The 228,843-nt window shown below is 34.2% G+C and overlaps 28 protein-coding genes and 1 pseudogene across 42 annotated transcripts; 12 read left to right on the top strand and 17 right to left on the bottom strand.

The window, feature by feature from the left end:
- Positions 1 to 658: 658 nt before the first annotated feature.
- Positions 659 to 1,285, bottom strand: LOC108212753 (glucan endo-1,3-beta-glucosidase, acidic-like). Its single transcript, XM_064090133.1, has one exon. The coding sequence runs from the start codon at positions 1,283 to 1,285 to the stop codon at positions 659 to 661; it is 627 nt and encodes a 208-aa protein (XP_063946203.1).
- A 1,918-nt stretch (positions 1,286 to 3,203) lies between these two features.
- On the bottom strand, positions 3,204 to 4,622 carry LOC108211882 (glucan endo-1,3-beta-glucosidase, basic isoform-like). Its single transcript, XM_017383593.2, has 2 exons — positions 4,494 to 4,622; positions 3,204 to 4,405 (listed from the first exon to the last, which is right to left on the bottom strand). The coding sequence occupies exons 1-2, from the start codon at positions 4,564 to 4,566 to the stop codon at positions 3,363 to 3,365; spliced, it is 1,116 nt and encodes a 371-aa protein (XP_017239082.1). The 5' UTR covers positions 4,567 to 4,622; the 3' UTR covers positions 3,204 to 3,362.
- A 2,379-nt stretch (positions 4,623 to 7,001) lies between these two features.
- LOC108214185 (receptor-like serine/threonine-protein kinase ALE2) lies at positions 7,002 to 15,769 on the bottom strand. The gene is made up of 20 exons (XM_017386028.2): positions 15,419 to 15,769; positions 14,139 to 14,270; positions 13,910 to 14,017; positions 13,712 to 13,816; positions 13,542 to 13,631; positions 13,360 to 13,449; positions 13,017 to 13,106; positions 12,485 to 12,610; positions 12,285 to 12,371; positions 12,054 to 12,182; positions 11,783 to 11,878; positions 11,572 to 11,664; positions 11,106 to 11,189; positions 10,926 to 10,985; positions 10,687 to 10,797; positions 10,215 to 10,586; positions 9,838 to 10,122; positions 9,217 to 9,606; positions 8,878 to 9,121; positions 7,002 to 8,056 (listed from the first exon to the last, which is right to left on the bottom strand). The coding sequence occupies exons 1-20, from the start codon at positions 15,492 to 15,494 to the stop codon at positions 7,390 to 7,392; spliced, it is 3,435 nt and encodes a 1,144-aa protein (XP_017241517.1). The 5' UTR covers positions 15,495 to 15,769; the 3' UTR covers positions 7,002 to 7,389.
- A 723-nt stretch (positions 15,770 to 16,492) lies between these two features.
- On the bottom strand, positions 16,493 to 24,895 carry LOC108214186 (zinc finger CCCH domain-containing protein 64). Of its 2 annotated transcripts, none has more exons than XM_064089618.1 (11): positions 24,739 to 24,895; positions 24,220 to 24,493; positions 22,161 to 22,288; positions 21,912 to 22,033; positions 21,580 to 21,697; positions 20,176 to 20,606; positions 19,660 to 19,945; positions 18,892 to 18,985; positions 18,584 to 18,729; positions 17,722 to 17,865; positions 16,493 to 16,824 (listed from the first exon to the last, which is right to left on the bottom strand). In XM_064089618.1, exons 1-10 carry the CDS (start codon positions 24,811 to 24,813, stop codon positions 17,737 to 17,739), a joined length of 1,803 nt encoding a protein of 600 aa, XP_063945688.1. In that variant the 5' UTR covers positions 24,814 to 24,895; the 3' UTR covers positions 16,493 to 16,824; positions 17,722 to 17,736. The 2 variants fall into 2 exon arrangements, with proteins under 2 accessions (XP_063945688.1, XP_063945687.1); XM_064089617.1 differs by lacking the exon at positions 16,493 to 16,824 and adding an exon at positions 17,285 to 17,643.
- Positions 24,896 to 33,135: 8,240 nt separating this feature from the next.
- Positions 33,136 to 35,131, top strand: LOC108212752 (uncharacterized). The gene is made up of 2 exons (XM_017384469.2): positions 33,136 to 33,969; positions 34,060 to 35,131. The coding sequence occupies exons 1-2, from the start codon at positions 33,356 to 33,358 to the stop codon at positions 35,129 to 35,131; spliced, it is 1,686 nt and encodes a 561-aa protein (XP_017239958.1). The 5' UTR covers positions 33,136 to 33,355.
- A 494-nt stretch (positions 35,132 to 35,625) lies between these two features.
- Positions 35,626 to 36,045, bottom strand: LOC108212751 (LOB domain-containing protein 23). The gene has a single exon (XM_017384468.1). It carries the CDS (start codon positions 36,043 to 36,045, stop codon positions 35,626 to 35,628), a length of 420 nt encoding a protein of 139 aa, XP_017239957.1.
- An 11,182-nt stretch (positions 36,046 to 47,227) lies between these two features.
- Positions 47,228 to 50,394, top strand: LOC108214428 (cytokinin dehydrogenase 3). Its single transcript, XM_017386419.2, has 5 exons — positions 47,228 to 48,098; positions 48,996 to 49,123; positions 49,217 to 49,474; positions 49,604 to 49,872; positions 49,948 to 50,394. Exons 1-5 carry the CDS (start codon positions 47,453 to 47,455, stop codon positions 50,240 to 50,242), a joined length of 1,596 nt encoding a protein of 531 aa, XP_017241908.1. The 5' UTR covers positions 47,228 to 47,452; the 3' UTR covers positions 50,243 to 50,394.
- Positions 50,395 to 50,542: 148 nt separating this feature from the next.
- LOC108214429 (putative uncharacterized protein YDL057W) lies at positions 50,543 to 57,210 on the bottom strand. Its single transcript, XM_017386421.2, has 7 exons — positions 56,973 to 57,210; positions 56,134 to 56,249; positions 55,578 to 55,660; positions 55,065 to 55,186; positions 53,165 to 53,326; positions 52,270 to 52,360; positions 50,543 to 51,067 (listed from the first exon to the last, which is right to left on the bottom strand). The coding sequence occupies exons 1-7, from the start codon at positions 57,121 to 57,123 to the stop codon at positions 50,875 to 50,877; spliced, it is 918 nt and encodes a 305-aa protein (XP_017241910.1). The 5' UTR covers positions 57,124 to 57,210; the 3' UTR covers positions 50,543 to 50,874.
- Positions 57,211 to 57,466: 256 nt separating this feature from the next.
- Positions 57,467 to 63,250, bottom strand: LOC108214430 (uncharacterized). 2 transcript variants are annotated; one of them, XR_010290135.1, is made up of 8 exons: positions 63,087 to 63,250; positions 62,139 to 62,257; positions 61,583 to 61,665; positions 60,557 to 60,678; positions 59,855 to 60,019; positions 59,408 to 59,487; positions 59,224 to 59,314; positions 57,892 to 57,937 (listed from the first exon to the last, which is right to left on the bottom strand). XR_010290135.1 is itself a non-coding variant. In XM_017386423.2 (7 exons), the coding sequence occupies exons 1-7, from the start codon at positions 63,124 to 63,126 to the stop codon at positions 57,745 to 57,747; spliced, it is 813 nt and encodes a 270-aa protein (XP_017241912.1). In that variant the 5' UTR covers positions 63,127 to 63,250; the 3' UTR covers positions 57,467 to 57,744. The 2 variants fall into 2 exon arrangements, 1 of the variants encoding a protein (XP_017241912.1); XM_017386423.2 differs by lacking the exon at positions 59,408 to 59,487 and having other exon boundaries at positions 57,467 to 57,937.
- A 936-nt stretch (positions 63,251 to 64,186) lies between these two features.
- Positions 64,187 to 69,173, bottom strand: LOC108214410 (probable pre-mRNA-splicing factor ATP-dependent RNA helicase DEAH5). Its single transcript, XM_064089616.1, has 2 exons — positions 65,814 to 69,173; positions 64,187 to 64,769 (listed from the first exon to the last, which is right to left on the bottom strand). The coding sequence occupies exons 1-2, from the start codon at positions 69,020 to 69,022 to the stop codon at positions 64,376 to 64,378; spliced, it is 3,603 nt and encodes a 1,200-aa protein (XP_063945686.1). The 5' UTR covers positions 69,023 to 69,173; the 3' UTR covers positions 64,187 to 64,375.
- A 6,496-nt stretch (positions 69,174 to 75,669) lies between these two features.
- Positions 75,670 to 79,488, top strand: LOC108211616 (putative transcription factor bHLH041). Of its 4 annotated transcripts, none has more exons than XM_017383260.2 (8): positions 75,671 to 76,128; positions 76,221 to 76,346; positions 76,470 to 76,572; positions 76,657 to 76,671; positions 76,828 to 76,890; positions 76,974 to 77,621; positions 77,824 to 78,213; positions 79,065 to 79,488. In XM_017383260.2, exons 1-8 carry the CDS (start codon positions 76,013 to 76,015, stop codon positions 79,131 to 79,133), a joined length of 1,530 nt encoding a protein of 509 aa, XP_017238749.1. In that variant the 5' UTR covers positions 75,671 to 76,012; the 3' UTR covers positions 79,134 to 79,488. The 4 variants fall into 4 exon arrangements, with proteins under 4 accessions (XP_063945685.1, XP_017238749.1, XP_017238750.1 ...); XM_017383259.2 differs by having other exon boundaries at positions 75,672 to 76,128; positions 76,467 to 76,572; XM_064089615.1 differs by lacking the exon at positions 76,657 to 76,671 and having other exon boundaries at positions 75,670 to 76,128.
- A 6,309-nt stretch (positions 79,489 to 85,797) lies between these two features.
- On the bottom strand, positions 85,798 to 92,157 carry LOC108210745 (DNA repair protein recA homolog 3, mitochondrial). 2 transcript variants are annotated; one of them, XM_017382135.2, is made up of 8 exons: positions 91,806 to 92,157; positions 91,044 to 91,101; positions 89,829 to 90,046; positions 89,261 to 89,348; positions 89,003 to 89,175; positions 88,719 to 88,865; positions 87,424 to 87,555; positions 85,798 to 86,513 (listed from the first exon to the last, which is right to left on the bottom strand). In XM_017382135.2, exons 1-8 carry the CDS (start codon positions 91,869 to 91,871, stop codon positions 86,121 to 86,123), a joined length of 1,275 nt encoding a protein of 424 aa, XP_017237624.1. In that variant the 5' UTR covers positions 91,872 to 92,157; the 3' UTR covers positions 85,798 to 86,120. The 2 variants fall into 2 exon arrangements, with proteins under 2 accessions (XP_017237624.1, XP_017237625.1); XM_017382136.2 differs by lacking the exon at positions 91,806 to 92,157 and having other exon boundaries at positions 85,904 to 86,513; positions 91,027 to 91,094.
- A 2,178-nt stretch (positions 92,158 to 94,335) lies between these two features.
- On the bottom strand, positions 94,336 to 96,965 carry LOC108212750 (nucleosome assembly protein 1;1). The gene is made up of 11 exons (XM_017384467.1): positions 96,947 to 96,965; positions 96,816 to 96,844; positions 96,658 to 96,732; positions 95,891 to 95,983; positions 95,703 to 95,760; positions 95,557 to 95,618; positions 95,281 to 95,465; positions 95,016 to 95,190; positions 94,887 to 94,930; positions 94,476 to 94,695; positions 94,336 to 94,353 (listed from the first exon to the last, which is right to left on the bottom strand). Exons 1-11 carry the CDS (start codon positions 96,963 to 96,965, stop codon positions 94,336 to 94,338), a joined length of 978 nt encoding a protein of 325 aa, XP_017239956.1.
- Positions 96,966 to 98,101: 1,136 nt separating this feature from the next.
- On the bottom strand, positions 98,102 to 100,013 carry LOC108213797 (UDP-glycosyltransferase 73C6-like; annotated as a pseudogene).
- A 619-nt stretch (positions 100,014 to 100,632) lies between these two features.
- LOC108214985 (UDP-glycosyltransferase 73C6-like) lies at positions 100,633 to 103,213 on the bottom strand. The gene has a single exon (XM_017387272.2). It carries the CDS (start codon positions 102,296 to 102,298, stop codon positions 100,787 to 100,789), a length of 1,512 nt encoding a protein of 503 aa, XP_017242761.1. The 5' UTR covers positions 102,299 to 103,213; the 3' UTR covers positions 100,633 to 100,786.
- A 125-nt stretch (positions 103,214 to 103,338) lies between these two features.
- On the bottom strand, positions 103,339 to 107,870 carry LOC108214984 (BTB/POZ domain and ankyrin repeat-containing protein NPR1). Its single transcript, XM_017387271.2, has 4 exons — positions 107,131 to 107,870; positions 105,427 to 106,171; positions 104,022 to 104,225; positions 103,339 to 103,838 (listed from the first exon to the last, which is right to left on the bottom strand). Exons 1-4 carry the CDS (start codon positions 107,650 to 107,652, stop codon positions 103,555 to 103,557), a joined length of 1,755 nt encoding a protein of 584 aa, XP_017242760.1. The 5' UTR covers positions 107,653 to 107,870; the 3' UTR covers positions 103,339 to 103,554.
- Positions 107,871 to 116,762: 8,892 nt separating this feature from the next.
- Positions 116,763 to 119,113, top strand: LOC108211778 (IQ domain-containing protein IQM1). The gene is made up of 6 exons (XM_017383461.2): positions 116,763 to 117,397; positions 117,504 to 117,618; positions 117,707 to 117,772; positions 117,871 to 117,959; positions 118,060 to 118,147; positions 118,233 to 119,113. Exons 1-6 carry the CDS (start codon positions 116,991 to 116,993, stop codon positions 118,962 to 118,964), a joined length of 1,497 nt encoding a protein of 498 aa, XP_017238950.1. The 5' UTR covers positions 116,763 to 116,990; the 3' UTR covers positions 118,965 to 119,113.
- A 1,770-nt stretch (positions 119,114 to 120,883) lies between these two features.
- LOC108210867 (diacylglycerol O-acyltransferase 1) lies at positions 120,884 to 133,259 on the bottom strand. Of its 2 annotated transcripts, XM_017382313.2 has the most exons (16): positions 132,866 to 133,256; positions 130,685 to 130,765; positions 130,340 to 130,413; positions 130,084 to 130,159; positions 128,135 to 128,202; positions 127,258 to 127,381; positions 126,758 to 126,844; positions 126,246 to 126,347; positions 126,017 to 126,153; positions 123,547 to 123,628; positions 123,428 to 123,448; positions 122,912 to 122,974; positions 122,741 to 122,788; positions 122,543 to 122,605; positions 122,230 to 122,283; positions 120,884 to 121,429 (listed from the first exon to the last, which is right to left on the bottom strand). In XM_017382313.2, the coding sequence occupies exons 1-16, from the start codon at positions 133,124 to 133,126 to the stop codon at positions 121,328 to 121,330; spliced, it is 1,443 nt and encodes a 480-aa protein (XP_017237802.1). In that variant the 5' UTR covers positions 133,127 to 133,256; the 3' UTR covers positions 120,884 to 121,327. The 2 variants fall into 2 exon arrangements, with proteins under 2 accessions (XP_017237802.1, XP_063945683.1); XM_064089613.1 differs by lacking the exons at positions 120,884 to 121,429; positions 122,230 to 122,283 and having other exon boundaries at positions 122,543 to 122,646; positions 132,866 to 133,259.
- Positions 133,260 to 139,576: 6,317 nt separating this feature from the next.
- LOC108214181 (uncharacterized) lies at positions 139,577 to 152,494 on the top strand. 2 transcript variants are annotated; one of them, XM_017386023.2, is made up of 15 exons: positions 139,577 to 139,714; positions 141,289 to 141,828; positions 141,904 to 142,183; positions 142,867 to 143,162; positions 144,304 to 144,489; positions 144,657 to 145,406; positions 145,514 to 145,608; positions 145,688 to 145,747; positions 145,827 to 145,915; positions 147,451 to 147,927; positions 148,031 to 148,105; positions 149,315 to 149,385; positions 149,497 to 149,554; positions 150,986 to 151,241; positions 151,441 to 152,494. In XM_017386023.2, exons 2-15 carry the CDS (start codon positions 141,416 to 141,418, stop codon positions 152,112 to 152,114), a joined length of 3,780 nt encoding a protein of 1,259 aa, XP_017241512.1. In that variant the 5' UTR covers positions 139,577 to 139,714; positions 141,289 to 141,415; the 3' UTR covers positions 152,115 to 152,494. The 2 variants fall into 2 exon arrangements, with proteins under 2 accessions (XP_017241512.1, XP_063945682.1); XM_064089612.1 differs by having other exon boundaries at positions 149,303 to 149,385.
- A 2,286-nt stretch (positions 152,495 to 154,780) lies between these two features.
- LOC108215250 (protein phosphatase 2C 50) lies at positions 154,781 to 158,816 on the top strand. Of its 3 annotated transcripts, none has more exons than XM_017387663.2 (5): positions 154,781 to 154,939; positions 155,528 to 156,703; positions 156,964 to 157,308; positions 157,394 to 157,499; positions 158,249 to 158,816. In XM_017387663.2, the coding sequence occupies exons 2-5, from the start codon at positions 155,648 to 155,650 to the stop codon at positions 158,593 to 158,595; spliced, it is 1,854 nt and encodes a 617-aa protein (XP_017243152.1). In that variant the 5' UTR covers positions 154,781 to 154,939; positions 155,528 to 155,647; the 3' UTR covers positions 158,596 to 158,816. The 3 variants fall into 3 exon arrangements, with proteins under 3 accessions (XP_017243152.1, XP_017243153.1, XP_063945681.1); XM_017387664.2 differs by lacking the exon at positions 154,781 to 154,939 and adding an exon at positions 154,949 to 155,211; XM_064089611.1 differs by lacking the exon at positions 154,781 to 154,939 and having other exon boundaries at positions 154,949 to 156,703.
- A 3,456-nt stretch (positions 158,817 to 162,272) lies between these two features.
- Positions 162,273 to 166,651, top strand: LOC108214710 (uncharacterized). Its single transcript, XM_017386865.2, has 6 exons — positions 162,273 to 162,478; positions 163,360 to 163,436; positions 164,858 to 164,974; positions 165,780 to 165,906; positions 165,984 to 166,101; positions 166,201 to 166,651. Exons 2-6 carry the CDS (start codon positions 163,427 to 163,429, stop codon positions 166,255 to 166,257), a joined length of 429 nt encoding a protein of 142 aa, XP_017242354.1. The 5' UTR covers positions 162,273 to 162,478; positions 163,360 to 163,426; the 3' UTR covers positions 166,258 to 166,651.
- An 8,425-nt stretch (positions 166,652 to 175,076) lies between these two features.
- Positions 175,077 to 179,163, top strand: LOC108212749 (MDIS1-interacting receptor like kinase 2). Its single transcript, XM_017384465.2, has 2 exons — positions 175,077 to 178,301; positions 178,696 to 179,163. The coding sequence occupies exons 1-2, from the start codon at positions 175,094 to 175,096 to the stop codon at positions 179,022 to 179,024; spliced, it is 3,537 nt and encodes a 1,178-aa protein (XP_017239954.1). The 5' UTR covers positions 175,077 to 175,093; the 3' UTR covers positions 179,025 to 179,163.
- A 7,042-nt stretch (positions 179,164 to 186,205) lies between these two features.
- LOC108212748 (glutamate receptor 2.2-like) lies at positions 186,206 to 189,897 on the top strand. Its single transcript, XM_064090132.1, has 5 exons — positions 186,206 to 186,475; positions 186,985 to 188,315; positions 188,442 to 188,736; positions 188,833 to 189,224; positions 189,345 to 189,897. Exons 1-5 carry the CDS (start codon positions 186,220 to 186,222, stop codon positions 189,810 to 189,812), a joined length of 2,742 nt encoding a protein of 913 aa, XP_063946202.1. The 5' UTR covers positions 186,206 to 186,219; the 3' UTR covers positions 189,813 to 189,897.
- Positions 189,898 to 191,017: 1,120 nt separating this feature from the next.
- On the top strand, positions 191,018 to 196,127 carry LOC108213147 (glutamate receptor 2.8-like). Of its 2 annotated transcripts, none has more exons than XM_017384886.2 (5): positions 191,018 to 191,288; positions 192,812 to 194,145; positions 194,643 to 194,937; positions 195,054 to 195,445; positions 195,557 to 196,127. In XM_017384886.2, the coding sequence occupies exons 1-5, from the start codon at positions 191,021 to 191,023 to the stop codon at positions 195,983 to 195,985; spliced, it is 2,718 nt and encodes a 905-aa protein (XP_017240375.2). In that variant the 5' UTR covers positions 191,018 to 191,020; the 3' UTR covers positions 195,986 to 196,127. The 2 variants fall into 2 exon arrangements, with proteins under 2 accessions (XP_017240375.2, XP_063945680.1); XM_064089610.1 differs by lacking the exon at positions 191,018 to 191,288 and adding an exon at positions 191,832 to 192,115.
- Positions 196,128 to 198,399: 2,272 nt separating this feature from the next.
- LOC108213935 (glutamate receptor 2.7-like) lies at positions 198,400 to 204,098 on the top strand. The gene is made up of 5 exons (XM_017385722.2): positions 198,400 to 198,700; positions 200,788 to 202,115; positions 202,337 to 202,631; positions 202,754 to 203,145; positions 203,378 to 204,098. The coding sequence occupies exons 1-5, from the start codon at positions 198,442 to 198,444 to the stop codon at positions 203,852 to 203,854; spliced, it is 2,751 nt and encodes a 916-aa protein (XP_017241211.2). The 5' UTR covers positions 198,400 to 198,441; the 3' UTR covers positions 203,855 to 204,098.
- A 1,575-nt stretch (positions 204,099 to 205,673) lies between these two features.
- Positions 205,674 to 208,831, top strand: LOC108211062 (vacuolar protein sorting-associated protein 2 homolog 1). Its single transcript, XM_017382550.2, has 5 exons — positions 205,674 to 205,902; positions 206,563 to 206,693; positions 207,177 to 207,281; positions 208,197 to 208,457; positions 208,580 to 208,831. The coding sequence occupies exons 1-5, from the start codon at positions 205,866 to 205,868 to the stop codon at positions 208,718 to 208,720; spliced, it is 675 nt and encodes a 224-aa protein (XP_017238039.1). The 5' UTR covers positions 205,674 to 205,865; the 3' UTR covers positions 208,721 to 208,831.
- A 304-nt stretch (positions 208,832 to 209,135) lies between these two features.
- LOC108212745 (E3 ubiquitin-protein ligase RING1-like) lies at positions 209,136 to 209,705 on the bottom strand. Its single transcript, XM_017384462.1, has one exon. It carries the CDS (start codon positions 209,703 to 209,705, stop codon positions 209,136 to 209,138), a length of 570 nt encoding a protein of 189 aa, XP_017239951.1.
- An 8,291-nt stretch (positions 209,706 to 217,996) lies between these two features.
- On the bottom strand, positions 217,997 to 219,902 carry LOC108211430 (protein ELF4-LIKE 4). 3 transcript variants are annotated; one of them, XM_017383032.2, is made up of 2 exons: positions 219,699 to 219,902; positions 217,997 to 218,590 (listed from the first exon to the last, which is right to left on the bottom strand). In XM_017383032.2, the coding sequence occupies exon 2, from the start codon at positions 218,549 to 218,551 to the stop codon at positions 218,207 to 218,209; it is 345 nt and encodes a 114-aa protein (XP_017238521.1). In that variant the 5' UTR covers positions 218,552 to 218,590; positions 219,699 to 219,902; the 3' UTR covers positions 217,997 to 218,206. The 3 variants fall into 3 exon arrangements, with proteins under 3 accessions (XP_017238521.1, XP_017238520.1, XP_063945652.1); XM_017383031.2 differs by having other exon boundaries at positions 217,997 to 218,595; positions 219,699 to 219,901; XM_064089582.1 differs by lacking the exon at positions 219,699 to 219,902 and adding an exon at positions 219,004 to 219,690 and having other exon boundaries at positions 217,997 to 218,595.
- Positions 219,903 to 226,387: 6,485 nt separating this feature from the next.
- On the bottom strand, positions 226,388 to 228,589 carry LOC108213301 (growth-regulating factor 1-like). 2 transcript variants are annotated; one of them, XM_017385083.2, is made up of 4 exons: positions 228,083 to 228,589; positions 227,521 to 227,941; positions 226,789 to 227,165; positions 226,388 to 226,702 (listed from the first exon to the last, which is right to left on the bottom strand). In XM_017385083.2, the coding sequence occupies exons 1-4, from the start codon at positions 228,291 to 228,293 to the stop codon at positions 226,695 to 226,697; spliced, it is 1,017 nt and encodes a 338-aa protein (XP_017240572.1). In that variant the 5' UTR covers positions 228,294 to 228,589; the 3' UTR covers positions 226,388 to 226,694. The 2 variants fall into 2 exon arrangements, with proteins under 2 accessions (XP_017240572.1, XP_017240570.1); XM_017385081.2 differs by having other exon boundaries at positions 226,789 to 227,168; positions 228,083 to 228,588.
- Positions 228,590 to 228,843: the final 254 nt, after the last annotated feature.

The following is a 228,843-nucleotide window of genomic DNA, read 5'->3' as shown; positions in this document are numbered from 1 at the left end:
TCACTGATTTCATATTCATGAATTATTGAATTTTTTTAGAATTCTAATTACGATTTTTCCTGGTTTTAAATTTTCATCGGCTCATTTTATATTATTATTACTATATATAAAGATATAAACATACGACATCATTAAAATATTACATACTATCACTATGTATAAATGATGCTATAAAAAATTATCATAATGCTAGTAATCAAATCTGAACCTAAGTTGGTGGCTAAAAAAAAAAATCCAAACCAAACATTAGTGAGTAAAAGGAAAAAAAAAATTAGTTGGGTGGCAAGTTTCTAAAAACGTAATAAGTTGAGTGACAAAAAAATCAATTTTTCCTAAAAATAAAAAGTTAAATTCGAAAACAAATCGACAGTTTCAGAAGTGTTACTCATAGGTCTTTAACACAGTGTTACTCGTAGGGCTTTAACACTTCTCAGATTGTTGATTTATTTTTGAATTTAACTTTTTACTTTTAAGACTAATACAATTTCTCAAAACAATGTTTTAAATGAGATCAAAAATTTGAAAGTGTCCGAATGATATATTGGTGTAAAGCTTTGGTACAAACAAACAGCAGTTTGTAAAATTGGTTCTTCGTGGGTACTCATACATTCCCGAACCCTTTTATTAATGATAAACTGCTATTTTATACTTGAACTTATTACTGATTTTGGAAATTGATGTTGTACTTGGCCTGTTTGTTGTTCCAGAAGATTCCCCAGTGCCTCTCGACCTCCGGATCCCTCTTGTTCTCGTCAAACAAATTGAAGATATAAGTCTCGATACGCTTCTGAGGTCTTTTTGGAGTCCCAATGCTCTGTACATGATTAATCAATCCGTTGTTATGAGTCCTGGCATTGTCAATAGTAGCTGCAGAGTGTCCTTCCGTTGGCCATCCTACTTCGGAAACCACCACATCCAAAGAGGATCCGCCAGCCTTCTCTAGCGCGGCGTGGACACTGTCCACCATGGAATCAAACAAGTTTGTGTAGGTAAGTGGTCCGTCTTGGACACGAGTTTGTGCAGAGTTGAAAGTAGCGTAATCAAAACGAGCACTTCTGGATTCGCGGTGGGCTTGAGCTTCTAAGTCCATAGGGATGTCTTCCTTTACGTGCACGTAGCTGTAAAAAGGGTGAAGGTTGACGAGCAAGGGTGCATTGTTGTTGTGAACTAGGAATTGGATGATTGGATCGATGAATTGTCTGGCTTCGGGCCTGAATTCACTCTGTGATGGCTGATAGTTCACGTTAAGCATCTCGGATTGGTCCACGGCTGTGGTGACTCTCATTTTGTTCTGGAGGCCGAATGCAGAAATTGCGTTCTGGATGTTTTGCATGGCAGGGAGGACAAACTGCGCGAACTAAGAAGTCTGGTCGTGGAACGGAGTAATTCCATTGCCAACAACAATGAACCTGAAATTGACGTTCTGATAGTTTTGGACATTGCCTTGGATCCACTGCTTGGCGTTGTCTTGGTTAGAGGCAATCCACGGGAGATGGTCGTTGGGGACGCCAAGCACAACTTCAATGCCCGTGTTCCTGAGGGAATTCAGAGCATTATGGTCCGGGCCATAAAGTCTAATTCTCCTGATCCCGACAGATTGGACAAGACCCACGGCTTCTTGAGCTGACGGTTGATTGTCAGCAAATGTTCCATAGGTAACACCTACAGGTTGCGCTTGGTTGTCGTTCCTCAGAGCACCTGCAATAATAAATTTATACACGTTAGTAAATTTAAAAAAAAAAACAAATCTAACTCAAAAATTATTTGGGAGTACAAATTAAATATATATTTAGACTCTCAATTTTTTGAACAAATTTGATATAGGTCAAATCAGTATATATTGTTAAGATTATACCGAACATCGTAGCTAATATGTACGTTATGCTAGTGTTGGAACCAAGATTCAGCCAGATGCCGAAACCTGAATGTGACCTGAAAAGGAGAAGAATGCGAGGGATTATCTCTCCGATTCACCTCCGGCGTGAGAATAAATTAGTGGTCCTAAGTTGGAACTGCAAGCGTAAGAAAAGTGTGTACTTGAGTGTGTAATTGAGTATTACCCATCATTTACCAGTTATTTATAGGGGGAAGAGAGCTCCTGGGTGTGTAATGGTTCCGCCCGATGCGGGAGGAGAATAGTGGGGCTTTAATGCGGCGTGATCTCCGTCCCCGAATGTTACAATGGTAACATTTAAGTAATTTAAATAGTGGGCTGGGCCTCTTGGGCCTTAGCGAATTGGGCCGAAAGGCCTGTCCTCCAACAGCTAGACTCCGCTATTATTCAAGAAATCGGTGATTAATTTTGATTAGTCTCTGTTCCATACTCTTCGAACCGGTTAAATATATAATTATATGATTAATTATGACTAATTCAATTAATTCTTATTTCATGTTTTTTTTTACCAATTTTTACTTTTTAAAACACTGAACTCCATCATTAATTTGACTTAAACTTACTAGAGCATCCCAACGAGATTGACTAAAATTGGTTGGCTAAATCTGAGTTCAAGATGCTCTTGTATTAAAATCCCAAGATTAGAATACATCTATACTATGCTATAATATGTCAACATAAATATAATTTGTTGTTCAAAATTTTTTTTGTTTATGTTTTTTTTTGGTACTCTCCCTATGGAATTAGAAGTTTATAACATATGGAGCTCTATTACTCCTATATTGTTAAACAGTCATAAATACTGAAAACACTTATCACAATACATTATCATATAATATTTCATAAAATAATTATAATGAAGTTAAAATAAAATTATAAATATACAATTTGAATATTTTTTTAACAAGAATCCTCATATAACTCTTTTTAACTCACGAACCATTACGTAACCCGTTCTAACTCTAATTTGTTACACGAAAAATATCTTTTTTCATACATATAAAAATATACGAAATATGAAAAATCTGATTTAAAATTAATTTAATTATCAAATTGGACACTCTCTTCACACCAATATATCATCGGGGCACCTTCGAATTTTCGGTCTCATCTGAAACACCGTTTCAGAAATTTTACCAGTCTTAAAAATAAAACGTTAAATTCAAAAACAAGTCGACATTTTAAAAACGTTACTCATAGGTCTTCAACACAGTGTTACTCGTAGGGCTTTAACACTCCTCAAATTGTCGATTTGTTTTTGAATTTAACTTTTTTACTTTTAAGACTAATACAAATTCTCAAAACAGTGTTTTAAATAAGATAAAAAATTCGAGAGTGTCCCGAATGATATATTGGTGTAAAGCTTTGGTACAAACAAACAGCAGTTTGTAAAATTGGTTCTTCGTGGGTACTCATACATTCCCGAACCCTTTTATTAATGCTAAACTGCTATTTATACATAAACTTATCACTGATTTTGGAAATTGATGTTGTACTTGGCTTGTTTGTTGTTCCAGAAGATTCCCCAGTGCCTCTCGACCTCCGGATCCCTCTTGTTCTCGTCAAACAAATTGAAGATATAAGTCTCAATACGCTTCTGAGGTCTTTTTGGAGTCCCAATGCTCTGTACATGATTAATCAATCCGTTGTTATGAGTCCTGGCGTTGTCAATAGTAGCTGCAGAGTGTCCTTCCGTTGGCCATCCTACTTCGGAGACCACCACATCCAAGGAGGATCCGCCAGCCTTCTCTAGCGCGGCGTGTACACTGTCCACCATTGAATCAAACAAGTTTGTGTAGATAAGTGGTCCGTCTTGGACACGAGTTTGTGCAGACCTGAAAGTAGCGTAATCAAAACGGGCACTTCTGGATTCGCGGTGGGCTTGAGCTTCTAAGTCCATAGGGATGTCTTCCTTTACGTGCACTAAGCTATAGAAAGGGTGAAGGTTGACGAGCAAGGGTGCATTGTTGTTGTGAACTAGGAATTGGATGATTGGATCGATGAATTGTCTGGCTTCGGGCCTGAATTCACTCTGTGATGGCTGATAGTTCACGTTAAGCATCTCGGATTGGTCCACGGCTGTGGTGACTCTCATTTTGTTCTGGAGGCCGAATGCTGAAATTGCGTTCTGGATGTTTTGCATGGCAGGGAGGACAAACTGCGCGAACTGGGAAGTCTGGTCGTGGAACGGAGTTATTCCATTGCCAACAACAATGAACCTGAAATTGACATTCTGGTAGTTTTGGACATTGCCTTGGATCCACTGCTTGGCGTTGTCTTGGTTAGAGGCAATCCACGGGAGATGGTCATTCGGGACGCCAAGCACAACTTCAATGCCCGTGTTCCTGAGGGAATTCAAAGCATTATGGTCCGGGCCATAAAGTCTCATTCTCCTGATCCCCACAGATTGGACAAGACCCACGGCTTCTTGAGCTGACGGTTGATTGTCAGCAAATGTTCCATAGGTAACACCTACAGGTTGCGCCTGGTCGGGCCTTATCTTACTGAGACCTGCAAAAATAAATTTTGTACACGTTAGTAAATTTTAGAAAATTTATACAAATTTATCAAAACAAGCCTAATTAATAGCTTCGCGCACCTAAGGCAATCTGCAGAAAGCCTGAAGATAATAAGGAAAGTAGCAACACTACAAAGGGAATTCTGGAATGCATTTTGATAACAAAGCTTTGTATACTAAGAGAACTCTTGCTCTACTTTCTTTGATGGTGATCTGCATGTAGTATACTTGGTCCTATTTATAGTGTGGAGAAGCGGTCGGGTCGGGTCGGAAATGACTTGAATGAGGGCAAAGTGATAAACACCAAGGCAAATGAGGCCAAAATGACATGCAAGTTTGTTACAGTGATAAGCTACGTGCCGAAGTGTTTCTTTTACGTGGCTCGCTCAGGTTGTTTTGAAACTCAAGTCGGCGTTGATTGCATGAGACCTGGGTTGAGGTCCAGGTTAGTTTTTGCCAAATTAAGGAAATATGTGGCAAACCAGTTCACGAGAATTGGCATCGAAGATATACTTTACATTTTTGTTCATTGTTCCTTTCCAAAGAAGATAAGCACCAGTTTCATTTACTAGCGTCATGAAGATAGATATATCCTTCAAAGGTTCGAGTCACGGATGAAACTTCAACATAGAGGGTTATCTGAATTCGACTTGACACATAATTGACTTGAAAAATATTTTGATATCCGATTATCGAACGGTGACCCACTAACCAATAACACTATTTATACATCGAGTCAAGTTAAATTTATAGGGGTGTCCAGCATTTCCTCAGCTCGAACAGGAATACTAGCTATTACATTATAAAAAATATAGTTAACACAATCTCTAACAAGTAATTATTTTTAGTATAGTGATTAGTGTCAGGGTTTTTTTTCAACTACTCATCACGCATTTCAATACTTTTCTAAAAAATTTGATATCTCATTATCAAATGATGACCTGGTGACTAGCAAATTTATTTTATCATTGAATCGAGTTAAATATAGGAAAATATTAAATTCAGAGCAGCATTTTTAGTTTCAGAGCATATTCAATTCTCAGCCCCCTTCTTTAAAAAAAAAAAAAATCTCAGCCCCTTGCATCTACACAAATCATATATTTTCAATACAAATTCTTGCAAATTACTCTGAATATTAAAAGATTGCTCTATATATAACATTTCCCTAAATTTATGATCCAAAGAAATCTAGAAAGTTTTAAAACTCAATAGCCTGTATCATCCAACAAAGTTTGTACCAAATAGATAAATGATACTCTGTCTCATGATAAGAGTCATTTTGACTTTTTACACGTAATTTGAAATATAAAAAAATATATTTTTATATATTATTTTTCAAATTTTCCTAAATAAAAATTTAATATCTATATTTTTATTCAAAAAAGGAAAATTCGAAAAATAATATGTAAAAATATGTTTTCTTTACGTCTCAAATTACGTGTAAAAATTCAAAGTGATTTTTATTATAAGACAAAAGAAGTAACAAAATATAGGCAACAGACAGTATGCTGTAGCGCAGAGCGCAGACTCCCCTCGTCGCCGTTTGAGAGTTTAAAAATCTTTGATGAATTTAGAATATGTTTGGTTCATGATCAATTTTCGTTAATGATAATCATAATCTCAAATAAGTGTTGATGTCTGTATTAATCATTTTGTGCTATAAATTATAATTCTCATTTTCATTTTATAGATCAATTATTCATTTCACACACTTTGACATATTCATCTTTATATCCTTCATTCTCATTATCTAGTTTAATTGTCATCCAAACGTTCTTTTGGATTTCCGATCAGGTCTCGATCGTGTATGATCTTAATTATTTTTAAGTTTTGAGACCAATCTATTTCGATAAGCAAAAATCTAACTCAAAATTTATTTGGATTATAAATAAAATTTTAATTCAGATTTTCAAATTTTAGAACAAATCAGATATACATCAATTCGGGATGTCGTCATCGTTGTTTCAAGCTGTATTTTGGAGTTTTTTATAACTGAAGAAAGATTTAATTTTCTTTAAATGTTGTTTAGTGATATTTTGCGGAGGAATGAAAAGAATTTATGGATTTGAATATATTTCTCTTATATATTTGTTTGAAAGGATTTCTTCTCACCAATATTGAGAAGATTTGAAAAAAAAGAAACTACGGAACTTTTTATTTATTTTTTTCTTTATAAACTCAGAACGGAGCGCAAGTGTGTCTGTGGAAATAATCCAATCTAACAGATGACGCTTCAAAAATTAAAATAGAAGGTTTCCAGGACCTCACTCGACAAATAATTAACTCATGCGTCATCGTTTTCTCTCAATTGTTTATAGAAGACGAAACTCGACACTTGTTTAAGATTTTTATATCTATAGTTTAATTAACTCGTTCTCCCTCAATTGTTTACATTTAAAGACAGAACTCGACACTTATTTAAGATTTTCATAAATATAATTTTAATTAACTCATATTCCATCGTTCTCTTTCAACGATGAAAGCTGATGGAAGCCCTTCACATAATAAAGAAATATGGCTACTCCTCCAATGATTGAGAAAATTTTAGGATTTTTCAAAAAGAGAGGAGTCTGTTTTATAAGTTAGTACTTGATAAAATATAGAATCATGATAAATGAAAAAGTTATTTACATTCTTAGAATCTACATGATATATTCGATAGCAATGGTGCTACTTGATATATTCGACAGCAATGGCCTAAACAACATAATCTGATCAATTCATTTGTTTTGAGTATATGTGAGAGCTGAGCATTTAACATCTTATGAACACTCATTGACCAGAACAAACAAGTAAAAGCTGGAGCTAAATATGCCTTGATTTCATCACTACTATTGTCTGAGCAGTTCCCATACCTGGTGATATTTTTGCAGGATATTGTTCACCGAATTGTAACGAGTCTCATAAACTTGATTATTCCCCACTTCCCACAATATTTCAACAAAGATCGAATGCATTAAGTTGCAATATCAGGTTCTTAATTTGATCTAGACCATAATCCAAGAATTGCCCTTTGATTGCTTGTGCTGCCTCCTGACCATCCTTTTATTCGCGATAAAAATGGCAGGGTTCTTCTATTTCTCATTGGACCAGGACTTGAGTGCCCCCGAAATGGCCTTGAACCCGTCCTATCAAATCTTGCTGATGAACTGAAAACTTCAGATGCTCGAAGCCCCCACTCAACATCAGAAAACGGAGACTGCAAGTGATATGGCATGTAACCAGAAGCGGTGCTAGGTCTAGCATCAAAATATGTTGATATCTGCTCTGGGCTACAAAATCTTGACTCAAAGTTATTCGTTGTGCAGAGCTCATTGCATATTAGTTTCAAGGCCTGAACAACCTCGCTCATAAAAGGCCGATCAGAAACTTCTGGCTGAACACACATTGAAGCAATTGCTGCTACTTTAGCAAAACTTTCAAAAGGGAAATCAGGGCTCAAAGATTTGTCCAACATTAGCTCTAGACCTTCTTTACTTGTCAGAAGTGGACGTGCCCAAGTAACTAGGTTTTCCTGTCCAGTTGGTCGAGACATATCTACCGGTTTTCTTCCTGTTATCAGCTCTAGTAGGACTACTCCATAACTGTACACATCACTCTTTACGAGAAGATGTCCTGTCATCGCATATTCTGGAGCAACATATCTAGTATGAAACATCATTACATTAAAAAAATTAGCAGATTGTGTATGTTGGTGAACAGAAGTAGACTCAAAAAAACAAAAGTGACAAGTATACAAGTGATTCTGACAAGCAATAATACAACTGTAACCACAAATGCGTAAAGAATGTCTCAAGAAGGCATAATAATAGTGCTACTTACAGATTTGAATCCAAAATTCAGTACAAAATATACATGAGGTTATTCTTGATCACAATAGACATGTATATTTTTTGCAAGTCCATATGTTTTTTCTTTTTTTAAGAAAAATAAAAAAAATTCTTTATCTGTTTGCATTTCAAGCTCCTCAAATATGCAGGTAAATACTAATTAGCTAAAATTCATACTTTGATTGACCTTATAAGTTGATAAGTAATAAGAACATATCGCTTAAGACCTGATGCCTTTGCTTTTGGGGTTGTCCAGTTTATGCCAGTGTTCTAAAAGGGTTTAAGGCGCTAGTGAAACTAAACGGTTGTACTCACCTCTGGTGCTAAATTTTTCGAGTGGATGCTTAGGCGAACCTTTGACTGATCTAGGTTTTTATACTGCCAAAACTCAGATCTTTTGTCGGGCTTAAGTAGACGACTAATTGTTAAGGGAAAGGAACTTGGACTAAAAAATTTTAATGTTAAAGATATGCTTTGAGCTTAAGCTGGGAAATATAATTTAAAAGATTACATAATTTGCATTGAACCTTGACAAAAATCTTCGCAATCACAGTGCAGTTTACAAACATTACCTTTCAGAGAAAGGGGTATGAAAAAATTTAATTAGGTTGAAAGTGAAAGAAGAAATACTGTACCCGAAAGTTCCCATGACCCGAGTTGAGATGTGTTTGTTTTCCTCATCTGATCCAATTCGAGCTAAACCAAAATCAGAGACTTTCGGTGTAAAATCATGTTCCAACAAGATGTTGCTAGACTTAAAGTCTCTGTGTATAACTCGTGGACTTGAATCTTCATGCAGATAGGCTAGACCTCGAGCTGCACCGAGTGCTACCTTCAAGCGAGCATTCCAATCTAGTGGAGCATCTGTCTTGTCAAATCCTAGAAGCAAAAAAAAAACCCTAAGAATGGGAGTCCCCAAAATATTTTTGTAAGTGAACCCGTATATCTCGAAGCTAGCATATAACAGAGAGTACCATGTAAATGAGATTCCACACTCCCATTAGCAATTAGTTCATATACTAAGCAGCGTGCATGTTCCTCCATACATATGCCCACTAACTTGACCAAGTTTCTGTGATGAAGGCGGCTGAGCATTTCAACTTCAGCCAGAAACTCACGACCACCTTGTTGATTGTCTCGCTTAAGCACCTTGACAGCCACTTTTGTGCCATCATCAAGAACACCACTATAAACAATACCAAAACCACCTTCACCTATTATTCTGGAAGCGTTAAAGCTATCAGTTGCTCTTTCAATGTCTATTACAGTAAAGGTCTTTGCGGTTCCAGTGTAAGGGGAAAGACCAGATTTATACGTTGGTGAAATGGAACTCAGGCCAGTGCTAATCTTTGAAACAGCAAATCCTGCAACATAGATATTATAGACTAATGTGACAGCATGCTAAAAAAAATTAAGCATGCTTCTGTAACATGAAAAGTGTCCTGCACCCCTTGAAGATTCACTTTATTCTAAATCTCATAATTGTAGAGACTTAAGATGGATTAATAGTTTTTTCTGTTTGCAAGATCAGTGGTTATGGTAGTCTTGTAGATACAGGAAATATTATACTCTACACCAATGAAAATAAATCTTACTTAGGGATTCTTCCAGTGACGGCGTTGGACTAGTTAGATTTAGCTCTGGTTGGGCTTTTTCCCTTCTGTGTCTGAACAACATAACCCATGCAACTGCACAACACAGAATCAGAGACAGGGAGGCTACCAAAACTATCATTGCAATAACACTGCCTTTAAGTCCCTTTTTATGTCTCTGCCTATTGACATCAACCGCAAGAGGCTTAAAGGGTCTCTTTTTGCTACCCTGACCAGAATACGCCTCACCACCAAAGGTTGAGAGGGCAGGTGGAGACGCAGGAAGCCCTATTATGGTATAAAGTAGGACTTTATTAAATTTAACAATCACCTGCATATACTTGATATATTACTACCACCTCAAAGTAGATATTTCATACCTGGATAACGCATATATAAGATCTCATAATTGCCGAAATATAAAGGTTCTATCGCCACTTCCTTCTGATAGAATTTTTTATATATTAGATAGGCTGTAGAGTTATCAAATTTTGCTCCAAAAGGCACCAAGTCTAAAAGGACAACAGTCTTTTCTTGATTCTGGCTGTCTGCATTTGCTCCCATGATACGAACTTGACTTTGTTTCATAACTATCCCACGAGAAATATCTGCAGCAAGGTCTGATACCAGAGGGAAGAATGCATACAACGGCAAGTCAAGCCGTAGCCCAACTTGCATTGCCAAAACACAGCCACAGGGAGATCCAGAAGGATTATTGGTGAATGGCTCTCTGCACGATAATGATTCGCAATCTACAAATTGGAGTATAACATGTAGGCTACATTTCAGCAGTGAAACAAAATAATTACACAGGTCCTGCATGATGTAAATTTATGAGGCAAACATGTGTACCTTCACTAAGAGGTGGAGGGCGTAGCTCTGGAATATGTGGTAGGTAAGGCACCATTGGATTTTCTGGTGAGGAAGTACCAGAAGGCGAATTCTGAGGTGGAAAAGGGGGTACTTGCAAAAAGAAAGATGACAGATTAATAAGCATCTAGAAAAATGTGAATTGGAAAAGAGAACCATAAGAAGGCTCCCCTCTTTTCCATTTTTTGGTTATCAGGAGGATTACATGATACTTCTCTTACTTGTCATCTCTTGGGATGCAGGTACTCGAGGTGGTGAGACAGGTGGAAGAGCGCTTTTTGCTGAAGCCAAAGGTGAATCAGATGGCGCCAGTAAAAATCAGCCAAAAAAGATAATGTTAGAAGTGAATATCATGATCAGCATACATAAAACACTCTTTCATATAGCATTGCGCTTTTTACCTGCATTCAGGGTTGGAAGAGCATTACTCTTTTGCCTACTATCTTCATAAACTTTAGGGGAATATGAAGGGGGCGCAGCGTTGGCTGGACCATTGTAGTAGCAAAAGGAGTAAGAGTAAATATTATATAACTGTAAACTGGAAATTAAGGCATTAATATCTATATGAAAGACAGGAAACCTATATTTGTCGAAGCAAAAGGAACCGCAAAAAATGGAGTAGAGGTAGAACTATTCTTTTCGGTTTGATGATGTTTATAATATGGAATTGAAGGTAAAGGTGTGGTAGGGCGAAACCACTTGTGAGGAGGGGATATGATTACAGAATGCAAAGGAGATGTTGCAGAGAGTCAGTATGGGAATTCTGCAGTGAAGCTATATTGAAACTATGTTCCAAGTTGCATTAGTTGGCAAAAGAATATGTTACTGCAGACGACTATTTAAACACAAACAATTTCTCCAGCATACCTTTTACAGGGTTATTAACCTGAGGTAATAACTTCTTGGGACTTCCATATGATGGCACAGCAACTGCAAGCCCATTCTTTTTCCAGTCATTGCCTGGTGAGGGAGTTGATAGGGGAAATGTGTCATGTTGTTTATTAAAACAAATAAACAAATCAAATCCAGTAAACTAATCGATATATAGGCAAAGGTATCTATTTGAATGACATAGGACCTTTGTTAGTTGGTGGAACAGCGCTGGTAACACTTTTTCTCGCATGAGGATGCCTATAAAATGAGGTTGATTGTACAGGTATGGGGGAACGTAATCCTGAATGTAAAGAATACTACATTACTAAAAGAGGCTGAGGCACACTGGCAAAGTCCGTAAGGGATCTTTGCCTTGGAGCTTCAGCAGAAAATTAGCTTTTCAGCTGTAGTAATCCACAAAACCGGCTGAATTAAACAATAGTTTATGTGAAAACAAAAATACATTTATAACATACCTTCTGAGGAGGAATGGTCCAAGGGTGACAACTGTTTGAGGATTCCTTTAGACGGTGCAGCAACTGGCATTTTAACCCTTTTCTGGTCAAAGCTTGGTGGACGTGTTGATACTAGAGCGACATCAGGGTCTGTAATGAAAAATCAGAAGGCAGAAAAGTGTCCCATATGTTAATGGCATATATATATTTGTTCACATATTAAAAGGACAGGTCTCAATCGCAATACTAAACCTTTACTGGTTGATGCTGAAGACGACTCCATTTTTAAATGAGGTAGGGGAGCAACTGAAGAGCCCTTTGGGAAGGATTGCACTGGAGCTACAACAGCAACATATATCATGTATAAATTACAGAAGTCCTCAGAAAAATTGGTTACAACTGCAAACATCTTATGCAAAACAGATGCACATTGTTACAGACTCACAGCATACCTTTTGTGGGGGAGTCCAGAGGTGATACCTGCTTAGGAGTACCATTTGATGGTGCAGCAATTGGTTTCCCACCCCCTTTCTGCTTAAAGATAGGTAGAGGAGTTGCTACAGATGAGATATCAGGCCCTGCAAAGAACATATTCGCTATAAGATTCACTTGTACAAGTGGTTTTAGAGAAGACTTGGACTATATTCATCTGTAAAGCTTTTTTTAATCCACCTTGCCTCTCTATCTAGCAGGCCAACCCATAGAATCTCAACCCAAGATCAGATACATCGCATTAGTTTTACTTATAAAATCCAGAGAATACTCTGTTTGAATTCATTAGTTCGAGGTGGTCAAGTATATTAAGAAATATCTTGAATCCTCAAACTAATTTGTCAGATAAAATGCTACTCCATATATTAACTTCACGACAGTCTATACTTAATAAAAATTTACTTCACAATCACTCAGGAAAGAGTAATTTCGTTAAAATATAACTCCTGATCCTCCCACGCACAAAATAACATGTACACTCTTTTTTCTAACCTGGGGAATTAGATGGAGGAAATTCAGGTAATAACGGGCGCACTGGTGCTGAATAACTTGGCAATTTGCTTGACGGTGATGCAGAAGGAACTGCATCAGAAAGGTCATTTGACAATTGACAGGTATACATCTATGCAATAGTAAAAAAAATGAGAACGAAAAGTATATTGCATATAAGTAACCCTATCTCGTTAATAGTATAATTTTAAGTTGAAATGATTCCACCATTCTTAAAGGATAGAGGTGTGACAGACACGTAACTTATTTAGGTTGGGATCAGAAAATTTATAGAAGCATTTATGGGACAAATCATAGGATTAAAAGTATCTTGACTTCAGTAAACCTGGTGAATTCGATGGAGGTATTCCTTGTGCTCCTCGCTGGTTAGGCAATGGTTCTATCAGCAAGTTGAGAGGAGGTGATGCAGCAGGCACTGCACTTAAGATTATATATATCACAGGTATCAATCAACTGAACGTTTGTCTACAGCAAGTTCGCATCAAAAATATATGTAATAAGGCAGACCAGGAAAACTAGACGGCGTAATTTTTTGTGCAAGAGGATCATCGCTTGGTGGTATTTGTAGTATCTCCTCTGGCGGTGGTGCCATTTGTTCTGCATTTAAAAAAGGAGTGGTAAATGAGTCTCATATTTATAATCAACACTTAAAAGATGAAACACCATGCAATTTAAACCTGGATTAATAGGTACATATAGCGGAGCCCTACTATCTGGGGTCATAGTTTGTTGCATAACAGGTTGGGTTGCTGGTGGATTTTGAGGTGAGTTGAACAGAGGTGCTGCAGCAGGTAATGCATCCAGGTGAAGAAACTCCGGTTAATAGCAGAGCTCTTGTGATGTTACAGAAATGGATACATACGATTAACCTGTACCTGGATCTTCTGGCGCCAAGTTAGGTCCCTCCACATGTGGTGGCTTCCCATGAGAAGTGCTGAAAGACAAGGATGGCACAATGCCCTGAACATTTTTGACAGGTGCAGCTGAATTGTTTGGAGATAATTGCACAAGCGATTGGAGAGGAGAAGAACGGACATTAATTTTTAGATCATAAGATAAGCTAAAGGATATTAAGGTTTTATAGTCAGAATTGAGGAGCTTTACCATTCGGCTGAAATTCTGGACTGCCTGAAGTTCTTCTTGATTGCCTCCAAGGAGGGTCAGGGTGAACGACTTCTTCTCTTATAGGATTGGAACCGAAATTCGCTTGAGATAGTGATGGCGCTGTTGAACTTCCTGAAAGTTTATCCCTTCAGAAAATGAGTTCTATTGCAGGGAGGGGAATCATCCCTCCTGTTTCATCATTCGTTGTGTTGTATAGGTACCCGAAGTTCGACGCAAGATACTACATTATTGTGTTATATTATGTTAAAACTTTAATGGTATGTATAGATGATTCTGAGTTTCACTCTCCCAGTTGTGGATTACACAATTCTCGGGAAATTTGCTTCATTTTATGTGCTATCTAACATGAAATTAAGTTTTGGATTCGGTTAGTCCTATTTCTTCATGTCTTGATGAAGGCAAATGGATTCATTAGAAAGGTACTCAACTCCTAAAAATTTAATAATTGATCATGTTCTTTATTGCAATACACCGCTCCTATCTACAACGGATGCAAGTACTCGTGTTTTCATATATTCAGATACATATGACCAAACAAGCAAGACCACAATATGCAGGTAGAATTCAGCTAATGATTGTGTCTGTGTGGCTTTCTAAGGTTAGGGTTCTTTTCATCTAAAGTATGCCTATAAGAAGTATATATATCGATCCTTGTTATATTTTACATTCAATGCTACTATAATCGTATTCAGTGCAAAATCAAAATCACAAATTAATGCTCACAAATTAATAAAATAAAACAAACAGTGCAAACTGATGACTTGTGTACATATGACTCATACATGGCCTTTTACTTGGGGTTCATGAAGATACATACAGAAACATGATTCTTCAACTGATCCAGGCTGAACATAATTGCATATGACGAGTTAACAGAACAGAAATAAAAAACGAACATAATTACTTCATCCCAATATTCAGAATCTTTATTCTTTAATACTAGTCCCTTCTAAATACAGATACAACTTTGTGTGTTTTCAAGGCTTCATAAAAGTCTAATAGAACGAAGTTCTAAACATGAAACTAGTACAAGGTTTTCACAGAGTTGCGAAAACTTAATAAGAATATAACAACATGGGTTGATCATACATGCAACTATGCAAAGATTACATAACAACATAGTAACAAGAATCTAAACATTAGTACAAGGTTTTCACATAGTTGCGAAAACTTAACATAAGAATATAACATGGGTTGATCATACATGCAACTATGCAAAAATTTCATATAACAACATAGTAACAAGAAGATAAAATCACCTGCGGATTCCTGAAGTAACAATAGAATAGCCAAGCCTTTCACCACCAGGTAAACAAATTGCACCATCAAAACCATCCCATACAATTAAAAACAATCATAAAACTCTGTACTTTTAGACCTGGTGAGAAACATGAGAAAATCAAAAAAGAATTATTGTAACACACAAGAAAAACAGTGAGAAACAAGCAAAGCAAATGAGACAGTCTCTTGAAACTCTTGAAAAGAAGCTCTGACTCTGAGGCATACAGCGATAGATAGTTTAATGTTACATCAAATGGTTTGTTAGTTTGGACAAAATAAATATATGATGAGAAGAGTAACTAAAGCTAAGAGAGTAAAGTAAACTATAAACAACTGAAAAATAAACTACCAAAAGTTGAAAGTAACAGACTAGTTGCTTAGTAGTATATTATGATACCTACATATTTTTATTTTTCAGATCTACGTGCAAAATCAAAATTCTAGTTGATTTTTCAAAACTGGCTTGTGGTTTAATTTCTTCAAATTAAGTCTTTTATCTTTTGAGTAGAAGTAATTTGATTTTTTCAAATTATGCCTTTTACCTTTTCGTAAAATTTTATTTTCTATTTTTGTTAAGATAATAGAGATGACATAGTAAAGATTCCAAATTTTGTTTTGTGTCTTCTCTAGTGGAAAAATGATTGGAATGATCACTTGTGCTGACACAAAGTATTTTTGCTTACTTTTAATAGCTTTCAATACCATACATTATTTTATTAAATGTAAGTGAGAAAAAGCTCATGAATTATAAGACCTAATAAATTTTAATTCAAATACTTATTTTTGAAATAAAAGTCTTGATTGAAGTAACATAAATAGCTATGCAAATGCTTTTACAGAAAAAATTAGATGCTCGCACTCACTCATGCTTAAGTCTCCTTGATATTTATTCTACTAAAAACAATGAGTTGGATTAAGAATGGGAGAAAAAACAACTGTTAAATTTTACAAGTCACAGTCACAGGTCACAGCTTTTGGACTAGTGGATAACAAACAAAAAAAAACACAATATTTTACTGTATAGATGAAACATTTAGACAAAAAGAGGCTGCTAGAATGTAAAACACAGTTAAAAGATTTTATTGATAAGATTAGACAAGAGGTGGGGATAAAAGAATACTAATCCAAAAGTTTTAACAGAAAAATGTGTTTTCCATGGACTCACTCGTATTTTAACATCTCTTAAATGACAAACTAGTGCAATATACTCGTAGCACAAACTTGTGGAAATGTCCACCACAGAATATCATTTTCTTGGTATATTTTTCCAACCGAAGTTTTACAGCTGCACGGCATATTGACATCTGTAATATGCAAGTATTGGGGTTGGTAACACTAAAACATCATGAGTTGGTTTCGAATGATCAACTCTTTTTTTCACCTTCTGTACATACTCCCTCCGTCCCAGTCAATAGTATACATTGGGGGACGGGGGCGCGGCACGGACTTTAATGCTTCAATATAGTATCGTTCTGTAAATTATTTTTAAAATTTTCTTTTTCTGTATAAAAGTATAACATTTATACTTTTATACAAAAAAAGAAAATCTTAAAAATAAGTTGTAGAACTATGTTTTATAAGTGCCTTAAAAAGCGTGTCGAGCAGTGAAAAAGAAACGTATACAATTGATTGGGACAGAGGAAGTAGTACCAAAAAAAAAAAAAAAGACATGTTAGATCAAGAAGTATGTCAGAAAGCACAGATATCATTTCACATTTCGGATTGCATCTTATTATAACATGTTCTCACTTGTCAGATTGGAGATCCAGATATCTTAAGATTAAAACAAAAATTTTAATGAGGCTATGCAACAACACTAACGAATTCGACAGAAACAGCATGTCGCAAGTCAGGGAGATGTTCTAGAACCTTTCAAAAATTGAGATATTGAATATATATCAAACACAAGCCTTGACTTCCTCCACTAACAGACCTAATGTACGCAAGGTGTCACTGTAACACTACTCTCATATAATATCAGAGTAACTTGCACTTGTAAATACCCACCTAACATGACAACAAATTACAAGCTCAAATTACTAACTCCTTTGTCCAGCTGGTGGCTGGTATCAGAGCCTCACCATGCCAGCTCAAAGGCCTTTATCCAATACCAGCTGCCTAGAGGACAGAACCCACTGCAAGGGTATTGGGAGTTGATAAACAGAGATCAGCTCTGCTGTATTCTACCATAGAAAGGCACCTCCTGGAAGAAAAAGTACTTGATAATCTATACTATCTTCAAACAGTAGTAAAAGACATCAATAAGACAATATATACATACCTAGTGGCCTGAAAATCATTGATTTGGATCATATTTTTCAAAACTGCTCTTAAAATTTTCTACCATCTTTATTTCCTCATCCTTACTGAGTTTGCAATTCCTCCAATCAGCCCTATCTGCCATGTTCAGCAACCCCGCTAATACCTGCATATCCAGTAGGCGTAATAAATTAATGTCTGGCTCACCTCAAAAAACATTTAACACAACCAAATAGAGATGATCCGTGCGCGTTTTACATCATTGTTAAAGGGTGGTTGAACAAACTGACATTGTTTGACGAATTAAACTTTTATCACGGACCAATTAGTTAACAGTTGCACACATTTCATCATTCAATAGTTTTATTCTGCATAATTACAGCCAAAGCATGGTAAACTCAACTAATATTCGTTCCTCAGTTTGATGTGATGCTTTACAGAGGTTAAAATTATGTTTCGAAGTCTGAACAACAAAAGTATTATATGACGAATCCTATATAACATTATGTAGACAAAAAAAAATTGTTTAACTGCACGCTACCAGGTGTTACCTTCCAACTTGTGTTAAGTTGGCACAGCACATTTGTGCTCTTAAAGAAATTTGTTTGCTGTACAGCAGCCTGTATGTACGTTTATTAGGAATGTCTCTTGATCAACACACAGACTGGAATTTCATTTCAAAAATTTTAAATGATGCAATAGATTGATATATAATAGGGAAATACAGCAGTTTTTTAGTGCAAAGCAAGAAGAGAATTCACATGAGTGTACTTCATGGCTCTCTTGTGTAGTTTTGTCGAGCGTCGATAACAAAAAGAGGCAACTGCTCACAACCAAGAGATATAATGAATCAAACAAACAAAAAAAAACACCAGTGATCTCACCTCACGACCAAACTGGGCAGGGAACTTCTCATTCTCTTCAACAGCATGTGATAATATGGTACCTCCAGGTAATTCCACATAGAACAAACTGCAATTTCTATTAAATTGCTTCCTCAATGTATTTCTCCCTTCAGAGCTTGTATCGGCTGAAACATGAGTAGCACCATATAAAATTATACATATAAGGTAAAACAAATTACGCTTCACTAAAGGGTATTTATCAGCAACTTCGCTAACTGGAATGTTGAAAGCAAATAAAGAGTTCCTATTCCATTGTCAAAGTTCATAATTAACTAGGAGAAACATACGTTTTAAGATTTCAAATTTAAACCCCATTCTATCTGCAGCTAAATTGAAGACTTCATGGAGAGATGCTGCTCTAGAAGATGGAATAGGAATAGCCTGCAAGAATAAACAGATATTGAGATCTTGGAATATGCCTATTGGTTCAAAAAGCATGAACATAGTAAAATTGTACTGAAAGAACTAGCATTAAATTTCGTTAGCGTAAGTTATTTGAAACCTAGTTACATTACTAATGTGGAAAAGTCCAATTGCCTTGTTTTATTGGAAATGTAAAATTGCGTTGTTTTATAATAGTAATCACACTTTTATAGTATTGGTGCTTACAAACAATTGCACTAGTCTTTTCTAAATTTCCTTCACAACAAAGTCAAGGACGGAGTTTAAACCAGATAAGACGAGGCATGCGCTTCTCAATAGTCAATCCTTTTCTTTGGAAGGGGGTGGTGGTTGTGAATTGTGAATTTGTGATCAATTACAGGTATTTATATACCGAGACACATGCTTCTGCTTTGCATGCGTCAAATGTCTGTGGTGACAGTTTAAAGCAAAGAACAAATACATCTAAAGATTTTTTTAGTAGCACATCTGTCATGGATGCAATGCGTAGCATGTAATGAAAATGGTAGAAAATGGAGGGTGAAAAGACGTGCAAAAGCCAAAGAGTCACCAGCAAGATATATGTTGTCAGTTCGAACATACAGGCAATAGACCAGAGGAAGTTGCTGATAACGAATATACCACTATCAAATGCAAGGTCAAGTTCATCGTACCTGAAGATTAGCATGAGTTCCACGTACAAAAATCCACTCAAAGAAAACAACTTCCTTGGCTTGGTCTTTGAAATACGATCGAAGACTGTTTTGAAATCTAACTATATCAACCTCGCATTCTTGTGGAGAAGAAATGGAATTTGGAAGATGTTCAACAGGCAATATGAGCACATGTTCAGGAACAAGTGGTCCTTTAGCAAGAGCACAATAGCAATGCTCTCCTATGCTGGCAATTAGATGTGACTCCACGTTCGGACTCGACAAACAAAACCAGCATTCTTTCGACCTGAAACCCCGTGATTGACTTTCAATGTTATGACTACGAGATGCAAATGGAAAGGACATCACAGAGAACAAATAACTGGACTCAATAACTTCAACATATTTTTTAGTGAAACCTCAATCACAGGTATACCGTATCTGTGAGGCACGAAAAAATTTAGAATGACAAGCTAAAGTAACATACAAGGACCAATAACTGTAAAGGAAGGACTGAAGTGTGTTCTGAAAACAAACCTGTCAGTGTTTCCCTTAGGTCTCCTAACAGAACCATTCAAGCTTTCTTCTTGTAAACTGTGCTTAAAGTTGCAATCTGGACCTCTTTCACATTTTCCTTTGTTCATAAAGTCAAAGCACACTCCTCTTAGAGATTGTTCCCTGGCCTCCATGTCATGCCGAAAGTGGCATTGCTCCCCACGCGGACAAGAACCAGAAGATATGAACTTGAAACACAACCTATCACCATCACCATGTTTTTGACGCTTTTTAGAGACATCATATCGCCAGTACTGTGAGTCCGAAATATCTTCACTAGACCTCTTTCCATCATTATGAGATGATTTGCCCAGAGATGCATAGGGACTAGAAGTAGTATTTGTCGGTTTCATGGATATCTCAGTAGCCACCATGGTAGCTGCTGGAGTAGGAGAAAGTGCATGGATGAATTTCTGAAAATCATAAGCATAAGCCATATATCACGACATTGTGAAATAGAAATAGAAGACATCCCACTGAAGTGAAAAGCTCTTCTGACTCTCACAAGATACAATAAATTGTCATCATGTGCCATGTCTTTGTGCAAAGAGCCAAATATTATTTATTATAATCAGACAACAGTGTTAGAACCAGAATGCAATAAGAAAATACTATGCCACAAAGGCATGCTATATTGGGATCACAGATGATCACTATAAACCTAAAATCCTAAATATATACCAATATAGTTCCTCAACTTTCAACTACTAAAAGAAATAAGAACAATTCACACTTACAAATGGTAATGATACCACCCATTATATATGAGTAATCATTTGGTCTAGTGGTACCACCTTGCTCTCTTATGGGATGTCCAGGGTCCAAATCTTGTCATAGACAAGAATAAAATGTGTGCATTAGTGTATTAATTTTAAAAAAAAAAATAACGTTAGAAACAGTCAGAAGTATTTCAGTTCAGATAGGAATACCAAAATCTCCCCCAATTGAACTTTAATAAAAAATAAGAACATTGCACAGACTTATAGATGGATATGATACCACTGCCAAAACAAGATTTAACATTAGAAACACTCAGAATTATTTCAGTTACCATAATCTCCCATGTTTGGACTTCAATCATGATGAAGCTAAGGTACCCCTATATTTATATAACTATGAAGGAATATTTAGATTTCGAAGGGAGCTGTTATATACTTATATATACTTATATGACTATATGCCACATTTTCTTTCCAGTAGTCCTGGAATCTAAATACTGATCACTCACTCGCTTATGCTCTAAAAAAATGGATAGTGCTTTTCATATCAAAATAGTTACATGAATGTCATATTGTTAATAATGAGATTATTAAAGCAGATAACCTAAATTAATCTAAAAGCATCAAAAGCTTCGGAAGCAGCTTAAGTTAAAGTTAAGTGAAATACCTGTTTATCTGAATTTCCAACTGGAGCTAGACCAATGAAACGAGTCACATGGACAGCATCAATATTTGCGTATGGTTCTCGAGAATAAAATACCCCTCTACTTCCTGCAATATGATACCTGTCACACACCAGTATATAAAGGAAACAAGTGGTTATCATATATTATCTAAAAGACATAATCATTGACTGGCATCAGGATGGAAGAGAAGAACAAATAGTCGTCTGTATTTATCTAAAACAGGGAAAATATACTCCTTCATAACATTAAATAGAACCTTAAATGTTAAAAGAATTTGAAAGTATATATATATTTCCGTACTAATATCATGTACCTGGGTTTTATTTCTGCAACTAACTCCGAGATTGTGGAGTCAGTATCAGATAAGTCCGGAATCCCAAGAGGAATATCTGTTGTCGGAACTCCATTCAGGATCCCACTCGGCCACTCATTAGTATAATGTAGTTAAGGAAACAAGAAGTATAATACATTAGCTCGATCAACTAAGTCGAAAGAAAGATTTAAAGGGAGGGGGGACGGAGAATTATAAATTATAAATAAATAAACAACGGAAAGGATATGTTAAGAATATATCTACTATTCCGGATTCTTCAGCTAAAGCCCGCAAAGCATCAACATCATCTTGACTATATGTTCCATATGGTTGCCCACTTGCTGATTGCTTACCAGATAGGTATGCGACAGATAGTCCTAAATATAAATGTGATCAGCATTCACGATTACATAAAATCTATTTAACACAAGTTTCTAGTAATATGTTTTTCCCTGTAACTAAGATTGCTTCCCTAAATTATGCTACATCCATAAATAACATGGTCAACATCAGTAAAAAAATTATAATATCAGTTACACATAAAGACAACACTTCTGGCCACTATCTGGGTTTAATGAATCCAATAGATGGTGACGAGCACTGGGTCTGTCCAACGGTTGATACAATTAAGGTTAATTCAGATGCTGCGATTTTTGAAGCCTCTAACTGCTTTAGCTATGCTTTTGTGGTTCGTGACTCTGCTGGGAAACTAATAGAAGCTAGATCGAAGTGTTGTCTGGGTAAGGTAAATCCAAAAATTGCAGAAACCATTGGCATTAGGGAGGTTCTAAGCTGGATCAAGGAACAAAACCGAGAGGCTGTGACAGTCGAAACAGATTGCATTGTTGCTGTTCAGGCAATCCATAGCGACTCCCCTTTGCTGCATACTTTGGCAGACTGATCCGGGAGTGTAAGGAGAGTGACAATTAAATTTGTAAAACGGTCTGCGAACCACATAGCTCACTACTTAGCGAGGTATAGTAGTTCTATAGCTGATCGTACTCGGAGGGTGTGCGCTATTCACCAGGAGTTCAGTCATGTATTGGCGAACGATTTGATTTAGTAATGAATCTAATTTCTTTGGCAGAATGGGGAAAAAAAAAGACAACACGATTTTCCAGTTTCCAAAAATTCACTGTGGAACACTCTGTTATATAAAAATAATATATCAATCATGATGCAGATACCTAGACTAATTTCCTCTGCAAATTCCAAAGATTGAGACCTTGACTACAACTACAGTACCACGTACTATGAAAACTGCCTTAGTAAAATATGACAAACAGATAGACACTTGGTGGGCAAAAATTAATGGATTTATCGTTTTGTTATTTAGTTGAACAGTAAGTTAAATAAAATGATAAAACTAAGTCAAGTTTTCTTGTAATTTGTAAAAATTCTATCTTCCATCACTAACAAATAACAAAGCTTGCAGAAAAGATTCTCTTCTGTGTAGCATCCACTGAAGCTTCATGTACCTGATCGATTCCTCTAAGGAATCCAAATTAATCTAACAATATCAACACAGGCCTTGTACACCAAAGGTACAACATAAAATGACATTCTACGTTCATTAGCACTTTAATTCTTAACAATCCAAATTCTAAAACCTGAAACTGATACTAACATACAGAAGTAACATATTGCAGCATCATTTATCCTAGTGCATCTGCTGATGGCTTCCATACAAATTATATCACCATTAACTTTATGTCAAATTCATTATTCCACACCTAACCAAGATATTATACGATTTCTATACTTCTGCTTTTAGCTGACTGCCTGACTCTGACAGAATTTTAATATTACTGCAGTTTTAGTATCTCTGGAGCATTACAAATTATTATACTAAGATAGTTACCAAATTATAAATAATCATAACGAATCATGATCCAAAATGAACATAATGTACATATGGCTACTCGCCAAAATAAATAGCATAATAAAATAACAAAATACAATTACTAAAACTGCCTGACTCTGACAGAATTTTAATATTACTGCTGTTTTAGTATCTCTGGAGCGTTAAAAATTACTATACTAAGATAGTTACCAAATTATAAATAATCATAACGAATCATGATCCAAAATGAACATAATGTACATATGGCTACTCGCCAAAATTACTAGCATATTAAAATAACAAAATATAATTACTACGATATAAAAAAGGAGCACAATGCACTTATGTATCGGAGTTAATAAGTTTATCACGACTCACAACATAACAAATAGCACAATGTACATATATATCTTTTGACAAAATTGTCAACATAATAATAAACCAAAACATAATTCGAACACATACCGTGGAGAGTGAACTTGCCACTGCCTTTCAACCAAAACAAATTATCGCAGACTTTAAGACCGTCCATTTTAAACCCTAAATTGGCGGAATCTTTTGCTGCAACAGACAAAACCTTGGGAGCTCCAGCTCCGTAATCTCCGATAAAGTAAATAGGCAACGGAAAAGTGCTCCGTCCATCTATATAGTTCATGAACTCTTCGAGCCGGTCAGAATTATCCGGAAAAAACTGGCCAACGCATAGAAGCGCATCGAATGGACCAGCTGATTTGTTAACCTAATATCACATACATTAAACTGCATCACTAGTGTGTGTGTCAGCAGTCAACTAATAATCACAAAATATAACTTAAGATGCGCAATTTTTTATTTTTTTTGGTGTGTGTGTGTCGTGTGTGTGTGTGTGTGTGTGTGTGTGTGAGAGAGAGAGAGAGAGAGAGGGCAATAGGAGAGGAGGAGAGGGAGAGAGAGAGAGGGAAGGAGGGGGAGAGAGAGAGAGAGAGATGCATATGTGTGAGTTACCGAAGAGACGCGTTTGCAGAGTTGATTGAGGCGGCCGAGAACGTCGCCGGCGAGAAGGATTCTGGGAGGGGACATTGCAGAGGAACGGGAGAAAGATCCGATTTGATGAAATGGGTTCAAAAGTGGACTGGAAAAATAGATGGATACTAGTCCAGTTCTTTCTTGGGCTTGGGCTGGTATAGTAATCTAACCGCCAATAAACACCTATCACTTGATAAAAGTACAATAGACTAGTACATCAATAAACTGATGTCTCGAGAATCACTTATTTTGATAAGTAACTCTCACATAAAAATGAGTGAATAATTATTTTTTACATAACAATAAACTTCATTTAATTAAATGAAAGGATTGAAACAATATCGATTCCAAACAGAAATGTTACAACAAAAGTGCGTAAAATTATTAGTTCTGCTGGAGTGTAGTGGGATTGAACTAATGATGAAATTAGAGTGCTTGGTCAAGATACAATTAAAACGGGTTATCTAAAATCTATTAAAATTAATTAAAATTAATTTGTAAAAGTTGCAAGAATCTTCTTGCGTGAACTAGTGTCGTGAAAAATGGTACGAACTTGGATCGGTGAAGACATGAAATAAAAATTAATAAAAAATTAATTGAATTGATTGAAGATTAATCAGATGATTAATTAAATAATCGAACATGGTGGTTAATAATAATTAAGAAAAACCAACACGATGGAGAGAGGCGATTTCCGGGGCGACTTCAGGGGCGATTTTCAAAATTTGAACTTCCCAACGGCTCGTGAGAGGAACCATGGCAGATTCAGAAAGATGAAACTAGATGAGGCCAAGCTAGTTAAAAACTTCATATGGGCACATAACTATTGGGTAGAGAAAGATATCTTAGAAAAGCTTAATATCGGTGATGAGAGTGTGATACAAGAGGCCTTGGATCAAATACATTCTAGAAGCCTAATGGAGAAGGCTAAGGAGGATCGGAAAACGTATAGATCTACACTGATGGAGGATCATGGTGAAGCTAGAATGGTGATGGATGCAGCTTTCCATCCAAGAAAAGAGGAAGAGGAATGGCATACTGTATCTTACAAGAAAAGGCGATCGGTTCTTCCAGACAAAAACAAAAGGGATTCTGTCACCACCATTTTCCTACACAACATTCCAGAGGATACAACGGGTAGACAAATGTGGGAATTGTTTAAATCATGTGGTAAAGTGCTAGATGTTATCTTGCCCAAGAAGAGGGATATTTCTGGGAAAAGATTCGGTTTTGTCCACACTTGCAGTGAACTAGAGGCTGGAGCTATTATAAATAACGCCAAGATGGACAAAAAGTTGGGGAGTAGAATTCGAATGACCATTAATGGGAAAAAGGAAGAGAAGCTGGGTACTAACTTAGGAAATGGGGCAAGAAAATTAGACAATAGTGAAGTTAGGGCCAAGATGGACAAGGTGGGTAAGGATAAAGAGGAAGAGGAAAAAGTGGATTTTGGGAAGAAACTTTTTGAGTTTACGGAAATTGAAGTGGATGAAGAGGTGGAGTTGGCACTGATGGATTGCAAAATAGGCTACCTATGGTTTGAAGAAAATGCTAAAGACCTTCAAAGTAAACTAAATGATATTGGTTTGGAGCAATACAGAGTTACATCTCTATCTGGAAGGAAATTTTTAATCAGAAAGGATAGCAAAGACAGTTGGGATGAGCTTATCAACACAGACCTTTCTGTTTGGTTCTGTAAAATCCGGGATTACAATCAAAATGATCATGTTATTTCGAAAGCGGTGTGGCTAGAATGCATAGGGCTCCCAATGCCTGCCTGGAAAGAGGAGAATCTAAAGGCATTAACAAGTAGATTTGGAGAGTGGATCAGCTGGTCCTATCAGGGTGATGATCTTAGTGAATTCTTCAACCCCCTAGTCTGTGTGGATACCTCTTGGATGAAACCAATCTATGATGAGATGAAGATCTTATATAAAGGGATAAATAAAAACATAGTCTTGAGGGAAGTCACAGATAGGGATTATCTGGTAGGGAAAGTTCTCCCCATGGAATTCTCAAGTAGCCCTTTGAAGGAAGAGGAGGGGGAAATTTCGAGATGTAATGGAAATAAGGACACTAGTGTCAAGGAAGAGGTGAGAATTCAAGTTGGAGGTGAGCAGCAGCAGAATGAGCATGAGCAGAGGAACGACCTTCAGGACCAAGCTAAAGAAGTCTATCAAAATGACAGTTCAGAAGCTAGGAGTGTTAAGACTTCTTTGCATTCTAATCATTCCGCGAGTAAACAGAACTCTAAGGATAAATTTAGGAATATTCAGTCTAGCTCAGACATCAGCTCGGATGCCACTCAGATGATAGATGCATCATCTAAATCGGAGATATGCGCCCCAGAAAAGATATTGAGTTTGCAGACAGATCTGTGTACAGATGTTTGCAAGAAGCTCAAAGTCAAAAGTAACAGGGGGAGGCCAAAAAAAATTACCAGTGTAATTCGCAACCCCTTTGAAATAGGCATCAAGTTTAAAAACAAAAGGAAAAAGGGGGGAGGTGGCAGAAGCTGTGTTAGACCAAGGGGCAAGCAGAATGCTGAGAATTGTTTGCATATAGTCCCTTTAGGCTTAACGGGCAAGACGGTGCAGGAAGCTTTAGAAATCATTAGTAGTGCGGAAAATATGGGTTTAGTCATTAAGGGTGACAGAGAGAAGGTAATCATGGAAATAGCCAAACAGTTAGAAACTGGTGTACTATGAAGTTTCTTGGCTAATCTAGTTTAGAGAGATAGTTTTGTTGTAGTTGAGATGCTTTCAGATGATCAGTTTAAAGTTATTTTCATGGAATATTAGGGGTATGAATAATAGTGTGGCCAGGAGGAATCTGCAGGACTTGGTTAGAACAAATAAGGTGGACATTGTTTGTTTGCAGGAGACGAAATGTGAAGACAAATTAGTGTTGGAAAATAGGCCCCCCTTAAGCCAGGTTTTTTATGGTATGGCTGCTCAGCCTTCAGTCGGTTTATCAGGAGGGGTAGCAACCTTTTGGTACTTAAATAGTGTGAAATGTTTAGCGATAGCTCAAGCTAGACACTGGGTATGGACGACTTTTAGGATTATTGGAGGAAATGGGGGGAGGTTCCATGTTATTAATATATATAGTCCGCTCTCATCGTCAATGAAAAAAGAGCTCTGGCAAGAAATGAGAGTTATCTTAAGCCTGTCGCAAAACGAACCTGTGGCTTTCATGGGGGATTTCAACTGTGTGCGCTCAGCTAATGAGAGATGGGGATGTGTGTACAGAAGTATAGACACAACAGATTTCAATGATTTCATTTCTGATTGTAACCTGATAGATATTAGTTTTGAGAATGCCAGCTACACCTGGTTTGGCCCTGAGGGGAAAAAGAGCAAGTTGGACAGAGTTCTAGTTAACGCAGATTGGTTCCAGGTGGCAAGGTGGCAGGTGGTGGCTCTAGGTAGGAAGCATTCGGATCATAAACCGCTCTTGGTATCATCAGGGACAAGGGATGTAAGCCCCAAACCTTTCAAGATATTTAATTGCTTCCTAACTGATAGTCTCCTAGAAGAGGTGAAGAGTCTATCCAAAAGCAAAAAGGGTTGGGAAAATGCCAACATTCAGCAAGCTCTGAGGGATATTAAAGTTACTATTAAGCGGAGTTCTAAAGGAGCCAAGGAGAAAATTGATGAGGAAATACAGCAGTTAGAGTTTAAGCAGGACATACTAGATGATAGCCCAGAGATAGAGCTCCTAGAGATTAGGAGGAGGTTAAAAACTCTATACGATCACAAGGAATCTATGTTGAGCCAAAAGGCAAGAATAAATTGGCTGAAGCTGGGGGATGGTAATACAAAGTTCTTTCATCAAGCGGTACAAAGGCGGAAAAGCAGGAATACAATAACCAAATTGTATTGGGGCGGCAAATGGGTAACCGAGCACGAATTGATCAAGCAAGCCTTCTTTGAGCATTATTCAGAGTTCTTTAGGAGTAGGGGAGATAGTCTGTTAGATTTGGGTCTCCTAACGCTACCAAGGTTGTCGGACAAAGATAGCCAGGATTTGGTTAGACCCATTCACAAACAAGAAATGATAGCTGCGCTGGGTTCCATGGGGGATGACAAAGCACCTGGGCCAGACGGCCTTAACGTTCGTAGTCTAAAATTTTTGTGGCCTTTTATCAGCTCCAAGATGGAGAACTTCATATTTGCATTCCATGACACTGCTGCAATTCCAGCTGGCCTAAATTCCTCCTTTGTGACATTGATTCCTAAAAACGCAGATCCATCAACAGTTAGGGATTATAGACCCATCAGCCTTGTTAATACCTCAATCAAAGTCCTCACAAAAGTCCTAGCAAGTAGGCTTGCCGCTCATATGGGTTATTTGACCAGTGACACTCAATCGGGGTTTACTAAGGGAAGACAAGCTTCTGAGGGTATCTTGGTGGTCAAGGAGTTAGTTCACTCTCTCCAGAAGAACAAGTGTAAGGGGATGGTGATCAAGCTTGATTTTGAAAAAGCTTTTGATACTATCAAGTGGGAGTTCCTGTTTTCAGTCTTGGAGAAAATGAATTTTAATACTAAATGGCTAGACTGGATTAAATCCTTGCTGAGTACTTCAAGAATATCTATCCTAGTTAACGGATCACCCACGAAAGAATTTTCTCCGAGTAGAGGGTTGCGGCAAGGAGACCCCCTATCCCCTCTGCTCTTTAATCTGGTTGCAGAAGTGCTTAGCTCAATGTTAAACGAAGCAGCAAATAAAGGAATCTTTAGAGGGATTACGCTGGATAAATCATCTCCTCCAATTACACACTTACAATTCGCGGATGACACGATAATCTTCGTGGAAGATTCTGTAACATCTGTAAAGGGTGTGAAAACTGTCCTGCAATGCTTCCAGTTAATCTCGGGGCTCAAGATAAATTTTGACAAGAGTGAAATTTTTGCACATAAGTGCTGCCATACTAACCAATATGAGGGTGCTCAGATCCTCAAATGCAAACTTGGCGTGTGGCCAATGAAGTACCTAGGAATTCCTATAGGAGTCTCATGTAAAAGGAAGGTATTCTGGGATCCATTAATTAGGAGGTTTAGTCAAAAATTGGCAGGTTGGAAGGCTGACTATCTTAATCAAGCAGGAAGATCAGTGCTTGTTAAATCGGTACTGGACAGCTTGCCAGTATATTGGATGAGTTTACACTCTATTCCCTCATCTATATGCAACAAATTGGAGAAGATCAGGAGAGATTTTCTGTGGGGGCAGATGGAAGGCAAAGAAGGGACACAGAAGAAGTTACATTTAGTTAACTGGGCTAAAGTATGCAAACCAAGATATCAGGGTGGTCTTGGTTTGACTCCCATCAAGATAAAAAAATTATCCCTATTAGGAAAATGGTCTTACAGGTGGGAAAAAGAAAGGCACAGAAGTTGGAATATCTGGATTAGAGGGAAGTACAACTGCACCAGCAAGGTTAGTCTCAGTGAGGGCCTGAGCCATAAAAATATGTCAGATAGTCTGGAGGCAATTGTCAGGACAGCTCATCATTCTCTATTCAAACAGACTGTTAAACATAAGAATTTCACATGGGTCTTGGGCAATGGTAACAAGATACTGTTTTGGGTGGATTGCTGGTTTGAGGACAGCCCACTAATGGAGAAATTTAACAGGTTGTACAGCCTATCCAAGCTCAAAGAACACACTGTAAGCTCCTTTATTCAGAGTTGGTTTGCATCAAGCTCTGCTAAAGACAACATCTGGAGAAGGGCTCTTAGGGCCTAGGAACTAGAGGATTTAGACAAGCTAGCAATAATAGTGAAGGATGTGTCATTATCAAACAAAGAGGACAGACTCATATGGAAGGCTGCGAGGGCTGAGTACTCTGCTAAAAAAGCCACACAAGAACTTACTTATTCTGAAGAGAGAATTCAATGGGAATTTATTTGGAAGATGAAGGTTCCTAATAAGATCAAGCTCTTCCTGTGGAAACTTCATCTAAATGTCCTTCCCACCAGGGATCTTCTGTCTAAGAGAGGGGTTCACACAAATGAAAACAATGCGTGTAGCTTTTTGGTTATTCTGAAGAAACAGAGTTTCATCTCTTTCAAGGATGTCCTCGGGCTATGTGTATGTGGAATCTTGTATGCTTTTGGTGGCAAATTCATCCTGACTATTTGCATCTCAACTCCTTGGAGGCGCTATGGAATTCTGCAAAGATGTTCACAAACAAAAAGGCAAGGATGGTATGGAAAATAGTCTTATGTGCCACTTTGTGGATCATTTGGCTCTCAAGAAATGCAGTAATATTCAGAGGCAAGAACCAAAGTGTTGGAGAAATGCTAGCACTGGTGAAACAACAGTCATTAGACTGGTGCTTAGCATCAGACTTATTAGTTAAAGAGTCCTCTCGGTGGTGGTACTCAAATCCAATGGGTACAGTCACCAACTCAGAGTCACTACAAAGACAGTCTCTGCTCCAAGTTCAATCAGAATTAATAGGCTTCATTGATGGATCGTTGAAGTCTAGGAATGGGCAAAGTAAAGCTGGTATAGGAGGGTTCATTCAAAAACAAAATGGAAATGCCATTTTTACTTTTTCAGGGCCTTGCAATGCTAATTCTCCATTGGAAGCGGAATGGAGTGCATTATGTTTTTTGATAAAAAATTTTGCACAGTCAGTTTGGGCAGACAAATCACTACTGGTGTATGTGGACTGCAAGTCACTTATTAACAGGTTCTTGGAGTTATATTCTCATGCAGGGGGAGAAGGTGATACCGAGCTGGCCATGCAATTAGCCTCGAGACAAATATATGTAAAATTAATTCCTAGAGAGCTCAACAACGTGGCAGACTTATTGGCTAAATCTGGGGCCCATAAGCTGGATATATCTTTATCTTGGGCTTTCTCCTAATATATTCAAATATGGGAGGGATTTAAAACTTGTACATAAATTTCTAGAGTAATGATTATTTCTAGAATCATCTGCAGAGCCTCTACGCCTCACCCAATCCTGCTTCAAGCCTGATAGTATTTGTCCGCCCAGGCGTGCTTCTTGGATTTCCAACACACTTCCTCAGTGGCTATTTATACAGACCAGTTGAGAGATGTGTTCATTCACATCTCTTGCTTTTTTCCTCTACCAAATACCTCTGTACTTTCTCCCCCTCTTCTCCTTGCTTCTTTCCTCACCCATGGCTGAGGTCGAAAATGTCGATGCTAACCCCAGGTGGATTATGCCTAGACCTGGATTTGTCAAAATTAACGTGTACGGCTGTTTTTTCGTCAATGCTTTGCCAAATGGTAATGTTTCAGGCATTGGTGTGGTCATCAGAAACTGTCGTGGCAAAATCATCCGTATGCTGTCAGGCTCGTTGGGGATCACTAACCCCAGGATCAATGAGTATCAGGCCATGCTAGAGGGGTGCAAACGAGCGTATGTAGAGAAAATGGAGCATTTTGTGCTGGAAAGTAACCATGTGGACTCCTTCTGGGAATGGAGGAACTCCTCTCTCGAAGGGGTTCATCCAGATCACGCTGAAATAGTTCAGCAGTTGAACCAAAGAAATGCAGACAGGAACTTCCACATGGAAGTAAGGCTCTGTGAGACTAATGCCAATGAGCTAGCTATTTATCTTGCTCATCATGGAGCTGAGCACTACAAACAAATGGTTATCATGGCGCAGCCCTTTGGGCAGGTGTTCGAACTCTGGAATCGGGATATGGGGTTGGGCCCTGCTGACCCCCTGTTTATGGCAGTTCATGAAGAAGATATTGTACCTGCTGTGGTGGACGACGATGAGCAAGTTGTCCCTGAGGTCGACGATGGTGCCCAGATGCTCGCTGGGGAGGAAATGGTTGAAGTGATAGAGATTCTTGACTAACTGCATGGGGGGATTCGTGTAGTTTGTATGGGGGGAGTCGTGTAGTTTGCATGGGGAATGTTCTAGCTTTTGTCAGTGGAGATTAGATTGTGTCTAGTTATTAGGTAATTTCCAAGGTCTTATGGGATAGAGTAAAGCATGCAAATTTAGCTGATATGATTGCTATCTTTGTAGGGTCTCTAGATTCTAGTCTCTAGTTATATTATGGTACTGGCAGAAAATCTTGTAACCCTTTTATCAATGTAATCTTTGGCCTTTCAAAAAAAAAATTAAATAATCGAACATTTAATCGGTTTGACGAGTTAAGAAGCAAAGATTAACCGAAAAATTATGATTAATCGCCGATTTTTAGAAGAAGATACAGTAAAACACATCTGTACTCAAGGTACCACATTCCAAAGTACTTGTGGAGTATGTCCCAAGTCTGTGTCTTTTCTAATTCTTTGCTTGTCTTGCTATATTTCTACCTTTGGTGACAAGCACCTATAGATTTTGTACATATAATTCCCCTCAGTTTACAACAACTGAGACCAAGAAAAAGATACAGAAATGAAGCACTTTGGCCACCAACACTCACTAATCCTGAATGAGAATTACATTGCAGGGGAGGGTGATAAGTGTAATGGCTGCCTCGAAGATATAATCTCATGTAAATCATTCATTTATACTTGCACCAACCGCATCACTGCTTTTGAAACCTGGGGTTCGGATCTTTATTTTTACCGACAAAATACTACTGGTGCTGATGAAGATTGCATCAGGTTCTTATTCCACAAGACCTGTGCAGAATTACCCCAAAAGATCGAAAACCCGACCAACCCGAATCAAGTCCTTGTCCTATTTTCGCAACAAGCAATCAAGGAAGCATGCACACATTGTTACTGCAACATATGTTACGATGAGATGCCTTGGAATTATTGCGCGCAGTTTGGAATTTGAGTTCCGTATTTGCCTCAGATGTGCCGTCTTGAGAGTGCATTCTTTGGAGGATCACAAGTTTGAGCACGCGGCTCATAGTCAGCACCCGATGGCCTTAATCCAGCGTCCCTCCTCATTCAAATGTGACGCTTGCAGAGTGAAGAAGGATTTTCAAGACATGTCGTATAAATGCAGCAAATGTCAGTTTTGGATTCACAAGAGCTGCGGGGATGCTCCTACATCTTTCCAGTTCCACTTCCACCAAGATCACCCTCTTGTCCTCGCGTTTTCTCTTCCAGAAGCCTATCACAAATTTACTCAGTATTGCAAAGTCTGCGATCAAACAATGAGCCGATCAAATTGGCTTTATTATTGTCCAAAATGCAGATTTTTCGTGCATTTTCAATGCACTAGATCAAGTTATAGTCAATTATCAAAGCGGTACTTACTTTAAACACTTTTTTTTTGCAGCATTTTTGTGTCTACTATTTTTTCTTCTTTATACTAACACTAATTTTCCGTGTTTTGTAGTACTGTTAAACTCAGCTCTTGGGAGCATAATAAATATCCCAATTTGGTGCACCTCCCTGCAGCTGACGAATCATCGGTAAATCTATTACTTCAGCAATTTGTCACGGATATGAGTACTAAATACACTAAATTCTACAAAGATAATATCATCCGGAGCTCTATTGAACATTGGTATCATGCTCAGCACCATCTAAAACTCATTACAACCAATGAGTTAAATGATCTGAAAGACGGTGCTAATGATGATATACTATTGTTATGCGATGGATGTGCTAAGCCCGTCCAAACAGATCGCGATCAGGCCTATGGTTGTGTCCCTTGTAACATCTTTCTGCATAAATTCTGTGCCCTGTTGCCGAAAGAATTTAGGGAAATTCGTAAGGTCGGGATGAAGCTATATGCAGAAAGGTGCATTGAACCATACAACTTATTCTTTTGTTCTGCTTGTGAAGACGCGGGTAATTGTATATTTTTCACCGATCATGAGCATACCAAACTTCATATTAGATGTGCGGTGTTGCCTGTAACGATCAAACACGAAACTCACATTCACCCCCTTGGACAAATTTATGCGACAATTGATAAATGGCAATGCAAGGCATGTGGAGATGATAAGCGTGGATATCTGCACAGGTGTAGACATTGTCAATTCTATATATGTGATGGATGTATAATGAACGCCAGCACAGTAAATCATAGGTGGGATTCTCACCCTCTCCGCTTAATATACGAAGTTGGCATGGTGAGAGAAGATCATGAGCATGAGTTCAGTTGCGAGTATTGCTCCAATGAAATAGACACAAACTGGTGGTTCTATCATTGCAGCATTTGTGATCTTTCATTTCATCCTAAATGTTTAAAAAAATTATGTAATCGCCACTACTCGGATGTCAAGTTTGGGGCTAAGGACATACTTAGCTACAAACTCCATCCTCACAGCCTAACCTTTGATTTCAACAAAAGATTTCAGAGATGTGAAAGATGTGGCAAAGAACAACTAGCTGAGCCTGTCCTCCGATGTGCACCTTGTAAAACCATTTTCTGTCTATCGTGCAGCTTATCTCTTATGTAACCACCTTTTCTAATGTAATATTTTCAATTTGACAAAGTATCATTGTATGTAAATTTCTTCACCTGCAGTGCGCGTATGTGAATGAGATATGAATCATGCCGCAAAATAATCATACTACCTCAAATGCTAATGGGGTGTTGGCTTCATTGTCACATATTTGAAGAAAATGGCTTCAAATATCAATGTCGGAGAAGATGGTCATCAAGGCATCAACTATCATTTTGCAATCCAAACGCAAGATCGTCTTACGTCTTGTAAGATTTTTCAGACCAAAACGCAACACCATATAGCGTCTTCTTCCAAAAACCAAAAGACTAGATTATCTGACGTTAATAAATGGTATTTGGTACCATTTCTCCCAACTCTGTTATTTTATGGGTTTTCTGACATGGGGCCTTTTCTCGTGCTAATGTCGAATAACATACATTTAACATAATCTAAGCAAACAATTACAATTCACCAAAAACATAAATCTATCACCATCTTACTCCACATCACTCTGGCACAACCGCCAGTGAAGTATTAATCAACTGATCATCTAAAAGCTCAATCTGGGAATGCAAACTCTCAAACAAAAACACTTTCTTCTTCACAGCATCTAGTTCCTCCAAATGCTCATCAATCTGGGCTTGCAAAACTCTCTGCATCATCAAACAGCCATGCACCGGATTCGACACTCTCATTCGGGCCTCCAACACTAATGTTGCCACAGCTTCGTGGCGCTCGTGTTCCTGGACTGATTTTATCATCTTAACAAGGTTGTAGGTGCCGAAAACTCTGTGACAACTGAGATAATCTTGGCTCTTTGAGGCTGGAAAATAATGTGCTAGAAAACAGCTTTGATCGCATCTCCTACGTAGGTACTTGCATGCGGCACAAGATGAAGCTGTGTTAGCAGCTGTTGTGCCTTTCATGTTTGTTATTTTCACAAATATTTCATTCGAGATTAGTAAAGATTTTGGATACAGACGATTAGCTAGGGAATTGCTTTTAATGAGACGTGTAAAGAGAGAAACAAAAAAATTTCTTCCCTATAAATATGGTTTTAATTAAAGAAATAAAATAATAGAATAATTATTTAATATGGTATATATCAAACTTCTGATTTTATGGGGTTATGTTGATCTTGCTCCTTGCTCTCACACCACTGATTGTTCCGTCATCGCATCCATAGTTGGTATAAGTTGATCTTAAGGTATTTTTTTTATTTGATAATTTAGACTTATATACCTTTTCTTTCTCAAAATATCACTGACGGATGTTTTTGGAGAAATTAAATCTCTCTCTCTTTTTTATATCAAAATAAGTAGGAAAATACTAAGAGCATCTCCAACACCGCTATAATCGTTGGCTAAATTGGACCTGTAAGACATTATGTAAAATTTGCTGAACCTGTAAGACATTTTGCTTCAATGGTACTGGCTATATTGGTTGGCTATAATTTAAAAATAGTATGTTATTAATATTTTAAATTGTTAAAATAGAATATATCAGTTCAATATGGTAATAAATGATGTACAATCTTCCCACAGATTTTCTTACAGACCTGTAGAGGTTCGACAAATTTAGCCATCCATAGGAGGTTGGCTAAATTTATAGACAACAGCTGAGCATGGTTGGAGTTGGATTTTTGGAGCTGTTGGCTAAATTTTTTTATTTTAGGTATGCCACCTAACTTTTTAGCCAAGGGCTTTAGATGGTTGGAGATGCTCTAAGTATCAAAAATTTGTTCCCAAATTTGTTTTACAAATTTATGTGGCAACATGTGATTGGTTACACTCATCTATACTATAATAATAAGCCAACGTGGGTATAATTTATAGTCTTAAATTTTGTTCATGATTTTTGGTTTGGTCATATTTTTTTAGTCATTCTTGTATTATTATCTTGCTAAAGATAAAAATAATCACACTAAAAATTTATCTCTTAATAGGAAAAATCTTAAACAATTATAAGACTAAAAATCTATCTTTTATAAGTACAAGTTTTGAATAAACTACAAACACTAAAAATGTATCTCATAATAAATACAGGTCTTAAACAGATTCAAAACACCATAGTCATACAACTTTCGAGCCTTCAGCTTGCTTTATTATTTCATTAAAAAAGTTATAATGACGATAAAATAAAATTATAAATATTTTTTTTGAATATTTTTTTTCAATACAAATACGAATAATTACATAATTTTTTCTAACTTTAATCTGTTACACGACAAATATCTTTTTTTCATACATACGAAGATATACGAAATATGGAAAATATGATTTAAAATTAATTGAATAATAAATTATTCCATATTAATAACAAAAAAGTATTTTTAAATTGATAATAAATTGTAAAAACTAAATTTTTGTTAGAAAATATAATCCGTTGGTTAATATAATTTAATTAAAGTTAAGTTCATTAATATTAAAATACTAGTAAAATGATATTACAATTTAAATTATAAAAAATAAATTACGAATTATATAACCGTCCGTGCTTCGCACCGATTAAAGGCTAGTATTAAATATTAATAAGTAAGGTAGGTAACGGGATCTCTGTGTACACATAAACCATCTAACTAAATTCTCCACATGACTGTCACGTCATTTAAAAAAAAAAAAAGAAATTGACGACAGATTTGGAATCCCTGTTCTGAAACATGTAAATATAGAAATTCACTTATGAGTTATCAGGTCCCTAGAAATATACCTAAGTTATTTCAAAAAGGGAAAAAAGATATATACCTCGAAGGAAAAGAAAATTGAAGCCCAGCTCTTACGAGTTTCGACTCAAGTTCCATGAAGTTACGGTGGATCCTGGACTCAAGAGAGAATTGGGGCGGAGGCCCAAATTATCCTGGGCTCCAGGAACCATTACAACATAGGACATAGTCAATTTGTCAATTTTCCGTAAATTGTCGCTGATTATTCATTTTTTTATTAAGTTCAAGGATACTTATTATTCCCTCCTTTTGATACATCTGTTAGAAGTTTTTATTCAATTCTTTATATTTATTGATGTATATAAAATATAATTTATTTATTGTAAAAATTTCAAATAAAAATATTAAATTTGTTCAAAAAAATAAAAATAATTTATTAAAATAGATATTATAAGAGGACGTGTCATACCTACGCGTGAACAATCCAAAACGACACCTGAATAGCAGTTTATGGAGCTGTTTGTATAGAAGAAGCAAACCTGCTTCTTGCTTCTGCTTTTCTTGACCCATTTGTGTAAATAAGCAGAAGCACTTTTAATAAGTTGAGAAATGTTAACTTCTCTATCAGAGTTTCTACTTTTTTTTCAAACACTTTATTAACTTATCTACTTTTCACTTCTAATCCACTTTTTTACTTTAAGCATAGAATCACTTTTTTTAAATTTGTCCAAACAGCTCCTTAGAATGTGTGTGCAGGCATCGTGTCACACATTTACACACAACTGCAACTGAATACATAAGCTCTTGGTTTCTTTAAACATCCTAAAAACAAAGAGCTTTCTACCATGTTTTTATGAAAACTCAATAACAATAACTTTTAATTTAGATGAAATATTTTAATTAATGTCATTTTTTATTATTATTAAAATTGATCGATTGAACCTAAAAAAATTCAACACCTACCTAAAAATTATTGTTAGTGTCTGCCCATAATCACAAACACGAAAATTCATTAAACCAATACTACAAAATAAGGTCTTTTATACATGCCAAATTGACAATGCGATACCGGCTACTCGGCGAGTAATACCTCGACAACAGTGAAGGTGTATTACTGAAATTGCTAGTAGTTGATTGGTAGGTAAAAAATCAAAGATCAGTCTGATTAGAAAAGCAGTGGTCTAGCTCACTTTGGTAAGATTTTTACTAAATATTCAAAGATTAATTTCTTTTTGAAGCAATATTCTACCTAGTTGGTAAGATTCTTAATCACATGCATATATCAACGCATGTTTTGGGTGTGCAGTCTATGGCATGTTTTGGGTGTGTAATTTATCAAGTATATTATAGTAACTTTTTTATAAATTTAATAATAATATAAGATGCGTTAAATTCTATTAGTTTATCAAAATCACTAATTAATCAAAATTAAATATACACTGTCACTATAAAAATAGGATCAAAATAAATCTATATTTCGAATTTGAAATTATAATGTTTAATTAATTAATTAAAAAGTAATCGAGATTTAACTATAATATTGTAGGTTAATATAAAATACCAACTCCAATTACGTGTTAACGGAGGAACGTATACAATTAGTGGGAAGAGAACTATAATAGCCAGTTAACATACTCTGAAAAACGATGAGTATTTCTAGTTATGTGAAATTTGGGTATATATTTTTTGTTTATGATATATTTTGATAGTTTATGTTATTATAAAAAAATATTTAAATCTATATATATATATATATATAATTAAAAAAACGGATTCAATATTAAAATTTTATGAAGGACCCGATTTGGTTTGTCTGTCCTTGTATATTACTCCATATCCGTCCCATTTTAATTGTCTCATTTCTTATTTTTGTTGGTCAAATTGACTAAATTTTGATCAAAGATTATGAATCACTCTTTCATTATTTTAAAAAACTGAAAATTACATCTTAAAGGAGATTAAAAGTTATTTCCGATGATATATTTTTTTAATTTTATCAATTAATAAAATATTAATAAATTTCAGTCAAACTTTAGTTAATTTGACCGACATAAAACCAACCAAATGTGACCACTAAAATGGGACGGAGGGAATAATTGCAAAAGAGTACAAACGATTTTAATCGGTAAATTTTGCAGAGAGTCGAACCGGACCATCGACTATATATATGTTCCTAGACCCACAGAATATTTGATTCATAATTTCATATGCTACATTACACATATAAATAGACCTACATAGTGTGAATATATGGACTAACACAAATTCTAGAATGTCTTTTAGCCCAAGTTGGCGAGATTTGCTCCCTGTTACACACTCACACTTGTCTCAAAAAGACTTAATTTCCAAACTAAAAGTTGCGGAAAAGTTCACCAGATACTCAAGTGCTTGTTTACTTGTCCCGAGACGTAGATTCATCTTTTGTACTCTCTCGTGGGATCAGAATTATTGAGAATGATTTGCATGTGTATAGAATATTAGATCTCGCACGATTTACTGAAATGATCATGGGTTTTTTTTGCTTTTGATCTCGTTCGAATTTTATAACTTGTGTCATGATGGGTTTGGAACTCAATTAAATACTTTTTACCTTTCTTGTTTATGGACGTGCAAGGTTAAAAAGAAACACATCATTTGGATTCATTGCATGTAAATTGCAAATTGATCGAGGAATATTAGGACGAATGATTATACTGATTCTTCAGATTTCGCAATCTTTATGAACATGAGATCTCGCCGGAAAATGAAAAAGGAGTCGGAACGAACAAAATAAGTAGTGTATCCAAATTAGGTATGTAAATAATTTCAAATGATACTGTGCTTATAAATAGATATGTAATTTATTCTCAAATGATATTGCGTTCATAATTAATAGGTTAGTCCGAATATTTTAATCAGTGAGATTATTAAGAATATAGGGGTACCCCTAAGAACGTTGGTGAGCGGGACGCCGGGACCCACGCCCGTTATAACCGACCGATTTGGTGCGGTCGGTAATGGCGGTCGTAAATGACACCATTTTTTACGACCGATCGCGTTTGGTCGGTAAGTCAGTCGGAAATGACCGCTTTTTCTCCGACCACTTTGGTCGGTCGGAAATTTTGGTCAGAAATGCCCGCTTTTCTAGTTGGACCGGTCCATTAAATATAATAAATATAATAGAATTAGAGCATCTTCAGCAGTGTCCCAACTAAGTTTCTTAAATACTATATACTAAACAATTCAAATTCTAAAATATAAGGATTCTATATTGATTGACAACTCCAACAATAATTCTTATTTGTGTTCCCTTTATTATTATAGTATTAAATTCAAATTCTTTCAACAAAAAGATATTAAGAAAAATGTGGGAAAGAGTGTCCAAAAATTGAGAGTTAAATATTTAATCATTAAAAAACAAATGAGGAATGGGTTAGGGATTACATATGAGGAATGAAAAGTGGATCTTAAAATTTAGGAAATGAATAAAGACTCTACTGGAGTGAATTTATGTCCATATTCCTCAAAATTTTAGTTTTAGACATGGTATAGCTAATCTGCTGGAGATGCTCTTATAGTCGGTTAATTCATGACATATAGATCAAGGTTCGTAATTCGTTTTAGTAATAAATTTTTGGTATTTTTGTATTTTTTGGAAAGATATATTCACATTCATCAATTTTTAAACAATTTTGTCTGTTTCATTGATAGACATATACTCTTATGATGCAGATTTAAGATACTTTCTTATATTCTTATTCTATTTCTTGATTCAAAACAATAGGGTTTTGATGAGTCATGAAAAACACTATATATAAGACCTTTTGTACTCTTTTTTCTTTTCGGCCAAACTTTCTACTTTTATCATTTCAAAATGGCAACCCTAGATTAGGCTTTTGAATACTGGCATATAGACACTAATCTTAAAGCAAATTCGTTCTAATATATTATTTCTCCAACTTCCGTCTCTTTTATCATTTTAATAAACCCTAATGCTTTACAGCCTATACTGCTTTGAATATAAGAAAATTAAGATGAGTATATTTTAAATGATGAAGCTAGGAAAAATATGTTGGGCTCATGTACTGTACACAGAGTAGGCTAAAAGCGCCAAGTGCTAAAACCAGCATACAATTACACCATGTCACCATCGATGGAGCTTAACGAATTACAGTTTAAACTGGGCAACTTATTTTTTGATCGAGATAAGGCCGTTGCAGGTTAACCATTCTACAACGTCGTTGAGAATATCTTTAATATCCATTGATTGTTGTTGATTATCTCTCACAATGATATTTTGTGCAGAAGGGCAAAAATTCTAAAATGGATAACAAATTAACACAAAATCGATGGTAGCCATCACTACAAGAAAACAGGTCAAAACCGACCACCTAAAACCGACTGTCACGAATAAAATCGACCGACGGTCGCGTGGTCGGTTTTACCTCGTCAAAACAACAAAACGACGACGTACGGACTGTGTGACGTGGCAACCCATAAAACTGACCGTTGACCCTGGTCGGTTATGTGTATGACATGGCACACGCATAACCGACCGTTCCCTATGGTCAGTTTTGTGTTCTGTGAAAAAATAATAAAAAAACAATTTATATAAAAATATATGTGCGTCAGTCTCTTAAAACGACGTCGTTTTTTTTGTTTGGTACCAAAACCGACTGACACGGCGGTCGGTTTTAACCTGCAGCTTTTATATCACTTTTAGCTAGTAGTGAGCTCCCATTCACTTCAAATAAAAATCAAAGGAGAACAAAGGAACTAAAGTGGGGAAGAAATATTGATTGCAAACATTTTCGATGACAGGTGACATCAAGTGGGACCATTTTCCTGGGAATGCAACAGCACATAACCGACCACCGACCACCCATACGGTCGGTTTTAAGTGTTAAACACGACCAATTGACGTAACCGACCGGGGTTTAACCGACCACCTGTATCGGTCGGTTTTAGCCTTATAACCGACCGATTGTGTCGGTCGGTTTTGACATGTTTTCTTGTAGTGTACATTAACTTCCTTTATTCACATAAAAGATACTATATGCTCGTTATTATTATTAGGATTGTCCTATATATCGATTATGAAAAACGCAGATATATAGAATATAAATGGAAAGATAATTTCACGAGCTGAAAGCATCTTCAACCATTGAAAACCTTTAGCCAAAAAGTGAGTTGGCATATTAAAAATAAAGAATTTTAGCCAACAGCTCGAAAAATCCATATTCCAACCATACCCGGTTGTTAGTCTATAATTTTAGCCAACCTCTTATGGATGATTAAATTTGTCGAACTTCTACAGGTCTGTAAGAAATCTGTAGTAAGACGTAGTAAGACTGCACATCATTTATTACCATATTGAACTGATATATTTTATTTTAACAATCTAACATTATTAAAAACATATTATTTTTAAATTATACCCAACCAATATAGCCAATATCATTGAAGCAAAATGTCTTACAGATTCAGCAAATTTTACATAATGTCTTACAATTCCTATTTAGCCAACGATTATAGCTAACGGCGGTGGAGATGCTCTGAGGTCTTTTATTAGATGTTTAAAAATAAATATATGCAACATATTGACAATATCATATTTATGTAAAGTTGATAACTAGGTGTTGCGCGATCAATAAAATGTACCATATCCATTATTGTAGCTCGAATATAACCATTTAAGATAACTTCACTAGCATTATCACGAATCCAGCTACTTTAATTTAATAGATTTTTTTAGAAATAAGTTGCTTTGGTAAATGACTACACGCAGAGATGACCAAAACCAAACGGCAAGCTAAATCAAATCATGTAAATTAAATCCAGTCCGTCCTAAATTTGTGAAAATTCGATCTATTCAGAAAAAAATGAACAAGAAAGGAGCATTATTTATTTTTTTAGAAAAATTACAAGTGCCTTGTAGTATGAAAATATAACATTACAAGAAAAACGCTAAAATCACCGGATAAAAGCAACCATCCATAAAAACTACTGAAGAGATTGTGGGTGTTTGGCTAAGCTTCTTATAAGTGTTTCCGGGCTTCTTTTAGCACTTTAAGCCGCTTCTATTTTTTACGTGGTGTTTGGCAAAAATAAGCAGAAATGCTTATTTTGGGTTTTTAAGCCAGAAGCTGGAAGCTAGACATGCTAGCTTTTTTTGAGCTTTTCCCGTGATTTGCATTTATTATGAAGTTTTAAAAATTTTAATATATAATAAACTTTATTTATTAATAAAGTTTTTAATATTTTAATAATTTGATTTTTTTTAAAATTTATACATTTAAATTACCAAACACTCAATTGACTTATAAGAAAAAGTTATTCAGCCCGCAAGGGTTGGTTTAGCTGGTTAAAGAGAGGACATGTATCCTCTTGGTCACAGGTTCGACTCCCGAAGGGAGCAGAATTTGTGATTATGCCTGTTAATCCACTTCTTTATTTTACTTAATATAAGTCACACTTTTAAGTTAAGCCAAACGCCCCCATTGTCTGTAGAGCCAAAACAAATTTGTGTTAATCGACAAACACATAACCAACCACATCTCTCAACACCATATTGGTGGTTAATAATATAAAATATTAACAGTATAAATCTTTTCTCAATCGATAGTGTTTTGATATGACATGTTATTATAATGGTGATTATATTTCAAATATGGTATATAATTTTATTTCACGTCGTTATTGATGAACATATATATTTACTAAATCATATTAGATGATGTAGCATTTTATGGAAGGCATATATAAAAACTCGATAAATATAAACAATAAAGTGTTTGAGGAATTGGTTATAGTTATATATGATAATTTTGTATGCTAACATTTATACATATTATTTATTAATTTTATTTTTATAAAATCATGCAACTACGATTGTCCATACAAGTCTTTAAGTTGTCTGTTAAATAAATATTAAATATACAGCTCTTAGCAAGTTGTGCATCGACGCCCTCTAAAATTCTTAGATAAAATTTAAATAATAACATAAATAAAAATAATAAAGGAAATGAAAAAAAGTAATCTTCATTCTAACAAGACATTTTCTTTGTAGAAAAATTTAGTCAATCTCATGTTATTAGTTATATTTGTCGAAACTTTAAAAATTTTAATTACATCATATGTTATCATAACAATATAATAGAGTATTACACCTTATAAATTTAATAAAATTTACATAATTAGTATTTTGTATCATCTTAGTCAACCGTTGAAGATGTTCTTACTTTGTACATTTTTAAGAGTATTAAGTTTAACAATATTTTAAAACTCATACTTTATTCATATTTATTTTTATATGTGAACTAAGAGAGAGAAAAGTGCTGAATGAACGGAAAAAAAATAGTTTTTATTAATAAAAGTAAGTTGAGAGTTTTATAAAAACTTTTCAAAGAGAGGGGAAATGAGCGACTCTAAAATTTATAGAAAGAATTTTAAAATTTCTTTTAGCTCTATTTGACTAATATTATTCATTTTGTCAATTATACAGCTCATCAGAGGGGTTGTAGGGTTGGAGATGGTCTAGCAAACTAATTTTCAATTGCTTTTACTCCAGAGCACTTGAAATTAATTTAGTGCTAAATTTATTAAAACAAGCGGTCCTAGTCAAATTAACAGGGAAAAAAAAATTACAGTCAGAGACCAAAGAATGTTGAAATTAACCTATTCTAAGTTCTAACACAGTTCGTGTAACACATTTAAGAAAATATGTTACATACAAACATAATACTACACAGTAAGAGTATTTAATAAGTAGACATATTTTTTCAATAGCTTTGCTGGCTATATAGTTGTACCAAACACACTTGTATCCAAGAGGTTATTTGTTAGCAGCTCAAGTCAATTTAACAGAATAGTCCAATAATCCCAGGTCAAAGATATTTCGTTGAGTGTCGCTAAGTATAGTTTGAAAAACACAAACATTGCTCCCTCACTTTGAAATGAAACCACAATTACGAAACATCTTGATCATGCACTACCAACTCAATGTGGTCCAGTGACATGCACTTAATTACTTTAATTAATTGTCTATTCTTGTCAACCTATGTTAAGCTTCTATCATGAGTAGCTTGATGGATTAATGCATGGAGGAGCATGAGCAACGGAATTATGAATTCCATTAAACAAACTGAATATTAGACGGAATTGTACATCCTTCTTTATCAAACTTGAACGTTAGAAATTGAAGATGTTAAAGATTCAGAAAAGATATTAAAACTTCGTTTAATTGAATAAAATTATTGAATGGAATACAATGAAGAGAGAATAGAATGAAAAATTATAAATAAATATTACAAAGGAAAAAAAAGATAATAATGACGAAATATGAATAAGTCTAAATTTCTTATGACGAAATCAGTGTCCCTTCCGAAAAATATGAGTTATAATTTCTCGTTTAAATAATTAGAGCTAGTGGAATGATGAAGAAAATAAATTTTTCTCTGACCACTGTCAATTTAAAATAAAAATTTATTTCATTCCCTCTTCATTTTATTATTTCTAGTGCAATCCAATCTAAGTGAACGCATCTTATAATGCTTTTACATTCAAATTGGTTTTATCAATTAAATTACTGTCATCACTCATGTCGTCATTTAAATTTTTCAAAAGACATCCGGCATTATTTATTTAGCAAGAAGAAAATTAAATAGTGAGTGTATCCTGAATGATTCCATTAAAAATTTGAAGCAGTACACATCAAATTTTGATTTGTGATTTTTAACATAAAGTTTGTGATATATTTGATTATGACACACCCAACCGTTTTTAATATGTGGCTGAATATTTCAAACTTTGCTAACAACCATATCGATCTGATAATCTTAATTTATTTATCAGTTTGAATCCAGGAAAAAGTGTCTACTATCTGGGTATATAGTAGTGGTGGAGGTTGGACTGGATCAAGAGATTTTACAAAGCATCTCCGAAATCGACACAAACAAATCTTGGAACAAAAGAAGAAAATCTGAGTGATGCATCCCCCATGAACCTTCTCAATACTTTACCTATACGTATACTATGAATCATATGTTGATCATGTAGGAGACTAGGAGAATCTCTCTATCATAAATCAATGCCTTGTCCCATGAGAAGTCTAACACAATCTATAGTAGATTGCAGAGGATCCTTGTGATGTTGGCCTATAATTTGTGACCAGTTATTTTGGGAATTTTAACAGTAAATAAATTGTACTAGCAGAAAGATACGTTTGAAAATTGTCTGTGATAATGTAAAGGCCCACAGGATAATAGTACACCTGTGAGTGCTCGTGGATCTCATGCATGTCGATTGCCTGGCTTTGAGAATCTTTTGCTTATACACATTAAACATGGGATGGAATAAAGTCTCGGCCCTTGTGTGAAAAAAGTGAAAACAGTTTCATCATTCTTGTCCTTCCGTATCTTTGAAATTTCATGCAGAGTTTCTCCTATAAATACAAGGCTTTTTCTTGCATCCTTCATCCCTCTGTCCTCCACCTTCCAACCTTCATTTTTCACTATAAATACAAAGAGTTTTTTCTTGCCACCTTCATTCCCATCTCTCTCTCCCCCCCCCCCCTCTCTCTCTCTCTCCCCCCCTCTCCCTCACCCTCTCATCTCTCTCTCCCTCTCCCTCTCTCTCTCTCCCTCCCTCCCTCCCTCTCTCTCTCTCTCTCTCATCTCTCTCTCCCTCCGTATATGATTATGTCTAAGAATATTTCTGGTCGAGTATATATTATAATGTCATTCCTCATATCTAGTTTAATATCGGTTCTAGGGAGGTACTTGAACCCACTGATTAGTATAAAATCTAGCTCATCAATTCCTAATCACGGAACTCTCTCAGTTAAACTCGCACCTAAGCTTCACTTCACTTCTGACGCCATCAAGATGGCCTCCACCGACTTCGGCAAAATAATAACCTCAAATATCCCATCAGCAGTCCTCTTCCCTTCCCACATTGACGACATAAAAAACCTAATAACTCTCTCATACAACTCAACCACTCCTTTCCCCATCGCGGCAAGAGGCCACGGCCATTCCGTGAGAGGACAAGCCACCGCCCGTGACGGAGTTGTGGTGGATATGAAATCTTTGAGTAATAGTCACGTGGGAACTAGGGTTTCCTGGACTTCGTCATTAGGGTACTACGCTGACGTCGGAGGCGAGCAGCTCTGGATCGATGTTCTATGTGCCACACTTGAGCATGGCCTTGCTCCGGTGTCATGGACTGATTATCTGTATCTAACTGTTGGTGGTACTCTCTCTAATGCCGGAATGAGCGGCCAGGCGTTCTATTATGGGCCTCAGATCAGCAACGTCCTTGAATTGGGCGTCATAACCGGTACATAATGGTCGAAAATATCCGCTTTTCTTATAATTCTTGATTACTTTCAATAACAAATTAAACGGCTGAAAAATCATAATCTTTTATTAACAACACATGATTAATTTCCGAGCAATATTAAATAATTACAATAATAATATTGATAGGAGGAATCGAAAAAAATGAAGATATATAGACATGTGTCACTTTCAAAAGGTTTGTTATAATGAGAAGATTCCTGCTTTGACAGTTCTTGTTGACATGTATGATACAAGGAATCTACGTATACACAATCTCTTTTACACAAGATCTTAGTTTGTTCGGCGGCTAGGAATCATAATACTCCCTCCGTCCCATCCATTTCTTTACACTTTCCTTTTTGGATGTCCTATCCAATTCTTTACATTTCAAAACTTACCAAAAATAGTTAATGGGTCCCATCACTTCTCTACTTTTCTTTCCTTTTCACACTACTTTTACTCCACTATCCTCTTTTTATACATTAAAAATCAATGGGTCCCACCACTTTCCCCACTTTTCTTCTTCTTTTCCACTACTTTATACATATTTCTTAACCTCCGTGCCCAACCCATTCGATAAGAAATGGGTGGGACGGAGGGAGTATTGTCTAGGTTTACATATATTCCTTGTGTTAGGTAGGTATATATACACACTAGAGCTTCTTTTGTTTATCTTATAAGTCACTTCATACAAGTACGTAATGATCATGATGACGCCCCAGGATACGAATATACACTTTTTACATGCATATACAAATAAAATAATCATTACAGCAAAATCGGCTACTATCAAAAATGTCTATATTCAACCGAACTGTTAATATTAATGTTTATTTATTATTCTAGTCTTTTAACTGACTTTAAAAATTGTTATATTTTTTTTTAATTTGCACAGGAAAAGGCGAGTTCTTTACATGCTCAAAGCACACAAACAGTGAGCTATTCTATGCAGTTCTAGGAGGTCTTGGTCAGTTCGGGATTATAACCCGAGCGAGAATCGTACTCGACAAGGCACCCAAACGAGTAAGAAATTAATTCGAGATGTATAATGAAAAATATTTGTACGTTAACTAGACACATGATTAATTTTTTGTTGTCGTGTTTTATGGTGTGCAGGTAAAATGGGTGCGCATGCTTTACCATGATTTCTCCGCTTTTACGAGAGATCAAGAGCACTTGATTTCGATTACGGGGCTGGACTACGTAGAAGGTCATTTACTGATGAACCAGAGTTCTGCAAATAATTGGAGATCTTCTTTCTTCTCGCCTAATGATGTATCCAACATAGCTTCTCTAATCACTCAGCATAAGATCATCTACTGCTTAGAAGTCGTCAAGTATTACGATGATTTCACAACGCACACTATAGACAAGGTCGATGTCTAAAAAACATGAAGTCTTAAAATACGTGTCAAGTCCCCGTCTCCAAGATAAACAACCTGGGAGACAGAGGGAGTATCATTTTCTTTTGAGTATTGTTTTAAACTTATGAATATCTTGCAGGAGCTAAAAGTTTTGCTTGAGGGGTTAAGCTTTAATCCAGGTTTCGTGTTCGAGAAAGATGTTACATTCATGGATTTTCTCAACAGAGTCCGAAGCGGAGAGCTGCAGCTTCAGTCTCAGGGACTATGGGATGTTCCTCATCCATGGCTAAATCTCTTCGTGCCAAAATCCCGAATTTTCGACTTCCATCAAGGTGTTATTGTAAACATGATCCATGCGCGAAACATAACTAGAGGACTTGTTCTTCTCTACCCAACCAACCGAAAAAGGTAAATTACAAAATTTCAGAATTTTTTAAAAAATGGCAACTTATTCAATCTGATGCAAATTTTGCTGAACTGCAGGTGGGATGATAGAATGTCTGCAGTCACACCAGATGAAGATATATTTTATTCGGTAGGATTATTATGTTCCGGTGACAACGATAATTGGAAGGCCATGGATGAACAAAACAAAGATATACTGGAGTTCTGTGAGAAAGCGGGGATCAGATTTAAGCAGTATCTTCCGCATTACACAACCAGAGAAGAGTGGATCGATCATTTCGGAGAGAAGTGGAGTATTTTTCAGGAGAGGAAGACTATGTTTGATCCGAAGATGATACTGTCTCCTGGGCAAAGAATTTTCCATCATGTTTAGAGCATTATGTCCCACACGTACTACGTATTTAGATAACTTAGGTGAATACGTATTTTCCATCCGAAGATGAATTATGTTTTAGCACAGTGGTACTATCATTTAGTAGTAGTACTAGTTTGATACAAAGTTAATTTTAGTGTCTCTGTTATGACTTAACTGCATGCATCTCTTTCTAAGAATCACACAGCAAGGCACTGAAGATAGTGCATGTACTATGATTCCCTGTCTGAACTCTCAATTGTCATTATCTGCTGAGAATCTGTTTCTCAGAGAATAACAGTTCTGAATCAAAAAGAAATAATAATAGTCCCAAAAATAAGTCAAATTCAAATATGGCCAGTGCACATAGTTTTGATACAGAAGTCATGATGAGATTCGGATTACAGGGTACAATGGAACAAAGGTCCAGACCGTGAAAATTCGATACTTGTTTTTTATACAATGAATGCTTTGAATGCCTTAACATGAAGTCAATCAAAAGCAAAACTGAAAATTTAGTATTGTATAGTGAATCATGTGTGGTTGAGCCCCTCAGCTGCACCATGATACGGCACAATTGAGCAACTGAGCAAGGAACAGTGTAACAATTCTAAGACTGTTCAAAATTTACCTCGGGGACACACTAAACTTGACTAGGAATATTTGTGCTCCAAGCCATCCTTTATAAAAGGCACAACTACTGAAGCTAATTCAGCTTGGTGTGACGTGTACTTGTGATCAGCTCCTTCTACTATGTGCAATTTGTGGTTCGGTATGATCTTGTCAAACTCCATTGCATCATCGACTGGAATGACTTCATCGTCAGATCCATGCACTGTCAAAACCCTGTGACGCAAACATCTATTATGTGCTCATATAGACCTTGGCATAATCGTATAAGACGTGTATTTATCAAAAAGAAACAGGCAAAAGTTTTGGTTTCTCCATATATGTGAAGTCTATACAGCGATCATTTGAATTAACTCAACTTTCTACTTATATAACGAGTAGTCCAGCATATTATTGAATTGTCAAATCTTCCTCAACTGAATCTGGGAAAAGGCCATTCATGTTTCAATAGATCAATTAGGCAGTATTTGAAATCAAAGACAGCAAACTGATCATGGTTCTGCTAACGCAAAAGCTTAACTGGAAGTTGTAGCAGCATAGAACTTTGGCTAAAGCACTAATCAATCTCTTTTTGTTAATTGAACTTAGACACCAAATTTTTATCTAAACTTCAATGAAAGTGTGATTCTAATTAAACATTGTCCCCTGCACATCAAAGTGAATTAGAGTTCTGTCATTACATGAAATTAGCCAGTAAGCAAAGCATGGCGTGGCATTGCAGTAACCACTATTATAATATAAATTTACAAAATTTATATATTTATATTGAATTTTTAATAATTTTATTATTATAAATTGAAGTATCAGTAAATTCTAATTAACCCATCTTTGTAAGGATAAATATAAAAAACAAGTTTGATGGGAACCTTGAAAGAATTTATATTATAATACAGTTTTTAAATTTCAAATTATTTCAATAATCAAATTTGGGTTTAATATAAATATAAATATAATATAAAGAGTATAGTATATCATAATGCAAACTTAAAATGAATAAAGGGTACCACTGTTTATATTTACTATACAATCTATTATTTCCCCTCAACCTATTTGATGAAGGGTGACTTGTCACTAGTATGATCATCGGGTGTCAAAAATTTGTGAACTTCTTATATTAAGCTTATATCAACTTGTACAGCAAGCTAAGTATAGTTAGTTGTTAGTTAGAATGTTAGTTAGTTGTAAGGATAGATTAGTCATTTTAGTTTCTATTCACAGCTTGTATAAACACATTTGTACTCACATTTGAATATTTGATGATATAGATTTGTAGTTCATTCCTTACATTTCTCTCTCTAAATCTTACTTTCTGCATATTCTTATATTAGATGGAAGTTGGCAAGTACAACATACTAATTGTCATAACTTAAACAACAACAAACAGCCAAATATTATTAATATTAAAAACTTCATCGGACCTGCATCTGCTGTCAATATTAAGGCAAGCCTCATGCATATTGGTAGTTAAGCGTTCCATCAAACTTTCCTTGGTAACCCGATAAGTACTCCCTGCAAAAGAATAACTATTATTTGGCTATACAATAGCATATGATGATACAGATGGTCCAATTATCATCTTCTAAAAGTGTTACTACGCAACCCAATGGTGCCTGGCTGCTCGATATAGGGGCTAAAATGTGAAAGACCAGGTTTTACAATTGCATAGCCAATGTCATGCAGATATATAGAACATTCTTGCAGTATTAGATAGCTTGAAGTATATGGGTCGCGCTCAAGAGAGAACCCGTCCTTAAAATAGAACCATAGAACCACTAAGGTTCTGCTGCAGAACCCTAAATTTTAAATAGATTTTTAGGATTTAAATCTAAATACATGTTTTTTTCATGTTTTTTCATCGTTGTGTGTGTTCAAAAATAATTTTAAAATATAATACATAGATATTGACATTTTTTGCACGTGAAGTTATGCTACTGAACCCTAACTAATACTAGAAATCTAATGGTTCTCTCTTGAACATGACCCTGAAGTATATAGCTTAAGAAAATTAAAAGAATACATCTAGAATTGATGCATGAACAGAAGTTAAGCCAAAAGCAAACCATTCCCAAGACAAGCACACATCTGTGAGAACTTACAACACTGATTTTCTCCAAAAAAGTACGGAAACCCAGTTTGAACCTGGTCTACAGCATTGTCCGTAACAGCAAGTTGTAGATTTAAAGCACTAAATGATGCATAGAAATTTAAATACTACATTACGGGAACTGGAATATGCATGTGATTGTGTAATTAGAAATTTAAAAAATCTCTTAATATAAAATCAGTTTATTTGCTGGATAAGAATTCACAGACCTTTAGATTTAACATCAATGAATCCCTCCTTCTGGATCACTTGCAGAAAATCTCTACCCAAACGTTTTTCAATGCCTCCCTTTAGATCGTAGCGACCAGCAACATTGACAACTCTTTTGATATCGCGATACTTTGATGCGTAAAGAAGCACCACATCGCCCCCTGAGAGGATAGCTCTCAACAATTTATTACGCAACAATATGTCAAACTCAATAGTTTCTGGCTATCCCAGTTATAAAAACAAATTTTAAAGATTAAAAAATAGATAAATATATATACATAGAGTCTTATTCAACTACAAACTCTCTTATTCAACAAACTAACAACCCAGCTGGAATATCACTATTTTAAAGAAAATGTCACAAATTCCCCCGCCCCCTCCACCTCCACATCCGCCACCACCACCTCCGCCTCCGCCTCCGCCGCCTTTCACTTTGCAACCCCAGTTCGGCGACCCCTTCCACCTCTTTCAACCCACCATCAATACTCAAAACCTCCACCATTGTCATCTATACACCAACCACAGCCGGTGGTGGTGGTTACAGCTTCTGTTGGTACTGCTCCCGTTATCTCTTTTGTGCAGAGGAGTCAAGAACAGGGAACCCTTACACGCCACAGACTTCGAAGATCAACGAATTGAACAAACGGGAACATTGAGAACAGTAGTAATCCTAACATTAGCTGAGTACGATCTTTCAACTCTGCGGTGCTTGTGTCGAGAACCGCCATTGAAGCTACTCGGACTAATTGAAATCCTCTCCAAACTCTGGAACACAATTTTTCCCGATGACTTCATCTGAGGGATATCCAACGAGACGCCTCCTCGAGCTGCCGCTGCATTGATGTCCACTTGTCTCCGCATTGAAATTTCTGGAGGTTTTCACCAATTTTTGCAACACAAATCACTAATTTCTAAAGTAAATATCACTAAATTGTACTGGTTTTTTAGTTTTTATTTAAGGGTTGGTTTGTATTTGATCACTAGCCTATATATAATAGATGCAGCTATCTGGTAGCAGTCAATTTGCTACTTGCATCTTGCTTCCTGCCTCACTTTTATATGTCACGAAAAGTTTTCACATAAAAAATATTATATAATGAAGATTACTAGGGCCATATGTTTATCTTTTCATGCAGCTGAATTCGATTTTGGAATATGGATCTATTGACCTGTTTTCAGGTTAAGAAAGCTCGGTCTAATAGTTTAAACTTTAAACTGCAGCCTCAGATCAATTTCACCCGTATTTCTAATCAATGACAAAAACAGAGACTTCATCTAAGTCACTGGTTTATCAAACCATAAATTCAAACAAAAAGTTAGCAGCGGCCAAAATCTTCTCCTAAATCTTCTCCATGGAGCTTAACATTTGATGGAAGCAGAGTGATGATCTACCTTGACGAAAAATGAAGAATCACGTATATTGGGTGGGATAAATAACCAGACTTGCTTTTATCTATATCGTGATACTTAGCTTTACGGTTCTATCACCATCAAACTCTTCTCCCAATTATATTTTAGTATCTTAATGTTCCCAATGAACATTAGTAATTGATGGCTTGGTAAGAACTCGTTGAACATACAATGAGTATAGTAAATTTTTACATAGAACTTTTACATTAATCAAATGGCATGTAAAAGTGATATGACATATATATACACATACCTCCAGCTAGGAACATGTTGCAATTAAGATAACTGTAGGATTAACATAGCTTTCAATTCAGTAGTGGTTCATTACCACATTATAAATTTTGACATGACAAATAAAAGAAATCGTCTAATTAGATAAAGTGGAGGTTTTCTCTATGACTAAAGGGGGAAGGTTGCATGATTCCTAAAACGGAAAGGAGACAAAAGTTGCATAAAAATGGTGACAAATTATAGTAAAAAAGCTCATACCTTTGCTATGCCCAACAATTGCAGTTACAATTCGTTTCATTCCATTTAAGTGTTTAATTACAGCACACAAGTCATCAGCTTCTCTTTGATAGTTACCGTACTCAAATGTGCCTTCACTTTCCCTGAAAAGTGAATATTAATAATGAAACTACAAATACTGATTTTTGATATGATGCAGTATATTTTAGAGTGTCGCATTATATTTAAAAAAATGCCGTTTTTTGTTAAGCAATAAAACGCCGTATTAATTTTATTTATACAATATTAATTAGGAAGAAGTTTGATGAATGCTACTATGTTTTGATGCAAAAGGGCCACAAATAACATCTAAAGGTATGTTCACACTTCACATAAAACATGAAAAGGATAAACTGTGAATTAACATGGAAGTGTTCAAAAGATGCTGTAACCTGATTCATTTTTGATAAGTTTACTACTCTAAGTATATTTCTAGGTAATGTCAAAGAACTTCAAACATTACTCCTATCAGTTGTAAGATACCACGAAACTTACCCATTTCCAGCAAAATCGAAGGAGAACACACTAACCCCTTCTTTTTCTAAAGCGGCTGCAAGATTTGCAATCGTGCTACTTTCCTGATGATAGATCGCAATTATTTAGTGAATACTAGCATGTTCACAAGAATTAATTGTGAATAACTATTTGAGGATATATGTTAGACCCAGAGTTAAAAGATAAATAAAGATTCACAAGTATTTCATCAAAAAGTACGTTCAGTGATTTGATTTTGCAGGTTAAAGTCAATGAGGCTGTCTTCTGATGATATTCTTATCAGAATAAATTGGTGATGCGTACTAGTGCCATTTAGAACTACTGAACAACCCAGTTCTAGCTCTTCCACTGGCATACTCTGTAATTGATTTCTCTGTTTAAGATGACATGTGATAATGTACATATCCCGTAAAAAAATCTATTCACATGTTCGCAATATCAATAGAAAAACACATGACAATTATAAATACCTAATTAGTATTTTAACTTAACATTTTTATATTAAAACTTCCCCCTTGTGGTGGAGGATATTTGCACCAAGAACTAAACAACAGACCTTTGATGATCGGAAACCATGACACAAGACTGCAATCTCCATCGTTTTACTGTCACGTAATACACCCACGAGCTTTTCACCATAGTTGTTTTGTACAATAATTCTCTGATGTTTTTCTGAAACTTTGCAAATAACAGGAATGAGTAAACATTACAGTAGTTACTCGGCAGTAACCAAATGTGTGATGACCAATAAATATCTGTCATAAAGGAGATCGCATGTACTTAACCTTAAAACCAATTAAATTACAGTACTCAAAGAACCAGCCAGGAACCAAGAGCACCACATATTACATAAGTTTGTCTACCCAGGAAAAGGACTTTCTCTTCCCCTTAATTAAGCTTTTCGGGGTTCAATTCAAGATAAGAGGCGCAAAATCGACAATGAAGAATCTGATTATTCATAAATTTTGGAATGTCCAAGACTCCAAGTTACAAGCACCAATTTTAAGGAAAAGAGCCAGGTGAAACTAAAAATTCATATGTATCAAACTAAAAATTCAAGAGCATTCAACTATGCCTAGTTCATTATAAACACATTCATCTGTATCAAACTAAATTGCATACATAACAGTATACACAGTAACTTTAAATTCAAAATTTTCAACATTAATAATAAAACCACAATCTAGAGCTATAAGGATTATCAATAGGAACCCTTCAAATAGTTAAATTACCAACATAAGCAAATAATAATCCATAAATTCATGTATATGTATTTATACATATAATTGTAGCAGAATCATACATATATCACTGTTATACACACATGGGCCATTTAAAAATACAATCTTTAGGCCATTAAAGCTGTAAATTGTGGTTAAACAAGAAAGTTCGAACCTGGGGTTTGCTCGGAGTGAGCCATCTTCAATGCGTTGCGCAATTTCTGAGTGCGTGACGGTACTGTGCAGCAGCCTAATGGAGCCGCCTTTTTGGTAATAACAAGATTCGATGGAAAATTATATAGAATAGCCCCCGTAGCCATGACCATTTTGTTCCCTTTTTAAGAAAACTATTAAGAAATATTTAAGTACCAACTGGATACATACATTAGCAGATGGGGTGTTACGAAACTGACAAGATTTCCACTTATTTTTTGTTATTTATCATTCTTTATACCTTCGAGGTAATTTTTTATTTTTTTTCAGATTGGAGATTATATGCATCATTAAAGCATGTATTATGATTCATTAGTACTATGAATCTCGAGCTCTCGGGACCCACTGATACTCGAACTCTCGATCTGTATTGATATCTGATGAGAATTTATTGAGCCAAATAAAATAACAGTTCTGAATCAAAAATTACTTACAAACCCGGAAACAAGCCGAATATGGATGGTACACATAGTTTTGATACAAAAGTCTTGATAAGGTGTACTAAAAATACAGACCACAATAGAACAAAGGGCCAAACAGACCAAACCCCAAAAACTCAGGTACCTAGAATTTGTACAACAACCAATGCTTTGTACGCCTCAAACTGAAAACGATCAAAAGCAGAACTAGAATTCCGATATTGTTTGTTGAATCATGCGTGGTTCAGCTCCCCGAGCTGCACTATGATATGGTACAATTAAGCAAGGAACAGTGTGATAAGTTTTAAACCTTGCTTATGCATCTTTGTGCTCAATACCATCCTTTATGAAAGGCACAACTACAGAAGCTAATTCGATTTGGTGTGACGTGTACGAATGATTGGCTCCTTCTACTATGTGCAATTTGTGGTTCGGGATGATTTTGTCAAACTCCATAGCATCTTCGACAGGAATGACTTCGTCATCAGATCCATGGACTGTCAAAACCCTGTGCCACAAACATCTATTATGCACTAATATAGACTTTGACATAATCATATAAGACATATATTTATGACTAATATTAAACAGGCAACGGTTTGGTTTCTCTATATCATAAAATCTTAAAAATTCAGCATATCCCAGAGCTTCCTCATGTTCGATCAATTTCATTATGTTGTATGTGAAATTAAATGCTGCACAGTCATGGTTCTGCTAGTGCAAAAGGTTCATGGGAAGTTGTAGCAGCATAAAGTTGGCTCAAGTTTTGATCAAACTAATTAAATTGATTGAACGCACACGCCAAAATTTTAATCAAACTTCAAGGAGTGTAATTCTAATTAAACAATACCACCAGCATCAACACCAGAGTGACGTAGATTTTTTCAAGAAACGAAATTACATATATATCATCTTGCAGGTTGGCATGAGAATAACAAGCATGTGAAACAAAAACAGAATTACATACTTAAAATAAAAAGTTCTACCCATTTTTCATTATATTTTAATAATAAGATATAGAGCACTTATATCTCTGTTTAAGAGAATCAAGCAATGTAAATTATAATCCTTTGAATTATACAATATAATGTTTGTTTTTCATTGATTTTCAAAAAGCAACTCTATCGTTTAATCAGCACCTTCGCGAGGCTCACTAGCTTCATCTTAACAAACTGAAGTACCGAACTCACTGGCAATAGAACGTTGCATTAGTAATAGACTTCCCCACCATCTGAACAGTCTTGGACAAATTCTTTCAAAACTAGACATGCGGGGTAAGAGACTTTTACATCAGAAGAACAATGAGTAGGTTTATTACCCCACAGCTTCTATCTAATCTTTTGGATTAAATTTGTTAAAAGAATATTCAATCTATGTAGTAAAAGCACCTAAGGTTTTGATACGATGAGAACTTATCATGGTTTTAGAGTAAGTTTTGTCCCTAATTAGAGATTTAGAGGCTGCAGTAATATCCATATATCTAATGTACCTTTGTCAGTTAATCCCCTAAACAGGACCACTGTCTAGAACTTACCCACAATTAAACATTGATGGACACGACACTGTAACTGATTGAATCTACAATCCAGGCAAACTCCAATAAACATATTTGATAGAGTGATTTGTCACTGGTATAATCATTGGATTCATTGGATGTAGAAATTTTAAACTTTTAACTTTCTGCAAATTCTTTTATTAGATGAAAGTTGGCAAGTAGGGAACACTAATTGTCATAACTCAGTGAAACAACAACAAACAGCCAAATATTAAAGATATTAAAAAACTTCATCTGACCTGCATGTATTGTCAATATTAAGGCAAGCCTCGTGAATATTGGTATTTAAGCGTTCCATCAAACTTTTCTTGGTAACTCGTTGAGTATCCCCTGTTATAGAAAAGACTATTAATTGGCTAGACACTAAAATACAATACTACATATGGAGCAGCTCATCGTCTACTAAAGACACTAATATGCAACCCAATGGTGCCTGGCTGCTTCGTATAGGGGGGCTCGAATGTCCCAAGACCAGTAGAGTTTGACCATTTCATAGCCAATGACTGCCATGCAGAGATATATACAACATTCTTGTGTTAATACATAGCTTAAAGTAAATTGCTTCGGAGGATTAACAGAAAATATATTTAGAATTGATGCATTAACAAAAGTTAAGCCAAAAGCAACGTCCACACCATTCCCAAGACTAGTACACATCTGTGAGAACTTACAACACCGATTTTCACCAAAATATAAAGAAACCCGGTGCGAACTTGGACTACAGCATTGTCCGTAAGAGCAATTTGTAGATTCAAAGCACTAAATGATGCATAGAATTTTAGATACTACATAACAGTAAATTGAATATGCATGTGATTGTCTAATTAGAAATCTGAAACCGGTTCATTTGTTGGATAAGAACTCACAAACCTTTTTTATTCTTAATATCAATGAATCCATCCTTCTGGATCACTTGCAGAAAGTCTTTACCCAAACGATCTTCATTGCCTCTCTCTAGATTGTAGCGGCCAGAAACATTAACAACTCTGTTGATATCGTGATACTTCGATGCGTAAAGAAGCACCACATCACCCCCTGAAGGATTGCTCACAACAATTAACTCCCCAACAATATATCAAAATCTATAGTTTCTGGCTAATCCCAAATAAAAACAAATTCAAAGATGCAATAAATAACCAGACTCCCTTTATTAAAATCGAAGCTACTGACCGTCAAGGCTCTTTAACCATAAAGTTTTCAATTAGATTGTAGTATTTTCTTTTTCCAATGAAGATCAGAAATTGACGACATGGAAAGAACTCATAATGCACACAATGAGTATACTGACTTTTTAGTTTTTACATACATACAACCGGAAAATAATCGAACAGCAAGTGATATATATCTATGCATTTCTCCTCTTAAGTGAATGTGCAAGCACCAGAATTGTACAACTAAACATAGCTTATGGTTCCATACCACATTATACTTTTTGACGTGACATAAATAAATCCTTCAATCAAATAAAACGGGAGGTTTTCCTCTTAACTGATAATGGGAATGTTGAATAATTCCCAAATGGAAAGGAGAGAAAAGTTGTGTACAAATGGTTTATAGTACAAAAGTTCACACCTTTGCTATGCCCAACAATTGCAGTTACTACACGTTTCATTCCATTTAAGTGTTTAATTACAGCACTCAAGTCATCAGCTTCTCTCCAATAGTTACCATACTCGAATGTGCCTTCGCTTTCCCTGAAAAGTAAGTATATATAACAAAACTACAAACAATAATTTTTTATATGCTGCAGTATATAATAATGCTCACGTCAAACAATAAAACACTATATTAATTTTATTTATACAATATTATTCAGGAAAATGTTTATTATATGCTGCTATTTTTTGATGCAGAAAGGCCACAAATTAACTTGTGAAGGTATGTTCACAATTCACATATAAACATGAAAATAATAAGTTGTGCATCAACATTGAAGTGTTCAAAAGCTGCCTTAACCTGATTCATATTTGAAAAGGGTTAATTATCTAACTGGGCACTCGCTTCACACCAATATATCATCCGGGTCAATCACAAATTTTCGGTCTCATTTGAAACACAGTTTCCAGAAATTATATCAATCTTAAAAATAAAAGGTTAAATTCAAAAACAAATCGACAGCTTGAGAAGTGTTACTCAAGGGGATTTAGCACAGTAGACTATAGATTATGTAGGTACGATTAATTGAATTTCTGCATCCAAAAAAAGGGTAAAATTGATGGTGGAAGAGATGGGTTATGAAGAACCCTAATAATCCATATACAGCCATTTTTTGGACGCGAAAATTCAATTAATCGTACCTATATAATCTTTATAGCCTATTGTGTTAGATCCCCATGAGTAACACTGCTCAAACTGTTGATTTGTTATCGAATTTAACTTTTTATTTTTAAGACTAATCCAATTTCTGAAAACGGTGTTTTAAATGAGACCGAAAATTTGAGAGTGACCCAGATGATATGTTGGTGTGAAGTAAGTGCCCAATTAGATAATTAACCCTATTTGAAAAGTTTCCTAATATAAGTATATTTTTGGAATTTTGGGCAATGTCTTAGAATCTCAAATATTACTCCCGTCAGTTGTACAAAACCACAAACTGACCCATTTCCAGCAAAATCAAAGGAGAACACGCTAATCCCCTCTTTTTCTAAAGCGCCTGCAATACTTGCAATTGTGCTACTTTCCTGAAGATAGATAGCAATTATTTAGCAAAAATTAGCAATTTACAATAATGACTTTTGAAGAACTAGTTGAGGATATATGTTAGATTACGAGTCTAAAGAAAAATAAAGATCCACATTTATTTCATAAAAAGTAGGTTTCATGAATTGATTTTGCAGGATAAAGTCAATGAGGCTGTTCCTGTCTTTTGGCGATGATTTTTTTTAAAGAATAGATCGGGGATGTGTACTAGTGCAATTTGGAACTACTGAACAACCATGGGCGCAGTCAAGATGCAGAAGTGAAGTACTTTTGCGATTTAAAGAGAAACAATAACTTACTTCCTTGTTCTTGGAAATTGCTTAACCAATCAAAACTGAGACTTTTTAAGGATGAAATGACACAAAGTGAGATAACAAATGTAAAGTAACAACCCCCCACCCACCCACCCAATGATAATGGAGGATAATTTGCACCTACAAACTGAATTACAGACCTTTGTTGATTGAAAACCATGACACAAGACTGCAATCTCCAGTGTCCCACTTTCACTTAATACACCCACAAGCTTTTCACCATAGTTGTTTCGTACAATAATTCTCTGATGCTGTTTTTCTGAAACATTGAAAATAAAATGGAAAGAGAAAACATTACAGTAGTTACTCAGCACTAACCAAAGCTGTAATGCAATATCAGCAAAAGATAAATATCTTTTATACAGGGGATTGCATGTTCTAAAACTTAATACCAATTAAACTATATTACTGAAAGAACCAGTCTGAGTAACAAACTAACAAAATCACAAAGGTTTGTCTATTCAGGAAAAAAAAAGGACTTTCTGTTCACGACAAATAAGTTTTTCAGGGATCAATTCAAGATAAAGGTACAAATAAAAAGACGAAAAAGAATTAATTATTCATAAAATTTGGAATGTACAAGCATCAACTTTAGAAAAGGAGCAAGGTTAAACCAATTTAACTAGCAAGATCAATAAATCATAAGCACATTCATAAACACATTCATAGTACACTATAAACACATTCATTTTTAATCCCAGAAAACTCCACTATCCATAGTACACTATAAACACATTCATATGTATCAAACTGAATTGCATACATTACACTTACTAGTTGCTTTAAATTCAAAATTTCCAGAATTAAAAATCAAACCGCAATCTAGATTTAAGGATAATCAATAGGATCCCTGCAAACCGTAAAACTAATGAAAATCCACAAATTCATGTATATGTGTGCATATATGGTTATATCAGAAATTCAGAATCATACATAAACCACTCTTATGCACATTTCAGCCATAAAAAAAAAATAAAAAAAAAATCAAACTTTAGACAAACCAAGTTGTTATATACACATGGGCCATTCAAAAATACAATCTTTCGACAAAAAAAGTTTTGAATTGAGGAAAACAAGAAAGTTCTAACCTGGGGTTTGTTCAGAGTGAGTGGAACTGGAGTAAGTCATCCTCAGTGTCTTGCGTGACCTGCGATTGCGTGAAGATACCTTGCAGAAGTTACCTGTTCAAGAATCTGATAATCCGATGTAGAAGCCTTTTTGGTAATAATAATATTTTAATGGAAATTATTTAGTGTAGCCCTTATTGCTAGGGGTGATCGCGGTCCGGTTTGGTTCGGGTTGGAGATAGAACCGGAACCAAACCATATATTAGCGGTTTTTTAAAATCTCAAACCAACCCGCGACCCGCAAACCAATTAACCCAGATCAAGCGGTGCGGTTTTTAATGGTTCGGTTAAGCGGATTGATCGGTTTATGACTAAGACTTATAATCAGAGACGAGGATCCATGAATAGTACTAGAAAATAGAGGATCATTTTGTCTCCATTTACATAATTTCACATAGTTAAATTAAAATACAAATTTTAGTCTAATAAAATGCATAAAGTTGAATACAAATTTTAGTCTAATAAAATGCTTAAAGTTGAATCGAAGTCGTGGATTACTGAATTGATATGACTTGTAATTGGTATTGATAAGGTAAACAACTAAACAAGCAAGTATAAACTAAAAAATTAATATATTTATATAAAATTAATATTTTGTATATATATAATATTAAATATCTATGTGTGTGTGTTGGGGGGGTGGTTCGGTTTTATAACGGGTTGGTTTAATATAAAACCGAAACCAACCCACAAACCACGGTTTTTGAAATTAGTCGAACCTCACTTCGGTTTCGGTTTGGATCGGATTAATATCGGATTGATTTATGCGGATTTTACGGTTTAAACCAGACCGTGATCACCCCTACATTGCCATTTTAATATTTTATTCACTTTTTTTAGAAAATTTTTGAGGATTATTGAAGTTACAAATGGATAACATCTACTAGTATATTTTAGGTGGGGCTTTATGACTCTGAAAGAACTGGAATTATTGTTTATATATATTACTCTTTATGGTTCAATATTTATGTTATCACCTATCGGTTTCGACTAATATAAAAATTTAATGTCAGAGCAATCATGCCTTCCTGTTAATAAAAGTTTGGTTGGTACACAAACCATAAGTGAAAGGCAACAATGTTGCATTTTCATCCTCTATATATCACATTTTCAAACTGCAGAAAAGATTGTGGAAAAACAAAGCTCCGTTCGTTAATACTGCAGAAACCCGCCGCTGTGTTTAATACAGTGCAAATGACATTATGGTGCATTAACAACATATAAATGAAATATAATCCAGGGAGCAGAAACTAAGCACGCCTTTTACTCAAACGCCAAGAATTTGGTTCATGATATCTGTCGTAAAGTGGTTCAATACGTTCTTGACGTTTGCGTTTGCTCATTTTAGTAGGATCTGCGACTTTGAAGAATCGGGGTGCAAGCTCCACAAGCCATTTGGGATCAACAACAGTAACTTCACGCATGTACTCTTTTGTTGTCATTACCAGTTCATGGTAGATGACCCAATCTGGTTGTCTTTGAAAAAGAGCACTGCTAGGATGAATATAAACTGGTTGATTCTCCACTAGTGTACGGTATCCCTCCTGTGGATCTTTTCTGGCTGCATGGAAGAAAAATCCTGCTGTTATCGCCTTTCTGATTTTCATATAGTTCTTCCCAGCACTGACGATATCCAATTTGTACCTGAATAACCAAAACAAGTGTCAGAACATAAAGCAAAACATACCAGGTGTGCCCTTTCATCAGGGTCAGTAGATGACTCGAGACATAATATTAGCCAAAAACAAAATTTTAATACTAGTATTTTCATTACTTCAATTAAAAGGACTCTCATTTCTAAAAGAAGTTGGGACCACCAAAAAACATGCTCTATAAAAGTGGGTAGTCAATCTGTGAGCATATTTCAACTCTTACCAATTATAATAGAATGAATTCTATTGCCATGAATTCTTCCTTTCTAAATACTACTGCAGTAGGGATGAAATTTGCAAACACTATATCCTTAAGATCCTTTAATTCATGAAAAGAGTTCTAGGAAATTAGAAGTTACTATCTTTTTTAGAAGATGTTGCCTATTTTAGGCTTTTAACATAAAGAAAGAGATGGGAGGCAACATATAACTTCAATGTTTTGTGTGTGAACAGGCTAACATATAACAAGGATTAAGAACTTGGCACTACTACTAATAAATACAAACTTCAGCCAAGAGTACATTATATATGTTGCACCTTAGAGAGCCTGAACTACTTCAAGCAAGCATGCATGACCAAAAAACATCGATTATACTTGGCAATTTATGAAATCCACAAGGAATTTATTGAGATTTGGGATTCTATAAGCTGAAATATATGTGTAAACATACTGGAAACAAATCGATTATACTTGAAATTTATGAAATCCACGAGGAATGTACTGGGGTTTTATAAGCTGGAATATATATAAACATACTCCAAAAAGCATCAATTATACTAAGGAATTCAACAATTCCACAAGGAATCTATTGGGATTCTATGAGCTGGAATACTTATATATAAACATACTCCAAAATATCGCCCTTGCAGAAAATATTTATTCTGCTATAGTTAGTAAACATGCAGGTGCGTGTATGTCAGATCACAAATGACCTATCAAATTAGAACTATGATGCCTAGCATTGCAAAATCAGGTACACCACTAGATAATAAATGGTTTAGAGTGTAAGTAAAGACAGCAGAAAGATATATATACCTGTCCATGATGGAAAGGAGCTGTTTCCGCACATCTTGAGCCCTCCTTAACGATCGAGATTGGACAAAATTCTCGAAACACCATGGACCCGAGAAATTTTTTGCTTTCCAAGCCTCATATACAGCAAGCAATGTAAGATGGTCACCTTCAGGCTGGAAAAACTTGGCCCTTTTTTGGTCAGCTTGAGCTTGCTTTTCCCTGGGTCTGTAGTAAACATTTCCAGTTTGGATCATTGCTATGATAGTCAGAATCTCATCACTACAACCAAGATCTACACTAGCTAGGAGCATCTTTGAGAGTGGCGGATCCATTGGAAACTCTGCCATTTTCCTACCCATTTTGGTGAGAAGCCCCTCTTCATCGAGAGCTCCAAGACTATATAGCTGTTCCATAGCAGAAATGAGAGCTTGAGGAGAAGGAGGGTCCATAAAATCAAATGATAGAAGATCGTTTATTCCCATTGCTTTCATGTTCAAGGTAGTGACTCCGAGATTTATTCTCTGGATTTCAGGTATTGAGGTAGGGGACATCTCATTGTGGAAAGCACTCTCTGTGTACAGGCGATAACACTTACCTGGTCCAGTTCGTCCTGCACGCCCAGCTCGTTGCTTTGCCGATGCTTGTGAGATGGGAGTTATAACCAGTGAATCAAGCCCCTGTTTAGGATTGTAAACATTTTGCTTTGCAAATCCAGGGTCAATGACATAATATATACCATCGATTGTCAGTGAAGCTTCAGCTATATTGGTTGCAACGACCACTTTCCTCTTTCCTGGAGGAGCAGGATCAAATATCCTAGACTGCATTTCACTAGGTAAAGCACTATAGACTGGTAGAATAATGAGTTCAGGTATATTCTTGCCCAGACCTTTCATCCTTTCATAAAGACATTGGCATGCATGATCGATCTCCTCTTGACCTGTCAAGAAGACAAGGATATCTCCTTCCGGTTCTGTCAAATGAATCTGCATGACTGTGATCAGTGCTGCATCTAAGTAGTCACTTTCCGGCTGTTTGGTATACAATATCTCTACAGGAAAAGTTCTTCCAGGAATCGTAAATATGTTGCAACTAAAGAAATAACCTGAAAATTTCTCAGCATCCAATGTGGCAGATGTTACAATCAATCGAAGATCTGGTCGCCTTTTCACAAGTCTTTTGAGTAGCCCAAAAAGAATATCCGTGTGGATCGTCCTCTCATGCGCTTCATCAAGCATTATAATAGAGTACTGAGATAAGTTCTCGTCAATAAGAATCTCTCTCATAAGCATACCATCAGTCATGTACTTAATAACAGTGTCCGGACCTGTGCAATCCTCAAACCGAATGGCATACCCAACTTCCTCCCCTAAACGACAACCAAACTCTTCAGCCACTCTCTTAGCCACAGACATTGCAGCAACCCTACGAGGTTGAGTACATCCAATTTTACCGCTGGTAGTATAACCTGCTTCAGCTAAGTACTGTGTCACCTGAGTTGTCTTGCCTGAACCTGTCTCCCCGATAACAACCAGAACCTGATTGTCATGTACTGCTTGTACTAGTTCTTTTTTCAATTTGTATATTGGTAAACTCTTCCTCTGGTCTTGTATGGACAGCTTTGACCTCTGCCCAAAAGTGAGAGCTGAACCAAAAGCATCTTTTTTCCATTCAGGCATGTCGTATGCAGACAAACCAACACCTCTAAGCTCCTGTGCTAGATGCCTCTCACCCGTTTCAGGCATTGGATCTTCCCATGGTCTGTTAAGATCTTTAGGAATTGAATCTAGCATGGTTCTCTGCTGCTGCTCCCTCACTTCTCTTCTCTCCTTAATAAGAGCTGACTGAAGAGCTGCTGCACGACTTAGTGAACCCTCGGGATTCTTAAAAATTTTAACCGGGGACATGTCCATAGAATATCGGGTTTGGCCGTTCAAAAAAGCAGGTTCATCCTCATTCATCTCAATCTCTAACTCTTCATCAGCACCTTCCTCTTCATATAGTAGACCATCTGTTTCGTCATCAAACATAGGATACTCCTTGACACTTAAAACACCAGAAGCAATCAGCTGCTGTGCTTCCCATCTCTCAGGCGAACTCATTCTTTTTAAGGGTCGACGCGATGGAAGAGGGGCATCATCATCAGTAATTCTAATCCCTGAAAGCCCAGTCCGTGTAGTAGGCCCTCCATTATTCGACCCTGAAGGATTCATCCTACTATCCTCTGAGCTCTTCTTCAGAGGCAACAAATCTTCACCTGTATTCTGATCAACATCCCTCATGGACAAACTCAACTTCTGATTCGAAATCGATATTACCTTCACATACACCTCCTGATCCCGTTTCACAACATCCTTGGCATTGGAAATCCTCCTAGTCGCCATTTGTGAAACATGAACCAAACCCTCTTTACCTCTAAGCTCATTCAACTGAACAAAACAACCAGTATCCATCACTCTTTGCACCCTCCCCTTATAAACCTGATACAACTCCGGTTCACCAGACATCGACTTATCACGACCCCTTTCCCCCTCTTCATCATACCCATCTCTCCGATTCCTGTCATTCCTTTCCTTGTACCTCTCTTTACCCCTAAAATCCCCTCTATCATCTTCCCCATCTTCATCATACCCATCTCTCCTATTCCTATCACCTCGATCCCTATGCCTTTCTTTACCCCTAAAATCCCCTCTATCATCTCTCCTTCTCTCCCCTCTATCACCCCTCCTATCCCTCTCATCCCCTCCCCCCTCCCTATCTCTCCCTCTCCCCCCACCCCTATCCTCCCCACCCCGATCCCGATACCTCCTCTCATCATCACCCCCATCCTTCCTCGCCTTCTCCTTCGCCTCCAACGCAATTTCCCTCTCCAACTCCTTAACCCTCTCCCTACTATCACTTATATTCAAAGCCGGAAACTTTGAATCACCCCCCTCCTCACCCTTCTTTCCCTCCCCACCCTTTTTCGACTTCCCAACACTAGGAGGCAAAATGGCATGAATTATAGTCAAAAGAGTCCTAACAAAATAATCAGGCATCTCAGCACCATTTTCTTTCAATTTAGCATCAAAAACATCAACAGATTCACAATCACGACCCAACTCAGTTATAAATTCAGCCAAAACTTTATCACCAAACCCTAAATGAGACTCAAGTTCAGTGCATACCTTTGAAACCAATGAAAGATACTCAAGTTTCTTCAAGCCTTCGTCTTTAACCTCAGATGCCATGTATACACACTACTATATGTGATGAAAAGTGTAAAGATTGAAACTTTATGCCAAGATTGATGAAACCCTAGATTTGAAAAATTGGGAATTGGGGGAAAATAGATGATTTAATTGAAAACATGGTGTATGTAGAATTGCTGCTGCATTACAATTAGGTCAGGTGTGTTAATACAGATTCAATATTGACGGGCACGCAATTGACGTGTAATTTTATTTTTCTAATTCTTTTTGTAAGAAATATACATACTTAAAATTAGCAAAAAAATTGCATATTCAAATTTTTATTTGTAAAAAAATTATAATAAATTATATTGTTATTCAATCAAATAACACCTTAAATTGTGTGCTCAAATTAAAAAAAATAAAAAAATTTAGCCAACAGCTCGAAAACTCGTACTCCAACTATACTCAGCTGTTGTCTATAATTTTAGTCAACCTCCTGTGGATGGCTAAATTTGTCGAACCTCTATAGGTCTATAAGAAATCTGTAGGACGATTGCACATCATTTATTACCATATTGAACCGATATATTCTATTTTAACAATCTAAAATATTAATAACATACTATTTTTGAATTATAGCCAACTAATATAGCGAATACGATTGAAGCAAAATGTCTTACAGGTTCAACAAATTTTACATAATGTTCTACAGTTCTAATTTAGCCAACGATTATAGACAACGCCGTTGGAGATGCTCTTACTTGGCATATCATAAATAAAAATTATAGTCAATCTCTTCGAAAATAGACACTCCAATCACACCTATCCATTATCTAATATTTGTCGAACTTTTACAAGTCTGTACGGAATCTGTGGAAAGGTTAAACATCATTTATTACCATATTAAACTGATATATTCTATTTATAACAATCCAAATATTAATAACATACTATTTTTTTGTATCATGGTCTATATATTCGTAGATGAGTTGTATCTCCAGATACAATAACCACTGTAAAGGATTTCATTCATTCACAATAATTATGCAAGATATTTCCAGACGTTTAGATAATAGTACTTTAATGTCTGAGAGGAAAAATCCATATAAATCTCTATCAAGAATCCTGCAAAAAAACAAACGAAATAAGTAGAACATAAGTTCAAATATAAAAGTCATATACATTACACAAATTATTAAAAAAGGGAAAATAGATTTTTTTTACCATCCAACTTATTATTTATTTAGAAACTTACCACTCAATTATAATTTTTTATTTTTTGTCACTAGTGTTGAGTTTGGATTTTTTTTGTCACTAACGTTAGGTTCGGATTTGATTGTTAACACTATATTATTTATTTTAGCATTATTAAAATATAATGGTAGTTTACAATATAACGGTAATCTGATATGTGTCATCTTTATATGTAGTACGCCATATGTATCCTAGGTAGTTTATCTTAGAGGACATATAGATGACTATATCATCATAATATTGCAGACTACCACTATATTGTTATAACGCTAAGAAAATCCAAAGTTTTTTTTTTAAGGAAAAAAATCAACATTAAATTCAAACGTTAAATTTTATTCTGGAAAAAATAAAATAAAATAATTTTTGAAACCAAATTTTTTAGGAGCCTATAAAGTATAGTTTCGTATTTTTTTTTAAAATTTTCTTTTTTTGAATAAAAGTTTAAACATCAAATTTTTATTCAGAGAAAATTTTATTAAAAAATATATTATGGAACTATACTTTAAATGATCGTGAAAAAACGTGTCAAAAAGTAACGTAAAAAAATGAAGGAGACAGAGGAAGTATAAAGATATAGACACATATCAGATCACCATAATATTGCAGACTAACACTATATCTTAATAATGCTAAAAAATATAATATAGTGTTAATAATCAAATCTGAACCTAACGTTAGTGATAAAAAAAATCTGAACCTAACATTAGTGACAAAAAAAGAAAAAATTATAGTTCAGTGGTGGGTTTCTAAATAAATAATAAGTTGGGTGGCAAAAAAATCTATTTTCCCTAAAAAAAATATTTTTAAAAATGTGTAGATATATTTCCTAAGATTAAAAAAAAAATATAGTCTCAACCAAAGAAGGATCTTTGGTTAGAGCATCTCGAGCAGAGTCCTAACCGATTCCCTAAATATATAATAAAATATGTATCTTTTAAGGGATTACTACATTTTATTGAATGGGATCTCGAACAACATTCCCTATTTACATTCATTATTATTATTATTATAACATTATATTCAACTTGGAATAAGGAGAGAGAAAGGAGGGAAATAGTGGGAAAAAAGAAAAAAGTGAATATTTTATTCCTCAAAATAGTATGAGGAATGGTTCTACAATCTTTAAAAATGCCTTTTCATGCGAATCAAGTCCAGGTGTATAGAAAATCTCTTGGCTCTTTAAGACGACATGGAGGCTTTAAGCTGCAATCAACCATCTCAGATACACGAAGGTTCTCGCCGGAGCATCTTTTTCGCCGAAAATATAGTTATGGCTGCGCCACAAATTTTGCTTTCTCACTGATTTGTCGCCGGAATCGGAATTGGGTATGCGATGATGATCGCTCTGATGGACACTACTGATGGTGATGAGCGGAAATACAATAAAAAAACAGGAAAACAAGTGTGATCTTTCCAAAACATAAAATTACGTTATTATCCTTATGTGATTATTGATTAATTTACTGTATATATTATTGTGACGTGATTCATATGCTAATTTTTCATGATTAGGTATAATTATGTAATAAATTTTTTTTTCTAAATGTGAAAAGATTGAATATGTGTAATCAATTTTATATTATTTTATATGATTATATACTTTTATTTCTTATGTATCCTTATTTTCGATTTTTAGTTTTGGTTAGTGTTCACGATGAATGTTTTAAATATTTGATTGGCGTTTAATATTTTTTATTTACAAATATTAGTTATCTATTTTTACAAAAAATATACATTTATGTGATTTATATTGAAAAAACGAAAAAAGTTAAACGTGTATAATGTAAATTATCAAAATATATTATATTATTGTCATTGTTAAAATATAAATATGCTCTAACACATTGTTAACTCGATTCAAATTATTGCATCATAATTAGGGAATATTTAGATTAATGGAAATAAGAACCCGCAACCATGTCTTTATATTTTGATTTACAATTTTGTTAGAGGAATGAGAACCTCTTCCACTTCATATTCTTATTTTCATTCTTGATTTTCGCTATCACCTGTCATCCGTTCGGATTAGAATCGGTTTTTCTAATCTTTGTTTATAGTTTTCCTTCTTGATTTCTTCAACTGCGCTCATGAAATATCTTCTTATCTAAAATTTTATAAAAATTATAAAAATATATGAAGATTTTATTATATCCAACATTATGTGGATATATACATTTAAATTTATGTTGTAAAATTTTAAATCATATATTATCATATGAGATGATATAGCTATATTTATACATTATGACCCGAAGTTATAGTAAAATATGTTTTTAAATTTAGTTGAAACTAATTTATTAGAGGAATTTTTAGATAATTTTATCTTAGTTAATGCGCAATCAAGATCTTGATATTATTTGGAGCCTATTTGGCTGAGCTCATAACCTATGACTTTATGTGATTTATGACTTAACGTGATTTATTTGATAAATTGAGAGTTTAAAATGTTTGTTTAGGTAATTTTGACTTATTAATGACTTATTAGTCATTAAAAATTTAATTATAAAAATAAAAGTGATTTATGAATAATTTATGACTCCGGAGTAATTTTTATCAAAAAAAATTCAAAAAAAATAAATTAGCCACTGAAAAAAATAACTCAAACTAACTTCTGGGTTTAAGTCAATTTTCGACTTATTTATGATTTTAAGCCAACTTCGGACTTATCACACAAACAAAATTTTTCAGGTTAAAGTCAGAGATGACTTAAAACCGGTTTCAAGCCTAGGCAAACATGCTCTGGTATTCACAAAAGTAATTTTTTATTTAGTTCTCTTAAAAATTTATATAAATTATAATTAATTTATTATACAATTTCTCATAGATATTGTAATGTCACATAAATCACATGTATATGCATTTTAGTGGTGAAAATTAAGAAATGAATTTTGATTCTGTTTTAAGTTACTTGTAATCAGACCGAATCCTATTATTTCTTAAAAAAAAAAGACCGAGTCATATCGTTGATTTCATTTACGATCAAATCAGTACTTATTACTCCCTTCATTTTGAAATATAGGTCACTTTACGTTTTGGTGCACACTTTTAAATTGTTTGACCGGTTAATTAAAAGTGTTATTTTTTTAAAAAAAAATCTAAATTATAATATTAATCACATATCTTTATTTTTGAAAACTGAGGGAGTATATCATTCAACCTTGGCATGACAGCAGTAATATTTTTCCTCAGGACTTGAGGAGTCCAGGACTGAATAAGAGTGGAGAACTTATCAAGAAAAGACTGGGCCAGTATTGACTAATGAAAATAGTTGGTGAAGCCTAGTTTCTGAATACCTTTCATTTCAAGCCTCAAGGCCCATTAGCAATGAATACCTTTCATTAAGTTTGTTTAGCCGAATAATAATGTCATTTCAGAAAGTATTTAGTCTAAGAAAGTATTTAGTCAATATATTAGAGGAAGTCCAACAATATTTTATTAATATTATAATTCTAAGAAAGTCGTATCTCATAAATATAATAAAATATAACGTTCTAGTGATTTAAGACATGATTTTTTGTGTATTTATACCCTATAAATGTGCTTTTATGATTAAAATAATATTATATCTGATTATAATTGAAGGGAAAGGAAAAGATGAAAGAGAAGAGATGTATAAGTCGAGGGAAAGAAATTTTTTATTGATAGAAGCCAAAAGCATGTCTGGTGATGCCTCAAAAATTAGACACTCGATGGATGTCTTATGTCTAGTGTTTTCAGATACCACCGGAACATTGTTGAAGCACTCATTAATATAAGATATCTTAAATTTTAATTTTTAAGACCTTCCTGGACTTACTGTCGTGCACAATACTATTTATTTTCACATATGCCAGTTTTATCTTCTCTTTCAGTTTCATTTCAACTCTAACAGCATCCAAGAAAGAACTGATTACACCCTCCATGACTTTGAAGACATCAAGACATGAATTTAAAAATATGAAAATGGATTTTAATTCGATATCAAAAGACATAATTAAGTATCATTTGGAACATCATCATGACCCGTAGGAATGTAAAGCCGTGGAACAAATTTTTTAATCAGAATCTAAACCTAAAGTAAGGTATTGGAAACGTTTGATTAAACTTAAAAAAAAAATGCTTCTTATTTAAAATAAAAAAACAGATTAAAAATGAGAAATAAATTAAAATTTATAAATGATTAAATTATTTGAAAAAAAGTAAAAATTCTAAAATAAAAACTAGCATGATAAAAAAAAAAAGTAGAATTCGGCTTCTTATAAAAAAACCCGGAAGCGGCCCTTGTGAAACATGCGCAATATAAAATTTTATACACTCATAATCTCATATACTTTATAATCATATGTAAATTATTAATAAATAGCAATATATGTAATCCTTTTCACCAGCAAATGGATGTTGGTGTGTTTGATAACAGAGGCCTCCCAAATAGTTGTCTATCTATCTATCCTATTTAGTTACTCATTCTGTTTTCATTTCCATGGGAAAAACAAATATAGAAGATGAACCATGGCTGACCTATGTATATTTTTATGTAAAAAGGTTAATTATAAAATGTCAATATTCATTCTGAAGTTTATTCTTAAATTTGATATCATTGACAGTTTTATTATTCTGAAGCTTTGACGATTGTTTTTATCTACGTTTTTAGAATATATAAAGGAGATTCCACGTATACTTTATTCATGCACCAAATCTTCCCCCTCGAACTTTAATTTTATATTGGAAAGGTAAAAGAAGTATCCATTCTATATAGTAACAAATCACAAAACAAAATTCTCAGTATTGTAATACAATTGTACGCCCTTTCTAGAGATGAATAAAATAATATTACCTCCGTCTCAATTTATAGGTCTATTTTGAAAAAAAAAATTTGTCCCAAAATACTTGTCCCTCTCTTCTTTCAATACAAATTTATCTACATATTAATTGTGATTTTTTTGAAACTCAACATTATTCTCATTTCTCAATGCACTAAATCCCTATATTTATTGTGGTTTTTTTGAAACTCAACTATATTCTCACTTATCAATGCACTAATTAATGATACATGAGATAAGATTCTATATAACCAACTTTTTTCTTAATATGCGTGTTTATTCCAAAATGGACCTGTAAATTGAGACGGAGGGAGTAGCAAACTAATAAATTTTGTTGGTAGAGATGGACACCATATAAATTATCCACCCACCAGCTTTGTTTTAATAGCAATATTACCAAGTAGTATATTGTATAGAAGTATAGAACTCCTACATGTATATAAGAAAAGAAAAGCATTTTATATTAATAAATGGTTTGAATGTTTTGCCTTCCTACCTTGACCATTTGACTTTGACTAAAACTTTTCTAACCTAATGATCAACCTTCTTACCTGGCTGCTGTGCTACTTGTCTACTTAAGCTGGCCCCACATGCCCCACATAATCTATCCTAAAATTCCAAATGCACCCAGCATCCCTTTCCTCCTCACTTCCCAACTCCACAAATCTCTTCATAAATTACACACACTCACACACTATTCTTCTAAGCACTTATGTTGTTTGTTGTAATATTTCTTACAGTTTTACACCTTCTGTACTGACGCCTGTCTTCTCTTAAACCATCAAGACTTAGCCCTTCTTACTCGGTCGTCTTAGATTCCTTCTTGATCATAATTAGTATCTTAATACTGTTGAACCTTAAAGAACGTATAGCTTTCGTTACTAGCAGGCGTTAAATCTGAGTACATATTAAGTATAACCTGTGAAGGCCTGTGGGATTCAAACCCGAAACTACTGCATGCTCATGTTCCCCAATTAGACACCAACTTACATACATGGACTCCATTTTTCAACTGAGTGGAGATGCCCGTGTAGCCTTTCTCCATCAAATTTCGCAGACATTTGGCTGCACTTACATCTGCCTCTGGACTTACTTGCCTCTACCATCCAAGTACGCGTTTTATTTTATTTATTTTTTCTGAAAAATATATATACTGTTTTTGTTAAGTTGTATTGGTATGTGTACAATGGAACTCCGGCCAGCTGCTTAGTCTTCACGGATGGGATTCACCACGAAGAAACCAATCAATCAGGCTTATCATCTGGAATTACTCGAGCCATGAGGCTGTTCAGTGAGTACCGAAAATCAGTGATCATGATCGATAATGGGTGGGTGAATGAGTAACTTCTGAACTTAGAAATATTTGTGCATGTATCTTTTATTCAAATGTGTAAAATTTCGATGGATATGGATTTTCTGATTTTTTTAAGTTCTTTTTGAAATTTCAGCAGAGTACCGGGACTTGCATTCAAGAACAATCTTCCTTACATTGAAATCAAAGAAAATGACCTTCAAGCTGTAGCATCCACTCAAACACAACTGCAGTTCTATCAGGTAATTACATTATCTACCATAATGTGTTTCCACATATTTAAATTTTATACAATTTATAATCGAGTTCAAAATTTCCATATGCAGGAAGCTCGGATAAAGGTTTGTAATTAAGCAACCAAAACCAAGTTTTTTCTGTACCTCCTTATTTCAGATATCGAAAAATAATTAAATTTGTGTAATGTGAGCACACATGATCATTTAAACATACTATGCATGCTACCAGAGGTTAATGTTCTTGTATTTGCCTACTTCCAGACAGCTATATATATGGGGTGCAAATCAGGAGAAATTGAGCTAGGCATGTCCATCAACAACCAAGTAAGAAACGATTTGTCGATAACAAATACAAGTTTTCATATGTTTAGATATGTGAAAAAATGTATCAACTTGAGCTTCTGCAGGTAAACATTGAATTGGAAATGAGGACTTTGTTTCCTGATGATTTTTTACGACAAGCCATTCCTAGGGAGCTTTCCCAACCAAATGATCAGAATCCACATTCTTCGTCTTCGTCCTCGATGAGATCACTGTCCATTGATAGCCCTGAGGGCACGCCTAGTAACTTTCTATACAACATTAGTAATAACACAAGCACTTCCTACAATATTTCAGAACCTCCCTCACTGCCCTCTTCTCAAGCATTCATGGGCCAAATTCGAAGCGTTCATCAATTTCCAGCAGCAATTGATAGAGAAGATGCTGCAATGACACATGCCATGCTTGCGGTGATTTCATCTTCATCTCCAGCTTCTTCTACAAGTTCACATCAACCGCTCCAAAATGCCAGTGCATTCAAGAGTTATAGATCAGCTTTAAGCACGACGAGCCAGATAACGAGCAGAGTTCACAGGCAGAATATGCTTAAAAGGGCAATAGCCTTTTGTCGGTCTAATGCAAATCTAATGCCATCTTCTCAAGAACAAACAATCCAATATGCAAATCGACCGACGAGTAATCAGATGCATCATATGATATCCGAAAGAAAAAGGAGAGAAAAGCTAAACGAAAGTTTCCAAGCATTGAGAACATTACTTCCACCTGGATCCAAGGTATGCAAATATTAACACCACGTAAAGTACTTCGAATCTGTTAAGTGACCAGTTCTCCTAAAACCTCAAGGTGTTAGGAGGACTTTCCACGATCATATTATATTTTAACATTCCTCTCACTTGAAATCCCATTTTTGGGTCGAGAGTGGATCACGGGCTGGATCATATTATATTCTAAAAAATTTATTTTAACCGTGTGCAGAAAGACAAAGCATCACTACTAAGTAACACGACGGAGTACATAACTACACTCAAGGCCGAAGTCGAGGAGCTCACGAGGAAAAACCAGACATTGGAGGCACAAATTTTGCAGGGTAGTACTAATGATCAAGATTTGCTGATGGCTAGTGCATTCTTAGCTGATCAAAGCCATCATGTTTGGATTAGCAACTCCAGTGAATCGACATCAGAAGGGAGAAACTTGAGTGTCATTGTAAAAGGAGATTACTGCAGTATGCTGGATTTGTCAATTCAAGTTGTGGAGTTTCTGAAGCAACTTAGATATGTGAGCTTATTATCTCTGCAAGCTGATATGCAAATGGTCGAGGCAACTTCACTTATTCGCTTAGTCTTCAGATTGAAGATCGAGGAGGTATGTATTATGATCTATGCTGCAATTTTAGTTAATATTGGGTGTTGGCAATGACCCCAAATATTAGTATGGGAGAAAATCATCCCGACCTATCACCTTCCAATCCAAAACGTAGGATCGTTTATCATCTTTTTCTTCTTTAACGCTACATGATCTAGCGTCTTGAAACCTTAAATGTTATTTTATGTAGTGTTTTATTACACCCGTTGCGTTTTGCAGGGTTTTTCGGATCAAAACATAACACGATCTACATTTTTTTAAAAAAATCAAAATGTTAGATTATCCCACATTGATAAATGGTATTTGAGATTATTTCTCCCAGGTATGTTATTTTGGATATTACTTGCGTTTTGTGATACGAGGGACCTTTTCTCGTTAATATTTCACTGAATAGAGTGAAATTACCCATATATTTTGTTAGTAGTCAAGGGCATAGTTCGTAAAATCCTAATCTTACTTTTCATGAACAAATCACTTGTTTTGAAAGAAGTACATAAATATATGTATTTTTTTCATTTATGTACTTTTTTCTTAAAATATATGACTAATTCAATATAAATAAGTAATGACGAATAGTTATTAAATAATTATTATTAAACAATATGAAATTTTGCTTGAAATAATTCAATTTTTTAAGCTCTCAGGTGAGGCAAACATGTTTAGTGTTTAAGACGGTGGGTAGAAATTGAAGATAATTCATGTGTGTTTGCTCATGTCTGAGAAAATTTTGTAAACAAAAGTAACTTTAATAATCATGATCAAGCACTTGGTAGTTGGTACTACCTTTTTGCCAAATACATGCATATATAAATTTCCTTGATCTAATATACCTTTTCTGTAATTGTGTCTAGGGAAGCAAATGGGACGAGATGGGCTTCCAAGAAGCAGTCAAGAATGTGGTTGCTGACATAGCACGTTGACAATTTTGACTTGACACGTGTCAGATATACATAGATTAAGATTGTTGTAGTAGTACTAGATGTTTGAATGCATGTATACCACCAATTGAGATCAACAGTTTTTTTTTATGCTATAGTATAATGATGATTGAGATTGAATAGTATGTGTTCTCGATCCTTATTGACTAGTTACACCAATTTGTACTGCTGACCGTAAATATTGATGTCCTAGCAAGACAAATTCTTACTTCGACATAATTATAAAGAATCGGAGAAAATTATAGTGTAATCTTTGACCTTTTTAGGCAATGATTACCAGAAAATTTTAATGTAATATTCAATCAAATTACGAATAAATTATACCTGTGTAATTTTTTAATCATTTACCGGATTTCTTTATTTGTATGAAAATTTATGTGTTACTTAATTATTTCTATTTCTATTTATCATATTTTTGTTATATTTGTCAAATTTATCTTATATAAAAGTCAACTCTAATTATTTTTAATTATTGAGAAAATAAGATTATATTGGGTAATTATTATTTTATTTTGTTTTAATAAATATAAAATTTGAGTTATGAATCAAAATATATGAGGAAGATGGAATATTTTTTTAAGTAAATATTTTTCATTTTAATATTTTATGTATTAAAGATATGATTAAAGATACAATCTTTAAATAAACTTGTCAATAGAATATTATAATCTTGAAAACGAGAAAAAATCAGAGTGAAAGTAGGTAAGTAGGTATAAAACAACAAAATTAGATCGGTAAGAGACCAAGAGCACACATTAAAGAATTGATGTTCCAACTTTGAGAAAAAGTTGGAAATAATTATTCCAAAAAAGCCCAACCTACAATCAAATCAGTCGTAGTAGCTTTCTTGGTGGGTTCAAGTATGTGCAGAAAATGGAGGAGTACAGTATAATTTTATTAACAATTTATTAAAAATGCTCTTTTATTCCACATGTAAAGCGAAAGTATGACCGACCTTTCTGCTGACTCGTGTCCATGTAATACTACATCCAGAATAAATAATGAACATGATTAATTTTATATGATTCGAAATATCCTATCTCTAATATTGTATTCAGAGTAATTAAATATAATTTCATCAACCTTGATTTAATACTATTCACATCATTTAAATATTATTCTAATTTATCGAACTCATTTCTAGACTAAGTTCCGGTTGTTGGATTCGATACTTTGAGACTTTGACCAAAGTGGGCAGTAAGCAGTATACAGGATACATTTGATTTTGGGCCTGTTTGTTGATAAGAAGCAGAAGCTGCTTCTGACTTTTGCTTTTTTTTACCCGTTTGTGTAAATAAGCAGAATTTTTAAGAAGTTGAGAATCCTAACTTCTCTATCACATGCTTCTTTTCCAAACACTTTATTTCCTTTTTTACTTCTCACCCATGCTCTACTTCTTTAGTTTAAGCCAGAAATCACTTTTTCAAACTTGCCCAAACGGCCCGTTTAGTAGTCATATCCATTTTTATATCCTCGGATTAGATGGGTTAAACTTGATTCATAATTTCATATCGGATTGAATATTTATTTATATTTAATTATTATATATCTATATTTTTTTTTTTGAAATAAAAGCACTTGCATTCCTTAAATTAGATCAAAACTCAATACATCACTGATGAATTCAGGAGCATTCCCCTGCCATTCATGAAAACATGACATAGAAATAGAGGCCCTAGCTAATGTATGAGCCACTACATTCGCAGATTTAAAAGTAAATTGCACCCTAACCTCATCGAGGTGCTTAAAATCTTCAACACACTCCGCTATAATGGCATAAAAATTTGATCTACCAGACCCACCATTACAAGCATCCACGACAATCTTCGAGTCAAGCTCGAAAATACACTTTATGAACCCCATAGCCACTGTCCAACCAACAGCATCACGCAGACTTCGAGCTTCAGCCTCTTTTACGCTCCATTCACCTGCAATGTCCATGCATCTCGCATGCAGAAATCTCCCATCTTCATCCCTTATCACTGCTCCAGTCCCAATCTGATGCGTACCAGGAATAACAGCTGCATCCGTATTAATCTTAACCCATCCCATGATTGGTTTTTGCCACACCTTACTACCCACATTCTGACCTCTCCTCCTTGTACTCTCCTCCTGCTGTGCACTCTTCCAATCCTCCAACATCCTTATCGCTGTTGCCTTAGTGCCGTATACTGATATATTAATATGCTCCCATAGCCATTTATTTCGACGATTCCAGATTTGCCAGCAGAATAATGACATTGCTACTGCTTGACTCCTTGTACACTGGGTAAAGATTCTCAGAAAGACATCAAACACATTTTCATCTGGTTTGAATTGAATTAAATCAGACAACCCAACAGCCTCCCACACTGCTCTTGCAAAGACACAATCAAACAACACATGAATGCCATTTTCTTCCTGATTATGGCACCACGAGCACATAGTCTCCACATTCACATGCCTATTTCTCAAATCAACAGCCGTAGGTAAACACAATCTACACACACGCCATATAAAATGGAGGATTTTACCTGGTAATTTCAACGACCATAGTTTCCTCCAAAAAGATACATTCAGCATACTCCTTTCCCCCCTTAAATGATTATAACAGCTCTTAACAGTAAACTCTCCCTTTTCATCGAAAACCCAATACCACGAATCCTCCTTATCTCTCCTAGGTAACGCAATTTTCATTATCAACAACCTATCTCTTTCATTGCATATATCGTTTAAAATCTCCTCATCCCACTCCCTCTCACCATTCTTCATCAAGCTTGCCACTTTGATATTTGCTAACTGATGTGGCATATCAGTCGTAAGCATTCCATTTTCCACCACTGGAAGCCAGGGTGTCTTCCAAACAAAAGTATCTTCACCATTACCTATCTTTCTCCGACAACCCTGTTTCACAATGTCTTGAGCTGATAAGATGCTACGCCACATATAACTTGGATTAGCTCCTAATTCTGCATTGAAAAAATCTGTCTTTGGGAAATATCTGGCCTTTATTATACTTGTAACAAACATATTTTCTCCATTTATCAATCTCCATCCCTGTTTTGCAAGCATCGCGAGATTAAATTGTTGTAAATCTTTATATCCCAGGCCACCATTTTCTTTCGCTTCACACATCTTTCCCCAAGCCATCCACTTCACACCTTTACTCTGACCTCCATTACCCCACCAGAATTGATTCATTTGCCTCTGAATAGTTTGACATACTTCAGCAGGGATAGTCATTAAGTTCATCCAAAAATTTGGAAGCACTTGACACGACGTTTGCAGTAAAGTGTGCTTTCCTGCCTTCGATATTTTCTTACTCTTCCAATTATGCAGTTTTTGCTTCACTTTATCAGTAAGAAACCCAAAAACCTCCTTTTTCTTTCTCCCTACCACCATTGGAATGCCCAAATATCGCCCTGGATTTTCCACTTCCTCTACTTCCAGTGCTTCACAAATCCTCGTTCTTTCTTCCTCTGCTGTGTTTGGGCTAAAGGTAACACTAGATTTATTAAAATTAATCGCTTGCCCAGACACTTTCTCATACCGTTTCAAAATATTTTTCATTGTGACAGCATCCGTTATTGTTGCTTTAAAGAACAAGTAGCAGTCATCTGCAAAGAGAAGATGAGAAACCCTTGGTGCTCCATTAGCAATTTTGCAACCATGGATTAAACCCACATCCTCATTCCTTCTAATCATCGAACTCAGCCCTTCAGCACACAAAATATACAAGTAAGGGGATATAGGATCCCCTTGCCTTATCCCGCGCTCTGGAATAACCTGGCCAAACACCTCTCCCTTCTGTAAGAAACTGTAAGAAACAGTTCGAATACATGTCATCACTCGAGATATCCACCTTTGATGAAATCCAAACTTGACAAGCATATCCTCAATGAACTTCCACTCAAGTCGATCGTAGGCTTTTGAAATATCAATTTTTAACCCTGCATATCCATACTTCCCTTGCGTCTTACGTCGAATATAATGATTAATTTCATAAGCAATCAATGCATTATCAGTCAATAGTCTTCCTTGAACAAATGCACTTTGATTTATTGAGATCAATGTAGGTAGACAACTCTTGAGTCGATTTGCCAAAACTTTTGACAAAATGCGAAACAATACATTACATAGGGAAATCGGACGTAAGTCTGCCATGCTTTGAGGATTCTTTACTTTTGGAATAAGACATACCACAGTTCGATTAACTCCTTCCTGCATCTCCCCAGTTTCAAAGAAATTTGCACAAAACTTGTAAACATCATCCCCAACTATATTCCAATATGTCTGATAAAACGCGGGATTTAGTCCATCTTCACCCGGCGATTTTTCTGTATGCATTGAGAAAACAGCTTCTTTTACTTCTTCTTTCAGAATAGGTTGTATCAACTCCTCGTTCTGATCCTCAGTAACATGCATAACAACCTCTCTCTCCGTTAAACTCTCTGCATCCGTCGTAGATTTAAACAACCCTTCAAAATAATCGACCACAATGCTCTGCATCTCTTTATCATCATCTGTCCATTCCCCATCTTTGTTCATCAATCCCTTTAGTTGGTTTTGCTGTCTCCGACCATTTGCAAAACTATGGAAGAACCTAGAATTTTGGTCACCATGCTTGAGCCAGAACTGCTTCGCTCTTTGGCTCCAGTATATTTCGCGTTTCTCCAATAATCGAAGATATTTATCTCTTTCTTCATTATATTGCTGAGCACCATATAAATCCCTTCTCGATCTCAAGCTTCGCAACATTCCCTTACTACGTTTAATCTGTACCCCCAGTTCTTTCAGTTGCCCTCCACCCCACTCCTGTAACTTCATTGTGCAATATTTGATCTTATCTATTATACCCATCCCCTCCTGCACATGCCAACTCTGGTTTATTAAATTGTAACAATCAGCCTCCCTTATCCATATATTTTCAAACTTAAATCGACGACTTTTTTGAATATACACTTGTCTGTTTAACTCTAGAATTTAAAATTTTGATCATATGATTGATAACTTTAAATTGATTATCCATTTCCATATTTTAAAATTAATTTATAGGTTGCTTCAAAAAGAAAACTAATTTATAGCTGGATCATTCTATTATAAGGAAAACATTTTTTAGTGATTTCTAATTAAAGTCAACTCTCATGCATGCTTATTATAAATTAATTTTAAGGGGCATAGTTATTAGAAACTTATATTAAGTTATTAACAAATCAATATGATAAAATATAAAGAGAGGTAGAATTTTATCAATAATAAACTTTTTATTATATTTAATCTCAAGGACATAAATATTTAATTCTATTATAATATATAAATCATTTTCATAACCAAAACTAAGACAATAATAAAAATACATTAACATAAAAGTGTTTTCTGAACTAAATATCCATTTTTCTAATATACTTAACTTTTTTAAGTAATCAAGATGATAAATTATAAATACTACTAAATAATACACATTTGATAATATAATAAATACAATATAAATGCTAATATGTTGACATAATAAATTTTTAATGATAATAACTTTATTTTTAACTTTCATTCATTATTTTAATTTCAGAACTAAACTTTTTTAAGGTCACACGAATACACGATAATGCGTGTTATGCCAACATATAAACCACAGTTATTTGATTTGAGCTTGAATTGGAATTTGAGTTATGTAAATAATAGATTTAAGACTGACGATAATGATTATTACATGGATGATATAGTATGAAGTATCTTCGAGAATTAATAATAATAATAATAATAATAGTAATAATAAAATTATTATTATTATTATTGTTATTATATGTCAAATTGTCAATCCTGGTAACAGATTCCTAAGTTTGCTCAAGTCTAGAAGATTTCTGACCATGACAATTCTACCAGAAGCAGGTAAGGAAGAATGAAATTAAGATCAGAAGTAATCTTTATATTAAACTTAGAAGAACATGTATTTCATCAAATCGGCCTTTAATATATCTGCGTGATCAAAGATTCACCACCAATTATTTTAGTTTATAATAACTTATATTAAGAAACTTGTATATATACTTTTATAAATATGGTTGACCAACCGAATACTTTCGTTTTATTGTATCGCATTCCTGAAAGATTCAGCACTTTGTGAATTTTTTAGTGGAATTCTTCAAATTCAGTCAAGTACTTCTTATCATTGTTCACAAGCGAGCCAACTTATTCATACTCTACCAGTCTCATTCTTGTTGTTTTCTTACATGGACAATTCTTGTACCATCATATTTATAGTTCACAACTATAAAGTATTATCTGGACAATTTTAAACACATAATATAAAAAATATTATATCATTTAAAATTCATCCAGAGTGAGTATTTTCTAATTTTAATAAGTTAGTTTGAGATACTTTTTCAATAACTTTTTTTTATTTTTGATAAAAATTATTAAATAAAGTACAAGTAGCGGACTTAAGTAAACCCTACAAATTAATCAAGACCAGTACGGAGAACAATGTACTAATTTCACTCCACTGTTCTTCACAGGAAGCAGTCTCATCTGACTTAAATAGAACCACATAACTAACAGTCACCGGCACTTCGAATAATAACCACAACTATGAACTGATATTACAGGAATCTGCCGCAATAATGACAAGTATACAATTAATGCAGCACATTTCACACCTCGTAACATCATATACAAGACCAGCCACTTTTACCAGCAGAAAACTTTTGACAGAACAAGAGTTTAGAACTATACCAGGAGATATCTGCTTTCTATCTTAAATCTACAAAGTCATAGACTCATAAGAACAAAAACTTCTATACTTACAGATATAAATTACAGGGGTTTGGTTGAAAACATCAGCAGACCTTACTGTTAATAAAAGGTGAAAAATAAGTCGGGTCCATCTGAATGCTTCATGCCAAGGTGTGTACAATTTAACATGTAATTTATAGAGAAATAGAGGATAAAGGCAAAGGAACTAAGGTCCCCACAATTCTGGACCCATTTTCACACTTATACCTCAGCTGCAGCTATTACTTCCTCATCAGTCGTTTCGGATATAATATTGTCAGTAGGATTTTCTTCTGTAGACTCTGTTTCATTCTCGATTTCCTTGTGCCGCTCAGAATCAATTAGTTTCTCCCGAAGCTTCATTACGAGCTCCTCTTTGGCATCTTGATTCTCAGCCAGAAAGCGCTTGATAGCATCCTTGCCACAGAAGCTCCGACCATTTAAGTTGTAATAGGCAGTGCCTGCCTTCGTAATGAACTTGTGTTTGCATCCCAGCTCTAGAATTTCTGCTTCTTGAGATATTCCCTTTCCAAACTCGAGCTCGAATTGTGCAGTTCTAAATGGAGGGGCATGCTTGTTTTTCACAATCTTTACTGTAACTTGACTTCCAACAGTCTGCAAAAAGCAACAAAACTGGATAACAAACTAATAGGTGCAATTGAGTAGTAGGACCTATACAGCACACATATTGTTGTAGAAAAGATCAATGTACCGGTAGAGGCTCAATTAACCAAGAAACGGTTTCAATACAACATATATAGAGTAAACTGCAGCAATGTTGAGGTAAGTTAAATATACAGTAAACAAAAACAGAGAAGAATTAGTATTTTATTAATATCTTTATTCTGTAAGTTGTTTGCAATTAATGTCAATAACATAGTACTCCCTCCGTCCCATTTTGTCTAAATATTCAACCTCGCAGATCTCAGAAGAGCCATGGCAATAACTAGAATATTGGAATTTGGCAGATCTTATTTGACCCAAAAACATTGACATCTCATAGAAAGTAAAATCTTTTGTCTCACGTTAATTAGTTTCAAACTGAAACATCTTCAGCAAGCAAGACATGGGGCAAAAAAGTTGCAACTGGATCCCTCTGTTTCAACATATTTGATTGTAAGAATTAACATCAGCAATAACGGGTACCACAATGCTTTTATTATTCCACTTTCGAGTCTTATTTTATGTAATTTGGTTTGAACCTTTTTTTTACTTGTATTTAAAGCCTGACTGAATCTTAACAACTGTAGATGGTTAACTTAACATATTTAATATTATTTTTAAAAGTCATTCTGCAGCTGGTAAAAACACAGATGTTTTTATGCCACGAGAAAGAAGCATTGCATTACCAAAATATATATTCAAGTTCTAGTCAAGAGATATACAACTAGCAAAGGTTACTATGCCTATGACTAACAAAATCAGTATCACTTCACTGACCATATGAACCAATTACCATATAAACAAAAATTACTTACTGCTGATCCCTTCAAATGAATATCATTATACAGATGGCAATACATACCTCCTCACCCTTCTTCACGAGAGCTGTTCTCCTGATATTCAGGCGCATCGAAGCATAGAACTTCAAGGCATTTCCACCACAGGTTACTTCGGTTGGTCCACCAAACCCAAAAGTAGATAGCTTTGCCCGTACCTGGAGTATAATGACAATAGTTGCAAATATATTTAGTGGAGACCCAACTGTTTTTATAGAAGAGAAAAATATAACACAATAGAACACTTATTAAACATCATGGTAATAGGATGTGTGTTTCCATAATTTGGATATATTAACTAGGTTACTTTGAGCAATGTATAACTAAACATAGAGAAGGATTTTTTTTCTTTTAAAAATTATAAAACTCTTTCCGGGCTCACAGGTTTAGGCCTATTGCCACTCAGTATAGCCTAAGAGCAGCACTCACCTCAATGTACACTCATTGCTCCTAATGTGTATACCTAAATGTATATTTAGTTCTTCGAAAACAATATTAAGGAAACTACTATATTATTTATAGTAGTGAATTATGCATTCTACTTGAGTTTGAGGATATCAAATATCCACTATAACAGTAGAGGTGATATTATAATCAAATGTGCTAAGTGCTAATTAACCCAAAAAAATTCAAGAACAAAAATGGTATGTGCTGATGACCTGATGTGCAACCCACTAATTTGATTGACATCCTAATTTCATATGTAGTAAAATCAGCAGATCTGGCCACCTACTTCCACATGACCTCATAATTCTTTATATAATACATAATCAGACCATTTGACTTCAGTTTTTATGCTTCAAGATCATACAAGGCAGACAGACAGCTGAGGTAAAACCAGCAAAACGATAAATTCATCTTAGGGGGTACAGAAACTAATATTGTTTTATATGGGGAAAAAAAAAGATTAGAGACATGGAGAACACTATAAGGTTGTGTTCACTTGGATGTAATAGAATGAGGGGAGAATGGAATGAAAAATCATAAAGAAGTTTTATGAAGAAAGAAGAATGTATGAGAAAGTAGTGATACATGAGTGAGTCTAATTTTTTTATGATGAAGATTGTAAGAAAACATGATGAAGAAGTGGAATGAGCATCCCTTCCAAAAAATGTGGGTTTGATTTCTAGTTCAAATAGTTTGGAATGGAATGATTGGAAGGAATAAAAATAATACACATTTTCTTCAACCAGCCCCAATTTAGAGTATAAATTTCATTCCATTCTCCCCTCATTTCATTCCATCTAAGTGAACACACCCTAAGATTATGTGACGTTCATATTGTTAATCAGAGGGCATAGTTTAGGGTAATGTATTAGACCTGATTTATAAATATCAGTATAGTCTGGGACATGGATAAAGAATGGCTTAATTTGCGCAGTGCCTGACTCATAAGCCTAGCTTGCATTGCCATGTGTGCATCCCCCATCTCACCATCAAGTTCACTCTTCGGCACTAGAGCTGCTACCTAGCAGTAAGAAAACAATGAGCGCTGACAAATAAGCTTTGCATTTCCTCAAATTGGATTCAAATTTAATTAGTCAAGAGCTATTCTCAAATTCAATTAGGCAAGACCATATGAATCGGTCAGTAAAAGTTCCTTACACTGTCCACGACAACAACATCAACCGAACCGCTGCGAATTATGGTATCCACAAGACTAAGGGCTTGTTCCCCACAATCTGGTTGTGATAGAAGCAAATTTTCGGTATTTACCCCAATAGCCTTGGCTAATGCCGGATCAAGAGCATGCTCAGCATCAACAAAAACACAGTATCCTAAACAAAATATCAAGTACAATGTGAAATGTAAAATAGAAAAGATCATCAAGGAAATATCATGATATCACGAATGGAGAGAAACCTCCTTGCTTCTGTGCCTCTGCTATAACATGTAGGGCAAGAGTAGTCTTTCCAGAAGCCTCTGGACCAAAAATCTCAACAACACGTCCCTGCAGTAACCCATTGGACATTACAAATGCAACCAGGATTAGCACCATATAACCTCCCGAAAAACCTGTATTCTATATTCCACTCCCAAACAAAAACACACACCAAATATAATATTGCAACTTAATTGAGGCACTTTACCTATCATAGGCAGATATTTCATATTCAACAATGTCAAACAGTTCATAATAAACAAATGAATAAAAGTAAACAAAAAATATGACATCCACTGGTAACAGTTCAACAATATCTACAAGAAAAACCAGGAAATTTCTATCAAAAAGTAGGGGAAATGAAAATTAAGGAAGGAACAGCGTGTTCAATCCACTCTCCTTCAAGTAGTAGATACAACAAATAACATATTGAAGAACTGAAGAAAGATGGAAAAAAATGTTTGGATATAATTAACATTCTAGATTCTATGAATTCGGCCAGATGTTTTCAGACGCCAGATAATTTCAGTAGCTTTAATATATGCTAACCTTTGGAAAACCACCAATACCCAGTGCCAAATCCAAGGTGAAAGATCCTGTAGAAATTACTGGAACTTCCTTAGGAGAGACGGAACGACCAAGCCACATGATGGACCCTTTCCCAAATGAAGTAGTAATCTGATCCAAAGCTTGCTTTAGTGCCAGATCTTTCTTCGACATATTTTCTTCTCCCGAGTCACTTTCATCTGATTTTGCTTTCCTTTTACCTTCATTAAGAGTTAGATATAGTTATCATGGATAGTGATGCAATTGGGTATGACAAAGCAAGCAACTCATCCATCTGCATATTACAAGCAGTGAAATGAGTTGTCTTAATACTAACATATAATAAACTGCCAGTAAGGACTTGTATGGTACTCCCTCCGTCCCTTTTTAGTTGTCACATTTCTATTTTTGTTGGTCAAATTGACTAACTTTTGACCAAAGATTATAAGTCACTCTTTCATTATTTTAAGAAACTGAAAATTACATCTTAAAGTTGATTAAAAGTTATTTCCGGTGACATATTTTTTTTTATTTTTTCAATTGATAAATATCAATAAATTTCAGTCAAACTTTGGTCAATTTGACCGGCACAATACCAAAGATGACAACTAAAAAGGGACGGAGGGTTTGAGTTTACATACAAAAAAGAGAGAGATCAAACAAAAATCAATGCATTAAAGCTACTTAGAGGTAACAAGCTTTCAAGTACATTCCATTACATATATACAAAATTACACAAGTCTGGGCGAAAGTGTAGGTGTATAAGAAGAATATTAAAATTGCAAATTATAGATCCAGTATAGAATTAGTACATAAGTGCGTCCAAGCAATTCACCAATGTTGGTACTTATGTTGACATTACAGTCGATCCAATATTGCCAGTTCAGTTTCCTTAACGTTTTTCTTTAATAGAAGTGCTGTTGTAACTTGCTACTTACCCCAAGTATCATTGTGCTACATTTTATTTTATTGTGCTACATTTTATTTCTTTTGCTAAATGTCATCAAGCAACATTAATTTGCTTACTCCTTAAACTGGCTAATCTGCAAGTCAAGTGCTAAAAAGCACAGGTATACACTTACAAAATACAGAGATATGCCACACTAACAAGAAATAAGTATGCCACTCTCATACACACAAATATATATCATACACGTCAATTTAAACTAGAGAGTACAGGTCAAAGCAATTTAATGCTTACACAAATAACTATATCACCTCTAGAAGAGAAGTTGCTTAGTTGTGAGGCTGTTCCTAAAACCCCTTTTCGCATACCCTGCACAGCAGCAAGTTCAAAAGAATCTCATCAATATATTGGCCAACTGTGACTTGCCACCCTTTCTTTGTTGTAAGTTGAGATAAGATAAAGCTGCAGCATTTAAAGACTTACCAAATCTTATTAAGTACATTTGAGTGTTTCTCTTTAGCTAGTGCTAAACTAGAGTTTTACTTTACATAACTAAAATCACAGTTCTTCTCCTAAAAACCAACACATGTTCCTGAAGTATTGGCTCTAAACACTCATAACCCTTTTTAGAAGCATCAACCAGTCCTCAAACACAATAAGCCCGGAGCATAGCATAATCACCAAAGTAGTTCAACATCGAAGGAATTACAACACACAAGTAATAAAAAAAAATCCCCATCAGTCACACAATCAAAGGGTTCTTTAAACTATTATAGCCACTAATTAGTCAATAACACATCGATATGTCAAAATATTAAAACAAAACATCCACTAGACTACCCTAAATAAATCATTCCGATGTCGATAAAAAAAATAACCAACAACAAATGCAAAAATAGCATACAAATGCAAGAAACAAAACCAAAAAGTCTAGCCATAAAACCCGAAAAGAGAAAATCATAAATGCAAGAAACAGAGCTAAAAATTCTAGCTTTATACTCTTCTCAATCACAAAAATACAAATTTGAGGCAATAAATAGCAAGAAAAAAAGATGGGTTTGCAGAAAAGATACCTGAGAAGACAAAAGTGGGTGTTTGAGGAACGAAGCTGTTCGAATAAGCCTGCTTGCAAAATTCATTATGGGTAAGTTGCAACTACGTGTGTGTGCGCGCAATAGCCAGATCCCAGCTCAATAATCACATCAACAAGATTATGATAAAAAATAAACTTGGGCATAAGAACGTGTGTGTGTCTGTTTGGTACATATATAGAGAAGATTTATAGAGTAATTGAGAAAGAGAGAGAGACAGAGGGGTTTTGTGATTAGGGTTTAAGGGGTTTCCCTCCCTTTTAACCCACTTTCCTTCTTTTTTAGACGAACTGCATAACTTTTCTTTTCTTTTTTTTTGAAAAACTCCAAAGTTATTGTTTTGAACACAAATTGTGTATAAAAATTAATTGGGTAATCAAGTGAGTTATCAAATGAACACCATAGATTAAGTTGGTCATCGAATTTAAAAAAGTATTAAATCAGTCACCTCAGTCCGTTACATGTATACGATCTAAAAATGAGTACATGAAGTAAAAATAATATTTATAATGGTTTACCCATTATTCGTGAAAGTTATCATACTAAGTACAAGATTATAACTTCTAATATTTATGATGATATATCTTTAGATTTTATCTAGTTTATATACTATTTATTTTTAATTAAAACAAAAAAATAGCTATATGATAAAAGATAAATTAAAAATAAACTTGATAAAATTTAAATATATTATCATAAATACTAGAAGTCATAACCTTATACTTAGCTGTGGTAACATTCAAGAATAATGTGTAAACATCTATAAATAATATTTTTACTCTTTGAAGTCATATTTACAAATACTTCTCATTGACTTTGGTCATTTGAGACCGTTTTGAATTCGGTGACTAACTTGATATATGGAGCCCATTTTGATAACTCACTTGATTATTAACCCAAAATTAATTAGTTAAAAAAATGGTCTAGTTGGTCACTGAAGTGGGCTTAATGTATCAAATTGGTCACTGAACTTAAAACAGTATCAAAATGGTCACTGAAGTTGCCATAAATATCAAACAAGTACCTTGAAATATAAGTTCAACAAGTAAAAATATTATTTATAAATTTTTACACATTATTTTTGAATGTTACCAAAACCAAATAAAAAGTTATGACTTCTGGTATTTAAAATAATATATTTATATTTTATCAAGTTTATTTATTATTTATATTTTATTATATAATTATTTTTTTGTTTTAATTAAAGATAAATAATAAATAAACTTGATAAAATCTAAATATATTATCATAAATATTAGAAGTCATAACCTTTTTGTTGGTTGTGGTAACATTCAAAAATAATGTGTAAAACTTTATAAATAATATTTTTACTGCTTGAACTTATATTTTAAGGTACTTGTTTGATATTTATGGTCACTTCAGTGACCATCTTGATACTGTTTTGAGTTCAGTGACCAACTTGATACATTAAGCCCACTTCAGTGACCAACTTGATAATTAACCCCTACATTATTTACCTTAAAAGTTGCTCTATGTTCAAGAATGAAAGATATTTTTGAATTATTATCATCTTTCTTGAGGCCACAAATTATTAAAAAAGCCTCATATGTCATAAAATTTAAAACTAATGCCCAAAACAGCAAAGTTAGAAAAAATAGTACCAAATATCATTTATTAACATTTGATAGTCTATCATTTCAATTTTGGAAAGAAAACGCTAGATCGTGTTGCTTTTAGAGTTGAAAATCACTCCAAACACTAAACGATCTGGCGTTTAGAAGTAGAACGCTACAAAGGGTTCGTAATGTAGTGGGTAAAATAGTTAAGGGATGCAAAGTGTTTGTACTGAAAGTATTAGGTGTAAAATAATACGTTCATCCAAAATCAAAAGGAGTGCAAATTGCATATAAGTTTTTTTTAATCTATTTTTTTGTTCGATATTTTTGTGTATATTTGTTTAGATCTGTTTGTGTGGATTTGTTTTGGTGGATTTGTCATCGCTTTTGAACACTTTTTTTAGCTCTAGATTTTTTTTATATATTGTGTTTATTTTGTGTTTTATGAATAGATCGTGAGTGAATAAAATTGTGTATGTTAATCAATTTTATGATTATATGTTTCTTGATATTGCTCTAATAAAATCACTCTTCACAAGCATAACTTACAAAATATATTTATAATCATAAAACAAATTTGATAAATTGAAATGGAACAACATATCATGTTGCACTTATAACCTCACAAGTAGAATGGCTACTTCGACACATTCTCAAACATAAAAAACGGAGAAAAAATAAGAAATAATTCTCAAACATAAAAAAAATGGAGAAAAACTAAGAAATTGTCAAAGTGAACTGCAATATTATTAGATAATTTGGGAGTGTAATGAGCTTAACAATTACTAAAAAAATAATGTTACACTTATTAATCATCATCATCCATGGATCATCATATTCTTCAAATGACGTGTTTATTAAAGATCTTTATGTTGATCTACCAATTCTGAAACTCAAATGCCTTTTATTATAAAGGTGGTGAACATTCTCCTTACTTAGGCAGCTCCATTTTCCTATTTCAAATTCAAATATACACATATTAGAATATTAATTTTGAAATTAAATAGGAATAAATATATCTATAGTCCAATAAATCATGAAAATTTTAAGTATACAAATTTCACAAGTACCGTACCTCCTCCAAGGATTTGTCACAAATGTCATCTTCATCATCAATCTCGTCCACCTCCTCATACTCATCATCGTCACCATCTTTTTCATCACCTTCTAAGACAATGTCATGAACTTCATTATCATTGTTATCATCAACAAAATAATCTCCATACGATTCTTGATCAGCTTCGCCCGTAAACCACAAAACTGCTTGTGGGATAAGTTTGTCGCGAATGGTTTCTCTATAACACAAAATATATAATTTTCAAATGAAAATTAAGTGAATTTTTTCCTATCATTGAAACAAGTTTCAATGTTAAAGTTTTACAAATTAATTTAATTGTCGATTTCATAAATAAGATGTTTTACATTTCAAAATATGATAATAAAATTAGAAAAAAAAACTAAAATATTATACTAAATAAAAACTTACCCAACTTCATAATCATAATCTAACGAATACTGAAACTCTTCAGCCTGCTCAAAACATAAAAAGATAACCAAATAGAAAATTATATTCGTAATTACTTAAATATATCCATAATAGTCGTGTTTGACTTACAGTATCCTCATCAATTTCATCACTCTTAAGAATTTTGGGTGGATCAAAAAAGTTAAAAAAACTTTCACACTTTTCAGTCTTGATAACCGGCATAGCATCCTTGCAACCCTTTTTTGATTTCTTCTTAAGAATCTTCTTGGTTAAACATTTCCCAGGATACCATTCTATTTTTGTTCTACAAAATAAAAGTGTCAACATGTTAATTTTTGATGGAAATACAATAACATATTGAGAAAGAAGTAATCAGATAAATAAAACATTTTACCCGATAGCTTTATCTAAAATCGGCTCCTCTTCGTCAATCAAGTGATATATTTTTGTCAAAATTGAGTTCTTGAAGTACGGATTTGGATCAAAGAAAAATTCAAGTTTAAACCCTTTTATATCATCTAACTTGCTATATTTGATGTCTTTGAGATGTATAAGGGCTCCTTCGTCACGTTCCGTAAGCTGCTTCGATTAAAATGATGAAAGCAAATATTTTTCATTTAAATTGCTATATCATAAAAAATCAAATAAAAAATATGATATCCTTACTAACCTCCATACTAATAATCTCATTATTTTTTATTGCAGTGAGCCAAAAATTGGGAATGCCTTTGACTGGGTAAGTGTAAAATATCAACGTCAAAATGACACATAAACACTAGCAACTCTGAAGTTGATACTGGATAACAAAATTTTTACCAGCATCATTTTCAGTAACCTCTTCAACTTCAATGACACCATTAATGATATCATATCTCTGCAAGCAATTAGATAAAATTTAGAATATGACACATTTATTGACAATTAAACATATTCCATTATAGTGAAGAGTGGAGCCGGTGGAAGGGTCTTGGAAGTTTGATAAATAATTTTATAACTTAATTTACCTTGGAATAAAGTGGTTCATACATTTTCTGATACTTGATCTCAAGTACTGCTTTCTCTTCCAAAAATTTTGCATATAGCTCATCTTGTTGACTCTGTAAATAAAGAATGTATTAAAATGCCTAACTCTGTACAAATTTTTGTTTATGTAGTATTTAAAACAAAGTTGAAATGTGAATAAGTTATAATATAAAGTAAACATGATTGAAAATTTCAAATTATCTTGATAAAAAAGTTCAAAATATTGACCTTCATAGCACTTGTAAAAATCAAATTGATATAAAATGCGTTGTAATGAAGGGAACAACATATTTCTTAATTTCTTATTACATAAAAATAATTTGTGGATATGTCATAATATAAAATACATGACTTTTGTTATTAAAAATGTAGTTAGAAATTTAAAGATATTTGGAATAAAATAATATACAAGATTTTAAATTATCAACAATCAAGTCAAATTTAATTTTTTTCATATTTATACAACTATTATAAGCATAGATGAATCGAGGTCTAATATTAAAAATAAAAGTATACATGAATGTGTAGCCATGAAATTTGTTAAAATATAAGATTTTAAATTTTGATAGGTAAATAGGGGTTAGTGATGAACGTTATCATTTTAGAATTACACAAATGTGTGTTCAAGTTGATATGAATATTACACAACAAATATTATAACATGATCTATAACAAATGTTAAAATTTGTGTGCTCATACCAACATATACATTATACAACAGGTATTTATGGAATTGATTAATAATTACCTGGATTTGCTTGAGTGTCTCAACACGTTTCATCACCTGAGGAGGGAGATTATCAAGTTCATTTTTGAGTGAATCCTGAAATAAAATATTAATGTAATTACTGCTCACCAACAAATATCCAAAACAGATACCTATGTCATAAAAAAAAAATTACTCACCTTGCCAGCTTCGCCGTTGATAAGCAAAGCTACACATGACCAAAACAGTATAATAAAATATCGAAATATGACTTCTATAACATCTAAGTACATAAAAATATAATAGACAATATTATAATTTTAACGTTTACCGGCCTTCACATCAGACATATTGAAGGAGCTGCTCTTACTATTTGTCATCAAATATGTTTTCTCTAATTAATAGAATGTAAAGTTGTGAGTATTTTTAAGTTTATATAATATGTTGAAGAATGAATATCAGACGTGTTTTTGACTCCATTTTTAAAGTAAATCTATACTTTACATTTTAAATTATTTAGTCCTTTATTATTTTGATTTTATATCATTTTTATCACATGATTAAGACAATTGAAATCTTTTGTATTAATTATTGAGTTTCTGTTAATTTTCTGTCTTGAAATGCGAATGTCTTAATTAATAAAAGGATTGTACGTAAGTACATTAATTTTTTCGTATATGTATGGTAATTGATCAATGATATTTTAAGCGAGTATAGTAATTATATCGTTGAGATTGTATATTTGATAAAGTTTACAAGCAAGTCAAATTTTATATTTATATTATAAATTTATAATTGCATTCTGAAAATTAAATTTAACAAATGTTAAGTGACCAATTCTCCTAAAACCTCAAGGTGTTAGGAGGAGTCCTTAATAAATTCTGAGAATATTGGGGGTCACAGGGAGTCGAACCCATTTATGGGTCGAGAGTGGATCACTGATGAGAGTGGATCACGGGCACCCGTCTTTTTGGGGCATAACTTGCCTTCGTGTCCTTAATAAATTCTGAGAATATTGGGGGTCACAGGTCGAGAGTGGATCACGGGCATTCGTGTCCTTAATAAATTCTGAGAATATTGGGGTCACAGGGAGTCGAACCCATTTATGGGTCGAGAGTGGATCACGGGCACCCATCTTTTTGGGGCATAACTTGCCTTCGTGTCCTTAATAAATTCTGAGAATATTGGGGGTCACAAGGAGTCGACCTTAATAAATTCTGAGAATATTGGGGGTCACAGGTCGAGAGTGGATCACGGGCATTCGTGTCCTTAATAAATTCTGAGAATATTGGGGGTCATAGGGAGTCGAACCCATTTATGGGTCGAGAGTGGATCACGGGCACCCATCTTTTTGGAGCATAACTTGCCTTCGTGTCCTTAATAAATTTTGAGAATATTGGGGGTCACAAGGAGTCGAACTCGAATCTCCCGCGAGTCTAAGCTCTGATACCATGTTAAGTGACCAATTCTCCTAAAATCTCAATTCTCCTAAAACCTCAAGGTGTAAAGTGGAGGGCTTACCAGGATCATATTTCAACAACAAATTCTAAATCTTGCGACAAAACTCATTTTCTGTCTACTCAATATTTTATAACTTAAATATTTCAAATTTATTTTTGCGAGTGAAGAAAAGTTCATTAACAGAAAAATGAGTCATACAAGATGGTCTCTAACACTATGCATGGAGGAGAACTCTTATCATAAGATGGGCAACCTTGTAATCGATAATAAAGAGAAGAGAATATATCAAGGTAACCAGATAACTTAAAATTTACCCTCTTGTTTCTAATGGAAATTTTTTATTACTAAACAAGCAAATAACCTGGAGTATGGCTTGGCTTTCTAGCAAATGATCATTTTCTTGTGACATAGTCCGCAGTTTAAAGACAATTTTTTTGTTTCATAATCCTCAGTTTCAAAACATTTGATAATTTGCTTGTTTCATGATGTCTTCAATTAGCAATGTCACATTGAAGTATGAAGATCCACCTTCTTCAACTGCCTTGGTTGCTTTCTCTCCAAACTCCTTTGCTTTTCTTCTTCTAGTCTCACCCTCTTCTCCTTGACACATTATACACTTTATTGCCCTTTCAACATCTTCTCTCTTGACATTCACTCCAGCCTTCTCTTCCTCACCCAACTGCACAACAGTCTTACTACCAACACTCACACCAGTCCCTACAATTTGCACCACTAACTTCTCATTAAAAAACTGTTCCGAAAACAATGGCCATGTGATCAGTGGAACTCCAGCACATATCCCTTCAATTGTTGAGTTCCAGCCACAATGTGTCAAGAATCCACCAATTGCAGAGTGTGACAGAATTAGAACTTGAGGCGCCCAGCCTCGGACCAAAAGGCCTCTCCCTTGTACTCTTTCCTCAAGTCCATCTTCCACAATCCATTTCTCTATTTCCTCTTGTTTACTTCCAGCTCTTACTACCCACACAAATGGATGTCCCGATGCCTCCAGGCCTAAAGCAAGCTCAATCAGCTGCTCACGTGCAAGACTACTCAGGCTTCCGAGGCATGCATAGATTACAGAGCCTGGTTCTTGAATATCAAGCCATTCCAAGCACCTGGACTGAACAATGCTGGCATTGTTTCCTCTCTGAGCCATATCTAACCTATCTCTGTTGCGAGAAGATAGAGGACCAACACACCAAACTCTATCATTTTTCATCTTCTTAAACTCCTTAACATAGTCTTTTTCCAATTCCTCAAAGCTGTTAATTACAATCCCATATGCTCCAATTTCAATTTCTCTTATTTTTTTGAGAAGGCCTACCACAGAAGGTGATTCTGAACCTGCATCAACAAAACGCGGCAGCTGAGCTCTGGTAAACTCAATAGGATCAGGCAAGCCAGGAACAACGAAGGACTCGGAGCCACAAACACTCTCATGCACTTTCGAAGCAAGCAACAACTCTGTGCATACCTGCGTAAAACAACTCATTCCATCAAAAATAATCCAGGGAATCCCAAACTTCTCTGCAGTTTTCGCGGTCCAGAACACGTGCTTATCAGACAGAATGCAGCTCGGCCTAGGCCTTGCCTCTGCCAGAACCTTTTCAACCGGCTCCTGCAACATTTGGATTCCAGAAAAGAATTTAGCAACAAAGTCCTTATGCGAGAGCAGTTCGTCGATGCTTTCAAGTCCCTTAGGCAAACCAACTTGGAGAGACGGAAACTGGACTTGAAGAAGGTTAATCTGCTGTCCTGACTCGATGGCCCTCTCGAGGGCAGAGCCAAAACGGAGAGATGTGAGGGGTGGTGACAATTGTGACAATAACGTTGCGTTGTGCCAGCAAAATGGCCATGTCTATCATGGGGATAATGTGGCCTGGACCCAAGAAAGGGACCATAACAAAGTGAAGCTGCTGTAACTGTGAATCCATTGCTGTGAATTGTGATGGAGAATTAGAGATTGCTGTTTTTAATAGCACGTAGAAAGTGAAACTGCTAGGTGTTGTAGGAATTTACTGGTTGGACATAGTCACATAGACGATTATACAGAATATAAAACTGGAGATGCCAAGTAAGAATTTTTGGATAATATAGAGTTTAAATATTTTATTCGAATTTGAGATATTACGTAATATTGTAATCTGGCGATAGTAATACTGTACTACTTTTTAGATTTTAAAAATTAAAAAGTTGGATGACATTTCTAAGTAATATCCGACATGAGATTTTTGAAGCGTAGATGATTCCGAATAAAAGATACCGAGAATTTCAAATTCACACGGATTTGAACGTTGGGATGCTCCGGTAATTCACCAAAATTTAGACGATAAAAGTTCTGTAACATTGATACACGAAATCAAATGAAATATCAGTTTCAATTTTGAAATTTCTTGTTTAAAATAAATAGACATTTTCTGATTTAAAATTAAAAATAATTTGAAATCCGGATTTAAGAACCAACACAGACATCCTCATATCAACCGCATGATATCTTCTTCAGCTGCATTATACTTGATGGGAGTCCTACGTTTTCTTGTCAGATGATTGGAGTCATACTTAATTTAGAATTTAAATTAAAAACAAAATTTAAAATTTCAAACTATTTGGTTTCAAAAAAAAAAAAAAAATTCAAACTATTTATTAATACATTATAATCTTTTAACATCAATCGAATACAATTCACAACAGGTTAGCCAGACCATGATCATTTTCTTGTTTCATATAGCTGAGCTTGTAGCCTATGATTCATAATGTCCTGAATTAGCAATGTCACGTCGAAGTGAGAAGATCCACCTTCTCCAACTGCTTTACTTGCTTTCTCTCCAAACTCCTTTGCTTTTCTCCTTCTATTCTCACCCTCTTCTCCTTGAGACATTACACACTTTACAGCCCTTTCAACATCTTCTCTCTTCACATTCACTTCAGCCTTCTCTTCCTCACCCAACTGCACAACACTCTTACTCCCAACACTCACTCCAGTCTCTACTACTTGCACCACTAACTTCTCGTTAAAAAATTGTTCCGCGAACAATGGCCATGTGATCAGGGGAACTCCAGCACATATCCCTTCAATCATCGAGTTCCAGCCACAATGTGTCAAGAATCCGCCAATTGCAGAGTGTGACAATATCAGAAGTTGGGGCGCCCAGCCTCGGAGCAAAAGGCCTCTCCCTCTGACTCTTTCCTCAAATCCATCTTCCACTATCCATTGCTCTATCTCTTCTTGTTTGTTTCCAGCTCTGACCACCCATACAAATGGATGTCCTGATGCCTCCAAGCCCAAGGCAAGCTCAATCAGCTGCTCGCGGGCAAGACTACTCAGGCTTCCAAGGCATGCATAGATTACAGAGCCTGGTTCTTGAATATCAAGCCATTTCAAGCATTTGGTTTGATCAATGGTAGCTTTGTTTCCTCTTTGAGCCATGTCCAAGTTATTTTTGTTGCATAAAGATAAAGGACCAATACACCAGACTTTATCATATCTTAAATTTTTAAACTCGCTAACATAATTCTTCTCCAGCTCCTCAAAGCTGTTGATCACAACCCCATATGCTCCTACTTCAGTTTCTCTTATTTTTTTGTGAAGATTGGTCATAGAAGTGGGATCCGAACCTGTATTGAATAAGCCTGGCAGCTGAAGTTTGGTAAATTCAATACGATCAGGCAAGCCAGGAACGATGAAGGGGTCCGAATCAGAAACACTCTCATGCACTTTTGAAGTGTGCAGCAACTCTGTGCATAACTGTGTGAAACAACTCATTCCATCAAATATAATCCAGGGAATCCGAAACTTTTCTGCAGTTTTTGCTGTCCAGAACACATGCTTATCCGACAATATGCAGCTCGGACTAGGCCTCACCTCTGCAAGAAGCTTTTCCACCTGTTCTTGTAGCATTTGTACTGCAGAAAAGAAGTTTACAGACATATCTTTATACGAGGGCAGTTCGTCGAGGCTTTCACATCCCTCGGGCAACCCAACTTCCACAGAAGGAAATCGAACTTGAAGAAGGCGAATTTGCAGCCCCGACTCAATTGCCCGATTTATGGCAGAGCCAAAACGCACAGCATTGTGAGGGGTGGTGAAAATGGTGACAATAACATCGCGTTGGGCCAGCAGAATAGCCATGTCTATCAGTGGAATAATGTGGCCTGGACACAATAAAGGGATCATAACAAAGTGAAGCTGCTGTGACTGTGAATCCATTTCTGCAGGCATCAAGTTTGACAGTGAGTAAAATTGTTCAGTAGCACTGGGAAACTGCTGGGCTTTGTAGGAGTAATTTACTTGCCAGGTACATAAAAGCCCTGTAGTAAGAATACAAGTTGATCACTCCAAGAATCCCAAGTATACGTATGGCCCAAGGGATATACTAAGGTGTTGAAAATTCATCACCATGGGGTACCAAGCCGCCATGAAAAGTCTTATCCTTTATCTTGACAGAAACTGCTACTTTTGACTCTCTTAATTTCGTTTGTTCTTTGAATACTAGTAATAAACTTTTGACTCATCATATGCAATCCGTTGATCATGAAAAACTGTCTGGAGCCGTGAATGACTTCGTCATGTATACCAGCAGAAAACAACACCTTGCATCGCCCACATACTCACAGGAGGTGACAATCCGATGCTATCCAATCTGATATCACAATGTTTTATAACTTAAAGGAAACTGCTTGTTCACACACAGGACCACGGACAATAGAGGATAAGATAATCCTTTACCACCGGATTATCCAATCGCGCTCCAGCCAAAATAACTTAAATCAGTGATGCAAACATTACTAAACATAACGGGATAAATCAAAAGCATTCCTTCTTTCCTCGAAATGATAACTGGCATTTTGCCCACCCTTAATTTTGGCCATAAGGAATACTGCATTATGCATGTCAACAATGAGAGAAAATGAGAGCATTGCTCATCTAAACAGGTGTTTGTCTGACGCAGGCAAGACCTGGTACAGTTTTCTAATACCATCATGAAACATTCTGCTCTGGTACAGTTTTTTAATAGAATTAAGAAGCATTCTGCTGTCCTGTAAATAGATGCGGAGTAAAAATTGCAAGTTTAAACAAGAGATGTTGATTCTGCTGGTGCCTGGTAGGAGCTGAAGTTAAAGTTTTGACCTTGTACTCCAAACACAGTGATACAGCTAAAAAATCTAGAACATGCCTTAGGCTTCTGACATTGTGTTGGTTTAACAGCTTCTGACATTGTGTTGGTTTAACATAATCAATTCCCAATTCCAATACGAAAATGATGTAAATAATCGAAGAAACTGTATTATCTCAGCCGGATTTCTTACTGGTATAACACTTTGTTCGTGAGCTTCAATCTGACTCTACAAACTTGAAATGAAGCATAATACAAAGATTGAATACCAGATTTTCTGATTAACATAGGGAGGCAAGAAAAACTATAATATATTATAAAAAACATACATGATTGACTGTAACTTACAATTCGGAGACTGCTATCTATTGACCAGGGGGCTACCATTAGACTTTAAGCCTAGGGATGTCGATGAGGCGGAGGATGATAGATTGGACGATAGGTTATTAGACCTTTGAAATTCCACTTTGTCCTCGCTAAATGCCTCATTAAGCAGTTCTTGAATTTCAGTGTATCTTTGCTTTTTTGTTTCTCGTTCATCTGGGGAGTCATTCCGCAAGTAAGCTAGCTGTGATAGATCATCAGTATCCATAATTTTGTCAAGCACTTGTGAACATCGTGGGAAAAAGCGCCTCCCTAGTTCAACTGTGAAAGTGCGCAGCATAACAAGGATCAGATTGTTGCTCAGTTGCTAAGTTAAGGTTAAATAAATTAAAAATATACATCTTAACTATTTGTGCAGTAAATTTTATTTTATCAGGGTGAAAATCATCTGCTACAACTCAATGCTCAAGTGTGCAAGTAATCTAGAATTGAAAAGATTATTACCAGTTTTTGAGAGTGCCCTTAGCCTATTTAGATGTTCCTCTTTAAGTTTAAAAGGTGCATCATTCAGGTCGACTGTCGTCCTCTGAGCATCAGACATAACTTTAGAAATCATGCCAGCTGATGGAAACTCAGAGGTGCCTTCAACTTGAGCAATATCCATCGCGACTTTAGCCTCCGTAGGGAACAGCAGTTTTGCAAGTCCAACTGAAAGTGCAATGGAATTGTCAGTATTACCATTTTCAGGTCATTTGTGTGACAAAGTGCTAACTATATATTTTTTAAGAGCAGTACAGCTGAGCAAAATTAACTGATGAGTAAAATGCATTAAACAACCCAAAAAATTGTAAGGAAAAGAAGAAAGGAAAAGAAGGTTTTTTGTTAAATCTATCATTGTTCTGATCAGTAATTGTTCCTACAAACCATCATCTTTTTACAATAACCATAATATACCCTGCAGACCAAAAAGTCGTCAATTAATATATAACTATAGTCTATAGCAACAGAAACCAAATAATATTTTTCATGCAATCCTCCAACAAAAAACTTTCGATTGGCATGTTGAGAATAAAGGAAGACACATAATTTGTGGGTGGACTGTAGGCTGTAGCCCACTTGGTTTCCCTTAAAGACCAACAGGCAGGTTTAACATGTGAACTGCAATCATCTAGAAATATGCAATGCCTTTGTAAAATCAGAAAAGGCTCAAGAATGACAAGTGGTGTTGTCATCTTTCGACATTACACGGGTGTCCAATCAACATAACTACTGATAAGGCATGCCTTACTTAATACTCTAGTTTATATACTTGTTTTAATTAATGCAAAAATGCTACAAACCTTATAGTAACTAGGATAAGGCATGTGATTAAGCTACATATCTTATAAGATCATTGCCATGTGAAAGTGAATAAAAGATACTAGGAGCTGGGAGACTTGCATCAAGCTACATGTGACCTGAACTTGAAGGACACGTGTACACTACCACTTCAATAACCAGTTAAGCATAAGAAAGTTAAGAAGTCTTAAACAAGACATAAAATGGTCTGTATGCTTGATCCTACTCTTTTATATGGTGCTTCCTTTTTGCTAAAAGCTTGAACATCAATCAAAATATTGTAATCCAATCAACATTTTCTGACCTTGTGGCTTGTGCCTTACAAATAGTTGTCCGCTTTTATATACCAACTAACAGTAATGGTTTTAAATACAATCAGATTGATAAGATAAAATCGCCCTGGTGATTACAAATACAGCACCAGCATATTGTGAGAAAAAAAATAATGTTCGCACTTTACAAACTTAAGATAATAAAACTAACCTTCAAGGCTATAAATAATCTTATTGCAGAAAAAATGTTATAAGCAGACCTGCATATGTTTGTTTATTTAAGTAATGGAATATCTCACCTCTATTTTCAAGGTACAACAACTTCATTCTCAGATCATCACCAGCCATAGCAAGAGACACTGAAGCTTCTCCTAATATTGGATCTCTGCCCTCTGCTTGCTCCAAAATCTCTATGCATAGACGATCCTTGGGAAATTCTATTCCTTTATCAGTAGTATGATAGTCCAAAGCTCTAGTCAGCCTCTTACATATCTGAAGGGCTTTTCTGCCATCTGAAGTGAGATCAGAAGGTCGAGCTCCCTTTGTGAGAAGAGATACAATAATTTTAGGATCCCTTCGAGCTGCCGCAACATGGAGCACAGTATAACCCCTCCAATTAGTATGGTTTACATCAGCAAGCCCAAGATCAAGAAGTTCCGTTGTGGTCTTTGCATCACAATAGGCCACAGCATAATGGAGCGCACAAGCATCATCTAGACTGGTATTCCCCTCTTTCAGAAGCATTCTGAGCAACTCTACATCATCTGAATCCAGAGCTCTGTGTATTCTTTTCACATGTTTGTCGGGAAAATTATTGCTTTCAGGACCAATTAAGCCTAGTTCTATGCGTGAATCCATAATCTGTTTTTTTAAGTGCTCGGGAAGGACTTTATCAAGAGTTACAATATCAACATTGGAGTTGACAACAATCTGCATGCACCTCGTGAACAATTTCTCGCAAGCATTTCTGCACATATTTGTCACATACAAAACCACCAAAATGTCATCCGCTGCAGCCTTATCCAGAATGTCCAGAAGGTGACTCTGACATTAATAAAGAGTTGGAATTACAAGGAAAGAACAATTTGCAACTTGTAATTAAAATTAACAATTGTGCTTTTGCTGAGCCAATGTTAGTATCTATTTTGAAAATGTCCACACAGATTTTCAAGCAGTTCTTTGACAATCGGACTCGCCACTCCCACTCAATAAACCTTATGTCACGACTAATGAGTCTCATTATAACTTTCCACCTTCAAATGATGGTAAACTTTGAATTTGAAAACCGGAAATTAAAAAATAAGGTGACAAATCGGAGGGAAAAAGTATGAGAGCTTTTATGGTGAGTAGTAGTACTTGTATACAAAAATAAGAAATTATAAGAAAAAGGAAGATGCAAAGCTCCAGAGACCTTTTTTTCCAGCGAAGACACCTAAATATAATGACAATCTAGAATTGTGTTGTACTCTAAACATTAATGCATATATATATTATGTAAATTCTTCCGTTTTATTTTATGTCCTGCCTCACTATACAACATTTGATGAATCCTATTAATTTCCTCACCTCCGTCTATTGTTCCCTTGCAAGTATATATAAGTAAGTATACGGCCATACCAGTTACAGAAACAACAAAACCCAATGAACACCCAACGAAGAACGCTCCTGAAATGTAATATGCAGGCAACAAACTTCGAAATGTTCAAATTTTACAAATTATGCACATAGTACCAAATACAATTAGCATTATCTAGGGCCTTAAATGCAATAGTACAAGCCATTATTCTAGCTGCTAAAATAACTTCAGGATTAAAAATTATATAAACTAATGAACTAATAATCAACCAAACTTATAATATCAGTAATCCATTATGTACGGACTTCAATTAAGAACCGTTCAAATATTTACCAATTCAACTTAAATTTGTTGCTACTCATTCGAATTCAGTTCCGATGACATAATAATACTAAAATTAGTATCAAATTGAAGCTAAGAAAATCACCTGACAAAGAGCAAACAACTCCGTAATCTGAAAAACAAACGAAGCATACAAAACCTCCACAACAAAATCAATCACCGGCCTACAGGCCACATGATCACATTCCTCATCCGCACAAATACATACGCCTTTCGGTAACGGTCTAACTTTACCACTATAAATATACGCCAAAACCGTAACTAACGCCTCAAAACTCACTTCGTGCTCTTTCGCTAACTCCTTCAATTCTAACTTGACACCTGAATCACTTACTTTGTCACTCAACACCGTTTTGAAGAACGCGCTCCGCGCCGACAAGATGCAGCGGTGGACGGGGACTACTCGGCCGTCGCCGGCGACGATCTTCGCGTCGGAGAAGTAGTCGAACTCCGGCGACGCCGTGGAGAAGATCGATTCGATGTTCTCGGAGAGCCGCTTCATCGACAACACATCGTGAGCCGTGTTTTCCGGTAAAAACGAGTCGGTGATTTTGACGCAGGTGATTGTGCTCTCGTTCGAATCGGAGATAGCAGTTCGAGTGTCCATATAGATATACAATCACAACTTCAGTTACATATGTACGTATATTTGTATGTATAGGTGTATGTATTGGTGTATGTATAGGTGTGTGTATAGGGTGAAATGGCGGTGGAGTGTGTGAAGAATGGAAATGGAGGAGCGAGAAGAAGTCAGATGGGAGAGAAGGAGAAATCTTGTGAAGAAATGAAGGCGTGGGTGACGTTGAACACTGTGGAAGACTGGAAGTACATGTTTTATTATTTTCTAATATAGACGAATACAACTAGGCTGTAAACAATTCGATTCAAATAGTCGATTTAAACATTTTAGTTCGTAAGAAAAAATAATAATTTCGATCTGATTGATATTTTTACTCGATCGAATATTAAATTGTGTCGTAATAGTGATGGTACTATTGTTATGGAAACAGTTGACTACTCTGGATACAATTATATACTCCCTCCGTCCCTTTTTATCTGTCCATTTTGGGGGAAAAAACACATACCAAGGAATAATTGGTTGTATGAACTTTTTCATTAAATACCTCTAATTAATATCTTGAAAATGGTGGAATACCCCTACTTTATGTCTTGAAAACATGAATTCAACCAAGTTTTAAATAAGTCAAGCCTTGAAAATTGAAATTATGGAGATATATTTGAAAAACTATCATTAAATAAGTTTTGAAAGTATAAATGGACAGATAAATAGGGACAAATTTTTACTTCCATAGTGGACAGATAAATAGGGACGGAGGGAGTACTGTCTAGTCAGTTGTAGGGTGCAGTTTTGAGAGTCGACTTCTAAAATTTTAACCGTCTTTGCTCCACTTTTCATCCTTCATCCCATCGATTGATTAATCATCTTCACTATTCCATCTTCTCTTATGTTTATAAGTTTTATTAATAAAATCAAGATCTATCTTTTTGGTTGAGTGCTTTGTCATTAAGGCTGTGCCCATCGTTTTGGGATGTTTGTGTTTATTTGATGTTTTTGTGTGTGTTTTGGGTGATCCGTAAAACTTATATCAAATATGGCACGATGGTGAATATCGCAAGAATTCACCTTTCACGACAAAATATTGTTCATGTTTTGGGGTCATTTGTTGATCAATATCAATGATAATTATGAACATTGGGCTACAGATGTTGCTGCTTATGTGAATTCGATTGCAATGCTACTATGTTCATAAATGATATAGGTTGGATTGTTCGAGATTTGATTGTAATACTTTTTAGTTTAAAGAATTTTAATATTTTATTTGTTAAGCGATCCGAAAACAAAACTGCTACTATGTTCATAAATAATGATTTTTAACATGCGGTCAAAGGACTTAGAAATGAGTGCAAGAAATTCAAACGACTTATATTTCAAAACAGAGGGAGTATATATTAATTTGAGTTATAATGGGCCCGTTTGAGTGAGTTTAAAAGGAGTGTTTCTTGATAAAGTAAAGAAGTGGATCAAAAGTTTATGCAAGTTAAGATTTATAAGTGATTAAAGTGTTTGGGAAAAATTAGCATTTGTAACTTAAAAAAACACTTCTACCACTAAGCACTAAAATTGATGAATTTGGATGGTTTCTATTGACTTAGCCTCTTTAATAATAGTGGACCCCCTGCAAATACAACAACCACACCAATCAAAACTCTCTAATTCTATAGATTTTAGTGCTCAGCATGTGCACAAGCCAACTTTTTTGGGGAAAAAATTACTTTTGTGGTTGGTAAAAGAGTCACAGTATAATCAAATTGACCGGCCAGAATGGAAGAAACGTGTATTGGTAATGATAGAGATAGACTACCCCTTTGACCAAAAATGAAACGGAGGACTACCCCAGTGGGCCAGTCTAACAAAAGATGATAGACAACGTGAGAAGTACGAGGCATCAGTTAATTGGGCCGTGCTGAAAACCCACTTGGAGTATTGGTAATGATAACATGCAAAAGCCCTGGCAATATGGATTACGTAGCTAGGGATTTTGCACCAACAAAACATGATTGAAAATAATTAAATTGATGAAAGATGCGACTTCTGTACGATAATAACATCAATTGAATCAAATAATCAATTACTGAAAGATGCGGCTTCAGTTTGGTAAATGTGTGATCATTCAGTTTTTGTGTATGTACCTTACGGAATACGAGCTCCACACATTATTTGGTTCTTATTGCTAAAATTTCTTGGATTTTATTTGCACATGAATGTGAGAGCCTACTCCCGCTTATCGCGATCAATATCAAACGCTACTATTTCTACCTTTTATTTTCCAGCTAATCACAAAATTAAATATGTAGGGTTTTAATTTCAATTCTTGAACTGATGACATCATTTATTTCTTTGCATAAATGTTTCAGTAACATGTACTCCCTCCGTTAATTTGAGATTTATCGAAGACTTTTTCGATGAATTGAAAGTTTTAACCGAATCCGCGAATTTCGATAACTTGATAATTTTTCTTTTAAAATTAAATATATTTTTTAATAAATAATATATTTTAAGGATTTTAACACCCACTCATAGAGTCATAGCGAAAGCAAAACTATTAGTATTTCATTATTTTAGCAAAAAAAAATGCTATTATTTCACCGATTGATAGTGATTTTTACCCTTGTCATCGAGTTGTTGTATATCATTTGTTTGACCATCACCTTTCTTTCTTACAAGAGTACAGCATGTGCTACTGAATTGTATCTTCTCGTCCTGTCGCCGGATGTCACGGATCACTGCCTCACGGGTGTTTGTTGAATCATTTTTGCAGGACTTGGATTACCTTCCCTCGGAAAATATATACACAGAACACGATTCTACAGGAACCAAAATATATGAAATAATACTGGTTATGAGATTTTTTTTTTATTATATGTCACCTGTCAGAATCATCTTTGTTCAAGATTATGCGATCGCTTTTAAAAATTAATTTTGACCATTTAAAGATGTATTAGCTTATATATCACGTATAATATATACATGTGATTTCTAGTATTTATTGAAATTTTTAATAAGTAAAAATTTTTAATCCATAATATATTATACTTTTTTCATTTGTTTACGGTTTTTCTCTAGTGCGATTAATCTGGTATCATTTGGATTTATAAAGATATTTTAATAAATATGACTATGACATTAATTCCTTACAATAAAATTTGTAAATTCGATTACCAACTTTGTGACTCATTTTAGATGAAAAAAATAAATCTGAAGTCTCTCATATCTTGGAAAAAATAAGACCATCTTATAATTGCGGATCATATTGAATTTGGAAGACATTATGTCAAATTTACTAAACTTGTAAGACATTGTATTTCGATGATATTGATTATATTAATTGGTTATAATTTAAAAATAACATGTTATCAATATTTAGATTATTAAAAATAATATATATCAGTTTAATAGTTAATAAAAATATATATCAGTTTAATAGTTAATAAATAATGTGTAATTCTTATAAGAATGTACATGTTTGACAAATATAATCATTCATGAACTGCAAAGATAAACCACAATCCCCTATTTTAACCAGCTGAAACACTCCGGACTAACTCGAGTGTGACTTTTCGAAAGAGATTGATTGTATTTTTTGTTTTTAATATGTTCACTTAATTTTTAATTTAGTGTTTAATTAAGACCTCTTGGTCGGGATACTCTGCATAATTTTTGTACGTTAGTTTACGTTTACTGATTTACGCAAAAGTAGATGTACTACTGTCCTCCACGTCTTGTCTAAAATTGTATTCTCGGTCCCGGCGGATTGTTTACGTTTAATGTTTGTATCTATTTTGAGACTCTTATAAAGTATAATTTAATAATATTTTTTAATTTTTTTTCGAATAAAAGTTTAAACATCAATTTTTTTATTCAAGACATTTTTTTAAAAAAAATTTTATGAAATTATATTTTACAAAAATCTTAAAATGTGTGCGCCAAAATAATGTAACGAAGGAGGGAGAGAGTATTTAAACGTGTGTCCTTCAAAAACAATCGGTCAGTTTACAAGTTTAGACTAATCAGCAAATTTATATATTTTATCATACATGCCGAAAAATTATTTAGAGCGCATAAAGGACTAATGTAACTACGAAGTTTACGAGTACAGCAGCCACAGAGAGTAGTATACACTATTGACTATACATGAAGAGTCGACCAAGTTAAGAATAGTTTAAAGCATTCAAAATGAGTTTGCCACTGAAATCGCGATTAAATTTCTCTTAGTATTCATCCAGAAGATGATCATCTACACACAACAGGGGAACATTAAAAGCAGTGTTCAGCAAAAATGGCTTTAAAAAAGTGTAGTTAAAAACCTAATCCAGTCCTCCAATACGGCATTGAAATGTACCATTTAAAATGTTATAATTTTCGTTTCTTCTTAAACAACATACTTACAATGTACTATTAGAAATGTTAATGGTAAAATATTGCATATCTTGAAGTATTTTAAATGAATAATCCTAGTACAAAACAATGTAAAATAAAACTAATGATTTAAACAAAACAGTATAACATAATGGGCTTACCGGAATTTTTTTCAAATCAGATAGGCCGGGCTTTTCTGAAAATCGGGCTGGGCTTTTTCGAAAATACTGGATCAGGTTTACTTATATAAAATCTGGATTTTTCAAAAATCCGGATAAAATCCAGATTTTTTTGAAAATCTTTGACCTATTTTAGATCCTCGGACCGGGCAGATCGGACCGGATTTTTTTTCAGATCAGATTTTTCAAAGATCAGAGTTTAGATTTTATATCTTTTGAACATCTCTAACTACAAGTTCATGAGAAGGTATCAACATGATTTATAAATCAAAAGCATCTTAAATTCTAATGTTTGTACAAAAATTTTATAAGTCAGTTTAGAATTTGATAAGTTGAAAATTTTATTTTTTTGATGATATATTTTTATTTCAAAATTTTAATTTTATAAACATATATAAAATCATTTAAAAAAATAATTTATAATAATTTATTATTATATTAGTACTTTTTATACCAATAAATTGTAAAGGGTCCAGGTCCCTGGCAGTCTATATATGGCCAGAGACGCGGTTAACCAACATATAATTTATGGACCGTTGGATGAATATCCAGCGGCCCAGATTATAACAAAATTTTAGTACATTTAGCGCTTTTTAACCGATAGACGGGGTAATTCTATTACGTCTAGCGGTTAAAAAGTGCTAGACAAGCCCCATCTAGCGCAGGGCCGGCTCCAACTAATAAAAGGCCCTATGCAAGCATTAAAAAAATAGGCCCCCATGTATTAATAATTAAGGGTTGTTCGGGTGAATTTCAAATAAGTGCTTACTGCTTAAAGTAAAAAAGTGAAGCGGAAGTTAGAATCAAGTTAAGCTTTATGAGTAATTAAAGTGTTTGGGAAATAAGTATAAGTCATGAAAAAAAAACAAGTATTCTTAACTTAATATAAGTCTTTGACTTTTCACACAAACGGTACGAATAAATTCTAACTTAAGAAGACGGGTATAAAAGTCCGAGCAAGGCATGCCCTAAATTTATTATTTGAAAATAGCTCTAAATATTAGATAACTGATATAAGAGTTGTAAAACAAAACAAAGAGGGAGAGAGGTAAGGAGGGCGGTTTATTTTTCACATTCCAGCATCACTGCCTTTATTTCAGTACTAACGTCCAGCAGCACTAGCTTAAAACTGGGCCCCCTTGCCAAGCAGGCCCCATGCAATGGCATGGGCTGCATAGGGTTAAAGCCGGCCCTGATCTAGCGGTTAAAAAACGCTAGACATATAAATTTTTTTTGTTATAATCTGGGCCGCTGGATATACATCCAACAGCCCAGAAACCAAATGTTGGTTAAGCCTATCCTGGTAGTCGACTGCCCAGAGACCAGCACCCAATTGTAAAAACCAAAAAAGTTATTCAAACATATAAATTAAAATATTCCACTTATAATAAGCTTTTTATTTATAAATAATAATTTTTTTTGATCACATAAATAAATATAAGTATCAACATTTTGAAGCTAGCCCAAACTAGAAGTAATTATTCAACTGGGGATGGAAATTGGAAACGAAGCTGCTGCCCTTATCCTCCATGGATTTGAAGCCTTTAACTCTGCATCTAGAACTGTAAAAGGTAGGACCGGACTCCGGAGTCGACGTAGGTTTTGCATGGAAACCTCCTTTCACGTTTCCTTTCTTTGACCGTCTTTTACAATAATGTCCGCGAAGTATATAAATAAATTCCGGATTTTTATTTCATTTTCGTGGCGCCCCACATCTCCGCATCTCAGGGCTTGGCCCTACGTAGGGTCGTCGAAAAACAAGTTGTTACTGTCAAGTAGGGTTGTTTAAACATTAATTACTTCTATGATCTATCTTTCTCTCACAAGTTGTTTGAATATGGGGACAGTCTCTAATTTACAGGCGCCGTTTAGGTGATCAGCTAAAAAAATGATTTTTTATTTGAATAAAAAAAAATAGATTAGAATTGAGAAATAAATAAATTAACAAACTGTTTGGAAAATAAGCAGAAGATGTGAGAGAAATTAACATTCTTAATTTCGTAAAAATGCTTTACTTTTTTACACAAACGGATCAAGAAAAAGAAAAACAGAAGAAGAGTCAGAAGCAGAAGTTGATTCTGCGAAACAAACATGCCCATGGATCTTTAAAGTTTTTCTTTTTGATTTTTTTGAAAGATTATTATTTTATTTAAAACTTTTATTGATAAATATTTTAAAGTGTCAAAGTTATATGCATTTAAAAGAGAAGGAAATGAAGTACATGTTTCTTTATGTAATTATTTACTAGTTTAATTTGAATGTTTGGACTCATATACGCCTCTAATATTTTCATCTTTCATTCGACATGGTTACATGAAAAGATTGTGCTATTTTTTGATATGATATGTGGGAGTGTATATAATATTGATGTATATAAATCCTAATATTCCATGCCTTGTTCTCGCATCAGAGCAGTGAAAAGAAAACACTGCACCCTGTTCCAATGAGTTATAATTATGATTTATGACTAACGTAAATCATATGATTTACTCAAAAAAAAAAACGTAAATCATATGATAAATTATGAGGTTAAAATACTTTTCTGAGTGATTTTTTATTTATTAAAAATATAATAATAAAAATAATGATAACATAAGATTTATGATTAACTTATAAAAAAAATTTAAAAATTAAATCACTGGATAAGTACCATAATTTCAATAGTAGTGATCAATATTATCATAATAGAATTAAACGCATCGATCAAGTAACGAAATCTAAAGAAAATTTATTATTTAAAATATTTCAAAATAACAGTAAAATCACTTTTCGACTTATTTGACGAATCTTTACTCCGACAACATTTAGGATTTCTCAAACGATGTGATATTTAATTTTTCCCCCTCTTTTTAAGACTGTAAAATATTTTTGTGATTATAGAACAACATCGAAATCAATCGGGTGATCTGAGAGGCGGTGATTTAGTTCAACTCATGAACTTAGTCCATACAAAATTATACCCGCATGAGTAGACATCCCGCTATGATACCATTTAATAAACATACACTCGTCAACACTTGCATTAAGATTTGTTTATTTCCCGTGACTGATTTCATATGTCTTTTAAGTCAGTTTCTTGATTTCTTACGCAAATAATCATTTTCAGTTTGAAGTTAGAAATAATTTTCAAACCTTGATTTAAAAAACATACAAACAAGCTCTAATGGACTGATAACTTCCCCGACTCTGAAATAATATTTTGAAAGCACCAATCGAATATTTTATTAACAAATTGTGATAAAATTAAGTAATTCTTATTTTACTCTTTTTAGAATTAGATTTTAATAAAAATCTATATATATACCCACACTATATATCTATAGTATATATTGATTTACAATATGTTATGCTTTAGTTACCTGTTTAGGCAACAACAATTAAAGCTGTAGATATCAATAGAAAATTGACATATATTGTTCTTGATCCCAGAATTTGGTTCCATGGCATCCTGCATTTTTTAACTGATTTAGAATTCACAGATAACAATTCATAGGAGCAATTTTGATAGTATATATCTTATTCCATTCTATATTATATATGATAAATATTAAAGATCACAATTTCATTAGTATTCTATATCATGTCCCAAAAGAATAATATTGTAATGCATTTTAACATATGGAAGCATGTTGGTTAATATCTATTTTTTTATTAAAATAAGAATTTATTTTTAAAAACTTATTCACTTATGTTATTTTTAGTGATAAATAATGAAAAGATAAATATTTGTTATTTAAAAAATTATTAAACTTATACATATCTTCATTCGAAAAATAAGTTAACCATCTAATTCAAAGCTGATTTATATATAAAAACAATCTATTCCATTTAGTTGGAGCATGCGCACGTACATGTGTGTCTAATGTCTATATATTAAACTTAATTTGCAATATTTATAATTTTTAAAAATGTTTTTGCAGAGCGTGAAGTCATCCCTCTATAAACTTCTCATGATATGGAACAAGCTATTTTATTTTTATTTGTGATAAACTAAAAAATGATAATTTTATATTTGATATTTTGTCTCGATCATTTCACACCATATATAGAATATATTAACCGAATCAACTATCTTTAGAAAGAAAATTATTTTGATGTTTCTAGTATTCTTTATAATAAATATATTTAAACAATTTTAGCAAATTCTCTTTAACATCATAAAAATAATTTTTAATCATGAAATTAACTAATTTAATCAGATTTAGGACCGGACAAAATAAGTGAGCAAGCCAAGCATTTGTTTAAGATCTTAGGGACGTGCGTCGTACTCAAAACATAACAAGATTGCACATATATAAGTTGTTTTGGACAAATTGCACTTGTTTTTCCAGACACGATTCAAAATTCCCAGTTTTTGAATGTCAAATAATCAAACCACTCGTGGTTTGAAACAAAAAGAAAAAAAAAATCCATATTCATACATTTACTTATTTCTATTTCTTAGAACACACGTCTATCCATCTATTTTCACACCCAACAAGGCCCCATCTATTCAAAGACTGCAATATCAAATATCAAATATTCCGGTCCACAGCTAGAAACACGTATGAGAAGGGTCAAGTAGACTTATTTATTTCCTTGTTTTTTGGTTCAAACTTGTGCCTCACATTAACAACTTCAACTTATTGCAACTTGCTGCTATATATAGAGACCCTTAAGCTCTGTGGTTTGTATACTTGTATTCATTGACATTTTGTACTTAATTTTCAAGTTTAGATACTAAAGTGATTGTACTGTTTTTAAGGAACAAAACAAAGAGAGAAGAAAAACACTAAGATTTTGTTTTTTCTTGTAATAACCTGCAAAAAGCAATCTGAAAAACAAGAAATGAGCTTGAGGTCCAACAGTTTCAAACATGCAGACTCAGAAATCATCAACAAGTCATTTGGGTCTCCAAGAATTGGCTCACCGAGAAATGGGTCACCAAGAAAGAATTCGATCAGGCTAAAGAGTAATGAACCTGTGAAAATTGTGCTTGAGACAACCCTGTCTTTCAAGAACCTGGTGCAGAGTATCAAGAAAGCAGGGTATGATGATGATAGAGCTGATGAGTTCAGGTTTATTCATAAGCCTGTGGAAGTGGCTCCCCTCACACTTCCTGAGCCTGCGATCTTGTTCTCGCCTAGGCCGGTTAGCGAGCTCGATGCTGCTGCTGTCAAGCTGCAGAAAGTCTACAAGAGTTATCGGACTCGAAGAAATCTGGCTGATTGTGCTGTTGTAGTTGAAGAGCTTTGGTTAGTTTCATATCTTATTTACTAAAACTTGCTGTTTTAGCTGCATACTGTTTTTTTTTTTTTTTGGGTTTTCAGTTTGATTAATGGCTTTCTGTTTTGTTAATAGGTGGAAGGCATTAGATTTTGCAGCTCTTAAGCGGAGCTCGGTGTCATACTTTGATGGTGAAAAGCACGAAACCGCGATTTCTAGATGGGCACGGGCCAGAACAAGAGCTGCCAAGGTACTAATTCGTTTCATTTCACAGACTTGTTTAATTCCATTGTCTAGATATTTTTGAATTTATGATCCTAATTTACCTGTGTTTGCAGGTGGGGAAGGGGTTAAGCAAGAGCGAAAAGGCTCAAAAGTTAGCTTTACAACATTGGCTTGAAGCTGTAAGTGTTCTCTTCATGCACTAATCTTTTCTTACAAAAGAGATCAATTGGTAGTTCTGCACTAACAATCTATCTGTGTTTTGTTATATGCTCAACAGATTGATCCACGACATCGCTATGGACACAATTTACACATGTACTATGATGTGTGGTTTGCAAGCGAAAGTGTTCAGCCTTTCTTCTACTGGTAAGTAGCTCAATTGTTATCAGACTAGCTATGAATTTTTGTTTATATTGATATTTTACTCATCGACTTCTGCCTAAATATTAATTTTTGCGAAATGAAGGTTGGATGTTGGTGATGGCAAAGATGTAAACCTTGAAAAATGTCCGAGGAGCAAGCTGCAACGACAATGTATCAAATATCTGGGACCAGTAAGTATCTGATCATACAATAGTTTCTGCCACGGTTTAAGATATAAACTTAAAATGTTGCTAATTTTTTCAATTTCTAAAACAGAATGAGAGGGAGGCATATGAAGTAATAGTAGAAAATGGAAAGCTTGTATATAGACGAAGTGGAGTGTTTCTGGAGACGATAGAGGGTTCAAAGTGGATATTTGTTCTTAGCACGTCGAGGAACTTGTACGTGGGAAAGAAGAAGAAAGGAGAATTTCAGCATTCTAGTTTCCTTTCGGGTGGAGCTACTATGGCTGCTGGAAGATTAGTTGCTCATGCCGGTGTTTTGGAGGCTATATGGCCTTATAGTGGGCACTACCACCCCACAGAAGAGAATTTCAAGGAATTCATCGGCTTCCTTGAGGAAAACAATGTGGATCTCACCAATGTAAAGAGATGTGCAATAGACGAAGACTCATTCTCATATGATAACAGTAGCGAGGAAACAACAGTAGCATCCGGAGCACCAGCTGCACAACCACAAGATATGGACACCTTATCCAAGATTTCAGACAATCATGTCAATGCACCAACATTCAACATGGCAAGACGGTTGTCCCAGAAGTGGACATCAGGTGCTGGACCGCGTATTGGTTGTGTTCGCGACTATCCTGCAGAATTACAGTCCCGGGCTCTTGAACAAGTTAACTTGTCTCCAAGAGTAGCATCAGGACCTGCATTTGGAAACTACGGTCCCATCCCCTCACCGCGACCAAGCCCGAAAGTCAGGCTGTCTCCCAGGCTGACATATATGGGACTCCCTAGTCCCAGAACTCCCATTGCCTCCAATTGAAAGCCTTGAAGCGGCCTCCAATTTTTTGCTGCCTTGGAGCACTATTGGTGCACTCGGGAAGGACTAGTAGAGTACAACTAACTGAAATTTATTCATTTTTTGTTCATAAATTTTAATATTTACACTGTTTTGAGTTCAGGTTTCCAAAATTCTTTTATTGATTGTAATCACATAATTGATGTTAATAAAATTCAATTTAGTGTGAAACAAGTTCTAACTCTTGTTGAGATTAGTATTCCTTGCCGCTCCTTTGTCATCATCATCAATTACTTGTTAGAATGATATAGTTAACACGGTAAAGCACATTATAAGTTTTACCAGAGAGTTTGACTCTGAATTTCTGATTCAACTTGTCAACGGTCCAGTTCGGTTTAAGTCCACAAACCTATATAAAATCATTTCCGAATTTTGTAGTTATATAGTTCTTTAATTCATTAATAATGCCTAGCTTACGATTTAGGATGACAAATTAATAATGCTACACATTTCAAATTCAGATCCTAAATAAAAAATATTGGTGCGACATACACATCACTAATTAAGTTGAGTAGTTTATATATATGTTGGGAGTCTCGTTATGGATAATAAATTTTAGGAAATACGCCTTATTTATCTAAATATAATTTATTTCTACTTCATTTTGAAATATAGGTAACTTGATTTTTTTAAATACAAATTTTCTAGTCTTTTAACCGCATATCTAAAATCACTATTTTCTTTTAAGAAATTTAAAATAAAAATATATTCACGTAACATTTTACTCCTAAAATATCAAATCGTGCTATATTTTATGGTGATTTTCAGCCTAGAAGCAAAAAAAATCAAAACGAGGTATTATCCAGCATTAATAATACAGTTATAACTCGACTATTTCGGATATTACCTGCGTAAACCAAACGAGATATATTTTTGTTTTAAACTGAAATAGAAAAATTAGGGTTTTGAGAGTCGACTCCCAAAACTAGCCGTCACTTCTCCATTCTTCACCTTCATCCTCTTCATCCACCAAATCATTTTCGCTCTCCCATCTTCTCCACTATTTACTAGTTTTTTGTTTTTCAATAAAATCGAGTGTTGCTTAAACCTCGAAGATTCCAATCGAGTTTTATTCTCGGATCTATTTCGGATTTGAGTTTGGGCTTGATTGTTTTCTGAATAAATCAGATCTTTTGAAATCAAAGATCCGATTGTGTTTTCCCGTCTCGCCTTTTGGCGTGTGTTGATTTAGTACCCCATTCTTGGGCGATTCTGCGTTGATATGTCGTTCTGTGTTATCAATGAGAATGATTGTGATGGAGTTTTGGGAGATCTGGCTTATCGCATCATTAATACTTTCGGCATGTTTATAGCTGGCTTCCGGCATGTAGATAGCTGGGGTATGCTTGGAACGGTGGCGATCGCATGTGCTCACCTTTCACAAATTATAGTTGTTCATTATTCGAGGACCCTTGTTCCTCATTGCTTAGTTTTTACAACTGAGTCGTCTGAACGATTGATGTAGGCTGGATTACTCGAGAAGCCTTTGTATTCATTTTCAATTTCAAGAATCCTTGGATTCAGTTTGTTAAGCAGTCTGGAAACAATGCGGCTATTTGTTTAGCTCGTTTTATTGTTTATCAACCTGATTGCATTGTTAGTTGGGGAGTTGTCCCGACTAGACTTGTTTTTAATTTAATGGAATGAATTTGCATTTTGTCAAAAAAAAAAAAAAAAAAAACTGAAATAGAGGGAGCAATAAATTTGACTCCAAATGTAATTACTTAGACAAAATGAAGAGGCAGAATAGTTTCGACTAATGAATTTAACGAAGCCTTCTCTGATAGCTTCCGTCTGATTCCTATTCAAATCAAAAGAACAAAATAGGCACTGCAATTCTTTGAAATTCAAATTTACCAAACGCTGATCCTTAATGCCAGATGTTATCGAAGATGGAAAAATTTCTAGATAAACCACATGGGTGTTTCTCCACATTTTAGATATACAATGCGCTAAACGTCCTCATTCATGCACATGAGCTTTAGCGTCTCGTTCGTTCATCTTTTTTCTTTCTACTTGCCAACAAAATCTATACACTGGAACAATATATATCACAATGAACATGGCCTAGGCCTCAAAAAGTATGTACATGGAAAAGCTAGCACCAGAAGTTAATGGTTTAAGAGTGATGCTTGTCAGTTAAACCGCGTCAAAGCTTTGTGACGATTTTGTGTACAGTTTCACTGCGTTAAAGTTTCAGATTGTCAGGAAAATGCATGTGCTGGATAGAAATTTCTAGCACGAGTGCTCACTGGAGCAGAGACACGGTCACTCTGATTGAGACAACCTAAATTTTGCACTTGACTTTTCTGTTATCTAGGATGAACTCAACTTGCATTGATCCGATTCATCAGGTCATGGTAGTAAAGCAGTATGCACATTGGTTGACCCACTATGCTGAAAAAACACCAAAACAACATATTGCCCACCTGCAACCGAAAAATCGGATCAAGAAATATATAAAACAATACTTGAGGCAAATTCTGAATCAAGATCAAACTCAAATTTAGTATCAATAATAAAAATTGAGAAATATATCTAGGTAACAAGGAAAAAGATTTATGCATTTATAGCAAAAAAAAAGGTACGTGCAAAATTCATTTTACAACAATTCACAAATCAAAGCAAGATTCTAAATTTTTTTCCCATCAAATCATAGAAGTGAAATGCTCAAGTTGAACATGCATTGTCAACGAATGCAACTCGATGCTTCTAATTTTCTACCAAAAAACAACCTGATCAGCATTAGCAATATAGTAATACTCACATCCTAGTTGTAGAACTCAATAACATACTGTGCAACCAACTGAACAAGCATAACCAGTCCTGATCCACAGTTACAAAATTAAAACTAAATGGTTATCAGAGCAATTCCTAAAATTTCGTTTCCATCCTCTGTTCGCTATAAGTCGCCTAAAAACAAAAAGTGATTTCTCAAATTTAGTCAACAATTAGTCTAGCAAAATCAAAATTGATCATTTCAATTCAGTATCCCGAGTCGGATCTCAGTACAAAGATTAATCTGGGTCTGCCACATTGATTTAATTCAGATTCATCAAATCAAATTACCTCTAGAAACGTCAATAACATTACAGAAAAGAGTTCCAACAAACACTTCTTTCAAAGCATTTGGGGATTTCCAACTTTGATTTGTGAAGTAACAGGAGCGACAAAGTAAAACAATTGAAAACTGCAACCAGACATGGGTAAGATGGAAAGAAAGCCATACCATTGAATTTGTGTACTTATCTTGCAAGTACTTTGTTAACAAGACCAGTGGAACCTATCACAATGAGAGAAAGGCACTCAGAAGACCTTCAGTCAAAATTAAAAATTGGCTAAAACTGTCGATGCTTATTTCAAGTTTAAAATACAAGCTGGCATATTTTATATTCTTCCAAGTTCTAAGAGTGTTTTTGAGGGCCTAACCAGGAAGCTAAAGAACCCTCTCAGATAAATTAATTCAATATTAGCAATGCATGCTACACCTAGTGCAATTATATGCAAAAGCTGTAACTGGATTTACATGTATGATAAAATACCTGTAACATCATTCCCATAAAACCCCAAAACTTGAATAAGTGGAACGGAACAGCAATGCATAACTGCAGCATACAAAAATTAGCAAAGCCATACATATTTATGCCTGCAATAAGAAATTATAGCCTCCCGCACAATCAAACATTGCAGGTTGGACACTAGCTATAGAAACTGTAAATAAGTAACAGATGCGATTATACCTCATGGAAAACAGCAGAGATGAAGAAAACAATTAGAAAAGCAACTCCCTGCATCAAAAGGAAAAAAGAAGTTAAGAACAGGTAAGTTCAGACCTTCTTAACGATATAAGCTCAGAAATGAGAAGGAATTCACATAATGTTTGCGTTCAGAGGGGGAAGGGAAATCAGTACCTTTGGTATGCCATTCCTCAGACATGGAAAGTACACATGACGGACCATCCATTTATGAACAGGCTGCATATGGAACTATTTTGATTAGCAAACATTAGTAGAACAATAGCAACAATTTATTATTAGCCAGAAATAATAATAAACATTTTCCCAACCTTCTAAACCAGTATAAGCATGTTGAATAGAGTCATTGCAATTGAATGTAAAGTGATTTGTGAAGTAAATAGAAAGCTACTCTACTTTCTATTGAGGTTTGAGCGTTTCTTAGTATAATGGAGATGAAAAATCTAGTGAATACTATACATGAACATTGTTTCAGAAAAAACAGGACCATAAACATGTATTCTCTGTCTTGAAAGACGTAGACACGCATTATCGCTAGATCAAATGGCAAATCGTCATATAAGTAACAAACACTGGTCTATCCGGACGAGAACGAGACTGATGTGGAGAAAAACAAAAAAAACACATGAGGGGAGAGGGAGACAGGGGAGAGGGGGGCAGAGAAGAAGTTACCATATTCCACATTCTCCAGTACTGATGCAGGATACATGTGTCATGCAAATACAGTGTCAGTCATGTATAGGCAATGAAAGTTTTCTCAACTCAAGCATTTCAGAACATAAGAAAACTACCTCATCCACAGATTTTGCATTCCACCAATCTTTGTAGAACTCGCGATCGCCAAAACGAAGAATCTCAGCAAGAATATTTAACCTACATAAAGATTAAAAATAACTTCAGGAAGTATACATAACTTGACAGTAATAACCTTGCACAATGATTGAAGCAAAACAGATGAAAAATTTAGCAACTTAGTTTTGCATCTAAAATTGTTTAGCCAAGCCCTCAAAATCATCCTAATATAGATACCTAGATAAACCAGCACTAAATATTATTAGATCTCTGACCAACTGACATGTAAAGGATTCAGATTCAGTAAATAGGGGCTCGAGATATAGAAATCACATAATTTTAATTACAAAATTCTCTCAACCGAACTGCATATATCATATGTGTTGATGCACAAAGGCACAGTATAAAATAAAAGATACTCTGGGAAATCAAAAGACAGATCCTTCTTTATAAAATATTTCAACCTAAATCTACTCCTAAACCAAATCAAATATATGAAACACACTCTTTTATTTATAATCACTAATCAATAAGATAAAGAAAAACAAAAAAGCGTACAAAATAACTTTAAACACTAATTTAGTAAGCAAAACATAATTTGCAGTTGCTAATACAGTAATACTGATAAATTGTGCTTCTTAGTTTCAACTTTTCAACATCTCTCTGCTGCAGCTCAATCATGGTCAACGTACCAAAGACAGAGTCTATTTCACACAAGAAGAAAAAACCCACCAAAATCATTGTGCTAAGGCTGCACTCTGCAGTGCCAGCGCTGCAAGCACGCATCGCAGCATCCTACCGAGAGATGCAAGCATTTCAAAATTGTCGGGGACAAGAAGGGAAGGGAACCTCTCTGTTTTAGAAGACCAGTGGTTACAAATTTTATTTTTATCACTTTAATCTCTCTTTGCAAACTTATTTCGGATTTTCTAGTGTGTGCCCATGGGCACCTAGGAAGCATGAGTGCGGGTACGGGGTGCGGGTGCTCGGTACGTGGACACGGGAATTCGTCAAATTCTAAAATATGGGGATACGGGTGCGGGGGATACGGCAAATATTAAAATAATAAAAAAATAATATATAAATATATAGTATATAAATAAATTAAACCATTTATTTTATATATTAATATTGTGAGTAGTTACTAAAATTAATTTTAGTGCCGGTAGTACTGATCAAATTAGTCCTACAGGGAATTGAAACAGCTGGAACCCATTAAGTCATTAACGGTAAATAAAAAAATTTAAGAAAGAAAGTGGACATCCCTCAGTCCAGGTTCGTTTCACGTCTACCAAAGTTTATTCATACATATACATAAATTACATATCTGTATAGATAGGTTTTATTTGCTGATCTCCCCCTTCGTCTCCACTCTTCTTCTCCGACGACCTGCAGATGGTTTCCGGCGATGATAACGAAAGATTCGACTGTGTACAGGCACTCAGTAACACAAGTTTTGACTGATTAATTTTAAGTTTTTTTTCCAAAAAAAAAGTTGTTGTAAATTACGGATTGTGCCACTCCCGCACCCCCATCCCCGCACCCCCGCGTATCCCCATCGCTGCCTCCACCGAAACGCCGTGGTGTATCCCGTGCGTATCCCGCCGCACTCCCGCACCCCCGCACCCCCAAGTATCCCCTACGCAGTTCTTCTCCCATATGGAGTATGATTGCTTTCTAGATGGGCACACACTAACAACTACTTTTTAGTTAGGTGGTGGATTTCTATTGACTCCAAAATCATCCACCAAAGTAAAAAGTAGTTGTTAGTGTGTGCCCAGTCATCGACCAAAGTAAAAAGTAGTTGTTAGTGTGTGCCATGGGCACACACTAGAAAAACTCAACTTAGTTTGGTTAAAATTTGTTCTCGGTTAACACTTAACATTGTGTTAATAGATTTTGCTGTATTAATTGTGAACGAAGAATGAATCAGCATTATAAATTGAGTTATCCTAAGGAAATACTTATAAATTGATCTATTCAGTACTTCCCTTCCCCCAGTGGTTAAAGACAACCATCACATTACGACTGCAATGCTTTAACCACTTAGCTAAGAAGACTCGTGTATACATGCACAGAGATTTCATGTATTGTTGTGATCTTAGCTACTAATTATTTTAATATATTTGCACAGTCAGTCAGTCGTTAGCTAGACTATTCCAGATTCCACAATGAATGAAGGAAAAGTTATCACTTATTTAGCAAAATAAAGTCTCATCATTATTTATACATTTGGGCAGTAGAACTATATTTCTATTATTAAATATTACTTTATCCCCCAAAATACCACATTAAGAGTGTGAAAAACTTAACCACATTAGATGTGCATATTAAAAAAGTGTATTGTCTTCAATAGCTTATCCTACTGCCTTGTATTTGTTATAACTTGTATTTGTTATAACTTATATGTCTACAAACAAAGAATGAAGCGAAGAACACATATAGAAAAGGAAGTGCACAATTACGTACCATAGGTGGAAAAAGCAGTAGAACATGCAGAGCCAGACATACAAAGTGGGAACAGAAAGCTTTAAAATCCGCTCCATGCCATATAAGAAGTCCACTTTCAAGGGATGTTTAGAATTTTGCACAATAGGATTAATATACTGCACCATCAAAGCAACAAAATACACCAGTTGATAACCAAACTTCCACACATGAAGGAATAAGCTAATTTCTTAGTGGGAGAATGACTGACTTGTTCTATAATGAAACCCATGAGTCCGGTAAATACTATCAATTTAATAAGCTGGCGTAGGACCCAACTCTTTCGAACACTTGCAGAGCGAGGATAGCTTGTCTACAATGAACAGTGAGAAAAAGTTAGATTCTGAAACAAACATGTAAAAATAAAAGCATTGCAGGCATTACAAGCATATATGCAGACAAATCTAATCAGCAGAGGTGCTTCGACCACTATATTCCTTCAAATGACAACTTATAATTCAAAAACAAATAGTAAATTTATAAATTGACATTTTCTATGTTGATAAAATTTTAAATCATTGCTTAAAAATTCTAATAATGCATTTAACACTAGTGTATGCCTCTAAATTTTAATACTAACTTGTAGGCATATGAGTTATGAAACCACAATAACATAATTACCAAGATAATGATATTTAATACAATCAAATATCATACAATTGGGATGTCTATTTTATTATAGGAACAATAATTGAGTCGGATGTGCATAGCTTAGGATGTTACCTGATAACATAATGTGGGAGCAGCCATGAAATATACCAAACTCTTAAAGCTAACGTTGTCCGAGTAGTCCATATACAATGTTTCATCCTATCAGCAAAACAGTAAAAACATTAGTTCCAGATGGCGAGATATCACATACACTTTTTACAATTTAGGACTGCTCAGACTGAATGCAAATTTTGTTCAATTAAGAGTTGATATTATTATTTAGGTCATCATCGTGGACATCCTAAATGTAGGAAACATAAAAATTATCTATTATGATGCTTGCTTCAACATACACATTTGGTAAACCAAAAGTGCAGTATTCTCATAATAAGAAATTCATACTGTGGCAGATGGTATATACGAATTATAGCATAAACGTATATGAATTTTGAATATTGCTGCTTGAAAGGGAAGATATATAATTTCAATAATACAGATAATAGCAGAAAAAAGTACCAGCTTTCTGTATTGTTGTTCTGAAAGAAGGGAGTTGGAATAATTTAGAGAGTAACCTTTTCAGCAGAGTTTGCAATTGCTCTCATATCATAATTTGTATGTGCATAAGACACCAACTTTAACCACACAACACAAGCAACGAACATCAAACTGACTCCTGATTGAACAGCAGAATCAGTCCTGTAAAGTTAAGTAAATAAAATCACCATTTTGGATTGCATCTTACAATTCACTAAACGAATCCTCAACATCTTTTAAGTAAATGAGAGAACACAAGTATTTAAAACAATACTGTATCTTCTCAACAAATTTCGGATAATCGCCTGATTTTCCCATACTAATAGTTTCAGTCACAAGCTTTATATTATAAAGCACTCTTCTTCTTGAAAGACTGGGTCAGGACGATCTATAGCTATACAAAGAAGGTTCAGGAAATTTGTATGATCTTCACTCAAGTGGAGCTTGTGTGCTGAAGATAGAGTATTGGTGGCTCTTCAGAGCCTTATGTATCAGGGAATACTGTAATTAATTGAATTGCATACATTAAATATGACTGGGCTTTGTGAATTAGTTTCAAACCTTGGGAGTGACTGTGAAAAGATTTACCCCTTCTGGGTATGAAGGCTGTCCAAAAAGATAACAGTATAGTTGCTACATCTGGAGTTTGGACATCACATCCGCATTTAGAAAAATTACAGTTCTCGCCTCAGATACACATGATGATTAGAGAAATCCTTTAGAAAGCAATGATCAAATGGACAGTAATTGCACTCTATTCACATAGAATAGTTTAAGTTACATCAAACTTTAGACATTAACCTATTACTTATTTTCATTAACTTTAGTGTTATATCTTAAGAGCTTATATTATTTTTAATTAAGGAAAAATGAAAAGTACACACAAGTCATAATTGACAATAAGATGAAACAAACCTGAGAATCACAAATGCTGGATACAAAAGTGTGATGGTGGTTATTGCTATGTGAAGAGAAACAGCTACCTGAAAAGCAATTATACAGATTAAAGCAAAATTAGGACATGAGAAAGGTGTCGATGTTAACTACATTACTGTTACTTTTATACAACTTAAAATATGTATAAAATAATTTTTTATGCTTCAAATAAAATTGTACGGCTCATACAGTATGAGCTTGCATGTATTACATAAGTTGTATGGAAATATACAAGTACTATTTTGAAGTATCGAAAGCATTAGTTGCTTATTCATGATATTTATTTCCAACGAAATTAATTTATTTCAGTACCTCAAGTACCCATACAATAACTATGTGTGTCTCTTTCTATTTATAAACTTGTCTATTGATATATACAGAGAAAGTTCTATATACAAAATGAGTATGACTTAATTTACAAATGCTTGCTTCAAAATTTCATGCTAAATGAGCTAACATGTAATACTAGGAGGCAAACTAATACTTCATTCAAATATGTAGTCATTTTCATTCAGCAAACAAAACATTCCTGACAGGTAATTGTGAATTGAACATGTACTTGTTGACACCCGTATTATTCAACATTATGTTAGTAAATTATTAGTTTATCTCAAATGTTGTCAAAATGTAGGGGTGTGAAATCAAATTACTGTAATTTCAGTCTGGGATCCCCATTTTTGAAAACTCACCCCTGGATAATATAAACAACAAAGGATGGAGCCTATCTTAATAATAATGTTTTGTTTATTTTAATCCACTAATTTATATAAAATAACTTATTGAATATCTCTGGATAATAAATGAAAAAGACAATAAGAACTGTGTATGAATGTATGAAAAATGTATCAAATGACTAGATGGCCGGCCAGCAAGATATATAAAAAAAGACTAAGTTAGAGAAATATGAAAAATAATGAAAGAGAAAATAATACAAGATAATGGAATATAATGTTGTTGATGAGTGCCATGTTGCGAAGATAATGTCTGTGGGTCTACATAAATAAATTTTTTTTACGTCTCACTTTATGTATAAATTTTTTGAAAAAATATTATAATATTGGAAATGACTGAACACCGGAAAAGTATAATACTGAAAAATAATAAATACATTAGAAATACAATGAAAATAAATCCAAACTAATAGCATGTTTTTTATTAAAAATTTGTTATCAATCTTAACCTAAAATATTTAGTTTTAGTCAAAATTAAAGTATTGAGCAAGGTTGAGAAAAAATAGTTTTTAAACACACACACACACATAATATTTTATCATAACTTCTGCACAGAAAAAGAGAAGGAAAAAAAGAAGAAAAAAAGATGATCTAACTACTATAGTGCGTTCGTTCTTCAAGATTATTAACCATGTTCATCAAAGTTCTCAAAATTATCCATCAAGATCATTTTATGATCCTCAACACCCTTAAGTTCTTCCTTTCCACGGATATCATCCACACAACTAAGCTTCCTTTAGAAAATGATAATTCAGAAAAGGCATGCTTCCCATCTTTGTTGACATTTGAGGATCAAAAATAATTTATAAAAAAATAAAAGAGATAATGGGAACAGGAGGATGATCAGAGAGAATAAGTAGACTGCATATTCTACCGAGGAGAGAGAAGGCAAAACTTCTAATGAGAGTTTGTGATGTGGCAGTTTCTTGAGTGGTGGATACTTATTTTAGTTATAGCGATAAACTATACCAACCTTTACAGCTGATGAATTATATGCAAGCACTTACATACTCCTAGATATAATATTTCTCCATCTCTCTTTCTGATTTGGCAACAAAAAATTATGAAAACATCAAGAGTACAGAATACTCTATATTTCAAAGGGGGAAGATTTAAGGTGCATCTGTAATCTGTAAGTGGGAAAAGTAGTAAGAAATGATCTATTACACATCCAAAGAATGCTTCAACGTAACTTACCTTCTCTGAGATAAATTTTTGGCGCACTAATTTTTCAACGACAAATGCAGCAGGTGGTAATATCCCTAAGCTGAGACTGAAATTTTGAATAAATCAAATAAGATTAATGTCAGTGTACATATTGCTACATGTAGTCTTATGACAAAATATATACAAGATGAGATGTAACACTGATCCCCATGGGATAATTACCCACATAACTTATTTTACTTGGATATATACAATAGAAGTACATAAGGAAGAGTTCAAATATTACCAACACATCAAAAGGGGCCAATCCCTCAATGATCTAGAGCTAAACCAGAAACCTGAACTAATCAAGATGCCATACTGCAAAAATAATAACAGTCCGTCATCTCCAGGCCATACAAAAACACAACTGTTTAATATGGTTTATACAACAGAACATCATTTAGGCCTTCATAAGTCATAAAAATAACCATCATACATACACAATGCTAAAGTAGACTAGTAGAGACAGACAGAAAAGTATGAAATGATTATTGTACGACTATGTAATCATTATACTTATTAAATAAAGCTATTTTATGTAATAATAATTTATTTATTTTAAATTTAAAAAAAAAAAAAAGAAGCCAACCTTCATCAGATTTTCGATGATGAGCCTGCTGTTCACAGCAACAAGCACTACTATACAGAGATTGAGGAGACCTGCATGGCTCTGCAAGAAAATATCACGTGACACACTTGAACAATGCCTAATTTGAAAAAAATGTGATCTTTCTTCTCTACTTTTTTGAGTAATAAATAAATATTGCAACATCCTTACACAAAGGCAATCCTATGATATAGAATGAGTAATTTTTCAGTTGATATTACACCTAGATCAGTTAGCACTTAGCAGAGCTAATGGAGGACAAGTTAAGATGGCAAAAAAAAGAAGCAAATCATCAAGTGGAACCAAGCAGCAAAGGTTTTTAAATAAATCTAGGTCACATCTTATTAACTATTTGTAAAAATAAAGTGCTCTCCCAAGAAAGTGCAGTCATGCGTTACCTCTCTCAAAAAAATTCCATAATATATTGGGCTTACTTAAATTATATTAAGAATATAAGGAAAAGCTTGAAATTACATTGGCCGTACTTATATTATATCTATTTCCACGTCTAAGATAATATATTATATATTATTATTGAATTGAATCATTAGAAAATTGAAATTTTTCACAAACCCTGATTTTCTCGGCTTTATCTTTCTTGTGGATTAAAGTGTTGACAAAAGGATTTCTCGTGGGAAAAAACTGATTTCACTGTCAAGACCCAAAAATGATGCTACATCAAAAAGGAAATGAAGATTCTGGTAGAAGTTATTTAGGAAGCACCTGCAAAGATAGTATCTGCAGATGTGCTCATCTCTAAACCCAAATTTGAAAACAGCACTTGCAAAGAATCCAAATAAAGAAACCTAATTGTGTCGGTTCGTGTTAATGCAGTCAGCTGATTGTCTTTGGATGTTCGGAGAATACCTCTCAGGCATCAATAATGAACTTCTTATACAATTCCCCATTAAGCTTGAGGAACCCAAGACTATAGTGTTTGGGATTCTTAATTCTTAATAACCTTTATGCATGCAATTTGGTCCCATCTAAGTAATAGCAACCCCTACGATATTGAGTAAAAAACAACCGCTGCAATTGCAATGCATGGAAAGTGCTGGAATGTCTGCACTTTGGGCCATGTTTAAATTAACTGACCAAAATACTTATCAGGCCTAGTGACAGAGAAACAGTCACGAATCCCATGGCCTGTGGCTAGAAGGTAAAGACCCTTGCGTTATCAGATTTCCTTGATATGCTAATGTAATGTATGAAAGATATTGATAAAGAAATAAAATTATAGGAGGTTTCTGATACTTAGAACTACCACCTTTGCTTCAAAAAAACTATCAAACAGACAAACTGGATGAATATCTTTTCTATAATAAATGATAGAGTAATTGTGATGTGACCAATTGTCCCCATAACTGACTAAATGCAAGTAATATACACGTGTTTGTAGAAGAAAGCATCCCTATTTGGGCACTACCTTCCTTGATAAAGGTAATATAACAGTTTCAGTAGTTATTTTTTGAATGGCTCTGGCACTCGGCACTTACACTAAGATATTAAGAAAAACCTAGTCGGCACGTATCCAACTCAACCATATATATCAAGAACCAAATCAACCAAACCAGTGTGCTTGAGAAACGTCAAACAGAACTGCATATATTATACACATTAGAATATAGGGAGTGCTCAATGCGACCAATAGTTTAATGAATCCTCTCTAGGACCTAAACCTTACTTTTGTTCTCTTTTGGTCCTTCCCTCCCGGAGTAAGCAAAAACACATTAATGTACATCATACATACTATTAGGTAGATAATCTCGCCTACATCACAAGCTCATCAAATCATAAAACCATAAACAGTCTTCAACATTAAATGAAGCCTAAATTTGTCATTTCACATTCACACTTGTAACAAACATTTCGAATAGACTTCTAAATCAACATCACACGTTCTAGTCATCAATTTACACATAAATATCCGCTAATACTAATAGGTTCCGATTACCCTGCCTATATAACATTGCTCGAAAAATCACTTTCGCCACAAACAATAATTCAAAAACATATATATTACCATAGCAAAAACCAATACCTCATGCATAGATGTATAGAGATTACTAAACTACCGCAGTTAAAAATACACTACCTCTATTATGTTACTGCTACGTTGTTATTTAATTTATCGAGCATTAATTCATCGAGATTCTACTATACCTGCTTGAAAATAGCGTCGGAGCTAAGAGGACTTTCCTTAATTCTCCGATGAGCCGGCGACGAAGCTCGCAACGTGAATTTCACTGCTCCTTTATTGTCGTCTCCTTTACTCGTTTCCGCGGTGGAATTCGCCGGCGCTCCGGCCAGATTCCGGTCAATTACGGCGTCATTCGACGGCGACTCGGTCGTCGCGCTGGTTCTTCGCCTCAGTGAGTTGTCGAGATCCGAGTTTTGCTCCATTAAATCGTAATTGAAGCTCATGCACGGGAGATTTTAATAATGTTCATATACAGGGGGAGTGGTATATGCTGAGATGATGTGTGTATGTGGCAGGGTAAGGCGGTGTAAAATATTTTTTCCTCAGAAAGTTGCTGAAAACAAAAACGTGGATGAGGTGGGTGTTTTGGGACGTGGCTTTGATATCTGTACTAGCCTTTAACCGTGCGAAACTGGTTATATAGTTCGTAATTTATTATTTACAATTTTAATTTTAACATCATTTTATTAGTATTTTAATATTAATAGATTGAATTTAATTAAATTATATTATTCGACTGACTATATTTTCTCCCGATTACTTGAAAATGGACAAACCCTAACAAATATATATATATATATATATATATATATAGAGTAAAGTTATATGGAGTACACAAAAATATTGGAGTATTGGAGTACAAAGTTGGATAAAATGTAATCTATTCATCTAAATTTCAATTTTTTTTGTTCAATAATATTCGTAAACATTTAATAACCTGCACATTATGTTCTGCAACATAAACATTGTAATCAAAATGTAGAATAATGACTTTTATAAATTACAGGACTCTATGTTCTGCAATATAACTAATAAGCAGAACAATAATGTTAATACTTGTTAAAGTTGAAAGATACTAACGACTGATAGACAATTATGTGCAAGACAACTTATAAATGATAGATTGTATATAAATTTGCATAATCAAATATATTATTTATGATTAAACTAAAAAATTAAGACTTGTACTCCAATACTCCAATGTTTTTGTGTACTCCATAGAACTTAACTCTATATATATATATATATATATATATAATACATTTAATCCGAATTTAGTACATGTAGATTTAAAAATTAAAAAAATCAGAAAATTCAAATCTTTTCGAAACATAGACGATCTTGTAATACATTTGAAAGATTCAGTAATCTAATCAATCGAATTTCAACATGATTCTATAATCTTGATTTTTTTGGCAACATAAACTTTTAAGATTAGAATTAGAAAGAGTTATGTAATGTGTGGTGTTTATATTGATATAGAACACGTTAAAGTTAAAAAAAATTATATAAAGCTTCTTGTTAAAAAAAGATATTCGAAATTATTATTTATAATTTTATTTATAACATCATTATAATTTTTTGATAAAATATTATATGATAAGGTAGTGTTAGGAGTGTTTTTAGTATTTGAAACTGTTTAACAATGTAAGACTAATAGACTCCACAGCATGAGTCATTTTTTAAGGCTGATATGATAATTTCACATACTTGGATCAACCCATTAAACTCTGGATCGATCCAGCATCTTCCTCATTCAAATTAACACAATGAAAAGATATTTCGGATCTTTATGTGACCCGACCCGGATAATACTGGATATGCACTATGTTCCTACCATATCAGTACCGCAGCATTGAATGCAATCCCTTCGATCAAGCCACACATTACGAGCTCATTCAAATCATATCAAGATCATCATATTAAGATCAAAATTTAAAAACAGCATTAATCACGCATCCTTGAATCGTGCCTCTAATCACGACGTCAGTTTAGATTTAAGCTTTGCTACTTCTTTGCATATATGATATTCTTATTAGATCAAAGCAGATAAGTTGGATTTCACATTCGAAATCATTCTTTCTTCCACGCCTCTAATCGCGACGAGTATGTTTTCTTGCTTGGCTTTCGAACTGATTTGTGTTCTCGGTCGGATTTTGGTGCAGTACTACTGATCTTGGCTTTCTTTACACATTAATTTCTCTATCCGCGGACTTTGCTTTGCGCTTATTTACTATATTGTATAATCAAATTGTACTTATCTTGCACAAATCGCGTTGATCAGTGTATGCATCAGGTAGTATCCGTCAAAGTCCTCTTGCGACGATGCTTCGACAAAGGATGATGTTTCGAAGTCAAAAACATCAGACATGTGGTGACACAATTAAAAGAGAAAGACACAGATTCACATGCACAGGAGCACAAAAATTACACAAACAATTACAAGAGTAAAGAAATTGTTATGTACCTCTACGACGAGTTCCCTGTACACTTATTAATGTACCCTAAGATGATCTTATATAGGCAAGCAAAAGTAAAAATACCTAATTTTAATGTAGGAAGTTACGAAATTTAGTCCTAAACTTTGCCCTCCTCTTAAACTAGTTTCTAAAATAAAAAGCATTCTTACGGAGATTTTGATTTTCAAAAATATTCCTACAATCCTTTCCATCAATAAAGAATCTTTTTTTTTTCAAATTAACTAACACAATAAAATTCAAGAATGTTCCAATTAATCTAAATAAATACAAACAATCTAAATCTAATATCCAATACATAATAACAATACTAATTATATATAAATAAATAAATAAAATCACCGGATTTTACATTGACCAAGTATGATATCAAATTAATCACTTAGAAAACACACAAATCATGTATGTAAATAGATTATAAAATAATTATAAAGTACAACATTTATACACGAATCTTTATACCCACAGTGCAAGAAATATTTACTTGTTTATCATACATAAAGGAAACGTAATATACATATATAAATTTAAAATCCCAATATCTACTTTAAAAGATAATAACAAAATACATAGTATTATATTTATTAAATAAAAACAAGATATTTTAGACCATTGCCATTTCGTGTTGTTAGTGTGCAACAACTAGGCAAAGTGGATCGTAGAAGGGGGGTTTAATATAATCCTCAATTTTTTTGATAAACAACTAGAAAAATAGCAATTCTAAACAAACATGTAAAACACAAGATAGTTAAAATTTCGGTTGGATTATCTTTCCATCCGAGATAATTATCTAAAGAGGATTAATTTATGATATCTTTACAAATACACAACTGCAGATTTTTAACACTTGTGTGTTCAAGAACTCTCAATTGCTAGTGTTTTCTCACACACATTACATACTACTACTACTACTTGGTTATATATCTCAAGTTTACAAAGCAAACTAAACGACAAGATTGACACGCTTTTCCATGTTCGAAATGCTTTGTTTCTTCATTCTTTGTCCTATATATGCACATCTTCTAGATTGTCTTCATTTTTGACTGTATTGATTGTCTTAATACAACTTGTTTGCATGGAATTAGAATGTTTTTGTTTCTTCTTTAGTTTGTTAAACATGATTCAATGTCCAAGAATGTACAATCAACCCATGTGATATGTCAAAATGCTTGTTAAGTCATTTTAACGGATATTAAGATTATTCGTTGAAACATTTTTCATCCGTGGAAATCTTGTTCATCCATTAATTAAATTACACCTTTATCAGTTGAAACTTTATTTGATACCCGTTGATTCATGCTAGCTTCTTCATCCGTTGATGGATCATTGAATTTATGCATTAACATTTATCAACATTATTCGTTGACAAATAATCTAAACCGGACATGCTACAAAATTCTTAGCAGTTGACAAGCTTTCTATCAATAGATAATGAAGGCATTATGTTGTCCTTTGATAGCTATGATTACAAAACAAATCACATAATTCTCTAAGTGTTGTATTATCATCGAAATCAAGTGAATCCTAACACGTGTTTTATTAAAGTATCTTGAATCTCATATAAAAAAGTATATATATTATTTATTTAACATTTTTGTAAATAGTAATTATTAACAATTATAAATATATGAGATTTACTTGATTATATTTTTTTTATAATTTTTATTTTAGATATTCGATTATACATACCATAATTACAAATTATTAAAAGTTCTCATTTAATTAACTAAAATAAAACAAAAACATATATTGATAACTAAACGAAATTCAATTGTGTTAAATCAAAGTAATGCATATAATTTTATTACCACCGTCCACTAGAGAAGAAAAATAATTCAATATACGATCAATTACATAGAAGTCAACATGTTATATTACTAGTAAAGAATTCTTGTTGGAAAAAAATGATATCAATGTTTATGAATATTCAAAAGTGTGGAGTAATTTTTTTTCTGGACATGAACCAACTCTTCATGTGTGATTTTATCAATTATTTAAATAAAATAAGTATCATATGATTTTTAAATAAAATAAGTATTATAGTCAACCAATTCTAAAAATAGATAATTTTATGAAATCTAGTCCTCTATTTTTAACATATATTAGTCCGTCATGAATTAATATTGTAAAAAAAAAATGGGATAAAAATTATTGATCAAAATATGATAGTAGATTATAACTTTTGTAGTATGATTACTAGAAATTGTCTTAATATAAGTTGTTGCTACCTAGTAATGTCTCAAATACAAGTAATCATCATATAATAAAATATATATTTTTTTATTTATTATAAATGAATATGGATATCTTACAAAGTAACTTGCCTGGTTTGGTTTAAAAACACAATTGAGATGTCCTTTAGTAAGAATTAGGATTAGAAAACATGAGTTCTATAGAAGAAGTGGGATCGCATAACTTGTATGTGTATTTTCTACATTGAGGTATGATGTATTCCACAATTATGTTTGTCCATGTTCTTTTGATTAATTAAAATTTGTCTACAATAATCACATATATACAAATGAGGGTAATGTTTTCTTCACTCCACCAACTTTAACTCGTTTTTTAGCCATCTTTCAAACATTAGATCATCTCAATCATGTAGGACGCTTAGTTTAAAATCATTAATACATATTATAAATAATTTTTTTTAGTGATTATGTGAAAAAAAACCCCAACTCTAACGATACATCCCTCTTGTCTCCAATGTAACCCCTATTTAGAATATCGTAGGATAATCTTTTATGCATGTGTATGGGTATATAGGATCTTACGCTAATACAAACCTCTTTAAAATACAAAGTACGTACTAAAATAAAATAAAAAAAAATCTAAATCACATCGAATTATAGCACATACGGTATGCAAATTGATCATTGAGAGATGAAGAAAAATAGAGTGAAGTCAGATTTCAAAAAGAAATACTCACTGCTTAGCAGGAAGAATCAAATCAGAAACGGAGGAAATTATGTGGAATCATGTGTGAGGGTGCATTTTAATTGTTTGTGATGATTTCTTGGAGATATTAGATTAGATCCATCTAAACGCTTAGATTAGTTTGTAGATTATATAATTGGGTTTTGAAGAATATTATTGAAGACCATGAAGATCATGTAAATCACAATCATTATCGTTGTATAAACCTTAATCTCGTGTCTCTAGTTTAAAAAAAATTACCTTATAATTTTTTTTACTATTGTCTCACAAATATATAAGTGACTTTTTATTTTGTGCTGCTTTAGCTTTATACTAGTCAAATATATCCCCACCTCAATCCCAAAAAATAGTCGTTACATGCAGTATAAAACATATCAATTATCAGAACTGTTATATGTACTATATTTGTAGTGAAAGAAAAAGTGCAGAATGCAACGAACAAAGTTAGATGATTGATAGTTGAATATATATTACTTTTCCACATTATAATAAGTTTTTTTTAATGATAGATAACTTTTTTGGGATTAATTATTAAATTATTTCATGACATCGCTGCTACCGTGATTGGATCTTAATGCTTGTTAGACGAATGCAGATCAATAGAAAGTCGATGTCCAGGACTTGCCAATAAAAAAACTTTTAACAAAACATACTTATTATTGTTTGTTGATTTCAATATTTAACTTTATGTTGGTGGAATTATTTTCCTATACAACATGCATATCACATATACTTTCACATGTTAATAGCATGATTTATTTATGTAATATCCAACAAAGTAAATAATATAAACACATGTATTTATTCACAAGAATAACTCTGCCGTCAGGTTTTACCATAAAATCTGAATTTATCCCGAAATCTATTAATTGTGTTTCACGCTTATATAATAAATGACAAATTTAGTCAAAAAAACAATACTTAGACTCATATCTATCCACGAGTTATTAAACTAGTTTAAGTAACGCCAAACACATAATAAAATAAATATAAATATATGGATGTTACTCTCACTAAATATATAACTTGTTCTCATTATGATTCAACTCGTTTTTATTCGATGATTATTGTTATCATACTCATCATTTTTTGTCTGAACAATTTTCAATGATAATTTAACTTCCAACTTAATAACACATAAAATGAATAACGACATCCTATCATAAATTCGTAGACAATTCTCACTCAATTCTTAATCCATTTTTAATTAATTAAATCCTAGCTCCTTTTTTTTCCAACTTAATAATATATATAATAGAAGTATAGAAGTATATATATAATAGAAGTATGTTTTAAATATCAAATTATCCATTAACCCCCTCTTAACATCCCTCTACCGCCTGAATCCTTGACCCAAACAAAAGTCAAAGCACGAATCCACACGAGTTAACCCAACCCCAAAACATCCTTTCCCTAGATACCCCTCCACCTCAACCCCACTTCAACCCAATCACCCCCAAAACCAAGGGCAAACTCGTCATTTCAGCTCAAAAGCCAACACATCTCCGATCATAACACTGGGCGCCTCGTCGCACCTCCAACTCGAATTCACACAACACAGATCTCTCGATTCTTCAATATCCTCGATTTCGCAACATTACATACACACACAATCAGGTATCAATCTATACGTATATGAGCGTGTATGTATATGTCTCGTATTCAATTCGTTTGATTGAGTTGAAGTATTGATTAATTAATTGATTGATTATTATTCGATTGATTCGATTCGATTTGTTCGTGTTTCTAGGGTTTTAGTTAGTTACGTTATGTGCCTTTGTGTGTTGCGTCGTAGCTGAAGCTGAATTGTGCTCTGTGATGATGTTGATTTGATTTCTAGGGTTTTGTTTTTGATTTAATCGATTTTGATTGTAAATTTGTGAGTTAGCTGAAATCGAGGTTGTAAGTGTGTAATTGGAGTTGAAATTGGCGGGGTGAGGAGGTTTATGTCTATGGATTGCTTGTTTGATTCGGTGATGGATGGGTGAATGTGGAGGAGCTCGAGGAGGTGTTGATTTGTAGTGTGGCTGTTCGGTGTGGGATACAGATGTTTTTTCAAGCTGAATTGAAGTAGAGATGGGCGTGGATATAAAAAGGAAAGGATGTTGATAGATTTGATTGTTATTATGAGTTGTATATTTTTAATGTGTAGCTGTTTCCGTCGTATATATGAAATATTATTTGCTGTTTGTATAAAAGTCTGTTCTGCTGAAGTTGAATTGAATTAACGGGCTTAGTCTTCTTTACACTATAGAATGATGTGGGAGTATAGACTGTGGAGCTCTGAATGAAGCTCCATATTGGGTAATAGATTTGTAGAGATAGTTTTTTGTTCTTGTTAAAATTATCACGATGACTGTTAGAAAATTTGTTGTCTTTGCTTAGGATGTTAACATCGAGCTGGGTGTTCATCGATCAAAAAACTGAATTAGAATATCCGGGATCATGGTAGTTAAGCGCAGGTAGAGATAGCAGTAATTAATTATATTCAGATTTGGATATTGGCAATCTTGTTAAAATACTTCATATTAAGAGGATTCGTTAGCCTGGTTAGGAGAACTCTAAGCAAAGTTATTGTTAATTCATTGGGCTTAGTATTATGAACTCTGTAGAAGGATCTAATACAAGTTTTCTTCCATTTATAGCAGGTTTACATGGTTGAATTTGTAAAATTATTAGATGTATGGTTTTCTGTTTTATGATAATTAAGCGTTACCCTGGAGAATTTAATTTAAGGATTAGCATGTGTATTTTACATAGAATTCTTCATCTTGGACATCTTGCTTGACTTTTGTAATTTTGTATACATCTGTGACGTCATCTGTGCTAATATATACAGAAAGTTGTTGAATTTTTATGAATCATATACTGCAGGTTGTTCGTACTGATCTTGCTAGTTTTTATAGTATGGTACATAAGGTTTAACACAAAGTTAGAATTTTCTGTCTTCATTTTTATTCAAGTGAGGAACGAGTAAGCTTACTAGGGTGGGGTAAATAACCCACAGCGAAAGGCTAACTGAAAATTAAAACACTAAGGTTTGTGCCCGCATCTAGTACAAATAAATATCAGGCTTCCAGAATTGTCTAGAAGAGTAGAAGTTATGACTTCCTGAGCCTGTTGCTCTTCTAGAGCCATATCTTGCTTCAGGAAAGATTTTGGCCCCATTCTTAAATTTATTATGTATGCAGGTGCGATTAGAGGTTGTTGTTGACAAGGATATACAGTAAACTTCCATGTCCTGCAGCAGTACTATTGTGCGATGCACAACTGCTTTCATCTGGTCTGCAGCACAGTGAACGACTGGAAATTGATGCAATGGCAACATCTAATAAATTCGATTTGTCATCTGCTAGCCCGGATAGGCCTTTGTATGCCTCTGGCCAACGCGGATCCTATATGGCAGCTTCCTTTGGTAGATCAAGTAGCTTTCGTGAGAATGTGGAGAATCCTATTTTATCATCTCTTCCAAGTATGTCAAGAAGCACCTCTTCTGTAACTCAAGGAGATGTTATGAGCTTCTTACAATGTTTGCGGTTTGATCCAAAATCAATAATCGTGGATCATAAATTAAATCGACAAGGGGAGTTCAAGCGGTTTGCTGGTCTTGCAATTGGTCTTCAACCAGATGAATCCCCGTCTAGTTCTACAAAAAGCAAGGTACCTTCCTTGTCGCCTGAGGAAGTTAAACGGTTTAGGATTGGTTTGCGAGAAAGCACGATTAAGGCCAGGTAAATGTTTACAATTATTTATTTTACATGAGTGATGGAGTACAGTTTACAAAGCTGCAACGCTATATATGTCAGGGAGCGTGTGAAGATCTTCAATGAAGGGTTATTGGTAGTGAACAAATGTTTTCCAAGCATACCGTCAAGGAAACGATCTCGACCTGATGGAATATCTGGCGAGCGACCCAGTGCCTTATTTGCAAGTGATCGTTCAGCTGTGGGGCCCGGTGTGGGTAAACTGGGTACACAAAACCATACCCTGGCCGGTGGTTTTGAACTTGAACAACAAAAGGCAGAAGAAAGGTCCAAGAATGTAATTCCAAATAAACGAACCAGAACATCCATGGTGGATCCAAGGGTTTGTTTATTGAACTTTCTGTTTTTTTTTCTTTTGCTGCTTTACTGGTTGGAATCGATTAATCTTTCACCATGTAAATTTATTATTGCAATGACGTCAATAGTCCTTTGGCTGCCTCAATGCTATTATATCCTTCTATCTTGATTGATTGAGGTGCTTACTATTTTTACAATGTACGTCTCTTGTGATTTGATAAGGCCTAAATTTTGGTTTCAGTTAATATTCAAACTTTTAATATTAGGAATATTCTTTTTTAGGCCATTTTTTGTGGCAGTGAGGGTGCTCTTTTTTCTTTTTTGCTAATTAATAATGTTTTTTGTATACAATTTACTTAGGCAGTTTTTCATGGTCCATGGTTGTGCTTTTGTTCTTGTGTATCTGTTTGATGTAAGGGCTCATTCGCTTGGTAAAGCTGTCCAAACAAGGCTTGTTCTTTGCATTAAAAAATATTATGCATTGCAGGAGAGAAATTAGTGCATAAAATATCTCCTTCACTAGCTTTTAAAAAAGTAGTAAACTCTATTTTCTTTCTGATTTGTGCTTGCATGCGAACATCACATGAGCCATCCTTCCATATCTTGTTAAGAATACTTTCTGTGTAGTTGGTTTTTTCCCCCTTGGTCGCAGTAAATTTGTAATGATTCCATTTAACCGGCCTGACTCTTACTCTCTGATTGATATAGATGGATGTTCGGCCAAGTACTCCTGCAAGGACAGCTGGTACCGCTGATAGGGATAAAGAGGGCTCAAGATTTCCAACTAATAGTGTAGCTCAAGGTGAAGATCAAACGCTAGCTATTGGTGTTGATGGTTGGGAGAAGTCTAAAATGAAGAAAAAACGTTCTGTTATTAAGGCAGATATTGCTCCAGGCTCACCAGCCACAAAAGCTATTGATGGGTACAGGGAACCAAAACAAGGAGTTCATCCAAGACTTCTTTCTGATGGTCGCCCAAGAACAAGTGATTCCTATGCTTACAGGTACCACTGCTAGCAGCTGCAAAAATATAAAATCTATGGACTAAGATCTATACTTAAAAAGTTTGAAACATTTGCAGATAGAATGTGTTCGAAACCTTTATATCAGTTGAACTGTTATCATACATTTATAAGATATTGTAGTTGGAGTGCTAATAGTATCTGGTGGAGGTGTGTCTTTGTTTTCAGGTCTGAATTTTCCATTTTTTGTTGCCGGATATCCAAACCCATTATATTTGTCTACTAAATTCTAATTTTCTTTTTTTTTTTTAAAATATTATCATTTTTAGCCTCAACAAGCGTGCTTTTTAACAAGACTGTGCTTTTTAACAAGACTGGTTACCGGGCTTCCTTTAAGTATTGTTGTTGTCGTTATTTGTCATATAACTAAAGTGTGTCAGTAGTATATATGATGCAAAGAGTGGTAGATATATTTGATTGCCATAACTTTGAAATTTAAAAGGACGGTAGAGTACACGACAGAATTGTGCCTGGTTTTTTTTTTATTTAGTAGTTCTTTATAGGCCTGACGACTGACGCATATAAACACTTTTGAGGTAGAATGATTCATCGATGATAGTATGCTCTACATATATACTATTCTCTGGTTGAATGTATTGATAACTACCTTGAAAGGACGTGAATTCACTGTGTCACCTATTAATGATTGTAGAGTTATAGGATCATTTAGAGTGTAGGCAGAAGTTGGCGAAAAAATGCAGATGCTGTATACAATGTGTTATTTATTACAAAGGAAGGCTACCTATTTGTAGTGGGAGGCAAACTCTTATACGGACATAACAAATTATGCACTTACTACTCTACACTCCCGTAAAGGCATATAAGAAATGATACACCTACTTAATACTTTCTTAATTTGGTGCATAGATGTGTATATGTAACTTGCTAATTGCTGTATGCGTTACTTTTCTATCTTGGCCCTTAACGATTCAGTTACTCGATCTTCTAATTGTACAAATCAAGTACTAATGTTTTTGATTTATAACATAAGTTATCACAATGTAATATTAATTATTTCCTTATTGGATTTTTGAGGATCCTTATATGGGGATCATCCCCCCAAACTGTATGTGATAATTTATTTGTGCAAGGATCCTGATCTATTATGTACATCCTGATGCAGGCCAGGAGGTGCTAATGGAATTGTTGTTGTAAAGGCTGATGGAACCTCACAGGCACAGCAGACTAGCACGGGCATGCGATCCACTGTCCCCAGGTCTGACCAGGATAGTAGTCTTCCCCTCCAGGATAGAAGAGATCATATTATCAATTCAGACAAAGAAAGAGTTAATGCCAGAGTTATAAACAAGTATGGAAATATGTGATGCTTGCATCAATATACTTTTCTGTCGGAATAATATATACCTTAAGCTATTGGAATGGCCATTAGCTTAGCTGTTTATTCTTGTAATTAATAGTAAAAATGTAATTTCTCATTTATTTGACATTTATGCACTTCTTCACCCCCTTATTTAGGGCTAATACACGGGACGAATTCAGTTCGGGCAGTCCTACATCAAGTGCAAAACTAAATGCAGCTACTCGTGCTCCACGGTCAAGTTCAGGTATTGTTCCGAAGCTGTCTCCAGTAGTTCAGAGGGCAAATGCTGCTAAAGATTGGGAGCTTTCTCATTGTACAAGCAAGAATTCGGGTCCAGTTGGGGCTAGTAATCGTAAAAGAACCCCTTCAACACAGTCATCATCACCTCCAGTTGCTCAATGGGCAAGTCATAGGCCCCAAAAGATGTCTCGCACAGCAAGAAGGACAAATCTTGTCCCCATTATTCCAAGTAATGATGAAACCACTTCTTTAGATACCATATCTGATGCTGCAGGCAGTGAAAATGGATTAGGCTTTCCAAGGCGCGTTTCTGGCAATTCTCCTCAGCAGGCTAAACTAAAAGGGGACATTTTGCCGACTGCTACATTAGAAAATGAGGAATCTGGCGCAGCTGAAACTAAATCTAGTAAAAGCAAAAAATCTGATGATTTAGATGATAAATCAGGCAAAAAAATTCAGAAACTATCACCTCTTCTTCTACCACCAAGGAAAAATAAGGTAGCTAGTAGGGAGGATCTTGGAGATGGCATCCGGAGGCAAGGGAGAACAGGGAGAGGTTTCACATCCACAAGGTCACTTGCACCATTAACAACTGAAAAATATGGCAATATGGGAACTGCAAAGCAGCTTAGAAGTGCTAAACTGGGTTTCGACAAGACAGAAAGGTTAAGATTTTTTGTTTCTTTTGTAGGCTTCGGGTTAGTAATAGCTGTCCTTTCTAGTCTTCGCTGGCCACATTGTCTGATGTCTTATTGTTCAATAAATATTCCAGTAAAGCAGGCCGACCGCCATCTAGGAAACTCTCGGACCGCAAGGCTTATACACGTCAGAAGCATACCACAGTGAACGCATCTGCCGATTTTCTTGGTACTATTCAAATAAATGTGACTAACTTTGTGATATGTGTTTATCTTTAATTTATAATCCCTTATTGTTTTTATCATAGTTGGTTCAGATGATGGGCATGAAGAGCTCTTGGCTGCTGCAAATGCTGTTACTAATCCTGGTATGTTGGTCATTTGTTTTAACGTCATTCAGAGAAATTTTAATATGTTATGTTTATTAATAAACTAGTATCAGTGCAGCTCACGCCTTGTCGAGCTCGTTTTGGCGGCAGATGGAGCCATTATTTGGTTTTATATCTGATGGGAACATGGCCTATTTGAAAGAGCAGGTAAATTCGAAGTTTTTATGTGGTGCTATCGATTTAATAACTAATTAACTATCTTTGTAGCTCGAAAATGTTTCAGTTTATGCTCCTACCTATTATCTGGATATATGAAGAAAGATGTACGGTGTAAGAGGCTACTATGAAATATTTCGCACACAAGATTTAAACATAAATCTTGTCTGTTTGGCGAGTTTGTGTAATAATTATAATTTACTATAAAGAGAGCTAACTCTGGGAAGGAAACTTGTAAGGGACTGAACTCTGTGAAGGAGATTTCACCAAACTGATCCACCCAATAGTTCACATAGATATTAGTTTCTATCTCTGTTAGACACTTCAGTGTTGCGATCTCCATCTCTGTAAGACATTTCATATTTTCCATTATATCTCCGTTTTCAAATAGGACAGATTATGACTGTAGTATGGGATCCGAGTCCTTTCATTTTTGTTACAGGAACATGATCCTCTAATACTCCAATTATAAATAAAATCCAAGGCATCTGGAGACTTACTTCTCAGGAGCAAAACTCTGGCTTTTATAATTGTTAATCTTTTAGAATTTTTGTTATAGATGCTTGTATAAATTTTTTTAAGAATAGATATTTTTTTGAATGAAGAATGAATAAAATTCAGAATATCACACGACGATTACTTATTTGTTATTTTTGATGATTTTATATTGGTCATTTACCCCTAATAATGACTCCTTAATATGTCTTAAGATTAGGGCTGGCAAAATTTGACGACTCGAAACCCAACACAACCTTGACCACAGAAGTACGAAAAACACAAATTAGGTTCATTTTTGGGTTCACCTGAAATACCCGAACCCGTCCTTTTTGTCTACATGTTATTTATATTCTTTATTCTTTATATATGGGATATATGCATGTATTGGTCCAATGTGTTTCTAACTTTGTATACTCCTGTTTTTTAGTTAACGGGCTTATGTATTAAGCAGCCCATCATATAATATACTTAAATTCCTTTTTCATTTCTGACCTACCTCTTTTATTTGTTTCGACCGCATTCTCTCTCTCTCTCTCCCCCCTCCCTCTCCCCTCCCCCTCCCCTCCCCCTCCCTCTTCCCCTCCCTCTCCCTCTCCCCCCTCCCTCTCTCTCTCTCTCCCCCCCCCTCATTGAACAGGGCCCTCCCTCCCCTCTCCCCTGTTGCTCTTTCTCCCTCCCCTCGCCCTTCCCTCTTCTGTTTCTCTATCCATCTCCTCTCCCCCTCCTCCTCCATCTTTCACTATATGTGAGATACATACTCTAATGGTCCAATGTAATTGATAGTATATATGGGTGTGTGACTTTGTGTGCTTTTTAACTGATGGAAACAAGCGATCTGGTGCCACAGTTCCGATGCTTATTGGAGAGGAAAGATAGGAGGAATTGATGGATAATTATTAATTTTTCTTTTATTTTTGTGTATGGGTCAGATTCTACTACCTAATTTTAATTATGACTTGGGACGAACTCTTGCCTTTTGAGAATCTTTATTAAGATTATGCTACTTGTTTTGTATTGCTCTCTTACAGCGAGATGGAGATTCCATTCCATCAACGCCAAATGCAGCACCATTAGGTAGCATGTTAAGCAGGGGAGTTGGCATGTTTAAACGTGCAGGAGATATGTATGATACAATGCCTGCAGAGCTTAGCCCAGAAGATATAGCCGCGGGAAGTGAAATCTCCCTTTGCCAAATTCTTCTTTCTGCTCTTATTCCAGAAGATGTTACCGAAGATCCTACTGGCAGCGGAAATGAAGAAGGGGAATTCAATATATATGAATCAGAGTATGAGCCAAATGGACAGATAGAAACTGGTTCTTACAGCAATGGGTCAGTCCAGAACTTTGAGCTTTCTGGACGTGGGCGTAATGGTTGTAATGGATACGAGCTAAATTCTTGCCGGTCATATGATGAGATGGAGCATGATCTTCAGTATAACAAAATGTCCTTCCATGAAAGAGCAGTATTAGAGATCCAGAGTATTGGGCTTTCTCCGGAAAGAGTGGTAAATATCTCTTTCTGGGATTGTTAATTTAATTTCACGTGAAATTAATGCCTCTTAGTATGTATGAAACAAGATGCTTGTTTTGCTCATTTTTGTTTTTCAGCCTGATTTGATCCAAACAGGGGAGGAAGAAATTAGCCGTGATATCAGCCGACTTGAAGACAAGTACCTTGACCAGGTACCACTGGCTAGAAACTTAAAAGCTATTAAGTCAAATAGTTAGAAAGTTATCAAAATCTCTTATCTTAGGAGCTGGGAAAGAAGCAAATTAGATACTTGTACTAACATGCCACTTCATTTTACTACAATATGTTGCTTCACTAAAAAAATCCTTCTGAAGTATCACACCATATTGGGAAACTTTCATGAGAATTTGACTGTGAATTGTCCTGTTAAGAGAAGACTGGATTCCTATTCTTCGGGTAGAACAATAGATTTTCATAAATTATTAAGTAACTAATCTTTGATCTTCTTTAGTTGTTATCCATGCATTTATTTGTGCTTACGTTCCTTTATATGCATTGTGGCATTATTTTCAGGATCAAGTAAATATTTGTGGAAACTATGTTTAATCATCAGAAGATATTATATAATATAAATAATAAGAAAGGAATATATGATGCCCAACATTTCGAGCAAGGAAAAGATATTGTTGCCTATATCTTTTAATTATCATGGAGCAATAAAGTTGATTGTAATTTGTTAGGTAGGTTAATTATGTCAGAAGAGCAGGTTGCTAATATAATCTATATTTTAGCCTGAAATTATTGTAGTAAGAGTCACATAAGAAGTTGTTCCTATCATTAGTTATGGTGGTAGAATAACATTTGAATTAGGTATCAATTTAATTTAGTCTCATTTTTAGGATATTAATTGTGCTCTCAGCATTAGGAAATCTTTATGAATTGTTGTAAGTTGTAACCTTCCAAATTTGTTATATTTTATTGCTACTAACGTTTTGTCCTTTATTTGTGGGTTCTGACTATTTAGATAGGTAAACCATGTGGTTGAGGAAATATAATGTCTGAGGTCTCCTTCCCTCCATAACAAATTTGCTTAAGCATGTGCTGCAAACTAGCAATGAAGCCTTTTATTTTGGTCCTCACTTTTTTGCTCATAGTACTTCATAGTACCAGCAAAATAGTTCTAACTAACATAAGGTGCAAAGTATTCACTACTTAAAGTGGATTAGAGTGTTAGTTTTGGATTACCTCTCAAGGTTTGTGACATTAAGATTAGGCTAGCTTCTGCCTTGGTATAACCTTTCTTTTTTTGTCCTTGTGTAATATGAACTTGTTGACATTTAGTCCAAAACTTTTAAATAAGAGGTAGTACTTATTTATGATTTATTTCTTAGAGTATGTTATAATTGTAGTTATTCCTACAGGTACGCAGAAAGAAAGATATGCTTGACACACTCTCGAAGTCTGCAACAAAAGCAAGAGAGCTGCAAGAGAAGTATTAACAATTATTCTTTCTGTTTAATATAACCTTTTCCTTATATTATCATTATCTTTTAAATTGTCGAAACATCAGGGCTCCAGGACTAAAACCTTTTATGTTATGTAGGGGGTTCCAGCAAGCTGCTCTTGACAAACTCGTTGGAATGGCTTATCAAAAATACATGGTATTATGAACATCATTACTCCTTAACTCATCTGTTATTCCAAAATTTAATATTTTAGGGTATGCATTTTGTTGTATTGTTGGTTCCTAAGTCTTGTACACTTAATAGGGTGAGCAAGAGGGATGTTAATTTATTGTTGGTGAAGAAATAGTTATTATAATTCATGATAATGATCATACAATTACCTCAATAAGTTCTTAAAGCGGAAGTGACCTACATATTTTTCTGCAACACGTGTCAATATCTTACAAGATGGCTGTCAGTAAAATCTTTTTTCTCTTTTCTGCATGCATTTCATAGTTTTATCTGCCACAAATAACCCTAGGATATGTTAGTACAATTCACTTTGACATTGTTAGTGATGTATTCTGATCATAAATATGTATTGTATGTATTATTCTGAACTGTGAAATGTTTAGACATTAGCATGTTGTATGAAATTAATAAAACACCGTTTAACCTGCAAAAATCTTATATTTTCTTGTATGTGCTGTGCATATATAACTGATGATGTTTAGTTGCTTTTCTTATTTAATCAGAATTGATAAAAAATATGACTTTAGTAGTATTTTTGAAGTTTGATATATGCACTTCTAATTATTTGTCACCAAAGTTTGATGCATGTTATATGGTTGTACAAAACTATTAGTATAATCTGTGCCCAAACTTTATATTTGAAATGTGCGGATCGATCAAATCGCGATTTCTGTTATTCTTCAGCACCTAATTTAGAAAAACCAGATGCCCTTTTGCACTGGTATTTTACTTACTCTTATCAATCATTAATCATCTAGTTATTGATTATCGCACCCTTCCTGTTGCTTTAACTTTGACCAAATTACAAATATATTAATTTTATATTATATATCTAAAAAAATTCGTTTGTCTATTCAGTATCCATTAATAAGAAATTTTGATACAACTATATTATAAGTCTATCTAATAAAAACAATAATTTGTTATTAGGAAAGATCTGGAACATAGTTGCAAAAGTTAAACAGTAATGAGTAATGACTTGAAAAAGTTTATCACAGTAATTTTTTTATTTTTTTTGGATTATTGAGGCAGGTGTTTAGAAGTGAACCATTCAGTCTTGTATAAATGAAATGACCTGAATATATTAATTGCTTAAAAAAGTGTACATTATGCTATATTCCTTCTAAACTAATGGCCTGTCATGGCCCCTGGGCGCTTTTGCTGTGAGTAAATTTGTGCTTTACTGAGCTTAATACATGAAGACATGCACAGAGAGAGGGAGGGAGACATCCACTATTAGCTACAATATTTTCCCTATGTTTTACAGGAGAAAAAAGAAATAGCTGACTCCACTATTTGATATATAAAGGAATATATGTGTAAATAATGTATCTAAACCTTTGGTTTACTTTGATTTATTTTATGGGCAGCACATTGATAATATTTATTTCACAGAGTTGCTGGGGCCCAAATGCCCCTGGCGGGAAGAGTGCCAGCGGCAAAATGGCCAAGCAAGCTGCTTTAGCGTTTGTCAAACGGACCCTGGACCGGTGCCAGCAATTCGAAATTACCGGCAACAGTTGCTTCAGTGAGCCTTTATTCAGTGAAATGTTCCTCTCTAGGTTGTCCCAGTTCAGTGATGCTCAACAATTAGCTGCCAGCACAGATGGTGAATCTGGAAAACTTTATTGTATGGACGCTAGAGCTTCAGGTAATGTATCTTATTCATGAATCAGTGATAAGTTTGAAAACACCAATATATTCATGTATGTTTTGTCCAAGACAAAAAAGTTCCTGTTCCTGTATGAAATACAACAGTACGTTTGTTATTCATTTTGGTGGACTTCTCATAATGTGCTACATATCTGTTATATAGCCTTTGTAGGTCCTAATTTCCCTATCTTTTTCAGCTTCGGTAGGTGTACAGTCACAGCAAAGTCCTTCATTAAGCAACAACGATATGTATTCTTTTGGTCCACTCTCATCTATGAACAGCCCGGCTGAGAGAACTATTGGAAATGAAGATACATGGTCAAATAGAGTGAAAGAGAGGGAGTTGTTACTTGATGATGTTGTTGGGGGTGTTGTCAGAACATCCCTTTCAAGTAATGCCAAGGGAAAGAGGAGTGATAGAGACAGAGAAGGGAAGGGGAACAACAGAGATTTTTCATCAAGAAGTGGAACCACTAAAATTGGTCGGCCAACATCTGGTAATGTCAAGGGGGAGAGGAAATATAAGTCAAAGCCTAAACAGAAAACCACTCAACTATCTGCTGTTAATGGGCTCATTGCAAAAGTTTCCGAGCAGCCAAAAGCAGGATTGTCTTCAATGCCAACTTCCGGTAGCATGCGTACAAATACTGACAAGGAAAAGAATAACTTTAACCTGGATATGTTGGGAACCTCCGAGCCCATTGATTTATCCAACATGGATGCCCTGGATGTTCCTGATGATCTTGGCGATCAAGGGGAGGACATTGATTCATGGTTTGGTATTGATGATGATGGTGGGTTGCAAGATAATGATTTTATGGGCCTTGAAATACCAATGGATGATTTATCTGAATTAAACATGATGGTGTGAAGTTCCATTGTTGTAAAGACCAGTTCATTATACAGATTTACAGAGGAGACATTATCGCTGTTGTAACTTGTAAGAAGTGACCACATACACAGAAGGTCATGTTACTTCCCAATCTATAATTAGGCAACAGATTCTTTCAGGAACACCACATGAGTTGATCTTCGATTGAGCCCTTCGGATCTTTTCGATTTTGCTCCAGTCTAAGTTTGTCTCTCCAGCTGTACAGATAAGTTGTTGAAGACTAGTCATTATATCTTAGCAAACACTGTACTCTGGTTGTAGCACTCACAAATTAGGGCACAATGCCTTTTGTACATATATTTCTATCTAAAGTATTCATTAGAATAAGTTTTATAAAAGCGTTTTTAGTTGTACTTTTATGCATATGTGTATATGTTTGTTTATGTTTGGTATTAGAATTCTGAAAGTCCGAAGATTAATATATTGGTTATAACCAATACCGGGACAGAAGTTCACCTCTTTCTGCTGCGGTGTTTTAAAGGTTTAGCTGCAAATTCAATATATATATTATATACACGCATAGTACAGGGTTCCTAAATCAATTAAATACAAATCAAACAAGAGACAACTGTAAGGTCCATTGGATTCTGTGGTTCTTGATGAAGTTGAAATGGGTCTCGTGAAATTAATTGGGTTGGGTCTAGTAAGTTGAAATGGGGTTTAGTAAAAATGTAAAATTAAGATTGGAATGATTAAAGTAAAAATTTTGGTTCGTGAATGGATTGGTACAGTGAGTTAATCTTGATGAAGTGTAATGAGATTTGAAAAAGGGTATAGTGAGTTAGTCTTGATGAAGTGTCTTGATAAGTTGAAATAAGATGCAATGGGATTTGGGTATCGGGATGAGTCTAGTGAAGTTGATGGAGTGTCTTGATAAGTCGAAATAAGATACAATGGGATTGAAAGATTGTGATGAGTCTAATGATGTTTTTGTGTACATGAAATCGAAAAAGGATACACTAAGTTAGTCTTGATGAATTGTCTTGATAAGTCGAACTAAGATACAATGAGATTGTAATAGTGAAGTTGATGGAGTGTCTCGATAAGTCGAAATAAGATATAATGGGATTGAAAGATTGTGATAAATCTAATGATGTTTTTTTGTACACGAAGTCGAAAAAGGATACAGTAAATTAGTCTTGATGAAGTGTCTTGATAAGTCGAAATAAGATACAATGAGATTAGAAGATTGGGATGAGTCTAGTGAAGAATGGAATATTGGGAGCGATAATATATAAGATTGATATTGTATAGAAATTTCACTTATTTCATTTTTATTTATATTTGATCATAGAATCATCATAAATATTACATTATATTAAATATTTATGTAAAGATGTTACATAAAATGTAATTTATAGAAATTTAAGTGAACATATTTTCACAACATACATAATATATAATATTTATTTATGTGAAAATGTTTTATAAAATATTATATATCTGGAATCTAAGTAGAATATTCATTTGTAATAAAATTCTAAAAATATTAAACCATTTTATTTATTATACAATTATATCCAACTCCTTGCTTTACCACCGCTTAGCAAAAACTCTATTCATGATGAATATATGTGTTTATAAATAAGTAATTTATTGAACATTTATCAATATTATTTAACTTTGTTAGACACTGTCTTTGAAGTCCTTATGAAGACCTACAAATATTATTTAAAGTTTGGTTTAAAAGTCATTTGACTTCTGTCCTCACATAATCATGTTAGTTTCGAATTTGAAATTTTTGTTTTAGATATTTGTGAATACTCATCCTATAAAAGTAACAGCTATTCCACAATATATCTTTTATGCCTATAAATATACACGCGTTTATTATCTCAAGAATACTTCTCTATTTTTATTTTGTATACATGCATTTTAAAAAAATATATATTATAAATGTATAACAAAAATTAATATATTTAATTATAGTTTTTTGTCAATTAATTTTATAATATAGAGTATTAATCTGTACTTATCATTTACATTAATTTCCTTTCATCCGATTTCACTTAGTAGAGGTACAGATCTTGTATGTAGATAGGAGATATTGGTCAAACAATCAAAGTAACTTTAAGGATCATCACGAGTCACGACTTCAAGGACGTTTGGTGAAAGGAAGGGGACAGCTGTCCTCTACTGTTAACTTATTCTCGGAGATTGGAACATGTGTTTACTTATGTTATTATTACACATCAGCCAAGACCATGCAGATGTTCACACGTGGTGACATTTTTTAATGTATATCTCGAGACTTTAGTATAAAGGACGTTTTCATAGCTGGTTCGAAATTAAAGTGCCACGTGTCCCTTGTCACTTTGTAACGGTGTCCATTTTATACTTTTTGTAACAGTAATATCAATCAAATTCACAGATGTACAGATACATCGTAAATTAGTTGGGGGTTAGTCAGTAACAGTTAATAAAATAATTTGAAAGTTGGAAGAGTTATAATTTGAACTTCTAAAAAATTTAAGAAATAAAAATTATGACGATAAAATTAGCTGTCATATTTATCCCCACCAAGAATACTAACATGGTTAGAGACTAAAACATCGAAACATAGTTAGACTGGTGTGACTTGTGACAACAATAGTTGGACACGTTGCTAAAGCGGTTACAAAGTTTATGAGTGGTGTCCTTTGCTTATTCATCCTTAAATGAAAAACAAAAGAACTTAAACATGGAAGCTTCATCTGACTGACACCTGCTCTTCTTTTTGGCTTTTGGTCAGCTCAGTTCAGAGTTCTGAAAACACAAGTAACTTGTCACCGAACAGATTGAAAGATACAGAAACTAAAACATGGGTAAGAAACAATGTACCTTCCTTGTTTGATTTTAATGCTGCAAATTAATGATTGCTTTTGCATATATCTTGATCATAAGTTTATGGTTGTGTATCTTCTGCATGTGATGCAATGATAGATCTTTAGACTTCTTCATAAGTTGTTTCACTTTTTCTTGTTTGTTGAATTTTGTGATTAAAGTGTTTGTTGATGAGAGACTAGAGATGGATAGTGTTTCTAAAGCTTTGCACCTTGATTGATAGATATGATTCCATGAGATTCTGATATAAATTGTAAGTTGTACTGTGAATTGTTCAATTTCATGCACTTGCTCGAGTTTTTGTTAATTTAATTGTATTTTTTTACGATTTATGCTTTGATTTTAGTTGGAGGGGTGAAAAAATGATACCATGATCAATACATGATATAGCATGATATAGATCTTGAGTGTTTGTGTTTCTCATTAAGCCTCAAGGTTGGGAGAGTTGGTTGCTTGACATTGTATGGCGTAGTTCAAGTTCAGATCATACTGATTTGTGAAAAATTTGTGTGGAATTCGGATAAATGCTTGTATGTGGTCACTTGGCTTTATAATGGTTCTTTTGTCAGGATATGTGCTAGTGTGGTTGTTTTAAGTGTTGAAGTGAAAGAAAGAAACTTTTTACGTTGAAGGGGTGAGTCTAAGCGATGGGGGAAGTTCTGAAGTCAAGTGCATGAACAAAAGAATATATGGAGGATGTTTCTCATGAGGTTGCTGTTCCGTTGAGATTGAGCCATATAATTTGTGAAGAGTTTGATCTAATAGCTAGCATAGCAAGTCTATTCTCGGAGCCTAAGTTTATCAAATTGCCTTTTGTCGCTATTGCTAGTGAAAGTATTTGCTACAATTATAACAACCACAAGACTGGAATCTGTGCAAGGGCCAAATCTACTAGAGAAATGAAGGAAGAAGATACTCTTTTGAATGTTATGAAAGCGGAGATGCACAGTGCTAATATCTTGACTTCTAGTAATACAATCAAGAAGGAGAACAGTTACTCTCAATCTTTAGTCAGCTTAACTGATGGAATCTGTACTGAGCAATATGAAGATTTAAGGACGAATACCAAAACAGATGAACTAATTACCAGTGATATTAGGAAGAGTATTGGCAGTCCTCAGATCAGTGAGAAGCCTGATTTCTTGGATTCTGACAACAGCTCAGAAATTGTAGTTGATCTTGTTGTTGCCGTAAATGAGGATGTGGAACTGGGCGGGCCTAAGAAGAGACCATCTACTGTAAATCTCGAGGGTGTAAAAGAAAAGAAGATGAATACTTCTCTTGAAGATCTCGTTGTTGCTGTAAGTAGCGTGGATGTGGAAATTGATGGTCTTAATCAGAAAAGTGAAATTGGCGGGCTCAATCAGAAAAAAGCCACCGTACTTCTTGATGGCATAAAGGTAGAGAAGAACATGAGTACTGGGGACACTGCTGTTACAGTGAATAATGTGGATATGGAATCTGATGGTTCCAAGCAGATACTGTCAACCACCCATCCTTCAAATGTTCAAAAAAACACAAAGAAGTCTATAGGGAAGCCTAAGCTATTCAATTTTGTGCCTAACTGGGGACTCACATCTCTGCAAGGAGGAAGGTCTGAAATGGAAGATGCTGTTGTTGCTATACCGAACTTTCTTGAAATTCCAACTCCAGTGCTAACCTTAATTTCAAATGAGCTCAATCAAACTTTAAGTCATTCAACTGCTCATTTCTTTGGGGTTTATGATGGACATGGAGGCTCCCAGGTATACTTATCAAGAGTATACTTGACATCTGTTTAATGTTCAGTACTAGATTGTTCCTTTGTGCACTTCAAATTTCACAAGATCATGTCTATTCCCTCGTGTAAATACATGTTTAATTGCATCACTAATTAGTACCGCATTAAAATATTATATGTGGAAGTGAATATGCATGTAAGGAAATCACATGTAATTATATATGTTCCTTAACAAATGGTAACATTTATTCCAGGAATTAAATTATCTGTGGCTCATTTTGCTAGGTTGCTGATTACTGTCGGGATCGTATACATCTGGCTTTGGCTGAGGAGTTTGAACTTGTGAAAGAGCATTTACACATTGAAAGTGTTGCGAATAATTGGCAGGAGCAATTGGAGAATGCATTTTTGAGATGTTTCAGGAGAGTTGACATGGAGGTTGCAGGAGTAGATCCAGGCAATGCTAATGGAGAGGAACGTAATTTGGAACCTATCGCTTCTGATGCTGTTGGCTCTACAGCTGTTGTTACTTTAATTTGTTCAACCCATATAATGGTTGCCAATTGTGGTGACTCGAGGGCTGTTCTTTGTCGGGGGAAAGAATCTCTAGCGTTGTCATTAGATCATAAAGTAAGCCCTATGTTTTGGTTTTGATGTTTGACTACTACTTTAAAAATTTCACTCTATCGGAGGTTGACTTAAATTTAATTTGCAGCCTGGTCGACATGATGAGCGTAAAAGGATAGAAGCTGCAGGTGGCATGGTTATTTATTGGGACGAGTTGCGTGTTTCAGGCGTGCTTGCAATGTCAAGGTCCATTGGTAAGTGCATTTTAATCCTGTCCACAACTTAATGGGATCATGTATTCTGCACGTCTATGATATGAAGGTTAAATTCCCTGCAGTTAATAGATCATATACACAAGTCATAACCTCAGATGATATATAGTTACAATGGTAACTGCTAGGTGGTAACTGGTCGTTTACCATGCAAGCAAGTTCTGGATATAAAATAGAAACATCATCTCTGTTCCAAATTACTCATTGAATTCAATAGTTAGTTTGAATTGTTCAATTCGAAACCTAGAAATGATGCGATTCATATGATCTACAGAAATAAAAGAGAAAAATCTAAAATTGGGAGCAAACGAAGAAAGTTTGTGATAGTTTTTATTTTATTTGATAAAAAATCGAGTGAACATATATTTTTCTAATATGAAAATGAGTCCAGCTTAACTTCTATAAATCAAATAAAAGTATCTAAGGAGATATTTTTTGTAAAATGTTGAATTTCAAGATCATTAAAGGTAGGTGTCAGGATATACTGCAATGCCGCGCATTGCGAACATTTTGGTTTATATATTAGCATAAGCATAACACTGTAATACCAAAATTTGTGTTTCCTCTCCCCTCTGAAGATTCTATAGCAGAACAAAGGGGATAATAATGAACATATCAGTGGAATAAAAAGATATTTTGGATTTGTCTTCATGATGATCACTAATGTATACATCTGAAAAGTCCTAAATTACTATGATCAAGTTGCAAGTACTAACACTTGTTGTTCGCAGGTGATCGATATCTGGCACCTTATGTTATATCTGACCCTGAAATGATGTTTGTTCCCCGAACAAAAGAAGATGAGTGTCTGATCCTTGCCACTGATGGTCTGTGGGACGTGGTGAAGAACGAGGAGGCATGTGATCTGGCACGAAAGAGGATCCACCTTTGGCACAAAAGGAATGGCTCCATGCTAACTTCAAGCGGTGAAGTAAGTGGTTCTGCTGCTCAAGACGCTGCAAGCTTCCTCTCTCAACTTGCTCTTCAAAGGGGAAGCAAAGATAACATCTCCGTGATTGTCGTTGACCTGAAAGCTCAGAGAAAGTTCAAGAAGAAAACTGAACCGGCAAATGAGTAATCTTTTCTCTTGGTAGATAAAACATGAACTTCTAGTCACAGACATGTCTGTTTACAAAGTTAGGATTATCTTTCGCTCTTAATTGCATTTTATGCATGATTAACTAGTAACTACCTTTTAATATTATAGACACAAAAGTCTCCCATGAAGTGTCAACAAAGATGCTTCAGATTTGGAGAAAGTTAAATCAGTGGCTTGCTCTGATTGAGCACTTTTAAGCTTCTTCATCCCTACATTAAAGTGATAATTACGTGTATGCTGTGCATGTGAATTATGATTATCATGATCAATTTGGGTAGTCTTTTTAGGAGAAGCATACATTACCCTCATTGAAATCATATTACAACTTTCGAATCGTATTATTGCATCTCCGGTTAGCTGAATTGGCAATGACAGAACATGTGATTGCATACGGAGGCCGAAGAGATGATAATGACCGGTTTGGTGTGGGCTAGCTAGCTCAAGTGACAATAACAAATAATTGTGTGGGCCGTGGGGTTAGCTAGCTCAACAAATATGAGATTTCAAGTGACAATAACAAATAATTGTGTCGGGTTAGCTAGCTCAACAAATATGAGATTTTGTGTGTAGTCACGGGAAATGATAATGACTGTTCCGTGCCATTTAATTTTATACGTTTTTGTTTTTTTGTTACTTGACATGTATTTTAATATTTCTATATAGTGTAATTCTATAATTTATTTTTAAAATTTTCTTTTCTGAATAAAAGTTTAACATTCAAATTTTTATTCAAAAAAAGAAAATCTTATAGAACTATATTTTATAGAAGTATTAAAGTGCGTTTCGCGTTCCGTTTCCAATATATATAACTCAGGAGGATAGATGACTTATAAGATAGCGCGATAGTCACGAGATTGTGTGGATAATCACGACTCATTAGGTTAATATGAATATAAAAAGATGACATGGGTAGTATCCAGGGAGAGGGAGATTGCATGCGTGATAGTATGATTCGATCGGTTCGATCTTTATTATTATTAAAATTAAACGAATAGTATCGACAGAGATTGTATAAATGATATGATCTCAGTCGGTTGATACGAATATATTGAGATTACATGAATGGTATGATCTCGATTCGATACGAATATATTGAAATTGTATGAGTAGTATGATCCTCGATCGGTCAATTAGTACGAGATTAATGTAAGCATTTTGAGATTGCTTGAAGAGTATAATGTAATCTCGATCGATTGATGTGAATATGAGATTAATATGAATATATTAAGATTGCACGAGTAGTATAATCTTGATGGAATAATACGAATATGATATTATGATTTCTTATGGGCGTATTGTAAGTTGAGGATAAAAATTTAGCTCCGATATAAAAAGAGATTTTTTCATATAAAATAAAAACAAAAAGTTTCCGTAAAATATGTACTTTTTTAAAGTTTAGAGTCAAAGCCTGCCTGCTGCGCGTTTGTTCAACCAAACTATAATCATGCAAAGTAGAAAATGAACTTTGACAAATCAGAAAGTGCAGCACCAAACAATCTTAATGAACATTTGTACATAGTATAAGCCCACAATCATGAGAGCATATTCTTTTCTCGACAAAGGTCGAAGAATTGCAGTATTGGTTCATGTGATGTTTATATATTTATTCCTCTATTGTACATTCAAATTGAGAATTAATTACCAAACAGTGTCCCAACGATCAAAATGATTTTATTTGACGAATATTACTTTTTCTTATGATGAGGAAAGATATAAAGTTCAAAAATCAACTTGAATATGTGAGATAAAAACAAGTGATACACATAAAAAGTGGTCAGTGTACATAGCCGTTCGAGTGAGTTTAAAATAAGTGTTTATTGTTTAAAGTAAAAAAGTGAAGTAGAAGTTAGAAGCAAGTTAAGACTTATAAGTGATAAAAGTTGGGAAATAAGTAGAAGCCGTGAGACAAAAACTAGTAATTGTAGTTTTTTTAAGTACTTGTTGACTTCTTACATAAACGATACGAATAAGTGCTTCTAACTTATAATTGCAGAAACCGGCTTATAAGCCCGTGCCAAACACCCACATAATTCCCAGCTATACAAATTACAAACTACAAAAGACAGTAGAACCACCTGTGCTGGGCGTCCTACATACCTTTATAAATTATACTAGCTTATAGCCCGTGCAAGGCACGGGAGCTTTTTAATTATTTATAAACTTTTTAAATATATTTTAAATGGTGTGAAAAAATTTAATTTATAAATAATAAATTAAAATTGTATGTATCATGGTAAAGTATTAAATTCTTTCTATCAAATTTTAAATTATTTTAATTAGAATATGTGACGCCAACTCCTATCACATTATATTTATAAATGTATTTTATATTAGAATTATTATAATGTGATTTAAATATTTTTCTAAATTTTTTTATGGTTCGAGATTAAAATTGATAAACATAATTTGTTTTGAATTAAGAAGATGAATCATAAACATGCAATAAGATGGTAGAATTTGTTTCGGATTAAGAAAAGGTTTTTGTATTTGTTCCTCACATAAATCGGGCTTATTAATTTTAAAATATATTAGATAAAAATAATTTTGTGACGGTGCGATTTATATGATTCTACAAATAAAACTGGTAGAAAATATGTATTTTGGATTTAAAAAAATCATAAACACGTGAAAGACGGAATTTGTTTTGGATTTAGAAAAAGAATTAGAATTATAAACATGCAAGTATATATCAATTGTCTTATGGGACAGAAGTTAATTTTGTTTAAATCTAACAGTGCTTATTTGTTCAATATACGATCCGATGGATAAAATAATTTTGTGACGGTGCGATTTATACGATTCTACAATTAAAACTGGTAGAAAATATTTATTTTGGATTAAAAAAAATCATAAACACGTGAGAGACAGAATTTGTTTTGGATTCAGAAAAGAAATTACAAACATGCTAGTAGATATCAGTTTCCTTATAGAACAATATTTAATTTTGATCCAATCTAACGGTGCTTATTTGTTCAATATACGATCCAACGGATGATAAGCTTCTGGACCATAGGACCATGCGACCAAATTATCTCCCTTACGCTTATTATATATAAAGTATATAATAAGGGCTCAAAATATCGTAAAAAATGATAATCATACTTAATTAGTGAATATACGAAATATGAATTAATGAAAATTTAATTAACTAATCGGAGATTAATTGGATTATTAATTAAATTATCAGATTTTGAATCAGTTCAGAAAACTACAAATTAAAATTAATATCTAATTAATTATGAATAATCATCAAGTTTTACAATAATGATGTTGGAATTATAAAATTTTATTAATTTATCAAAATCATTAATAAATCAAGGTAAAATATATATTGTCGTTGAAGGACCAACAATGTGCAATTCAAATATTAACTTCCTATGAGTTAATTTATTGGATTTTAACTGCATCTGAATTGGGTAAAAACAATGATTTTTAATATTGTGCCTGAATCATATATCAGAATTAAATAAAATAAAATATAATATTAAATATTAGTATACTGCATCAAAATCAAAATCAAAATAATATAATGAACACAAGGTCTAGACAAAAAAAATATAATGAAATATAAAATAAGATTCTTATTTTGAAAATTTTCCGTTATTTCGTCTCTGCAAAAAATAAAGGAGAAGCCATGTTTGACATAAAAAACGTCTAATTTACACATCGTCGGTGGCAAGGTACCCCTCTCTTTCGTAACCCCTAAATAACTCCCCTCTCTCTCTAAAATCCTCCCCACTTTCTCTCTCTAAATCCTCATCTCATTCAGACCAGACTAGAATAAACACATACGACATTATTACATATTACAACTTTGCCACACCAAGATTTTCAGTTTGACCCTGCCCTTCATCATCATCAGGCAAGTCTTTAGTTCCCAACATAATACTATGTTTATGTTTGTTTGCAAGTGTTGTAATTTTAATCATGTCCTGTTTTTTAATGTTGTTTATATAAAGTTTCAAACTTTATGATTGATTTATCTTTAGTATGTGTTGATTTTAGCCACTGAATTATAAAGTTTTAATCTTTAGCTTCTGGGGATCTGTTAGATATGTGTGTGTTTGTGTGTGTTAGTTGGGTTTTGTACTTCTGTATTGTTGTTGATCATTTATAATGTAATAGAAGTTTGTTAGAAAATTAGGCATGATTGATAGTTAACACTTATGATTCCTGATTGTTTATCTCTATGACTATCTTCACTTGTATAAATGTGCCTTATATTGGAAATCGAATTAAGAATCCAGTTAGGCCCGATGTCACGTTTGTTATTGGTTTTAGACTCGTAACTAGAATCACCGGCTTCCCTATTTGTTACTTGGTACCCGTACATAATTTCTTTTGAAATAAGCATAGATCTCTTGCGTTGGACCTATGATCTGAATTTTTCAAGCTATTAAACCTAACACTCTGTTACACAAATAAAGTGCCGTTAGGAAATAAACAAAATTTGAAGGTATCTTATGATCAATGTAAAACCTTTAGGTTTGGTAGAGGTTTCTTTTTTGGTGACATATAATGATATTATAGTGTTAAACTTGATGGCATTGTGTCATCATAGTGGATGATGCAAATACAATTGGTAAGTGAAGTTCTCTTTTGTAGAAGGGGGAGTAATTTGTTTGTATATTTAACAAAGCAATTTGGGTGTTTGTTATTATCAACTTGGAGTAGTAAATTAGACTAGCCAAAAGATGTCAGGAGTATTACATGCTTAAACGCTCCTCTATTAATTTTAAGCAGGAGGTTGGAAGTTAGCAGCATAATCAAGGATTGCCCTACTGGAGTTTTGAGCCCTAGACTTGTACATATGGATCAGAGTAAAGTACTTCAATTCCAATTCTTTTTCACCTAGATAGCTTCATTTCCAGTCTTGAAATCAGATTGTCTCATGTTCTGCAAACTTTCTTTTGTCATTATTGTTCATTCTTTACATGCTTCCTTTAGCAGTCTTTCGACGAGTTTATTAGGTATCACAATATTGAACATAAGAAGCCAGAGCTGTACTACTAACCGAATTTTTTTAGCACATCTTTATTGCATATTCCACCTGTTTGGGACACCCTTTCAGCTATTATATGTAGTGAAGCCAAACAAAAAACGTCGTAGATGGTGATGATAGATATTTAAACCAGCATTGATGTTTAGAGATGCAAGCTACCTGAGCATGCTCAGTACCCTTTTTTTTATTTAACCAGATTTAATAGTCATGACAGAAGGTTTTAACTTTTAATGATCATAATCTATAGATAGCAAATTGTGCTTATAGCTGCATCTGTTGTGTGCATTGTGTACCATGAGTTGTGATATCTTTCTTAAAAGTGTGTGGATCGTCTGGCTAAGTGGTAAAGGCATAATAAGTATTTTGGATTAGTTTTTTGTTCAGTGCCAATTTTGATAATAGTAAGTGTCCAAGATGTACTAGTTACTCAACTGTGATGTCCGAGAAGTCGAGGGGATTATAAAGATTTTAATGAGATACTGTAAGGGGGCAATAATAAGTTAAAAATTAATTACTTACTTTTTCTCTATCTACTCCAACTGCTTCACCTTCTCCTACCTAAAATCTCTTCCTGTTCATCCCAGTCTCTATCTTGATTTCATGGATTCGTCGTAATTATTGCCGGAAGATATGTTGAATATAATTTGAAGTCGATGAACCTGGTCTCAAATTGGGATTGGGTGTGGCAGTTAAATGCTCAGAAATAAAGGAAGAGAGTATAGTTACTATAGTATCAAACATAAGCATGGTGCCTATTGGTTTTATATTCTCGTGGCAACGATGCGGTAGTTAGGTGGTGGAGAAGAAAGGCTGAGGGTGAGTGTGAAATTGCTGGTGGTGTGATGCGTAAGTGTATGTTTGGCGGTGAAGACATAAAAGAGGTTCTTGAATCTTTACATGGTGAAACAAAATATGGTAGTATATGGAAAAAAAAGTGATCAAGGCCATCACCCCCAGAATCAAAATTAAGTTATTGCATTAGGGATTTGCTCTCGTTGTTCTGTTACAGCTTGAACTAGTCCATAGAGCCAGTCCATGAATAGCTTTATATAGCTAATGCTGTCTTGCACATGATATTGTTGGTCCATAGTATGTTGTCAGTGTCTATATTCAACCTGTTCTGTTGGATAAGCTGCTATACATTTCGTGGCTTGTAGTTTATTGCTCGATATATTTATGATTATCAGCATGTAAAATGTGATCCTGTTGACTCTAAATTGTATCATTCTGCTCTTGCAGGTGCTTCACATGAGGAGGGAGAGAGTTTAAAAAAGGGAGTTGAATTGGGAAAATCATCTTCAGATAAACATATTGATCTGTTGAGGCCAACTGCTCGCTACTATTCAATGTTTAAAGGTACTTATTTTAGGTTTTGTTTTGTAGTGACGGGATCTGTAGTTCAACTCAAATTGTTTGGCATGACTAACTGAACCTTATTTATGTAGAGCTGAGATTTTTGTTGTGTTAATATTATTACATAATTCACCAAATTGCGACTATCAATGAGTTATTGTAGGTTTGCACCCATTGTTTCTATATGATTTGATAGTATATTGCACTATTAATGTTTTTGTTTCATCTTCCAAATACTCTCTCTCTCTCTCTCTCTCTCTCTGCTTTTTTTTTTTGTGGGAGTATTATGAATGATGATTTCAAACCCTGTATTGCACAACTAAATTTGCACACGTAGTGGTCTCCATGCTCTAATCGAAGTTCTTCTGTGTTCTGCCACGAATGGTATTAATTTACATTTTCATTGCTTTCCCCGTCTAATGTTTCAGTTCTTGGACCAAGTAGTGTGGCATTCCTTGTATTCTTCTATCAACATTGGTGCTACCCTGCACCTTTCTTTTGCTGTGAAATTTTAAACCTTATCATAAATCGGATTGGGTGAAACTTTCTCGATATGGAATCCCATCTTAAATTGGCCTTTCACACCCCAATTTCCTAATAATGGCACCACATGACCACAATGTAACATTTGTAAAAACTGTAAGACTAAAGTAATTGTAATGCTATAAAACACCCAGTTTATGGGAAACAATGATTACATAAATCATTTCTACTCCAGTGTTCTGGTGCACAACGAGATTATATGAATTTGTTGTATGTACTTCTAGTATAACCCTATCACTCTATGCATTGGCAATTGGTGATACAGGGCAATCAGTACATAATGTAGACCGCGAAAAGGGAAGGTATTCACTTGTAAAGGATGCGGATGACTATCAACAAGGACTCTATGACAAACCACTCCCTTGCTTTGGCTGTGGAATCGGATGGTTCTCGTGAGTATAGTTCAGTTTTTTTCCCTTATATTTTGAAATTTTGGTCAGTTTAATATTATGGCTGTATATTCTTTCAGTTTTCTTTTGGGATTTGCTTTCCCATTAATGTGGTATTACGCCACGATTCTGTATTTTGGTAACTATTACCGTAGAGACCCTAGAGAACGGGCTGGTCTTGCTGCTTCTGCAATTGCTGTATGTTGTGTATTATTTTCATAAACCTATCTATTTTCATTAAAGAAAGCAAATCTATATTTTTTTAGTGTAGTAACATATAGGGGTTGATTGTTGCAGGCAATGGCATGTACAGTTACGCTGTTGATCGTATTGGTGGTAATGCTACTATTTTAGCATCAACCTCGAGATTTTATGGACGCAACTCATCTATTCTCTCTTTATACAACATGACATGTAATGTCCCAGCATCAGGAACAATAATTTGTCAGCAAAGGTATCTTCTTATTCCTCCGAAAGTGTTGAAAGTTGAGCGCATATATGTAGTGACATAGAGAAAAGCATTCCGTGTTGCAAGTGTACATGAAATTTGTATGGACAAACTTGTGCAAGGGAGCCAGAGATGCTGTCAAATATCCCTTTTATCCACCATATAAATGATAGACATTTCGCTTACCCCTGATTTGTTACAAGAGCTGTATGAAGTAATTACACTGTTGCAGTCCCAAGGGGAATACATAATATTGAAGTGGTATCAGGTAATAACGTTAAGAGTTAAGAATTTGTTAAATGCGTCCATTTGTGCAAGCAACCTGTGTCAAATTTTTTGTTCAATTGTGAAAGCGGGCACAAATTCTGTGACCGTTTGACTAATCTTATTTTCAGAAATAAAGATTTATATATGAAGAAACATATATAGAATTGTATTTTCTGAAGAAATAAGTTCTTAACTTTTTGCTAAATAACGAATATAAGATACCTCCTTAACATGTATATATATAAAAAAAAGGATATAAGTGTGCATATTTTATAAAGATAAGTCTTTAAATTTGAAAAGCTTGTCTAAACAGGTCCTCTGTCAGCTAACAAGCAGCACCACCCAAATAATTATTTGATAATGATAATAGTATCAAAATATTTAAGAACCTACGTATTCTAAATTTTATTTCAATTATCTTTTCTAATGATGTGATAACAAAATGATTGAATTTAGTTGGGTGGTTTATGTTACTTAAAAAAAAATTATTGCTGTCGCCGAAAAAGAAATGGGAAGCAATTTGTGAGGAATATAACATTTTTCTTCCTTCAAACTTGTTTGATTATATATCGGTCGTTCAATGTTACCAACATTTTCCGGATTACATTCAACAACTCAAGCAGAGAATAAGCACACAAGAGACCAGAATTAACGCATCAAATATGATCCATTAACTGAATGATAAAGCCATATTTGTATCAAGCCAGAATCCGATGATGGTCTGCAGTCTTCAGGGGATGTGGTATCATCTGATGGTGAGTGTTCCTGCAAAACAATGCAAAAGGGGGGTGTTGGCCGATTTGCACCTCCGGCGTGACCATCAGAATACTTTTCTAGAGAGTATATGTGAGCTAGTGTTCTGAGCGTACCTGGTTTCTGCCTTGCCCTCTCTATTTATACCCTCAGGAGTCATGGTGTCTCATGCTTGACTTTCTGGGAATAGGAACGTGCCCCCCCCAGGGCGGGTGTCGACAGCGGGTCTTTATGCATGGCGGGTGTCGACAGCGGGTCTTTATGCATTGCTTCCTGCTCGCAGGTGAGAAGTTTGCTGGGCGGGCGTTATCATCGACAGGTTACCCGCAGTCAATGCAGTTGGTCTTCTGCCCTTTTGAGAGGTCCTTATCATTGCCCCCCTGCTTCTTTGCATCGGTCGTCTGGACGATGCGGGGAAGCATATAATGAAGTTAGTCCCTTTGTTGTGTTCGCCGCGGAGTTTTGCTCTATTTCACTGGGTCTCAAGACTGCGGATTCGGGAGCAGGTAAAAGCGTTGGCGGGTGACTTGCAGGGGTAGGACATCCGTTGTTCAGGGAGGCCCCTTGTAAAACTCGACGGCAACTACTTTGTCAATGATAGAAATCTACTTAACTTATATGCGTAAAACTAAACTGTCCAAGTTGATGATGTGCCTACCATGTGACATTGACATAGCGGGGGCAAGAGACAAAGAAGTTAAGAATTTGAAGACAAGGATACAACTAGTATGTCAGATAATAATAATGTACCGAACTAATATACCCTTGAACACAGTCAAGTTACTGATCAGCATTCCAGGCTCAAGTGAAGAGCATATCGGGTGAGAAAAATATATATCGAACATTATATAGGAATATTTAATGTGATAAAACTAATATAGATACATGGTAGGTGTGTAATATGGCATTATATAGGAATATTTAATATGATGTTGACCAGAACTAATATATATTGTAATAGTAAAAAGCATTGCGGAGCCGGGTAAAAGACCTGGAGGCGGGTACTATCATTGCCCCCCACTCCTTCAACTTACTTTAGCGAGTTGAAGGAGTATAAGATATTTATGATGTGTTTTAGGGTTTTTCTTTTTCATGAATACCGTGAAAAGGGTATGCGTGACTTGATCGTTTAATTTTCTTTATTCTTTGCAAATCTTACAATAATAAAAAGCATATACATATACTGTTATCGAGAGTATTGTTTCTGTTGGTGTGAAATACTTGTTGTAATGTGACCTCTGTTGCTGAAAGGCACGTGCCTTTAGATGTGCACACCATGTCTCCGGGTGGCGGACGCAATTCTTGTAATCCATTATTTAAAAGGGTACTATCATTGTCCCCCCTGCTTCTTTAAATTTACTCTAGTGATTCGAGGAAGCAATGAAATCTGTACTTGATAACTTTTCGTGAGCAATAAAGGTGGACCGTCATGAGGATCCCTTTGACTTGAAATGATTACTTACGTGTTGATGATGATGTGTCTGAGTTTTCGACGATTTCCTAAAAAGTTGTGTTTTGAATAGGAGAGTAGGTTTCATCCCAATTTCATATATGCTTTTGTTTGTTGTCGTTGCTCCCCCTACTCTAAGTTGTATTTATTTTTCTCTCTTTTGTAATTTTCACATATTAAATGTGAGTTTCATGGAAGTAATAGGAAGTGTATGTCTGTGTTATCTCTGTGCCCCCCAACAATTATTGACAATTCTCCAATAATTGTTGACAGGTTGAGATCCGTCAACAATTACGTGGGTTAAAAGAGCTTGTTTTTATTATATCTAGTGGCCCATTAAATGGTGACGGGTGGCCATCCGTCCACAATTACTTAGATTATGTTAGCTTGTTTTTCATTTGATGCCCCCCGGTAAAAGGTGACAAGGTGAGATATGGTTTTGTGATAACATTGCAACTTGTTGTCTATGGATGATCACCCGTTGTGTGTTAAAGTAGCAACTTGTTGTCTGCGGGTAGTCAGCCTGTTTTGTGATAAAACAGCAACTTGTTGTCTGCGGGTAGTCAGCTCATTTTTATGATAAAATTACAACTTGTTGTCTGCGGGTAGTCAGCCCGTTTTTGTGGTAGAATACAACTTGTTGTCTGCGGGTAGTCAGCCCGTTTTTGTGGTAGAATACAACTTGTTGTCTGCGGGTAGTCGACCCGTTTTTGTGGTAGAATACAACTTGTTGTCTGCGGGTAGTCAGCCCGTTTTTTGTGATAGAATTGTGACATTTTCCCAGTTTTGGAGGATCTGCATGTACTACGTCTTTGATTCCATTTTCGTAAAGTGAATGACTTGTTGATGGCATTGATCTTGCTTTTGTTGTCCATCTCGTGAAGAATGATAGCTAGTCTTTCATCAAAGTAATGCCCTGCACTTGTAAGCAAGTCACTAAAGTAGTAATCAGGTTAGAGCTAGCTCAGATGCATGTAGGAATTGAGCTGGCAATTCTTTTTGCAAAACTTGTCTTCTAGTCCTTTGCATTATAGGAAATATATCATTGTAGAGGTATAATGTATGTCGCAGAACTATTCCGCATGTTATTTGCAGGATAATAAAAAAAATCAAGCTCTGTCAGGGAAGTAAAAATAATCCATCTCAAATTTCTTCCAAGTTTATGACGAAGTAATCATAGTGAATGAGTCGAAGTTCTAAGCATTAACACAAACAAAATATGCATAAATATGGTTGCAATAGTATGTGCATCACAGTTAAATATGTTCACGACAAACAAATATAAATGTATAGAAGAGTAGACTGCCGCATAGTTTGCCCTATAGTCTACATGGGATATCGAAACCTATTTGTTACATGATGCAGGAGAAAATAATATTTGTGCAACTATTGGCAAGTAACTAAAAATTGCAAGCTAGAATGATAACAGGCCTTTTCGATTAATGTTCACGGTATACATGCTGCAGTTGTAATAATATTGAACCAATGTTGCGATTAGAGTGAGCAAGCAAGGTGTGCCAGAGTAGCAGCGAGAGTATTTGCACATAAGTAAACATGTTGTCGGCCAAGTTGATATAACAAGAAACACGTCACATGTAACAGTAGGCGAGCACCTGGTATTGGGATGTTTAGATCATTTGCTAGGAAAAGAGTGATCTGACCTGATATATTTTTATCGAGATTTTAGCCCTCCGATTTGCACAATATTGTCTTCATACTTGAGTTTGACTAGGAATATATATTACTGAATAGGCAATAGAGAAGTGCAAGAGCCGTGCCTTTCGAGATCAGGAGGTTATTCCTTTTTTATTGTTTGGCTTTCACTACTAACAGAATATTCTGAATTTTGAGAAAGCAATAAGCCAAACACTGTGAAGTAGCAATCTGGCCAAGGTTGACCCAAATGCCTCATAAAACTGAATTAAGTACTCTGGAGCTCATGGGACTGGGGAGGCTAAGGCTCGACAGGCTTTTCTTTATTTTTTCTCTTTTGCTAAGAGCTAAAATTGAACACTCAGTTACCTCTTCGTTTTGCCTTCAGTAATATGTTTCTGCAGCCACTTCAAACATTTGAAATAAAGCAAAACATAGGCAAAATAGATGTCATACAATTATTAAGAATTTAGTTGGACTTGAAAAAGTAGTTAAAAATATTTAAATGCGTTGAAGATGAATGCCTGCAAGAGTACAGAATATTGTTATTGTGGTAAAAGGTTGGATCCAGGAAGCTTGCGACCCACGACAGAGCTTCAAATCATATCAAGTCAGTATACTACATTTCTCATAAAAAAGAAATAGATAAGTCCGCAAGACTCGGTACCAAACTAAGTATAAGTTAGCTAACATGAAAGCCTCTGGAACCATGTTGAGTGGTGGACTGCCAATAATATTGTCCTAAGTGCAACAAACATGTATCAGTAAAAAGAGCTCTAGGAAACATATGTGTTCACTTATTTTTTACTATAGACTGTAGTTTGCATCTTTCTAATGGAGTGTATAAGAAGCTCTTGCGTTTGCTTGTCATCATAGCCAAAAAGGTACAGAGAACTTGTGTATTTTTGCACGAGCATTCTAATACTATTTGCAATGTTAGAAATAATTTAGAAGGAAATATGTTGCATATGATAATCGCATACTGAAGGGACAAACTTATAAGCACGCATGATTAATTTTTTGGTAGTTAAAGACATAGAAAAACCATACCTGCAAGAGTAAAGAAGAGTCTTGTAGCTAGTACCAGGAGATTATAGAATTCATCTCGAATTTATTGCAGGAGCATATATTGGACAAATACTACTTTAAGTGTGATGTGCACAATTAGCAGTAAGAGTATTCACAAAAAGATATACAGTCTGGCACATTAATTTAGCGAGAGCAAGTATAGCACCTGAGTTGGTGTAGCGGTATTTGTATTCTGCTGTAGATATGAATTTTTATATGAGAACTCTGCTAATCACATGTAACTAAGGTTAATGCAAGAGTTGATGTTTTGATCTAGTTAAAAGAACTGTCAAAATTCTCATTTCCTATTTAGAGTATCGGTTGTTTAAAAACATTGAAGCATGCCGGGCTGATTCTGAGCAATTAAAACACTTTATAAAGGGATATTTTAGCAGACTATAGTATATCTTATTTATTTGCAGAGGATAGAGTGACCTGGTAATCTCTCGACGAGACTTGAGTCCTCAAATTTGCACGATGTCATTATCAACCTTGTATCAGGCTTAATGCATGTTGCTCCGCTTATTTAGAATACCCGATGGATTGTTTGGTTCCAGACATAAAGCTCATGTGGTGCTCTTCTTCTTTTTCTTTTTAGAAAATCTGAGCTGTCCGAGGTGCATAGCGGGAAATTCTAAGCTATCTGCCGTGATCGACTGGCTTTGAGGCTGCAAGTGTCGTTTGTCACAAGGCAGAAACAAAATAGAAATATGCAGATAAGCAGCTTCAGACGTTATTTCATATATTAACAAAATCGTACAGCATATATAATAAATCTGTTTTCTAGAAGCTCAGCTGAAGAGCTAACAAGCATGCTGAACAGGTCAAATTAGACGCGTACAATCTCTAGGTACAACAGATCATTAGATTTCAATATTTCATAAACAAATAAATCAGAGAGTGAGGTTGAACTTCCTGATTAAGCTACCGAGTTGACTCGTCGGGTGCCTCGTTGAATTCGCTCTCACGCCGGGTTGACTCACTGAGTCAAAACGGAGTTGCCGGGTTGGAGCCTTAATTGAACCTGGGCACCAACTTTTTTGCCCGAATCTGTTACAAAGTTTCGACAAGAGCCTCCAAACTGAATCTGCTATGTTTCCATACCTGGGCTCGTTTGATTTTGACAGTAGATTGAGTAGATCATGGGCTAGTTGTAAGTTGACTTGATTTTTATCAGATCCAAAGCTTTGTGGTTATGCCATCTTTCCTAACAGATCCATCTCTTTTCTGGTGTTCCCGGAACAGATCTCAACCTTTCAGACGCTTTGTAGCTCAGGGAAAAGGTTAGGGGAGGAACTTCCTCGAATCCACCCCCTTCCTGGCGCGCCAATGATAAAGCCATATTTGTATCAAGCCAGAATCCGATGATGGTCTGCAGTCTTCAGGGGATGTGGTATCATCTGATGGTGAGTGTTCCTGCAAAACAATGCAAAAGGGGGGTGTTGGCCGATTTGCACCTCCGGCGTGACCATCAGAATACTTTTCTAGAGAGTATATGTGAGCTAGTGTTCTGAGCGTACCTGGTTTCTGCCTTGCCCTCTCTATTTATACCCTCAGGAGTCATGGTGTCTCATGCTTGACTTTCTGGGAATAGGAACGTGCCCCCCCAGGGCGGGTGTCGACAGCGGGTCTTTATGCATGGCGGGTGTCGACAGCGGGTCTTTATGCATTGCTTCCTGCTCGCAGGTGAGAAGTTTGCTGGGCGGGCGTTATCATCGACAGGTTACCCGCAGTCAATGCAGTTGGTCTTCTGCCCTTTTGAGAGGTCCTTATCACTGAATTTTCTCGAAATGATTTCGTAGAGTTGTGTATCCCTTGTTAACTCCTGTCTAGTTCTGCAGTTTCTGCTTACATGTTACAGTTCAAACATTTTCCAGAATTTTTAAAATTAATCAAATGCAGGAAGATGAGTGTGACTGGATAGTCTAATGATTGATCATATACAGTATCAGTTTCAAAAAAACGTGGATACTCAAAGTCTGGTACTCCTTCCATCCCGGTCAATAGTATACATTCTGCGATGGGGACGCGGCACGGATTTTAATGTTTCAATATAATATAGTTTTGTAAATTATTTTTAAGATTTTTCTTTTTTTTGTATAAGAGTACAACATTTATATTTTTATACAATAAAGAATAAATTGAAAAATAAGTTGTAGAATAATATTTTATAAGAGTCTTAAAAAGCGTGTCAAGCAGTGGAAAAAAACATACTCCCTCCGTCCCTCTGAAATGTATACATATGGATTGGACACGGAGACTAAGAAAAGTGTATAAAGTAATGTAAAGTAAGAAGAAAGAGAAGGAAAAGTGGGTAAGATAGTGGAACCCATCAATATATAATTGATAGATTTGGAAAAGTAGTTGAAAGTAGTGGGTGAGTGAGTGTTTTATATAATAAAAATTTACTATTTTGGGAAAGTTTTGAAATGTATAGAATTGAATGAGATATTTTAAAAAAAAGTGAATACAATTAAATGGGACGGAAGGAGTATACAATTAGAGAGTAAGAATGAAGATAATTAAAAGATTTAACATCACATCAACTTGTTTAGGTTTTAGATATTGTCACATCTCACTGAACCATTTCTTACTTAACAAAACACACACTAAGCTGGTGAAAAGAATAAAATAATCAATTTTTTCTCATAATTTAGAAAAAAATATGAATTGGTTACAGAATTTTATAAATTTTCGTTCTGGTGGCCGGAATTTCAAATTTATAATAAATAGTCATATATTATTTTAATTCATCGAATAAGCAGCTAGGACCACCTTTTTTGTGAAAGAAATATTAGTGTTGTTCTCAAAAAATGGCCCTTAACATTTCTTTGAAATATAAATATAATGTCTAGCCACCCATTGATAAAGTTGAACTAAATTAAAAAAGCGGACTAAATTCGGCCATCACTTTATATTTCACTCCATAATTTATCAAATACTTCCTCCATCCTAACCAATTGTTTACGAATGATTTGACACAGAGGTTAAGAAATATATATAAAATAGTGGAAAAGAGAAAAAAAAGTGGGTGAAGTGGTGAGACCTGTTGATTTTTAATATATAAAAAGAAGATAGTTGAGTAAAAATCGCGTGAAAACGGAAGAAAAGTGGGGAAGTGGTGAGCCCCATTGACTATTTTTGATAAATGTTGAAATGTAAAAAATCGGATTGAACTTTCCGGAAAAAAACCGTAAAGAAATGGTCGCCCAAGAGGAAGTATACTGCAGGCAGCAAATCTATATTGCATGCAGCAAATCAGTTTTTGTTAAAGTCTAGGCTTCACGATAATGGTCAAGTTCACAGAAAAAGTTGGTCCTTCATTCACATGTGAGGACTGACTAAGCTCTAACTTACCTTGTCTACATGTAATGCCAAGCTGATTTCATGGCCATTTTTGGCAATTGCACGTGGCAAGAATGGTCAAAGTGAACCTGATATGTAATTTCCTCTCTGCTTCTTGTGGGACATCAGTGATCAAACTATATATATCCCTTTACATATGAGTGCTAGATCACAAAGCAACAAGTGAGCAACCAACATATAAAGAAATGGCCATCTTTCAGAAACCTCTTGTTCTTGTGCTATTTCATGTTCTTTTCATGTCTATACTTATACAAAGTGTAACATCATCACCAAGAACTGAGGCAGAAGCTCTTGTCAAATGGAAGAACACCTTATTACCGTCGGCTTCTCTCGATTCTTGGTCCTTAAGCAACCTCAGGAACCTTTGTAACTGGACTGGCATTACCTGCAATGCTGCAGGTACAGTTGCAGGGCTCAACATTTCTGGTCAAGAACTGAATGGAACTCTTGCGCGCTTCAATTTCTCCGCATTTCCTAGCCTCACTTCCTTGGATATGAGCAGAAACCACCTTTGGGATGTTATACCAGTAGAGATTGGAAATCTGACAGAGCTTGAGTACTTGAGTTTCGACGACAACGATCTAAGTGGTACTATTCCTTACCAAATTAGTCATCTTCAGAAGTTGCAATATTTAGACTTGGGAACAAACAACTTGCTTAATTCAAATTGGTCTTTGTTCTTGGACATGCCTCTTCTGACACAGCTCAACTTATTCTACAATAACATTTCTTTAGAATTTCCATCTTTTATAATTAGAGCTAGGAACTTGAGATTTCTTGATTTGTCGGTGAATAAGTTGACTGGCTCCATACCTGAATCAGTGTTTACCCATTTGACTAATCTTGAAGTCCTCAATCTTTTTGATAATTTATTGGAAGGGCCATTGCCAAGAAATATTTCCGAGCTATCCAAGTTAACAAAACTTCACCTTGGAAAGAATAAGTTCTCAGGATCTATTCCTGACACTATAGGTCTTTTACATAAACTTCAAGTTCTTGAACTGTTTACCAATGCATTTGGAGGAAAGATTCCTTCTTCTTTGGGTCAACTTAGGGAGCTTCAAAGACTTGATCTCCGTCGAAACTTTTTGAACTCTAGTATTCCTTCCGAGCTTGGATTGTGTACCAAGCTTAACTATTTGGCTCTCGCTGAGAATTGGCTTACAGGCCCTTTGCCTTTGTCATTTTCGAATCTTACACGTATATCTGAACTAGGCCTATCAGACAATCTTCTGTCCGGTGAGCTATTACCTGATTTCATTAGCAACTGGACTGACTTGACATCACTGCAGATGCACAAGAATGCCTTCGTTGGTAACATTCCTCCTGAAATTGGTATGTTGACAAATGTTACGTACCTCTATCTGTATGACAATAATCTCACAGGGGCAATTCCCAGAGAGATTGGTAACTTGAGTCAGCTTTCTATATTAGACCTGTCAGGAAACCATCTATCAGATTTGATTCCAGCAACAATTGGGAACCTCTCCAATTTGGCGCTCTTACATTTGAATGAAAATAATCTTAGTGGAACAATTCCACCTGAGATTGGAAAATTAGCAAAACTGGAATTTCTTGATCTCAACACTAATCAATTGCATGGACAGCTGCCTGATTCTATTGCTGAATTAAGTAACTTGAAGAACCTTTCTGTTTTTACCAACAATTTGTCTGGCAGCATTCCGAAGAACTTAGGAAAAAAGAGTCTCAATTTGTCTCGTATTGAATTTTCCAACAACAGCTTCTCTGGAGCATTGCCAGAAGGGCTGTGTAGCGGATTTTTACTAGAAAGGCTTTTGGTAATTAGAAACAATTTTTCAGGGCATTTGCCAATGTGCCTGAGAAATTGCTCCAACTTGACCAGAGTTCGTCTTGATAACAACCATTTCTCTGGAAATGTTTCTGAAGCGTTTGGATATCATCCTAATCTTAGTTTCATTTCTCTCAATGACAATGAGTTTACAGGTGAACTCTCATCACAGTGGGGAAAATGTGAAAATCTTACAAACATTGAGATGTCAAGAAACAAAATTTCAGGTGTGGTCCCTGTCGAGCTTGGAAACTTAAAGAATTTGCAAGCTTTGCAACTGGATTCAAATGAGTTGACAGGTGAGATTCCAGCTGAATTAGGAAATTTGGTCCTGTTGTTGGCACTCAACTTAAGCAATAATCATTTGACTGGAGAAATTCCTCAGAGTGTAGGCAAACTATCAAAGCTCACCCGACTTGATCTGTCTACAAACAAATTAAAAGGAAGCATTCCAAAAGAGATTGGGAATTGTGAGAGCTTATTGAGCTTGAACTTAAGGCAGAACAATTTTTCAGAAGTGATACCTTCTGAACTCGGCAATTTGGGTCATTTGCAAATAAACATGGACCTGAGTAGCAATTCACTTTCGGGCACCATCCCTTCTACCTTTGGTAAACTGAAGATTTTAGAAGATTTAAATCTTTCACACAATCATCTGTCAGGTAGAATTTTTGGTTCATTATCAACTGATATGTCGAGTTTGCAAATGATTGATTTGTCTTACAATAACTTGTCCGGCCCTATACCCTTGCTCCAACAACAAGTGAAGAAATTTTTCAATGAAAATTCACTTTTGTGTGGAGATGCAAACGGCTTGTCCCCGTGTCCATCTACCACTTCCAAGTCATCCTCAGATTCCAGTAAGAAAGTCATCATTGGTGTCATAGTTCCGGTGGTCAGCCTCTTAGTTCTTGTAATTATCAGTACTGGATGTTTTATGCGTCGTAAGAAACCCAATAAAACTGATGTTGAGACGACCAATTCAGAGAAATTTAAGTCAATAATTTGGGCAAGAAAAGGAAAGTTTACCTTTGGAGACATCGTAAAGGCCACTGAAGATTTCAGTGAAAGGTACTGCATTGGAAGAGGAGGATTTGGAACTGTGTACAAGGCCAGATTGTTTAATGGTGAGACTGTAGCAGTTAAAAGGCTCAATGTTACAGATTCCAGTGATGCTACAGAAAATAATCGATGGAGCTTTGAGAATGAGATTCGGACCTTGACAGAAGTTAGGCACCGTAATATCATCAAACTCCACGGATTCTGCTCCATGAACAATTGCCTTTACCTGGCATATGAATATCTCGAGAGAGGTAGCTTGGGCAAGTTGTTATATAGTGATGAGGGGGCTAATTTAAGTTGGCATTCAAGGGTAAAGATTGTTAAAGGATTGGCTCATGCACTTTCTTACTTGCATCATGATTGTTCTCCACCTATTGTGCATAGAGATGTGTCACTGAATAATATCTTGCTAGAGTCAGAACTTGAGCCGCGGCTCTCAGATTTTGGCACTGCAAGGTTGCTGAGCACAGAATCATCAAACTGGACAAATGTTGCAGGGTCTTATGGCTACATGGCTCCAGGCACGTATTTTCATCTCACTATCATCATATGTGCATACTGTTTTAAGTTTATCAATTGTAAATAGGCTGTCAAAAAAATTCGAAAGATCCGATATCCGTCCGAAAAATTCGCAACCGTATCCGAGAAAAAGCGGATATTATTCGTATTCAAAATAAAGCGGATATTATCCGTATCCGAATCCGTGATATTCGAATCCGAAATTAAATACATATATGATATTTAAATTATATAATATATAAGTATATGTAAAATTTTTATATTATAAAATTTTATTATATTTGGTAAGTTTTAAAATGTAAAAATTGGATGAGACATCCAAAAAAGGAAAGTGTGAAGAAATAGTAGAGACAGATGTAGTAATTACTGACATGCATATCTATTTTTCACGTGCAGATCATGCCTTGAGCATGCGAGTGACAGCTAAATCAGATGTTTATAGCTTTGGAATCGTCGCGTTGGAGGTTATGATGGGGAGGCACCCTGGGGAGCTCCTTCCAACTTTGTCCACCGACACAGACGTGGTTTCAAATGATTTACTTGACAAGAGGCTTCCACCTCCAACAGAGAATATAGCAGATGAAGTGAAATTTGTTGTTAGGACGGCACTAGCATGTACACGTACCAGACCAGAGTCCCGACCTACTATGCGTTCTGTGGCGAAAGAGCTTACAGGAAGAACTCAGACATACATGCCAAGTAGAATTCCAAGGTTTCAGATGTAGAGTAGATGATATTGTGTTAAGTTACCACCTCAATCTTCACTAATGCAGGAGTTAATTCGGCATCGCAAAACTAAAGCTAGACATCAGTCTTACGCATAGATTACATATTCTGTCATATCTTATTATCTTCACATTATGTTTGGGGGCACTTCTTTTATCACTTTATATTGCTTTTACGTTTTGCGTATTATTTGACAAGAGAAGCACAAATACAATTTTTTTCGGTATTTTAAGTGGAAGTCATAAATACTATTCCCTGCCCCTCTCATTTTTTACACTTTTTTTTAATTACTCGACACGTATTTTAATATGTATATAAAATATAGTTTCATAATATTTTCTTGATTTTTTTTAAAATTTAGATAGTAAATTTTTATTCAAAAGAATTTTTTTTTAAAATAATTTATCAAACTATATTTAATAAGAGTATTAAAATGCGTGACGAATCCCCGTCTCTCGATGTAAACAATTGAGAGGACGGAGGGAGTAGCTTTTTTGGCCTTCTACTAATTTTTATTTTATTAAGAAAATTTTAAAATTTTAATATGTAATAAATTTTATTTATTAATAAAATTTCTTGTATTTTAGTAATTTGAATTTTTTTCAAATTTAAAATACAAACACTCAATTGACTTTTAAAAAAAATTATCCAAACAAAATTAACTTATAAGTCAAATTCACTTATTACTTAGAACAACTTCAAAGGTGTTGCCAAATCATAGGTGGCATGGCAACTTTGATTGCCAACCTATTGAAGTTGTATGTTTGCCAAGAGGTTACCAATCAAAATTACCAAAACTTGACAACTTCCCAAAACAGTTAAAATACATGTATAATAAGTGTAAAAAATGTATATTACTAATACTTTTTTCAGTTGATGAGTCATTTACAATTTAATTCTTTGGACCACACAAGGCAACTTTCAAAGGTTGCTAACTATTGGAGTAGAATGTGCTAAGTTGATAAAAAATTGAATAAAAATTAAATATTAATATATGTAAAGTTTTGGCAAGCTTGACAATTACTTTAACAACCCATTATTAGAGATGCTCTTATAATCCCTTCTTTACTCTATAAAATAAATCATTTTTTTTAACTTAGTGAAATGTCCCATTTGATTGTTCTGTTGCTAACAAATTTGAGTTTGCGGCTCTAGAAGCCGAGAGAGAATATAACAGTACTCTCTTCGTCTCAATATATATGTCCTTTTAAAAAGAAATTTATCCCACATTATATGTCTCTCTTCTTTTAATACAAATTTATTTTTATATTCATTGTGTTTTTTTGAAACTCAACTTTGTTCTCATCTCTCAATGCACTAAATCTCTATATTAATTATATGATTTTTTTTTGAGACTCAACTCTATTCTCACTTTTCAATGCACTAATTATTGATATATGAGATAAAATCATATCTAACTAATATTTTTTTTAATATGCGCGTGTTTGTCAAAAATTATATGTATATTGAGACGAAGTATCCCCTATGAGAAATTATATATTTTGTTTATAGTTGTAAAGTGATTCAGACTTTTTGATATCTCAATTTATATTCCATTTGAAAATATGATTAATGCTTTATATTTATATTGCCACAAAATTAAATCCATGTTCACGAATATGAGTACTCCCGTTCAGCCTCATTTTACTCCCTCCGTCTTAATTTATAGGTCCATTTTGGAATAAACACACATATTAAGAAAAAAATTGGTTTGATAGAATCTTATCTCATGTATCATTAATTAGTGCATTGATAAGTAAGAATATAGTTGAGTTTCAAAAAAATCACAATAAATATAGGGATTTAGTGCATTGAGAAATAAGAATAATGTTGAGTTTCAAAAAAATCACAATTAATATGTAGATAAATTTGTATTGAAAGAAGAGAGGGACAAGTATTTTGGGATAAATTTTTTTTCCAAACTGGACCTATAAATTGAGACGGAGGGAGTATATTTTATAAGATGACATACCTAGGGCTGTAAATCGATACGGACTATCTGGTGTCTCGGCTCATATCCGGCTCGAAAATATGATACATGTCTCATATTCGTTTTGAAAACGATCCAAATCTGGCGGAAAAATTAAGCCCGTATAATATATGATCCCGGATACGAGCACACCTATACCCGCTCAGATTCGGGCTCATATAACTTTTCATAATATGATCCTACCCGAATAACCGAATATGATCCGCGGTTCATATTCGATTCAAACTCATATACATATTATATTTTAACACCATCATATTTGCAAGTAAATAGTTATCATTTTATAAAATTTTAATATCTTATTTAAGTTTATATCTTCATAAAATATGATTTATTTAATGTGATCATACTTATTATCTTCATATATATTTAATAAATGATATATATCAATATATAACTATAAGTTTTAATTTAAAATTATTATACTTTATAATATTATGTTTACTTAGACTAATGATAGTTATTTGAACAAATGAAATAATAATGATACTTAGTGTTAGTGGATCATATCCGGCTCATATTCGATGGATCATAAACTACCCGGTTGAAAAATAGAAAATACGATACTGGATCATATCCGGTTCAGATCCGAATCTCAAATACCCGGGATCGGTTTAGATCCGAATAAAACGATCCCGGACCCAAATCTGGACAAGCTAAAAATAATATGATCCGGTACTTGAGCAGAGGGGTACCCGGGATCACCCGGATCATTTTACAGCCCTAGACATACCTCACCATGGTTCATGTTTCGTATTCCATTCGAAAGCATATATAGATTACATTTTTAATTCAATATATTTGTAAGTAGTAATAATTATTCTAACTTGCTAAAAACTCAATCTTTTATATTATATTTAGCAACTAAGATACTACTCCCTTTTATGAGTCTTTTGCGTAGATTGTTTAGTACTCCCTCCGTCTCTTAATACTTTTCTTGGTTGCTTTTGTCACGTTTGCCATCACATATTTTTGAACGTTAATATCTTTAATTTCGCATTAGTATTAAATATAAAAATTTCACCGTATTAAAGTACTCATGAATACGAATCCAACAAGATCACTTATGACTATGTTTATTATTATAGATTAGACGTAAATTAGTAATTTTTCTCATGTTATGAACAGTCCCGACATTTCAAATGAGAAAAGTAAATAGAAACGGTGGGAGTACCATATAAGAGCATCTTCAGTGGAACTCTTAAATCACTCTTTAAAATATAATATTAACTCGTGCGAAGTACGGGCGGGTATATAATTCGTAATTTATTATTTAAATTTTAACGTCATTTTATTTTTTATTTTTTTGAACTGGTTTAACATCATTTATTTTTTAACATCATTTTATTAATATTTTATTATTAATGAATTGAATTTTAATTAAATTATATTAACCAACTGATTATAAGTTCTCATGAAAATTTATCTTTTATAATTTATTATCTATTTATAAATATTTTTCTGTTATGATTAGTGTTTGTATTGAAATAGTTAACGTTAGAGTTAAAAAAAGTTATATGAAAGTTTTGTTAAAAAAAGATATTCAAAATTTGATATTTTAACATCATTATAATATTTTTATAAGATATTATATGATGATGTATTGTCATGAGTGTTTTTAGTATTTAAAACTATTTAACAATATAAGAGTAATAAACCTCCAAATGTTATAGACTTGTAGTTTGAGAGGGAGAGTACCAAAACAAAAAATATAACTAAAAACTTGTACTACAAACTATACTCGTGTTGGGTTAGAGCATCTTCAACAAACTCTTCAAACAAGCTCTTAAATCAAAAAGTAGAGAGCATTAATAAAATTGTAGCTCCAATAGACTCTTAGAGGCTCTTCAAAACCTTAAGAGCCTCTTCTCTCTCCTCTCTTTTAAGAGTCTACCACCCACTCTTAAGTTATATTTTATTATAAAGTAATACAAGGACCCACTTTCTCTCTCAACTTTTGTATTGTACTCCTATTTAATAAAAGTAATTTAATAGTAAAATATTGTTTAGAGAGTGAATATAGAGAGTATTGTTGGAGATAAATGTACATTAAATTGTTAAGAGTCAATTTTTTATATTATATTTGAAGAGTGGCTTAAGAGACTAATATGTGGCTCCTAGTGAATTAAGACATTGAAAAAAATGACAAGTTCATGCTCCTTGTTCATATTTTTTTCATATAAATGAGAGGGAAAAGTAAAAAAAAAAAAAGAGAAATGTTGGAGTTCAAGTTGGAAGGAAAACCAATATTATATTCATAAATAGAAGTTAAGAGCTATTACATGCTCTTTATAAGAAAGGAGACATGATGAGCTCTTGAATTTTTAAAAAGTTTCTAGGACCCCATTAGAACTCTCATTTTTGTCTTGACTCTTTAAATTTAATATTAATAACTTGTTTAGAGAGCCCTCGGAGGATGCTCTAAAACCTTGAGCCTCTCTTTATCTTCGTCCTAGTTCTTTAATATTTACTCCTTCCGTCTCAATTTATAAGTCCTTTTTGCTTTTCCAAGAGTTAAATTGACTAATATTTGACCTACTATTAAAAAATATATATTTATTGTTTTACAAATAAAAAGTTACATAATAAAATAGACTTGATTTACATTTTCATGATATTTTTTAAATTATTTTAAATTATATAATATTTATAAATTTCAATCAAAATATAGTCAATTTGACTAGTTAAAAGTTAAAATGGACTTATATATATGGAGACGGGAGGAGTATATTACATAAGGAACTTGAAGAAATTATCGCATATTCCATCTTGTTCTTATGGTCCGAAGTTGGAATATGACATGATTGTTCAGTCAAGATCGAGAATTTGTCCGTACTTTGCTAAATTGCAATTTGACTAATGCAGGAATTATTTCGACATCACAAAACTAAAGCTAGACATCAGTCGTACGCATGTACTACTGTATTACATATTTTGTCAGATTTTCACATATTATGTTGTACTGCTGCTCAAAAATTTTAGTTTGCGAGAATCTAGAAGCCGGGAGAGAATATAGCAGTATAAGTGTATAACCCAATGTAGAGTACCTTATAATTTCCCGTGAAAATAACACTTCTGTCGTTTTATATTCATCAAAATAGTCGTAGGTTTCAATTTTCCACACGTTATTAGATACCATCCGCATCCTGCAATTTCCAAATGAACCGGGATATATATCGGGCTAAGTATGAGGTTGGTCATTGAAGTGAAAACCATATATCACTTTTAATCACTAAAGTCATATAAAATATCAAATAGATACCTCTAATAATATGTGTCGAGAAAGTAAATGTTTATTCTTGTCAAATCATACACATTTTTCTTCAACGCGACTATAACCAGATGAAAAGTGGTGAATCCTAATATTTATTATTACACTAGCTTAATCTTATTTAAATGAAAATATATAGTAAATATGATTTAAAAAATCTTGATATATTATCAAAAATAATAGAATTCACCACTTTTCACTTGGTTATAGTAGCGTTGAAGAAAAATGTGTGTAACTTAACCAAAAAAAAATTACTTTCTCGACACATTTTTAGAGGTATCCGTTTGATATTTTATACGACTTTAGTGATCAAAATGATATCTCTAAAAGTTCAATGAAAGAAGTGATATATTGACTTCACTTCTGAACAACTTGATACTTAACCCGATATATATTTTGTTTAGGTGCGAATTTTTTGGTATTTTGATTTATTCTTTTTAAAAGATTGGTATTTTGATTTATATCGCACTTAAAAATATGGTAAATATTATATATCCATTTTTCTTTGTTATATAAATCTGACAGAAATTACTCGAATAAAATATATTCCCCGATATGAGTATTCATATACCGATCAGATCTCATATTATTTTTTATAAACCTGAATATGATTCATAATTTGTATTCAATTCAAAGATATACATAGATTACATTTCTAACTCAATACATATGCAAGTAATAATTACCTTTTCACAAATTTTTAATATCTTATCAAGTTTAAATTTACACAATATATGATTTATACATCATGATCATGCATTAAATATCATTATATATATTTTTTGAACACATCATTATTTATTTTTAATAAATTAGATGTGCGTGTTTAATTCGTAAATATTATTTTTTTAGTATTATATTTATATTAGATTAAATAATAATTGTTTGAATAGCTTAAATAAAAGATAACATAATTTATATTGGTGGATCATATTCGGCTCATATTCAGTGAATTATCAATTAACCGATTAGAAAATTGAAATATATTAAATTTGGATTATCCGAAATCAATTTATATCCGAGTAAAATGATCCCGTATCAAATCTAAATATAGATACAGAGAAAATAAAACTATATCATGTGACTACGTATCCTTTTCACGGGGTCACTTTAAATCCTTCGAAAAATCAAAGAAGACATGTACTCCTTTAATTCTCTGTCTCGATCATTGGGGCAGTTAAAGTGTTCATAAAATAAGTGCTTATTATTAAAGTCAAAAAATAAAGTACAGAGATTAGAAACAAGTCAAGATTTATAAATGATTAAACTATTTAGGAAATAAGTAAAAACTCTGAATCTAACATTTGTAACTTTCTGCTTTTTTACCGGAGAAGCCAACTTCTTTGAAAAAAAGTATTTTTCTCGCGTTGCCAAACATGCACATAATTTCATAACTTAAAAGGGATATCTTCTCTAAGGACTTGATTCTTTCAAGAAATTGTCCCGTTTTCGATTGTTTTAGGGTCCAAAGATTGAACATAAAATACTCTTAATCAGTCGAGTGTGAGAAATGTTCAATATTTACCCAGATCATTCGAATTTGAATTATGAAGGTAAATTGCTAAGAAATTATATGAATGTATTTTGCATTCATGTCACTTTCGCCAAACTTAAACTAGACAGCTGAGTCCTGTTTAAGAGCTAGCTAGAAGAATCTCAGTCAAGTATTATATAATTTACATATATGTAACACATATTTTTATTAGTAAAATTTTGAAAAAGGACTTGGTAAAAGGAAAGGAGTATAGAATACAAAAATTCAAATGTATTGATTAATTCTATTAGGTCATATCCACGACGCGTAATTAATAAAATGGACTTGGAGTATATGCAATGTGGTTCACAAAAGTTGGTAGGCTATATATATCGGCACAACGCCTCGCTACAACAAAACCGGCTTTTTAAGATGGAGAAGAAAAACGAACAAGTTCGAATGTGTGATATAGTTTTATGCTGTATATTATTCTTCTGGGTAATGGCTGCAAGATCAGAAGGTTTGGATAGTAATGGAGGAGTAGTGGAGGTGAAAATCGGGTTAATTGTGGATTTAAATTCGAGCATGGGAGTGATGGTGGAGTCTTGCATAGCCATGGCTCAGTATGATTTCTACAGAAGCCATCCTTCTTATCGTACAAAATTGGCCTTCCACACCAAGAACTCCCATAAGGCCTTAGCTGCAGCTTCTGGTGGTATGTAATTTACGATTATGTCACTCTCGATTTCATGAACAAAATGATTAGCTACATTAAACCTACACTTGCAATACCAATAATTTTTTTTAAATAGCTACATATACTTGGTACGTTATTATGAAATAACCTTATCTAGCTAGACTCTCTTAGTGAGTTGGACTCTTAAAATGTCTGTTTGAGTAATTTTGAGTTAGAGATTATTAAAAATGTAATAATAAAATAAAAGTAATTTATGATTTATGGGTATCAAAAAGTTTAAAAAAGTTAAGTTACTGGAAAAAGTACGTCAAATTAACTTCTGGTTTTGAATCAGAATTGTTTTCGACTTCAAATCAGTTTTTGATATTACACAAACAAATAGACATTTTTCAGCTTAAAGTTAGAAACAGCTTTAAGCCCATCAAACACGCTCTAAGTTTACGAAGTTAAAAGAGATTTTGATGAGCATGCCAAAAGAGTGTACTATATATAACAAATACTGTAACAACCTATCTTATGTGCTGCAGCTCTGGAGTTGCTCAAAAATGAAGAAGTGCGAGCAATTCTTGGACCCCTGACCTCTCCTGAAGCCAGATTCGTTGTGGAACTTGGCGAAAAGGCTCAAGTACCTATTGTCTCCTTTTCTGCAACCAGCTCTAATATTTCGCCATTGCAGAGCCCTTACTTCATTCGAACAGCTGCTGCTGACTCTTCTCAGTTAAAAGCTATTACAACCCTTTTCCAAGGACTCGAATGGAAGAAAGTTATAATTGTGTATGAGGACACTGGCTATCAAGATGGATTTATCCGTGATATCACTCATGCATTCCGCGAGGCTGATATAAGGATTTCAGGTATGAGTGCTGTTTCTGCTAATGATTCTCAGATACTGGAAGAGCTTAACAAACTCAAAGCAATGGCTGCTAGAGTTTTCTTAGTGCACATGACTTCCCTCCTTGGATCGCGAGTTTTTGTTCATGCCAAGGCCATTGGAATGATGGGAAAAGGATACGGATGGATAATGACTGACGAGTCATCTAATTTGTTGAATTCCATGGATGATGAAGCCATTGGTGCAATGGAAGGTGTTTTAGGGATAAGACCTTATGTACCTAAGTCGAAAAATCTTGCATTTCTTAAAAGGAGGCAAGAAAAAGAGCTGCAGTGTTCAAAGCCTAAAGCTGTGCTGAATATCTTTGGATTGTGGGCTTATGATGCAGTTTGGGCATTAGCAATGGCTGTAGAGAGGATAGGACCGATCAATTCAGCGTTTGTAAAGCAGAAAAAACGACAAAATGCAAGTGATATGGCTTCACTTGGCAGCTCTGATGTAGGTCCAGTACTTCTTAAAGAAATTTTAAGTACCAAATTCAATGGCTTAAGTGGTGAGTTCAATTTGGTAAATGGGCAGTTGCAGATTTCAACCTTTGAAATACTTCATGTGATAGGAAAAGGAGAGAGAACTATAGGCTACTGGACACCAGATAGAGGATTATCCAGACACCCATATTCGAGCAATAATTCTTCTAATTATTCGACTTCTGCAAGTGTCCTAAAAAATATCATTTGGCCAGGAGATACAACAGATAAGCCAGTAGATTGGGATCTACCCACATCAGGGAAGAAACTGAAGGTGGGGGTTCCAGTAAAAGAGGGCTTCACTGAATTTGTGAAACTTGAACAAAATCCAGTTACTAAGGAATATAGCATCACTGGTTTTTGTGCAGATATCTTCAGTGAAGTACTAGAACATTTACCATTTAGAATTGATGAACCTCAATTTATCCCTTTCCAGGATCCGCGTACTGGAAAAAGTGCAGGCAGTTACAATGATCTTCTCAAGCAACTTGAACTCAAGGTAAACACATATGTATCCTTGATTCTTTGTTGCTTTCAAATATTGCTTTGTATATACTAGTTAAATGCATGTAGAGAAACCTAAAACTCATTACCATAACCATCATTTTTGCATGAAAAATTGTAGGAGTATGATCTAGTGGTAGCCGATGTGACAATTTTGCCTGAACGGGAGAAAACAGTTGATTTCAGTAGATCATACATGGAAACAGAAGTTGTGATGCTTAGACAAATTAAATATAGCAAAGGCAAAGACATATGGATCTTTGTAAAGCCTTTAAGTTCAGACCTCTGGCTGACGATTGCATTAGCTTGTATCGTTATGGGATTAATAATTCGGACATTGGAGCGAAGAGTGAATAGGGAACAACAACTTGGAATGTGGGTTTGGTTTCCATTGGCATCTCTTGCTTTTCCTGAAAGTAAGATTTTCTTTTGCGTCTTGAATCTTAATTGATGTTCATGTTCTGTTATGCTTTACTAAGCAAACTTTGTGATCTGTTTATGACACTTTACAGGAAACAGGGTTGCTAGCAAGTGGTCTAAATTTGTACTGGTCATATGGTTGTTTACAGCATTTATTGTAATGCAGAGTTACACAGCTAATTTATCCTCAATACTGACTATTGCTCAGCTAAAACGTTCAAGAGAAAAACCTTATTGTATTGGTTTTCAAGATGGTTCATTCGTAAGAGAATTATTAATTAATAGGTTGCACTTCAATGAATCCAAGATGAAATCTTATGCCAGTGCTGAGCAATATCATGATGCCCTTTCTAAGGGATGCCTTAATGGAGGAGTTGATGCTATCTTCGACGAGCTTCCTTTCATCAAGATCTTTATTGATACGTATGGTGAAAAAAATTATAAGTTGGAAGGATCCTCATACAGCACAGGAGGACTTGGCTTTGTGAGTTCTTCTATTTCTAAGCATTTGTGCCTTAATTCTTACACTAATACATCATAACGGTCATGAAACTAATAGTTTTAACAGTAAAGTTAGACTAATAAGTGATATGATCTATTACAGGCATTTCAGAAAGGCTCCCCTTTAGCTTCTTTTATTTCAACGGCCATCTTAGAGCTTACTGGATCCGGAGCAATGCATGCAATTATGACCAAAAATTTTGGGCTGGAGTACTCTGAACAAAATTACTTTCCGGAGATCTCTTCATATAGTAGCAGTATAGGGGTGATGAACCTTGCAGGCCTTTTCATTGTTAGCGGTTCCATTACTTTATTGGCTTTAGTTTTCTCAGCGCCCGCATTTCAGCAATTATATGCTTCTGTGTCATCGCGCTACAGACAAAATTTTGTATTCCCATCACCACCTTCTGACGGGACTGACACAAGTGCTCAGTCCGTAGCTGAAACTACTGTCAGTGGGAATTTGTCCACCAATGCAATGCCCGAGAACTCAATCAGCATAGCAATTCAGAGAGACGATGCAGAGGCAGCAAACAGAAACAGCAGTAACATCATTAATACTACTGGTTAAGTTGATGTTAACCATTCTTTATAACCTGATAAATTAATTGTATCAGTTATTATTGTTTAACAAAATACGTATAGTTGGCACTTAGGAGTTAGGACATCTTGTTGTTGTCTATACAACACTAATTAGTTCTGTTATCAAATTGTTCTTTACCTCTTAGTACAGAGGCTGTTCTCTAATATGTTTCCACTTTACTAACATGTGTATTTATCATTTACAAATAGTACCTATGGTGTATGAGCTATTCTTCCATCTTGTGCGCCACAATAACACAGGAATCAGGTTCATCATTAAGTTTAAGTGATAAAAGATATATTACTTATATAACTAAGGAAAGACTTAAGGATTGTATTTTTCATGATTTTATGATCTAATATATCAACATTTCGTCAAAAAGAAAGAAAAGACTTATGATCAGAAAGACACTCCTCCACCAAGTACCCAACATATTTTTAATTTTGTTTTTGAATAAAAATATAAATAATAGATTCTTACAATAAAGTTATTCAAAAATTAATTTTTGAACTATCATTTATATATTTTTTGAAATACGTGCAGAAAATTATGGATTAATCACTACTGTATTTTATAACTCCTAACCGGTTAAAAGCAACATAGTGGTCATGTTACTTACAATTAAGATACTGTAAGAAAGAACTGAAGTATGTTATCACCTAAAAGTGCGTCTTCTTATATCAAATAATTAATACTAATTTTATCAAATTAGTTGTGTTTTTCAAAAAACTGGTTTTCATGTTTATCATAATTACATCATTTTTAATTAATAGGGTGAGAGCACTTCTTTATGTCAAAATTATGAAAAAGAATTGTGAAAATATTTCATCTAGGACGTTTAGTCCGTGTCTGCTGAATTCAAGTAAGCAAAAAGTTTGATGGATCTTGAAAAATCTTTTCATGTATTCAAGTTAGAAGAGTAAACAATTTACAGCAAAAAGCAAAAGAAATTTCTATACACAAATGCCACTCTTATTAATCTATAAACAATACATGCATCATGCATGACAAAAAGTAGTGCCAAAAAGACTAGCCAGTTGGCAGTTGCTGCCACTAACCAATGAACAATGCATGTTAATAAATATATAAGAATTCTTTTCTTGTTAGCCTACAAATTACTACAGTCAAATCTCGACTGCTGCATTAAGTATATAAGCAATATGCAACATAAACTAGGGTAAGCCATGAGGAAAACTATGCATTTTCTTTATCCTTTGATCTTCTGCAGCATTCTACTCTGCTGTTTGATGATACTTGCAAAATCGAATCATGCAAGTGCTACTGATCATGTAATTGAGGAGGTTAAGATAGGATTACTTCTTGATTTGAATTCGAGTTTAGGAAAGATGGTGGAGTCTTGTATGAAAATGGCGTACTCCAACTTTTACAAGTTGCATCATTATCGGACAGGATTGCTGTTTCGCACAAAGAACTACCATGGTGTAGTGGAAGCTGCACTAAAAGGTACACTATGGAACCAAAATTTCTAAAATAAACTAGAATATGCCCAAAGTGGATATTTTGGGACATAAAACTTGTTTTTTGTGTCCCTAAAATCTCTATAGTATGTTAAGGTGACATGTTTTTCTAAAAACTTGAGTTATTAGAAGAATACTGTTAAATTAATTGATTCTTTTCCACATAAGAATGATAGCTCAATAACAGCTCAGCAGCAGTTTGTTACATCTGGTGATACATTCACCTGTCAGCTGTCTATATATAAAGTGCTCTATAAATACTTTCACTTACTATTTTCCTATCTCTAAATATCAATTCATTAGTTTAATATTTCTATATTGCAAACTTTATCATGGTATCCTAGCATTTTTCGTGACCTCGTGATAAAGTTTATAATATACAAACATTAAATTACAAAATGTTTATTGATATTTAGAGAGTTGTTTTCACGATAGAGATAGGAAAAAGAAGAAGTGAGTGAAAGTATTTATAAAGACATTGCCTCTTTAATATATTAAGATGTCATATTTTTCTAAAATCTCAAATGATTAGAAGGGAGGTTTTGATATCATAAATTCTGTCTACTGATTTTTAAGGAGAAAAATGTTTGTGCAAATAAATTAGTGGTGTGGGCTAAACACTAAATTTTATATGGATTATTTTGGTTGAGATGTGGTTGTTGAAAAAAACGTAATACATATATGTAACTATATTTGCTTAATATTTTTTGGTTGAACTGATTGTAATCTTGATTTAATAGAACATGATGAGAATGATTATGATTTATGAGAAAGTAGAACACGGCAACTGCCCAACCCTTTGACATAAATTAGGTAATTTCTGTATGTCTATCTTTTCCATAAATTACCATATGGTTTTGGCACAGTATGTATGTATGTTTAGTTTTGTTAGTTTCGTTTGTGGTGATTTAGTCACTCGTCTGCATGTTGCAGCCGAGTTGTTTGTCTAAATGGCTTACTCAAATTATGACAATTTGAATTGGATTTAGGGGATTTGGATTGTGAGCGGGAATGAGAATGAAGATTATGTGAATGAGGGGTACGGGAATGGGTATTACCTAGGAGTGTAAGGAATGGTTTACCCTTCCAGTGAGATTGAGTTTCCCATCCCTGTCATAAAATTTTATTAATCCAAACACCAAGGTCTGAGGTTTCAATTCCCGTTAACCGGATTCATTAACTATGAACTAAATGTCTCTTTTGCTTCTTTTTTTTCAACGATCTCTTTATCTTACTGGCTAATGGTTATATAAGAATTTCATTTTGACTTATTCTGGTGGAATTCTTTCTCAAGTGCCGTGGGCTGTTTACTTGATTGATGATGTGGTGCTGTTTTTGTTGCGAGTGTCATGTGAAAATGATGCTAATATCTGTTAGTGAATACATCACTTAGATTGACAAAGAATACTAGAAATTACTACACTTCTATCAAAAATCTTGTGACTTTTGTTGTAAATATGCAAGACTGTTATGTGGTAATTTTGTTTATTTTCTGGAATCTGGATGCAGCTCAAGAGTTACTAAATGATGAAGTTCGAGCAATCCTCGGACCCCAAACCAGTCCTGAAGCAAAATATGTTGTTGAGCTTGCAACAAAAACTCAAGTGCCTGTTGTCTCCTTTTCTGCGACAAGATCTTCTCTGTCATATGTGCAGAGCCCTCATTTTATTCAGATGGCAGGAGATGATTCTTCTCAATCGAAGGCTATCACTGTCATTGTTGAAGGATTTGGATGGCAAGAAGTTGTCATTGTGTATGAGGACACTGGCTATCAAGATGGATTTGTTCAATATTTAAGTGATGCAATGAGGGAGGCTGGCATTCGAATATCTTGGACAAGAGCTATTTCTATTTCTGCTAATGATTCACAAATAGTAGATGAACTTCGTAAGTTAAAAGCAGCTTCTTGTAGGGTCTTCTTGGTGCATATGACTTCCCTCCTCGGATCTCGAATCTTTATTAATGCCAACACTGCAGGAATGATGAGTGAAGGATATGCATGGTTAACTACGGATGTTTTGTCGAATTTGTTTGGTTCTATGGATGTTACAGTTATAGATGCAATGCAAGGTGTTTTGGGCATAAGGCCCTACGCACCCAAGTCAATAGATCTTACGTCTTTTAAAATGAGGTGGGAAAGGGAATTGCAGTGCGCAAAGCCTAAAGTTGAGCTGAACATTTTTGGATTGTGGGCATATGATGCAATTTGGGCATTAGCTATGGCCATAGAGAGAATGGGCCTGATAAATTCAAGCTATGTAAATATGACACAACAGCATAATGCAAACCTTCCAGAAAACTTGGGAAGTTCAGAAGTAGGTCCAATACTTCTGAAAGAGATCGCGCATACCAGGTTTAAGGGATTAACCGGAGAGTTCAATTTAGTAAAGGGTCAGTTGCAGATATCAGCTTATGAAATTCTTCATGTAATAGGAAATGGAGAAAGACCGGTAGGCTATTGGACTCCTAATAGAGGATTATCGAGAGATCCAGATGCAGCCAACATATCTTCTAAATATTCAACTTCTGTAAATGTTCTGAGAAGCATCATTTGGCCTGGAGATTCAATTGTCAAGCCAATGTATTGGGCTGTACCCACATCAGGGAGGAGATTGAGAGTAGGGGTTCCAGTGAAAGAGGGTTTTGCTGAATTTGTGAAACTTAAACAGTTTCAAAATACTGCTGAGTATAATATCACCGGTTTTTGTGCAGATGTATTCCGGGAATTATTATTTCATTTGCCATTCAATATTGACGATCCTCAATACATCCCTTATGGGGACCTGACAGTGGGCAAGAGTGCTGGGAGTTACGATGATCTTCTCACACAGCTTGAAAAAAAGGTAGCTACTACTTTACCTGAATTGTTTGTGCAAAATAATATACTACTGTCAACTAGAAATCTAATGCTATATGGAAATTCAAGATAAAATGTCAGGATCATGTTTAATCAGAAGAAATGATTGAATATATACTACAAGGATATCATGTTTGGGCAAAGCAGAGAACAATCAGTTTACTATTTGCCTTATACACTCTTGGAGGACTGTTAAGTGGCTCAATATATTAAAAAAGGATAGGCCTCACCTTTTATCCACAAAAAAGCTTAATCTCCCCTATTCAACGTCAACTTATGTAATAGTAATTTAAGACAATATATTAACTGTATATGAAAATATTTTTGTTAAATGTGGGAGTAAAACAAATTTGATTAGAGACAAGAATTTAAAATTATAGATAAAGAAGATAAACCAACTTAAAATATTTTTATGCATATGCATGCTCATAGCTCTCTGGCTTCATGATTTCTAATCAAATTTTTTATTATAAACAAATGTAGAAATATGATATTGTGGTAGCTGACATTACAATTTTGCCTGAGCGTGCACAAAGAGTGGACTTCAGTACACCGTACCTGGAATCACAAGTTGTAATGCTTAGACAAGTAAAATATGACGAAGTCAATGATATCTGGATATTTGTAAGTCCTTTTAGTTCAGACCTCTGGCTGACAATTGCAGTTTCTTGTTTATTTACGGGTGCGGTGATTCTAATATTGGAGCACCGTGCTAATGACCCAGAAAAACTTGAAAAGGCATTTTGGTTTCCCTTTGGCTCGCTTGTCTTTGCTGAGAGTAAGTTATTGATATGCCTCAAACTAAGAATTTTTATACTTTGGTAGTTCGACTTTTATCTATTACTTACACTCCACTAGAAAAAGCTAAATAATGTCTCAATTGGTGTTTGACAGGGAATTTGGTTACTAGCAAATGGTCTCAATTTGTTTTCGTCATATGGCTGTTTACTGCATATATTGTTATGCAGAGTTACACAGCTAACTTATCTTCCAATATGACTATTTCTCGGTTACAACATTCAACAGACAAGCTTTATTGTATTGGTTTTCAAAAAGGTTCTTTTGTGAAAGAAATGTTAACTAAGAGGCTGGACTTCAATGTATCTAGGATCAAGTCTTATTCAAGTGTGGAGCAATATCATGATGCTCTTTCCAGGGGATGCCATAATGGAGGAGTTGACGCTATTCTTGATGAGCTTCCTTTCATCAAGATCTTTCTCGACACATATGGTAAAACCAATTATAAATTGCTAGGATCCCCTTACAGAACAGGTGGAATTGGTTTTGTAAGTTACTTTTTCTCCAAAACTTTATGCTATGAGTTCCAAATTTTGATATATTATTGCTATCAATAAAGTCTATTCCATTATATGCCATATTACTGTATTTTATTACAGGCACTTCCAAAAGGATCTGCTCTGACTCCTCATATATCTATGGCGCTCTTAAATCTTACTGGTGATGGATTAATGCATGCCTTTAAGACTAAGAATTTTGGGCCAGAGTACTCTGATGGAGATTACTCGTTTGACACAGCTTCGCGCATTAGCAGTTTCGGGACCAGAGATCTAGCAGGCCTCTTCATTATCAGTGGTACCTTGGGTATTTTAGCAGTACTCTTGTCAGCGCCCTGGTTTCAACCAAAAATTTCTTTCATGTCAACCCATGACAAATCATCTAGTGTCACCTCTTCTGAAGCTGGTGAAACGGAGTCAAGTGTCCACTCTACTGCTGAAACTAGAGATGATATGCCACCTAAGAGTGATGAGAATAGTGATAGTGATTATGTGATTGTTCAAGATGATATTAGCACCAGCATTACCTAATTCTGCATTTCCGGCTGTTCTTACTGCATGAACAGAATCGCTGCATCTGATATGAGGCAGTAGTTTGAATACCACGCAAATATTATTTGTTATTTCTATATATCCAATAATTCCAATTCTAATGAATGTTGTCATAGCCAAATTTGACCACCCTCGGATGGTTTGAATACCTGCGGTTAATTATCTATTAATTCACTTAGAGTATCTCGTTCTACTTTATCAAATATTACTGATAAATTTTGGTCTTACTTAAATCATTGGATACAAAATTAATTACACTAAATTAAATTTATATAGAATTTGGCACTACCATAAATATTTTCTATTCAATTTCGTGACATAGATTTGACAATGAGTTGACATGTACCCAATGTCTTACCAAATTGGAAAATTTTAAAATTATACTCCCTCCGTCCCAACCAATTCTTTACGTTTGGTTTGGGCACGGAGGTTAAGAAATATGTATAAAGTAGTGGGAAAGAGAAAGAAAAGTGGGTGAAGTGGTGGGGCCCATTAATTTTTAATGTATAAAAGAGAGTTAATGGAGTAAAAGTAGTGTGAAAAGGAAGTAAAAGTAGTGTGAAAAGGGAAGAAAAGTTGGGAAGTGGTGGGACCCATTTACTATTTTTGGTAAGTTTTGAAATGTAAAGAATTGGATGGGACATCCCAAGGAGGAAACTGTAAAGAATCTGCTGGGACGGAGGGAGTAATTTAGAGGTCCAATTTACCTGAGCACTTCTAATCAACACTGGTGAAGATATCTAATCTCAAAGAGTATCATTTTATATCTCTGTTGTTCTTTTATTGTATCATAATTTTGACTAACAATCATGCAGGTAACATGTACATATATCCTGCAGGTTAACATGCACAAAATTTTATATATAATGACATGGGTTTTAATTAGAATAGATTTCATGTATTCACATACACCACTCCTATTAAAACATTTCATATCAATTATCATGTTATTACTAATTTTATGTGCACATAGCACTACTCTTTCGATAATATGAAAGTGGTTACGATAGTTGCACAACTCCTTTTTTTTTAATTATAAATCGTAATATTTTGAGAATTTAAAAATTATATCTCATTTTTACCTTTTTAATTGGATTTTACAAATATGTTAAGGATCACTTTATGAAGTTAATTTTAATAAATTTTATATTCAATAAATTGTAAACATAAAAAGTTTATTTGTAAGTACTTATTACCTATAATTAACTTCTTATTTATAAATAATAAACAGTTTTTCTAAAGTATATTAAATGATTTACACACATCAAAAAATTTATTTAAACACATAAAATAAAGTTACCTCTCACTTATAATTAATTTCTTATTTTTAAACAATAAATATTTTTTCTAAATTATATCAACTTATGTCTCAGTTAATTATCCAGGTTTAACTGCATGGGTTCGGAGGAAAACTGTAGATTGCCTTCCCCTTGGTGAATCCCACCATGAATACTTCTGCGTCGAGTTAAACTGTCCGGAGATTTCCCTCCAGTTTCTCAGCGGTTACATGCCATGACTTTTTGTTCTTTTACACGCCGATCTAAGCAACCCTCAACTTTATATTTAGAAAAAGTGGCACTTTACTTTGGATTAATTATCTTATTTGCACACTTCACACCAATATATCATCCGACATTCTCGAATTTTTCGTCTCAGTTAAAACACCGTTTTTAGAAATTGTATGAGTCTTAAAAATAAAACATAAAATTCAAAAACAAATCTACAGTTTGAGAAGTGTCACTCATGGAAATTTAACATAGCAGGCTATAGAGTTTATGTAGGTACGATATAATTGAATTTCTGCGTCCAAAATATGACTATATATGGATTATTAGGGTTTTTCATAACCCATCTCTTCCACAATCAATTTTATCTATTTTTGCACGCGGAAATTTAATTAAGTGTACTTACATAATCTCCATAACCTACTGTGGTTAAAACTGTCGATGTGTTTTCGATTCTAAGACTGATACAAAATCTGTGTTTCAAATGAGACAGAAATTCGAGAGTGCCCGGGATGATATAGTAGTGTAAGTGAGTGCCCAATTAGATAATTAAGCCCTTTACTTTTACCAAAAATTAATTATAATAAATTTAATATTATATAATAATACAGTTACACGTAATCACGTATGTATGTTCTCTCTAAACAAATGCTGTATAACTTCCGTGTCATTGTCATACAAACATCGGTCATAGACTCATTGTGTTGGACTAGTGAAAGTGATACGTGTCAAGAAAAAGATGAAGTCACATTTTGTCTTAATTCTCATTAAAGTATCTTAAAAAGAAACAAAAGCATTTTTAGTCGGCACTTTCCGCGTTATATAGGATTGCTACTTACTCGTATTAATATTATAGTTAAAGGATCTCAACTATTTATACAGTATAAACTATCTCGAGGAAGGATCTAACACATTGCTTTGCAGTTTGCAATGAAAACAAGCACACATCTTGTTATCAATATTGTTATGTGCTGCATTGTGCTCTCCCATCCCGTGACACCTACAAGATCAAATCATACCGAGATCAAGGTAGGGTTACTTCTTGATTTAAATTCGAGGCTAGGGAAGATGATGGAGTCTTGCATGAGGATGGCTCATTTCGACTTCTACAAATCGCATCCGCTTTATCGGACTAGATTGCTCTTTCGCACCAAGAACTCTCATGATATCTTGGATGCTGCTTCCGGAGGTATGCATCTACATGTACAATTTGGTTTTGGGTTGTATGTGTATAGGTTATACAAATCTTGTTAGTTTGTAAATACATTACTCCATCTCTGCAATTTTAACTCAGGGTTAATTACGTATTTCAAGGGCTAAAAAAAATTAAATTTAGACATTATTATTTTATATCAAATTAAAAATTAGACTCTATAATTTTTATTTGATATAAGAATTGTGTCTTTTTTGTTGAGTATAATTTTTATTTTTGCCTACGGTTTAATGTATGTGTCAAAAGAAGAAACATAAGTTAGTTAAAATAGACAAAAAAATATTTCTGTTCCCATATCATTTTCTTACGCTTTACTTTTTAAGCTGTCATTTCTATAAAATTGTCAAACATAATAAATTTTATAATAACAAAAACAACTACATCCCCTACTTTTATCCACTATACTTATTTTATATATTAAATATCAATCAAACATATTAATATTTTTCTATCTCTTTCTTTGTATATTGTACATGTATTAATTTCCACTTCCAACGTATTAATAAATAAATGGCATGAACGGAAAGAATATGCATGCCGACTGAACAAAAAAGTTGGTAAGAAACTAGAATGGCTTATAAGCAAGCCTGTGAGCTGTTAAGTTATTATTATATACACACTCTTGTCGTAATTTATAATTTAAGAGGTCTTGTTTATGAGGAAACATAAAAGATTAATTAAGTAATTAACAATAATATAATTTTCAACTAAGTACGGCTTCACAATGCATGTAGCTTGACTTATATGTCACACCCTTGGACCTTGGTCTACTTTGCCGCTGTCACTGCACTCAACTGAAGATTCAACAAACAACATTTTGTTTTCTTCTATATCTTAGGCATGATAACATATACTTGTATGGATTTTATATGGATAGAGATAAAGATAGAAAGAACAAAGGAAGAGAGCCAAAATGGAGACCTAGTGCATGTTTGGTAGCTTTTAGAATCAGCTTCTTGTTGTGTTTGTACCTGGTTGCTGAAGTTAAAAGTGAAATTCTCACATATAAGTTGTAAGACAAAAATTTGAAAATCTTACTTTATTTTAGTTACTTATTTTTATTTCAAAGTTGTCCTTGTAAAAAATGTATATGATCATTTCAAAATTATAGTACTTTATTAATAATTTTTTATATTTAATAAGATATAAATATTTAAAAAATTATTCGAATTTATAAATTAAAAATTATTCTTGACTTATAGATAACTTACTACTTGATCAGTATTTTCTTAAGCTAGGATAAATGGCCTCTATAGATTGACATGGCTTCTTTTCATTTCATTCTTGTTCTTTATTAATCTTGATTACCAACTCTCTGGTAATCCCATATTGATGCAATTAGTCTCTATCTAACAAGTCTTTATATAGATATATCAATGTTGTAGGAATTTTTTAGGGGAATCTCAAGTACTAAAGTACCTTTTAGTCATTAATCAACTGGGCAGAGATTTTTAAAAATGATTAGGCGATGTATTCATCGGGTACAGTTTATTATTTTGTATAAAAATATAAATCCCATCTTAACCCCCCTAATTTCAGTTTTCTTCAGACTAATCCCGATATTTACATCGTAATTGTCTGGTTTTAACAAAGCTACGCATTTACTCGCGGCCTAAAAGCACCGACAATGCACGCTCATTTCATACTTTGAGACCTCTTTGAAGGCCTGGGACACTTTCATTGCAGTGTCCTGTTTATAAGTTTTACACTTATTGACAACCAAATGAAATTTGTTGTTTAATTTTCTGTTGAAGAGTCATGTTAAAATGGGCTCAAGCATTGGAGCAACGGGACTATTTACCATGTGATGCTTATTTGGCACACAAGTATATTCATGTAAATTTATGTTCCAAGCTTACTGCAGATTTGTGTGTAACTGTTTATATGGTGTTGGACTGTATATTTGCGATTTTTTGAATAAGAGATCTGAAGAAACTCGATAGTCTATCTAAATCATCAACTAAAACAAATTGTAACAATAGGGATTTATAATCAGAAAATTTTGTCCATTGCTTCTCTGTACCTATTAAGCATAATTTACCGTTTTTTTTAATGGCATGCAGCTCTAGAATTACTAAATAATGATGAAGTCCGAGCCATCCTCGGCCCCCAAACCACTCCTGAAGCAAAATTTGTTGTCGAGCTTGGAATAAAAACTCAAGTGCCTATTGTCTCCTTTTCTGCCACAAGCTCTTCTCTCTCGCCTGCACGGAGCCCTTACTTCATTCAGATGGCAGGGTCTGATAGTTGTCAATCGAAAGCTATGGCCGCTATTGTTGAAGGATATGGATGGCAGGAAGTTGTCATTGTGTACGAGGACAACGGCTACCATGATGAATTTATCCGAAATTTGAGTGATGCAATCAGGAAGGCAGGCATTCAAATACTATTGACAAGTGCTGTTTCTCTTTCTGCTAATGATTCACAAATATTAGATGAAGTTTATAAGTTAAAAACAGTTTCAGCAAGAGTTTTCTTGGTGCACATGACTTCCCTCCTTGGATCAAGATTTTTTATTCATGCAAAAAGTGCAGGAATGATGAGTGAAGGATACGCATGGTTGATAACTGATGGTTTATCAAATTTGCTAGGTTCCATGGACGCGACAGTTATAGATGCAATGCAAGGTGTTCTGGGATTAAGGCCCTATGTATCGAAGTCAAAAGATCTTACAACTTTCAGAGAAAGGTGGGAAAGGAAGTCACAGTATACAAAGCCTAAAGCTGAGCTGAATATCTATGCATTGTGGGCGTATGATGCAGTTTGGGCACTAGCTATGGCCATAGAGAGGATGGGTCCAATAAACTTTAAGGAGACAGAACAGCACAATGCACAGAATATGAACGATTTAAGCAGTTCTAAAGCAGGTCCAGTACTTCTGAAAGAAATTTTGAGTACCAGGTTTAAGGGTTTGAGTGGAGATTTTAATTTGGTAAATGGCCAATTGCTGATATCAACCTTTGAAATACTCCATGTAATAGGAAAAGGAGAGAGACCGATAGGTTACTGGACAGCAAATAGAGGGTTATCAAGATATCCAGATTCTGTTGGCAGATCTTCAAAATATTCGACTTCTGTTAATGTTCTAAGAAGCATCATCTGGCCAGGAGACTCGACAGTTAAGCCAATGTATTGGGCTGTACCATCATCAGGGAAAAGGTTGAAAGTAGGGATTCCAGTGAAAGAGGGTTTTACTGAATTTGTGAAGCTTAAAGAGTTTCATAATTCCAAGGAATATAATGTCACTGGTTTCTGTGCAGATTTATTCCGAGAGTTATTAGTGCGTTTACCATTCAAAATTGACAATCCTCAGTATATCCCTTTTGGGGACCCAGCCACAGGTAAAAGTGCTGGGAGTTACGATGATCTTCTTACGCAGATTGAAGACAAGGTAACTATACTCTCCCTTATTGTTTATGTGAATATAAATACTGCAAGGTAAAAGTATCTTATCAGATGTTTAAGTAAAGAACAATCAGAGAAAAGAAGAAAAATAGTAGATAGAGAGGACTCAACTACCAGTATTTTAGCAAACTTTGCATTTTATGCGGTAGTTTATAAGCTTACTTGTGTTCTAATCACCCCTTCTTTTTCTTGTTACTAAAAATGTAGAAATATGATATTGTGGTTGCTGATGTGACAATTTTGGCTGAGCGTGCGCAAAAAGTCGACTTTAGTACACCGTACTTGGGATCAGAGGTTGTAATGCTTAGACAAGTAAAATATGACGGTGTCAATTATATGTGGATATTCTTGAAGCCATTCAGTTCAGACCTCTGGCTGACTATTGGGATTTCTTGTATCTTTATGGGTGCGGTAGTTCGAACACTGGAGCACCGTGCGAATACCCAACGACAACTTGGAATGCTGGTTTGGTTCCCATTGGCCTCGCTTGTTTTCCCTGAAAGTAAGTTCTTGTACACTTCAGTAGTTCAGTTATAAGATTTTGCTATGCTTAGATAATTTAACTTCTTTATACTAATCCTGTACAAGCAAAAGCTGAGTAATGTTTAAACTGGTGTTTGACAGGAAATATGGTTGCTAGCAAATGGTCTAAATTTGTACTGGTCATATGGTTGTTCACTGCATACATTGTGATGCAAAGTTACACAGCCAATCTATCTTCAAATTTGACTGTGTCGCGGTTGCAACGTCCCACAGACAAACTTTATTGTATTGGTTTCCAGGAGGGTTCTTTTGTTAAAGAAATGTTGACCAAGAGGCTGGACTTCAATGTGTCGAGGATCAAGTCTTATGCAAGTGTGGAGCAATATCACGATGCCCTTTCTAAGGGATGCCATAATGGAGGAGTTGATGCTATTCTTGACGAGCTTCCCTACATCAAGATCTTTCTTGACACGTATGGTGAAACCAACTATATACTGCAAGGATCCTCGTACAAAACAGGGGGGCTTGGCTTTGTAAGTTACTTCTTTTATCAACCCCTATGCTCCAACTTTTGTATTGATCTATCATATTGCTGCGGTGGAACATTTATATCCTCAATCTGACCTCAATATCTTACAAAATCTCTGGAAATTTGGAACATGAAAATATGAGGCCTCGAAATATGAGTTAAGCTGTAGCATCATAAAATAGTGTTTGATAATTCTTCGAAATACTTAATTAGGTTAAATATGTCAATTTTTACAGGCATTTCCAAAAGGATCTGCTTTGGCTCCTCATATTTCAATGGCTCTCTTAAATCTTACCGGAAGTGGAGAGATGCATGCCATCTTGAGCAAGAATTTTGGGCCAGAGTACTCTGACAGTGATTACTCTTTTAACTCAGCTTCACATGTTAGCAGCATTGGCACCAAAAGTCTCGCAGGTCTCTTCATTATCAGTGGTACCATGGCAATCTTCGCATTACTCTTCTCAGCACCCTGGTTTCAGCAAAGATTTTCTGACGTGTCAACACGTTACAAACAATCTTGCGTCTTCCCATCTCCCCCTTCTGATGTAATTGAGTTAAGTGTCCACTCTGCTCTTGACATCAGAGTCGATTTTTCCACTACTGCTGTTACTGAGAACTCGTTCACTATGCCAAATCAGAGTGATGAGAACGGTCATACTGGTGTCGCGATTAGTGAAGATGATGTCAACCTTAATGAAGCCGGATCCTGTTGATACTCCATGAACTGGATCACTCCTGCGGAAATGACACATTATTACGATACAATGTGAGTTTTGAATGCCAATTTCTATGTATCTGATGCTCCATATTTGAGTAGCATCTGAGCATCTAATAAGTATACAAGTTTTGGATAGATTATATACTAGTAGTGTTGCCTTCTTGGTGCGCATATCATTATATATCTCATACAATAAAGAGTGAAAAGCATGTAGCAGTACACCAAGCATAAAAAATGGAAGATTGAGTACTGTTATGTAGGTAAAAGAAGACAATTTCCCAATGGACAGCTAGCTCGGCTAAATTTGTTAAAAGAAATGAATGAAGAAAGACAAGTATACAGTGTAAAACATGCAGCAATAATTAGGAGAAAACAAATCAGTATGCTGTAAGAGCAGATGCCGGGAACACCCGCCTTTTTTTTTACATTTTTTCATCATTCTAAATTTTGCAAAATTATAAAATTGCCCTCATAAAATTTAAAAATATATAAGTGTTTTCAGAAAATTTGCTTCGTGACTCAATATTTAGATCCTAGATGATATCATTACATTTGTTAAATTTTTTATAGAGTTAATTGCAAGAATAAACCGAATTCTATTATCTAAACTTTAGCTAATTCAGAGATCATTTCTTAACATATTTTACCGCTGTAATATTTAATCCTTTTGACCTATTTTTGTTGATTTCGATATAACACTATATTAAATTAAAATCATAAAATAAATTTAAGCACCTTTAAAAATATATTTTAGATAATTTTAAATCTATTTTAATTAACTTACACAATGCCAATTTCAAACATAAACAGATGAAAATAGTTAATGATGCGCTGCCGAAAATCGAAATATGTTAAATGAGGTTTTATATGATAATCTAGTTATGTAAAATATAAATAACAAAGTACAATAAGGACGAGGTATGTTTTTTTATTTAACTGTTTTTTATATCAGAACATAAAAATATATAATAACTCATCAAAAGTTTTAATAAAAAAACTACAGAGCACAATCTAACAAATCTAACAATCAATTTTGAAAAACCGCTAAATCCAAAATATGAACTGACAAACAAAATACTATTCTCAAAGAAAAATAAAATATAACAGTACATTTCTTGGCCGTGTAGCAACTAGGGCTGCTCATGGGTCAGCGAACCCGCATAAACCGACCCAACCCAACCCTTAATTAGGCCGTTCAAACCGAACCATCCAAACCCATGGGTTAGTTGGTTTAATTTTCAATTGACCCGTTTACATTGGGTTGGGTCAAAATTTACCCTTTTAAAACCCTAACCCAACCCAATCTAACTATTATAAAAGAGTAAATTAATATATAGTAGTAGTATTAAGTTTTGCATCTAATTGGTTTGTTAAACTCCAATCTAGCTAGGAAGTTAATAAGGTTCGTTATTAACTGTGATAAACAGTCCATATAAATAATATGGTCACTCTTCCGGTATTATACATTCAGATAAATTTTTCATATTGAGACATTTGATTAACAAACTAGTAATACCAGTCATTAACAACACTTCTTTCTTTTAACTTGCAGTATGGACTTTCTCTTTTCTTTAACTTGTAGGACTTTATTTCACCTAGAGTCAATGTTAGCTACTTAGCTTGTGAAGATATAATTGTTATGGAAATTTTTTTGCTTGCTCAACCCATTCAACCCAAACCAACCCGACCCAACCCATCACATAAGTAGTAGGGTTGGGTTATAGGATTTTTTTGATATTAATGGGTTATTTTTTTGTGACCCGAACTAAATGGGTTGGGTTACCTAAATGGTTAAACCCAACCCAACCCAGCCCATGTGCAGCCCTAGTAGCAACAACTCCACCACCGCGTACGCGAAATAACACCTCAACACAACAAAACAAAACACACGCAAACACATCTCATCTACAACAACTCCATAATCTCGTACAAATAACAATCCAGTTCTTCACAAGTACAAACGATATCAAAATCAAAATCGTGATCGTCAAATTTAATTCATCGCCATGAGTTTTATTTTCGGCAAAAGAAAGACTCCCGCAGGTACGCACACTTTTCTGTATCTATTCATTTATCTCTGTGTGTATTTATGTTTTTTTTTTGTTATGAATTGCTTGTTCATGAAATTAATGAATTGTTTTGGATTTTATAGTTATAGCTTACTTTTTGTTTATGTTTTGCAATTGCGATCTTCATGTTTGGCTACTTGTATAGTTGTAAATTGTAATTGTGTGAATAGTGTAATAAACTGATTGACAACTGATGATAATAAACATGTCATAGATTGTTTGATTATATTTATTTTTTGCTTAATTGGATACTATTATACTAATTCTTCTCAATGTTTTTGTTATAAAAAAATTGGGAATATAGATTATATATTTACAGCAAAAAGGTTTAAAAAATAGTTTGCAGAGTTATGTGGACAACCCAACTTTGAGAGTCAATCGGGACGAGTAATTTGGGACGGATGGAGTGTATAATGTGTTTTTAAACTCATAAAAGAATTTCGATAAGTTCGGTCAAATTTATAGAGGTTATCCTCTGGTCAGGAGGGTTTTAATATATAGAGAAATGACTGTTATTTTTTTTGTATGTTGTTTTATGCACGGACTACTGTTGATGTTCGTAGAGATGACGATTTTGGTATATTGTGGAAAAGATTGTGACTGGTTATGGTATTTGTGGAATTTAATTTTTCAGAACTGCTGCGAGAAAACAAGAGAATGATTGACAAGTCTATTAGAGAAATAGAAAGAGAACGGCAGGGTTTGCAGAATCAAGAAAAGAAACTAATTGTTGATATAAAAAAAACCGCAAAGCAAGGGCAGATGGTAAGACGTAATTTCCTAGATCATTTATATTTTTTATTTGTTTTGAGAACTAACCTAAGGAAAGAGATATTGAATTCAAGTTAGCATTTCTTATGCTTGATAAGTGAACCTTGGTGATTTATGTTTTAGATTTAGCTTGTTTGTGTATTTATCGTCCTTTGAGTAGGCTGTGATTTTCTTGCTTATAACTACATAAAAAATCGGTTTGTTGCTAACTTAACTACATGTCCTTTCCGAATTTAAGTATTAGTTAAAGCTTGTTTATAAACTTCTACCCTGCCGTGATGTTTGTCGCCTTAGCAGAAAGCTTGTATTTTGTCAGCAGCCTTACAGTTTGTAGTTTTGCGGTCTTAATAAGTTTGTATGAATGTATTGAACTTCTGCTTTTGTATGTTAATAATTTTAAGATTTTGTAGTGTCTTCTGACTTTGAGCTACATCTTGAGGTTCCTGTATATGCTTAACTGAAGTACTCTTGGTGCAGGGAGCTGTCAAAGTTATGGCAAAAGACCTTATCAGAACACGACATCAGATCGAAAAGTTCTACAAGCTAAAATCTCAACTCCAGGGCGTATCTCTAAGGATTCAGGTATATTTTCGTTTGTGTTGAAAAGATGTACTCCGATTGTTCACAGCACATATAATTTTCATTGGTGCATAGCCCGGATTTTTAATGTGGTATGGGTTCTTAAGTATGATCCTGAGTTCTGGCAATATTGATAAGTTGTATCTTGTCGGTGGGTTTTTGATTTTGTTGCTTGGGGGAGTAACTATTTATTTTTTGAGTAAAAAGATCATAGCAGATCATTGGGTGCCCTTTTTTAACATCACTATGCAATTACCCTCTGATCAAGTAACACTGATTCTTGAAGTCTTATCTGTTAGAAATTGAATTCTGCTTTTTAAAGATTTTGGTCTTTTTAATTATTATGAGAATTACTTCATGTTTTGTTTATGTTATTTGGTTGTAGGACATATCATGTCATTTGCCAGTGTATTAATTAAGTTTGTGGTGTCTGTCTTGTCATAAACACCATAGGGAACTGACAGAAGTTTTCGAGTTATTTTAATTGGCGGGACAACATCCCTTATGGTGGATGAGCAAATATTTCAAAAGCTACTCAATTGTTGGATTCAATTGGGTTGAACTGAAAATTGAACTTAGTATCTGTATTTCTGCATAAATGTTCTACATTTTAGTAACAGGTATAGTAGTGTATATTGCTTATTGTTCCAGACCATGAAATAAGATAATATTAAAATGAATACATGTAAATCCCATTTTTCCTTAATATTATATAATATTCAAAACAAATTAAGGCCAGTGTTTGCCCAGTTAATGTTACCCATATGTTAGGTTCTGCCTACAGCCTATACGTAGGGGCAATTTCCTGAACAAAGAAATGTCGCGTCTTTAATTCTTTTGTCAATTTCGCTACCATTGAAATAATATTAGAAATTACATGTATTTCTATCATAATTCATATTCTCTCCTTATTTATAGACCTTGAAATCGACGCAAGCCATGGGTGAGGCAATGAAAGGTGTTACAAAGGCTATGGGCCAAATGAATAGGCAGATGAATTTGCCATCACTGCAGAAGATAATGCAAGAGTTTGAGAGGCAGAATGAGAAGATGGAAATGACAAGTGAGGTGATGGCAGATGCCATTGATGATGCTCTGGAGGGTGATGAAGAAGAGGAAGAGACAGAAGAACTCGTGAGCCAAGTCCTTGATGAAATTGGGATAGATATCAACTCCGAGGTAACTATTAGCCTTCGGAATTTGATGAGCTAGACATTATTTGTTTGCCTTATTTGAATTGTATACATGATCTAAGTTCTTTTTCTGATGAACTTCTTTATGGTTTTGTTTCAATGCAACAGCTTGTGAATGCTCCATCTGCCACTGTAGCTGCCCCAGCCGCAAAGAACAAGGTTGCTGCACAAGCTGAAGTAACGGGAAACGATGATGGAGGAATAGACAGTGATTTACAGGCCAGATTAGACAATTTAAGAAAACTGTAATATTTTACGGTCATACATTTATATCTACAGTAAACATCTGATCTTTGTATGTGTGAAGAGGTTTGTGACATTCTCGAAGTAAATAAACGCTCATTTCAGTTTTGTAGTTGATTAGTTACAGTCTGTTTCACATAAATTTTTGCATACATCCCCTCTAATTGTTGATTACATGCAAGTATAAAAACTGGAAAAGATCAATTTCGCTGCCCTTCAGTTATATTTCGCTGCGAAAACAGAACTTTAGTGACATACAGATGCAGTCCTACTTATTTGCTAGTTTTAGCCTCTAGGAAACTCTGATCTCAGGAGAGCTGGTCATTGTTGGCATCTAAACTAAGGAACTTCAAAACAGGAGGTAATAAATGCTAAGAGAAAACTGATGATTAAACAGTGCAGGTGGACATAAATAGAGCAATCAAACAAGGACTGCTGGATCCCTGGGGACTTCTCTAGAATTCTCTGATGTCAATATCAGCATTTCTCTGGAATTTTCCGACGTTGATTGTTTCTGTGAAGAATCTATCAGTTCCACCTGAGTGCGACAAAGAGGACAATCCAGGTGAGAGGAAAGCCACATATCTATGCATGGAGCATGAAACGAATGCTTGCATACCGGAAGCTGCCTTACTTCCTCTTCTTCTTCGAACACTGATAGACAAACTGGACATTCCTGATTATCATACTCTACTGTAAGTGAATCCTCTCCTTTCTTGTACTTAAAACTTGCCCCCACCTTTTTGATGTTGCCAGAGAAATCTGCACTTCTCCTCATACTTACTGATGAAACTTCATGTGGTAAACTCGTATCATGCAAATGCTGTCGTTGATTAGCACACCATTTTATAATGATGAGGTTGTATACTGCTAAAACAAACACCAGAGCTCCGATGACCACAAGGCCGTAGTGTAGCATAGGCATGGTGGTCTTTGGCGGCAGAGAAGGCGGTGGTGGAGTCGAGGTGTAGGGAGAATCCCACTCTCGCATGATTGCAAGTGTAAGCAAACAGGAAGGCTATGTTCTTGAGCTGTAGAGCAATCTTGAGTAGGGAATTCTATCCGTTCTCTTGTCTTATATTGTATTATAGAAATAGTGTAAATGCCGTGGGTTTGAAGGAGTATTGAAGTATTAAGTATGGAAACTTGAGACAAGGGGCAATGCAGACAAGAATGAATGAAGATGGTTGAGTGAGAATGACCGGTGAACTTGTGGAATCCATTGGATTTAAATTATATTATTTTTTTAGTTGATGTGTGTGAATATAATAGTATACATGTCGAAATGCACTTTATCTACATACAATAATAGTATACATGTCTAAATGCGCATTATTTGTTGTATATTGTGAAAACGGGGCATTATATTGATCTAAAAGGTCACGGGATCTGAATTTCACCTACTTGTAGGTGCTCATCTGAGTTGAAGAGACGGTGGAAATATTTTATCAAAGAGGTTTGGGTCCTAAACCGTGCGTGCGTATTGCAAGGAGTTTCCCTCACGGAGTCTTATCACCCGGTTAGTCCATTTTACATACTTCTGTCGATTATGGAGCTATTCCACATGTTCCTGGGCAAAATCACAGCAGGCTACGGTATTGCTATATCACAGCAGGCTACGGTATTGCTATACGCTTTTTCACTAAACAAAGACTTATTTGGAGAAAATTTCATATTTACAGAATATTTTTTAAAACACAATTCCGTATCTACAGAAATAAGTCACAGTTTACGTACATTTTTCAGAAATAATTAACTTATTTTTGAAAAGCAGAATAAGTCAAGCGGTGTTAATTATCAAATATTAACTTATTTCTGAAAAGCAGAATAAGTCAAGCGGATTTCTGAAACTACGGTATTAATTACCAAATATTAAAGCAATCTGCAATGTCAATACAAGCCCAGAAATCAGACTTCTGTGGACTTTTTTGCAGTATAGATTTCTATTTCCCCAGCACTGAAAGCTAAACTACAAAAGCATATTAACCGAAAAATTTTCTTGCAGTGCTGCTTCTTAAAACAAAACGTACCCTGACGATATATATATTTATCGCAAGTGAATTCCTCGTCTCGCTTATAAGATTGCAACAGGTGATTAATACAATAAATTACTGGGGGGAAAAGAGAGGCAGAACAAAATTGTTTAAAAATTTGTACTATAAATTTGAGGTGATTAAAGGTGATTAGAGAAAATGTTTAAAAAATTATTCCTTAAATCATTTCATTACGATCTATATAAACTAAAAAATCTAATTCACAAAGAAATGTTCATTCCACTGCATCCAACAATCTTCATCATAAAAAATTTAGATTTACTCATGTTTAGTCACTATCGTTTCGTAATCTTTTATTTCTTCAAAAAATTTTATTATAATTTTTCATTACATTTCATCCAAGTGAATGTAACCTAAGATTTCATTGACATCATAAGTCCATATTGACCTATGTGATAAACGATTTAGAGTAGGGGTGAGCACGGTTCGGTTTGGACGGTTTTGGAGGTCCAAACCGAACTAAACCAAATTTTTCGGTTTTGAAAATTTACAAACCATATCCAAACCGAATATTATAAAAACCAATCCAAACCGAACCGATTCTAACGGATTGGTTCGGTTTGGTTTCGGTTTAATACCAAAATATTAATAAAATTATTCACTTTTATTAATTTATAATAATTTTAGGCACTCCTTTTTTGTCACTTAACAAAATACTTAATAAAAAATAAAGGTGAAACTTATATAACTCATCGATATAAATAATTTTAGGTGCTACACATATATGTTGCTATGAAAACAAATAATTCATTTTATTTTAAAAACTAAACAAAATATTTTATTTAAAGGAGAAAAAGAAGAAAGTTTGATTATTAATGAAAAGTAAATAAAATAAGGATGGAGAAAAAGGGGAAGAATAATATTAAAAGTAAGAAATATTTATAATATTAATCAACACTTGAACACTTAAATACCTAAACTAAACATATAAAGATATTAATTATATAATATGTGCTAACGGTTCGGTTCGGATATTTTGGTCGGTTTGAAAGTGAAAACCGTAACCAAACCGAAAATTTTCGGTTTTCTAGTTACCAAAACCAAAACCAAACCAAACCGTTAAGAAATCGAAAAATTCAGCTTGGACGGTTTGGATCGGCCGGTTTGGACCGATTTCGGATAATTATGCTCAGCCCTAATTTAGAGTATCATACCATTCAAGAACAGAACTAATCACATTATATACCCGCTCTAAGTGCATCATTTTGAGATTTCGTTTGAGGTTCTGTCCCTACAAACTTGCAATCTTCTTCTCATTCTTGTTATCAGGCAAGACAAGGCTATCACTGAAATTCATCAAATCTCAGAGAAATTTTACTGAAATTAAAATCTTCAATTCAAATTTAAATTTTTTTTGAATTTCGTAAAATGATAAATTTGTGAAACTATTCAATGTATTTTATGTTATAAATAATATCTCCATAATTCACGAGATTTTGGAGATTTGTGCTTACAATCATAAGGACTTAACATTCAGTTATATGATATTATATCTCAAATATGTTGTACTCCGTACAAAATCAAAATCAAAGTAAGTTACAATCCATTATATAATTCATTGATCATTATTAATTCATTAAAATCTAGACTCAATACACCCATAAGCATCTTAGGAAAATGTTAGCCGAGTAGTCATTTTCGATTCCTTATGTAGTCATTGTTTTGAAAAAAAATCAACATATTTTGGCCATCCACGATTTTCAGTTAACGCGGAAAAATTTTCAGCATATTTTGACCCTCCTTCGTAATAAACTTTGGCTGGCTCCGCCACTGATTGATTAGTTTTTCTGACACAAACCAAAAACTCTAACCTAAACAAATTCCTCAAATTTTTTTAAAATTAGCTTCTTGAATTCAAACCTTTATTTTCATCCTCTAACTACCAAACACTAATATTAATAAATTAGTGTGGTCCAACCTATAAAAACACCTCAAACAATTAGTTTTGCTCAAAAACTATAGCTTGCGAGCAGGGGCTGTATCTTCTGTTTTGAGTGTATTGAGTCTGGGAACAGTTCAGATTCGATGCGATTAATGAGTTAATGTTTATAAGTCTATGGGGCCGGATTAGCCACTTCAACTATTTAAGAGTAATTGGGTCGGATAAACTAGCCCATTTGGCGACTGCTAACAAATGCACGAATGGTCGAGAAAAAAGGACATCATTATTTACGAGTATAAACATTATTGGTTTGCGGATTACTGATTATCTGCCACGTTTTCCTTATAGAGAAAATTCTCTACCAGGTTCTACTATTCTAGAAATATTGACGTAGTCTGTTTTAAACAATTATTGTCATTATCACATTTAGAAATATCATCGAATCAGACGGTGGTGCAAGTACTGAACATGGTAAAACGATACGAGTATTAGAAAGGCGAAGATTCCATGAAATAGATATGATGAAGACTATCCTTAGACTTTAGGAGAATAGTGACATAAATTATTAAAAATGAAGACGGCACGATTAACTAAAACTACACTATTAAGTTCTGGGTCAATGGAATTAATTTGTATATAACTTATAAAATAAAAACAAAACAAGCCCTTGTTCGGTTGTTCCTTCGCTATAGATTTTGCTGGATCATTTGAAGAAGTCGTGCCCCAGCCGAATCATGTGGAACTTTCCTACTCATTGTTTCACTTGCATTGCAAAGTTTCTCACGCGTCTTGACAAATACTGTACATAATATTATGTTGTGTTTTGTTGGGATGAATGATTCCGGAATGAATGAAATGAAAAATGAACTATTTTGTGGACAATTTTTAAAAAATTTCATTCCTTCCTCCATTCCATTCGTTACATCATGTGCCAGATATCACACTTTCAATTTGAGATGGAATGCTCCATTCTCTCTCATCCTCATTTTCTTCACAAATCTCATCATAGCAATTTTGCATTTCCTCAATTTTTTTCAAAATTTTCATCCTATCTCTATTAATTTGAAGTATTTTTACTCATTCAATTCCATTGTCCCCAATCAAACACAACAATAATGTTATGGTGCATTCCGCTTGAATACGTAAACATATTTAATTATTAGAAAAATATCAATGACCAAAAGAAATTTTTTCATTAAATATTTTATATTGTTACCGCGGCGGAGTGAATGTCCATCCCTACATATTGCTCTCGAGCTTCAAATGACCTAATTTATATGAAATGAAAAAAGTGTTAGAATATAATATTATGATCCTGGTAAACATTTCTCTCAACATTTTGAGATTTTGAGAGAATTGATCACTTAACGTGATAACATGTTATTAAATTTCAGTCAAATTTTGATCAATTTAACCGGCACAAAATCAAATGTGACAACTAAAAAGAGAAGGGAGGAGTAATATGAACCGATATCTTTCCACCATCTTGGAATTTCGAGAGAATTTGTCACTCGATAAAAAATACAAAATCAGAATAATAGGAAGTTGGTCGGTAAACTCTCTCCCCAGCATTTTCAGATTTGGAAAAATTGGCTAAAAAGTATATATCTGGTCAAAGTTATCACAGCACCATGGGGAACATGGAAGTTCATTGTGTTATGTGTATGCCATGAGGTATTGCTAAGAAAATATTGAAATTTATGATCTATAAAATTAACCAAATATCGGTGGTTGTTTGGTTGATACACACATATGCAGATGTTGAAATTTTCACCTAGTATTTGATGAAGTTGTTTGGTTAATATTGGCAAAAAAACATAAATTTCATGAAATTTTGTATATCCATCAATAATAAAAAGTTAATTTGCACTTGGTGCAGGAAGTTAAAATCTATGTATCAACCAAATATAAATTTAACTTTTCATTTATCATAATTATCATAAAAATTTCAAATTACATGAATCGTTAACGGAACAAGTACTCGGATATTGAACGTTCGATATCCCATGCAGCTGGACGAACCCGTTAAGTACTGCACACGAGGTTTTCGGCAGGCATGAAACCATGACACATTTACATAAACAAAAACAACGTCAATTACATGTTGTAACCGTATCATGTATGACAGGTTGCAAGCACATTAAGTCTCCTCAATTCAATTTGTATGCCTTCTCTTTAACAACTCTAAAAATTAAGACCAATAATAATCTATACTATACTATAATAAGCCAACATGGGTATAATTTGTAGTCCAAGATTTTAGTTATATTTTTTGGTTTGGTACTCTCCTTTTGGTACTACAAGTCTACAAATATGGAGTCTATTAGTATTACATTGTTAAACAGTTTCAAATACTAAAAACACTCATAAAAATATATTATCATATAATATTCCATTAAAAAAATTATAATGATGTTATACATAAAATTATAAATATACAATTTTAAATATCTTTTTTAACAACAAATTTCATATAACTCTTTTTAATTTTAACGTGTTCATTTCAAGATAAACACGAACCATTACATACCCTTTTCTAACTCTAATCTTAAAAGTTATTGTTGTTAAAAAAACCAAGATTACAAAATTACGTTGAAATTTGATTTATTAGATTACTGTTACACGATCGGTATCGTTTGGAAAAGATTTGAATTTTCTAATTTTTTTATTTTTAAATCTACGTGTACTAAATTCGGATTAAATTTACTAAAATCCTGATATGAAAATATAGTTAGTTGAATAATATAATTTAATTAAAACTCAATCCATTAATACTAAAATATTAATAAAATAATGTTAAAATTTAAATTATAAATAATAAATTACGAATTATATATCCGCCCGTGCTTCGCACGGGTTAAAGGCTAGTATTATAGGAAGGGCATATTAATTAGCAAAAAAGAAGAGAGACAATTTCTTGCATATTAAAACAGAAAGCGCAACATGGCTATAGCCGCCCTAAAGGAAGTGGAGTGAGAGTCACTTGGTCCCCTGAATTTGTAGTTATGTATATATTTACTATTAACATGTATTATTTAAATAATAATCTATACATAAAGTTAACCCAACTTCAATCGTAGCTTATACAATCACGGTAAAATATATATAATGAAAAGGAAAATTAATATTTTTTGGCACTGATTGATTTTTTTTGGCTAGGCAAAGCATATGCAGAAGTGATAAGGATTTGGAGTTATCCTTTGGATGAAATTCCAATTTTGTTGATAACAATATTTGGATATGATCGTTATTTGTTGTTATTTTTCCAACCCAAACATGTTCGTTATATGTTGTTATATGTTATTTAAGTGACGCTAGCACATACACTATCCAATCACGAAGGGATTATACTATTTATGCGACGCTAGCATATGTAATATTCTATCATGAAGGAGGGATTATTGTCTCCCGTGTAATTCTAAATTCTCCGACATTAGCATGTTCATTATTTGTTATTTCTCTGACACTGGCATATGTAATACGTAATAAAAAGGGGATTTTTGTCCCGTTAAAATATCGACGGATCATGTCCACGTAAAATTCTAAATTCTCCAACATTAGCATGTCTATTAGCCGTTGTTTCCCTGACGTAAGTATATACAATACTCGATGAGGGGATTTTTGTCCCAGTATAATTCTAAATTTGGTCATAACTAAAACCCCATCGTTAGTCTGTGATTTGCTGATCCTAAAATAATCAAATTACAGGTCAGTCTTGAACAGAAGGGAAATTAAAGAACAAAGAACCCTAGGGAATAGATAAGAATCAGGGAATTTAGGTTTATCTTAATAAAAGAAAGAAGCTCTGAGGGCCCTTGTCAAGTTGTTGCAAGTCATTGTTACATGGCATTGTCTGTCCCATGGCACTGGAGTGTTTTGTTTGAACTACTTAAAGCTATTTTAGATTCCATTTTTAAAAGAATTCCTTTTCAATACAATCCAAGAGATTTTCATTGGGCAGGACAAACAAAAACATACAAATACTGGTCAAGAGGCCCCTCATCCTCCTATCTGTAAATTATTTTTGGTTCTTGTGGTGAATTTGGTTGGGAACTTGAAAGATTGTCTATTGCAGCTTTTCTACATTTTTTCACAGCATTTTCTCAGTAAGAAAGTATGCATGTCTGATGTTTCCACAGTTCTCCACATACATATACTAAGCAGTATATTCCAAAATTCATAGTGTAAAAGGACTCCCTGAGTTCAAGGTCCAGAAGAAAATGGCATCTTCGAAAAGGAAACAAGTTTCACCAAGAATATGGAAATAAATCTAAAGGACCAGTATCAAATCAAAGTTTTTTTTAGACAAAGGGAAAATAGATTTTTTTGTCACCGAACTTATTATGTTTTTAGAAACTTGCCACTCAACTAATTTTTTTTTTCCTTTTAGTCACTGATGTTAGGTTCGGAATTTTTTTTGCCACTAAAGTTAGGTTCGGATTTGATTATTACCATTATATTAATTTTTTGTAGTATTATTAAAATATAGTGATAACCTGTAATATTTTGATGATTTGATATATGTCTATCTTTATATATAGTACTTTTATGTACCCAGGATCGTTTATCTTCGGTGATAAGAGTTAAACACGCATTTTACGGTTTCAAAAAGTGTACTCTCATAAATTATTTTAGTTTTTCTTCCGAATAAAAAATTAGTGTTTGAATTTTTATACGCAAAAAGAAAATCTCATAAATCATCGAAGAATAAGTTTTCCTCTCTATTTATATATCTTTATCTTGTAAATTATAATAAGATAAAGTTATTAAAAATTATGAGGATAAATTTAAGAGAGATCTTAGGCTGAACTAGGTGATTGAAACTTTAATAGTGAAAAATGATGCATCGTATCACTCAATTAGACTTTATTTTATCATGGAGAGCATAAATTATTTGAAGTCATTGATTCCATACTGATGATTTAATGAATTTCTAGAATTTTAATTACGATTTTTCCTGATTTTAATATTATATCACCTCATTTTATGTTATTATTGCTATATACAAAGATATAAACATACATCATATTATCAAAAAATTATATATCATCACTATGTGTTAATCATGCTACAAAAAATTATCACAATACTAATAATCATATCCGAACCTAAGTGAGTGACTAAAAATAAATCCAAACCTAACATTAGTGACTAAAAGGAAATAAATTTTAGTTGAGTGGCAAGTTTCTAAAAACATAATAAGTTCATGGATCACATTTTGAATATTGTATTGATACTAAGATGATCAATAAAATATGGAACTTTAGATCTAGAAAGATCATCCGCCTATGTTCAATGAACTTAATTACTCAATAACCATTTATCGAGAAATGAAAAACAGACAAGTGATATCAATGATGATTAAATTTCAATTAGATCCACAAGGTAGAGCTACAATGTGACAGAGATATGAGCAATTATATCTATAAGAAATGTTACTTTTCACTAGGCCGACGGGTCGCACAATTTGACAGAAACTACTATCACAATAGTATCTGCACATCTTCTCGTTACCACAAAGTAAAAGAAGTAAAACCTTAGCAAGGCCGGAAAATTCTAACCCGGCCTAATTCTCTTGTGACCAGCTTTCCCATCCGACTTCAAAGCACCACTGGATTCTCCTTCAGAGGAAGCTTCCATGGATTTGCTAAAATTATTCGAAAGATCTGAATAGAGATCAACAACCCTCCTTATGTTATTGTTCAATTCTCTTATCAATCCCACGTTCCTGCTCAAATTGTCAGGGACCTTGGACTCGTGATTCTGATTTATCTCATTGATTAAAATCCTATTCTGATCCAAAATATTTTGAACTTGAGCAAAGCTCTTCTGAAATGTTTGCATCACCTTCCCATCTAACTGGTTTCCATTACCGAGACCCGAAAATGTATCCCCCTCCATATCAACCCAACGAGCGACACTACCGGATCAAGAACACTCCTGCACTGAGAAAAGAAATAATGTCCCAGAACAATGAGACAAATTTCATTAAATTAAATATTAATCAAAAGGAATGACACAGTCATAACTATGCCTGTACTTGCTAATACTAACCCAGACAAAAGATGATAAGATTTATAATTGTTTGATGCAACTTGTGCACAAGAGACAAGTTCTGAACTAGAAAATCATGACATCAATTAAGTTTGGGTCATTTACAGAAAGATCATGTCTTTTAACAAATACTCCATGTACACACACATTTTCATTATTTATCAAAGTAATAAATTATAAATAACTGATGATCTTATTGTCAACATTATTACTATTATTTGGGGCATGTTCAACTGTAAAAAAGCAGATCCCATTTCCATCAAAAAGGAAACTTTTAATGAGTACTGCAAAATACCAACCTTAAAGCTAAGTTCAGGCTTTCAAACAAAGAATGCCAACTCCCAAGACCCCAAAAAAGGCCAGTCAATGATGCAGAGTTGATATGGCTATTGCAGTAAAGCTCACAAGTTTATCAGTTATGAGTTCTCACTCCCAAGACAACCCACTCATGAAAATGAATATATAAATAATATGTGTGCATAAAATCAAGAAAATGATGGGCACAACAAAAAATTATTCAATGTGTGGGGGGAATTGGAAAAAACAAATCTTTCTGCAAATTGTTGTTTCTGGAAAATTAGAGAACAAGGGTGAAATTGGGAATTCAAATGCCTACAATCAGTACACAGAAAAAGCTTGTAGCTGCAGAATCATAAATTCCCAAAATAGCAAACGAAATCAATCTCAATAGGCCTTATAATAATTACCCACCAAACAAATTAATTTACCAAACAAAATCTCCAAATTTAACAGCTGAAAATTCATCAAAATCAATCATTCAAACACATAGCATGAACATAAAAACACAAGATCACAAAACACACAAAAGACTAGCAAATTATTCAAGAATCAAGCGACCCATGAAGCCAAAAGTGATAAAAACAAAAGGGTCGTTCATTATTTAATGTTCAGAGTGATAAACAAATAATTAAAACACATGTAGATAAACACACACAGAGTTATTACATGGTACTACGTTTGTATGAAATCATACCTTTGAAATCTGGGAAAAAAATTGTGAAAGTGAGGGAGGAGAAAGGACAGAGATTGAAAGTAGTAGAAAAGATCGGCGATTGAATCGAATCTCCGGATAGGAGACTTGTTATTTCTAGAGAGAGAAGCATAGAAAGAGAGAGACAGAATATGTAGATTTGACAGTCATATATGTGTGTTGTGTCTAAGTGTGTGTTTATATGTGTTAACGTTTGTGTGTGTGTATCTAGTTGTGTGTCTTATGATATGAGTGGTGTAATTAAATATTTAATAAATGGTGAAATTTTTATTGAGATTTTTGTTGATTAATTGGTTCGATAAAGTCTGTAGTAGTGGTGTGTATCTTGTGCTTGGATTGAGACATGAGATTTACACCTTGGAATCTGACACATGGCCTAGTCCCACCTTAGAGCATCTCCAACCATCTAAACCCCTTGGTTAAAAGATGAGTTGGCATACTTAAAATAAAAAGATATAGCCAACAGCTTCAAAAACTGAACTCCAACCATGATCAGCTGTTGTCTATAAATTTAGCCAACCTCCTATGGATGGCTAAATTTGTCGAACCTCTACATGTCTGTAAGAAAATCTGTAGGAAGATTGTACATCATTTATTACCATATTTAACTGATATATTCTATTTTAATAATTTAAAATATTAATAACATACTATTTTTAAATTATAGCCAGCCAATATAGCCAGTACCATTGAAGCAAAATGTCCTACAGGTTCAGCAAATTTTACATAATGTCTTACAGGTCCAATTTAGCCAACGATTATAGCCAACGCCGTTGGAGATGCTATTATATAACCGCACATTGAATATCTTCTTTCTGTTAATTTTTATGTTGAAATTTCAACTTCAATTTCACAATTTTACTTGATTAGAAGAGTTTAGAATATTAATTTATTTTATGAATGGATATTGTGGTTTTGTTTTAAATTTTTAAAAATTCATCTATAAACATTAATTAAAGGATTTGAATGTTTTTAAATCAATAACAATAATTTTTAACTTTATAACTTCATTTTAGTTATTATATTATCTTTTATATAATATAATGAATCAATATCCCTGGCCTATGTATGCCATTGGCATGTTAAACAACCCACTATTTTCCGGCCGTTAGATGAATATTCAGCGGTCAGGATTATAACAAAAGTTTAATATGTCCAGCGTTTTTTAATCGCGGGACGTGAAAAAAACCCCGTCGAGCGGTTAAAAATCGCTGAACAGACCTCGTCCAGCGCTTTTTAAGCTCTCGACGTAGGTTATAATTCTGACCGCTGGCTATTTATCCAACGGCCATGGCTATATAGGCCGGCTCTTTGACATATGTATGTTAGGAACCGCTGTCCTAGTATAATAAATTGATCTTCTTATATTTTATCTTACTTTTTTTTGTATTTGTCTATAATCTAGAATTTCATTTTTTTTATTTTGGACAATAATATCATCGTGATTTTAGACCCCATCCCATTTTTTTTGTCTTGATGCATAAATAGAAGAAGTATTCTTAATATCATTTCTAGTTTATTTGAACATTTAATAATATGTAGCTTGTAAGTTATTGAAATAAGCAAACGTAAAACTAATAATATAAGTTACAATATTGATATATATAATTAATTAAAATTTTAAATTATCTTAAAAGATTTGATGACATTCAATGAAAATTGTGAATTATATCCAAAAAGATGTTGGTGTTCTATTGGGATTATATAAAATCTATCAAAATCATATGGTATTCAAAAATCAAAGATTTTTTTAGATTTTATGTAATAAATTTTATTTTTCTAAAAGCTCTCGGTAATTCACGAGATTTTGAAATATTGTACTTAAAATTATAAACACTTACTTCAATTCTTTGATATTTCATATCAAATTCTAGATACATCAAATCTTTTTCTCAAAAAAATTTCAAATGTTGAGTTGTCAATACATAGATGGTAACATTCTTAATAATAATATAAGACCGTGTGTATACATATCTGCCCCAAATGAAAATTTGTCATGTGTTATTGTTGAGAATTATTTCATGTAGAACCTTAAGATTTTGATTGGACTGTTTCTCAACAGAATATCAAAACTCTAGTTTCGCGGAGATCTTAAGTTTGACTCTCCATCACCTCTAATATTCTCACAATCGACTCCGTCACCTCAATATTTTCACAATATATATATGGATACGAAGGCATATAATTGCCCCGCAGATGAGCGCCCATGATCCTCCCTTCAACCCAGAAATGGGATTTCGAGTGAAGTGGAGTGTTGAAATATAGTATAAGATCCAATTTGACCTTCCTCTAACACCTTAAAATTTTAATCTTTAACTCAAAAGTTTTAAATGGATTTCTTCTCAACAATTATACCCCATCATTTTATATATAATTAAGAAATTTATTCGGGATATATACCGCTCTGCAAGATTTTATAACACCAGTACGATACTGTGCAATATCAATTTTAAAACATGGATTTTAATTATAATCATGGATCAAAAGAATCTACGTTAATGTATGCATCGGGGCATTGATTGTGACACAGATGCTCTTTCCAACAAAGTGTTTAACATAGTAGATACATACTTATTTTCATAATCTAATGTGCTTTGCACGATTACAATAACAAATTATACCAACCATGATTACATGAACTGATTTATGATTTTTATACTACTAAATCATGTGCTAGGAAAAAGCCAAGTAATTACAAGTTAGAAAAGAGTTGAGTTACTAGATACAGCTCTGCATATTCCATTGATCCAGAGACATGTGTTGTTATATAGTGACATATGGTAGAAATTAGAGTTTGATTAATTAACTAAGTTGATTGGTGTTAAGGATAATGAGTTGTCTATATGTGTGAAGAATGTGATAACCACTTTGGTTGATACAATCAACTACTAAATTATGGAATGGAGATTCCTTATGAATCATATTGAAGGACAGATAATATCATCATGATATGAACAAAATTAAATTAGCCATTCGAACATATGGCCTCCTCAGTTCAACCCGGTTACTAGTTTCGTCGCTCCTCCCTCATTTTGTTTCGTTTTTTGGTTTTTTTAAATTAAACATTTAATGATATTTGGTTTAATTCTATATATATAATGATATTTTCTTTTTCTTTTTTGTCCTAAGATACTCTCAAAGACAACATAAGTAATTTGACTAAAATAAAGAGATATGGTACATATTTTGTAAAACAACATAAGTAATTTGACTAAAATAAAGAGAAGGTACATTTTTGTAAAATCATTCTTCAATAGTTTAGACTTGCAATATATATTTGGACTCCGAGTTTAAAAAATATGTATAAAGTAGTGGAAAAGAGAAAGAAAAGTGGGTGAAGTGGTGGGACTCACAATTTTTAATGTATAAAAGGGAGATACGGAGTAAAAATAGTGTGAAAAAAAAAACTAATGAGATCTATTTATTATTTTTAGTAAGTTTTGATTAAAAAATTGGATGAAACATCAAAAAATGAAACTGTAAAAAAATGGTTGGGATGAGGGAACATTATTCTTATGGTATATAAACATGAGAAGGATTAAAGCAAGTTGAAAAACCTCTTTCAAAATTCGATCTTAGAAACAATTCAGGAAAAAAGCGAAGACATGGAATCCGATCTAAATAAGAATGTGAAAATAATGATACAAACAGAAAACGAAAAAAAAAGGCTATTTCATTTCAGAGACTGAAAACTTATCTTCAGAAGAATACTTGCAAAAAGATAAGGTTAGATATGTGGAGGGTTCGATGGAGACAAAAGTCTCAATGAGCGTCGCAACAACGATGAGGTGAATGGTGATCAGGTGGAGAGGCCATGTCAAATGAGTCAGCTGATATCTCTCTGTCTCTCTCCCCTCTTTAGCTGCTTTCCGGTTGTTGCATTCATTAATTTCAAAAATTAAATTATGACGGAAGAGAAACGAATTTCATCAAATTTATTCGTGGTTTAAAACCTTTTAGGCATGGGGAATAAAAGATAGTCAGATTAACGAACGGAATTTGATTCCGACTTTTTTTTTTTAATATTTCTTACAACTTGGAAATTTAAGTCACCCAATAACATGTATAATATGAGCTAATAACATGTCTCATACTATTTTGTGACGAAATTTAGAACCTGTTTCACTGAATTTAAAATTATGTCTTATAATTTAATGTAATTTAGTGTGCTAAGTAGAGTTTAATATGTTTATTAGGATAATTTTGACTTATTAATAATTTTTGGGTTATTAAAAATAATAAATATATAATTTATGAATAACTTATGATTTATAGGTATATTTTTAATAAAAAAAAGTTCAAAATTTTGGGTCACTGAAAAAGATATCTCAAACTGATTTGTGGTTCTAAATCAATTTCAATCTTATTTTTGATTTTATGTCTGATCTTGACTTATTACACAAATCAACATTTTTCAATTCCAGAAACAATTTTAAGTGGCATACTTAAAATATTGACAAACTGACTCTTAATTCACCAGATATACATACAAGAGCGATATGTTTATAGTATTTAAAACTCTATAAGCCCTCAGTCTAAGTAAAAATAAATAGGCTCTTACTTCACAAATACATGATATACTTACGATATTTAAAATTCCATAAAAAGTGTACAAAACAATTATTGGATTTTTTTTAGTGTGTGTTTATAGATATATATACTAACAATCACTTTTCAGTTAGATCGCTGATTTTCATTGATTTCAATTTTTTTAGTAATGATGACTCTTTGGGTGCTCAAAAATTTTCACAAATAAAAATCTTTCACCCAAATAAAAAGTAGTAATTGTTATTGTATGGACGGACATGAGCACACTAGAAAAATCCAATACTTATATTTATTCACAACACAGTGTCGATCACTCACTTAAATAATTATACTCGTAATCGGGGAGAAAATTTAAAGCCCGTCTGATTGGATTTAAATTTATGACTTGTGACTTAATATGATAAGCTGAGAGTTTAAAATGTCTTTTTGGTAAATTTTGGTTTATTAATAATTTATGATTTATTAAAAATAAAATAATAATAATGATAATAATAACAGTATTTTATGAATAACTTATCACTTATGGACAATTTTTACTAAAAAAGTTTAAAAAAAATTAAATTGATGAAAAAATATTTCAAACTACCTTCTAGTTTTGAGTCTCCTATTCCTAAATTCAGGTCGATTTATGACTATTATATAAATAAACGTTTTTTGGTTTAAAATTATAAACAGTTTAAATTTATGAATTATGATTATCGACATTAATCTTTACTTTGGTTTCGGTCTGAGAAAAAAAAAATATTGGAAACCACGGCAGAAGAAAAAACAGCCAACGGCCATGTGAGAGCAGCAGGCTCTTAGCCTGTAGTGAAAACATGAGGCCCATCTGATATTTCAAATGCACGGTATCATGAGCCGCCCCGAATATATGCTGATACTAATGTAGAAATGTACAATAAAAGCACGAGTCTGAATAAATCTGGACTTTTTGAGTATGCCTTTAAGCCCTTTTGGTGAACAAGTTAGTCTCTTTTGGGCTGGACCTTGCTGGGTGTTGTCAATACTATAAAATTACAAATCAACTATGGTGTGCAGATGTAGAGAAACGTCCATAATTTTCAGAAAATCCTTATGCCAGATAAAACAATCATTAGTCAAAATATATCAACCCAAATGATTTGCGTACGTCTCCCTCACCGAAAGGCAAAAAGCAACCAAAATAGTGTAATGCGTGGATTCGTGTTAACACACCGGAACATCCATATTATTTTCGAGACGGATATAAGTGCAAGACTGACCAAAAAATTATCGTTATATCAAATTAATTGGTTTATTAAAATTATTGATTTGGCCCATATTTATGAATATCATGGGTTTCTAGAGTCAAGACTTGAAGTTGCTATCTAAATAGTATTTGGGAAAAAGAAAAACAAATTGGGAAGTGTATAGGAGCCCATGCTCTTTCCTTTTTAGTTTGAGTTTAAAAAGTCTGAAAAAGTATATGAAGTGATGAAAAAAGAAAAAGGCTGAGGGCCTACTGGCTCCAGGACTGCAGCCTCTAATGTACATACTGTACTGCCACTCCTCCAGTCTCCACCGATACTTAGATTCCTGTCTCCACTCCTCAGACCACATTATCCTCTTCTTCTAACATTGACCCAATTATTGTCATTCCATTTCTAATTTTCTGTTTTAGTTCATGTGCATTCCTATACCTTGCTGTCTTATAATAGTATTTGTTCTGTTGAGAACGGTCATGAGTAAATCTTATGTTATATTTCAACACTTCTCATTTGCAATCCTATTTTTTTTCTATTTTTTACATGACTCTTATATTCTGAGAGAACAGTTCATCTAAAATCTTATGGTGTTAGACGAGGTCTCACATGAATCCTATATTACATTTCAATGTGTTCTAATAAAGTATCGGACATGTAGAAATGATGTCAATAATGTACTTTTTAAGAATCGATATAATTAAGAAACCCATGTCGATCTTGGTAGAAATGGTGTCGTTAATGAGTTTCTCAAGAAATCAAGACATATCCAAGAGGAGAGTCGCAGCATTATTACAAGCAATTTTGTGAACATTCCAAGTTTAAGCAAATCGAGGGACTATTGATAAATTTAAAATCAAATTGGTGTTGAGAAGCAACATGGAAAAGGGCAAAAGATATGAATGAGCTAGCCAATCTGGTCAGTTGTGAAAAATCCAAGCTAATAATGTTGCAAAATCTCAAAGTAGTTGGCGTTTTCAGCAAAGAGAAAATGAAAAAACAAGGAAACCACACACATGCTTCTGACTCAACACTAGCACAGTAATTCAACTTAACAGACAAACCCTTTGCACAAACATAAGAAAAAAGCTGAACCCCCTGCTGCAAGTTCAGTCTTCAGAAAAAGGCTCTTGACACAAAAGGAACTGAATGACCACTACATGTAAGCACTTTTTTGGCCTGTGATTCTGAAACCCACAATGAAAAACTTTCACTTTTCTGCAAAACAATATCAAGTATAATCTGCATTAATAAAAAGACAAACTTGCTAGTGCTTTAGGAAGATTTAACTTAAACATTAGTACCATTATGAGCCCTGAAAAAGTCTTCATGTGAAGATCTAGGCATTGATATTGAGAGCTGAGTTTCTTCCCATGAGTCCTTGTTTCTTGGCCCTTCATCAAAGAAATGGTGCATTACTTTCTGAGGTTCTTCTTCTCTTCCCATTTTCATCATCTCTCCCCACCCTAAATCTTGTTTTTCCCTTGAGCTAGGTTGAGTAAAAGGGTATCCATTTTGTAAAGCAGAGCAAGTCCTTTGTTTGTTCATTGCTAGTGGCTGATCTAACAGCCAAGAAGATTCACCCAATGAAGAACCAGACATGCTTCTCATAGTCCCACTAGAACTTGAAGACAAAAAATTGGGATGCTCACCAGCCTCCTCTTTAATGCCATGAACATAACTGCTGTATTTACAATCATCAGTCAAATCAGTATACATTGAAACAAGAACTCATGGTACTATGACATAAAAAAAAAATACTTAATTGTTGAATTGGATTTTCTTGATTCAAAAAGGAGTATTTTAGTTTTTTTTTGTGGATCCATTGCATAACAAAGATTAACAAAACATAAACATACAAATTCTTCAACTACTACATATGCTACTGAATTTGCTAAACTTTATACAAACCCGAGTTCTAATATCATGTTGAGTTATCAGGTCTCCCAAATCCATAAGGTACTAGAAGGCAATGGACTTGATCAGATTAAACAAACATACTAGCAATTCAAGCAAAATCACAAAACAAGGCAAACCTGTAATTTCTTTCTGAAGGTCTAGAATGTGGATAAAGGAAGGGAGTGCTATTAAGTGTGGTAACACCATTCTGAGAGGATAGTGAAGGACCAAACTGATGAGATGCCTTGGCTTGAAAAACACTATAAGGGCTAGGGGAGAGGTTTTGTGGGCTTTTTCTAGTGTTTGATGAGATGGGCACCCCTGTTTTTGGCAAAGAAAGACTTATATCATTCATACTAGATGTTGTTGATGATGTTAAGTTAGTTTCCACTGGCTTTCTTGAACGGTTCCTGCCTCTATGCATGTGTCTTTCACAGTACTTAGAATCTGGATAAGCTTCTTTTGAGCACCTCCATTTTTTTCCATCAGTCCTTCTGCACCTCCCTGGCTCTGGATCTATTTTTCTCCCATATCCCATATGGTAATGGTTCCATCCAACTGCACCAATACAACGATATTTATCGAGATTAAAAATACACTATCTTTATTATGTCGAGACCGGAAATACTAAAATATTATTTATTTGACGAGATTATTCATTTATCGAAATTTTAGAGTATGTCAAGATTAGGAGCTTACTTTGTTGAGGTGGGTGGAGGTGGAGGAGGTTGGACAAGGGGTCCCAAGAGGAGGTTTTGATAGTGGAGAGGAGCTCATGAGGGATGGGATTACCAGAAGCCATGTACTTGAAGATAAGAGCTTGGTGCTCAAGTTCTTGCCATTGAGTTGGTGTGAAAGGGAATCTAGTGTTGTTTCTTGCACCAGAGGCATTAGGACTCATCATCATCATCTTAATCTATGTGTAAATATGAGCTGAACAGAGAGTTAAGAGCAAGAGAAGTTGTCAAGAGAGGAAGCTTGTTGGTGATGTTTGCAGTAGTGTTTGAGAGGGTGTGTATTAGAGTAGTAGTTTATTTAAGGGACCATGAATTGGGTTTATTAAAACAAATGCTTCTGGTTGCATATGCTGCTTGCTACTGCCATTTCTCTATGGAAAGCACAGTCACGGACACAGAGACACATGCTCTCTCTTTCTAGTTTTCTCTCCTTCCTTCTCCTCTCCTCGGTCAGTCATCGACGTAATTTGGTATTTCAAAATAGTCGGGGCTAAAATATTAAATTGTATGTTATTTTGAGATATAAAATCAAAATTTTACATTAATCTTAACTAAACATCATAATTCATATAATAAATCCTCTATTTAAATTTAAATATGGACCGGAACTTTAGTGGGTGTTTATTTCAGACTTATAAGTCCAGCTTCTGGATTATAAATTATGAGCATTTATTCGTACCGTTTGTGTAATAAGTCAAGAAACACTTATAAAAATCTATTAAT

This window comes from Daucus carota, chromosome 3, assembly GCF_001625215.2.
Source record: "Daucus carota subsp. sativus chromosome 3, DH1 v3.0, whole genome shotgun sequence".
Taxonomy (NCBI): Eukaryota; Viridiplantae; Streptophyta; class Magnoliopsida; order Apiales; family Apiaceae; genus Daucus; species Daucus carota.
Note: the sequence above shows the minus strand (reverse complement) of the source record. Positions and strands in the feature narration are given on the sequence as shown.

Bases quoted from the DNA above. Each gene is read 5' to 3' on its own strand.
- LOC108213301 (XM_017385081.2), bottom strand. From the start codon at position 228,293: ATGATGATGATGAGTCCTAATGCCTCTGGTGCAAGAAACAACACTAGA. The intron at 227,942-228,082 runs GTAAGCTCCTAA...GTATTGGTGCAG, and splicing joins CCTCCACCCACCTCAACAAA to TTGGATGGAACCATTACCAT. The intron at 227,169-227,520 runs GTTTGCCTTGTT...TTGTAAATACAG, and splicing joins CCTTCAGAAAGAAATTACAG to CAGTTATGTTCATGGCATTA.
- LOC108212751 (XM_017384468.1), bottom strand. From the start codon at position 36,045: ATGAAAGGCACAACAGCTGCTAACACAGCTTCATCTTGTGCCGCATGC.
- LOC108214186 (XM_064089618.1), bottom strand. From the start codon at position 24,813: ATGTCCCCTCCCAGAATCCTTCTCGCCGGCGACGTTCTCGGCCGCCTC. The intron at 19,946-20,175 runs GTTTGTTTTCAG...ACGGGGTTTCAG, and splicing joins CCTAAGGGAAACACTGACAG to GTCGAAAGAATGCTGGTTTT. The intron at 17,866-18,583 runs GTGAGATCACTG...CTGGATATGCAG, and splicing joins CTGCCCAGTTTGGTCGTGAG to GTATTAGCGGGGTTGCTGAA.
- LOC108211430 (XM_017383032.2), bottom strand. From the start codon at position 218,551: ATGGAGGGGGATACATTTTCGGGTCTCGGTAATGGAAACCAGTTAGAT.
- LOC108211616 (XM_017383259.2), top strand. From the start codon at position 76,013: ATGGACTCCATTTTTCAACTGAGTGGAGATGCCCGTGTAGCCTTTCTC. The intron at 76,347-76,466 runs GTGGGTGAATGA...TTGAAATTTCAG, and splicing joins GTGATCATGATCGATAATGG to CAGAGTACCGGGACTTGCAT. The intron at 76,891-76,973 runs GTAAGAAACGAT...GAGCTTCTGCAG, and splicing joins GCATGTCCATCAACAACCAA to GTAAACATTGAATTGGAAAT.
- LOC108213147 (XM_017384886.2), top strand. From the start codon at position 191,021: ATGCATTTTCTTTATCCTTTGATCTTCTGCAGCATTCTACTCTGCTGT. The intron at 194,146-194,642 runs GTAGCTACTACT...AAACAAATGTAG, and splicing joins TCACACAGCTTGAAAAAAAG to AAATATGATATTGTGGTAGC. The intron at 195,446-195,556 runs GTAAGTTACTTT...ATTTTATTACAG, and splicing joins GAACAGGTGGAATTGGTTTT to GCACTTCCAAAAGGATCTGC.
- LOC108214410 (XM_064089616.1), bottom strand. From the start codon at position 69,022: ATGGCATCTGAGGTTAAAGACGAAGGCTTGAAGAAACTTGAGTATCTT. The intron at 64,770-65,813 runs GTATATATATCT...TTGGTTATTCAG, and splicing joins CTCCTTTCCATCATGGACAG to GTACAAATTGGATATCGTCA.
- LOC108215250 (XM_017387663.2), top strand. From the start codon at position 155,648: ATGGAGGATGTTTCTCATGAGGTTGCTGTTCCGTTGAGATTGAGCCAT. The intron at 157,309-157,393 runs GTAAGCCCTATG...TTTAATTTGCAG, and splicing joins CGTTGTCATTAGATCATAAA to CCTGGTCGACATGATGAGCG. The intron at 157,500-158,248 runs GTAAGTGCATTT...TGTTGTTCGCAG, and splicing joins TGCAATGTCAAGGTCCATTG to GTGATCGATATCTGGCACCT.
- LOC108214428 (XM_017386419.2), top strand. From the start codon at position 47,453: ATGATTATGTCTAAGAATATTTCTGGTCGAGTATATATTATAATGTCA. The intron at 49,475-49,603 runs GTCGATGTCTAA...AATATCTTGCAG, and splicing joins CAACGCACACTATAGACAAG to GAGCTAAAAGTTTTGCTTGA. The intron at 49,873-49,947 runs GTAAATTACAAA...GCTGAACTGCAG, and splicing joins TACCCAACCAACCGAAAAAG to GTGGGATGATAGAATGTCTG.
- LOC108210745 (XM_017382135.2), bottom strand. From the start codon at position 91,871: ATGAATTTTGCAAGCAGGCTTATTCGAACAGCTTCGTTCCTCAAACAC. The intron at 90,047-91,043 runs GTGATATAGTTA...CTCTTAATGAAG, and splicing joins AAGCAACTTCTCTTCTAGAG to GTAAAAGGAAAGCAAAATCA. The intron at 89,176-89,260 runs GTTTCTCTCCAT...TATTTTGTTTAG, and splicing joins AGAGGCACAGAAGCAAGGAG to GATACTGTGTTTTTGTTGAT.
- LOC108211778 (XM_017383461.2), top strand. From the start codon at position 116,991: ATGAGCTTGAGGTCCAACAGTTTCAAACATGCAGACTCAGAAATCATC. The intron at 117,398-117,503 runs GTTAGTTTCATA...TTTTGTTAATAG, and splicing joins GTTGTAGTTGAAGAGCTTTG to GTGGAAGGCATTAGATTTTG. The intron at 118,148-118,232 runs GTAAGTATCTGA...TTTCTAAAACAG, and splicing joins GTATCAAATATCTGGGACCA to AATGAGAGGGAGGCATATGA.
- LOC108212748 (XM_064090132.1), top strand. From the start codon at position 186,220: ATGTGTGATATAGTTTTATGCTGTATATTATTCTTCTGGGTAATGGCT. The intron at 186,476-186,984 runs GTATGTAATTTA...TATGTGCTGCAG, and splicing joins CTTAGCTGCAGCTTCTGGTG to CTCTGGAGTTGCTCAAAAAT. The intron at 189,225-189,344 runs GTGAGTTCTTCT...GATCTATTACAG, and splicing joins GCACAGGAGGACTTGGCTTT to GCATTTCAGAAAGGCTCCCC.
- LOC108212753 (XM_064090133.1), bottom strand. From the start codon at position 1,285: ATGAGAGTCACCACAGCCGTGGACCAATCCGAGATGCTTAACGTGAAC.
- LOC108214984 (XM_017387271.2), bottom strand. From the start codon at position 107,652: ATGGACACTCGAACTGCTATCTCCGATTCGAACGAGAGCACAATCACC. The intron at 106,172-107,130 runs GTGATTTTCTTA...TATTAATGTCAG, and splicing joins AGTTGTTTGCTCTTTGTCAG to AGTCACCTTCTGGACATTCT. The intron at 104,226-105,426 runs GTGAGATATTCC...TTGCACTTTCAG, and splicing joins GTTGTACCTTGAAAATAGAG to TTGGACTTGCAAAACTGCTG.
- LOC108214181 (XM_064089612.1), top strand. From the start codon at position 141,416: ATGGCAACATCTAATAAATTCGATTTGTCATCTGCTAGCCCGGATAGG. The intron at 141,829-141,903 runs GTAAATGTTTAC...TATATATGTCAG, and splicing joins GAAAGCACGATTAAGGCCAG to GGAGCGTGTGAAGATCTTCA. The intron at 143,163-144,303 runs GTACCACTGCTA...ATCCTGATGCAG, and splicing joins AGTGATTCCTATGCTTACAG to GCCAGGAGGTGCTAATGGAA.
- LOC108212749 (XM_017384465.2), top strand. From the start codon at position 175,094: ATGGCCATCTTTCAGAAACCTCTTGTTCTTGTGCTATTTCATGTTCTT. The intron at 178,302-178,695 runs GCACGTATTTTC...TTTCACGTGCAG, and splicing joins TTATGGCTACATGGCTCCAG to ATCATGCCTTGAGCATGCGA.
- LOC108214429 (XM_017386421.2), bottom strand. From the start codon at position 57,123: ATGGTCATGGCTACGGGGGCTATTCTATATAATTTTCCATCGAATCTT. The intron at 55,661-56,133 runs GTCTGTTGTTTA...ATCTATCATCAG, and splicing joins ATGGTTTCCGATCATCAAAG to GAAAGTAGCACGATTGCAAA. The intron at 52,361-53,164 runs GTCTGTGAATTC...ATTCTTTTGCAG, and splicing joins CATTGATGTTAAATCTAAAG to GGAGTACTTATCGGGTTACC.
- LOC108214430 (XM_017386423.2), bottom strand. From the start codon at position 63,126: ATGACTTACTCCAGTTCCACTCACTCTGAACAAACCCCAG. The intron at 61,666-62,138 runs GTCTGTAATTCA...ATCTATCTTCAG, and splicing joins ATGGTTTTCAATCAACAAAG to GAAAGTAGCACAATTGCAAG. The intron at 57,938-59,223 runs GTCAGATGAAGT...TTTGTGGCACAG, and splicing joins AATATTGACAATACATGCAG to GGTTTTGACAGTCCATGGAT.
- LOC108212752 (XM_017384469.2), top strand. From the start codon at position 33,356: ATGAAGATTGCATCAGGTTCTTATTCCACAAGACCTGTGCAGAATTAC. The intron at 33,970-34,059 runs GTACTTACTTTA...CGTGTTTTGTAG, and splicing joins TATAGTCAATTATCAAAGCG to TACTGTTAAACTCAGCTCTT.
- LOC108214985 (XM_017387272.2), bottom strand. From the start codon at position 102,298: ATGCCTGCAGAAATGGATTCACAGTCACAGCAGCTTCACTTTGTTATG.
- LOC108213935 (XM_017385722.2), top strand. From the start codon at position 198,442: ATGAAAACAAGCACACATCTTGTTATCAATATTGTTATGTGCTGCATT. The intron at 202,632-202,753 runs GTAAGTTCTTGT...GGTGTTTGACAG, and splicing joins CTCGCTTGTTTTCCCTGAAA to GAAATATGGTTGCTAGCAAA. The intron at 203,146-203,377 runs GTAAGTTACTTC...CAATTTTTACAG, and splicing joins AAACAGGGGGGCTTGGCTTT to GCATTTCCAAAAGGATCTGC.
- LOC108212745 (XM_017384462.1), bottom strand. From the start codon at position 209,705: ATGCGAGAGTGGGATTCTCCCTACACCTCGACTCCACCACCGCCTTCT.
- LOC108211062 (XM_017382550.2), top strand. From the start codon at position 205,866: ATGAGTTTTATTTTCGGCAAAAGAAAGACTCCCGCAG. The intron at 206,694-207,176 runs GTAAGACGTAAT...CTCTTGGTGCAG, and splicing joins CCGCAAAGCAAGGGCAGATG to GGAGCTGTCAAAGTTATGGC. The intron at 208,458-208,579 runs GTAACTATTAGC...TCAATGCAACAG, and splicing joins GGATAGATATCAACTCCGAG to CTTGTGAATGCTCCATCTGC.
- LOC108211882 (XM_017383593.2), bottom strand. From the start codon at position 4,566: ATGCATTCCAGAATTCCCTTTGTAGTGTTGCTACTTTCCTTATTATCT. The intron at 4,406-4,493 runs GTGCGCGAAGCT...TTATTTTTGCAG, and splicing joins CTTTCTGCAGATTGCCTTAG to GTCTCAGTAAGATAAGGCCC.
- LOC108214710 (XM_017386865.2), top strand. The intron at 164,975-165,779 runs GTACTTATTTTA...TTGGTGATACAG, and splicing joins CTACTATTCAATGTTTAAAG to GGCAATCAGTACATAATGTA. The intron at 165,907-165,983 runs GTGAGTATAGTT...ATATTCTTTCAG, and splicing joins TGTGGAATCGGATGGTTCTC to TTTTCTTTTGGGATTTGCTT.
- LOC108212750 (XM_017384467.1), bottom strand. The intron at 96,733-96,815 runs GTGAGTAATTTT...ATTTTATTTCAG, and splicing joins TCAACGGCGAAGCTGGCAAG to GATTCACTCAAAAATGAACT. The intron at 95,619-95,702 runs GTAAAAATTTTG...ACACTTACCCAG, and splicing joins GGTTACTGAAAATGATGCTG to TCAAAGGCATTCCCAATTTT.
- LOC108210867 (XM_017382313.2), bottom strand. From the start codon at position 133,126: ATGAGCTTCAATTACGATTTAATGGAGCAAAACTCGGATCTCGACAAC. The intron at 127,382-128,134 runs GTTTGTTTCATC...TTAACTTTACAG, and splicing joins CCAGCATTTGTGATTCTCAG to GACTGATTCTGCTGTTCAAT. The intron at 126,845-127,257 runs GTTACTCTCTAA...TTTTGCTGATAG, and splicing joins TTGCAAACTCTGCTGAAAAG to GATGAAACATTGTATATGGA.
- LOC108214185 (XM_017386028.2), bottom strand. From the start codon at position 15,494: ATGGTTTTGATGGTGCAATTTGTTTACCTGGTGGTGAAAGGCTTGGCT. The intron at 13,817-13,909 runs GTACAGGTTAAT...TACCTGCTGCAG, and splicing joins CTTGGCGCCAGAAGATCCAG to CACCTCTGTTCAACTCACCT. The intron at 13,450-13,541 runs GTCTGCCTTATT...TCTTAAGTGCAG, and splicing joins TACGCCGTCTAGTTTTCCTG to TGCCTGCTGCATCACCTCCT.